This window comes from Triplophysa dalaica, chromosome 19, assembly GCF_015846415.1.
Source record: "Triplophysa dalaica isolate WHDGS20190420 chromosome 19, ASM1584641v1, whole genome shotgun sequence".
Classification (NCBI taxonomy): domain Eukaryota; kingdom Metazoa; phylum Chordata; class Actinopteri; order Cypriniformes; family Nemacheilidae; genus Triplophysa; species Triplophysa dalaica.
The window spans coordinates 4385185-4635578 of record NC_079560.1 but is presented as its reverse complement, the minus strand read 5'-3'; the positions used below and the strand labels follow the sequence as shown (position 1 = coordinate 4635578).

Below are 250394 nucleotides of genomic sequence, written 5' to 3'. Positions count from 1 at the left end.
AGTACTGTTCTGCACTCTTTGATGCAACAAGTACATCATTTGTTGTTGGATGTGTTCCTGGTTCCGGTTGATCTAAATAATGCAGCCTAAATCCTCTGAGGATTAATATTATGGAGGTGTAGTGTATGCAAGATTAAAAAGATGAGTCTTTAGTCTAGATTTAAACTGACAGAGTGTGTCTGCCTCCCGGACCGTGCAGGGAAGAATATTCCAAAGTTTAGGCGCTAGATAAGAAAAGGATCTACCACCTGCACTTGATTTTGAAATTCTAGGTATTACCAACTGACAGGACCCCTTAGAGCGTAATGTACGTGGTGGTCTGTAATACAATAGAAGTTCATTCAAATACTGCGGCGCTAGACCATGTAGGGCTTTATAGGTAATAAGCAAGATCTTAAAGTTAATGCGATGCTTTATAGGTAACCAGTGCAAGGTTGACAGAACCGGGGTTATATGCTCATACTTTTTTGTACGTGTAAGAACTCGAGCTGCCGCGTTTTGAACCAGTTGCAGTTTTTGTAATAGGCCCGCAGGGCAACCACCTAGAAGTGCATTACAGTAATCTAGTCTTGATGTCATGAATGCATGAATTAATTTCTCTGCATCTGACAGTGACAGCATATGACGTAATTTAGATATATTCTTAAGATGGAAAAATGCAATTTTACAGGTGTTTGCGACATGGCTTTCAAATGAGAGAGTACTGTCAAATACAACGCCAAGATTCTTAGCTGATGACGAGGATTTTATGGAGCATCCGTCAATCGTTAAGCAGTATTCTTGGTTGTTACGCATAGCAGTTTTCGGTCCAGTAAGTAACACTTCTGTTTTGTCCGAGTTTAGTAGTAAAAAATTGTTACTCATCCCCTTTTTTAAGTCAACTATGCAATCCTTTATTCGATGAAACTGCTGGGTTTCATGAGGCATCGAGGAAATATAAAGTTGAGTATCATCAGCATAACAGTGAAAGCTAATTCCGTGTCGCTTTATTATATCTCCTAGAGGTAGCATGTATAATGCGAAGAGCAGGGGTCCCAAGACTGAGCCCTGTGGTACACCGTACTGGACTTGTGATTTGCGGGACACCTCATTGTTTATTGCTACAAATTGAAAACGGTCGGATAAATAAGACTTAAACCATTTCAATGCTATTCCGTTAATGCCGACGTAATTTTCGAGTCTATGTAGAAGTATGCTGTGGTCAATGGTGTCAAATGCAGCACTGAGGTCTAGCAGCACCAATAACGAAATACAGCCACGGTCAGACGCTAAAAGCAGATCATTTGTAACTCTGATCAAAGCAGTCTCTGTACTGTGACATGCTCGAAATCCAGACTGGAATTCATCATTAATGTCATTCCTTTGGAGGAAGGAGCATAATTGAGTTGAAACTACTTTTTCCAGAACTTTAGATATAAAAGGTAAATTCGATATAGGCCTGTAATTCCCTAGTTCTTTAGGGTCGAGTTTGGTTTTTTTTAAAAGAGGCCTTATAACAGCCACCTTAAATGCTTTAGGCACATGTCCTAATGTCAGAGATGAGTTAATAATACTAAGAAGAGGATCTATAATTTCGGGGAGCATTTCTTTCAGTAGTTCTGTAGGTATAGGGTCTAGCATGCATGTTGATGATTTAGATGATTTAATGATTTTAGACAGTTCATCGTGATCTACTGTAGAAAATAATTGCAATTTCTCCTTAGGGGTGCTGTAGTTAGTTTGTTCAGCGGATTTCACTACAGGTTGCATTGTTATAATTTTTTCTCTTATATCTTGGATTTTACTTGTGAAGTAGTTCATAAATTCATCACTGTTATGCTGATAATCAGAATCTGACGTCGATGACGACTTATTTTTTGTTAATTTAGCCACGGTGTTAAATAAGAACCTAGGGTTGTGATGGTTTTCCTCTATTAGTGTTGAAAAGTAGGCGGATCTAGACGTTTTTATTGCATTCCTGTAATTTCGAGTACTATCCTTCCATGCTATACGAAATACCTCTAAATTCGTTTTCTTAAAGTTGCGCTCCATTTTACGGGATGCTTTTTTTAGAGTCTGAGTGTGTTCATTATACCACGGTGTTGGGCTGCTATTTTTAATTTTCTTTAAACGCAGAGGAGCAACTGTGTCTAATATTTCCGAGAAAGTAGAGTTAAAATTTTCAATAGTAGTGTCAAAATCGTCAACGTTATTACTCATGCTGGATATTTTAGACAATTCAGGCAGATTATCGAGAAACGCATCTTTGGTAGTTGAAGTAATCGTTCTACCATATTTGTAACAAGGAGTTTGATTTGCAGCCGTAGGCCATTGAAGCAAACATAATATCAGATAATGATCCGAAATATCTTCACTCTGCTGAACGATTTTAACATCGTCCACATTTATACCATAAGAAAGTATTAAATCTAAAGTATGATTACGAAGGTGAGTGGGTCCTGACACATGTTGACTAACGCCCATGGAGTTAAGAGTGTCTTTGAAAGCCAGTCCCAAGGCATCTGTATCATTGTCTACATGGATATTAAAGTCACCGACGACAAGGACTCTATCTGCGGCCAGTACTAGTTCTGATAAGAACCCACCAAAATCTTTAATAAAATCTGTGTGGTGCCCTGGAGGCCTATATACAATAGCTAGAATAAATTTTAAAGATGTTTTGTCCTTAGTATTAGGTGTCGATACGTGAAGTACCATGACTTCGAAAGAACTGTACTTAAAATTAGACTTCTGAGAGGTAATAAAAGAATTCTTGTAAAGTGCAGCGACACCTCCCCCTCTACCTTTTAGACGAGGCTCGTGTTTATAGTAATAATCATGGGGAACGGATTCATTTAGAGTAATAAAATCATCTGGCTTTAGCCATGTTTCTGTCAAACAAAGCATGTCTATTTTATGATCGGTTATCAAATCGTTAACAAAAAGTGCTTTATTTGAGAGAGATCTAATATTAAGCAATCCGAGTCGTAACAGCTGATTATCTGTATTTTGTTCATGTTTGATTTGTTTAACGTTTATTAAATTACTTTCAAGAGGTTTACGCAATATCTTATGTTTGCTAATCCGGGGGACAGACACAGTCTCTATTTTATGTTGTTTGTAAGAAGGGATTATTACATGTTGTATATTTTGTGTATTCTGTAACGCGAGACGGCAAGCAGACAGTTGGTTAAGCCATTCTGTCTCCTTCCTGACCTGGGCCCTAGGTAGTCAGACTTTAGCATTATTAAGACTGTGTGCCAAATTTCTAGAGAGGAGGGAAACCCCAGTCGGTTCAGTCGGTGCGTTTTTGAAAGTACCCAGAGCTTTACAGCACAAGAGGAACTCCTTTTCTATTTGAAATCTCTCTCTCTTTCTCTTCCCTTGTCAAAGCTTTCAAAAACACGTACAGTGCTTCAAAAATCATTTTCCCAACACAGCAGAGGGATGGAGGGAGACGTGGCGCTATTTTCCCCGCTCCCCCCGCAGTACAGAGCATACTGTTCTCTAATCAGCCGCTCTCCCTGTGAAATCGCCTCCACTGATGGCAGCATCGGCTCTCTGGAAGCGAACGCTGCCTGCATTTTGTTGAATCTCAGCGGTGGAAAAAGCTTCATAAATTGAGATGCGTTCTCTCGCGCTCTCTTTCTCTCTCCTTGCCTCCTCCCCAAACGCATAATCGCTGTAAACAAGCACGCTGAGAGCGAGCGCATGTGTGATTTGGATGTTGTCATGGTTTATTTTCCCCGGCTAGAGACGCTGCCAGCATCATCGTCATCCTCCCTCGTATTCTTCCTCTCCCCGCGCAACCGTCGTGGCAGCAATTTCTCCCGCTGTCACAAAGCAGCTCTCTCTCTCTCGCTGGCTGTCCGCCCGGTAATTTCTTTTCATGCACGCTGCAAATGTTTCTGTTGCTCTGACAGTGGGTAGACAGTAGATTAAGAGAAAGAAATTGCGGAGTGGGGAAGATACGGCGGCCACTCCGCGTTCGCGCTGGAAACGCAGATAAGACGTCGGGATGAGTTGAGAGCGCAGGGGCCGTTCTACAGACGTTGTAGTTTTTCACAATCGTGCAGCAAATTATATCAGAATAGCTAAAGGGCTTTTATTAGACTCGGTAAGAATGCATTTATCCTTGACATTGCACTGTCAAGGCTAGTGGTCAGACTTTTACTCCATTTCTGTATGGGACATGCCTCAAAGTCTAGGCTAAAAAAACACTACCAAGAATAAGAGGACATTAAACATATGTTGTTCTTTGGGGATTGTTGTCACAACGTGTGATGTTTTGTCACATTGAAACTGGCCTTTAAAGAGCCTTTTATAGAGTTTTAATCAAGACGTATACAGTAAAACTATTAAACAGTAATTAAACAGCATAACATACAATAATAATCCCACTTAAAGGGGTCAAATGGCACGAATGTGTGTTATTTTTATGTGTCTTTGGTGTGTTAAAGTTGCCCATGCATAGACACGTAAAATTGCAAAAATGTAGGTGTAGGAATAAAAGATCCATTCTATCTAAAAGCGGATGCTCACCCAGACCTGACGGAACGCCTAGTGTAACCACACCCCAAAAATCTACAATCCGTTCGTAGTATGATGACTAAGATCGCCCAAATGTATACGCATGTAAGGTGGGCATACCTGTACAATTGCTTTGGAACCTGATGTTCCAAATATGGTAAGAGGCGTTACATTTCCGTAACACGCTTGTTGTATTCGACCAATCACTACTCAGTGGTTAACTAGCCAATCACAGCACACCTCGCTTTTCAGAGCGATGAGATTTGTAAAAAATCTGCGTGTTAATTACATCTAAAACAAACAATAATATTTGTTTTGCCGCATCATATGACCCCTTCGAATAAATGCAATTATATTTTTTACAACTTTCAAATGTGACAGCTTGTCCCAACTTGATATTTATAAAAATAATCTTGCCTTAGGAACACAGACCAACCTTTCAGTTTAAATGTATTTTTATGACATCATTTGTCATTGTATGAAAGCATGCGGCTGAGATTTTATTGTGTCCACTTGTTTGGCCCACGGCTATAACAAAACTATGACGATATATTTACAGGGAATATTTTGAACAACTTGTTTAAAAACAAACATATAAAACCACTGGCAAAAAAAAAAAGCTTTTGTGTTTTTAGACTTTTGATCAAACTAGAATTGAGTGTTTCGTGGAATGTTGAGTTGCTTGACACTTTCTCCTCAATCCAAAAAGCAATTTATTTTAAACACAACAGCAAAAACAGCCTGTTCTGTAAAAGTTTGATTGTGAGCAATGAGAATTATAATACAGAGAGATATCTATCAGTTGGATTTCATATTCATCTTAATGACAGTTGCTTGGCTGGCACAAGACGTGCTTGCTGCTCAGTTTTGTATTTTATGTGTTTTTTTGTTTTCAAAACTGTTTCAAGATGTTTCCTATAAATAATATCATCCAAACAAAACAAAATGTCATCATATTTTTGATATAGCCATTGGGCAAACAAGTACAAAATAATACCACGATGTCTTACATTTCGACGATAGTCAATTAGGCTACAGAATAAAAGTTTAATAGAACTTTAAATAAAATATTTTAACTTCCATGTCATCTAATCTTTGCTCATGATAACAGATGACTTTTCACTAAATCTTAAAATTCCGCGAAAAACATGTAGTTAAGTTAGTAGCATCTCTACTTTTTAAATACTTACTCCTCTCCACTGTTGAGATTTTTATTGTGGTCCTAAATATTAAGTTGTTTCCAGTGCGCCCACTCCATCATAAAGATTTGTGAGGATGTACAGCAGCGTCAGCCTTCGGTTTACGTCCCGTGGGTCATTTTATTCAGCAGCCACAAATAAACTAAGCGCTCTTTCTGAATCTCCAATGAGGAATAAAAAGAGGTTTTAAAGATATATGAAGTTTGATAATATTAAGTGCAAAGTATGCCCCTCCCCACTTGATATCCCTTTCTCTTATCATCTCTCTTTCTCGAGATGAAATTATCTGGTGTGATGCGCTCGCCGTGTCCAATTCTCAAGGGCGAATTGCTCCAGATCTGAATGCGTCCTAAACGCCAAAGCTGCATGCCTGTGCTGGTATTTACACAGGCTTTGTCATCAAAGCTGCGGATGGTTCGATGACGGTTGGAATGGAGCATAGCTTCCATAACTAAACATCCAATTTACTGTCACAATAACTCTACGGTCCCTCAGCGTGATGCAGGGAAACGAGCAGAGAGCGTAACTATGACAACATGCGTCTGCGCGGACACATGGCCTGAGATTCAATATAGATGGCACGATGCGGGGATTTGCCTGAAATGAAGTTGTGGGGGGGATTGAAAGTAGCAACGGCTGGAATGAGTGAACGTGTGGGTCCATTTCCTCATGCAGCAGTAGGATGGATCCCTAGATTAAAGCTTTACGTGGGAAGGAGGGGATGCGGGCTGTGGCCTGGCAGAGATGATAAGAGAAGGCATACCCTCACATCTCAGCAGATGCATTATTGATCAAGACGACCGGTACATGAGGGGTTCTCCCATCTGGAAACGTCCCCTCCGGGGGTCGGGGCTATGTTTGCCTATGCAGGAGGATGCTGGAATTATCATATGATGTTATTACAAACGCTTGTCTGTTAAAGTGCATTTGGAGCTTGATCTGTACAGATTTTTACGCTGTGTTAAATGTGTGTGCGCGATACTCTACACATAAGCGCACTGGAGAAAGTTTTCAGAAAGTTGTCATGAACTTTAAGCTGCTCACACTGAGATGGTTGTTGAACCCTAAAAAAATCTTCCCTGCGGCGCTCAGAAGACAAAAAAGTTTAAGCCCCAGGTTATGTCAAGCAACCTTGGATTTCACCAGGTGTGGCGTTATAAGCCCCTCCAAAACAATCTTTTAAAAGATACCATTCCTCCCCAGTAAAGTGTGTTCGCAGTAAAAGAAGGAAAACGTTTTAAAGGAGATCTGTAAAACATGGCCAATCAGACTCAAGGTGTCTCTCTCCTTCTTTTTTTCCCCCTTCATCTCTATCTCTCCTCTCGATCTTCCTCTCTCGCTATCAGTCTGCGACTTGGCGTTTCCTGCGTGGAGGCTCCTGGCTTGGGCTAGATTAATTGAACGGCCCCAGCTGTGCTTTAATTAGTGTTAAAAGATCAATGATGTTCGATACCGAGATGCTTGCTGTTAACCCCTTTCGGGCTGCCATGTTTTTCATTTCCCATGATTCCTCCTTCCTGTCAGCTTGGTTCTCACCTGAGAGCGATTAACGCCGGCGTCGTTCCGAGCGTCTGCGTGGCTTTCGAATCCCCCGGCCTTGTGCACGCGAGTGAATAGAGGTATAGTATTGCTCGAGACATCGCTTTGCTTCTCGCCAGGACAATTAATGTTCCTTTGGCAGCAGATCTAATGACAATTAAAAAGAGTTAATTATTTCTGCCACAATGATCAAGAGCATGTTAAGCATTAGGAGGAGGGGGAGAGAGAGCAAGGAGACTTCTTTTAAACAATGTAAAGCCTGAGGCGCAGTGAGCGCTCTGAAGTCTTCCTTTAATAGAAATATATCACGGCAGGTAGAACAATGCATCATGTGTGCTTTCTGGGCCTTTAAAAGGGGTTGTTAAAGGAAAAGTTCAACAAATAAAATACCTTGATGTTATTTTCTTCTACTCCCGTTGTTTGAAATCACTTGACAACTGACCAGGGATTGTCAAACTCCAAATAATGCAGTAAATAAGAATTAGAGCACAATGAAAGTTGTCCCAAAGTCATATAATAACTTTATGTGAAGAATTGATAACAGTATTTACTGATAATCTTTGTATGAAATATGAATATTTCAGTTGTGAATAAAAAATGTAAGGATTGGTATTAAGCTGTCTGCTTTTATCTTACTTTTAATGCTTTAAATTTTGACATTTTCTGGTCACTGGTAACGTCTATTGTATACTAATGTAACATTAAGATTTATCTGTTTGTGTTTCAGGAAAAAGGCATACTGGTTGGGAATGATATGAACGTGAGTAAATGATGACAGAAATGTTATTTTCTGGATGAGTTTTTCCTGTTAGATAGTCATCAAAATAATCTTTAGGTTCGAGAGCAGTGCATTGTGGGAAGATATTCTTGAAGTGATGGATGCTATGAATGTGAAGAGTTGTATGTAAATGCACCACCAAAGCAGTTTTTTGATAAATGCAAGGTTTCTAAAGTTAAATTTCATTCATCTTGCTTGATAGCTAATTCTCAGTGTTTCAACTTACTGTGGTCTCAGATGTTTCTTCTATTGTAAATGACTTCGTAAAACTAAAAATAGAAACACAATTGTTCAAATACATGAATGTAGATTGTGTATGTAAAACAATTTGGAATTGGGTAAATTTAGAGAGAAAGTTTTGTATTTTGATCAATAATATTAATATGTAAACTGGGCAAATCTGAGTTTGGTTTGTGAATTTGTTGAGATATTATCTGAAAATCTAATGGAGAGAAGCTGCGGTGAAGCTGTTTCTTGGTACACTGAATTTTATTTGTGTGTATGAACCTGTTACCCTCTCTCTGTTCCTCATTTCTTGCTCTCTCTCTCTCTCTCTCTCTGTTCATTCACCTGGCTCACACTAAGGTTCTACTGTAGTGCAGTATAATGTTTAATTGTGTGTGTATGTGTGAGGGAGAGAGAGAAGGAAATGTGACCAACTATATGTTCTGCGAGTGTCTGATGGATGTGCGGTGACACATTCACTTGAGCCCAGATCCATCACGGTAACTGGAGACACTACAGACGCAGGAAAATTAAAAGTGCAGCGCTGAGTGGCAGGGGCCAATGGCTGAGGCTAAATATGGACTCGGCTAAATAATTACTCCGGTGATCGCCCAAAACACCTTCAGATCGTCTGTACAGGGACTTTTTTAATGGAACTGGCTTGCTTTTTGTCTGTTGCTCAGAGTAGCATTTAAATGTCTTGTTATAGAAAACTCGGGTTTTGATTTTAGGAATGAAGGTGTTTTTGGAGAGTCATGCGTTTTATGTTACAGGAGAATATGTAAACATGAAATAGTGTCATGACTTATGTCATGGAATTACTGTCCTGTCGTACAGTATTCTTATTAGTGGCACTTCATATATAAAATGTATGCGTGGGTCTGGAAATCTGTCAGCGTCACAATGAAGATACTTCCCACATGTTGAACAGAAACATTTTCATTGTCTCATCTCAGATGTGCTTCAGCTGAATTGCAAAACAGCTCAATAGCCCGGAATTGCCTTTTTATGTAATGTTATGACCGTAAATGATGGTGTCATAAACCCTGGGTGAATGCTTAAGCATTTGAATTATCGTCATAATCACCATTACATCGCTGTGTGTAATGTGTATCGCTAGAGGTTGCACAATGAAATGCGCATGCATTATCAGTGGAGGAAAAGAAACGCTCTATTCTTGGAGCCGAGATTCAAGAAGAGTATGAAGCTGTCTGTGATCCTGGATCAGAGCTCATCCCTTCTCTCTCTCTCTTTTTATTACTTTCTCTCTCTCTCTCTCTCATCTCTCTTTGTCCCTCTCCCCGTTTTGCTCTACGCCGACTCTACGGGAAGCTTTTCTATCCAATTTTCTCCTTTCCGTCTCTTCTCTGAGTGCAGAGTTTAGATTCAGCTTCATAAACAATTTCCTCCCCCTGCCGTTGAGCCATTTTGCCCTGGTAGTGTGTGAACGCCATTCCAATTTCCTGAATCCATACTTCACAGATATTTTTTCCCTCTTTCCATCCTCCCCTCCTAACCTCACCCTCTCTCTCTTTCTGCATTCTTGTTACAGTACCTGTGTAGCGACGGATCAGGAGTGTAGTAACACCGGACGGGTTTGTCCCCGGGCTGCTGGTGCGCTGGCAATTTACTCCAGCGCACGGGGAACTTCCGTCGCCGCACAAATATGTCCTCTGGACATCTGATCTCATAAACCTTGCATGAATATACTGTATATCCTGTTGCAGAAAAATAATCAGGTCACAATCCAAGCTATTGTGATTTCCCTCATGGTGCAAAAACCAATGAAATGCAACTGCATGAAGTATAGAGTCCTGAGGCGACGTTTTTCTGTTTGGGAGTCACGTTTGCCTGCGCTCCCCTGGCGGACGGGCCCGACTAAATCTCCTGTAACGATATGAGCCATGTGTCACAGCAAGGTTGTGTTTATTAGGCGATGTGTGCGACTGGATGCTTTTTGACCTCGATGGGAGACGGAGGGTGAGGAGAAAACGGACAACCTGCTGTTAAGGGGAATTAGAATAAGATAAAGCGGGCGGCGTCTCCGGTTCTTCTTGAGGTGAATAAAGATAAATAACGTTTGCGAGCCTCCAGACCAGATTGCAGAATCTACAGAGCCCTTGTTGCCGATATGCATCCTGATGAGGGCAGTTGCAGTACATGGTTTCGTCTGGGGTATTACTGAGAGTAGCGTGTGTGTGTGCCCTTCGGGGGCACTGAATGAAGATGGGTTTCGCCAGTATCCATCCTTCGTGAAATGAGAAAGGAGAGAACAGCCTTGCTGTAGTTCTCAAATGGTCAAGGCAGATTTTTGTTAACATGGGAGTTCCTAAAACCCTGATCTGTCTGACCAGTGGATCTCTTTGCTTAGCTCTAAAAGGGATAGTTAATTCAAATATAAAATTATTATTTTCTCACCTTCTTGTTTTTTCAAACCTGTATGACTTAATTTCTTCTGCGGAACATATTTTGAAGAAAGTTGCTAGCCAAACAATTGTGGTACCCATACTCTACTTCGCTGTGGTTCTTCGCTGTGTTCTGCGCAAGACAGAAAGTCATACAGGTTTGGAATGACAAGATGGGGAGTAAAGGATCACAGGGTGAACTATCCCTTTAATAATGACTGATTAAAAAAATAGTGAACTTGTCCTTCAATGCTACAGTGAAAATTTAATTTCTAAAGGACGTCTTAAGCTAAATTTATTTATTTATAAAAATCACAATATATCACAGTCATATTATTTTGACTTAAAAACTCCTTTCTTAAGCTAGCGAACAAAACTTTTTTTCTGTTAAACAGAACATCCAATTCACTCTCCGAACACTTGAATCTGAAGAATGACACTTCATAACTTTAACACACTTCTGTATATTGAACTATTTCCATACTGTCGCACAGAGCAAAATATGTTAAGTGTTTCATTTTTGCTTTATTTATTTGTTTATTGTGTAGAGTTTTGTTGTGGTCTCGGGCTTTCTGCATCTAAATGCTTGTATGTAAGCCAAAGGACAATAAATGAGGTTTATTCTTAATGACAGCTTGTAGGACAAGCTCTCTCTCTCTCTCTCTCTCTCTCTCTCTCTATCTCTCTCTATCTCTCTCACTCTCTCTCTCTCTCTCTCTATCTCTCTCTCTCTCTGTCAGGCTGCACACAGATCCAACTTTCTGCTTATGATTTTGGAAGTCTAAGAACCGAGAAATTCTAATTAACTTTGGGTAATGTGTCATAATTATACTCAATTAAAAGTCAAAGGATCTACTCAAAACGTATTTTCCTGGCCTTAAAAATAAAACAAGAGAATTTTCATTAAAGTACCTTGAGCGCATAAACGTTTTAAAGCCACTTTTTTAACTTTTGAACAAAGAATATTGTAGTAGAGTAGGCGGGGCGAGACCGTGGTTCGAGGCCGGTAAGTGATTGTTAATTAGCGCCAGTGGTGCGCGCACCGGCCTCGCACCACGTAGGAGATTGGGAGCGTATAAAGAAACAATGGCGACCGGACCGTCGAAGAGAGAGGACCGGGCCCGAACTTGTGTTTGTATTTGTATTTAGGTTTATGTTAATGTTATTGCGCCGGCGGTCGTCCGTGAGGGGCCGCCGGCTATTATTACTTTATTAAATGTTTGTTTAAATGTCTTCCGGTTCCCGACTCCTTCCTTCCATACTTGAATCGTATTACAAATATATTTTTTACAAGCGGACACACAAAACTCTCCGTGCTAAAGGTTTAGATTCCTGTCATTAGGACATCCAACACGTTTGAGATTCCTCGTCTGCGTTCAGTCACACACGCATCGACACGAGCGTCATTCAGCATTACAATAAAACCTTACGAGCACTAAAATCCCAAATAACCAGCGTGTTAATCGGCCTAAATGAACGTCGATAAAGCATATCGCTAATTGCCCTTTAATGGCAGAGCTCTTTTGTTTTCATCCAGGGTAGCTGCGGCTCGAGCGAAAGCGTTGGGTTGCGCTTCTCGTAATCACGGGCGAACAATAATCGTTGTGTTACGGCTCTGTTGAGAGATGCCTGTCTGCGGCAGGTTATAAGATGGAAGGGCCTTTCCGCACGCTTTTCCGTCGTGTGAGAATGAGTATTTTCAGAGGCTAATTAACTTGGGGGCCGTCTTCATCACATGGCCATTATACTGAGAGGCAGGACCTAGAGGGGCGCCCGTCTCTCTCCGCACTTAGCCCTGCTACTGCTTTAATTGTGCAGAAAATGTAATTTGTGTCTCAGTTCAAGTTCCCTCGGAGAGCGCCGCTCACCGCGGGGGGCTCCAGTCGCATGAATAGCCCTGCCATTCAAGCATCCAGGGGTCAGGTGGTGGGAGTGGGCTTGTGGGTGTACGTGTGTGCATGTGTGTCCTTGTGTAAATCCGTGATTGTTCACTGTGTGCGGCCCTGTCATCTCTTTTAAAATCGCACAGAGCACTGATTCGGTGCTACAGCCACACAAAAAATAGCAATCATTAGTTGAATTGTTACTTTTCTAATTACTAATTACATACACTGTGAGAAGATAATAGGCTGGATCCCGTGTCATTATTTTGCAGGAGACAGCTCAATGGGTAACACGGTTTTATAACAAATGCCATTTGGCACAATCAGTCTCTTGTCGGCGAGAAAATACAGTGGACGGAGAGGAAGTTGTGAAGGCCGGTGGAATAAGAGGGAATCTTTTCATATGTCCCACAGGAACACGTGGTATAGCTTTTAACCGTTATAATCTAATAGGCTGTGACAGCAAAGCATTGTGGGAGTTCAGGAGAGCAGGGGTTTAGGTGCTCGGAGAAAAGAAATTGGGAATGCAGAATGATTGGGGGTCAGTAGAAAATAAAAAAACTTGAAGAAAGAAGGGACAAGGAAAAGGCTACACGAGAAAAGCAAGTTAAAATGAGAGAGACCGTCGCTGGAGAAATCCTGTACACGTGTCACTCTTTACCTGGATCTACTATTCCTGTGGTGGAAAAGTGCTGATGGGTGATGTTCCAGTGAGCTTTTCAGCTCAGAGAAAAGTGCTTACTGGCTTTGGGTGGAATGGAGCAGGGCTTGAAGAACTTCCGTCACTTCACGCTTTTGTCTGAGGACTTTGCAGCGGGAGGCATTTTCTATCTTCTCCTTCTATCTGCACGCGTTCTCCTTTTCTTATGTGTTTCATTCGCCGCCGTACTGCTCACAGCTCCTTTTTTTCCCTTACATTTTCTGAGCCGTTTTATATTAAATATCATGGAAAGGATTGTTATGGGTCTTTTGAATTAAAACAGTTTGATGTTCTATACTGACGTTTTATAGAAACTGCAGGCTGCAAAACTGGGTCGTTCAAAATTCTGTCTTCATTTACTAAACCTCTATACACGTGTCTTTGTTCTGATGAACACGAAGAAAGATATTTGGAAGAATGTTAGCAACTGAGATTTCAGGGTAGTCAAACAATTGTTGTCAAAGGTGAACTGCTTTCCTAAATTCTTCAAAATATTGTCTTTTGTGTTTTAGAGAACGAAAAAATATAGAAACTATTTTCTATTATGTTTGTCAAAGATGCCCGAGAAATCTCATTTTGCTAACATTCTTCTGAATATCTTTATTTGTGTTCAACAAGGAAATGTACTGTATAAAGGTTCGAAACAACTTGAGGATGAGTAATTCATGACAGAATTTTTATTTTTGGGTGGACTATCCCTTTATCGTTTGACTGCCAATATTTACATGACACCAATTTATTATTCAGGACCTTGTCTGGCTCAGGTGAACAAAAGTGTGAAGTTTTTAAGTAAATGGGTGTCATTATTGAGAAAGAGTGAGAGAGAGACAGTGGAAATGGCTGTGCACTATTTCAAGTGCTTTCTGTAAGAAGCCTTGACTTACATCAAGCACTTCAAGGAATTTAAAATATGGTTTCTTAAGTATTAAGTTAGACATCTGTTGTGTATACTTTGCAGCTTATTGTGGCCCAGAAGCTCTCACTAGAGAAAAAACTACTAAAGACTCTTCTTATGTGTTCCTTTTTCAAACTTTGAAGGATAAAAAATAAAAGAAATAAACACACATCACACATTTGTAGCATTTGTACAAAGACTATAAGGGACCCTTGATCACAAAACCAGTCTTAAGTAGCACGGGAACATTTTGGTAAAAGAGAAAAATACATTGTATTGGTCAAAATTATCGCTTTTTCTTTTATGTCAAAAATCATTAGGATATTAAGTAAAGAACACGTTCCATGAAGATATTTAATACATTTCCTACCTTAAATATATAAAAAGGTTATTTTTGTGAGTGGATGGCCTGCTACAGTGCCTGTGATTAACAACTTCAAAGGCAATTTTCTGAATATGTAGATTTTTTGCACTCTCAGATTCCTGCGTTTTAAACGGTTGTATCTCAGTCAGATATTGTTTTATTATAACAATTCACACATCAATAGAAAGTTTATTTATTCGGCGTTTAGATTATATTAAAATCTCAATTTCGACTGGGACTGGTTTTGTTGTCCAGAGTCACATATGTCCAAAAATAATCTGTCCTTAAATTATAAATCCAGATTGTGCAAATAAACCCAATTTTCTTACTTGGTGTCGTATGCAAACAAACTGATCTGATTTGTTATGTTCTGTACTAATTTGTGCTCTCTGTTGTCCTTTCATCGTATTTTTCTATCAAATTTCTATTTACTGCTCCCTGATATAATATATTTGCTCGGTTCTACAGCAAAAAGTTTCGGACACCTGCAGGTAATACCACACAACAGGGGTTACTGATTTATATTGTGTCTATTATTTAATCTACTTTAAATTTAATCTTTGTCTCTTTCATTCTTCCTCTCTCTTCTTTCACTATTTATACCGCTCATTCACGCTCAACCTCTTTTTAGGCCCGAGTCTCAATCTGGGTGTCCATTACTAATCGATTTAGAGGAGAAAGTGCAACGTGAAATAATAGCCCATCCATGAGGACGAAGAACAAGGGAATTATCCCATCGCAAGGTTTGTCTTCCCATTCAGAAACCCCTATGGCTTTGTAATCAGTCTTTATAAACCACCTTAATCTTTTAATTCACTTGTATCACTTCACTGGCTGCCCTTCTTTTATTTCCGGCGGGCACTTTGTAGCCGTTAATCCTCTAAACTGAGGGAGATTTCCTCCCCGTTTCCAAACCGCCGCCCTGACACCCTACAAGACGGGACCCACATGAATACGAAGCACAAAATTAATTGTAGTTGTTGGCACTTGTGTTTTGTTTAAAGGCAGAAGTTTTGCATTGGGGGCTTGGTTTATTTTAGTGTTGGGAAATACTGATGTCATCAGTGAACCTTTCAAACATATTCGATGACAAACGTTGTATGTCAGAGAGATGCATGACATCAATAATAAAACTATTTGAATAAACACCGCCAGAAAAAAAAACTATGGCAAGTGCAATAATATTTCAGAAGAACGCAGAAAGAAGCCCATAATCCCGTCCTAGGAGGTTCCAGGTTTACTAGCTTTCCTAGATTCCTAGATGCATCATATATCATATAATTACTAGGAATGCGCCGATATATACATTTTGGCTGTTAACGATCACTGATAATTCTTTAACATTGGAAGCCGATAACCGATATATTGGCCGATATACAGTATCTAAATATTAATATAAAATTCCCTAAGACTGAAACAAAAGGCATAAAGTGCTTTTATTTTAAAACATTGACTGCAGAAAACAAGGTAACCATCAGTCCTTTTTTTCCCCTTAAAAAAATCATGTACAGACCCTACTTTACACTAGTTAAAGATTCTTTTATTTTTATTTAATAAACAAATTATAGATGTTCTTCCAGAGCAACCCCAATTTTTTTTTAAATGTTTAATAGCCACATGTCTAACAGGTCTCAAGACAAAACGTATTCAGACAGCAGTTTTATTCAAACACTATGCTTTTGTTCCTATAATTTATACATTCATAAATACTGTATCTACATACTGTTTTGCTAATAGCAGTAAGTGAATGACTACAACAGAAAGAAAGTACTGTACTGTATTTAAACTGTGAGCAGCGTTCAGCTGTAGAAGTTTAACCAGAGATAATAATTCATAAATTATCGGTCTAAATTTTATTATTGGCCAATACCGATATGGCCGATAATTTATCGTGCATCCATAATATATACAGTACATATATTTTACCATGACTGGATTATTTAAATCAACACTTTCTACATCATCTACTGAAAGATCACTGATAGTTTACTCTCATCTAACTTCTCATCCATTGTAGGTTTTCTAATATAGTTTCATTTTATATGACGCAATCACATTACTCATTTCCTTGAAAATCATAAATACTTCTAAATAAAGGACTCAATGTACATGAGCAAATATTTCCAGAACCAGCTTTACAAAGTTTGAAGCCAACAAAACCCTTCAAGCTACTAAAGCAGTAACCATCTTACTTTGCTAGATATCATTTTTACACTTTGCCACCAGCTTTCCTTTGTCTTTAAGTAACAGAGGAAAGTTTGAACTTCTTTTGACATCCGAAACAAATTGCATGTACAAGATCCAAATTACATTGTTTAACCTCAGAATTATTGGCCCACACTCCTCTCCCGTGGCCCAGCACTCAATGATGTATGGCTTTAGTTTACTCTCCGCAAATCCCAGGGTGCACTGCAGCCCCGGGGGTGGGTGGAGGGTGCGGTTGCACGGAATAAGCGCAGCCTTTATTGTTTTATAAGACCCCCTGCACTCCTCTTTAATTTAGAAATATGAGACTACGTGTGGAAAAGGGGGATTATTAGCTGCTACTAATCTCCATGTTTGCGCTTGTACCCGCCGTCCTCCAAACCTCGACTGGTGGGAGAACAGAGAGTGAGGGAGAGGAGTGATAACTTAAGAAACAAACAAAAGGATAGATATAGATAGATAGATAGATAGATAGATAGATAGATAGATAGATAGATAGATAGATAGATAGATAGATAGATAGATAAACTCAGTTTCTCTCTCAGTTTGAGAGAAGCGTGTGCGTGAGCGGGGAGGGTGCACTCTCTCTGGTTGAGGCAGCTGTGCAGTCTGTATTTAAAGGGGAGGAGACGCGCTGACAGAAACACTGCCCTCTCTCCGCTCACCCTTTTGTGAGGAGATTGCAGCGGCCATCATAATCACACGCGAACAAAAGACGAGTGCCTCGGTGACCGCATGATGGAACACTCAAGGCCTGACAGGCTTTTCACCTTTTCATCCATCTTTCAACTCGCCAGTGTTATTTGTTTCGAGTCCCAAAAATGATGGAGACAGCTTGCGGGGCTATTTAAATAGATATTTATACACATATTAGTCACACGCGCAGAATTTTCGCTGTTCCTTTCAGACACCCACACATGACACGCTTCCCACAAACCAACGGTGTGCGTAATGAACGCCGGCGATGGGCCAAAAATGGCCTCATTTAGAACACGCCGCACTAGCGAACAAGCGCTTACCTGTGCCTGCGGATTCAGCACATCGGCGCGGCAATTACAGCCCGTGCGTGCTCTCCGAGGCTGGGTGACCAAAGAAAAAGGGGCCGTTTATTAGCCCCAGCGGGTGGCAAACTTTGGAAGGCGCACTCTGTTTATTCCCGGTCTCCGTTTCCCACTGACAGCCCGCGTCGCCAGGCTCATCCAGGGCAGGACCCAGCCTCAACACTTTTTATGAATTCAAATACCTAGAAAGAGCCATCTGGATGGGAAGATATTAATGGCACACGCAGAACCCAGCATGTTTCCCAGTTTTAATCAGCCAGTGCTTTGCTTCGCAATTCTGTTTTCCAGGGAATTGGGGGGATGTGGGTAAGTTAGGGGGGCCGCTTGCACGGAAAGCACGATAGATGCTTTGTGTGGCATGTGAATACAAATGAAGGATTTGTCAAACCGCAATATTTGGGTCCCCATAGATTAGCATACGGCGGTCGGGTAATTATACACACACTTGATTGAATGGAGTCAAAACAGGGGGGCGAGTAAACTTCTGACAGCTTTTGATTTCTGAGAAAATGGGGGCAAGCGCGACGAGGTGGGCACGCGGGTACATTCGTGTTGAACGAGGACGTTTTCATACAAATGGTTTCCATTTTGTGCGCCGTCACAGACGTGTCCGTTTCGCTGTATAGATGGATAGATAGATAAATGAATAGATGGATGTGTGGCAAAATGTGAATCCTTCCCTCTTTGTTACTTTCAGGTGTAGACCGGTAAAAGATTTTATCGAACAGCGAAATGACATTCACAGCTGATGGAATTACATTTTACATTATTGAGTCATATGTTATCGTAATGATGTTTTGAATGTTTGGTGGTAGACATACTTCAGGTTGTTTCTAGTTACATAAGCTGTCCCTTGGTAGTTGCTGTTCGAGTTTGCCCAGAGGGGTGTCGTCCAAATAGACCGAATTAAATCACACAGAGAGATTTAAAAAGCATTCTTGTTTTTTTAATAGCTTCGGCGGATGATGCTGGACTTCAGCCTATTCTCGCAAAAAAGGGTTAAGCGTGGATTTAAAATGAGAACATACAGTAATTTAACTCTATTTGATTAACGTTGTATTCCTCAAAAAGCTAATATATTTCTCATGATATTAATTCATGTTTCTTTTGATTACTATTCCAACAGAATTAAACCCAGCATGATATAAATCCCTAAGGAATTTAATATTTTATTATCAAACAGACACACGCTCAAACACTCTTTCACATCAGTGGATTTCATCGTGTTTCCTTTGTTCAAGTGATTTTACTTTAATTTATTTCGGTAATCTGCTGGATTTCTTCCGCTTCGTACTTTGTTTGGATTTCCAGTGTAGCATTTTTGTAAAACAAATTTAATTTTTTCAAACATTAAAGATATTTATTTAAACACACTGAAGCTTTTAATCAAAACAAAAACTGCAACATGTTCTTTAAAGTAAATACACAATTAATCTGCAAGATTACTACAAATAATATGCGGAAAATATCAAAGCGTGTTCTCGTTTGAATGTTTGGTACGGACTCTTCTCATTTCTTTTCAAAAGTGGGTGGAGCCGTACTCACGGCTCCGCCCGCGTGTGGATTCCAGAATCTGTCAGTAGCACGTTCAGAAATGATAAAGCGAAACAATCAAATGATAAAGTATTGACCTTTCGCTATCTTTCAGGACCTGAATAGTGACTGAGCACAAGCTGGAACGGTTGGTCCTGGCTGACTCAAGTTGTACCTTATTGCATCAGCACTGTATCTATGACAGACTGTTCTATTCCCCAGAATTCTCGGAGGCGGCTGGCGCTCTCATTCTGAACCCGGTCCGATGTTCTTTCTCTCCCTCTATAGTTGGCAGGGCCATTTTGAGAAGCCGTGCATGGCGGCCTTTAGCAGAGAATGTAATTTCAGGCTCCGGAGAGGGAATATAGAAAAAGAGAAGAATGATAATACTGTGGAAGGTCAAATATTGATCATGCTATAGAGAGCTGCTTTAGGCAGCCTCACCATGAGAACTTTCAACAGGCATTCTCTGTCTCTCTCTCCTACTCAGGGACGCGTCCTTCATCTCGGGAGAGACAGTGAGCGGGCGAGGGAGGAAAAAGTGCGAGCGAGGGTGAGGGAGAAAGACAATGAAGATAGAGAACATTTGGGTGGAGTGAATGAATGCCGCGTGCCTCCTCGGCTGATTTGAGTGAGTGTAGGTGAGGAAAGAGCTCTTCAATTCCGCGCCTGTCCAATAGTGTTTACGGCAGGTGGGAATATCCAGCCTGTGTCCTTGTAAGACAAGAGGCCCCAGAGGATTCAGATGAGGTGGTTCGCCGTCGTTGCGAACATCGGCCCTCTGCATATTTCCCCGCGCTTTATCCAGGCCAGAGAGAGGCTTGAGACCAGAAGAAATGTCCTCGGCAATCAGCGGAAAGCTCCTCAACCTTGGGCTCTTCACCGACCTGAGTCCTCTTCTGGATTTTAGTAACTCAAAGAGACACACAGATAGAGGCTGTTAGCAAGTCTTATTTACGTACTTGGAAATCTCGACCAGCGATAAACCACTCCATTCCCCAAACATCTTGGCATGCAACCCATTTCTTCTATTTCATGTATTTATTTTTATTAAGAAAGGGGCTGTTTGTAGGACAAAAGCAAAAACAAATAATCACTGAAGTTTTGTTGTCGTAAACAGTATTTTAACCTAGTAGTTTTAGTAGTTTGGACCTCCGATGCACAACAGTGGCGCATGACAGATTCGTACCGTTTACAGTCTATTTACAACGAAGACGGTTGACACTTCATTATTATGGGGCCATTTGAGACAACAGAGGTCTAATTGACATTTGTGTTAAGGTCACTGTATTTTGTTTACTCGAACAAAATGGCAATAGCAGCATTTGAGTCTGCTGATCTATTGCTCGCATTGGGGGAGTTAAGTAACTTACCCTTTTTCTACAAGAGCGCTCACGGTTAGCGAAAAACAGATTTCTAGTCACTTAACATTCCACTCACTGAACGATAAAAATACGGTCATTTTGAAGATGGTCAAAAGATGCATATTTAGCACAGGTACCCTTAGATTGTCTAATAAAACCCGAGTAATTTTTTTTACATAAATGGATACATAGCTTTTTTTGGGGGGGATTTGTTTTGGTGTTCACTCACTGAAATTTGTTAGATGTTAAGCATATAGAGCATATAACATATATATGTTGCTTGTTTACGAATGGTAAATGATGACTCAACTTGATACTTTAGGAGGAACGTTCATGGAGCGACAAGGAGTCTCGCATTACAATAGAAAATCACTGTATTTATTATTTGTAACATTATCAATGGAGACACTTGTTTGTTTGTTAGTTACACTTACTTGCCGTTTCGTAGAGTAATGTACATAAACTTAAAATTAATAGTTTTTTTTCAGTCTAAGTAAAATTACATTTATTAGCTTGTATCTTAAAGGGGCAATCCACTCAAAAATTGTACTCATACTTAAGTCATTTCAAACACGTATAACGTTCTTTCTACTGCAGAACAAAAACGAAGATATTTTGAATAATGTTGGTAACTGAACAACGGCGGTACCCTTTGACTTGCATTGGTTTTGTGTTTCCCTACAATAGAAGTCAATGGGTATCCCCATGGGTTACCAAATATGTTCTGCAGAAGAAAGAAAGCAATGCATAGTGAGAAAATTATATAATTTTTAGGTGAACTATCCCTTTAAATCACAATTCATATCTGTTCACATTAATAAATGCAATAAATAAATATAAAATGTATTGTTTATTGTAAATTCATGTTAGCCAATCCTCTTTGAACCTCACTTATTTACACCATTCGGAGTTAAGTTGTAGATTTCCAAAACCGCTCTAACCTATAGCATAAACATGGGGACATTATATAAACGTTTAAAACACAATGCCACATTAAAACAAAATCCCTCCCTGATCTTCCCTCCTATTTCATCACCGCTGTCTCATTCGTCTCTTCTAAAAGCATGCCGTATCTAGTGGGATTACAATGAGCCAGAAGTTTTTTCTTTGAATTACATCTCTTATGCACCATGTAAATCAAAGGTCAAAAGCCCCCTTGCTCTTTTTTTTAGCGCTCATCCTGTATCTATTTAAACTCCAGTTCTGTCATTACCGCAAACTAGACTCCAAGGACTGAAATCTATCACCTTTGATAGATTCAGAGCAGAGGCTGGAGGACACAGGGCCTGTAAAACAGAATCGCGGCGATCCAGTTGTAAAATACGCTGAGACTTCATGAACAGCAGAGCATCAGATATGCGAGCTGTACGCTATGGTAAGTCATTGCATTATTGTACAGCGCCCGGCCTCTTTAACGACACTGTGCAGTTAGTGGAAATAACGACAAATTGAAGCGTGCAAATAAAACGATGTTTGTGAACACACCGTGAGCACACACCGACCAGTAAAGTGTAATTATGTGCAAATCTTTAAGTAGTTCTCCTGGAAGATGAGATGCAGGAAAGCGAGTGGCGGTATGAAGACAAAGAGATTCTATTAGTGCGCGAGCGGCGAGTTTTAAAACTTAAATCCCACTTTGCCTGGCGATGGCACAAAGTGGAGGCCGGCAAATGCATTTTATGCACAGTCGCTGGTTTATTCTGTCTGAATGAGTAATTGAACATGCCCTGAGTGATTCTGTTTGGAACGGAATTCATTATTTATGGTGAATAGCTCATTTACTGCTAATTTCTAATGGCTTTATTTGGATGTGACTTTTGAAATTTTACTAAATGTTCCTCTGCCACCCCTTATTAGCGTAATGCATTTATGAATCTGTAATTTTTGTTAATGTTTGTGTGCTTTGAAAATGCACATGGCCACGCTAATGCTCAAGCTGCAGAGTAAGGGGGGCGAGGTAGGGGGTTCAATAGCGATTTGTTTACTAAAAGTCATTGTGTGCCCCCCCACCCGCCCACCCTACATTCATTAGAGTGACTAGACTAATGAAAAGCATCACTCTTGAGCGTGTGTGTTGATCAGACGTTGTTTTGCATTATCTCTGTTGAGTTCCTCTTCCCTCAATCGAGACTTGCAGAACCTTTGAGGTCATAAACGAGAGCTGTTAGAAGCTTTAGGTTTTTTGCACCTTTGCTGTTTGGAAAGGGAATAAATATCGAACCTGTAGGCCTGTTTTCTTTTTTTTAGACGTCAAACAGCAGTTAAAGGTTCAAGCCACTGGCTGAGCACTTTGACAGGTGCTATAGAAGATATTTTGTCTGTGAAATGCAGTCCGGAGCACAGTCAGGGACAGAAAGAAACATTTAATCTTGGACCCAACAATTATTTTCACAGCCTATGAACACAAACTATCAGGAGTTCATGCTTCAATGCATTGTGAAATGTTTTAGACCTATTGTTGCAGTGCTGGTTACATTTGTTCTTATATTTGCACAATAATATCAATTTTACTTTAGTTTATTTTTTCTTTTTGATCATCTACCGTTACGACCAAGCTGTCTGAATAACACGTCTACTTTAATGGCACAAAGCTTTGAAGGTAACTGTGTCATTCATTGAGCAGTAAAGAAAGTATGCAGGCACAGTATGGTCATGGTATTGACAAGGAATTTACATTTGCGTTATGTTTGTTCATTTACATTAAGCATTAGGAAGAACTATTTACAGTGCATTCAGTCTGTACATTTTATCCCTGGGATTGAATCCATTACCTTTGTACCGCTATGCAATGGTCTACCAATTGACCTTAAGTATCCAATACAGAAATATATATTTCTGTTTATATAAAAAATGTATATTTCTCTTTTTTCTCCATTAGTCATTTAAAGACTTTGGTTTAATATGTTCTTGTTTGAAACTCTCATGTATGAATCCAAGGCCATGTGTTCTCAACATGACGGATTGTGGACACTTCTAAGCATGCTCATAAAATATTTTACGAACGTATTATTTTTAATCACGTTTATAATATTACAGTTTTTGATCAAATAAAGCACATTACATATGTACATATACAGTATATACGGCATCTGGTTTTTGCCCAGTCAGCAAAACGAACAGTTTGCTTTGCGACTATTATTACCTTCAGACTTGATATGCAGCAACTGTCAGTAATATTATTTGTCCGTGACAGTTATTTAAGCGTTTGATTGATTATTCGAGGATTTGTGGCTACTATGTAGCTGCATAGCCCTAGGAAACACAGAATTTTAATGTTGAACATAATATAAAATTTCCTCCTTATTCTTTTGTTTACAAGATTTCCTTTCTACGTTGACATTGCACGTCTACTTTCAATTTTTATACCGTAACCTCCAGTTACAAAAGTTTGCACATTTCTTGGTATGGCGGAATTGGTGCAGTGCATAAAATGTTACAATTTATTTATTAGTCTGTTCTGAAATTGTATACATTTTTGGGTCGAAAAATGTGTGTGCGTAGGTAAACGTGGTCTATTGTTTGTGTGTACTCGTGTGCAAGGTGTGTGTGCATCTTTAAAAAAAAAAGGACCGATTTCTGTGTGTTCGAATCCACAGAACGCCTAATTAAATTCCTATTCAAATCGAGCAGTATTTCTTGACAGCTTGTGATAAAAACCCCATTGTGTGTAATGATATGCTTTGTGAATGTGTGTGAGTAGAGATGGAACAGAAAGCTTTGGGGGGAAGGGGGGGGGCGAGCTCTCTGCTTCCCGCAGTTGAAAGAGGAAATGGTAATGCAAACATGAAAGTGGCCCTTGAACTACTTTTTAACCTGTGTTACAAACCCGGGATTCCTGAATCAGCATGCGACTTTTATGGCAGGTGTCGGAGAGTCACTCACATATTGATTAAGGTATGTGGGGTGTGAATAGAGGCTCATCTAAATTGCAGTTTTATTGAGTGCACTGTGTTATAATAGACCATCCAATGATTTCTAATATCATAGTCTCATGTCATTGAAACACCTTGTAAATAGCTAGTCAATGTGGGATCACCGTTGAACTTTACTGGATTTAATTATGGTTTCCCTTCACTTCATACTGTATCACTATGTGGGAGTTATTGAATATTCATGACATTTTCAGAATGATTTGATGCTATTTAGAAAATTATGCATCATTGTGAATATCACAGTATCTTAATGTAATTTTTATTTGGCCAGTAAGTTTCTTGAGGGAAATGTCATTAGTTTCATGGTTGTTCTCATCTATGATTTTAAAGTGATAGTTAACACAGAAATAAAAATTTGGTTAATTTTTATTCACCCTCATTTTGAGAATTGTATTTTGTGTGTCTTTACAATGGAGGTCAATGAGGACAGTGTCGTTTGGTTACCAACATTCTTCAAAATATCTTCCTTTTTGTTCTGCGGAAGAAAGAAAGTCAAACAGTTTGGAAAGACATGGCGGTGAATAGGTAATGAAAGAATTTTTGGATCAACTGCCGCTTTAAATTTTAATAGGAATAAATACCATTAGATGTGGGTGTGTTACAGTGCTGTACTCCAGATCTGTATGTGACTTTATTTAAAGTGATATCAGCTAAAATATATGTTGATGAATATAGCTATTTATATACTGTGTGTTATACTGGTGTAGATGAATCATTCTGCATTTCAATCTGCTATGATTATTTTTATATCCAGGTCTACTGAGTTTTACATCTACTGTTGTACTTGACATAGATGATTGTTAGTCATTTCAAGCCATCTAAGTTAAAATAAAACAATACGAAGACGTATAATAAATATCATCAAAAGGCTAATCAATATTAAATCTCCTTTCGGCTGCATCACATTTAGTCTTTTATCTCAAGCTGTCTTTAACTCATTCCACCTCTCTAGCCTTTCTCGCTCGGACAGTCAGTTGTTTCCAGCTGGAGGCAGAGTTCTGTCTGTAAACCTCTGGAGATGTGCTCTCTCTCTTTCTCTCTCTGACAACTGCTGCAGGGGTAAAGGGCTGTTTTGTTTTTGTGTTTGTTTTGGGGCAACTGCATGTTAAGTGAACTGTCCGTCCAAAGCTGTCTTCGTCTGATCTCAGTCAAACGCTCAGCTTGGACAGCGGTATTCATTAATATCGCAGCAAACCACACTCTCATGTAAACACACGCAAACATACATAGGCAGCGATAAAATGCAACCATAAAGGGATATTTCACCCCAAAATAAAATTTCTGTCATTATTTAGTCACCCTCTTGTCATTTAAAACCTGTCTATTACTCTTTCTTCTGTGGAACACAAAAGAAGATATTTTGAGAAATGTCTCTGTCCTCTATTGGCTACAGATCAAAAATTATGTTTGGATTCCTCAAAACACATTTTGTGTTTTGCAGAAGACAGAAAGTCATACAGGTTTGCATGAGGGTGAGTAAATGAAGGATTTTGAGTGGGGCGAACCATTGAAATAAGTGATTTGAGGTAACACTGTAAATTTAACACATAAGCATCGATTTTAAATAACTCCTAACCCTAAGTAGGAGCAACAATAATAGCAAGGCTTTCCCTGTGCGAGCACCACTAATAAGGCATGGGGCGGTGAAAGGTCCTGTTGTTTCTCCTGCTCCGATTGCGTGTGTGTGTGTTTTTGTTTGCGTTCCCCTAACTAAATGATGCGGCCAGTGCAGTGAGACAGTGAACCTTGACATGTGTCGGGAAACATTTATCCTCATTAGAGCTGCTCTTTAATGCAGCTGTGTGGTGTAGCCATTGCATGACACTCCATCATGTCTCACCCGTCTCCCCAGGCGCACCATGGCCGACATCCCCCTCCAGCACCAGCCGCGCACCAAACCACCAATTTAGGCCCTTTTCGGAGCACCAATGCAGTCAGGCTAACCATTTATTTCCGTGAAGCGCAAGACGTGCCGTGCCGTGCCTTCACTAGAATGCATTACGCCAGGAGCATCAAGACAAATAGGCGAGAGCTCGTGGCTTCGTGCACACAAATACATAACAATGCATCCGGAATGCAAGGTTTCTTAGGTAAGGGAGGCGGTCAGATCCCAGCAGAGCCCAGGTCCGTGGGGGTGGGGATGGTCGAACGCACTGTACCCAGGTGGAAGATGCACAAACAGCCTGTCAAGGTCAATCACATCCGCCCATGTGAGGACCTTGAGGTCTACGTGTGTTCTCTAACAGGAGACTATCAAGCTCAGACCCATGAAGGAAAGTGGGGAAACAAGGTCTCCTGATAGTTCAAACATGCATGAACAACAGATGTACTTGTACTCCTATGTGGATATGAGCAGTTTGCAGGTTTATCTCATGAGGTGGCCTACAAGAATGCATTAGTGTGGATCTGGAGTGGATGCATGTCTGCATCAATACTGAAAAGCTGAATTTTGAGAATCTGAAAATATTTGGCGTTGCCAGTCAGTTTTAAATCTGTTAAGATTAATGTTCTTTGTACAGACGTAGGATGTGAATCTGTCCAATATTGCTTTCTTTGATTTATGCCACTGTACTTAAAACATTTTTTAGTAAAAAGGTCTGATTCGATCAAATTTAACTATTGTCGGTGTACAAAAGTTGATTTAGTCATGTTTGACATACGTAAGACTATTATAGATGTAGATGTTGATATGTGTGAGCTGTCAAACGATTAATCGCAGTTAATCGCATCCAGAATAAAAGTTTGTGTTTACATAATATGTCTGTGTACTGTGCATATTCATTTCGTATTTTTAAACACAAAAACAAACACATACAAGTACACAGAATATATGTTAGCAATAGGTTTAGAAATTGTATAAAATGTTTATACATTTTTATATTTTTCAAACTTCAATGTATTTATATATGTGTATGTGTTTATAAATTAATATGCACAGTACAACAGTACACAGATATATATTATGTAAACACAAACTATTATTCTTCGCGATTTATCGATTGACAACTAACATTGATGATACAGCATAATGAATATGTTTAAGTTACCTCAACGAATATATTGACGATTTTACATAGGCCTACGGTATGTGTGTGGTTTCATATTGGCAGTACACAGTGTCTCATCTAACTACACGAAGGCTTTAACTTATCAAACGTATCCGCCATCCAAACAAGGCTAATAATGCTTATCGGGCTAATTGAGTCTTCAGATGTCATTTTTCAAATGAAGGTTATATCTGGTTGGAGGAGTGGCTTAGCAGTTCTCTCTTCAGTGTCTTTTGGCTCTCTTTCTTTCTCCTCTCTATCTAGAGGGAAATGTAATTACTTTTGGGATCAAGAAAATAGCAAAAAATGTGCCTGCACTGCGGGCTATCTGAGAGATTAGTCGTTTTATAGATGTTTTCGGTAATTAGCTCGCTTCTTCCTTCTACAATATTGAATAACCTACAGTTTGAACGAATATAGTTGATAGCAACAAGTATCCATGACACGCAGAAAAATACGTTTTATAGGAGAAAATAAATAACAACTGACCGCCGAAATCTAGCATAGATATTTCTGTTAAAGGGATAGTTCACCCGCCCAAAAAAATGAATTTACACACCCCTAATGAGGAATGTTGGTAACCAAACAACATTGGCCCCATTTGATTTCCATTGCTTGAACACACAACCAATCAAACATTTCTCAAAATATCTTCTTTTGTGTTCCACTTGAGGATGAATAAAGGATGACAGTTTTTATTTTGGGGGGGACTGTCCCTTTAAGGTCACTGCATTGCATATTTCCATGTTCATCTGTGTGCAATACGTTTTTTTCAAAGGTTAAATAACAAAACAAAGGATGCACGCTACTTGCACAGCTTTTCGCAATACTGCTGGTTTCTTTTTCTGTTCCATAATGGTCTCTTTTGTCAGGTGACCTGTTATGATCAAGAGAGGTGATCCTGCCAGACACAATAACAGGGCAACGGAAGGTTGACTGAATGCTATTCACTCAGATACGGCACAATAGATGCAATTATGAGAGCAAAGGCTGACATGAGGCTTTATATAATTAGAATCTATTGTCAAATACACATGAAAAGTTTTAACGCTATTGAACACCAGGTTCATCGCAATTCTTTGAAAATAATATTAGTAATAATACAGTGCTTATCAAATCTATTCCTATTGTGTGTCTGATTGTCTCACTTTAAGGGGTAAGAAAGCGTGGGATGTTAAAGGGATAGTTTAAAATTTAGTCTTGTAGTTCTTCACCCATTCGATGTGCTGTATACAACAGAAGGAGATAAGATGTTCATGATGTTTTATTCAATACAATGGAAGTAAATGGTGACCGGAGGCTATCAAACTCATCAAAGTATATATGATAACAATAATGGCTTATTCTTTTGTTCACGCAATAGCCATTGAAGATAGAAGATGGAGCATCATGAACATACAGCAAAGTGCAAACTATTAATAGTATTTATTGTATTATCATTCTCCTTATTCTTTTTTATTCTATCAAATTAAAATATATACATTCTTAAAATACTGTTCCTTTAAGGGACATTTTATTACACCCCAAAAAAGAACACATGTTTTTTTTTTAACGCCTCAGTCGTCCCTACTCTTAAAGTACCTCCGAGCACATTCTATGCATGGTCATTCACTAGAACATTTGTCCTGAAAACGCTTTGTCCAATTACTAATCAATTCTCTGAATGTTTCCTTAGGCTGAACATTTCAAAACAGATTCTATTGGAACCTGCGCCCAGAGGATGTCTCGCACCCGACCCCCTCAACAGTATGCATGTTTTTCTTTGAACAATAAACAACACAATTTTCAAACCAATTTTCCCCTCCCGAAACAATTCGTGTCTAATGGAGCAGGACAGGGGAAGCAGTCCCTTCACTCCTCTTGAAATATCAAAAAATTCAAAGAAAGTTGTCTCCGTGCTACAACACAACGCTCGCTTGATAGAAAACAATAGAACATTTTTTTGACTGGAGATGACTCGGCCCCTGATTGTTTCTTTGCTGCGACTCCTATTGTTTCCCAGAAAGCCCCACACGCACAGTGACACAAACAAATTCAAATTCGCACGCTTAGTTTGCACGATTTACCGTTTTGACAGCCAATCATCATGCGGTTTATTTGTACACAACCCGGCGCAGAGAACACAACTAGCTTGTGCCTTTGTTGGTGACGCTGTGAGAAAAAAACACCTTGTGTTACTCGCAAAGGTGTTGCGACAGCAATATAACGAAACAAACAAAATGTCCCAGGATTCATTTCTGCATTTAATTTACATCTGTGCTGATTTTCTAAGGTTCCTCTTTGGTGCTGCTCTCGCCACAAGAATGTTAGTTGAAGTGATCTACGCTGCCGGGGTTCCTTCTATGTTTTTCCAGTAGCACTTCGCTATCACGTTAATGATGAGCCTACGACAGAAGTCACAGCTAACAGCAGTGGGTGGGAGAGTTATGGGACCGCTTCATAACAAATTGTGTCCCGGGACCAGGAGATAACTTCAGGCCACAAAGACAGTGCTTCCAGCTCCTGGTCCCATCCCCCTGTTATTAAGCCAACACAGGAACCTTGAGTTATGGATGTCCCAAAGCATCCATTGTGTTATTTTCCCCACCCTACTAATAGATTTATTCTCTGACTGCAAATACACACAACCAGATGTCTGGGACAGGTTCAGAAAGATATTGACTAAACCAAAGTGCGCATCTAACTTCTTAAGAGTAAAAATGCAGCTCTGGGGTTGGTTAGATCTGTTGAATACTGCTAAAAGCAATATTTTGTGTGAGGCTAAACTAAAGCAGTCTTAGGTCTTTTAATTAGTGGTATAGCAGAAATTACTACTATTGTTCATACTTTGGGTTTTCTTATAATTGCTTTCCTAAGCAATCAGACACATTTTTCTGCTGGCAGAAAAAAGTAGGCAAAAATCCCATCTAGAATTTACTTGGACCAGTAATGAACCATCCAAAATGCTCCAATAATGAATTACCAGGCACCACATGTTTAGAGCGCCTTAGCAAATATATAGCAACACCCTGGCAACATGCACAGCATCAAGGAGGCAGGTTTTGCAAAGGCAAGCACCACTATTTTTATGAATAAAATCGTAGAGATCATATTTGAGATTTTCTTGGTTTTTTTAGATGTTGAGCTTATAAATTTTTGCTTTGCAGTTAACTTGTATTGTCACGGATTAAGAATATGTGAATTACTAAATTTTACTGTAGTATTATAAATGTTTTAAATTAGCTTTTATTTTCAGCTTTAACATTTTTTGTTACTTTCGGTTACGTTTTCATCTATTTTGTTATATGCTTTTTTATTATATATTTTTTTTATCTCGCTATATAAGATTAATAAAACATTTATTTGTTTTATTTTAGTGTTTTTTATTATTTATATAATGAAAAATTGAATTGTTTAAGTTTTTCCAATAAATCTAGGCTAATATTTTATTTCATTTCAATAAACAGAAATGTTTTCAAAGTTTTAATTTTAGTAAACTATAATAACCATATAATTCCAAGGCGACAAAATGTAAAAATCTACTATAGTTAAAGATATTTGTCACACCTGGGAACAAAACTGTGTTTAGCTGCCCATCAATTTTTTCATCCAGGGCCCCATGAATTTGAAGTGACTGTTTGTTTCCAGGCCCACGAGATGAAAGTAGTAAGAACGGTACAGTAGCTAGACTTTTTCTCATACCTGAGGCCTGTTTTTATTATACAATGCAGTCAATGTATTGATGTGAAAATTTTGCACATGTACAATACTTTGCTACAAGCACTCAGAGTCAGTTTGGCTACATTTCTGAGAAACGCACATCTCACCGCACCAGGCGAGACGCAATTTCTTCTGTGCATCTTTAGCGTGGAATGGATGGAGAGCACTTTGCCAATGCAAAGCGCTTTCATATAGCCCTCTGTAGCATGAGGTAATTGCTTTGATGCCGTTCCATGTGTGGGATTTCTCGTACATTTGAACGACTCCGCACGCATATCTCCGTGTCAATAGCCTGGTGCCTGAAAGTCTATTCATGTTGAAAATGAAGCCAGTGAAGAGGAAAGGAGAGAAAGGGAGAGAGAATAAGAGAGAAATCCTGTCACAAATCTCATCTGTCTGACAGCTGTCATCACTCACTTTTGGCTAGAAAAAAGGCTGCTTTAATTCTGCGGATAGATGGAGAAAATGGTATTGAATAACCCCCTTGGTCAAATATTTTTTTCAGGATTTCAGGCAGTGTGATAAATTAGGTAGCCCTCGGATCAATACCTGCTTCTTTCTTCATAGCTCAAGATGGGATTTGTCAAAATAGAAACTAAAGGAAAGTCTATTGAGTTCAGTGTCTAAGGTGCGACCGTAATTTCTGGAAAAGTAGAAAGTGATAGAATGATACGCTTGGATTTGAAAGTGTTGTGTATGTACATGTGTGCGAGTTTGTTTCCTCCGGTGTGAGTAATGTTTTAAGCAAAGGAAGAAAATATGCTCTGACTGGGCTGCAAAGCATCCCAGTTGTATAGTTTTTTTCTTGTGTGTTCGGTTGCCAGCTTTTAGCTCTGCTGATAACCAGCATGTGTTGAGTTTTGGAGGCTGGTGCCGGTGTCCCCAACAGGCTTCATTAGTAGCTTAACCAGCTTCGCAGAAATATCACGCTGGTCAACTACCTCAACCAGTTAAGTTTTGATGTCAAACAGCATGGCAGTGCATGTCTAGACAACTGCACCTCTATAAACACAATACCATGACATTGTTAAAATTACAAAACATGAACAAGAATGCTTGTATTGCTTTTGCTCAGTAATCCTGTCCTGACATAATTTTTTGGAGGACCGTCCCTTTTATTCACGGTTCATGTGTACACAAAGGAAAGGCGTGCCGCAGTGTCCCTAGAATCGCGTGCATTTACAATTTCAGTCTTTTTTGTCTTTTTACCGCCATTCTGTGCATGTTAATGGGAAAGTCTTAATTAAAATGTCAAAGTAACGTGATGTCCCTTTACGTTTCTCCCCTCCCTTAACCATCTCTCTCGCTTTGAACCTCCCCAGAGGCCTATTAAGCGTTGGCCGGCGTGATTGAAGTTCAAAGGGGTGAGGCTGAAGCGTCCCAACATCCTCCCTGGCTGACCTTTCGCAGACAGCCGTCCCGGCTAATGTGCTCGCATATCTAATGAGAGGGTCAGGGATCCTGACAGCCCACGAGCGCGATAAGATGCAGCCTCCTACCGCCGGGCCGTCTTTAAATGTTAGATCCTCTCCGAGTCTATCCCTCTTTTTCCGTCTCACTCGTTGTCCCCCATCCTTCGCCTTTCCTTCTCCTATCTGTTCTTTTGTCTCTCTGTGAGAGAGAAAGGTTACCGGGAAGGACGGGGTACTGACTGCTTTTCATAAATGGGAACGGTTTCTGTCACGGAGTAGAAGGCAAATGCTAATGAGGCTTTTTCTTACACATGTAATAGAGTTTTGGCCTCATAAATCACAAGCTGTTGGAGGCATCAGTAAGGTTTATGTGGCCATTAAGAGTTGGGTTTGCGCTGATTGTTTGACGTCCTTGCCAGGACAGTGACATCATCAGAGGATTGCCCCGTTGCCCTAGAAGAGGGCACCTGTTTCATTCTGTTGTTCTCCTTCGAATATGGTTGTTGAACAGTTGTACACAAATGTGTGGTTGTGGTTATGAGTTAAAAGAATTGTTCAAACAAAAATAAAAATTCTTTCATCATTTACTCACCCTTATGTCTTAACAAACCTGTATGACTTCTTCTGCAGAACACAAAAGAAGATATTTTGAAGAATGTTGGTAACCAAAAAGCTTTGGCCCCCATGGACTTCCGTTGTATGGACACAAAACCACTGAGGCATATCTCAAAATATCTTCTTTTGCTTTCCACAGAGGAAAAATCATATAGGGTTTGAACATGAGAGCGAATAAATGATGACAGAATTTTTATACGGGGATGAACCATATCAAGACAATACAAGCAAATCAGATTTATTTATATATTAAGGACCACTGCAGACATTTATTACTATATTTCAGGGAGATTAAAGTGATAAATTATAATATTGAAATGTTAAGATAGTATATTTTTAAATAAATGGTGGCATGTAGTGTATACATTAACATTATAGAAAGCATGATCATTATATTTATTTCAACAGCTATGTTTTGTCATCATACTCAAAACCCTTGATCAGCAGGACTCACGGTGTCGTCTGTTTTCCAAATGGAACAAATGTTGCCAAAGTGACAATTATTTATACAAATATCTAGGGTTTGTGAATATTCTTCTTCCAAGTGAAACAGAATATTCAGCAAAGAAATGCGTATAGACTTTAGTAATTGGATTATGAAAAGTTGTCTCTACTGCAAATGACTGGTTACATGGAAGGGGTTGAAAAATAAGAGGGATCGGTGACATAAACTGAGAAGAAAATACAATTTATAGGAGAAATGTTATGAAGTTTTGATGAAAGATGAATCATGCACAAAGATTTTTTTTGTTCTGGCAATAATGTGGACAGATGATTCACACACAAAATGACCAGCAGGCTGTACTTAGAAAGTGAATAGAATTTTGATTTAATTTTGATTTTATTCTCATCTCCCACCACCACCCTTGTCATACAGTTAACACCAGACTTTTATTGTGTAATTTTCTGACGCCTACCTGTTAAAAGTTACGGATGCGCTTGAATTGTTCGTATTTTATGATTACTATACATCAAGTCAGTAAAATTGACAAGTCAGTTAATATTAGCATATTTCTGAGTACACATCCCAGCAGATATGTGAGGTAACTCATGAATAATTCATGTTTTTTTACAAAGCGGATTCAGTGAGTCATATTTCAGTATCTTAGCTTTTAAAGTGTGTCACAAACTTTAAGATTAAAAAAAGATAGTTGACGTTTGTCTGAAAGGTAATGCAGCACATAGTCGCGTTTTGTGAATTTTTTCATGTGAGACTGAGCTTGTGTATTGTATGATGCTGCGAGGGACACTGTGACCAGTACTTTCTTCTTATTTGTGAGGAAAACCTAAAACAATCTTACAATTTACTCCCAAATCCCAAGTTTATTTTGGACCTGCAAGTTTGATTGAATCATCTGATGTTCTTTTTACTTACCTTTTCCTGAGCTTCAAGGTCCAATTTGTCCAACTCGTTTTGAGGATGTATTGACAGAAATGCAGTTTAATACACACAACTATGAACTTAAAGGTGTATAAAGACCTTACATAATGAAGCATTGTTTTTATTACCATGAGCGATTTCAATCTACACACTAAATGGGAAAACTGCTCTACAGAGCGTGTTTCAGAAATACTTAGCACTCTGTCGGCCACCGTAGTGCTTTGAAAGGGCGGGGTAAGCGATTGAGCGAGCAGTTGGATGCAACTCGAAACCTCACCACTAGATGCTGCTGAATTTCATACACTAGACCTTTAATGCTGTGATTAAAATTGAACCAATACCCTACTCATATATTTTATTTCAATGTACATGATAAAACAAGAAAAAAACAATTGATGCTTCTTTTGTAAAAGTGAATTCAACTGTGTTCTGTGTTTAGGCTTGTCCACCCCTGAACCAAGCTAGAGACGTCTCATCAGGATTTTGACTTCGGTAAGCCTCCTCTGACAAATCACTCCCCGCTGCTCTTTCACCCTCCGGCAGACCTGCAGTCCTTTTCCGAGACCGCCTGCCCGGACCCGCAGCGTTCCTCCTGACCCCCTCTCATACAATTATCCCCGAGATCGCCGTCGAGCTTTACCGCTGGCGCTCCCCGGCCCTGCCTAATGAAGTGTGCAGCGGCGGCTAGGCCTATAATTACCGCAGTATGCAAACGTTCACCTTCTACGGCTCATCACCGGAGATTACATTCACAAATCAATGAGGGTTGCTCGCCCTAAAAACGATACAATTCATTTGCACAATTCGGGTTACAGCTTCTCTTAAGCCCTTTGTGTTGACAAGCATCAGCAACGCTGAGTTTTAGGGATGGCTTTTTTTATTATTTAAAAGATAGTCCTGACCCCAGATGACGTTACCGTAAATGTGGTTGTCCTTTCGAATGCAATTAGTTGTCGCCCTAAACCTGCTTGAATCACAACTCTAATTCCAATCAAGAACCAAATGTGGTCTCCGTTTCATGCCTTCGATATTAAAAACCGAGACGCTGTAATCTTAGACCTGCAAGGAATGTAACTCGAGTTAAAGTGTACACACACACGCAGACAGAGCTGCTTCACTGGTCCTATCTTATTAAAGGTTGTCGGCACCGCTACTGAGGAGCTATCATAAGCTTTTCATTATTGACTGAGAAAATATGATAATTTGGAAATCAAATGCTGCCTTCCAAAGGCTCCTCCGTCACTTTCAATTTCACATTCTCTTCTCCGCTTTAATACGAGCAATGTGATAGTGGGAACTTCATAAGCTACTCAAGTTCCCTTCTCCATTTTGCACATTTATTTATTTATTTATTTATTTTCTTTTTTAAATTAAAACATTATAATTGAGGTCTCTCACCTATTGCACCTCGGTAAAAAAAGAAAAAGTAAAACAAATTTAATTAAAAGCTGTATCTCTTTTCATAGAGGAAATTGAATTATGTTTGAAGTGGGAGAGATTGCAAACTGACAACATGTTTTCTTTATTAACTCTCGTCCTCTGCGTTTCATTTCTTTCCCTCCAACACCTGACAAAATTTCCATGCAATTTCATTTTTTATCATCCCCGCAGACTGATTTTTACACTTTGCTAATTTAACATAAATATTCTTATAATGAGTCGAGAGAAAGTCATTTCGTGTCGTATGCAGTAGATGGAACCAAGAACAGTCTTGTGCGCTATTAAAATGAACTGATAGCTTCTCTTTGCCTGAAATATTTTAATGAATAAATGATAACGATATTTTCAAAAGTGTCCCATAGGGAAAGCTTTTTTCTGCCCTCATCCAATACTCTGCAACCATTGTTGTACACCTTCAGTAATCTTTCCATACATCCATTACCCCATCCAAAGCATCATAAACTTCCTTTCTAGGTGCACATTTAGATTTTGCACTCATCTCCAGGATTCCCTCAAATCTCGGCATAATCCTTACTGTGCGTATTCCAGGCCAGACGGCGACGGATCGGGGCCTGCCGAGTAATTCTTTCACCCCCTTCATTGCGCTGACCACAGGAAGTGTGATAGCCTGTAAGCTTTGCTCAGTTTGGATAAGGAACCGGGCCTTTTCCCAGGGGAAGAGCTTCTCCGGCTGGCCAGCGGTATTGATGCAGAGAGCCTGGGATAAGACTGATCCATGCTAATCCTTGACACATGCGGTTGCTCGCAGATAATGGTGGCACTCTCACTGGTCCTTATCAATCCCACACCGCTGCAGTATTACCTGGTGTGCTCTTTGCCTGATGGCAGATTTCTTGCTTAAATCCCAGGTGGTGGTTGCTATGGCATACAGGGAGAGGAAAAGTGAAAGCAGACTAATTTGTGAGATTATTTTTATTAGGGATGATAATCAGTCGACCCCAAATGAAAGTTCAGGAAGGATTAGATGAGAGATCTGAATTAATTTCCCAGAATGCCCAAAGTGAAGGACTCATTTTAGGATGCAATAGACATTTTTGGTATCCGCATATTATATTTGGAACAACAGCAAGTGCTTTTCTCGCTAATGGCATCTGCTTTTGGTGTAATGAGTCAGAGATTTTTTCTGCTTTGACTAATATTCAAACCTAGACCATCCATTACCATTCAAGCGTTCGGGATGCACTCAAAGAGACACTCCTCTAATGAGAAGCTTTTTTTCGGACATGTGTGATCAGTAAACTTCCTTTCTGCCTATTCTCTGATAACCCCACATAAATATTCATGAGCACACAAATCTCTTTTCCTATTGGCCACTTCACAGATTGGCTTAATAACCTCAGCACAAGCGAGTGTATGTGAGAAATTTGTGAGTTTAATGCCGTGTGCTGTCTCTCTGTAATTTCAGACATGTAACAATGCTTTGACTTAATCAGCATTTATGGGGAGAAGCATCTGTGGCGGATGGGTATATGGGTATTGGACCTGTACGTTGTTACAGAAAGAAGATGCATTTATGGCCAGGGGGGATTTATTCGCACTCGCTCTCTCTCCAGGATCTTAAGGAGAGTAAAGTGAAACATGGAGAATTGGTGGAGGCGAACGGAGGTGAGCTAATGGATCAAAATTACCCCCGTCTGAAAGTTTTGACGAGCGCTGACGAAATTGCTTTTCTTCTCCCCCCAGAACCCCCCCCCCCATCACCAGCAAACCTTCTCAATAGGAGACGCAGACAGTGAAATCCATCTGTAACGCAGGCATTGTCATCGCCTTGCAATTTACACCCATTCCTCTCAACAGCGGTTCCTGTGCTTGATGGCGTGATAAATTAATCTTTTTCTGTGCCACTGCGTCGATTCTTTTAAAAGAATACATTAAGGGGCGTTAGAGACTTTTTTTCCCCTGGAGTAAACATTTTTTTTCGTTCTTTCTTTCAGTCACCATGACAAATCATATTCTCTGGAGATGAAGAGAAAAGGCCTACAAAGAAGGAAAAATGAAAGCGGGATGGAAGGATGAAGAAAAGGCCATTTCGGAAAGCAGTCTTGCTTCATGGATTGGTCTGAACACGGCATATGACAGAGTGCTCTGTGGAAGCCATCACACACACACTGGCAATGATAGTTGTGGTTGTTGTTGAAGAATTAAGTATGACCTTCACTCTAATCGTGTTAGACATTGGAAGGAAAGCGTCTAATCATCAATCACTCAGCAGTCAGCAGAGTGGAAAGATCAACCAACTCAAACACAGCGGGGACAAACAACAGCATGTGGGGCTGTAACTATACCGGCCCACCTTCACTTCCATTACCATTGGGATTGTCCTTCAAGTGTAATCTGTTGGCCGGTGTCGTCGCTTTAACAGACTCTGTGTGGCAGGAGATTTGTGGTTTCCAACTGGTGGTTGGCTTGTTGCTTTGATAATGTCACGGACAGCAAAGTAATGTTAAAAGCACGTAATAAAATGCAACTTGCCGTTATTGTGCATTGGTTTTTTAAAAACAGAAAACTCTACTCATATCTTGTGTTGTTGATTTCAAAGGTCAAGTATTCTCGGTAGGTCAATTTCATCTGTTGTGGTATTAATACAGTCAAATTGACCCTTTGCAAGCAGTTTGATTGACAGGCAATCTGACCAAGTGTAAGTCATAACTATAACAATACAGATGGGAGACACGATATTGTTGGAATAGTTAATGTACCAATTAACAGAAGGAAGAGTTCTGGAAGTGGTGTTTTAATGCAGAATATTATACTTATTGATATATTACTTAAACATTACATGTATGAGCAAGCTGGCAGCAAGATATGCTTTGCATCCCTGAAATGTGATGAGCACATTTTCAGACTACAGAGAGCAGCATTTGCAGTGACATTTTTAAGAAAAGACGTTTTTAGCAATGAAGTCGTAAAGCAACAGCTGTACAGTGTTTGTTGTATTTAACACAAATAAAGATTGAGACACTGATGGACTGTTATTCTTTTCTGTGCTGAACTAATATTTTAAAGTTGACTTTAGTTTTCGTTTTCACAAGGAAGGATCACGGCCGATCAAACTCTGTCCGAAGTTACTCTCTCTCTAGAATTGTCATTACTACAAATTTCGGACTAAATATAAAAACACTTAATACACCACATTCGGGTTAGCTATACATACATTTAGTAGTAGCCTACTGCACTGCACGAGTTTAGAATAAATGTAACGTTATCGTTTGCTGGTGTGGATGAAAATATAGGTATAATTATTATTACAGTTTACAGTTTTACAATCTCAAATCCTGAATGTATCCCTCGAAAGCATATTGCAGACCTGAAATCAGCGTGTTATTTTTGCAGAAAATCTTCACTATTTCCTCAGGGAGTGCACAAATTTACACTGGGAGCACATGGCTGATACCGAAAACTTGTGGGACATGGCAACAGGAATGAAGAGGGCGGGGTTTTGTGAATGGTCAATTAGGCGACAAGTTGGAAAACAAATTTTTTGCCTCTCTAGCACCGTCTCTGTCTGAAACAAGATTACAAGGTAATTTTTACGTATCATTTTTATTTTAATAACTTCACTATGTAAGTCAAATGAGCAAAATATATATATCATTATTATCAGTCATAATTATAAGCATACTGCAAGTAAGCAGCCAGGGTTTTCTTTATTTTTACAACAATAAAAAGTTACTGATTTAAAATGCTTTAATATTGGAAAATTATGAACATGTCTATTTTATTGCTAAACACGTGAAACCTCCATACAGTACTGTATATCATGTCAATAATTTTGTGTGTTGGTGTGCTCTCTTTCTTGTCCTCCTCGGAGATAAAAAAATAATTTCCTAGTTTAAATACAGTTCAGTGTTCGAATAAAGACATTTCTAGCATTGTGTCGTGTCAATGTCAAACGTAAAAGTCCCCAAGCAATGCTGGTTGGAAACCATCACCTTACAGCAAAAGACTGGGAAACAGTGCTGTCTGTTGAGTAGGAAAAATCAGGCTCAATATCTGTCCTGCTCCCTTTTTTAAATCTCCCAGGAGGACAAGAAAGAGAGCGAGGTGGGCAGGTGAAGCATGGGGCTGAATGCAGATGTAACTTAAGTTCATAGGGCTCGTGGTCCCTCTGTCTCGGAGCAGTCAAATAGTGCATCACTTAGTCGAGCCCACTGCAGTGCCCCGCTCGTAAAAGTCTCACTTTTAAGGTGATGCAGGGGAAAATAAATCTTCTTTACAGAGGTTATAAAAGAAAATGCAAAATTAAGCTCCATTGTAGCATTGCACAACTGCATGTTTACGAACATATATATTTTCTATTTCTGGATCATGACCTTCTGTAAATTCTATGTGACCCCCATGGGGTTCTGAATGACAGTATTCTTGCGATAGACGACCAAGAGACGGGGTCAGTCGACATTTTCAGACTATAAAAAATATTTTGTATTACTCCGTGTCTGCAGATGTGCACATCTCTCGGCTATTTTTATTCCTGACGTTCTGAATGACAGTAGTCTTGCGATATACGACCAAGAGACAGGGTGAGTCGACATTTACAGACTATAAACATTTTTTTTATTACTCTGTGTCTCCAGATGTGCACATCTCTTGGCTATTTTTATTCCTGACAAAACAAGAGGCAGTTTGATTATACTGCTGCTTTAACTATGACTCGCTTGGATGCATCCTCTTACCTTCTCATTGGCTCGTTTCCTCTATTTCTCACTCTCTTCCCCTCTCTATCCCTCAGCTCCCATCTCTATTTAAATACAAATGGAGGGCCTCTTAAAAAGAAATTGTCCTCAAAATGCTGGAGTCCCTGTTGTATTTCACACTCGGGGAGCATGTCGCACCAATCGCACACGTGTTGAAAGTGTGTGCTGAGAATTGTTGGCGCCCGTGCCTCGTTTCCAAGGTTACAGGTTATTATTGGTTTGAGTGGGCTTCACATGGCATGATGCAGCACGGGCTCTGAGAGGTGTTTATAGCAAAAGATTCAGATTGTAAAAGCAGACTTGGCCCAGGGCACATGTTGAGTTAAGAGCTCATGACCCGTACATTTTATATGAGATATGCTGGACGGAATCGTTTCTCCTTTTGAAGTCACTGTGATTTGCTTCATTTAAAGTTGTTCTTTGAGCTCAGAAAACTTGATTGTTTTTCTTGCTCTCATTTAAAGGGATAGTTCACTTAAAATCCCACTAGTTGTTACAAACCTTTATGAATTTCTTTGTTTGGTTGAACACAGAGAAATATATTTGGACAAATGCTTGTAACCAAACAGTCCACCATTGACTACCATATATGAAGAAGGACAATAGTACTCAAAAGTGCCTCAGAACTGTTTGGTTTCCTACATTCTTCAAAATATCTTCTTTTGTGTTCAACAGAACAGAAAAACTATTAAGTCAATGGGTCCAAGAATTTGGTTATAAGCATTCTTTCAAATGTCGTTCTATGTGTTCATCAGAACAAAGACATTTTTACAGCTTTGGAATAACTCTAAGGTAGGTAAATGATGACAGAATAAAATATTTTGGTGTACTATCCCTTAAAGACGTAAGGAGAGTCAAATTGACGTTTGAAAACTTTAAACTATTCGCATGATTTATTATTTTTAGTTTTTTGCCTTGTTAGTCACATGCTAAATCTAATCTGCATTAGAAAATAACAATTTTGTGAGATTTAGTGTAAGAGAAAACAAAAAAAAGCTACCTCAATTTCTTTGTGGGGGGAATTATTACATGATTAAATATACAAATCTTCAATTAATTTGAGGTTGTCACCTCTGCATCACACAGAGTTTTTTTTGTTTTTTTATTGTAATAAAATAATATATTTTTATTGCACAGGAAGATTCATCTTTTCTAATGTAAAATGTGAATGTAATTCAAACAGAGAACATTCTTGCATCTGCAAAATGTTTCTGCATGGAACTATCGTAGAGCTTTGCTGCCAAACTGTTATTCAACAGGACAATGAAGAAACTGGTTCATTACATCCTCAAAAGACAACAAGAAGCTCACCAGGGCTCGATAGCAGAGATGAGAGAAAGGTTTCTGCGAGGATTTGCGACCACAGAGCAGCCGTGGACTCCTGTCGAGAAGAACTGTTGTATTTGTCTTTGTTTGGCTGGCTTCAGGGGGCAGGTGCACGGCGGGCTCAGATCCTTTCGCCACGCTTCCTCCTTCTGTAAGTCTTTGTGACGGAATGAAAATAGGAGGGGGGGGAGAGGGACATTGTGAAGACGAAGCCTCCTGCAAAGAAGCAATTAACAGCATAGCCCTGTCAAATTCTCTCACTCTCTTTCTCCTCAGTCTCCTCTAACAAGGCCACAAAATGACTCATCTTTCATTGGGCGGGTGAGATGCCCTGAGAAACAGCTCAGAGCAACACACCAGAGTATTTCCACTCTCCAGAACAACGGAGATACGTTTCTCCCAGTTTCCAAGACTTCTCTATGAAAATGAATGCAGTCTGCCAAGGTCAGTAATACTGTAATCTTGTGGAACACTCAGAATAGGGAATGTAAACCGTGCAGCTTTAATGTAGGAGGAGAGGAAGTGGAAATTCCCTTGTCGAAAGCTCACTTGGTGAAAATCTCTCTCATTGCATGTTATGTATGCACATTGTGGGATGCAAACACATGAATTATGCATCGTATAAATGACAGCGGTGACGGGACAGAACTCTTTAGGTCTGAACTGAAAGCCACGGGACTATTCTGGTCTGTAGATTCCTCGGGAATTCTTCCCAACTGCAGCCACATCACGCTTTTTTGAAATGAATATTAACAGATGTTATTTTGTGATGCATATCATTATTGTCAAACTGTAAATTGCATAAAAACACGGCAGGAAAGAACAGAGGAGTTGTGAAAGCGGATTTGCATGATAACACCGAGAACGCTTACAGAACAACTCTGACCTTAAAGGTTCACTTCGTGCCGAGCATTGAGTGAACTTTGGGTGTGTAGGGTTTTGTGTGTGTGTGCAGATCGTATATTAGGGATCTAGTCTAATAAGTAAGATTAATGGAATAGATGGGGATCAGACCTTAGGTTAAAGCTCTTTAGATATATAATCTCTGGATCAGTTTGGCGCAGTAGTTCTTAATGACAGAGTACATTTTCCATTATGAAGTTAGATGTGAGAGTGCATTAGAAATGAATGCAAACGAATGTTGTGCTAGGCCGCACAAACTTTTGGGTAATAATGCTATGGCGGTTTCCAGGGGCCTTGCTATGTAGTTGATGTTCGGAGGTTTTAGGTCTTTCATCCCAACTCAACATGATCCGTCTTTTGACTTCCCTCATTTAAAGTACATGTATGTGACTTGTATGATTTGTGGTATCTACTATCCACAAAAAGTAAGTCATATCAATTCAAAGCTAGTAGATCACAACTTGCTTTAAGATTCAGGTGTCATTCATATCTGTAAAGTACAGTAATGTAATCCAATCCCTATGGCAATAATCATTCTCGACTAAAACTATACAAGTCTGCAGTTTCATAATAAAGAGATTTAAACTGTTCAAATGTTGCATCAATTCACCGTCCTACATACCTAAGCATTATGAATTGTGGTGTGTCTCATATTGTGGGCATATAACTCATTATCTTGAATTTTATATGGTAATTTGACAGCAAATGTAATTTCAGACATGTTGTAAAGATTGCTGGAATGTAATTGTAAATGTTTACTGGCACATAAATATGGTTTGTGTTTGGTGTTTTATGTTTTCTCTAAAGCTTTCTGTGTATAAACCTGACTACTAAGCCTGAGTAAAACCTCGATAAATCGATCCATTCTTTCTTTCGGTAATTTACTAAAATATTTGATTACAAGTGACAGTTCAATTATTATTCATGTTTATAATAATATATGTCCTTCTTACTGTTTGACGGTCGATCATCTCATAAACCTAGACTCCGCGCGCCGCTGTCCACGCTTGTCGCACGTGACGTAACCGCCTCATATTGCTTAAGGTTTTCCATCAGTCCGGTTAAGATAAGTGATTCGTGAACTGTGTGAGGATATTATTTTATGTGTGTGTTGTTTGCCTTCGGTGTTTTCTCACGCGCTGCCAACAGGAGGGCGGAAACGAGTGTAATTTGGCAGCGGAAACAGCGGCAGAAAACAATTACGTGCGCGAGGTGGCCGCGGAGATGAGGCAATCGTCGCGCGCTGTAATGGAGACCGCGGTTGACACGCGCTTTATCCCGCTCTGCCATTGTTTGAATGTGGGCAAAATGACTTCACTATATTGTCAAGACCTAAAATGAATTGCCAATTATATACGACGGAATCCCATTGGAGAGTGGGTAACATTTAAAGTGATGGATAGAGACAGGGAGGATATTTAGAGGATGCCTTTCTCATTCAGAAATAGCCCAAAAAATCCTTCACATTGAGTCCGGTGAGCGAGTTGAATGTGAAACAGTGAACAAGAAACCGATTTAAACTGATATTCATTTATTCATATCCTTGCTGTTAGAGGTGAATGGATTTTTTACCTCACGTTGAAAGTTAAGGGTTTTGCCAGATCAGAAAAATCATTATAAATGCAGTTGTTGCCCGCGAACAGGAAGTTGCGATCGTTATAACTTCCGTAATCTGACACATTTATTTCCATTCCGAGTGAAAAGGAATTCAAAGGAGAAAATTGGTGGGCGTGGCTTGCGTCTTTCACTGCGAATTGATTGGATGTGTCAAACAGCTGTTGCATTGATTTTGAAATGAAACTGGCAGCAGACTGACAGCTGAAGGGGAGGAGTTAACGGATGATCCGCCAAGCCGTCTAATTTACGTCATATGAGATGATAGTCACTTCAGGACAGAAGTGCTTTTTTGAGATTTTCGCTGAATATTGTGAGGGAACATGAATAAAAAAGGACAAAGTAAAGCTATTTACAATGAACGCTGCAATATTTCATGATTTATTTTATTTTACTGGGATTTAGCTCAAATCTTACATTTTCGTATCTAACAAAGTTAAACATTCGGTATTCAGTATTCCTATATCTCATCAAATGCACAATTTGACAGTTTCTGTTTTTCTACCGTTTATCTTATTCACCCCAGAATGCAGATATACGTACCAACATGTTATTCATGCATGACTATGATTCCCTTAGTTTAACAACTTCTGAAAGTCTTTTTAACAGTGTATTTGTATTCTTCTTCAACCAAGCCCACCTCATTCTTTGTAACTTTGGCATCTGGGCCTTCAAATTCTTTTACAAAATGTCTGCATATCAGTTCCAAGTGGGAGGACAGAAAACGGGAGAGGGAGAAAGCAGGAGCCTAATCCTCTCTCTTCTGTTCACCAAGGGTGTTGCTGCGTGAAGGGAGCTCAGGTAATAAGCAGGATCAGCCATGTTCCATTCCAACTTATTTAAGCACATCTCCAAATGCCAAGATATTTTTTCACATGTTCTCTTTTTTTCCTCTCTCTCTTTTTTATAGCAAGTCTCATTCTCACACTGTTCGTTTGAGCACTGTTCAGTGAGCAAAGATCACCGTTAGAAGACACCTCACCGCTTCTCATACAGGGCTGCTTTATGACCGTTTATATACGTCTTGTATAAGCATAGAAATTGACCCTGTTACAATCACTTCCTTTATAAACTTTATTGAATAGAATTTGATCTACTAATTTAACTAGTGGCTCAGTACAGTAGTAAAGAGGAAACAATTATTAAAGTTCTCCGAAAGCGTGATTTATTCTAAGGGTCAGGTAGAGGGTGAAAATGGGTATGAGAAATAAAATTTTGTCTGTCTTTGGTGCAAGAAACTTCCTCAAATGAAAAGAAACAATTAGTTTGAAAAAATCCTTTTGATTTTAATAGCTATAAGAATCCTTGGAAATTATATATCATAATCAGAATCAACCCGTGACCCGAGGTAGTTCGGATAAGCGGTAGAAAATGGAATGGCATGGAATCAGAATCAAATAGGCCTACTATAAAATGTTAACAATGAATTAAAATTTCTAATATTATTGCTTAATTTTTCGCATAAGTCTGTCCTCTGGACGAGTGCTTGACATTTTCTGTGTATGAATAACTGTGCTCGTGTTTGATTTTCCATCAGCAGTTGTCTGCATGTTGTACCATCGAGCTGAAGGTGCCTTGATCGGCCCCGAGTCCCCGTCCTGACACTCGTGACTGACTGACAGGACAGGCGCCGGCAGAATGATGCATTGTACGTCCATCCACCCCGCAACCTTCTGGCATGGCCTGGGAAGAGCTGGGAGTCATTAACTTTTAAAGCAGGTAGGCTGTTAGAGAGAAAAACAGAAGGGTCAGTCAGGCACAAGGGCCAATGTTCATACTGCGCTCCGTGGCATACCAATCCCTCCCAAAATCGCCTCGAACGGGTCTGACGGACAAGAGCAAGAGGGCAGGGCACAACCCGGCAACCGCGGGGTGGCGGGTATGCTGCCGCTATCATCTGCCGTGGGCACAGGTGGCATTGAGGATAAGGGCGGGTATGTGTATGAGTGTGTGCATCAGTGGAACGATAAGGTTGATTGACAGGTCTCATCAGAGACAGCCTAATGACACCCCAAACCACCAATTAGGGCTCATCAAGGTCCCCAATTGAATGTCGCTGATAAATAATGTATGCCTTCAGTAATTCCACATAATCTTGATACTGGAGAGTCAAAGGTGTATGCATTATTAATGGGGCCAAATTGGACTTTAATAACTGCCTCAGTGAATCCTACACGGTAGAGGAATTCACTTATGTTAATATGGCTTTATTATTAATGGGGTGACGGTTTTCTGAAATGTTAACAGACTAAAGCACTCCAGAGGCAATTCCCAAGATTGACGAGTCCTCCGTCCGAGGGAAGGGGTGCGATCTTATTTATTTACCGGTTCACCTGTTGCACATCGGACGGGACCATTAGATCAATAATTTGCTCATCAAATCCTTAGCTTGTATCAGAATGGCACAATTACGCGGGCCGTGCGTTCAGAAGACTGAGCGCCATTAATCCCTTATTATCTTGAGAAGGACCGACTTACTTTTAGCAAACACAGATGAGCCGATAAAGTTGGTGCCGGATAGTTTGTTTGGAGTGTCGCTCTTGCCTTAATTTGGTGTTTGGGTGACAGTTAGCAGGCTGATGGGATCCTAGAGAATATCACTAAACGGCATTACTTAATGATGAGAGTTTTATCTGAAAGATCTCCTGTGGATAAACGCACCAGCACATCATGCCGTTTTGAGTAGGAAGACTAATATTTGCAGTAAACCTGCTCAGTCATTAGGCTGAGGAGCAATTTCCTTATTCGTTCCTGCTCTTGAGGTCTTAATAAATGCACATTTTACAAACAGAACTTTGCAGGAGTGTTCTGTCAGCACAGTGGTTCTAACACTGACTTTTGGCTTTGTGTGGCATCTGTAAGTTTGTTGAAATCTGTGACATCTAGGCACGCATCCTGGAAAGGGAAGAAAAATGAATGAATTGTTTATGTTTCCTAGGCATTTGCATACGTCCACGGCGCATCAGAGGCAGGGTTCTGCTTCGCTTCTCTGAACTAATCTACCTGGCAAAGGCTCTGAGATGCTGCTGGCGCATAAACGGATCACAGCCCACTTGCACAACATCACAAAGAAGCCAAATGAAAATGCATGTTTTTCAACGTCTGGACACTTCTGTGATGATCAAAAGACAGTTTTTTTTACTTATTTGAATTATGCAGGTACAAAGTTCTACATCAATTGCAACATTTTTTTTAAAGATCGTTGCTGCTGTTGTTTGTTCTTGCAACATCAAACGTGTTTTGAAAATGTTCTTTAAACTGTTCTTTATTCTACTGAATGTTTCTTTTATACTCTCAGTAAGCTGTGTCTTGAGTTGTCCCTTTGTGAATTGGCCGGTACCACTTTTAAGGTTAGTTCCATAATTTTCCTTTCATAAAGTGTCTTTTAAAGTTTGTTTTTCTTTAGGGAATTCAGGAAGCCTTTGTGACAATTCATATTTTCATTTTACTGTAGTTAGATTAATTACAGTACTTTCCATTGGGTAATCCACAAAAAAAGTAGTTTGGACATTTTTCTCCATGTTTTTGCAATCTGGTTGGAGCCCGGTAATTTCCGCTTGCAGCTAGAATTATCTTCTGATCTTAAATGATGTATTTGGTCTATGGTCTTCTATCCATTGTGTGTCCCTCTGTTCTTTTAAGCCCATGGGCTTGCCGCGAGTTCCTAAAAAGCCCCTTCAAGCATTTGTTATAGTGGACTTTTTTGATGCCCGGCCAACCGAGAAGTGTAAAATCTCCTAAATATCCGATACAGGTGTTGTTTTCCATTTACCAAACTTCAACATTTACACGAAAAAAATTATGTTGGTACGACATTCAGTGTTATTATAGAATGACAAAAATGAAGATTCAATTCTCCATTTATGTTTTTTGAGCGTGTTGTAAAGGTGTTCAGGGGCCTCATATAAACAATGCGTAAGCACTAATATGTGTGTAGTGAGTGCAAACTTTTTTAATTTTAAGCACAATGTAAAAGACACTGAACCGAACAATTTATGAAAAAGAATATTCAAACAAACTGAAATAATAACAAAAAGTGGTTTGCTTATGAATCATTATTACAGAAATGTTATCAATAAAAATTGTAACATCTTATTGCTTTTCTATTACAACATCGCTTTACCAAATCATAATAACGTTGTAATTTCACCAAAAAAAGAACTGAAAATTCTGTGTATTTTTTAAACATTTTAATTTATGCAAAATAAATCTCAAATTGAGCAAAACATTCATTGCCCAAAGAATACGTTTTCAAAGACCACTATGATCTGTTTAGTAAGAGCACAGAGTACATTCAGATGATTTATAATGGGAGGTTTCGTCACCATATATGGTTCATTTGGGAGGTTTCCGAATGCAAATGACCATGAACGTGAACGAGCATGGTGCATAAAAACATGTGGCATTTATCAACAATGATTACTCACTGGTATTCATAAGACCCGTGTACAAACGTTTGATAAATACAGATTTGTATTTAGACACATTATAAATTTCCTTCGTAGGACAAAATATAGAACCTTTTCTACACGCTGTTGATAAATAAGGCCCCAGATGACTGGAGCGTTTTGAGATTTGCTTGTCTATGGATCGGATCAGTCTAACTTGGGCTGATAGCTGTTGTTGCCAGGGAAACAATATTGTTTGTGGGATTAATTAACGAGTGAGATTGGATGGTAGACTTTACCGCAGCTGGAGTATCTTTTTACCGTGTTAACCTCTTCCGTCTCTCGCTCTCACACCTCCATCCCCCACTTTCTCTCTCTTCATTATGTGTTCCTCTGCCTGTGCGACTTGACTTCGTGCGCAGGACTGATACGGAAGATCGAACAGGACAGGTGTTTTCCGTTTCATCACAGGCAGTGTCTGAGGTTCGGGCAGCCGGAGAAGCGAAGACAAGGGGGAAAGATCGTCACAGGGCTGGCAGTTCATCGTCTGCATGCAGCAGGAGCCTAACAGACTTCCTGACATCCCATCAATATATTGACAGCTGCTGTCACTCGGGCGGCTTTAGAGATGAGCAGAGCTCTGGCACATGAGGCTGATGGCCTGCGTTCGATTGGTTGTGTGTCGACTTAAAACCAACAGCATTCTGGGTAGGGCTCTTTGATGGTTACTCGGACACTCCCTCTGCCAACATTCATGCTGGCGCTCCCCATTCAATTAAAATGGCCTTTTTCATCGCAGAATATCCCCGGAATGGGCTAGGAATAAATTGCACTTGCTGTTTATTTGCACATTTGTCTGCGTTGTTTTATCAACTGATGCATTGTAGAAATTATGCAAATATGGTAACACCACTAACGTGTCCACAAAATTAGTGCTGAACCTAATTTGTGTTCCGTGGTTTCTTTTTTTACAGGCTGATGCTGAGTGTTCGGTTGCGGAGGGTGCAGCAGATTAGCACGATCTGGCAATCTTAGACTGTACAGCTTCACCCCAGACCACACAGCACCTAAATCATTTCCAAATTGTGCTCAACTGTGTATCTGAATATATGCCCAGTTATAATGCCCGTGTCCATTATATAATTATAATATTTATTTGATGTATAACTTCTGCCAGGATCAATTGAATTAGCTCTTAAACGTGTGGTTCACCCATTCATTTCAAATCTGTATGACTTTTTTTTCTGCAGAACACAAAAGAAAATATTTAGAAGAATCTTGGTAACCGAATAACGGCGGGACCCATGCACTTCTATTGTACGGACACAAAACCAAAGTAAGTCAATGGGTACTGTCGTTGTTTGGTTATTGAACCCTTTTTGTGTGAACTATCCCTTTAAATTATAAAAATGTAAACACCCTTTTCGTATTAATAAAACTACATTTACATTATAAAGAGAAAACGTCTTGGTTACGTATGTAACCTCAGTTCCCTGATGGAGGGAACGAGACGTTGTGTCGAGAACGACAGATGGGGTTCGCCCTTGAGAACCAATCAACTCTGACTACTATAGAAAAGGCCAATGAAATTTGGCGAATGCAATTTGCATGCCGGGCTCCGCCCCCGGAAATCCGGTATAAAAGGAGGCCGGCGTGCAGCATTCACTTACCTTTGTTCTGAAGAGCCTGAGACCTCTCAAACTGCAGCAGAATACGATACGTGTTCGTGGCATAAGGGACACAACGTCTCGTTCCCTCCATCAGGGAACTGAGGTTACATACGTAACCAAGACGTTCCCTTTCTGTCGGTCTCTCGACGTTGTGTCGAGAACGACAGATGGGGTTGCCTATGGAAAACGCCACAACGCTGTATCGCGTCACAATCTCTAGCGAAGCGACGGTAACAAGCCTGGGCGTGTCATCTCGAAGCTTTCGTGAGACTGTAACCTTCCAGTGTGGTGGTCGGGGGGTTCCAGAGCTTTCTTGGAGAAAGATGGGTACAGCCCTGACCGGTAACTTTCACGGACGGGGCCTTAGCTCTCTATAGGCGAGAGGCCGTCCAGATCAGTTTACACCGGGTAAGCGCGACTCTTAATCAGAGAAGCGCTACAGAGGCCACCTCCTACCCGTGGGGAGGAATATGGTGGATATAGGTATGGTCTCGTCCTTGGAGGAGAACGCATGGAACGTGCGGACTGAGTAGTTAACCGCGAGGTGGAGGCCCACCTGGGGAAGCTCATGGGTTACCAGGAGTGGGAACCATTCTCATGAGGATACATCAGACGGAACAGCCCACGGAGGGGGTGTTACAGACGTCCGGTAGCACTAGGTCCGGTTAGAGCTATCTGTGATAGCTCACATGGTATCCCGGCCTAAGGGGGAAGGCTGCTCTGCCCAGCCAGCCCCCAGGGGGTGCTTGTTTGGTGATGGATGGAATGCCTATTCTTAACCAGTGTCTGGGTAAGAAGGGAGGCTGGTGAGGTACCAGTTTCTTAGCGATGTGTTCGGGTAAGAAGAAAAGGTAAATAGCACACTGACCCAACCTGTTAGAGGGTGGAAAGGTGCTTTCGCAGGCATACGCCCCCCCGGATGCCAGTCCTACATGTCGCCACGCAGGACGTGGGCTGACACCGGGTTTACGCGAAGGTTGTTAACCCTTGCGAAGGTGTTTGGGCATAGCCCAACCCGCAGCTCTACAGATGTCTGCTAGAGAGGCGCTTCTGCCAGTGTCCAGGAGGTGGCTAAACTCCGTGTGGAGTGAGCCCTCACTGCCAATGGGCATGGGAGATTCTGAGATCGGGATGCCGTCGTAACGGCGTCCACGACCCAGTGCGCCAGCCTCTGTTTGGAGACAGCCTTCCCCTTCTGCTGTCCTCCAACAGACACGGAGCTGGTCAGAGCTTCAGAGCTCTGCGTGCGGTCCAGTACGTACTGGACACAACACTAATCGGGTTGGGTCTTCCTCCCCCATGGGGAGCGCCTGCAAGTTCACCACTTGGCCCCGGAGGGAGTAATGGGAACTTCTTGGGCACGCATCCGGGCCTGGGTCTCAAGATAACGTGAGAGTTTCCAGGGCCGAGTTTAAGGCAATCCAGGGACACGGAGGATGCTCGGTGGTCCCCTACCCTCTTGAAGGAAGTGAGCGCCGTCAGGAGGGCCGTCTTACTCTATGAGGAAGATCGGAACCTCCGAGGGGCTCTTTGGGGGGCCCTGAGGCTCCCCAGGACCACTTAGGGTCCCAAGAGGGTATGGAGCGGAGATGAGGCGGATTCCGCCCTCTCGCTGCTTAGGAACCTGGTGACCAGGTCGTGTTGCCCTAGAAACTTTCCACCGACTGAGTCGTGATGAGTGGCAATAGCGACTACATACACTTTCAGTGTGGAAGGGAGATGTTAGTCTCCAGTCTCGTGAGGAGGGGAACACAATCCTGATCAAGCACCTCAGTGGGTCTTTCTCGTTGAGAAAGACACCAGGACGAGAAGAGGCACCGTCTAGAGGCGTGTAACCGCCTAGTAGATGGGGCCCTAGCCTGGGTGATGGTCTCAGCCGTATAGGGGGAGTAGCCATCTTAGGATCTTCTCGTCCCGTCTAGAGACCAGACATGGGTGTTCCAGAGGTCTGATCTGGGATGCCAGAACGTGTCCTTCCCCTGAGAGAGCAGGTCCTCTGTCAGGGGAATGGTTCAGGGGGAGTCGCTGTCCAGAGCATCGGCTCTGAGGCCAAGTGCGGTTAGACCGGTGTGGTGTAACCAATAACACTTGGTGCTCCTGCTCCCTGACCTTGCACAGAGTCTGTACAAGAAGGCTCCTGGGGGGGGGAAGGTGTGCTTCCGCCCATCCCGCGGCCAGCTGTGCGCAAGGATATCCGTGCCGAGGGCAGGGACTATCAAGCGGGCAAATGGTGGTGTTACGGGAGGTGAACAGGTTTTACCTGGGCCTACCCGAACAGCCTCCAAATGAGCTGGACTGCACGGGGGTGGAGTCGCCACTCTCCACGAGGCATAAACTGGCGAGAAAGCACGTCGGCTGTCTAGTTCAGTTTGCCCGGGGTGTGTGGCCTGCAGGGAACGAGTCACCTGTTGACTCCACCGGAGGAGGCGTCGAGCAAGTTGTGTTTAGCTGCTGTGTGCGAACGCCACCCTGACGATCTGTATTCGCTACAGCTATAGTGCTGTCCTCGGAACAGCACGTGCATGTCTCGCACGAGAGGCCGTAGCCTGCTCAGTGCAAGTAGCATAGCCCACAACTCTTGGCAATTGATATGCCAGCGCAGGCGGGGGTTCGTCCAAGACCCCACCTGCGTGCCCGTTGCACACTACACCGCACCCCTGCAGGGAGACTTCAGTCGTCACCACGACCTGCCTCATAACCTGCTCAAAGGGACCTGAGTCCGTCGAAAAAGTCATAAAGACTAGGGGTTATGGTGCGTCGGCAGCAGGGCGGCATCACCATGCGCCTGCTGCCGGTGTGCCACGCTCTCCTCGGAACTCGACTCTGAAACCAGTGTTGGAGCGGTGTCATGTGCATCAACTCGAGGGGTATTAACCCGCGAGGACGCCATGTGTCCCAGGAGCCTCTGAATTGTTTCAGGGGGACCGCTGTCTGCCTAAAATGTTCATTTCAGACAGTTCAACACTGGTTGGGCACAACTGCGGACAGGTGTGCCGACATGGTGACAGAGCTGAGTTCCATACCGAGAAAGAGGATGCTCTGCACTGGGGAGAGCTTGCCCCTCTCTTGGTTGACCTGGAGTCCCAATCGACCTAGGTGCCGGAGCACCAGGTCCCTTTGTGTACATAACAGATCTCGCGAGTGTGCCAAGATAGGCCAGTCGCTGAGATAGTTTAGTACCCGCTCGCCTTCCTCCTCTCAGGGAGAAAGGGCGGTCAGGGACAGACCGAAAGGGAGGACTCTGTACTGATATGCCCGCCTCTCGCACGCGAACCGTGGGAACGGCCGGTGTCGAGGAGGATCGAGACATGAAAGTAAGCGTCCTTCAGGTCGATTGCCACGAACCAATCCTGACACCTCATAGATGTCAGGACGCGCCTCTGTGTGAGCACCCTGAATGGCAGCTTGTGAAGGTGCTCTGTTCAGGGTACGCAGCCTTTGGGGGCAACCCGCCGTCTTTCTTGGGAACGATGAAGTGCGGGTGGTGACCCACTGAACATCTTGGTTTTGAGGGACGAACTCGATGCCTGTTTTGCCAGAAGGGTGGTGACCTCTACCCGAAGTACGGAGGCGTCCCTGCCTCTGACAGAGGGAGAGATGATGCCCCGAAACTTGGGTGAGTCTCTGGCGAACTGGATCGAGTAACCAAGACGGACCGCCCTCATTAGCCAGCGAGACAGTGTGGGCAGCTCTCGAGCTCCCAGGGACTGTGACAGGGTGACCAAGGGGACGGTCTGCTTCATCATTCCCACGGGGGGTGGTTCGTCGGCTGGCGGAGCTAACCATGTCGCGGGGAGTCCCCGGAGGGAAGGTTTTTGCTCCGCCTGCTTACCTGCCTGGCGGGACAACGGCACGCACTGTCGGTTTGAGAGTGGTGACGGCTGTCGTATGTGTACGACCTCACGCCTCGCCAGGGTGTGAGGTCGGTTCGCCGAGCACAGTCCAGTGGAGTGTGCGATCGGCTGCAAGTAAACCCGGGGAGAACAGAAAACTCAGTGAGTAAGTGGGCGCCAAGCCCTAACAAGGGCCCGGCTTTGGTGACGAGGCAGGAGTCGTCCCGTACCGACCGATCAGAGCCGTGGCTGTGAAGGTTCGGGCCCGATGTTGTTCTCCCTGGGGTCTTCCCGTCAGTGTCCCTTCTCGCGAGGAGGTTGCTGACGGGGTGGAGGTTTCCCCCTCGACCTCTGCTTCCGGGGTGCCGCCTGTGGGGGCACAGGAACCGGAGCCGATGTCGAAAGGGTCCTGGGTTGCAGGGAAGCAGACGTCACGTGAGATCTCGGAGGCCTGTAGGCGGCCGAGTCGCGGCGTGAAAAAAATGTGGTTAATTGCCACTGTCTGCTTCGCCGTCAAAAAACTGCTGAGCGCAGTCCTCGACGGTGTTACCAACAACCCACCCTGCGAGATGAGTGCATCAAGAAAGCGGACTTCCTTGCTGTCACTCTTCTGCACAAGGTATAGCCGGGGGTGTCTCTCCTGGACCACTACCGTGGACATCGTCCGACCCAGGGCCCGTGCCGCCGCCTTAGTCGCCCGTAGAGCGCTGTCAGCGGTGGCACGGAGATCCTGCATTATACCCGGGTCGGCCTTACCCTCGTGGAGCCCTCTCAACGCCCTGGCCTGGCGGACCTGCAGGATGGCCAAGGCATAGAGAGAGGAGGCAGCCTGGCCCGCAACATCGCAAGCTTTCGACACCAGTGATGCCGAAGTCTTACGTGCTTTGGACGGTAGGAGTGGTCGATCCCCCCCCAGGTGGTAGCCGTCCGCGGCACAGGTGCACCGCAGGCGGACGTTCCACCCGGGGGATCTCGACGCAGTCCTTGGCTGCCTCACCATCGAGGGAAGTAAGGGAGCCGGAGCTGGTTTCACTGGAACGGTCCGTGAGTGGAGCGTTCCAAGTTTTACACAGCTCCTCATGCACCTCCGGGAAAAACATGGCACCCGGGGTGGGCGCGGTTTGCACCGCGCACCGACCTCGGGAACCACGCATCCCCGGGTTAGCACGGATGACATCACTTCTGCTTCCTCCTGAACTCGACCGCTGGGGGTGGAGTTTGGATTCGGCAGAGTCGGATGCCAGTCTCCCTCCGATGCTGCGAGCGACATCTCATCTACGTCACACATCGTTTCCGAGTGTGTGCGTGAGGATCCGGACGGTATGCCACCGCCGGTTGGGGAACGTTCAGAAGAGCGAATCGGGGTGCGATCGGCCCGTGAGCACTTGGCTGGCGGGTTTACGTTCGCAGAGTTCCCCGTATCACTAACGCTGCTAACGTGGGTGGTCATCGGGGCCGTAGCCACAGATGTCACAGCCCGGGTAGCAGACGAAATGGTGGCTGGTTCCCGTAGGAAGACAGCCACCCGTGACCGCAACTTCTGAATGACAATCTGCCCGCAGTGCAGGCAGATGTGTCAACGAACGCTGCTTCAGTGTGCTGGACGCCCAGACACCTAATGCAGCGATCGTGTCCATCCCCCTCCTCGATGAGGGTGCCGCACCCAAGAGAACAGCGGGACATGCCGCGCTGGAGAATGCTCAGTCAGTCCTGAAAAGGACTTTTAGAAAAAATCTCTAACACCTCCGGAACCGCCGAGACGCCCAGGGGAAGGTCGCTGCAGGAAGGGACGATCCGCTGTAACACGTCGTAGCACCAGCGTGTAGTTGTAGAGGATTGAATCCTGAGTTGTACTCATGAGCGATGGCTCTGAAGAACAAAAGGTAAGTGAATGCTGCACGCCGGCCTCCTTTTATACCGGATTTCCGGGGGCGGAGCCCGGCATGCAAATTGCATTCGCCAAATTTCATTGGCCTTTTCTATAGTAGTCAGAGTTGATTGGTTCTCAAGGGCGAACCCCATCTGTCGTTCTCGACACAACGTCGAGAGACCGACAGAAAGGGAACCCTATAATTTTACCCTGTAAAATTGGCCAATTTTTTTTCTGTATTGTGTAACTGTAGCTCAAGTGCACAGTGTTAGCATCTCAAAGGTCTTAAGTTCAATCCTCAGGTAACCCACAAAGGCTACTGATAAAAAAAATTATACCTTTAATGCACAGTAAGTCACGAGCGTGTCCCAAATGAAAAACACACCATTACATTTATTTTCCGGTTAATCTGCATTAAGAATATTATGTGAATAAAATGTAGATTTTGTTCTGAAATACTGCAAGAAAATGTTAATGTGTAGTGAATTCACCCTTTAATGTTTTAACATGGCCTCATAAATCTCTTTTGTCTTTTTGTACCCTGTAGTAGATTTGGTCATTGATTTCTCTCTAAATCTTGTTCGTCAAAGCAAGTCTGGATTCCTTAGGACTGAACATCCAGTTCCTTGTTGTCCTTCCAACCGGTGAGTATCGCTTCACATAAATTACAGCCTTAAAAGGCAAGCTCTTTTGACCAGCAATGAATAATCAAAAAATTCTCTCTTTTGTATTTGTCCTTTTCTTTTCAATTAAACAGGACATGGAGTATCGGAACAGACTGTGAGAAACATGTTTAAAAATATAATGATAATCCCAGTATGATAAACCCATTGTGTCGTATTGCTTTCCTGGAACATCAAAGTGACAGGTAAGGAACTCCACTTTGGCAGAAAACTCAACATGGCAAACACTTTTCGCTCAAATCGTGATTATGTTTGTTTAATACATTTCATAATGAGTGAAATTGCAATTAAATAGAGCTACACATTTAAAAATAAAGGTCCTTCTCAATGCTACAGAAGAACCTTTTTTTTCTGAATTGTAGAACCTTTAACATCCGAAGAACCTTACTGTTACTGTTACTAACAAAAGGTTCTCTGTGGCAATTTTTTTTTCAGATTATAAAAAGGTAAGAAAGAGATAAAATGGTTCAAAACAAATGGTTCTTCTATGGCAGTGGTTCTCAAACTTTTCAGATCAAGTACCACCTTTTAACAAAGTTAGTTGTTCCAAGTACCACCTTATGACCGATATAGAAAATTACAAGAATAACCACTCAAATTTAGGTAGAGCTGTGAATCAACCGATTCTAATGTGTTTGTAATACCAAAAACACTTTACCACCTGTTATCAAAATAAAGAACATGTTTTTTTCATGTTTATCAAGTAAGTCAGGAGTAATTGTGGGTACAAAACACTTTTCTGTAATGGACTGTAAACAGGGCTCTGTAAATGACTTTTATGGGCATTTATTGACTTTGTGGGGACTTGCAGGAATACTACAAACTTATATTAAAGACAAACAATGTGGAAAGAATATTTAACACATTAGATAAATAAATATATACGTATACTTAAACATCAAGAGAACAGCTGTATATAACAAATCCATCACAAAGCGCGCTTTATTGATTTAATCTCAAGTAGACACAGACGCATGTTGAATTAGCACATAACAGCAGTAACAACAGCTTTAAATTGCGGTTCAAGTGCGGAAATACAAAAGAAACTTAATTTGCACGCAGCTCACTGGAAGAGAGAGAGTGAGAGACTTACAATCGCCTATCTACTCCCTCTCTGATGTAACTGCCAGTCACACGCATCAGTTACATCGACCAATTATAAATAAACAATACTTCAAACAACTATTTTTAAAATTACACATAGATTGAGATGTATTCCGTATTTATCTATTATGTATTTAACATTTGAAATTGTATTTAAAACATGAAATGTAAATAAATATATAGTTTTATGTCATGTCACGTAACACCGGGGTCTCTTCAAGTACCAGTAGTGGTACGCATGGCATTGCTGTGAAGAACCTTTAAAGCACTTTTATAGAGCCACACACTTGAAAATAAAGATGCTTTGTGATGACTTAAGAACCATTTTGAGCTGAATGGTTCCATAAAGTACTTTTAACATCGAAGACATTTTCACAAAAGTTTTGTGTGTGTGTGTGTGTGTGGAGGAATACGTTTAGACTATAAAAAGAAAGAAATGGTTCTTATAGGAGTCTTTGAATGGCTCTTTAGGGAAACAAAAAGGGTTCTTCTATGGCATCGCTCTGAAGAACCTTTCATAGCACCTTTGTAGTGTGTATCCTTTTGGGATTGTCTTCTCCACAAAAAACTATATGCAATGTTGCTTTAAAATTTGACTACAAAATACAGTACAGTCACTCCATCCAGGGTGTATCCTGCCTTGATGCCCGATGACTCCTGGGATGGGCGCAGGCTCCCCGTGACCCGAGGTGGTTCGGATGGGCGGTGGAAAATGGAATGGAATACAGTACAGTCTTGCCTGGTTAGACAGCTCAATAGTTTTAGAAATGGTCTCTCTCGTGGGTTTGTCCTCTATATTCGTCTTTTCTTTGTTCTTTAAAGAAGGACGAGAAGAGGGCTTCAAGAGCCAACGTAGTCACGCTATGAGAAAGCATATCCCAAGTAAGGGTGCCTGAATGTAGAGTCAACCGTGGAGCGCAGACCCTAAATTTCCGTTGACATTTACTGAGAGGCCGCTTCCAATTAACCTTCAAGTGTCTTCTCACCTCCTCGAGCTGATTACATTTTCTCCTAACAAACAGGCTAATTTGTTATTAGCAGCGTGTTGAAGAACTTACATTCATTTTCATCAATAGAAAATTGCGATGGGGTGGAGGCGGATGATTGGATTTCTTTCTCTCAGTTGGCGTATATTGTTAGATTTGTCTCTCTGTTTTGCTTTTGTTACCAGTAGCACCATCTGAGAGAGGCCTCTGTTGTCGTACTGACTTACCCGAGTACCCAACGTGCATGCAACAAAACTCGCTCGCACACAATTTCTAACCCTCTCAGCCCTCATATCCAGCTCCAGAGAGAGTCAATAGTTTTCCACCTGCGCTTTCACCCATCAGAAAACACTTGCATGCAAACGTGTACACACGGAGACGGGCAGATGTTTAGCGCTCCGTACGGAGAGATTGCTCCCGTGGGCAGAGCGGGCACAGCAGGGGTGCGCACGCACAACACCAGGAAAAAGCCTGGTCAGTTAAAACCAAAAGGGAAAGTTGAAGGAGGGGTTGTACACCCAGCCTGTCTTGTGCTGCCCTGATAACACTGCTCCCCTCTCCTCACCGCGTGCCTGCGGAGGAGGTCGTGGAGGCCCCTGCCTGCAACCAAGCCACCCAGGAATCTTATCTTTCCAGCAGCCTGTGCTGATGCCTGAAACCCCATCAGTACTTGGTCACTCAGCCACTCACGCAGGTTTGCAGATGGCAGCGTGTGTTGCAAATGCATACCAAATTGTTTGGTCAGAGAGAAAGAGATGCAACCGAAACGCTACAGAGCAGAAGGGTGCGGTACACACATCGACATTGCGCTTTGCCGTAAAACGCCACAAAGTGCAGTCTTGACGTATTTACATGTGTGTAACAGCCGTGAGTTTTTCCTGCTCCGCTTTTTCTCTCATCGGTTCGGGGGGGCAGCCGACACGCTGTGAGCCAGGTGACTCCTGCCTGCTTTCCCACTCTCCAGAAATGTGTATTGACATCTCGCTTTGCTTCTAAACTGTGTCTTGACAAGGGAGGGGAATCCGAGCCAAAAGGAACAGACTGCAGCTGTGTGGGTTTAGAAAACTGGGTTTTTGTGTGTAACCTCACTGTACAAAGCTTTGCTTTTAATCATTCCTGTCTTGTTGCGATGATGATGATGCCGACAGACTACAAGAAAGGAGGAAATGGTCCTTCAAAAACAGCTTGTTTGATTGTTGACGGCTAATTGCTTCTCGTGTTTATTTGGTGGTTTTAGGCTTTTTGTGAAATTGCTAATTTCACCAAGGGGGTTGGAAGGCAGGCACAGGGAATGACTTGGCTGGCATCAGGTTGCATTTTTAGTGACCAAACGTGATAGGTGTCTGCGGCTTTATAATTATAGACATCACATTATGTCAGCATGTCTTGATGTAAGGCAAAGTATGTGGTTTTCCAAATGTTTTGATCAAATTGTTGTTTTCTTTCTAGAAAGTGTGGCCAAAGGAGAACCTGACCCCTTCTAAAAATGTTTTAACGGATAGGATCACAAGGTGCATTTGATCCGGTTTACACTTGTGTTTGGAACTATATACTTTTGATCTGCCCGGCCGGGGCCCGATTCAATAAGGAGGTTCAACCCACACAGAGTTAAAATGTGAACTCTGAGTCCATTTACACCGAGATGCCAAACTTTGAGTTTTTGGTTTCAAAACATGATTTGTTTCTTCTTAGCAACGGCCTGCTACAGCACCTCTGATTAACAACTTTTAAGGCGAATTTCTCAATGTTTTACCCCCTTTAGATTCCAGATTTTAAAATTGTAATCTCTCTGCCAAATGTTGTCCTATCCTTAGAGACCATACATCAATGGTTTCAGATGATGTATAAATCTCATTTTTGACAAATTTACCCATAAGACTGGTTTTGTTGTCCAGGATTACATTAATTCACCCTCATGATGTTCAAACCATGACTCTGTGTCCATACAATGTAAGTCAGTGGGGCTTAATGTAGTTTGGTCACCAGCTTTCTTCAAAATATATATTTTTTGTATTCCGCAGAAATCATAGTTTGGAATGATATGAGGGTGTTCAAATGATAAACAAACTTTAACTTTGGGATGAACTGTCCCTTTAATACCAGATAAATTAGTCATATGTCATAATAGGTACTGTGGAACACAGTGACCACACTAATGTTTACCGAGTTTGCATTGTAGAAAGAGTTTTACTGGATCTGTGTGATTGTTTGCAACAGTGAGCCTAAAAGACTATGGCCATGTGGACCACTGGGTTTCTGTAGTATGTATGTGTTGGTGCTGCAACCCTAGAAACCCCCTAAGCATGAAACAAATTACCAACACATTAGAGTAAAGACTGAGATCTTCTGCGTGTATGAGCCATTTAAAGAGTAATGGCGGCCCAGAGGCCTTTTCCCTAAACTTTATTTCTAATTAATATCGCCACCGGATAACTTGCAAAACACTTTTAGGCTATTATCCCAACTGTAGTGGTTATTATAAGTCCGAAATATCCAGTCAAACAGCAGTCAGATTGCTTTCAAGGACGCCTGTGAGTTAAGCCATCAAGGCGACACTAAAAGAGGTCAATGTTCTGGGATACTGGACACTTGACCTGCTTTTATATGTTAATGAGGTACATTCATGTACAACTCCCATATGGCACAGGATGAGATCTGATAGAATAATAGCAACTGAGTCACCACCATCCGCAGGCACCTGTATGGGTGTGCGAGAGCGAGAGAGAGAGAGAGAGAGAGAGAGAGAGACCCAAGACCCATGACACCGTGGTCTTAAGGGGCCACAGTTGACAATCCATGTTATTTTTGATGTGTGTGAGTGAGGGTGATGGACATATGGAGGTCATTAGGAGGAAGGACCGCAACTGGAAGTGGACCTCGACAGCTGTGTCCACATTATATACATCTGTTTCAGAGGGAAAACTCAAAAAAGAGTGTGTGTGTGTGTGTGTGTGTGCATGCATGCGTGTGAGAGAGACAGAGAGAGATTGCACTTAAGGAAGTGTGCAAACGCTCTTATGTAAGGGGGAAGTGCAACTTTTCTCACTTTCCATCAAGTTACCAAGGAAATAACCTTCTGATGTATCACATGGCAAAGAATGTCTTAATGAGTTGTGTTTTACCGCATTTCTGCTAATTAAGATGTTTGAGAAGCCAATTACAGTAAATATCATGTTCCTCAGCGTTCCTAATTACAGATAGAGGAGGTTGAAGAATTTGAAAAAGAATAACACTCTTTTAAAAAGGATTTGTCCTTTTATCTCAAGGGTTTTATGGAGACCATATGCATACTCTGGTAGTCACCTAATGAAAAACAAAAACGAATGAATGTGGACTTTAGATTATATACTATAGAAATGTTCCTCTAAAGTATCCTGGAGATATTTTACCTGTTATTAAAATTACTCTTACATCCTAAACATAATAATTTCGATTTTTTTTATCCTCATTTTTTATCACTTCAGCAGCTGTGTTTTGCTTAAGAGAAGCAAGTGCAGCATACAGCCAAGGTTTGTCAATTGGGAGTTTAAAAATGAAAGCCAAGGTCCTGCTTTCTCCTTATGGACAGTTTCATCTGAGGCACACGCCTGACCCAAAGTTACCTTCCGGTGTATGTTTGATCATATGAAAGATATATACATTATATAAATATATATATATAATATAGATATATAAATCAATTAATTCAAAATATGAATATTTTATTGTATATCCATCGTATTTAATTAAAAGTTCAACTTAAAAACTTGATAATTTGGCTGTTCTACAAGATTCTCTTACAAGAATTTAAGAATTTATATTAAACTGACTTAAATCTATTTGCAGTTTGTATGACCTAACAAATTTAACTTCAGTCAGTTTAAGATAATTTAAGTGACTTGTAAAGTCAGTGATTTAACTTTAAAATGTAATGCAGCTTTTGAACTAAAGTTATTAAGTTAATTTTTTTTTACAGTATAGTGTAATTCAGTTCATTTGCTGTCGAAACTAGGAACGACAGATTCCTTTACCAAGATTTACTAGGCAAAATCCTTGACAAAGTGAGGCATAACCTTATTACCCATAATTCAATAGACTACTAGATTGTACTGTTTTTGGCTTCTTATGTCTGCTGCTTAATTTGGAGGAAAGATACTAATGAGGGTGTTTTCAAGAAAACAGTGAGCAATCTCTACATCCTGTGAAAGTCATGAAATTATTCATTTGCGCTCTCTCACTCTCTCACTCTCTCTCTCTCTCTCTCTCTCATCCTGTATTCTGTCTGCTCACAGCACTTATTGTATGATAATACTGTAGGTGTATAGGTTGTTTTAGCTTGTTTACATTTACATAATCAACATTTCATATAAATGTTAATGATGTTTGTGAATAACACAAGCTTTTAAAATCAGTGACTCACCAATTCAAAAAGTCACTTTGAAATAAAAAGTAATTACTGCTTCTAGGCTCTTTTTGACCAATTTTTTTTTTTTTTAATTTAGCTTCATTTTAATTCTGTAATTATTATTAATAGAGAAAAAAATCACGTTGAACATCCACTATCTGCTTTACGTTCATGCAGACTTTTAAAAAGGCAGCAGATCCTCTGACAGACGTGAGCGTTAGCAGCGCTAGGCTTTGAACTAGTTGCAGTGACTTAAGACGACAGTGCAAACCAGTTTAAAGATATCTGGCAGATGCTCCTTGAGGAGCTGCGATGAAAGAGCTCTTTCTGCTATACTGTGTGTGCGTGCGTGCATGCGTGCATGTGTGTGTGGCAAATTTGCAACGACGTCTTTAAAATTAGCTCTACGGTTGAGCCACTCTGTGTGTGTGTGTTTGTATCAGGGACGGGCAGAGCCTTGCTGCCGTCTCCCGGGCGGCTGGCATTTGATGCCAGCTATCTCATCATTCCCCATTCTCATGCTAATGAAGCTAAAGATCACGGCTGTGACGGATGGACGGATGGAAGGGGGTAAGGGGTGTGGAGCACGAGGCTCTGTCACTTTCTATCCTGACACACACACACAGTCACACAAATTCATGCCCACATATGTGAAGGAATATTTGTTTTGGATAAGAAAGGCATCCAGGGAGCCTATGGGCACACTAATGGAGCCAGACACACAGAATAGGTAGTTGTGTAGTTTTTTATGGGAGTTTTTATTATTTGAACTTGCATGAAATATTTTTCTTTGCATGTTTATATCACAGGGGTATTTAAGAAATGGCAGAAATGCTAGAAAGGTGATTTAAAACAAGCTCTGGAAATGTTTTCAATAAAAGTGTCTGCCAAATTCATAAAAATGTAAAATTATTTAAAATAAATGCCAGTCACATTGATATTTGTTATGTAATGCGTTTGTACAATGACATTCTTTCAAATTTTGGAGGCCACTGTTTATATGATTTTAGGTTTATATCAGTCTGAATTTGATTTGTGTATCTCTCTCTCTCGCTCTCTCTCTACCCCACTCATTTCACGACTCATCCAGGGGTGTTTGCCTGACGTTTGGATGGAGCGCTTTCCTTAACAATGCTTTTAAGAAGCAAAGCCAAGTCTAATGGCTCAGGCAAGGTGCCAAATAGAAGGTCTAGTTAGGGTCAGCAAATGTTAACCTCCTAAAAAGCACCCAGGGGCCAGTTCTAAATGTACAGCATGTGCATGCAGCATCTCGGGCCCGTCATTAGATAATGGCGTTGCCGTTGCTCTGCAATCCCCCAGGAGCGGAGTGAGATTAGATCGTGCCGATGCTGAGGACATGGCCCATGTCAAATGTCAGAGACGATGGGTTGGATGCCTGCAGACGCAAACATTTGCTCTTGTAATCCGGTGGAGGTTTTTGTAATGCTTTTTAACTGCCTTGTGTGCGGGTATAGAAGGCCTGGCGATGTCGAACATCTAATTGACCCCATTTCCTATGGTTTGTGCAATTTACTTGGTGAGTGACTTTGCACATTGTAGTGCCGTCCGGTTGTTTAACTTGAGCCAAAAGTGTCTTGCACAGCCTTGACATGCTTTCAGTGAGAACAATACGCATTCACAACCACAGTATATCAAAGACACTACGATGTAGAAGGTAGATAAATACAAAGAATATTTTGTGTTTGTGGTCTTTGCACTGATTCTAAATACATTTAATAGCTTTAAAAAAAGCTTAAACTTAAGGATATTTATTATGTTGTATGTTGGGATACTAGCAGTTAAAAAATCTACATAGTTAAAGGGACAGTTCATCCACAAATGAAAATGCTCTGTTCTTTTATTCACTTTTATTCAGTAGTCAATAGTGGCCAATTCTTTGTAAACTGCTTTATTCTTTGAACAAAAAAGAAGATATTTTGAAGAATGTAGGAAAGCAAACAGTTTAGGGGCCCTATTGATTACCATAGTAACTTTCCCTAAGATGGTAGTCAACGGTGGCCAAGAACTGTTTGGTTACAAGCATTCTTCCAAATATCTTTCTCCTTTTGTCCTTCAGAACAAATAAATCTTTACAGATTTAGAAACATCTCGAGGGTGAGTAACTGATGACAGAATTTTTGTATTTTGGGGTGAACTGTCCCTTTAAGCTATTATACATCAATACGCTGATATAATTTCTGCAAATTATATTTCAGCTCCATGCGAGGTAATGCCTTTTAACAAAGCAAATTGTTAAAGCCTCTGTTTATTGTTGTGATTAGTTGTGCTCGTCAAGCCACATGTTTAGCTTTAATTCAGTTTAACAATAAGGATTTTTTTTAATTATCAAATGTCATATTAATTGTTAATCAAATAAATGTACAAAGATACGGATACAAATGATAAAACAAAGCTTTGACCCTTGCTCAGGATTTCAGTAGTATTTTCGTCACTCCTATGTCTACGAACCCCATTTTCACTGTAAGTACTGTAAACTGCAATGGGCAGGGGACACATGATTTGTTTTTTTATCTGCAGTTAATGGACGTCTGTACAGATTACACTGTCCCATATGTAGTCTTAAATTCTTTATAACTGTGCATTCCGGTGCATACTCCACACAAAATGAATGTATATGGTTCTTACAAAGAGTCCCCAAAGGACTGGAAGTAATTTAGCTCAGCGGCAGTATTTTAAAATCCCCCCTGGGACTTTTTAAAGGATACAACAGTTAAAAGGTACAACAGGTTGTTTATGCCTTCTTGTAGCGGCAGACAGGCTGGCTATTTTCACAGAAATACCTCATAAAGCATGTCAGAGCTTTTTCTATTGTCACCTTTCTCTCCCTTTGGAGTGGTTGCTGCCCAGAAACGGCACCTGAAACATAAACACATGATAGAAAGTTTATGGTGCCTTCGGAGTATTAGAGACTGACTGATTGTCCAATCATTTCATGTAATTGCTTGCACCTGGTTTAGCAGAAGGAAAATTGGTCCTGAGTGACTTTGCTGTCTCCATAGGCGCAGTTTTTCACTTCGAATGAGCCAACATTGTCACTCGTTGCTGCAGCGAAGTAATTTTGCCTCTTCTTTTTCCTTCTTTCTCTCCTTTCCTTTTTCAACATTCCTTTTATTGTACCGGTCTTGGGCAGCACCATGTGTTGAATTTCTACTATTAGTTTCAGTAGTCATGATGAGCCCAAGGTCCTAGAAGCTTCCATCGCTGTAGGGCCGTGGCAGGTGGCTTCGCCCACCTCCATAACACCTTCCCGCGGGAGCAATCAGGGGCTCTGTGGGGCCAGACACCCAGACAACCACAGTCACTGTAAAGGAGCCGAGTGGAGCTGACATGACAGCGAGGTGACACGTCTGGCGGTGGCACAGGTGCTGTGAGACAGTCTAGGGGTCAGAGTTCACCGGAATCCAAACCCCTGATTAAAAAGATGGGCCTGACATGGAGAGAAGTTAGGAGCCACATGCAGGTGAAAACCTTTCTCTCTCTCTCTCACTTCAGGTCCAACTAAAAATGTCAATACATGAATGTTTTATGGTATTCTGCAGTAACAATAATTAAAATGGGAGAGAAAATACAGTTAGTTTTATTCATAATGTCAAAAGGCCATCAGTTGATTGCGAATAGTTCACAGAAAATGGATACAAATGTTTTTTTAAGAAATTATCAAATTTGGGCAGAGGTTATGAGCTTAAAATTACTTTAAATTACTCCTGTAAAGCTATCAAATGGCTTTAGAGGACTACAGAGCATACAGTCATATGTTTCTTTTACTAAGCTTATTTTTTTGTTTTTGGAGCTCAACGGTGTCCACATATACCTAACTTGTATTGAAGATAACTTTTAATTTTGTGTTTCTGACAAGAATCAAAATCATTCTTTTTTTTAAATGATTTATGTTGATAATATAAGGGTGTGAAAACGTTATTTTTATCTCATTTATTCAACTCTTGGAGTGTGGCTTAGGCTACTCCCATGTGTGTATTTCCTCTCTTGGATGTCTTTTGAATGGCAATACTGTCATTGATGTGCCATGTTTTCTTTTACAGTGTGGTAGAAGCCAAGAGAGAGTCGAGAATTTAGATCTGAATTTAAGTTTGAAAGAAACGCCTGAGTGGCAAAGCACTAATCTGTTTTCAATACTGCGCTAACAACCCGCAGCTCCCTTCTGACGCAAACAACTCACCACTTGCACGATAAAGAGCTTCTTAAGAGTAAACAATAATTAAGGGGGAAAGCTCCACCAATCTCTGCACATACTGTAGATGTACCCTTGTGTAGATTATGTAAATCAGTTTTTTTCTTTTTACATGTAAAAAAAATAAGATATTTTTCCAGTATGTAGTTGTTAGTTTTGTGGAGTGTGTGCATGCGTGTAACAATGTCTCTAAAAGGTTTCTCAGACTGGCATGTGCATTAGTCTCAGTGGAACTGATAATAGTCAGCCTCTTATATGCTTGTTTGGTAAATTGGTTTTATTGTTTTTTTCTGTCTGGGTTTGACCCCAGTCAAGTTTTTTCTGCTCCTCCCTCACATTTATCGGTTCCGGTTATCTTGCATCTTTTTCAATACACCACTCTGTCAAAGTTTTTTTGGAGTTCTGCATACCTCTGCCCTTTCCCTGGTCGTCCTCCTAAATTACAAAGAGATGATGAAGCGCCTCCGAGGCTCAAGGCTTCCTGAGATTTAGAACTTTGTCCTGGATGAAGGACAGGTTAGGAGAGACATTAATATGCAGAACAGGTTATATCTAAACCCCAACGTACTTTGTGGTGGCTGGTGCATATTATCAATCTATTTGCGCAAGCTGCCCTGCAAGAATTTCATTTGCCACTCGTTTATTTGCCTTCCTCAACAATTATGCTGCCGGAACGGGAGTTGATTCCAAGTAATGTTCCAAGGGCATTTTGGTGCACTCGATTGTCAGTTAAGATTGAGAGGTGTCAGGAGGAGACTCTTGCTGCTTTCTATCTGAGAAAGGGTTTAGAGTGGGTTAGTCATCACATCAACGTATAATCACAAGGCTTGTGGCACCAAGAGAATATTTCAGCACCCTGGACAGCGGCTTACTGTCGTTCAGGCGGCCATGCACAAGCAACGCCAGTAGCCTACTTATTTTTAGCAGCATGCCTGCTGTCGAAGAAAATAACATTTGAATTCATTATTTATTTCCTAGACGAAAAAACACAATGATTGTCATTTGATTTTAAGGCTCAGTTGGATATCCACACCACTGAGATCAAATTTTAGGATGAAGACGTGCACGTGTCTCCTCTTGAGACCACTCCTCAGCGGAAATTTAGATTGTGGCATTATGTTTCCCTCTCCAGATTAATTTGAGCCACATCAAACCGTGCTCTCGGCGACCTATGGGGCACCCCCCGTAGTCCAATCGGTACGTAAATTATCCGTTAATTGCGAATGGTTATTATTATCACGTCCGTGGACGCGCTCATCAGGAGCATTTCATTTGGGCGGCTCGCGGCGCGTTGAGAACACAGAATGAGAGGATAGAGAAGCTAACGGAAAGACCATCGGGAACAATAATGGTAACATATCTTATATAATCGTTGCGATAGTACGCGCAGAACATAATTACAATGATTTGTGCCAATACATTTCGCCCTTGTATTAAAAATATGGCTCAAGGCGAGTCAGGCGGGATCTCGGGCAGTGTGGCCCCAAGGGTATGCTTGCAGAACCGAGCACGTTGCCCTGCCAAAGAAAGCGAACTGACTCAGCTGGGCTGGGTTATACTGACAGTCCGAAATGACATTAACGGACCATTACAACCTCCGCGAGCGGTAGGGGAGTGGGCCACGGAGTGTCTCGTTTCCTTTATAATCCTGCGTTGGAGTGCGTCCAGCGATTTAAATCGTATCGTTAAGGCCAAACACATACAATATTATACTCTGTTTTAATATTTAACCAATTGACCTTTTGTAAAGTAAATTAAAAGATGCAATGTAGACGCTTAGCTGCTGAGCTCCAAATGGTTTATGCGTTGTTAATTAAGAAAAGTCCAAAGAGCATGGTGCAATTCATCGTGTTACTATTTTTTCTTAAACATATTAGGATAATTGTTGCTGCGGGTCATTGCATTTGTAGCTCAAACGGTTGTGGGTCCGATTCCCAGGGAACTGATAAAATATATAGCCTGAATGCACTGTAAGTTGCTTTGGATAAAAGCGTCTGCCAAATGTATAAATTGTAATGTGATGTTAATGGCAAGGACTATGCAACTCAACATTTTATCGCAAAGAGTTGATACAGCAAGATTTTTAAAGAAGAGAGGAGAAAACGCCAAAAGGAACGCATTTTATTGTGTTCCCTGGGGATCAAACCCATGACCTTTGCACTAATGTTATGTCTTATGGTCGTGTAAAAAAAAAACTAATTAGACAGACGTCAACATGTACTTCATGCTTTAACGATGCTTGTCATAGTCTACAACAATGATAAAAAATGACGAGCACGCCCTGTTAAATGCGCGTTATTTTAGGTAGCCATTTGATAAGCAGTGTTTATTCAGTGTACTGTAATAAAAACGCTGTTCTAAACAACCACGTCACGCTACTTTTCCTTTTCCGGGCTTTCAGAAGAACTCATCCAAAGTAGCTTTAAATTTTCCTCCATTTTGACTTCGCCTGAGCGCCCCTACCTGCCGTCGTGCCGGTGTGAACAAATGTAAGCCTGTTGTTCTCCGTGGGCCTCGTGCTCAGCGGGAACTCTGAGGCAGTCTACAATTTCCCATCATTATGAGCAGGTGCTTTGGGTTCGACAGTGGTGTGTCATTGTCAGCATGAAAAATGCTGTGGTTGTGTGCTCTCGTGTGGAAATAGGAGGCTTGCATGCAACGTTTGCACTTGTGCGTACGCGCTCCGACTGTCAACAGCGGTTCATACCGTGTATAAGTGTGGCGTTTTAGATGCGTTCTGGGCTGCCGTTGGATGATTGGAGGCGTTGCTCAAATCTCCAAGCGGTCTTCATTTCATGTGGAAGGCTGTTGTTCCTGATCAGAAAGAACATCAGATCTCTGTAGAGTTCTTGATGAGGACTTTATGTTATTAAATTGGAGAGACACGTTATGTCTTGCACTGGCTAGGAGGCAAGAGAGTTCATTGTTGAAGCAAGCGATTAAATGCTCTGTAATAGCCTAGTCATTTGCGACAACATTTTTGTCTGATGAAATCCGAAGACACTGTGAAAATAACGCCTGAAAAGATGACTATAAATAAAGAGTACTTGTAGATGTCTCGTGTCAGCTATTAAGCTTCCTTTTCAGATCCAACAAAAGCTATCTAGAGCTCTGCTAAATAGTACACGATGCAGTTGATTGTGTGTTTATTACCCCCCTCGTGAACATACGCACAAACACACACACACGAACACACGTTACGTCGTCCGTGAGGCTTCAGGGCTGGGATTTGATTCACCGTGCCAGTACACACCGCGCGGAGGAGCTCACATCCCTCTTTCTCAAACATGGCTCGTGTATTTGAAGACAGCCATCGTCGCTTCTAAATCCAAAGACTAATTATTATCTGTTGCTAAAATTGATTTGTGCTGCTTTTAATGATTTCAATTTTTAATCCCGGGGAGGTTACGCGTAAGGTTGAGTTTGCCCGTGGACTTCCCGAGCGTTTCAGCACCGGAGCTGTCCACGGGGCCGAGCGCATCAGTTCCCCCTCTGCGCTTTAAAATCGAATTTTGCGAATCCTTTCAAGCTCTCACGAGAAATTGACAAAGACGAACATTAAGCATGAATTGAGTCCTTTGGGATATCGAATGCATACAGTGATTGTTACACGTACGCACAACAAATCTTTGATTTATTTTCGTTAAGAAATGTCACCATATAGTGTAAACCCGTATTCACGGATGCGTCATTCACAAGGCAACGTACAAAGAGCTGTGCAAATTGTGATATTTTCTTTATTTATAGTCCTTCTCCTTCGGCGGAACATACCATGTTACTGTGTAACGACTAGAGGGGGAGAGAGCTCATCGTGTGTCACAAATAGCGAGATCCTGGGCGCTGCTTTTTCCCCGCTACCTCCCCATTGCACTGAGCGCGCTTGAGCCAGCCCTGTCTGTTTAAACCGGGAGGACACCCATACCGACTTCTCAATGCAAAAAATAAAAGGGTAGCTAGAAGCAGGGGCAAGGGGAACAGGAGGTGTGAGTAGAAAGCGAAAGCTCTCGTTCCGTCTCTCCTTTTTATTACATGAATGAATGAATGAATGAATTATTGAACATTAGGGCACACGTACAGGGAAACACGCCTCCGCCTGGACGACCAAACGCCGAAGCTTTTGATATTTGACTTCTATTCAATGGTACGCGATCGTGTCTGTACATATTTGTCTCGAGAGTAGGATCTGTGTCACGTCTCATCCCCGTCATCTGAAACACTCGAGAAGATTTTGCGCGAACCACCGATACTGTCTGAAACTCCTCGCCGTGAAGATGGCAACTTTAACGAACGGACAGGTGGACGGCACGGTGCACGGAGGCGCGGCCAGTACGAACGGGCTCGTGAACGGAATAAGCCACAGTCACAGTCCCGCGAGCTGCGCCACTATTCCCATGAAGGACCACGATGCCATCAAACTGTTCATCGGACAGATACCGCGCAACCTGGACGAGAAGGACCTCCGGCCGCTCTTCGAGGAATTTGGCAAGATCTACGAGCTCACCGTGCTGAAAGACCGTTTCACTGGCATGCACAAAGGTACGAGCAGTTTGAAGCCTTTCCCCCTTCGTCTCCTGTCACGCTGTAATGTCTTTATTTGCGTTTACCCCCGTTTCCATCACGGCGTTGGGAGATACTAAACAACAGGCTTGGATTTACACACCATTTTGTAAATATAGACCAATGTAACGTATGAACATTTGTTAGTGCGTTTGATCGTTACGCAAAGTTGGGTTTTTGATTTTAATTGTTCCGAATCGCTATTTTAGGGATTGATTTACGTTCATATTTTATATATGTGTATTTTTCCCAAAAGTTGGTAGGCTCGTTGAGTTATGAAATGCCTGGCACCGATGGACGTTCTGTTCCGTACAAGTTCTCTTGGGTTTCAGGTCGCTAATAGCTTGATCACTTTGTTAGTCATTACATTACATCAAAAATGTCCATTGAGGATAATACTCTGACTGTTCGAGTTCGTCTGTGTAAACATTTTCCCCATTTAGTTTTCTCTCGAATTTATTTTCACTTTGTCTTCAACCAAATTACAGTATAACGCCTAAGTAAAACCACCCCCTCATATACTATCAAGGTTATTTACCATCACGTTTTTGTCCAAGTATGATCGTCCAAAAGCCAAATGGCAGCAGTCAAGACAAAGATTTATGACAATGAGAAGATGAATAGAATCTGAAGGTGTGTGAGATATGTTCAGTAATCTCTTAATTGGAGTTGTATAGCCATGATTGTTTCTGTTCTACAGCTTGGCCATAAAATATTAATTTAAGGTGACAGTTCGCACAATTGCATTTTGATGTGGCGTGTTCAACCAGTAACAGCAGCTGAACTATAATTACCTCCTGCTTATCTTCTCCTTGCCAGTTGGTGTCATACGCAGCTACTGGCGTCTCCGGTAAGGTTCTGCCACAACTGTGCCTTGTTTGTGCACTCGCTCTCTCCTGCGGTGAGGTAATTACTGCTGAAGCCGTGTACCTGTGGTGTATTCGGAAAGATCGATTCCTGAAACCCTGAGGCAGGGGTCCAGAGGGGGTCTTCCCAGGGGTGTCATTATTTCACAGGCTTTGTTTAATTGATCCCCGACCCAGAGGACCTAGTTTGACTTTTGGGTCGCATCAGTGCCTAATTTACCCATCTAGCCCTGGAAGAGTTGCCTACCGCAGCCCCAGGGACGAGGTCCCTCTGTTGTATCAAACAAAGCTGTCCTCCGTATGTGCCTGCAAAAATGTGGCTTTGAGAAGCGGGTCTGGGGAGGGTAGGAGGTTATCTTTTATTAATAGCACCGCTGGAGTACTCCCAGTTCGGTGGTTAATCATGTTGCTTGTGAACTATAGGGAGTCGTGCTGGCTGATTCTAGGAACTGTCTCCTTTCTGCAATATATATGGTCCCTGGCACCCATCCCCCAACAGCCTAGCAGGGCCTGTATTCAGTAGTGTGGCCATCGGGCCTGGTTGGCTGTGTTACTGAGCTTAGGTACCTGTTCACTCCCTCTCAAAAACCCCCGGTCTCAAACACTGGCGTCAGTGTCTCTCAAAATCCATTTCCCTTTGGCAGGCGTTCTGTCCTCTTCATATACCCTAGCTGAGGCCTGCCTGCTTTGAAGCTCTCATTGGTTAAACTGACCTTGATCCTTCCAAGTGATTTAATTTTTATTGTTGGGGTCAAACCTCCATAAATTTTCCGTCCCTGCAGTTTTCCGGACTTCTATCCACAGGAATTACCGCCGTAATTCAACATTATCATACCGGCGTGCTCGTCAGCACTATAGGAAGTTCTCCATCTTGGCTTCATCCTTCTCCACCTCCACCCACTTTCTCTCCTCACACGTTATCACCTCCTCCAGCCTGCTGCATCTCTCCGTCATCTCCCCGCTCCCAATCACGCGATTTCTTTTTAAATTCACAGGCTGCAAGGGGTTTTGTTATCCATTTATTCACTGGCTTACCCACCCACACGCGCACACAAAAACACACACACGCACCCGTCTTTGTAGATTCAACATTACGCTGTGCCGCGCCGAGGTCCTGAAAGCGGGTCTTTGGCTCTCCGCTCGGTGCTGTAAACAGTGGGATAATGGACAAACACAAGAAAAAGAAATGCCATGTGAAAATGGTTTCTTCTTGTGGGTGATTTGTTTGGATTTCAACGTTTACACGATGGAAGTTTGGCGAGGCAGTGTAGAATATTGAGAGCACATCCAAACACAAAATAATTAAATTGTACAGGCATTCATTGATAGAGGTGCAGATTTGTTTTTTTCTTCCTTATTTTCGGCAGATTCTAAATATCTTGCTCTCTTCCTCCGTTCTGACTATCCACATGGGTGGCTGATCATTAAGTGTAATGCCACATAAACTTTAAAACTCACTTCGACTTCTGTCTTCATGACGTACTATCTCCTCTTTTAAAACTGTACAAAATCTTTCTGCAATTTTGCTTTATATTTATACCTCGGAGTAGTATAGTTTTGTTTGGTTTTGTCTTTTTTTGTTGCTTTTTGTTATCATGCTTTTGTGCAGAATTATTATTATAAGTAGTATTGGAAAATATTTATTTAATAATAATAATTATTATTATTTATTTTATTTACTATTCATATTATTATCATTACTAGTATTAATTATTAGTAAGCATTATTATTAGTAGTTTCAATATTATTATTAATATTAGTAGTAGTAGTAGTAGTATTCAAATCTGTCAAGAAAATGATCTTGTGCAATGCATGTAAACCAGAAGGGACTTATTGAGAAGCATGAGGGTTTGAAGCTGTGATGAGTGTAGGTGGAGAGGGAACGTGGTGGACGCTATAAAGAAACATGTTCTAGGAGATGCTTTTTGTTTCACACCGCCGAATTCATGCCATCTATTTTTGATAGTCATTATTCTCATGTGCATGGTCTACTTTTCCGCTCATTTAAAAAAAAAATATGCAGATGCGGTATGCTGGCACACATTTGGCACGCCGCATCTCCGGCAACGGCATTGTCTGAATAGGGGTTTACGTGTGGACTCTAATGAGACACTGAGCAGGAGGAGCTCCATTCATCCTTATGTCTGAGCAGCCAGAGTAATGATTCTGTACATCAGTTATCTAGTCTTTAGACTCCTGTCTCTTGGGAGGAGGGCAGAAAGTGAGAATGAGGAGAATGGTACAAGACCAGCTAAAAGACTGAGATTGGGAAAGTGATAGATAGAGAAAGAAGATAGAAAGAGAGAGGAAAATGTTGGACGGGCTTAGATTTAAAAGGTGGAGATAGAGAGTAAGATGGATGAAAATAGACAAAAAGAAAGTTTAGCACAGCAATAGGACCCTGTTTTAAATTGAAAAATAGAAGGAGACACGGGAAAGAGAGAGAGAGCTGGATGGAGGAAAACCGAGGACCGGGCGGGCGGGCCTGAGCTTGGGGGCTTTCTTGAGTACTCCGTTCTTCGGTACTTTCATTCGGTTGCTCTGCGTGACTCAGCACAGCTAATAGAGGCCATTTGTACTGGTCACCAGCAGCTGCTGGAAACATATGAGGATCGTAACGTCTTCTGCTCGTACGTCTTTTAGCGCAGGGGAGATTGCAGCTATGCTATGATCGTTATGTGCCCCTGTATGGCCAGGAGAAAGTCCCAAAAAGCAATGCAGGTAGAGACATCATGCATTGGAAACCTTTCGGCTTAGGCCACAGCTTGCCTCCACGTTTGAAAAATGTATTATTATGGTCACACTTTAGAATGAAGTCTAGCTAACATGAGATGACAATCAGGAATATATTTTTATGCCATGTAAGAATTGTTGTACGACATTTGATTAAAAACGTATTAATAAATTAATGTTAAAGTTCACCCAAAAATGTATATTCTGTCATCATTTATTCTGCCTCTTCTCATTCCAAACCTGTATGACAATTTTTTTCAGCATAACACAAAAGAAGATATTTCGTAGAATGTTGGTAACCAAACAATGGTGGTAACATTGGCCCGCATTGGTATTGTGTCCATACAATAGAACTGAATGGTTACCGCTGTTGTGTGGTTATCAACGTTCTTCAAAATATTTTCTTGTGTTCTGCAGAAGAAAGAAAGTCACACAGGTTTGAAATGACAAGAGGACAGAATTTTCATTTTTGGGTGAACTACCTCTTTAACTAAGATTAATATATCCCGTTCAAGCAGTGTTTATTGTTAGTTCATGTTAACTATTTAGTCAACTAATGTTAACAAATGACACATTATTGTAAAGGATTATTATAGAGAAGTGCATCCATAGTCATATTTACATCGTGGTTGCTGTATGCCAGCCTGCCCTCCGTTGGGTTTTGAATCACGGAACAAGCACTCCCTAAAAATATAACCTTTGCGAATATTTTGCTTTAAGGTGATGTGTTATCGAGAGACCGTATTAGCAGGACAAATTCTGTTGGATAAACCTGAGTTTCTGGGCAGGATTTTTCTGAAAGACAATTGGACGTCCTTGCCGGAGAAAGAGAAAAGCTGGGTTTTTCCTCCTGCGGCTGGGTGTTAATTCAGCTCGCGTCCTGGCCTCGCCATTGCATTGCTGTTGCATCATCTGCACACACAGCGTTTCACTTTTTTTCTCCCTACCTCGTTTGGATCCGCAGATGTTCCGAGCCTCAGCCCATCCCAAATCCTCTCAAGCCTCTAGTCTCCAATCGCTCATCCCCGCAGAGAAAGAACCAGCAAGCTCGCTCTCCGACTGCTGCGGTTTCTGAGACGCATGATCAATGCGACTGTTTTGTATATGTGGGCATGTCGGTGTGTCACCGCGGAGGTCGTGGCTGCCCGTAAGGTCGCCCGCCTCTCAATATGCGGCACTACATCGGAATATAAGTAGCACTAACATGCATGTAAATGTGAAGCCATAAGGGCAGGCCCATTTTTCAGCCGGACAGTCGAGAGGGTGGTAGCGCTGTTTTTGTTCAGGATTTTTTGAAGCGTTTGCCACAGAGGTCGGCCATTGGGAGGAGAGTTATTCAAGGTGAGAAATGACTCGCGGATGAAGGAGACTAGGGGAGACTAGGGGAGATGCGAGGATAGGGAGGGGAAAGGTAAAAGAAGGAAATTTGCAACCCTATTAACTATACTGTGACCCTGTTGTGCTCCATAAATTAGGCCAGAACGTAACCGCTCTTTAATACCTCAAAGTCTGATAAAACTTGTTTTTTCAGTTGCTCAGACTACACATAGATATGTCTGTGTGCCCCTTGTCTCATAAACCCCTCTCTCATCTAATATCTCTTTCTTTCCTAGCTGTGTTATGATGGGCCTTGTGAACTTTTAAACTGTAAGTAATAACGTTTGACGAAAGCGAATTACTTTCTAAATTGGAAAATATGCAAATACGCTACGCTGCGAAGCGTTCACAGGCTTCCTTAAATTTTATCCTGCAGGATTTATGCCCGACGTAATGGCCTTGTTGTGTTTTCATATATTTAAACAGCGGGTCTTGCAGAGCAAGGGAGGGCTAAACGGGTTCAGCCTTAAAAGTTTTATAAGGTTTAGCTGTAATTTTGTACTTAAACTGCGCCTATGAAAAGCTCAAGGCCACACCCCCTATGCAGCACACACGGCTTTATCTCGCCCCGACTGTGAATCACGATTTTGTTTTAAGAAGCCTTGCAGTGTTGTGACAACAACTCGAGCGAAATTAATAGTTTCTGTTTTCAAACTAGTTGCATCATCTGAATGTTATTGTGGGGTTTGTGAGTGTGTGTGTCTGTGTGAGTGAGTGTTAAATATTTAAAGGGTTTAGGAGCGGTTTGTGCACTGTCTAGGCGAGAGTGAAGAAATGGTGTCGTAGATCCCACAATACAAGAAGAAAAAAACAGAGCTGCCCGTCAGAATGCTTTAGTTTTATCTGGAGAAGATTTTTCCCTGAACAACAGGCTTTAAACTGCATTTCATAAACGTTTTTCTGTCTGGATATTAACCTTTTTAACATGTTCAGTCAGATTTATGGAATATTTTAAAATAAATATTTTATAATATTTGTTATTCTATATTAGGTGGTCAGGGTTTGGCATTTAGTGGTAGGTCTATTACTTCAGCACCTGGCAGCAAAATAACGTTTTTGCAAGCAATGTATAAATATTTCTGTATATTATAGTAGATGTTGTATCAGTTCCTGTTTTATTAATGAATTATTATTCTTCCCTGTTTGCTGCCTTTTGATGCCACATCCCATTCACCAGCATTAGCATGTGCGTGTTCTTGTGGCTCCATCAGCCAATCAGCTTTCAGGATATCATTTCGGCTCTGTTGTAATTAGTCACATGACATTACGGTTCAAGTGAATAAAGATGGCTGCTTGCAGATCCAGGGTTGTATCATGTGCTGGCCAACTGACAGACGCGGAAAAATAACAAACCTTATCAAAAGATTCATTTAATCAGCATTTCTAGATGTATTGTGGCCGTTCCAGTCTAGTATCTGTTGAATTTCAACCAAATCAAACCTCAGGAGTGACATGAAGTCATCCAACAACAATGTGAAAGACTGGCATCGTGACAAGACACATGAAAATGGTTATTGCAACTGTTTTAACTTTTCCTAAATACAATATTACAGTTGTATTGCTTAAAAGCCGATAAAAACTTGTTTTTGAGGTATAAATAAGTACAGAGCATATGTTTTGTTATTTTGAGACATTTTTCCGGTTATATTTTCTGCAAATAAATGCAAATAGAAACATTATTTGTATTTGGAATTTGGCATAAATCTTGTTAATGATAAAACAAAAGTGATCATTTTACCTAAACACAATTTAGAAAAATTTGAAATGGTCTCTTAATAGTTAAATAAAAATGTTAATGAATACCTCTCTTTATGTATTATAGACCAACTTGCTTGTATCATCCCCTTTATGCGAAAGCCTGTTTGGACCCATGATTTCTACTTTGTTTCTCAAAAACATTTGTCACGTTTCCTCTCTGCCAGCAAAATACAAATATACCACCAGCTATTGTCATCGCAATTTAACTTTTAATTATTTTTTTAATTCTTTACACCGAATGCGATCTCAGAATCTGCACAGCATCCATCTTGTTAAAAATACACCAGCGTACCCTTTGTGTGAGCCATTTACATCATTTGAAATTCTTTTTTTCGCATTATGTGAAGCGTTCAATTCGTTACCTATTTGTTAGTCTAATGATGCTGTATTCAAACTCCATTAATTAGCAGAGCGCGGAGAGAAAGACGGGGTAGAGAACTAAAAGGAGACAAAAGCCTAGGTAATAGCTTAGATCATTTTCATTGTATGGACTGATTTAAGCCGGCAACATTTTAATTACTTTTTGGTGTAGACCGGCACAAAGAAAGATGAAAACGTGAGCGAACTATTTACAAAGAAATGAAGGGGCCATGTATCATTAATCAGGGTTAAATTGGGATTTAAGATAGGAGAGCTGTTAGATTTAGCGCTACTACTTAAAACAAAGAAAACTGAAGTTTAAAGCAGATGTATACAGAGATTGTATGGATGCATTTTTTATTTTTTTGAGCAGATAGTCTTGCTAGGTGAAGCTGTATTGGAGTTTAAGACCGTTCCGTCCCAATTTCACTCGTGTTGTTAGTCGCCACGTTTTATTTATTTTTGTGATGGCGGTCTTTTGTTTGTTCAGCTATAAGGAATATATCTTACACATTTTTTTCACAGACACAAACAGCTGTTTGCCTTGTAATGAAGTACAGTATGTTAATATGTGAGTTTCTATGCCTAGGACTAGTGTTGAACAATTGTTAAGATTTAAATTCATCTGTTTTATGGGCTGCACTCTGTAACAGCTACTATTCCACTCACTCAACGTTTCTGTTAAAAAAAGAAAAAGAAAGAAACATCTGTGTGCGTGTGTATGTGTATTCCACCGTGTAGGGACATGTTTTGCTCCACACTATTATTTGATATTTTTATGTTTTCTGTGGGGTTAGGTTTAGTGGTAGGTTTTACGGTTATGTGAATATACAGTATAGTCCTTATGTCTATTGAAAGAACCTGTAAAATGAAAAAGTACGGTGTGTGTGTGGTTGCTAAAATATGGTTTGCATTCATTACATTTCCCCCATCTTATTCTTGACTGAACCGACATTTGTTTTGGTAATATTGAATATTTAAACAGAATAGCTATATTAAGCACAAATCATCTTTTTTCATGACAGAAGCAATAGGGCATTAAAAACTGCTGTTTGCGAGCTGCGTGTCAGAAAAGCCATCCGTCTGTATTTTTATTATTTGGAAGACTAACCACAGAGTACAGCTGTACGGACACAGCTTAAAACAAGATGTTCTCGTGCCTATGCTAATGTACCATATTGTGCAGAGCTGTATTGAGTTTTATCACGCAGGGTTTGATGAGAGATAGGATGTGTGGAGGCTAGTCATTTCCATTGAAGCTGGCGGGCAGGAGGGCATCGTGGGATACGTGAGGTTGGCCGGGTACGATACACTTAATCTGCACCGCGAAGAGCAGACCCAGCAGATCGAGATGGAGATAGGATATCGGCCGACTCCAGCGCATGAAGATTGCAATGTTTATGCATGCCGCATATATGCAGTACTCACATAAGCATGTACATACAGCATTTAAATTACTCGGGAAGTGTAAATAAAATGGCAGATGAGTGTATATGTAGAAGTTTTGCTGTTGCGGTTGATTTTGAGTAGTGATTTCTAATGCAAGTATACTGCTTCTGCTGTAAAAGAGGATGTAGAATAGAGGATAGGATTTCACGACGCTCACGTATCCTAAGAAAAACGCGTAATGATTATGAAACAGCCTCCATTAAACCATTATGAGATTATAATTAGCTTGACGTCAACTGAAACAGTCTATTTGTTATTCATGGAGGACTACAATTTCTTTTATTGAGGCATTGTTAACAAATAAATCCTCATTAGTGATTTTTCCCACTCAGCGTTATTGCATATAAATAGGATTTTAACACAATGATATTTATTGGACTGAAACACTGTTAGGGTTGCAATGATCAAAGATCATCCGGACTACGAGCACATAGCCTTTTCCAAAGAGCTCAGAGCCGTAGTATTGTGCCACAAAGCATCATGGGTAGTTTGCAGACCATGACAGGTTGAAATGGCAAAAAGGTGATCGAGTTCGAAATGAAATTTCTTGTTTGCTGCTTGTCTCTTCAGACTTCCAGTAATGAAATATTCAATGTTATGAAGTTCAGGGTCAGGTCAAAGAGCCCGCTAAATTACCGACAGTGTAGATCTATAAAAAACGATGTGTGACTTAAAATCAGTAGGATCTAATTTCCCAGGTACCTTTTACCTCTCATTTCGTTTCATGATTTAAAAGTGTACAAAGCTTGTAAAATATAAGTGAGCTGTTGCGGGTGAGCTCTCAGCGATTGCAGGCCTAGAAGGTTTGTTTTGGAAATTAGAGGAACATATGAATAAGTTATATCTTTCTTGTCTCTTTTCGTGGGGAGGTGAGGCCAGAGAATCCTGCTGGGACTAAACTCAAGGGTCTTCGGGCTGCGAGTCTGAAAGTTACGGCATGGATTTAAAGCGAGCGGTGAAAGTCTCAGTGGCGATTTAAAGTGCGGAGAGCTCGCTCTCGGAGACAGGAAATCTGTTTTTCAAGCCCAAAATGGCATTAAACCTGCACTGGAAATGATACCATGAAAAGCCTGGATGCTTTAGAAGCCCCCGTGTCAAGATATGTGCGCCATAACGTTTTCTCATGAATTTTAATATGTTTGGGTTTAGTGGGAGGACCTTAATTTGCAAGGAAGCACGAGGGAGTGTGATAAAGACAGACAGGATTGTGTGTGAGTGTGTTATGCAGTAAAAGGGAAAGGGAGGAAGGCAAAACGGTGAACAGGGAAGTCCCTGAGATAGATCTCACCCCGCCGCAGATTGATGGCTCTTGGCTGGTTTCCACGCCGGGCTTTGACCCCTCTGTCCTTTGCAGTAATTTATAGGTGACGTTTTTAAAGATTTAAGCACTATTTTGTGCCATCACGGCCTTGGACCGAGAACGACCTTCTAATGCAGGGTCTGAGTCAGTCCAGAGCTAAAATCGGCCCACCTGCAGTCATGCAGATCTAATAGACGATGTGGTGGTAAACGCAAGCGAGTGTTGTTGCGTACGCTTGCTGTGACTGCTCTCTCGGGCCGGACTGATTAATTAAAAGCCTGTTTGTTTTAGGGATGTGGATTTATTTAAAGTATACAGTGTGTGGATGACATTCAGGCCGGTGAAGCAGCCTGGCCATGGCTTTCAGCTTAGAAACAAAAAGGAATGGGAAGAGGAAGTGTGGGGGACTAGACACCCCGCACAGCTTTTGGCTTTGCCTCCAGTAGACCCAGCTGGGTCTGGTGTTGGCCGGGGCATACGAGAGGCTCTCATGTCTGCAACGGTGGGTCATGATCAGGGGGAGCTTCTCTAGCACATCATCACTCATTTGCAATTTAATGGCCCCAGAGATCACCTCTGCCTCGGCCCGTTCCCAGCATGGCAAAGCTTATTAGCAGAGCGTTTAAATCACAGCACCAAATCTCATATGAATGGCACAAACACTAATCCATGCGTTCCTATTGTAAACGCTTGGTCCATGATGTTAGCCAAAGGGCGGCGCTAGAGAGTTCCAGAGCCGAAACACAATACGCAAAGTTGTTTCAACTTTCAAATATATATCTTTTAAGTCGCTCTTTATAAAAGCATTCGCCAGATGCATAAATGTAAATATTAGCGAAAGGAAAGCCCTTTTTACTAGCGCCATAAACTTTTTCCGTTTACGAAATTGCTATAAGCATAGTCTATGCACTTTTGCTTCCTTGCATTTCTCAGACAGCGTCTTTCAAGACGTGGATGTAAATTTAATTGTAAGCACTATGTTTCTGTTTTCCCTCAAGATCTCCAGTTGATTCAGACATATTTAGGACTGTCTGGAGATAGCAGACTGCATTATTGTTCTCCACGGAGCATTATGGCTTTGTAATGATGTCTCAGGCTTTGATAACGTCAAAACCAAACTCAACTACTTAAAATATGCTGCTTTTAGCGGGCCAATTTTTAAGACATTCTTGTCTATGCAAACCATTCTCCGATAAGGATCGTCACAACGGTATTTGAGTCATCCAACAACTAATAAGTCAATCAGTGAGGTTGACTAGTTCATCTAGATTTTATAGTCTTTGTTTGTACGTTTTTATTAGTGGTGGGCCAACGCCGTTAACGCAGTGAGACTATTATCGCGCGTTAAAAAAAATGTCGCCGTTAATCTATTCTCAAAGTTGGGTTGGCAGCTGGGTCTATACTACGCAAGCTATGATGACTTTCACCTTGATATTTTAGCGCGGATGTATACCAGCTTAACTGCACTGTACGCGGCGAGAACGATATTTTTCAACTCGCGTCATTCGCGGAAGCAGAAGCCGGCTCATCATCTCATAACCAGGGCTTCATTCGCGCGATTCGCGCAGCAAGTAGGTCTATCGCCTCTTTGCATTAACATATAAATCACTCGCGCTTGACACGCCATTCGCGTTTGGTCTGAACACAACATAACGTTACTGTGAAATTACCGCATCAAACGTGACGTGCTAACATGGATGCAGCTATGAAGCCGCCGGGTTTGCTTCAGGGAATATTAATTTTTAAGAAGCTTCCCAATAGAAACATCGACAAGACTAAGGTTGTTTGCACCTTGTGCAATGCGGAATTGGTTTAAAAAAAAACACTTTCTCTCAACAGGTAGTGGTCTAGCTTTAGTTGAAACCAGTAACTTTGTATTGAGATCTAATGTATTATGGCTCCTGTATGACATATCGCTTGTTGCTCCCTCACTCTTTGTAAATCGCTTTGGATAAAAGCGTCTGCTAAATGACTAAATGTAAATGTACTGTAGGAGCTCTTCCAGTCTCAAGTACCACCTAAACGGAAATCATCCCTTAGCTAATGCGGAAGTAAACACAAGTTCATCTTATTGAACATAATTTAATTTTCATCACCAATAATCATAGTAGAACAGCTTTCTCAAGCAGTTTGTGATGCATTTTGGAAACAGGAGATGAGCCCCTGGTCTAATGCGCCACCTGGCTTGAGAAACCCGTTCTCAAAGACTTACTTTTAGTCATTATTTGGGTAGCACACATATTCTGAATGCCTTCGGCAGAATTCAAATGAGCCATTTTAATCTAGATTAATCTAGATTAATTTTGGAATTAATCTAGATTAATCTAGATTAAAAAAATTAATCTATGCCCACCACTAGTTTTTATTTTACATTTTTTGCTGCCAGGATTGCAGTTAGCGCATGCTTTATCTGATCATTTTCACGATGAAACATTTTTATAAAAGATGTATTTAATATCATTAGCCAGAGAACACACATACACTGTGAAATTGTAAAAAATAGGGCACTGTATATTAATTATGTATTTTAATTTTAGCAGTTCATTGAGATGTGTTTTAGCGGAAATGTCAATTACCAAGTAATTCTTTTTTCTTTTTTACAGTGTATACTAATAAAATATATACAGTACCTTAAAGATATTGCTTTATAAATAAAATCATTCAGCAAAATGTGATGTGAATGCAGAAATGTAAATGTTTTACCCACATGCGTTCGGATTGACCTCTCTCGGTGTTGTGTTGCATCACTTGCTGCATTTTAGCATACCATGTTGCTTTTCATGTTTTAAACATTTTTTGTGCGTCTTAAACTTAAATTGTTACTGATAAAATGTTGTATTCTGTTATACACGTCTCTACTTTCTGATTTGAATCTAATGCTCATGTCGCACACGTCTGATCGCGCACATCTATACTACAGTACCTCGCCTGCCCTGCCCAAGGGCATTCAATTCACAAAAAAGACTTTCTGTTTGAAATCGAAGCTTTGCAGTCCTACTTATTCAAGGAGAGGGAGATAACGCGGAAGGTTCTAGCTTGCCGAACGGATAAATATTACGCGTTTTAAAGATTGTGACAATATTTTCCACCATTGGTCTCCTCACCCAGAGAAGCTTAGCTGTCCTCTTTTTAAAAGAGTGAGGAACATGGGTATCAGCATGAAGCAGCCGCAAGGGCCTTCACAGCGAGTGTGTGTGTGCGCAGGATTTTAGGAGTGCAGCCATAATGCTTCGCTTCCTACGGAGAGTCAGGCTGACTTCCTGTCTGGGCCGCGCTCATCTCTCCCGCACACATTGGAAACGATGGCGCGTGTGCGTTTGATAAAATGTTGCCTGTTTACAAATCCTATTATGTGCGTTTCGCGTGTCCTTGGAGTTGATTGCCGGTCCATGTTAGCTTTAGTAAACGTCTTAATTGTGTTAAATGGGTAGAAAAGCTGGCAGATTAGAGACCATTAATGAGCGTTGTGCGAGCAGGCGTATTCCCGGGATGGCACTTTTGTCGGGTTGGCAACGCAGGAGGGAGAGAGTGCGCTAGCGTCACCTTGAAACTCGAAAACACTGTAGAAACAGGTCATTGTGTCTCTGCTGAGAAGAGGTACACATCGCTCTCTCTCTCTCTCTTTCACTCGCTCTCTGCACCCTTTACAATCTCTCTCCCTCTACCTTTCCATCTGAACGGCAGATAAGCTCACAGAGGGAGACTTTAAAAGACTCTCCATTTGTGTATAAATAGCTTAGGATGAATTATTGAGGGGCCCAGGGTTACTAATAATCCCCCAGGACCCATCCGACAATGACACAGAAGATAGAGGGAAAACAATTACACAAGGTTTCTCTTGAGGAGAGCTGGATTGAGGGGCCGAGGGTCGGAGGAGGGGCGTTTTTTATCGGGGGGTGCTTTGGAAGCCCCTTTTGGGCTTCCCGTCTTTGCTAATAAAGCCAATTAAGTCGGCGGTATCAATGGGCCTGCGAGCGGTCCCGGAAAGCGAAAGCGTAATGATTCATGTCCTCCATCCGGAACGTCCCGTCTCTTTTGTCCAGGCAGGCGGGAGGACAGCAGGACACTGACGGAATGAGACAAGGGGACAGCGGGGGAATATTAAGGAGCTGTTTGTGACTGCCGGTGTCAACGCAAGGACGGCACCGATAGGGCGAGAGGTGCAGACGGACATTGCGGGCACCCTGTCGCACACTCGTCCGCTTTCGGCAGGACGTTCTTTAAAGCCTCTGTGTCCCCACGAGGGGCGGATCTTGTTTTTTTGTTTCCTGTTTTGAATCAATGTTGATTTTGTGCTGTTGGCCACTAGTTGGCATAACCAATCCAGTGGGATCTGCAACAGGGCGTGTTGTATTGCTGGAGAAATATGATTTATTCTCTTTAATTCAAAAAAATATTTGTATTGGTGCCAACAGTCTTAAAGGATAGTTAATAAAATGCAGCAGCTCGTAACAATGTCTATTTCTATCGATGCATGAAACAAACTTTTTTTGACATTTGTTTAAATCTAGTATGTGCTCCCCTGATTCCTATCAATGTGCTCCCCTGATTCCTATCAAACATCTTTAATTTTTTTGTTCTTGACACAGTCGCCTTTGGCCTGCTGGCTGGGGGCATTGAAGCGATTCTTTCCGTAAAGCTGCTTTGAAACAGTATGTATTGTGAAAAGCACTATACAAATAAAATAGACCTGACTTGACAAGCTGTCTGTATTAAACACCATCCCGCACGTCTAACAACACCATGGGTATATTGGGTATATTTATGCCCTCTTTTAGTGCAACCTTCAGTTCTTGTATTTCAGAGCTGGCCACACAAGCTTATCCTTGATACTTCTGTGTAGCCCACAGAGCCAGAATGTAATTGATTGTCCATATATGAACACCACATGGCTGAATTTTCTATTAGCTGGCCAAAAGGTGATGAAAATTCAATTCAAAAAGGCTTTGTTGAAAAACATGTGTGTGTAGTAGTAGTAAAGAGAAAGTTGCGTATGTAAACAAGATAATTTCTTCTCTGCAAGATCATTTGCACATCCTGTCCTGTGTAGACAATATCAGAACACGGGTTGTCATTGTTTTTTAAGAAGTGTTGTGTTTTACATGTATGTGCGTGTTTGTGTCATACTGTCTCCTGGTCCGTTGGGAACAGTGTGTGTGGGGGGACTCTGTTCTAATGATGGTTTTCTACACCATTGATTCAGTAGCTCTGGTCCACAGTAAATCCTTCACATACAACACATTAGAGGCGAGGCTTTTTCCTCCGCCAATCGATTTGATAAACTTACTCCATGCTCCTCGCCTTCCTCTTTCTTTTGGTGCCTTTTCTTTCATTTCCCTTGTTTTATTTCACTTACCTTCTATTCTTTTTTTCTGTTCTGTTTTCCCTTCTTTTCTTTCTTTTGTTTCCAATCTTTTCTAACCTTTCTTTACTTTCCCTTCCTTTCTTCAATCCGTTCTTTCTTCCTTTCCTTCAAGCCATTTTTTCTTTCCTTAAATTCCAAGCCATTTCTATCTTTCATCCTTTCTTTCATAATTCCTTCCTTCCATCCTTTCTTTCCTAAGCTCCAAGCCATTTCTATCTTTCTTCCTTTCTTTCATAATTCCTTCCTTCCATCCTTTCTTTCCTAAACTCCAAGCCATTTCTATCTTTCTTCCTTTCTTTCATAATTCCTTCCTTCCATCCTTTCTTTCCTAAACTCCAAGCCATTTCTATCTTTCTTCCTTTCTTTCATAATTCCTTCCTTCCATCCTTTCTTTCCTAAACTCCAAGCCATTTCTATCTTTCTTCCTTTCTTTCATTATTCCTTCCTTCCATCCTTTCTTTCCAAAATTCCAAGCCATTTCTATCTTTCTTTCATTATTCCTTCCTTCCATCCTTTCTTTCTTTCCTAAATTCCAAGCCATTTCTTTCTTTCCTTACTTCCAGCCATTTCTTCCCTCCTTCATTCCTTTCTTCCAGCCATTTCTTCCCTCCTTCATTCCTTTCTTCATTCCTTTCTTCCTTCCTTCCTTTCTTTCTTTCTTTCCAAAATTCCAAGCCATTTCTATCTTTCTTCCTTTCTTTCATAATTCCTTCCTTCCATCCTTTCTTTCCTAAATTCCAAGCCATTTCTATCTTTCTTCCTTTCTTTCATAATTCCTTCCTTCCATCCTTTCTTTCTTTCCTTACTTCCAGCCATTTCTTCCCTCCTTCATTCCTTTCTTCCAGCCATTTCTTCCCTCCTTCATTCCTTTTTTCATTCCTTTCTTCCTTGCTTCCTTCCTTCCATTCATCCATTTCTTTCTTACCCCTTCCTTTCTTCCATCCATTCATCCATCCGTCCTTTCTTTCTTTCCTCCTTTCTTCCTTCCTTCCTTCCATCCTTTCTTTTTTTATTTCCCTCATCCCTTCAATCTTTTCATTCATCCATTTCTTCCTTTCTTTCATTCATCCATCCATCCTTTCTTTCTGTCTTTTCCTCCTTTCTTTCTTTCTTCCTTCCTTCCTTCCATCCATTTCTTCCTTCCTTCCTTCATCCATCCTTTCTTTCTTTTCCTCCTTCCTTCCTTCCATCCATTTCTTTCTTTCTCTCCTTCCTTCCTTCGTTCAATCCATCCATTTCTTTCTTTCTCTCTTTCCCTCCCTCCCCCCTTTTATTTGATTTCATTTTCCAATCTTCCACGTTTTCTTTTTTTCTTCCTTTCGTCATTTTACTTCTTTCAGGTTGTTGCCACGCAGGGAGTTGAGCTGAAATGCATGTCAAGGTTCTTTAATGGCAGCGAGGGATGCGCGGGGACGCAGGTTTAGTATTAGACCCCATTAGAAATGCATCCACCGACCTCCTCAAATATTCTCTCACTACCACTTCATTCCACTGGAATAATATCACTCACAGAGAGGACTCATTAGTCCCAGAAACAGCTCCTGAATATTTAAGACCTATTTTATTGAATAAAAAAAAAAGCTTTACGTGGTTTCGGCACAGTAATTGAAGATCTCTCTCTCTCATATTACTCTCAGCGCTCATATTGCTCTCTTCAAAGTGCATTTTTATTTAATCAGGGGTTTACTGCTTCCAATTAAATATTTTAAGAAGACGTGTTGTTTGTAGGTGAAGACAGGGCGGAGAGACGCAAAGATATCCCGGTGTATTTCAGAAGACCTTGAATAGTCAGACCTTGGAGGGCAGTTTATTTAAATTACCCGAGGCCTGTGGGGATACTTGGGTTAAAAGAGGGAGGGGAATTTTGGAAATTTGTTACCTTTGCTCAATCTTTATAGTGGAAGTGATATGCACTGGTAGAATGACAGGTCAGGCGAATAAAATGACATAAACAAACATGACAGGAATGCGCTCGCACAGACTTTTAAGACAATAGAGCTCTGATCAGCACATATCGATTTGAATAGGATACGCCGACAGTAGTTGGGGGTGTTCCTTGTTTGTGTGTGGGTGTGTGACATTATGTGCTGTCGTTTTTTGTGGACATTACAGTGCAGGAAAATTGCACTTACAAAAGTTTTTTTTGAATGTACTTTTTTAAATGAATTTATTTTGCAGAGGTGATCAATTGTTTTTGTGATCACAGGTTTAACTAATGACAGTAATAAGCGAAAACAAATTAAAATGCACCTATAATTTATTATTCATGTTATGCATTCAAATTATTATAAATGTTGCCTGCACTGTTCCATTGCCCTCTGCTCTGCATCATGCAAAAGAAATAAAACCCCCAAGGCTTTGTTGTTGTTTAAAACCGTAATATGCACATGTATAAGAGTGCAGAAATCATCATCTTTCATTCGGACTTGTATGAATAAATGATCACCCATTTACAAATAAGTTCTGTGGGGAATGTAAATAATTTTTACTTTTTCATACCTAAATACCAATGTCATGTAATGAATATTTCCTACAGATTTCAGAAGGCCAGAAGCCTTATGTAAAAAATATTTTTTACTGGTTTTAAAGCTTCAAATGTGAACTGGGGTCATTATTGAACAAATACAGTATTTGGCGCTATTGATGATTTTAAAGCCTCGCACTTAAAAAATGTGAAGAATCATTATTAATTCCCCTCTATTCAGCTAACGTGGCATCACATTGTCCCTCTCTATAACAGCATTAACATACTTTTGGTTAATCACACATGCAGAGATGTGCAAAGTTCATGCAAGGTGAGCACTCTATTGAAATTCAAGCAAAGTTCAGCAAATCTGCAAAAGTCATTTGCACAGAACCAAGATCTCTAGCTGGTCTGAAACTTTCTTTTGTAGCCTTTCAGCCATTCATATTTCCCTCGGAAATCTGATTTTTGTCACCAAGGCACATTAAATGAAGTCAGATCTTATGATCAGCAGATTCATTTAGGTGTTGTTGATGGAATGACGTCTTGTTTCCTCAAACATGTCACTGCTAAACATCTATTTCATATATGTGACGTTTATAAACTATAGCTTTTAACATGCACACCCAAATCTACTTTTTAAACTACAACAATACGTCAACTCTGTATTTGTAATTTTGTGAACTCAGAAAGGGGAGATACACTTCTCAAAGAGTCACACCTGATACCAGCACATAAAACTGTAGGTATATCATCATAACACTCAAACTGTATTCGTACAGCTTTGTAAAATTGTCCACTGTTACAATATTGTGACCGTTTCTCTATAAATATGTTGTAATTCATCATTCTCACATTTCCGGGTAAGGCAAATGAAGTGACTAATCCAGATTTGATTTCACTAGTTGAAATCTTTGGTGGTAGAGACAGGGTTCGAATTGAGTGGGGGCTGCTGCGGTCCCGGACCCCTCATAAGCCTTAAGGGACCCCTCATAAGGTCTAAGGAATTACATTTGTTTTTCTGTATTCTGCATTGGTTTATATGGATTATTTACATATACTTGATCTACATTATCAAGAGATAAATCATGTTTAAAATGGTCATATGCTTCTGACTGGGTGGTTTGGCAGCAGTGTACAGACAGTCACTATTGACTTTGACTTGTCCTCTCCCTCACTCGTTCCAATAAATTGTTGTAGCCTATTAATATTACAAAAAAAGCAACAGCACTCCATTACAGTAATATAAAGAACAAGAATCAAAGGACAAGAAAATAAAATAAATAAAAAATAAAGGAAAGGAAAATCTGAATTGGTAAGAAAAATGTTATCATATATTTAAAAAATCTTAATGTTATCAATAAATTTAATAAATTTAGCAAAAAGGGAAATCTCAGCAAGACAGACATCAAACAGGCTAAATCTTAAGAAATTTGTTTTTGTGAATAAAAAATGTACAATGCAAAATAGAAAATAACAGTGAGACCGATAGCAATTTTTTAAGGGCTGGTTAGGGGACCCCCAAGAGCTTTGATGCAGTTGAACACTGGGTAGTGACACCGGATTCGTTTTTACTGCTGAGCTGAAGATACTTTTGTAAACTCTTGCAGTCTTGTGCAGACCCTTCGGTCACATTTTGTTTACTCTGAATGATTCCAATCATGTACGTTTTCGATTCATTTCATTCTTTTACTGTCAGTCTTCCTTCTTATTTACTCCAGCAGTCTGTGTATTTGGCAGCGTCCCTTAAGGATGTCTGCAGAAGGAGAGATAAGCCGCACGTGTAGGACACTAGTGGATAATGTTCACAGGAGCCTGGTGATCTCATCTTCTCTCTCTTTCTCCTTTACCCCTTATCCCTCCTTGGAATGAATTTTCTCCTTTAATCACGTTTTTTTTCTTAAGAATCAGCATTTAAATATATTACTGCTGTTAAGCATTGTGGATGTGATATTGAACATTTTTAATGTTTTGTATATGAGAGGGTTAGTTGATAGACATAATATTACCGTATAGCTTTATGTGTTTATATACTCATATTTATACTCAGTATATCAACACTGTCCACATTTGAACATAAACACAAAGAGGTTGCAACACTTGTAAAAAATGATGTGCTCAATAAGTCACAATTTTCTATTACTTCGTTTTATAGGTTATACAAAGTGCAAGTTAAAGGGATAAGTTCACCCAAAAATCATTTACTCACCCTTTTCATTTTAAACCTGTACAGCTTTCTTTCTTCTGCAGAACAAAAAAGAAGATATTTTCAAGAATGTTGGTTATCGAACAACGGCGTAACCCATCCATTCACTTGTGCGTACACAATTCCAATGGCCAAGTCAATGAATACCGCCGTTGTTTGTGTACCAACACGCTTTAAAATATATTTTTTGTGTTCTGCAGAAGGAATAAAGTTATAAAGGTTAGAAATGAAGCTTGTCATAACTTTATGATACTCTGTAGTGGTGTCCAAGGCCTTAGCCATGAATTGTAAGCCTTCCTGACTGTACAGTACATTGCTCTGGGCCCAATTAAAAAAAGTACATGTAAGTCAGAAGACGGACTGACAGACACACATATTGTGTGCTGGTGTGTAAAAGGGCAACTAAAGTTCGACACCTGCTTGACTCGTTATGAAAGTATTTCCCATCATTTTCTGACATGAGCTGTCTTATATTTCTATTATTTTTTTCTTAATAGGTTGTCTTTTATAAACTTAAGTTAAACTGCTTTCAGCCTCTTTCCATTCTTGTTTTATAGAGAGTGATTTTGTTTCCGTCCTCACAACATGACTCGCTTATCATGTGAACTTCTCTAATCTGTTCAGTCTCAGAACGTGCAGCGGTGTGGAGCATCAAAATGTTTTTTTAGAAAGGGACTAACTGTAGTGTAATAAGACTGTCTAGATCACATTTATTTAAATATTGACAATATTATTTATTATTTATTTACTGACTATTTTTTTTTTTATTGACTATAATTATTCGTATTATTTTACTTAATATTGTATTATTATGGTTTATTATATTATCGTTTTAATTGATCTTTTTATTAACTGCAGCATACCGGATCTTACATCAGTGTGATCTGAAATTGTTTTGGATGTCCCGCTGCCTGTATTGCTGCCCGAAATCGTTCCCATGTTTTACCCCTTTAGCTACGGCCTTGCCTATGCCCACTGCTTTAAAATGAGTTTAACAGGAGATCCAATACAGATTCTCTATTCGTATCACAAACAGGTTACCCCTGCTTTTATTTTGAAGGCCCTACATTAATCCAAGCATTCGCTTTCATCTTTCCAGCTCCCTGTGTTTTGTTTCTCTCTCTCCTATCTCTGTCGTCTTTTAAGTGCTGTCGTGACCAGAGAGAAAGGAGCAATATTGCTTTTAGAGGACAAATAAATAGAGGTTCCCATTATCTTTCGGTTCATCTCGTATATTTGCGTGCACACGTGCGCACCGCTCCTCGTCAAGTGGGACAGGCAAGTGTGCACAAGTGTCCCATGAGAGCTCGAGCATATTCTGTAACATGACAGGCCCTCAGAGGAGCGCGCCAAGCTGTCACACTGAGCTCTCCCTAACGCTAATGAGTCAGAGTTAATTAAAAAAGCCAGGCAGGACTGCAGGAGACGCACACATATAGACAAATATACATGCACTCAGTCAACCCGGCCGGGGTTAAACACACATACCGGACAGCGGAGAGGAATTTTGCTGAGTCACGCTCTTCCCTCGAGGGGATGAGTGTGTGTACGGCAGTGTGTGTGTGTCCCTCGTGTGTGTTTAGCATCCCTGTGGCGCAACGGCTTTTATGGGGGGGTAGGAAGAAAGCTACACTGCTTCTATTACAAAAATCTCCACAAGATTTAGTTGCCCTCTTTCGGGGTTCATGCTTCCCTTTCAAAAATGTACACCAGTACACTATGATTAAAATGGTATATTTTGTTAGTGTTGGTTAACTTCTTTAAAAGGATTTGTATTTTTTAAACGATTAGAATCTCACCGCGACGAGGGCTTGTCTGAAAATAAATTAGCATTTTTATTTCATTTGCAAATTAGCGTTATTCATTTTATCAGCATTTGTGGCCACTATTAGCATGCAGGCGGAAATGTCAGCGGCAGATTATCATGTTTACTCAGCATATTAGTATATTAGCATTTTTTTTATATTAATCGAAGATTAGCATAAACATTAGCATCCATTAGCATGCCTTTGCATATTCAAATTTGCTTTACGTACAAATGCGATGCTAATCGTTTCGGCTTTTGTTCGCTGGTTATTCTGCACGGTTTCCCCAAGGGGGATTTTTGGGTAAGTTGGTGGTGAAAAGATTGACGGTTGTGTTTTAGCGAAAATATTTAGCAGGTGGAGATGCAGGACTGTGTGCTTGTTTGTTGGACGTTTTACACAAACGTTGTTGTTTACTTTTTGCTAATTCTTCCTGACACACATTTCTAATTAGATTTTCCAATTTAACGTTTTATGGTTAAAAGTATACAATCCTCTGGTTATCCATATATTATATTGCATTTCTGTCAATAGATGATTAAAATAGAAAATTACACATTGGACCTTTAAATTGTGTCAGTGATGTCTTTTTTATTACAATTATGCAACATTTTGGATTGTAATTGTAGTGTGAAATGTTTTTTTTTTTGTTATTTATTTACCTGACAGTCATTGTTGTCTATCAGTATCTGTGCATTTTCAACCAGGTTGTATTACAAATGCATGGACAAGCAAACACATTTTAAAATCTTGAAGCAAATTATAACCGACAAGGCCTTTTAGCCTAAAATATAAAGAAAGGGGCTATGTTTATCAACAAACACACATTTCCATCCACACACTTTCTCTGGGGGGATTCTTGTATATCGCTGTGGGCATGTGTTTCGTTTGCTCTCAGATTCCCTTCATCTCTTCTGTCATTTAATTCCTGTCTGCTACAAATGTACAGTTTACATTGCATTTGAGCTAGGCATGTTATCAGTCGTATCCATTCCTTGGGAATCAAACTTGTGACTCTTGCTAGGGCCACACAAGTTGAGTAACAAGAATGTGAATGTAATATAAAAAAATGTACGCAACATTCTCTGGTTTGCATAAAATGATATGAAGGTAGAGAACTCCGCTCTTTTCAAACGCACACCTGCTTGTACACAAACCTCTCTGACCTGTCTTTAATGCGTCTCATTCTGTCTTCTTTTCTCCGTACAGGCTGTGCCTTCCTCACATACTGTGCAAGAGAATCAGCGCTAAAAGCTCAGACCGCGCTTCACGAGCAGAAGACGCTACCTGGGGTAGGTCATTGCGGTCAAGCCGCCCCCAAAAATCCCACTCACACACATGCACACGGACACAAACACCCAGTTAACACACCAGAACAACATGCAAGTACAATCATTGCAGGGATGTCAAAAGTACCAGTAAAAAGTCAGTCTTTCTATAGTATCAGACTTTGTTCTTTGGTTCTAGCGTGAACATACTATATCGCTTTTTCTGTCACCTGGAGTATGTCAACAGTCAACATTATACTTCTTGTTCAAATTGTTGATGTGAGTTTATCTGAAGTGAATTGAAACATTTGTAAAATGTTGAATCTAGACTATGCATTAGTCGTTGATTCCTCAATGTTTACTTGGATACCTGATACTGCGGTTAGATTTCTTGATTTAAATCTTTGTTTCATCTTTTGTTGCCTAGTTCTTTCTTTCATTACTGACTGTTTACTTGGCATAGAAAAATGAATAGCAATGTTTTTCGTATTTTCAAAATGCTTAAAGGCAACGTTACATGATTGTTATTTATTTGTTGGTATTCATTTTAATATTTAATAATATTAATACACTTGCTTGGAAAAATTGGTATTGAGAATCATGAAATGGTCAGGGTTTGGTTTAGAGATGTATAGTTACATATATTTATATTATTTACACATTTTCTCTGACTTTTTCCTCTACGTCTTCTCACACTCTTTCTTTTTACCACTTTTTCTCCATCTCTTTCTTTCTTTCTTTCTTTCTTTCTATCTCTCTCTCTGGAAGAGCCTTCTACCCAAGGGCAAGAACTACACAGCACAACATTAGAGCTGCCCTATTTATAGTGTCTTTCAGTGAGTGTGTGCAAAATGTGTATGTGTGGTTGTGTGCATATGTGCGCGAGTGTACCGTATGAATGTCTGCAGGCGTGTGTGTGTATGTGTGCGTATGCCTTTGTCACTCCTCTCTGGGTTCGGTAATAACTTGCTGTGCCTGTCCCACTATAACATTGTTTGGTTGCCGCGTATGTGTGTTTTGAAGTTTCTCCATTAGCTCTCGCTCAGCTCGGTTTGGTGTGTTCTGTTTTAATTACGCCTCCGGGGAGAGTGACAGTTGCCGTGGCGAACGAAATGCCTTTGATGCGAGTGATTATGACATCATAGATGTTGAATGCAGGGGGAGACGATTTGCTGGAGTTTCACTTCTGTTCTTATACAAAAAACAGATACCATCCTATACTGCAAGATATATATGTTCTCACGTTTTAGTGACCAAGTCATCGTGTCAGATATTTTGGTAGCTTTCGTCTGTGATTTAAGAAACGCAGCCAGCTTAATAACTAGATGAGTTTGTTATAAAGGCTTCTATGGGCTGAAATGCAAACCCAGCAGCTTTAAATGAATTCACTTGAAGTCTCCGCCTCTCACAAATCAGCTTCATAAGAATGCTTATTACCCAGTGGATTTTATTGCTCAGTGGTTGCTCGTGCAAAGCTTAGGAGACTTAATAGAGGTCTCAGTGGCGTTGCGCTTCAATATCACCTTTGACTGAAATTTCTAACAATAGAAACAAATTACACGTTTGTCTGTATTTATATTGTCAGAACGTAGCAGGTACTTTTGAGAATATTTTTACTTTTCTGACTACTTCGTGCCTTGGTAAATCTGAGCATAAATTGAGACAATGTTGGGATCTCTAATGAATCTCAACAGGAGACAAATGTGAATTCTTTTTTTGGGGCTTAGTTTTCTTTCTTCAAAAGGATATGAGAGGCAGGAGAGATCAAGTGTATACTTGCTCTCCAGTTATTCTTCAGAGAAATCCTCCTTTGTGGTTTTTCACTCCAGTAGCCATGTTGCTAAAGGGCCAAAATAATAACACTGCACATTTTTGCTGCCTTAAACTTCTAAGTACAATCAAATTGGCGTCACAAGTCTTTTCAGCACCGCAACACATTTTTATAGTGAATAGTAAATGCTTAAGTATACTAAAAAAAGAGAAAAATTGAAGAAATAAATAAGTCTGCCATTGATGCAGGTAGAAATCTCTGTTGAAAATATGAGAAAGTCATTGGAACATTGTATCTGAAGGAGAATCTAGAGCCATCAGCCCCTCTCTTTACCTCTCTCGCTTTTTCTTTCTCCCTGCCCCCGCCCCCCACTCGGCCTTTATGCAGTAATCTCTCTCATTTTTCCACTTCACTTGACAGCTTGATGGTTTTTAGGAAAGTGGTTTTTATGTTGGAAGGTTCTGTCAGGACCACGACGGCATCGCAGGCTCTAGAGCTAAGATAGGACAAGTGTGAAAAAGTGGCACACTCCTGAAACTTCTGAATCACGTCTCAACACTGTTAATGGCGAAGTCAACCAGACACTGCGAATGAGAGTTGAAAATACAACTGGAGGCTGTTACCATAAAGCCACACTCTCTGTGACACTTTCTTCCGGGTTGTGTGAGATCACCTTGCTGAGATTAAAGTCGAGCCAACGTTTATATTGTGTTTATCGAGCATTTATGCCTTATTCACATCACAAATATTGTAGTGCTAGACAGAATGCAGCTTTTATATATGTGTAATTCGTTTTAAGGTGTATTACCTATCGGTGTGATACAGAGAAATAGTGGCAGTTTTATTCACAAGTAGCGCAAGTTTATTGCTGGATTATTATATACAGTGTATTATCATTTATCTTGTTTTTGGTGGGGTTGCTTAAAGAGGTTATATTCTAAACTTTTATATATATTTCTCCTGAAGTCCAGTCATAATGTTGTCAACAAAAACAGTCAGACTTTAGTTCGTATCAACCTTCCTTAACGGGGTAGTTCACCCAAAAATTAACATTTTGTCATCGTTTACTCACAAACCTGGATGACTTTCTTTCCTCTACAGAACACAAAAGAAGACATTTTGGGGAGAATTGGTAACCAAACAACAGTGATACCCATGAATTTCTATTGTACGGACCCACAAAAAACAATGGAAGTCAATGGGTACTGCCGTTGTCCGATCACCAACATTCTCGAAAATATCTTTGCAGAAGCAAGAAAGTCAAACAGGTCTGAAATGATATGAGAGCGAGTAAAGGATGACAGAATTTTGGCTGAACTATAAAAAGCTCAAATTTATGTCATGTCTGAATAGCTTATTGTTAAGGTCTATGTGTTCTTTCATCAGTTTTAACAAGGCTCTGTATTTATATCTGTAATAACGGACAGTATTTTTTAAGACCTTTGAGTTTTTCCCAAATACTACAGGCTAGTTATGAAGTGCTTGTAGTCTATATATATGTAGGTTACAGGGGAGAGAGAGATTTTTTGGGCCGCTTCCAGTGACAGGTTTTAAAGCACAGCCAGTCCAGGCCGGGCTCTCATGGACGCTGCATTTATTAAAATCTCCTCTGGCCGCTCTCGTACTACGGTATGATGCTCAGAGCATTCTATTGATTCTGGCACCGGGCCTCATCATCGAGAGGGTGTATGTACACACCCACGAACAATCTCTCGCTCATGTTTAAAAACAAACGTGCGCACAAATACAAACCAAGCAGCTATTACTCACTGGAATGCACACAAATGCAAAATGTTCACAAATAAGCATTCATGCGTATGAATATTCATGTAGAAATATTTGCCAGAGACTCCAGCAGTAATGCACTTTGTGGCTGCGTTGTTACACAGACCGTATCTGCGTTTTAAATGGAATACTAACACATTGCTTAGTGTATTTGTAACAGCATATACTGTATACTGGTTATTATATCGGGATGTAACAAACAGTGTTAGTAATGTATGTAACTAGTATGCCAGTGGTTCAACACGACAAAGAAGCGTACAGTTATTATCTTGTATTTTCTGTTAAAGTATTTGGAGTAGATGTTGAGAAATGTAGTTTGATAAAATGAAAAATTACTTCAAGCTCATTGCATTGTGGCATACAGCTTTTAAACATTATGCGTATGGCTTAACAATTGGTATTTTACGCATACAAAAATCAGGCATAATTTAAAAAAAATTTGGTATCCCATTGCAAACACGTAATTACAAATGCACTTTACACATATAATGTCCGTTGACCACCGACAACAGATACTTGATGTGGTTGATAGATTTGGATCAATGCATCATTTAGGAACTCATATAAGAGACACACACAGACACATGCTTGCAGCCCCCTCATATGAGTCTGAGCTATGTCTCCTCGAAAAAAGATGAGAATGGAGAATGAATGAACAGGGGATTGATAAACATGATAGGAAAAAGAAAGGGACAGAACAGGAAATGGCAGGCGATGTGATTCTGTACTCTGATTTATGTTCATTAACTTACATTTCACTCTCTCTCTCTCTTTCTCTCTGGCAGTTGTGTGAGACCCAGAAATCCATACCATTGACCAGCCGTGCGACCTACTTTTGTAGCAGGTCTTTCAATAGGTCTGTGGGCTGGTCAATATAGACCTATTCCCCAAGAGTGGTCTGGGAAAGGAGGGGGTGTGAAGCTCTTTACTCGTGATATTACTCTAGCAGTCACAAGTTTAAACACATCTGCTTATTTTTTATTTGTATGTTTTCTACAATTTAATATGATAGTGACCACAAGTAGGAAATAACATTAATGTGAGGATGAGCAAATATTGGTAAACTAGCCTATTTAAAAGTCACCTGTTGTCTTTCTCTCAAGCACCATTGGATGCTTTCCTTTCATTATTCACGAAAAGAAAAAAACGTTAACATTTAAAAATAACTGATTAATTCAATTTTATGCCTAATTTATTTTTGTCTACAAAACTATTTTCAGACATTTATACATTAACCTTTAGATCATGACAAGCATGAATTTAGATGTATCCAAACTAATGACTGGTACCGTTTATTTGTATTTCTTTCTTTTATGTTGGATTTTTCATGGTAATTAAGCACATCCTTATCATTAAAATGCAAAAATAATTACATATTATTTCAATCATAAAGTCTTTTTTCTTAGTGCCTATAAATAATATTGACTTAAAAAACTAAACACTGTATTACAGTAATGAAATTCTGATGACAATCACATTTGAGAACAATAAAAATGTTCCCAATCAAAAGTAAAGCGTTGATGTATTACAGTTATTGACACTAAATGTGCTTAATTGCCATGGAAATATTGTCAAATATGGTCCTGAAAATAAGTTTCATTTTCTGTTCAAAATTCTTATTTTCTCTCCCTTGTCATCTCTACACATTTTCTCGAGATTCACCTTCTGTCTGTCTGTGGTTGACCCGGTTCCTTGAAGAGAGCCTTACCCAGAATCACCTGCGAGATCACAGCCCTTACATAATCACTCTCGGCTCTCAGTGATTAAACCTGAGAGTCGGTTGCTGAGAGAGACGGTTTGACAGATACGCGTCTGTCGTCGTGAAAAATAGATGCTCTTCTCAACTTGTGAAGCTTGTTGCCTCCACTGTGTGGGCTGTACTGATTACAACATTATGCAATACGGAAGAGACTCTATATTATGAATTCAGCGTGAAAATGCTAGTGACAGCAGGGTGGCCCAGGAAAAAAAATTCCTTAGCTGCCGAAGTCGTGCTGACTTCGTCTAAACATGGTGCGGGCCCCCGGAGCGGATGAGACAATAGCTAGGTTGACGCATCCCCTCATAATAGCATCGTCGTGCAGACAGCAGTGGTGTAAAACGATTTGTTGTTTGTTAATACGACTCCGCTGTGGTCGGAGCGTTCCGCTCAAGACGTACCGTATGCCCACTGAATAATAAACTTTGCTGTGAAGGGCATTCATCCGCCGTGATTGGCTTTATTGAAGAACGCCTTTTCACAAATCTAATTCGAGCCTTCGTGGCGCAACAGTTTGGTAGCCACGGCAGTGGACACGAAAACAAACAACAACGGCACGGGAATAACGGCGAATTGGAGGCCGCGACTCGGCTGCCTTTTAATTATTGATGGCCACTTCGGCTCCGCATTGGCCAGTAATTGCATTACAGGTCACTTCTCAATAGCAATCTGTGAAAGTTGTGGTGATGTGTGCTGGAAGACGATCGATGGCCGCTGTCCAGGGTGCTGGATTCAGACACACTTTCTCTCTGTCTTTATCTCTCTCTCTCTCTTGCTCTCTCGCAGTTTTTTCTCTCTTTTTCCCACCTGTATGTTTTTTCCACACTCAGGTCCCCTTCATAGTGGCCTGCATGCTTGAACCTGCAGGGGCCATATAGCAATTGGAAAACTCTCATCTCTTTTCGAGATTCGAAGAATGGAAAAATAGATTTTCAGTGTGTGGGCAGATCGGTCATCACTTGAACAGGTGTTGCATTTGTTTTACCCAAGTGTATTAGAGAAACTTGTTTTTTATTCTTTTCATTTCGAACGTTATACCAAATAAAACCGTAAGCCATTAGAGGCACTACTAGGGTTGTGCAATTAATCGTAAAAGTTTTTCAATATACAAACAAAATAATCAAGGTTTTATTTATTTTTATTATTTAATATTATTTATTTGAATGTATGCATTCATCTATATGAAGTTATGTATTTGTTTATGCATCGTGTTTTATTTGATCTATTTTGTTCAGTTCATTTTTATTTGTTATTAAGTGAATCCAGTCTTCAATTGACAAGTTACTTTTTATTGATTGATAATTGATCTATTCAATTCCTTTGTTTCCAAAGTCAATGAGTAATCGTGGTAAATAATCGTGACCTCAACATTGGCCAAAATAAATCAAATTTCGCATAATCAAGCAGCCCAAGACTTTACACGTTAGCATTAAATTGTGATTCTTATCTTGTTTATTTTTTATTAAACCATTTCAAATTTTGGGTTGTTGTCTACTAAGCTAATTCTGTTCAAATGACATTTAAAGATGACTTTTGTTGGTAAATCCTTATGTAATCAGGTTGATCAATTGGTCATATTAAGTAATAATGGATATAAACAATAAAATATTGACCAAATAGAAACACTTTCATTTATTAGAAACTTGTAGCTTGTGTCTACACTACCTCCCCGAACACACACAAAACCAAACATTTACTTTATTCATCTTGGCTGTGATTTCACCTGGCGTTGTTCCCATGTCTCTCCAGTCCGTTCCTTTCTCATTGCCACTTACATTAACTTCCACGCTTAATTTCTTTCGCCGTCTCTCCGTTTCCCTCTGTCACACATTTGCTGTGTCATCCCGTCTCTCTCTCTTTTTCTTTTTTCTGCTCCTGCTGGATCTCGTTTTATCCCTCAGCCTCCCCCTCTGAGGTCTTTGCAGGGCGGAGAGTTGAGGAGACAGTGGATTTTGCATGCTCTACATACACTTGGTGCGTGTGTAAATGCGCGTGTGTGTTTCGAGATGGTGTCATAAAGGGAAGGAGGCAGCCGGGTTTGTTAATTCATGATTTTGTGGTCGGTCACAGGAGGGGGGGGTGAAAGGGATAGAAGCTTGGAGAGATGTGGGCAGAGTGTGTCCAGGCTGCTTGGCAGATATCGAAGCCTCCTGTTCTATTTGTTCTAGCCTTTCTCCATCCCTGTCTTATATCTGTGTCTTCTGGCTCTTGCTTTATTCCGTTTCTTCTTTCTTTTTTTCTTTTCTGTGTGTGGTGCCACTTATTTATTCATTTATTTATTTCACAGGTGGTACTTTCTATTGTAGGACTAGCATCTCCCAAGCCTGGACTGCGCTGTGCCGTGCATCGTTGTGGCATTTCTTTATGCTGCATCATGGTCTGTTGTGTACCGGGTTGTTCTGTGTTGTGACATTTTCCTTTTTCAAAACCTAGCTGGCTTATAGTCTACAGTATCCAACCTGAAATAAACATAATGAGTGACTGGTCTGCAATGCTCTATACAGGCAGCAACAATGCACAACACACAAAGAGACTCAACATTTTTTCTAATAAAGTTTGATCTTTGCATTTTGGTAAAGTAATGATGCTGTACTCTATTAACTAGTACTTGGCACTCACAGATATCTTGGATTAGTTGCATAATGCATTTTGACCGTAGGATGATGTCTTGGAAAAAAACATTTTTGTAAAAGCCTTTATACTGGCAATGTATTTATGATGCCTAATGTATTATGTTTACTACACATACATTTGAATGATTTTTTTCCATTTCCAAAATTGTAGCATTCTTTTCCTCATTTTTTTTCAAAGCAATATAACATACAAACAAACAGTAGTTTAGAGTAGTAATAAAGATAGAAGATAGAAGTAAAGAGATATAACAATGAAATTATAGAAAACAGAATAGATGATATACAGAACATGGTATTATTAAACATTTTCTATAAAAATGCCTTAAAACGTAACTGAAATTGTCTGTCTTTGGACTTTTATATTAAAAGTGCCAGTTAGCTGTGTGGCAAATATGAAGAATCTAATACTTCCTAGAAAAATATTTGTCTGTTAGATTGTTAATATTTCTAAGTAGAAAGATTACTGAATTGATCCCAAATACATTATAATTAAAACTTTTCAAATATTGAATGGGGATAAGATGTACTTGGCATTTAGCAAATATACAGAACATGTGTCCTATGGTGTGACAGCAAAAGAAACCGAACGATGAAGATTTTTATATTATAAATACATTAATAATATAAAATAATATAGTATTAACAGTTTGTTTTCTAAATTTCAGCTGAGTACCTTATGAAAAGATAATAAAAACAGTTGGTCTTTGTTTTGTGAATGTACAAAAATTGTTGAAACTATTTGAACATCTGTTTGTTGTCTTCCAGTTGTCTCTCTATAGTCCTGAAACTCGATTAGCTCTGTCCTGTTTGCGATGGTGTGTTTGATTTTGTGTGTTCAAACTGCCAGACTGTGCTCAATGAGGCATCTCTTTTGCTCTGAGTTCCTGCCGCAGGCGTCCTCTCGGTTAGCCAGTCAGCGCTGCCTTTGTGTGTTTGTGTGTAAAATATAGACTTGGTCTTTTGTATGCTTGTATTGTGTTGTTTCATTGAGTATCAATATCACGTCTCTTGTGTTTAATAACAGGCAATCATCTCCATTTTTCATTGAGGGTTCTGGAATATTCAGAATATGGAAGCTTATCTTAGAAGTTCTCCTCCTGACTTGTTCGTCCACTCTTCACCTTTCCGCATGGCCGAACAATTTTTCACTTGCTTGGTTTCTTTCTTTTTTCGCCTTCTCTCCCTTCTCGTCACTTACTACCCTCCGCCACCCCAAAAGGAAACTAACAGCTGTAGACATTAGAGCGCCACCAATGTGTCATCCCCTATTAGCTGTTAGCTCCCTCTCTGGCTTGTTTTCTGTATCTCAGGCGCTCTGTGAAATCCTCATCCGGTGGATCCCAAAATCTGCTGATGAGACAGAGTTTGATGTCCATTATTATTCAGATCAGCAAATGAGAAGGGCATTAGCTTAACATTCATTAATATGCGGCATTAGCATTTATGCTAAAAACATCGTGGAGCTATTGCTGCTTTCAGGTCCTCTTGGGAAGTTCATACTTATGACTTGAGTACTTGGAAGTAATTACAGCGTGATGTGCATACAAGCGATTTTGAACGGAATGAAATGGACGTGTTAGCAAGTACTACAAAATTCAGATTTTTTTTCACATTTTCAATTTTATGCACTCAATGTTACATACAGTATCTAAGAATGAATGAACAAAAATGTGTATAAAGTATGTGATTGAAACCTTTTTGTATATATTGTAGCAATCTTGTACTGACACAGAGAATTGTGGGAAATATAATTTATGTATATATTTTAGCCTGATGTACCCATACAAAAAATAGTGGAAAACTTTTTATTTATTTATTTACTTTTTGCTTAACCAAGTTCGCTGGAAATGTATGTTATCGATATTTATATCCGTGAAATTAAATGATATATTTGCTTAACTTTAACCATATGAAAAATCACACAATTTCTATATAAATAAATATTTTCAACAGTTTGAATTGGACAGTGCAACAAACAAAAATGTACATTAATTTGCACTCGATTCTGATAAGTTACTGCCATGGTCACATGGTCCAAAATGCCTCTCTCCCGAGCTCTGACTTACACAGATGTGTTCACCACGTGTGAGTTCTGTAGCTTTATTAACCTCTCTGCAGAGCGAGCTATGAGCGGATTACGCTTTCTTACCCTTCTGAGCTGGATTCTCTGATTAGACCTGTCCTCCTGTCAGACCCTTGGAACCTGGTTAAGTCCCCTCAGAGCCGCAGGATCATCGACAGCCTTTTACTGCATCAGCACGGCGGCCCAAGGTCACGGTTCTCCAAACCTCAAGCCCTGACCTATTGGTCCGTTGATATGACACATCCCCTGCTGATACAGAAAGGCTAAATGCTATTGGCTCCAACAGAGAAGATAGAGAAAGCCGCGCTTTGCGCACTCTCAAGAGCTTGCACAAACTCAATGACACTACCAAAACTCTGGCGTGCCTTGGCACCTGCAGCAAAGTACTTTATGAATCAATGTCACTCCCAGTGAGAAGAAAATGACTACGTTGCAAAGAAGAAGAGGACTGGAGGTGTGGAGGAGGGAAATATCACTTTGATGGATTGGGCGCCTCATGGGACAACCTTGTAATGTTTTTGGACAGGAACCCAACTCCAAAAGAGTTTCTTGCTCTGGGCGGACGGTTTCGTACCATCGCTCTCTGCACCCAGTCGCCACCCGGCAAAAATTAGACGTCGGCTACGCGCGGCTAATGACACTGAACAGAGAAAGTAATTTAGAAGGGTGATTAAAAAGGGAGACCTAGTCCTACCTCTCACTGAGGCTTTCGGATCCTCTAATTGCCTGGTGCAAAGTAAATGATGGTCGGAGATGTATGAGATGACGGCATGTGGCGGAGTCCTGGCAAAGAGGTGACGGTGGACTCGGCGCAGAATGATGATGCGTACGACAGCACCAACTGCGACGAAACAGACGGATGAGTCACGGAGCACCACAGCCACACGGGGGCTCTGACACGCAGATGGTGCAACCATTCTTACATACAAATGTATTCATAATAACCATTGTTTTTATGCTACATTTTAATATGGATTTTGTTTTACTTGCTTGAAGAATTAAATTACTAATGTATAGGTCGGTATCCGTTGTGTAGACAAATAATGGACAATGTCTCAGTTCATGCTCACAACTTTAGTTTGACACCCTGCATTCTCCATTCCGAGTGATGTGCAGAGGCAGATAAAATTGCATAAATCCTTGTCTGCATTCTGCTTCCATTACATGAGCGTATTGGCCAAAATGCACACACACAGCGATGAGTTCCCCGGTCACAGCATGCACGCATGTTCTGCTGACAACGTCAACTCATAACAAATGACAGAAACAGGGTGAGCGTGTAACCATGGAGAACGAGCGCCGCAGACTTAAGAGAAGAATTCAGTAAAAAAAATCAGCTGAAGAGCCGTCACACAGAACCGTCTCTATATTTGCTACCCAAGTGATTTACCAAATAACAGTCGAACACATCAGCATATTGTTGCATTTTCAGCATTTTAAAACTCTATTACAGACACAGGTTTGGTATACGGTCACAGTAAAGTCTCCCGCATCCTCCACAACCTGTCACTCAGGGCCGATCTGCAAGATCAGGAATTGCGGTGTGGAAATTGCTCCAGCATAAAGTTTTATGCTGTGTGCGGTGTTATCCGATTTGCATAATTCCTTTAGTGAATCAGGTGCTAAAACAACCCAGACAGCTTGTGAAAATAAACCGCACTATCAGCGGACGCATTCAGTCTTGGTAAATTCCCCCCGTGCATGTGTGCAAAACCACCGTCCCTCCTTTAGGAAGAGCCCACAGTAACGACTTATAGAAGAATTGTTTCTCGCCAGTCTTTGCTTAGTTCTTTCGTTTTATTTTCTTGCTGTCTTCATCTTGTTACATCAGGACTTTAGGGCTCTTTCATTAAAGTTTAAATCTACAACCCTTTACGAAGCCAGCTTTGATGAATTAAACAAGCGCTGCTATACTACACACACATACATATATCTGCTGCCATCGCTTTTAGACTCTTTCATTCTCTCTGACTTTTGTTGGGTTTTTTCGCTTTCTTACTGTCTCCCATAATCCCTTGGATTCCTCCCCAACTGGCACTTTCTCATTTCCTCATCTCACTCGTTTTTTTCTCTGTCTTTAATTCATCTGTTTGTACTGTCTCATATGGAGGACCCAGACCATAGAGGGTTTTTTCTCGCGTATGAAACAGCAGGCATGCTGTTGGGAGCCGCACAGCGGCCCAGATGTTTAAGAGTGTAGTCGTCTCTATGAAGACACTCTTTTTCTTTGATTAAACTTTCGAAATCACTTCTATTCCCTCTTCTCTTAGAAATCCGCCTCAATCACAGTTACGCACGCAATCTGGAGCAGCACACCAGGTGCTGGAAAAAGGGTGTTGTCTGTGTAGGGTTTTAGAGAGAGAAGGAGGGACCACATCTGTTCATTTTAACTGTCAGAAACATACAGCATGTGCATGTACAATAGCCTGTTTTAAGTGTGTGTGTGTGTGTGTGTGTTTGATTTTGCATGTGTGTTTGTTTGTGTGTACCCCTGAAAAACTTTGATTATGTACTGTAAACTTGTTTACTTTGTGCTGTAAATCTGGCGTGTGGTGTTGCTTACTGGTTAATGATCTGGCGGGTAACCAAAAGGTAACCAGAATATCGCGGCAGTCCTCCTGAAATCTCCATATTACGTAATTTATAGGAATGATTTATTAAGTAATTATTATTAATCATGTTTCAAAGCAAATGAAAGGGTGAAAAGTATTTGTCAACTTTGAAAACATTTTTCAAAAACGTTGTGCCGTTGAGCAAAATAAGTCAGGAAAGAGCAAAAAATAAAAATGTGGCGAAAAAAAGTCTGAAGACTGTTCATCCTTATGTTGTTCTGATGACATTCATTATTGTTTCATGGAGAAAAGAGATTATTGTTTTCCTCTGGTTAATACTTTGCCTGTGTTTATTTAACTACGTTATTTACAACATTTTGTGGAATATATAGCTGCAAAAAAATCTTTAAAAAAAAATAAGTTCTGAATTTTCTATAGGTATGTGTTTTGGTAAAATTATTGTTTTTGTTTCATTCTGTAAACTGCTAACTATATTTCTCCCAAATTTCAAATACAACTATTTGCAAAAAAAAACGAAGACTGGAGAAACGGGTCAAACTAACAGAAAGGATGCTCTGGATTTTTTCGCTGATATACCTCAAATACTGCAAGGAAAACAGTTGATATTCACTTTTAAGCAAAACAACAGAAAAAGTTGTGAATGTATTTAGGAAAAGTTAAAAATCTTTTCTTTTTTTTATGTAATAGCCTCAATTTTAATCCCAATTTTCATGTATATTGTCATGCTGTCTGTCTTTCAAGTTGCTGTTGGATGACTTTGTCACTCTTGAGGGTTTATTTTGTTGAAATTCATCAGACACTGGACTGGAATGGCCACAATACATCTAGAAGCTGATTAAATTAAGATTTTGAATGGTCTACGACTGTACACTGTTAAAAAAAGGTGCTTCAAAGGGTTCTTTGATGACATAGAAGAACCTTTTGGTTCCATTAAGAACCTTTAAAATCTGAAGTACATTTCTGTTTCACAAAAGATTCTTAGTGGCGAAACAAGGTAAGAAGATGTTTTTAAGAGAGAACCTTTTTTAGCACCTTTATTTGTAAAAGTGTATATTGCGGTACAATATTGTACTATAAAACAGTTACCAGAATTCTTCAAAATATCTTCTGTGTTCTTCAGAAGTCAAACAGGTCTGTAATGAAATGAGACTGAATACATTAAGAATTTTCATATCGTCAAACATATAAGCAACTATTTTCTAAATGTAATAATAAAATCTCTATATATATATCGACAGTATATCTATTTATATAATGTCTGAACGACAAACTATAACTGTGACGATGACAGCCCTTCCCCAGACAGATTCATCGCAGGCCAGGTGCTGGTTAACGTGTTTTTCCCCTGCTGACGGATGTATATTTCTTCATTTCTAGAGTGCAGTCTGCCCCGTGTCCCAGCGCATGTCTTTGTGAGATGATAATGAAGTGATTACACAGAATGCTGATCCATCATAGATCTGAAGACCGGGCCTTTGTTGTGACAGATCTTATGCCTACACAAACACACACACACACACTGTGTGCACACTGTTACGCAAACACTCGAGCCCTCTTGTACATTATGCTGCCGGTGAATTTAGACTTTGATAAAAACTTGATGATGTGCTCTGCGTGTACATTCGCTGTAGACTTAAGCACCACTGGATATTTTCTGTAATCTCGTTTCCCAACTAAACTAATCAGGACAAATTCGGGCCCCTGTAAATTCATTCACGTTCATCTGTGGAATATAGAAAAATAGATGCTTGTTTTTATTCGGCCTGCGGCAGCAGCATCTTGGCAACCCTCTGTTTTACAATAAGCTGAGTAATGAATTATAAACATCAAACTATCGAGTGTTCTATAAACCCCTTGATTGGAATTTATGATCCCGAGTAAAGTTTCCACGAGGTCGAAGTAAGGACAGTTCGGATATTTGATTTTTTTCGAATTACGTCTAAGTGCATTCCACTCTAATGGATGCAACTAGTGCTGACAGAACGCCATGGGCTTTTCAAGTTTCATATCATATTTGTGCAGTTTATTCGTCGTTCAGAGATGCTATCTAAAGTGCAAAAACACAATGGAGAGAGACACGTACAAAGAAACCCAATGCATTTCTTTTCAAAGCGCTTTTATTTTGCTCTTTGTTGCATTCTGTGGATGTTCAAGCGCTGTGGATCTCAACTTTTTTTACTTCAAGGCCCCCCGTTGTGTACAATCACATGCCCTACCCAATAAAATATTCATGTGGAGTTTGGCATAACCATATTTGCTATAAAAATAACCAAACAGCTTACAGGATTATTATTTTAAAGGGATAGTTCACCCAAATTAAAAATTCTGTCGTCATTTACTCTTGACATTTTAAACCTGCATGACTTTCTTTCATCTGCCAAAAAAACTAAGGAAGATATTTAGAAAAATGTTGGTGATCAAAACTGTCGGTCCACAATGACTTCTGTTGTATGCGCACAAAACCTATTCAAGTCAGTGGGGACCAACGGTTTTCATTTACCAACATTCTTCAAAATATCTTCGTTTGTGTTCTGCTGAAGAAAGAAACTCATACAGGTTTGGAATGATGAGGGTGAGTAAATTATGACAGAATTTTTGGGTGAACTATCCCTTTAAGACCCCCTTAGGGGAAACACTGTTCTTGCACACGAAAAATGACCTCGCTATCAAAACGTCTTGGCTCAACAACTAGCATCACAACACGTGGCCTCCTCGCAGAGGGACCAGTCATTGTTTTCGGTGCTGAGATTGCATATGCGCTTCGTTGTGCTCCGTGCTAATTGCCGGCTCTTGTCAGTTAATTGTGAGTTGTGCTGTTTGAAGTGCTCTGATGTATCACGGCTCAGATGCGAGCGAGTGTTCACCGGCCAGCAGGTTCTGAGGCCGCAGTGGTGCGGTTCAGTCATTAATAACGTGGAGGGGGAGCGATCAGGTGTGGCCATGTTTTAATCATCGAGAGACTAAAAGTTTGATTGCAGTATCGTCAACAGAGCCTGTTTGCTGGGGGAAATGTTTTGATCCTGTCTTTTATATATACACCCCATTGAAAACACTGCATGATTTCAGCGGTTTTGGGATCTGCTGTGGTCACAGTACCGTAACAGTTTTTGGACAATGCATTGAAAATAATTTCAGTGTTAAAATAATCATTTCCTCCACCAACAAAGTTCATTACATATGCGACCCTGTCTAATTCATACAAAACTATTTTTTGTTTTCAACCCAGTGTTGGGTCAAAAAGTGGCAAACCCAAGTTTATAAAACACCCATCATTGGGAAAGAACAACACTGTATAAGTTAAAGAGATAGTCCACCAAAAAGGGAAAATTCTGTCATCATTTATTCAACCTCAGGTTGTTTCAGACCTGTATAAATGTATTTGTTCTGATAAACACAAAGAAAGATATTCGGAAGAATGTCAGAAAACAAACATATCTCATCCTCCATTTACTGCCATAGTTGTTAAAATAAATATCAATAGGGGATAACATCTGATCACAAAATATTTTATTATCACTTTGATTCATAACATGAGTTGAAAACAAGCTTTTTTAGAGTGTATAGTCATCCCTATGAGCTCTTTTTATGGCTTAAAATTGAGAATAATTTTGCTAACTGTAAATACCACAATATCACGTTAGAGAAACGCGCCATACAAATAAATGTGAAATAGGAATTATTCTCTTACTTTGGCATCAAATGCAGTTCATTCAGTCAGAAATAAATCAAAACTGTCTATTTGAAAATTGCATCTGTTTTCTTATAGTGCATATAAACAAAATGATATATATTATAACATATATACCTTTAGTAACAACTTTTTTCTTAGAGGTGATTTAAGAAAATTAATTTATCTGTAAAAACAGTATAAGATTTTTTTTTAACAAATGCAAAATCAATCAGAGTTGGGGTCAGGTTTAATCTACAGTAATTATAATTAGCTCTGCATTGAACAATAGAAGTCTATGATACGTCCCTATTCAGCTAAGTGTGTGCGTGCAACGGTTGCAAAAAGTAATCAGCAAAAGACTATATATAATTCCATCTTCATTTTTTGTCTTTTATGCTTACTTGTGCTTTTTCTCTCTCTCTTTATCTATCTGTCTCTCGTTCTCTCTCTTCCTGGTCCATAAGAGTTTTTTTTTAATTAAAAGGACTGTATGTGTGTGTGCACGATTGTATGTCTGTGTGTGTATGCGCGATTCTGTGTGTGTGCGCGTGGAGAGAGAGTAAGAGGCCTTCTATAAAGAACCAGGCCTGCTCCCTCGGCCAGGGTTAGGCCATCGGTAATTACCCTGCTCATTATCGCAGAGGGGATGGGAGACGAGCTGAAGCCTCTCACACTTTGGACCCTACGGGGATGACAGGGCCGAACTTCTCGGAGGGGCATAGAGTTAGTAATCTGTTAGGCAGTCGCTCTAAAGTTACAGGATCTCGCCGAGCTCTGCAGAAGAGCAGGTAGGCGGCCAGTAAAGCGCAGCACACCATTAAACCCGATTAGGTGACGTTATCGAGACGCTTTATGAGAAATGATGGCCGTGACTGGAGCAGGTCGACTCAGGTTGAGTACCCGTCTGGCTTTTATCAGCACAAAATACACAGTTGCAAGATACACATTTATAAAGCGCAGTGAAGGTGTGTTTAGAAAGTTTAAGCGAGACTTGCGTTTTCTTTTTTCATGCGTTTTGATCGAAACAAAATAAAATAAAAAAATATTTTATTAAATAAAAGGCCTACACATATTTCTTATAGCTAGCTAGTCTCTTATTCAAATGCCACTTGTCATAAAAACAGTCATGATTTTGATCCTGAAATGTTCGTTTCAGTTGCTTAATGTAACTTTTTTGACAATGAAAGAACATTTGGGTAAGGGTACGATCATTCTCAGCAGTATTAATCACATATTATGTTGCGTTAAAACAAATCCAACAGCAATATACTTGCCATAGTGTTTCTTTTTACCCTGTTGCCAGACCGTTGGAGCGCTAGCGCTTTATTGCCTCTTATATGATCATACATAGCAGGAAAAACATAGATTTATTATGGTACCTTTTGGCCTTGAACAGCTGTTTTGTGGGTGCGTGTGTATATGTGCGTGTCTATGTGGAGCAGTAGCCTGCTGTGTGTGGGCAACACACAATGTCACCCCCCATTTGGAGAACAGAGGTCTGCATCTGGGTGAGGTTTTCCAGGCGTGAGCTGCAGGCATCCGACAGACCCACCCCACCTCTCTTCTCCACCCTCCCTGCTGATTTGATTAGGCCACTGTCTCTCTGTGCCTGTAATTGCATTTGCCTGTTGCTGTGTGTTTAAGAATAGCCTCGGTCCCCGTTGCCCTCCCCTCCTGATTTCCCAACTGCCTCGGGGAGCGGTGGGGATAACAAGTCGTCATGACAACCCTGCTCACGTTGTGGATCTGTGCTATACTCACTGACTTTGCATTTTCATTCCTAGGTAAATGTTTTTTTTTTACTGATTATACATATGTATTATGCATATTTGAATAAGTGTGTGTATATGCATACATACTGTACATTTATCGCTGCTCTCCTTCTGAAACATTGATTCTCCATATTTCTTTGCCATAATGTCACCCATTTAAGATTGTCACTTGGTTTTCCAAATATCTAACCAATAAAAAGTATTAAAAAGAGCTTGTCAACTTTGAAATCGTACTATTTAATCTTTTAAATTTTTGCATTTCCTGAAAAACAGAAAATTTAGACATTCAATGTTTCCGAAGGACAGTGACAAAATATTGGAAATCTGTGAACATGTTTATTGAAGTGCTCATATTTGAAAGTCAATTTATATTAAGATGGATGTATTAAAATTCACAAGAAAATTTGATTCCGCCCACATTTTTTTTATATGGATTAGTTTTATTGTGTTTATTTACTTGCAGTAAAAACATGATGAAATATGAGATAAAAGATCAGGATTAAATTTACGTTTTTAAAGTTGAAGTGGGACTTTTAGACTTCTATTGTTTTTATTCCTAACTTTTTTGTTCATTTTTATATTTTCAAATAAATATAATTTAGTATTTTTATTGATCAGTTATATTCATCTCAGGTTTTACTATCCTTGTGGGGACATATGGAGGCTTATTGTTGTTTTAATTTAATACTGTTTTTCTTATTGTTATTATCCTTTATCATACATTTATTTATGTTGTTTCTTTGTTATTTATTCTTTCTCGTGCCCCTGTCTTCTCTAGAGGACTAGAGAAAATTAGAATTGAATTGTATCAAAGCACAGATAACAATAAAGATCTTGAAACTTTTCTATACTATACACACATATTGGTGTGACTGTACCATCAAATTACTCAGAATTCATCATAGCACACAATAATAGTCCCTATATGAGCTCATTCCTTTAATGACGACATGTGTTCACGTGCACATTTGAGCATTTCCCATGATTCACTATACTTGAGAGATTGATATTTCTCCTGGCATGTTGCGGCCGCAAATCTGTAAACGCGACCCCATTTTTGTCACCCGCTCCATTACGTCATTTTTCTAAACAGCCTTATCATCTTTACAGCCGGTTCAAGGCCCGTCCTGCAGATGACATGTGGCGCCCCAGTGTTTTATTTCCGAGCAGAGGCAGTCAGTGCAGTGTAATACGGTGGCCCTCTATGGCCTCTCTCATACAGCTAACTACCACAGCCTTGTGATCTTTTACAAGCGTTGGGCCGAAGATAAATCATTAAGTATGAGCTGTCCACTAATCGCTAAATTACCTACGGAAGGCGGGCATCCACCGCTGCACCGGCTCAGAAAGAAACGGCGCATCTCTTGCCAACCCGGCGCTAGCTGCTGTTAGATGCGTATAAATTGAGCTGAGCAGATGGGTCAAGGTTTTGATTTGGTCGTGACCCGTGCTAATAAATCTGTATGATATAAGCTGAGCGAGGCTAGTGCCTGCTCTCTGGCTCATCATTTATTTTGGTGTCATCCCAGTTCAGAGTCCCAGCGCAGTCCCAGAAGTCTTTGCAGTAGGGCACGGCATCGGGGAGTGTGAAGACAACCGGACAAAAAACAGGCAATCAGTAAATCGATAAGTTTTGCAACACTAAGCCGACGCGCACACAGGAAAGAGTTGCACTTGCCAAAAGACATTTTATTGTTTTAGAGGGTGTGCGGGATTTTTTTCATCTCTTTCTATTACCGGTTTTGGATCATTAGGCTATTGATTTTTGTTTGGCCGTGTAAGTGGTTTGCCTGGTCCCTGCAGGGAGAGCAAGGCAGGACTTTTTCTGGTTGTGACAGAGAGTCTAATCCTCCCGTGGGCCGCGCTGCGCTCCAGGCCTGCACAGGAACAGAGAAACCGTAGAGAGGACTTTGTCTAAAACCTAAGTGAGCCAGGGATTAGTCAGCAAACAATGACTATGGAATACAAGCCTGCTACTTACTATGCAGGATGTACGGTGATGCTCTGTACTCCCAAAGTAAGTAGGTCATCTGGGTATTGCATGCACACTATATACCGCAAAAATGAGTTAGTAGTACATATGAATGCTATTTCATCAAATAGTGCACTTGATGGGGATTTGCATATTGTAGAGTGTGCCTTTTGCCATTCCAGACGGGTACCGCATACCGCATCATCGGCGCTTGGTGAAATCACTTTTGAAAATCATTAAAGACCTGTTTATTCATGGCAAGAGTCCATCGTATTTATTATTCATAATTCATTGGGTACATTCAGTGCAGATTATTTTTATCACACCTTACCCAAGTGCAGTGTCATGTTAACACATCATTTTTAGACTTCTAGATGCCAGGCCAACAGTCAATTATGAGAACTTTCCAAAGCCAATTTTCAAAGCTCGCGTACTTGAAATTCTGCCACCGTACGCGCCGCTGGTCTTTTGTAAAGCGCTGACGTTCTTTGTCGTGACAATAGAAGCGCCTTCTGAGCCTCACAAACCATCTAACCCGTCCGTGACCCCCAACGCGGGAAACTCTGCGTACTGACACAGGTCTTCATTATAAAATCACGGACGGAGTTTGGGTAAAATATTTTTACATTAATAATGAAAGCCGTGTCCCCATTGCATGGAGGAAGAGCTGGCAGCCTTGGCCGCCCTCCTGACTGTGCAGGGGGGTCTGCAAATGAATGCGAGTAAATCAAGGAGAAAAAGCGTCACCCGTGCTGCTCCTGCGCCCCGTGGGGAGAGGACGCTATTTCATTTCTTTTCAAAGAGCAGAAATATGAAACAATGTTTCCTTTCAGAAGCCACTATACCTCTCTCTCTCTCTCTGTTTTTACCTCCTCTCTTCTCCCTTCCTTTTTGAGGTCTGTGTTTTAAATTATTAAAGATTTTAATAATTCTTCTAAAATGTTACAGACTGGCTGGCCCCCTTGTAGTGAGATCCTGCCGGTCGTTTTCCAGAGGTGGCGGGGTGCCTACAGAGATGGGAACAATTATGTTTTAGAAAGTGCTTGAAGTGACTGCTGATCTTTGCTGTCCTTGCCTTTCTGAAAGACGTGTTTCCTTCCATCTTTTCTTTGTTTGCAAGGTTTTTTTGTGTGTGAGGTCTATATCCGTGATGAGTGGTCCGTGGCCAGTTTCTGTTAAACAATTATTTTGTTTACTACTTCCAATATCCATAGAACTTTACTAAGACAATTGTCTCGGTCTGCCAAAGCGGACTGTTTATTGTTGCTGCTGGACTTTTAGAGACTTTGGCAAAGCGTGTTGTAATGGCACCGACTGTAAATCAATACACAATTCATGCAAATATCCGACTCCTACGCTTCCTTTATCCCTGATTGTAACTGAAACATTTCTGGTTCCTTGTTCTCAGGGGGTTTGAATCCCTCGGTAGTCTGGTGCTGATTTAAAAAAAACGATTTTAATCAATGCAGAGGATTAAATTGGGAACCTATCCGTTTCACTTTACTTTTGGCAGGTCTCCCTGCTGTCACACTCCGAGCTACCCAGAATCCTCGGAGGTGATAATCAGATTAGCTTCAGTAGGTATACACACATGCAAACATCTGTCATCATGGGAGCAGGGAGGATGCTGTAAACCCTCGGAGACTGAATCAAAATAACTCAGCTGGGCTCTGCGCTCGGATTGAAGGGATGCTGACCTTTGCTAAGGAATATTGTCATTTTGGTGTTAGTCACATGAATGACAGCCGTATGTGTGTGCGTCTTTAGCTCACTGTTGCGGAACTAGAGCATGGCGGTAGCAACGCTAGCATCATGGGTTTGATATTCAGTAATGTTAAATTCTTAGGGATGTTACAATAGACAGTATTGAGAACAACAGTGAAAATAATAAAACAAAATGTTTAAAAAAATGTTAATTCTGTAAATCACTTCTAATGGCGCTCCCTTATAATCATAAAAATATACGTATTTACTCCCTGTTAATGATAAACATATACTCAAAAGTCACTGCAGGTCTAATGCATCAGAGGAGATCTGGTCCTCCCGGCTGTGACTGCTTTTATTAGGATGGTGCTCTCTGTTTGGTACCTTTACACAATTGTTCCTTGTTTGTGTTTTCTTTTTTACATAAAGCTTGAAACCATTTAACATTGCAAAAAGCGCTATATAAATAAACTTTACTTAATAATAATACAGTGATTTTTAATATTGTGTTTACACTACCCAAATGATAATATTGTAAATAATTCAAATCCAGTATCAGTTTAAAGCTTTGACATAGTGGGTGCTGGTTACAAACTCTCTCTCTCCCTCTCTACACTCGTATTTTGGGTATGATTCGCTGGCCAAAAATAAGAAAACACAAAATAAAACTTGACTGGTTTCAACAGATATCACAATAGCATCATTACAATAGTTTTGTGTGCATAAATGTAAATGTGTGTGTGTGGAGCTTATTTAAAACAGTGGGATATAGAGATAGCAGGAACATACACTGGGAAGCAATAATCTAATAACATGCATGTGAGTTTATTGTTATGGAGCGGAAGGCTGCGCATCTATTCTAATGAGCGCAGATGGAATCTGAGATTCCAAAAGTGAACATGCGACGTCACTGCAACACACACGCGTGACGCGTAAGATGCAGTGCGCGTGTCTACCCAGCATTCACTCTGCAATGTCATTATCATCCCAAAATAGAGAAGCGTCTCAGAAAGGCAGAATTTTTCACCTATATTTATATATAGTCGCCCTGGAGTGTATATAAAAGGTCCATAATACCTGCAGAAAATCTGTTACTATTACCATTCATCTCAATAGGAATTGCTTCCCGCACGCAAATGAAATTCTGCAGTCATGGGTTTTATACATATGGGTTTTTTCAGCCAATCACATGAGCCATAATTGGCATGTCATAAAAATCATTCCATTTGGTTATATAAAAAAATTGGAATTGGTTTCGAAAAAGATCTGGCTTGCATTCACTCTTACTTTCTCTCTTTTTCTTATTCTCTGGCTTATATTTAATTGAGTACCTGGGTATCTCGAGAAGACTTATTGTGTGTGTGCCTACCTGCCTGAGCATGTCACCGTGCCCTTTTTCGTGTAATGGAGAAAGAGCATGTGTTCTTCAGCGTGTGCCGTGATGTTGTTGTGCGTATGTGTCGGTGTGGGCGATCTTCTGTTTCAGCCCGTGTGTTTAACTCCATTTAAAGCGAGGCAGTTCTTTGCTGTAATGATTGCTTACTGCTGTAAGAGTGTTAAATAGTCCCTGAGGACCGGGTTACTGTGGCCTCTCTCTCTGAAAAAAGCTTATGCGTCATGTGCAGCACAAGAGAAGCCGCTTGTGATGTTCGGAGACTTTACCGTTCTTCCCTATACCTCTGTCGTCTTTATATTCCCCACCAGTTTCACCTTTCTGGCTCTGTGGAGAGAGAACACAAGGTGAGATGACTTCTTTTCACATGCCAGCCGATGACAAACTTGACGTGTCACGTGATCAACGCTTGACCCATTTATGTCTAACGGCAGACATAAGCGAGGGGCTGGATGTTAGCGGGTACTGCGTGTGACGTCAACAGGGTTAGTTACACGTCACTTTTGAAAGGTTATTGGAAAAATTAGTTATGTGTTACCTTGGTTACAATAGCTAAATCGTTTCAGACATATGTTTTTTATCTTATTGTATGTAAGACAGTGCTTATTGTAAATGGGGTGTTTTTTACAAGAACAGAATCAATAGAATGGACATAAAACATATCTCTAAGGACAGGGTTAAAATGAAACTATTTAACTAAATTATAAAATTAACTTTATCATAAGAGCCCATTAATAGGACAGTAACCAAAATAAAAGTATCCGTATTATTTATATTCAAAGTATTTATAGGCTGACTGTGCCTTTAATTTCATGTCAACGAAGTGACCAGAAAGCGTTCGAAAGGTCACAGAGAAAGAATAGTCTATTAAAGGAAGTCACCGCATCGGCCTGGTAGTAAAAACCTCATAAATAATCTCCAGGCAAATACGCAAGTCCACTTAGTGCATCACTTTTGTGTCTCGTCGGTGAGATGAGAGAAAGAAAGAGAAAAGATACAAAGAAAGAGGGAGAGAGAGTCCCCAATTTGACAGCTTTTGGGCTTGTTTTTCATTTTTTATTCATTAGATAAGTAAAAGCAAATACAAGGAAGGCAGGGGGGTGGTGTTGTGCTGTGATTTATGTATACTTCTCAGAGAAAACACAGGATTTATTTCCAGTCGGTGCTATGCACCTCACACACACACACAGCAAAGCTTTGCATCACTGGGAATGAGAAAGAGAGAGAGAGGTTGTAATGTAATAAAGCGGGGCGTATTCTTACTCTTCTGACTGTCAGTTTCTTTCCCCGTGTTGTCAAATAAATGCTCTCTTTTTATCGTCACTATCATAATGACCGGAGGCAGCTTATTGCAGCTGTTTATTGCTTTCATATGTGTAATTATGCAGTGATGGGAGAGAGAGTGTGTGTTTGTGATGTGTAATCTGCCTCTCTAATGGATTAGGCCCAACTTTAATGAGCTCATCTCACACACACACACACACACACACACAATGATACAACAGTTCTGAGAAAGACTCAAAGAAGATGAAAGAGGTCGGTGGCAATGCTAAAAAGGTTGAGTACATTATGATAATTAACATCTATCTGTGAATAGATGGTAGACTAAAATCTGGAGCTTGTACATATATGAAACGTGTGTGTGTTTGCGTGTGTGTGTGCATGTGTAACAGTAAAAGTTTCTTGACATTTTATGTCGACTTAAACCAAGATGCGTATGTGTGTATGTACATATATCCATACAGTATTAAACACATATATAATGTTCATATGTGGTGAAAAATAAAAAATGTAGAAAAAAAACAAAGATAAATCTCTCTTATGCATCTTGTATTATAAATATAAATATAAATAATAAAATGCAGAAACCCCGGGATAAACCAGTCTCAGCAGGGAGGACCAGTGATCCTCTTATGCATACAGCTACAGTGAGTTTTGAGTAATAGTTACTGAGTAAATAATTATTAATAGTTTGTATACTTAATTGTTGCTCTCACTACTATAGTAGGAAAAATGTCTTTGTTTTGTTGAACATAAAAAATATATTTTGAAGAATGTAGGAAAGCCAAATAAACTTCCAAATATTATTCTATGTGTTCATCATAACAAAGAAATGTATACAGATTTGTATCAATTCGAGGGTGAGTAAATGGTGATAAAAAAAATATTTTGGGATGAACTGTCCCTTAAATTTCTGAAAAGCTGAACAATTAAAAAAAAATGATATTAATAGCAACCAGAACCCTAAGCTTATTTACATGCATTGGAACAACACTACATCTGTAAGCTTTGTGCTGATACAATCTAATAAGCGTGAAACGTATATTCAAACCTTTACACACCTGCTGTGATAGCATCAGTAACACATTGGGTTGAGTTCTGTATTTAGTTAAGCCATAGTAGAACACTTCAACAAAGTGTTTCAAAGTTGGGTTTATTCATTATCGTCTCTCATGATAGAAATCAAATAGCTATTATTCACTTGCAGACAGCCGCACGAGTAAAGGTGAAAGATCTCGCGTTTCAAATTCAGTTTCAACGTAATCCCCATAGGAGCTTCCTGTTGCACTTTATAAATAGGCAAAATATTATTGTGCTGTTGAAGAGCTGTTCAAGAAAAGAGATTTCAATGAAATATAACACATTCATCAATTTAAAGATAACATGAAATCAAGATTGGCCTCAAACATATTTTGTTCCTAAATAAACGTGTCATGTCTCATTGCACATGATTCATGCCTGTGTTTTTATGAAAAATGTTTTCATAATCTTTCATCAGAATGCAATAACGTTCTCATTCTCTCCTACAAATATTTGTTTGTCCTGATATATCCAAGGCCAAACGGGTGGAGGAAAACAATGTTAACACGTTGAATTTGAATTCTGCCCTACATTATTTCCCATGCACTGAATATGAACTTCCATTTAAAAATATCTCGAACACCAAACATGGCAAATTCATGTGTTTAAATGTTCAAACCTCTAATGTCTTTCAATTACATCGCACAGAAGTTCTTAATGGAAATATTCTTTTCATTTTCAATGCAATTTACAAATATGTTTCCAGAATGCCTTTGTGGCAAAAATAGTCTTTTCTGACGAATGATCCAGGTGTTTCAGAACACACCTGTTATTGCAGAGTTTCTGTGGAGATTGAAATCGCACCGGTCGGGCGCTGAAAGACCAATTCCTGTCCCCCCTCCGGTAAAGTTGCCTCGTTTTCATTTGACACAATTTATAGATGTGCCTCCAAAGCCGTGCAATATTTTACACTCCTGGATCATTAAACAGAACCCTTCGGAAGCTCTTGACGTGCAAAGCACTTTTGCGGGAGGTGTAAAATGCGCAGGGTCTTTACGGCGTCCCGGGTGCCGGGAGAGGAGGAGGAAGAGGGTGACGGGATTTAAAGAGGCAGCCGCGCGTGTCGATTGGGAAGGTTACAAGGAGCCACGGGAGTCCGGAGCTTTAAAGACTTACCTCAGGACATGCTGCAGTGAGAGAGAGAGAGAGAGAGAGAGAGAGAGAGAGAGAATGCATGTGAGTTATAGGCACTGTGGTGGTTTAATAATTTAGTAGAATCCAAATTTGAGCAGATGCCCCTGGTGCTCTGGAGAAAATAAGGCGGTGCTGAATGGGGAAGTGAAGGTTCCCGGAACCTTAAAAGGTAAAATCAACCTGTAAGACTTGGAGACTGTCATGTGGAAATTGTGGTTGCGTGGAGGTCATTGGCTTGCTGGGTATTTTCTTGCCAGATATTTTTCTTATTGAAGTGATCAACATGAAATCAAGCATATAGCATTTGTTCTGGCAGATCACGTGAGTCAAGCTTGCATCAGCTGATCCTCCTCTAGCTATAAAATTCAGATATCTAATAGCATCTTATCGCGTTGCTCAGGAGCAAAAAATCACCCTCCTCCATCCCCAGCTCCACTTTTAATTTACAACCTGAACTCGACTTCTGTTGTCTTTTTCATAAGTCTCAACTACATTTTAATTATGTGTTACACTTTAATGTCATAAAGAACCATTGATAATTGCTTGTTCTGTTCTGTTTTCCATAAGGGGGGGTTTTGCTGCCCAGTTTTGCCAAGAACAGAATAATACCACCAATCTAACTGCATGCTAATTGTCAATCATTTTTGGCGATGGTTCATATTGTCAAGAAGCCGTGTTTGTAATCTTTAATCAAAATCAAATAACTTGTTCTCGTTCTAAAACATGTTGTTTTTTTCTGTGAGGCACAAGAGTGGAATTTTTTACAGAATCGTAATAGAGATGTCTAGCCATACAATGACAATTAATGGTGACCGTAGACTGTGAAAATGATAGTTCACCCAAAAATATAGATTCTGTCATCATTTATGAAACTTCATGTCATTGAAAACCTGAACTCTGTACAATAACAAAAAAGATATAGTGGAAAATGTCACAAATGTTTTGTCTATAATGGAAGTCAATGGGGTCCAATGTTTTTTGGTTACCAACTTTCTTAAAAATGTCTTCTGTAGTAGCACAAAAGTCAGTCAGGTCTAAAATGAAGTGAGGGTCAGGTAATAATGAAGAATTTTTATTTTTGTGTGAACTGTCCCTTTAAAAAGGACTGATCTTTAAATCATAAATGTGTCATTATAGTGGTCCAAAGAAAAATGGCAGATTTTCAAGTCTGCACAAGAATATAATATATTTGAGTCTGTTTGTCTGGGAAAGGTTTGGAGTCAATTATGCATTTTCTTAAAAAAAAAAAAAGTGAAGAACAGCAGCACACAGGTAGCACTGAAATGATTTTAAACGTGTTTGTATGTGTGTTGCTGTGTGTTTAAAGCAGCTCTATTGTGCCCTGGAACGACAGTTTCTCTCGTAGCTCATTTATTAAAAAAATCTATATGAAAAAAACAATGACATTTTTAGAAAACTGTACTACTCTGCAGTAACAGTGCATATGGGTGTTTGTGTGCTTGTTTGTCGGTCAGGTAAACACAAGACTGTGCAGATTCATAATTTATCTTTTAGTTTTTATTTCGTATTTGTTTGTTGGCACTCTTGTATTGAATGGCTCTCAATGCAATTTGAGCGCAGCACAACAAAGGCAGGGTACCTCATCTTTCAAGAATTACCCACAAACCCTGAAAGAGCTCGTCCCTTTGTGTGGAAATGAAAGGAATATTGTTCCTACTGTGAGGATGAACTTAGAATTTTTTTCTCTGCTTTAGTTTGTAGGAAAGTTTGTTCCCTACACTCCCTACGTGACTACAATTCAAAGACTGCAGCGTTTTTTGAAGCTCACTGTAACAGTGTTTTACAGACAGTCATTTATTTGAATATAAATGGTGTGATATTTATCATACTTATTTTTCTCCGGCAGAGCTGTAGGAAAGTGATAGATTATTCATTGCATTCCTTTCATTTATAAAAACAGAGGCAGAAAGGGTCAGATGGGATAGCTTTTCCCTAAAAAGCAATGTTAGACAGAAGCACACACACAAAAGATTAGAGATTTGATGATGAATAAAGATTTGAATACTGCAAAAGCAGAACTGCATCTGTCTGTATATTGATCTAAATCCAAGTTTCTTGTTTCCCGACCATCAGATTACTCTCCATAAATGGTTTTCGATTCAATGTTAAAGTTCAAAATACTGAATTTGTAAACAACTGTTTAAAACCATGGAAATCAATAATCCAGAAGGCAAGTTTGCGGTTAAGATTTGCATCCAAAATTGACACTTGTCAAAAACAAGCAATTGACAAAACTCCAGTTTGATTGGACGCACTTGCATGGCCGAAGTTGACTTCCGGTCTGTGTTTGGTTATAATTTAACAATTTATTTAATATATTTGGGAAAAATTTAATAATTTGCTCAGTTCTCAAATTGGCAGATACGTACTATATCTAATAACTAATATACAGCATAAATATCTGCAAGGGCTTGTGATAAACAATTTTTAACTGTCCAAGCTCCATCATTACCAGCACATGAGCGTGAATTTGTAACCCACATCATTGTTTATTGTTTTACAGTGGTCTAATAATGCTGTTGTATATGTTATATTTGCGGCCAGCGGTTAATGTGTTCATGCATTTGCAGATATTAGTACCATTTTATTGGCTCTTGTAATGCAATCACTAGCCATGAATACTCTGAATCCTCTCATATCATCAGGGGACGTGTTAACAGAGATTAAACTCATTTACAATAATATATAGATGGACTGTAGAATATGTCAGAGCCCTGGAGTTGTGGTTAGCATTTATCTCTCAGACACATTAAACTGTGGTGTCATGGTTCAGATCCTACAATGCGTTCCTTTAGAATTTCTAGTAATTTGTGTTGCCAGACCCTGTGTACTTCCTAAATGAATACAATAATAGTTATTATAATACATAAAATTATTGTTAAAATAAGCACATTCATCATTGAACATTCTTAACCAGTCCTAGAGTCTGCATCCACCAAGAGGATGCAGAGGTATTTAATGTGATACTCCACCCAAATTGAAAATTGTGTCATCATTTACTCGCCTTCAAGTTTCAAATCGGTAGAAATAAATAAAATTCTGATGTACATAAAGAAAGATATTAGGAAAAATGCTAGCAAATTACATTTCTGTGACATCATTGACTACCATAATAGAAAGAAAATATTGGATATTTTTTGCTCTGTTGAACATATAAAATTTAGTAAAGTACAGTTCTAGGGCACATTTTACCAAATATCTGTCTTTGTGTTCAACAGAACAAAGAACTGTATACCCATTTGGAACAACTTGGGGGGAGTTATCCATGACATAATTTTAATTTTGGGGGGGATTATTGCTTTAATATGGGAAATATTTCATTTCTTTTTGTTAAATTTAACTTATGAAATATTAAAGTAACAGCTTGTGTATTCAAGAAAATAAAACACGTGCACATGAGCTATGTTGAGTTTTAAATGTGTGTTGTTGATACATCACACTATTAAATCTTTCCCCACAGTATTGATCTCTATTTACGTTCATAGTAAGACGTGATATCAGATGTACTGCTAAACAAATGCACGTTAGAAACACGACAGCTAAAAAAAGGAGATTGAAAGAATATTGTGCTGAATCGAACACACAGGTGCTGCGTTACGGCTCATCTCTGTTTCCCGGACCGTTCAAAAAAGGCTAACAGGAGGAAAGAGAACCCTGTGGTGAAGGACACTCCCTCGGTGTAGATGCGAATCCCAAATGTAAGTTTCTGCGGCCGTTTAGCCCCGCGTGTGTGTCCCAGCGTGCCAGCACAGTGACATCATCATAATGCCACACCACGCTGCGTCTCAGTGGTGTAGATGCTTACAGCAGAGCCTGTACAGATGGAGAGAAGACGTATGGTGAGGGTGTGAGTGCATGTGCGAGGGCGTGTCTCTCAGAGATAGAACAACATTAAGGAAGAGAAGTTTTTGTGTTTCTGTATGGCTGGGTAATTTAGTGAAATTATATGTGATTATGTCGAGTTTGCATGTGTGCGCGCCTCTCTGCGATAAAGGCACGTTCTGCCTCTACCACTTTTGTGTTTCCTTTGTGTAAAAGGTTTTGCCCTCTTTGAATATGGAGCTTGACGGACCCGTCTCATTTTGAGCTGCTCGATGCTGCCATCTAGCTGTGGCCGATGACAGTCCCTCAGGGGCCAGGCATCACAGTTACGAAGTTGAAGGGCGCCAGGCGATGACAAATGTCTCCAAATGCCACATTATGTTTCATTCAGCTCAATTTTATGACGTCCCATCACAACCAGTTTAAGTGCATACGTGTGCATGAGATCGTTTCACACGTACCTGTCTGTTTTAACCTGGCACTGCGAGTGCATTTCATACGTGTCCGCCTGATAACATATAGGCCGAGTGAGAACGTGTGTGTGAGGATCTTCAACTCCTAGGTGAGCTGTGCCTGGGAGAACACAATTAGATCACATATCGGGTCCATTTGTGCCGTTTGGAGGCAAACATTAAAATGTATGTGGGTAGAAGCCTGCTGGGATATCGAATGTGTGTGTGAGGATGTGACCTTGTTCCGCTCCCGATCTATGTCCCAATCTCTCTTTCCCTTCTCCTCCCTCTCTCTCTTTTCAGCATTCCCTCCGCCCTCACTATCAGCAGCTACGGTAAAATAAATAATGCATCAAAACACATTAAAAACATTAGCTGGGCTTTACTGCCAATAAAACAGGAGGATGCTGGGGATGGAGAATAATAAGGAGTCGAGTGACGGGGAGTGAAAAACCTAGTGAACTTTATGAAGTGAAAAGCCCCTGAGCTGTTTGCTCATTTGGCCCAGAGCCAGGGCGCCACAGGTGCGCTGACCAGGTGCACCGTGGGTATTTTTCGGTCCTAATTGAGTGACTGCGAGTCCGGTAAAATATGCGGTTTGAAGAGGACTTTAATAAACATAATTGGGGGTTTATTGAATTAGTTGATCGTGATTTTGCATCAGCAAGGAGGAGCGCAGAAGCACACATATAACTTTGTTCAGAGGGCTGATTTAACTCTTGATTGATCTTGCTCGTTGAAGCCTTTTTATTATAGTTTGTACAGGAAGTGTACTTATAGTTTATTAATGTTGCTACATATGGAAATCTATTTCAGTCTGTTTAAGATAGCAGCTTTGGAATGGCTTTATGGGTGGGGTGCGGATGTCCCTTTGGTGCAAATCAGTTCCACTCTTTCACAAATCATTTTTAATGTACGAACAGAACAAATAGTAGGTGGACCTGTGCAAACAAAGCACAGCACACATCTGGTCAAAGAGACATGCAGCGAGCTGGGGAACATGGATGCTCTAAGTGACCACTGATATCGCCGATGACAGGATCCGTCACTCCGCATGTGTTTTCGGCTCTCGTCTCTTCTCCTATCTCTCTTGTCCTCTGCTATTTTCTTTGCTGCTCTCCTGGTGGCGGCGTAACAATTGGCATTATTAAAAATTGATTGCCGCGGACTGTTTCATAGCTTACGTGTATTATTGAGCCGCATTGGGTTGTGAATCTACCCCTAGCGAGAGAGGTAGGGCAAATCCTTTATGTGATGGTAAACTTATTTCAGGAACACCACACACGTTCACGTTTAGATAGCACACATGCACAAACATTTACAAATGTGCATATACAGTATAAATTGTGTTCTGCATGCTGTGATGTCATGTGTCTAAACTCTTGCTCTGTACTTTTGCAAACCTGTGTATAATTCACTCGATAAAACTGTACCTTTTACATTTAAAATGATGGTTATCCATTCATATTTATAACTTTTTTTTTCACTTAATTTGGCACGGTTGTGATTCACGAAGTTGTAGATCTGCAAACGTTTTAAAAAAGTACACCGATTCTGTCTGGGCTCCGTAATGACTCATATACTTCCGTAGTCGTTCTTTTTACTGTGCAAATGTGATCACTTCACTTGACTAGTTTTTATGCTCAACCACAAATCTAACATCTTCTGTCTCTTTTCTTTCCTTTATCTTCCCCCGTCTCTTTCCCTCCCTCCTTCTTTCTCTGCTGCACAGATGAACAGGCCGATCCAGGTGAAGCCGGCTGACAGTGAGAGCAGGGGAGGTGATTGCCAACTTCTCCTTTTTATTCTATCTTTTCTTTTTCCCCCACCTTCCTGTCACTCTGAATCAGCGTCACCATTACCAGTAGACGTCCCGTTCTTAGGTGTCATATTTAATGACGCAACTCTACAAGAACCGACAGTCGTACGGGCCCCAGAGGATTTTGGCGCCGGCCCTTGCACGACTTATATAAATGCTGGACACTCCTTTTGTCTGATTACCCTTCATGTAGATAGGACAAGGTGCTGGCATTTTATTTTTATTCCACAAACTGGAAATGTGTGGGAAGCTTAAAATGTTGCGCTTTTAAAATGTAAATTATTTATTGCTTCATCGTTGGCTCTCTGGTTCTTTATAGATTATAAAGTTTTTATTATTTCATTATAGAATTTTCATTAACTTAAAGGGTTTTCCTATAGCATCACGCACCTAAAAGATTTTCATGATTTAAACTTTGGTTTTCTTTTCTATAGCACATGCCACAAGTTTTTTTGAATCATTTATTTTAAAGTATATTGTGTTGGTCTATGTGCGTGCTTTGGACAGTTTGATTGAGTCCCCAGGTTGGCATACGTTTTGTATTGCACACGCCATAGCATGTGGGTATCCGTGTGTCACTTACAGGCGAAGTGGAAGTGGTTTGTAAGAGATAGCTTGTCTTTTCCCCCTTTTTGGATCCGATTTTGCGGATAACCAAGATTGATGGCCCCACAGAGAGAGCGACACGTACGCGTGGAAAAGTCAGTGACGGAGGCACCTCTCCCTCCTTCCATTTCATCCAATACGTTCCTTCCTCTAATTGAGAGTCTCTTCCCTTACTCACACTTGACAGATCAATTGTCTTTCTCTTGACGGACAGCCAAATTTATCCCCCTGTTAGCCCTGTAAAAACGCAATATATGTCCCCTCAAAGCCCTCTGATTCCACTGGCAAAACTGACGCGACCGATCCAATCACTAGTCACTTAAAGTGAATCGCTGGGACGGAGAGAGAGAGAGCTAAAGGTCAAAGTGGGGAAGACAACGAAAGGAAGTGAGAGATGGAAAGACAGAGCAGGCGAGAGACGGAGAACCAGGAGAGAGAAAGCGGAGGGGTGGTCATGAGATGGAATAAGGATGGATATCCGACGGAATGAAAGGAAACAGTTGGAAATACTGGTTAGAGAAAAGAAGAAAAGTTGCTAAAGCAAAGATGAATAGAGTAGCCCATTTCAACTCATACCAGACATAAAATCCGAGATGTGAAGAATGTTCCAGTTGCCACCGTAAGATATTTCTAGAAGGTCTAAAACAGCATTGGTTTCAAGCAATTATAGGCATGCACCTCTTCTCTGAACCCACCGAACATAATGAATTCTTCATTGTTTTTTTTCTCTCTTTTTTTGAGTCTCTTTGAATAAAAGCATCTGCTATATTTAAATATATGTAAATGTGAAATGTAAATGCTGATTGTTCTAATGCTGAGAGTGTCAAGAGCGTTATTCTGCTCATATAAATGATCCATTAAGTCCATTAAGATGGACAGAGGATAGACAACCTCATTTTTAGTCAAAGAAAAAAAAAATGCTCTGTGAATCAGAAAATCACCTCATACATTCTCACATTCGCTCTCTTCCTTTTGACACTGTTTGATTCTGAGCCAAATGCATGTGTGTGCAATGACATTTCTCTTACCTGTGTTTAGTGTGTGTGTGTGTGCGTGTGTTTGTGCATTCTGGATATGTGGACCACACTTGTAAACATTCCCCACTGCGAAAGGCCAGAGTGGAGATTAGTCTTGTTGACCGGGCAAGGACACCCTGTCAGAGAATGTTAGTGAGCGACGGACGTGAAAGAAAACACGTGAAAACACACATTCCTGCACACAATTGTGATCATTAATATCTATTGCATCATCCGTCATAAACACAATCCGACATTAGACGCACTTTAACCAAGCAACACAATAAAGATGTGTATCTATGCAAAAGCACTTGAATAATCAAACAACAGATTATTTAGTCACTCACATCACATTATGCCTTATGCACAGAATGTGAACTTACTGTTTATGTTATTGTGAGCGATATCATTATGTTGTTTCCTAAGTACCGAAAACTCGTAAATTAGATACAGTAAATACAGTAAGGGTATCAGACTATGGTACTTGTTTACATGGCACACCTCTGTAAGTAAACAATTGTAATACTATATTATAACCAAATGATATGGTAATACCAGGTTTCCGTTTAGGAGACTAAAGTAATTCCTTCATAAATATTTTGGTGGTATTGTGTGTTAAATTAAGATTAGATTTTTGTTTGGTTTCTTTTTTGTTCTCAAAATGCAAAACATTTTCTTTAGTCAGTATTATTCATAGACATTTCCTCAGACGCACGCACCTGGCCTGAAGTTAACCTCCGCTCTGTGTTTGTTAGTCTGGCAAGTGGTTAATAATATAACTTATTATATTTTAATCAATTCATATTAATCTTAATTTATATATTTTTTTTATTGTATAATAATTGTATTAAATAAACAATTAGTTGTTTGTACGTTCAGCCAAGTAACATTCTTTTACCGGTTACCCAAAATAACACTGGCTTGACATACTTTTAACTTTCTCGCTAATATTATTGACTTATTTCTTTAGCTGTTATCCGAAATAATCTACAGGGACTCTTTTCTTTGCGGATGTGTACCCGAAGTGAAGTTTGGGCCACAAAAGCTAACGTTTCTTTATGCTGTTGCTTTGAAACCGTCTATAATGAGCTATATATTAAAACAGAAGTGTACGTCCTCATTTAGATTTAATTAAGCTAAATAAATGTGTGCGTGAATATTTATGTACTGGCACCCATTCCCTGAACATCCTATAAATATGCGTCTTGTTTTTTCCTTGTCTCCAGTTTAAAACACGCAGCATTGACAGCGCAATTACAAGCTAATAAAACCCTGAAACAATACACCTTTTGTTTCCCTCACGCTGATGGGTAATTCAATAATGTCTACATAATCTGATAAATAAAAGCACAAACAATAAACAAGGCCTCCTGGGGTGGCGGGATCGACTAGGAGAAAGGTTCTCCACAGATTTCTCGCTCGTGAACCCATTTCATTATACAGTTGCACAGACTATGTGTTCGGCTGTTTGCTCGATTTAGAGGCAGAAATCTGTATATTGGATAAAACAAACATGCATTGTGGGATTGATTGTGTGAATGTGTTCAGAGATCCTCTGCTTCAGTTTGAGATGGGATTCAGTGTATTTACTTTGGGACTTTACATTTTGTCTATGCTGTTGCAGTAATGGTGATTTTTCAATGCAAGAGGGATTTACACATTTGGTAAGAAAAGCTAGAAGTATAAAAAAGAAGAACGATACAAAGAGCACAATAAAATAGAACAACATTCTTGAAAATCCTGTTGAGAGATTAATTTAAGTTGTTGGATATAAAACAGCTTTTTCTTTCTATGTGGTATGTCAAGACTTCACTATGTTTGTTTCAGAAGACAGAAAGCTGTTTGTAGGCATGCTGAACAAGCAGCAGTGCGAGGACGACGTGCGGCGTCTTTTCGAATCGTTTGGCTGCATCGAGGAGTGCACCATCCTCAGAGGTCCTGATGGAAACAGCAAAGGTCCCGTTCATCTCTTCATTCGCCCAAGTCATTAACAAACATGCAACTTGATAATGTATTTTGAATAACGATCTGAATAGATGCATGCAGTGTATATTCAAGACTCTCTCTCAAGAGGTCATCCTTGATCTGTTTATACAGCAATATTGAATATCATGTCATTCCAATGCCCTGCTAATATTAAAGTGTTTCTAATTGTGTTTTTTTCCCTATAGGTTGTGCGTTTGTGAAATATTCCACTCATGCAGAAGCTCAGGCCGCTATTAGTGCTTTACACGGCAGCCAAACCATGCCTGTGAGTGCCAATGTGTCTGATCGTGCACTTTTGTATCATTAGCACATTGAAGAGGATCCTCATTCTGTCTCTGTCTGTGTGTTTTAGGGCGCTTCCTCTAGCCTGGTGGTGAAGTTTGCAGACACAGATAAGGAACGGACTATTCGACGTATGCAGCAGATGGCAGGTCAGATGGGCATCTTCAATCCGATGGCCCTGCAGTTTGGAGCGTACGGTGCCTATGCACAGGCAAGTGCTTGCTCTCTCTCTTTCTCTCTCGCTTTCTATTCCTCTTTGATTCTCTTATTATACACTATTTCCTCCTAAAACTGCAGCGTCTCTGTGTTATTCAATGAAAAAAAAATGTGTTGACTCTTAAATCTTGGTGATACACAATGCTCTTTGAACTGTGTTATCGTAGCATGTTCTTATTTTTATTTACAGTAGTGTGTGTGTGTTTGGCTGGGTGTTTTCCCTCAGGTCCAGCAGCAGGCCGCATTGATGGCATCAGTAGGTCAGGGAGGATATCTAAGCCCCATGGCTGCTTTTGCTGCCGCACAGATGCAACACATGGCCACCATCAACGGCCTCCCAGGGGCTCCCATGACCCCAACATCAGGTGAGATCATAAACACACACAAATGTACTTACACATGGCACAGTGTCTCATTTAATATATGAGAACAAAATAAGAAGAACATCTTTAATCCGAGCTGTGACCAACTGGTTATAATGTAACTATTTAAAATATATTTTAACTTTATTTATTTAATTATAATTTAATTATATTTTGACCAAACCTATTTTTCATAAAAATTATTTTATTGTAGTTGAATTAATGTTTTGAAATTGCTTTCATATGTTTTTATATTTAAAATGAACTATACATTCTTAGTTTTTATGTTCATTTAAATTTTAAGCAACGTTGTTATTTGCTATTATTTATCAATATTTTATTTATTATTTATTTATAGGTTTATTTTATTTCAGTTTTAGTATTAGTTTAGTATTCATTTGGTTTCAGTTAATAATATTAGTGCCTCAGCTAAATGTCAGAGCTGTGACCTACTGGTTATATATATATATTATAAAATATAAATTAATTTAAATATTAGGAAATATTTTGACCACATTTTTTCATAATTCTTTAAATTGTTGTTTTATTAATATTTTGAAATTGCTTTAATATGTTTTTTATTTAAAATAAATTGAATCTTTTGTTTTTAGGTTAATTTCTATTTGTTAGCATATTTTGTTATGTGCTTATTTATATTTATATTTATATTTCATTTATTATTTATTTTATTTCTGTTTTAGTTTTAGTTATAATATTGGTATAATATTTTGAATAGATTATTTTGGTTTACTGCTACAGTAGTAACAGTTTATCAAATTTTTGTTTAGTTTATGTTCTTCCATTACATTTACATATTTTGACTTTAATTAACAAAAATGTTTTCATAATTTTAGTACTCTGCTTTGCGGTCAGCTCACTTTTTCTTGTTTGATAAAAACCTTGGGCATATTACAAGGAACATTCTTTGTTGACTAAACTTGAAAATAGATGTGCAGTTTTTCAACAGACTACTCAGTAGCATCCTCTCTTTTTCTCTGGCTCCGCCCCCCAGGTGGTAGCACGCCCCCTGGCATCACAGCTCCCACGGTGACCAGCATTCCATCTCCAATCAGTGTCAACGGTTTCACAGGACTGCCACCTCCTCAGGCAAATGGTCATCCCCCAGCAGAGGCCATGTTTACCAATGGAATCCATCCTTACCCAGGTATTACCCTATCAAAGACGCATTTATACATTTAGTTTCCATTAACCCTTATTTTCATCCATCAATATATACCAGATTTTGAATATGCAAAATGTATAGAATTAAAAACAATGCATGTTTATTGTGTGTGTCTTGTGTAAATGTTGATGATTTTAGCGAGTCATAGTTTTGACTAATGATCTGCAAAATTTTTGCAGTATAACTGAGGTTGATGTTTGTAAATTACCGCCATTTATCTTGTGTGCTGTTCATGGGCTGCTCAGAAATTGTGGATGTGTCATAGTATGTGTCCTCCAACACAGCCTTCTTTAAGGACTTTGTTTGGAGTTGCTTTCAGCCGGTCGGCAGCTAGCTGTCACGCTCCGAGACTGTGTGTGTTGTGGAGTTGTTTTTATGTCCAGTGTCACAGAGAAAATCAAACGCTTGTCTCTCGGCTGTATCTCAGTTTTACAGGAGGTGGTCTTTAGGGAAGATTCGGAGAAGGGCGGCCTGGGCGTGGCGCAGCGGAGTTGTTTTGGGGTGCAGGGAAGCTGCTTCCTGTCGTCGCTCTCAGAAGGTATCGACCTCCCTCAAATTTCAACCGAGACCCGTTGTTAGTGTCGTGCAGTGTTGTACTACCGTCTGTGTTGGTGTGAATGTGTGTTTATGAGTGCACAATGGAAACTAATACAGTACAGAAAGAGGTAAAAGAAATGTGGGATGTTTATTTATGTTTGTATAGTCAGTTTTGTTGTCAATTTGAGTGAATTTTTGCTGTTGTTGTGTTGTGGCTATTGTGTTTTGTGCATGCATTTTAATCATTTGATATACACATTTCCATTACCAGGCGAAAATGTTTCTTTTATAGCAAAAATCATAAGGATACCAATGATATAATATTTATGTTCCATGAAGACATTTAGTAAATTCCCTACCGTATATATAAACAGCAAAATCATAAACAAAATAGCCGAAAACTACAAATGGCCGAAAACGCCTACAAACTTCGCTCGATTCTGCCTGCTCCTAACAAACCATACATCAGCGGATAGCTTATTTATTGAGCTTTCAGATAATGTATACATCTAAATTTCAAAATGTTAAGCCTTATGACTGGTTTTGTGATCCAGTGTCACATAAAATGATTTACTTATACCTTATCTTATCACTTTTTTATTTACTAACACACACGACTTCAAACCCGTAAGCTTTTCTTGCTCCCATTGAAGCGAAAAGGAGTTGCTCATTTATATAATGAAAGCATTGAGTGACCAGGGGTTGTCAAACTTTTTGACGTCTTGTTTTCACTATTAAATCTATTTAAGGCTGTTTAATGTTCTACATTTAAGTCAGGCCAGACTTTTGACAATCTGCATAAATGATACACCATCTTACAACTACATCAGCATAATGTAGTTTATTTCGGAACAAAGTAGAAGCTCATTTAAATTATGTATGTTGTGCAGACACCACCAAGGACATTAAACCCATTTGTTGACCTCACGGTCAAAGTCTCCATCCATCCCGAAGTAATACACGCTGAATATTTTAAAGGCACTCTAGTAACAATACTCGAGGAATTTCTGGGTGATCATAAAGACGCAGGGCAAACTTTCATAAAGAAACTTGACATTTTGCCTTGAAAAGTTGATGGCTATGATCTTTGACAGGGACGGCTATAGTTGGTGGACTTTTAGTTTGGTTTTGGACAGTTATATTGAGCACTTTGTTTATAGAGTTATATAATAAAGAAAGTGTGTCATATTTCACTATTTTGTGGGTTCGGAACGACATAAGGCCTAGTAAACGATGACCGATATCGTATTCTTGGGCAAACTTTTACTTTAACTGCTTTCGGTGTGACATTACCCATCCATCAAATAAGCCCCAAACAATCCAAAGACGGGATGCTGAAATCTTTACCCTCATAGTGTGTACTATTAAGTGACTGAGTCGTTCATCTGTGTATTGGTGTTTAGAAGAAAAGTAAATATAGGATTGTGTCGGGCCGGGGCAGAATTGCCTTTATTACAGTAAAAGCTCTCAGCTGATTGATGTGTTGTGGAGAGGTGTGGGTCTATATTGTTCTCCACGCGCTCTCTGGCTGCTTTTCCAACTCTGGGGGAAAAGCTTGGCAAGGCCCTGCTATAGAGCTCCATGCCTTAATTGTTTAGGGTGAACTGTGTGGAGGGATGATGATAGGGAGGGATTGTGAGGTAAGCTGCCGAACACACTCGAAACGCACTCCATGACCCCCACTGTGTCTCTAACGCTCTCGTCTATTATCTCTCTCTCTCTCTGCAGCTCAGAGTCCCACCGCAGCCGATCCCCTTCAGCAGGCCTATGCAGGAGTCCAACAGTATGCAGGTCTGTCACTCCGCCGGTCGGCCACTCGTGGTTTCTCTGCATCTGAACGTGCCGTGTACACATAAATAAACATTAAGCGTGTTAAGTTAATGAAAACGGCCCTGGGTTTATGCGCGTTATCTGACACGTTGGCGTGTGTGTGTGTGTCTCAGCAGCCTTCCCCGCTGCATACGGACAGATCAGCCAGGCTTTTCCCCAGCCACCTCCTATCATTCCCCAGCAACAGAGAGAAGGTGAGTGTGACAGAACCAGACATGTAAGACACGTTCAGAATAATAGAGTCGATTCTGCATCAAGTTTTCTATTAAAAGAAGATTTGTGTATAGATAGAGTTACACTGAAGCTGTCATGTTTTCTCTATGATGTACTGTATACGTTATTGGAGGACTGGGTTGTTTTAGACTGTCTGTGGACTGCTTGCTGGTGGTATGTTGTTATTCGATGACAAACAAGTTTTTCGATGAAAAACAAGAATTTCTGTAAGCAAGTGCAACATCTCTGCTTTTACACCCAGTAGTCATCTTGGCTTTTATGTAAGCGCACAGTAAGTATATTACCATCAGGTATTTTTTTAATCAAAATGAGTGGTAATCCATAGTATGATACAGACATCTGTAGACATACATTGATATTAAACTGCAACGTTCCTCGGCTGAGGTTGTATAAGATTGTGGCATCATCTCCCTCCAGTGGTTGCTATGGTGAAAGATCCATTACTCGCAGTCATAGAAACGTTTTAGGATTTATTAACTAGTTGATCTTCATCAGAAGCCATACGACTGCTGTCCTGATGAAAAGACTCTATGTGCGTGTTTTGTTAAATATGCAATTCTCCATTTATAAAGCACAGGTCTGGATAACAACCTTAGAAGTTCTAGTCGTTTTATTTCTGATATTTGTGCAAATAATGAAACGGTTAATAATAATCTTTCTGTTCTCTATTTTTCTGTCTTTCTGTCTTTTGTCCTCTCGGTCTTTGTCTCCTTGTCTCTCTGTCTCCAGGGCCGGAGGGCTGTAACCTGTTTATTTATCACCTGCCTCAGGAGTTTGGGGACGGCGAGCTGATGCAGATGTTCCTGCCTTTCGGTAATGTCATCTCCTCCAAAGTGTTTGTGGATCGGGCGACAAACCAAAGTAAATGCTTTGGTGGGTAAAAATGATAAGACACCTGTGAAGATTACTTTCATTCCTACTCACACTATTAACATTTTTACCTCATTTCTCTACCACAGCGAAGCTTTCCCAATAAGACAAAAACCACAAAGTTTAGCATATTTATGTCCTCACATTGCAAAATATATCTTTGTATTTGAATTTTTTTCCCCCTTTGGCATCGCTGATCAAATATCTAAAGATAACTAAATGTATTTCAGTATTTTAATTTATTTATGTATTATATATTAAAGGCAAAATTATATATAGTTTATTCGTATTAATTACTCATCCCGTTTCAATTTTTTTTTCAATTTCTTTCGTGGAACACAAAATTAGATGTTAAGCATAATGTAAGTGACTGACAGCCTCAGTCCCCATGGAAAAACATGTTTGCTAAATCTTTCTATAAAAATATATTTAATAATCTAAAACCAAAACAATGTTGTTTTTAAGTTCATTTACTTTGTTTGAGAGAGGTTAAGCTAGTGTTCCTATAAAAAAAAGATTTTTTTGCAGTGTCATCATTGGAGGACATTAGGCTGTAGGGGATACTGCGGACGCGTGTTTGTATATCCCGTTTGCAATGAACGTAAACCTGTGTATTATAATTAGTGCTATTTTAAGCTTCAGTGGCTCCTTGACTTATCAGAGGCATCGCATGCATGAACAAACAGCGGTTGAACTTAGAAAATAAACCTCCGCTGTTAGCAGGGGGAGCTCCGAAGAATTAGACGTGATGATGTGAAATGCTGAGCCGGCTGAAAATATCGCACCACCTCAAGACGAAGAGAATGAGAAAACGGGAGAAAAAATTAGTGTTGAGGTGTTCGTGTGCTAACTGGCAGAAATTTGCTGTCTAGTCAGCAGAAGTTCTTCCATTGTACGCCGAAATACGTTTATTGATATTGATAATGTAAAAGCAAGTCGTATCTTTAAAAGGAAAAAAGAGATAGAACAGAATAATATGCGGTACAAGCCTGTCATTACATTTCTAAGACACCATATAGCCAACTAATCGTTTACAAATTGCTGACAAGACTAAGAAACTATGAAAGCTGTTAACTTTTTATAATCTTATAGTACATTTACACGTTTGGTTTAATGCCAGTTAAGTTAATATTGTATGAAAGCAGACGTTCTTGTAATTAAATACAGCAACTTCATACATTTTTGCATTTGACAAACGCTTTTATCCAAAGCCATTATCCTATACATTTACACATAGGTATGTGCAATCCCCTGGGATTGAACCCACAACCTGCGTTGTTAACGCAATCCTTTTACCACAGATCCAGGAAAGCTATACATACAAGCTATGCAGTAAATTGCTTACAAGGCAAATAATTGTTTATTTTTTTTAAAGCTTTTTAGTTTAACTATTTATATCTCGGACAGTTTTGCATTATTCTTTTTGGAAAAGACATTTTAGAAAAGACATTAGAGACAAAAAGTAAAAAATAGCAAAAAATATAGGAAACATAAAAATGTGACACAATCTCACGGCAAAAACGTAACTATTTTACTATTTTTTTCTCATTCGTATGAGATTCATTTGGGGCCATTAACGTTTGGTTTGTTGGCCAGTTATGGTGTGTGGCTTCAGATTTTCTAGTAATCCTACATTTTGTACGATTCACAATGTACAGATTTATACGAATTAGCCAGCTCGTCAAATAGTAACAAATTACGGTGAGATCAGGTTGGAAATACGTGCAATAATACCATGAATTTCATTAGTTTCTGTAATATGTAAATTAGCCATTTTAACTGTAGGATTAGAAAAGCAATGGCAAACTGATAATCTATATTAACTAACGTTAGCAGTGTCGCTAGTTGAGTTAGTTTACTACTCCACACAGTGTTCCCTCAGTGAATTGGCTCCTGTTTGGATTTAATCTTAGCCTTACAAGTATTATTCTAGGGTTTTCTGTTAGATTAAAGCCGGTAGTCAAACGTTACCAAGCCAATTCGTTGCGACGTTTTGATGTTGCATGTTGTCTTAAAGGGACGTTTGGCCTCTCTCTAAGCCGCGAAGTGACTGGATATTGTGTATTTAGGTCTGCATGTTCTCTGTGCTTCTGATTCTTGATGATCGTGTATCACACGTATGCTGTTGTATTGTATGGATTGACTTTGTGCATACATGTTGGATGTTAAACATGTATCTGCTGAATCTGTGACATGATAATTTGAGTAAACGTAACAATGCTCTTCTGTCCATTCACTTGTCACCCTTTCTCATTAAAACCTTTCTGTGACCTATTTCTCACATTTCTGCCTTCATCCCCTCCATCCTATCCATCCATCTGTCCATCGCATTTCCTGTGGTTTCCTCTCTCATCCATCTGGTGCTTATCTTCTCCTCCCTTCATTCCCAGGATTTGTGAGCTTCGATAACCCGGGCAGCGCCCAGGCGGCCATCCAGTCCATGAACGGCTTTCAGATCGGCATGAAGAGACTCAAAGTGCAGCTGAAGAGGCCAAAGGATGCCAACCGCCCATATTAGCCCCACCCCCTTGCCCCAGCCATCCCTGACCCGGGGGGTGAAGGCCGCCGCTGCGCACAGGGAACAACAGGTACGTGCTGTTTAGTCAACATGAAAATCAAATCATCCTGTTTTCATTCTTAATATGCGTTCTTGTATTACATGTATTGTACATGGTTTATCAGTGCATGTTTTTCCAATAAACTTGTTTTTCTCTGTAATCTTTCATCAAAATGTAATAATGTGCTCTGTCTGTGAAACAACTTTTCGGGTTGATGTTATGTAGGCCTTCGGGCTGCAGCCTTTCTGTGTGAATTCGGTAATTTATTGCAGGGTAATGTGAATGTAATGTTATGGGAGTAATAAATAATGATAGATTTGAGAAAGAAGCTTTGGCATACATCAGTGTGATCTCAGACACAAACTTCACCTTCAGCTTTTACAAAAAATGGGTGTTGAGGTGATTTTTGGTGTTTACAGTACACCGCCGATGGATAAAAGAAAGCCACTTTTTTTCTCATCGAATATCCTGTTTCACTCAAAAACCTGTCATGTTATGGAAGTTAAATTGCTTAGGCCATTTCATATTGACTTTAATCCGGCAGTATAATAGCATATGATATTAAATAAGGCACCTTCCGGCTCTGGAGAGATTTCGTCTCTGGGGCGGGTGGGGGGAGATTATTCGTTTCCATGGTGAACATGTATCTCATATCTCTTCCTGTCTCCGATGCCCTCATCTAAATGAAGATGGAAAATCAATGCTGTGTCATTAATTTACCCTGCTGATGCCTTTTACTGGGCCAAGTTATTACCTACTTACATAGCTAGTGAGCCATCCACGCCTCTGTTAGCTGCAGAGTCGCAATAGACAACACAGCACGAATCCTTCACAGAAGAACACAACCCCCAGCACTATTCTGAATACATCACGCTTTGTGCAAAAAAACTGGAAAAAAAAACGTGGAAACTTGTTTTGCATCTTTTTTTACTAAATCTTAGATTGTTTTTACAGCTATAAAAAATAGCCAATCTAGGGGAATAATAAACTTAATTCGTGATTAATTCTTTGAAAACAAACACCAAATGTATCCTGTTTTAAGCGCGTTAAGATATGTAACAGCAATCAGAAAAATAAGATGAAACACTTTAAAGGAATAGTTCACCCAAAAGTAAAAAAAAATCATATGTTGTTTAATAATCTGTATATGATTCCATTTAGTTACACAAGATATATTTTGGAGTTATTTCGGAATGGTTTCCAGTCTATATAGTAGAAGTCAAATGTTGTTTGGTGACCACCAATATTCTTCAAAATAGCTTCTTTTGTGTTTAGCATAAGAAAGTCATGAATAAATTATTTAAAAAAAACAATTTGGGCCCTTTAAACCCTTTTCTCTAAGAGCAAGGTTTAATTTTTGCTTTTTGTCTTGTGTTTCTTACAGGTTTGAACACATGTTGATAACATGCTAAAAGTAATTGAATTCTAAGAAAACACAACTGATTCGGATCATCAGGGCTGGGGATAGGACACTGCTGAAGCGGAAGATAAGGAGAACACAGCCGCACGACACAACATCCCCACAACCAGGCTTAAAGGACCTTCTGGACTTCAGAACTAAACTCAGGGGAGCTGCGGAGTAACTGGACCATACCGTACTCCCTTCTCTGAACCCCACGCCCTTATTTTGCAGGACCACAGGACGAACTACTGAAGACCAACATCAAATATATATAAATATATATTTAAAAAAAATTAAAACAATGTAAGGCCTCAGAAGGCACCGAATCTAAGTAGGAAAAACTCTTTTTAAACTACGATAAACTTTTAGAGGGGAATCATGTAATATTGAAGACATCTTCGGGGAAACTTTTTAAAGAACTGTTTTAGAAATCAACAAAAAAGGATTAAAAAAAAAAAGAAAAAAACTTGAAAGACTTGACATTTTTGGAAGGATGTGACAATTCAGGACACAAAGTCGCTTCGACTCGGTATGGCCAGCTTTTTCTTGGAGTGCCTGTCCGTTTCCAGGGGTGACGGCTGCCACAAACCGCAGCCTCAGTCCGCTGGGAGAATTTACCTGTCATTCCTTAGTTGTGTAGGGACCAAATGACCAAACCTTTTTATCGCAAATGAGAAAAAAAAGACTTGTACCTGTAACATAGTCGGACCACTGCATCTCTTGCTGTGCCAATCGGTTTAAGAGTTGTATTTAAAAAAAGATATATGTATAAAAAGAACATATATGACTATATGCATAAATGCATACATATAGATTGCTGATATGCTTTTGAATACTGGCAGAACTATTTCTGAGGGCCCGTCGGGGTCGTTCACTTCGCTAGTTTACAATTACTGCTCAAAATGAAGAATATTTATTTTTATTTCACTTCTAGTTTTTTCTCTGTGGTGAGAGAAAGGGTGCATGGGAAGGGTTGTTCCATAACGCAGCCTTACCTTTTTCTATTTTAATGTCCTGACCTTGTAGTAAAGAGACCATCTTAAAAAGGTTTGAGATAAACAATCCTGTTTATATATAACGTACATACAATCTGTATATGTATAGCAGACATTCAAGCAATATGTATTCATATGTATGCACCTGTATAGCATATATATGGATACATACGATATTAATCCCGAAACCCGTATATGTATTTATATGCATATATTTTCTATGTGTGTATATATAGAATCCGGCTATTCAATATGTAGAGCTGTAATTTTTTGTAGATTTAACATAGAGTCCGAACCCCTGCTCTGCTTTGGACTTTTACCACTGCAAAGACTCGGCAGCTGCAGTCTGCAAGGCATTCCTCTCGATCCGACAAATACAGCGACAACAAACAAACACACACATACACACTCAAAGGGGTGAAACCCCTATACACTTTGTGTATATATGTGCATATGCTATACCTACAAATGCAAAAAGGCCTCTCGTTTGAGAGTTTCAAGAGAATCAGGAGCATTGCGAAGTAGGACAGAAAACGTCACGGACCTACCCGCCCCCCACCCTACGGTGTACATTGGCAAACACGTGTGTGATATACGAACAAACAAACATATGTATCCTGAACGCTGGGCTTTCAACACATCCTACGGTTTTTAAACTCCGTCGCGTTCGTGCACTGCTAGCAGCCATTCATTTTAATGATGTCAAAACAACGGAGAAACTCTTACTTCTTACTAAAAAAAAAACGTAAAACACAAATTGAAGACTAGCCTACAGCTAACAGCGAAGCCTTCAAATATGTGTTGACATCAAAAAATCTGTGCAGCTTGACACAGCCATCTATCGAAACACCCACTCGACGCCCGCTTACGGTTACAATGAGGTGGGCATTATATACGTTTTGCACAAGTATCGTCCGAATCTGCATCACATCGCGTTGTTTACATGCGCTACTTCATAGGGGGGTCTGATCGTGTTTAGACCGGTTGGGATACATTTCTAGCGGGTAGGACTTTTTATTAGGCTAGGTTGTGCTTTGCAACTATTGTAAATATATACGAATTCCGAAGCTGGTTGGTTCACTCGACTGAACGGTAGTGATAAAGCAGTAGTCAGTTCACCTCATTTCAATGGGGAATTTAGTTCTGGATCGACTTGGTTTCAGACTGATTCCGAGAATGTTGCATTTTGCCTTCTATCTTTCCGACACATGGTCATTATTCAGGTATTCCAGGATCTTTTTTGCAAGGATATGCATTCCGTCTGCTTGCGAAGCTCATCGTCATGTAGGATTTAAGTGTCAGCTTTGGACGAGTCGTTTTAACATCCGTCTATCTCTCTCTTTCTCTCTCCATCTGTGTGACGTTTCAGCTGCAACTGTTTACATGGCGATCTGGAAATGTACGGTTGACATACCAAGACGAAAGAGAAATTTTATTATAAATATATATAAGTATATACATGAACTGCTGAATATACTGTACATGTTTTTCTCTTTTTTGCTCTGTTCCTCTGTATATAGGTTTGCTTATTTTATAGTCTTTTACTTCTATCTAGGACTGGATGACAGAAAATGTCAAGACAAAAAATGAAAACAAGCTAAAGCAGGTTCAAATCTGGTCCTTGGAAATGCAGTATGGTTGTGAGTCGTTTCATTGCGGAACGTGAGATGAGCCAATCAGATGTGATCAGAACATGTTACGTCACTTTCAGAACTGCTGCCGACATGCATATTTATTTGTCTATTTATGTATTTATTATTTGTTCATTCATTTTTAATGCCTTCATTTCGTTCGTTTGTTTTTATCACACTTATATTTGTATTTTTATGCACCGGTTGTATTTTCTTTTTCGCGTGCTTGTAACCGCATCAAATATGAGTTTGTCACCGAAACGGCGCTTTTTTAAAAATATATTTTTACATGTTTTGTATTGTATTAAGACACAATGGAACAACACAACTGGCAGAATCAGGGTAATCCTTTATGGAGAATGTAGAACTCATGAAGGACCGGTGTCAAAACTTTTCGCTGCACCTGTTTGAACTGTCTGCTGTTTTTCTGTTCTGCAGTTCCTCACGTGTCAGAGATCCGATCTGCTTCATCGCTTTTTTCAGACGGAGAAAAGAAAAACCTGCACTAATCCATCAAACTCTCAGCAACTTTCTTTTATTGCTGTTCTTCGTTAGCGCTAACTGTCCTCGACTCTTTGGAATCAAGAACAACAGTCTGAACTCACAGAAACAATGCAGTAAACTGGGAACATATAAAAAGAAGCTTTTTCAGACATTTTCAGCACAGTTGAGAGTACGTGTGGATTTTTGCCAAGTCTATCACAATGCGATTGAGCTGTATTCGCAGTTGGGATGCCGTCGCAGCTCGTGCCCTGTTTTCCTCAACTCCACGTTTCTCTGGTCCCTAGACTCTCTTTTGTAATTTTACTGAATGACGCGTTTCTGCTTAAGCCCAATAATAAAGCACAGTGTAGAATAAACCAGCATTACACGTGTCCCATTTCCTGCTGTATCTCCATTCGAGCCTCTTTTGAGTTGTTTTTATCTTTTCTTTTATGGATTTGTGGGCACGACTGATGTTCTCCACTTCAAAGGCGAAGCACGCACACACACAGAGATGCGTTTCTTTAAAACTTTCTTCACAAATCAAAATTAGACCATCGCCCTGGAGCAATGTTTGGTTGAACCCCATCAAATATCCTGATGCTCCCTGATCTAGTCTGATGTATGAAATATCAAAGCATGTATACTGTTTGTAATGGAAAGGCACTTAGGGAACAGGTCTGATTATTGGCGAGAATGAGAGAATTACTATATGTATCCGTGGAAAGGTATATAACATTTTTATATACACAGAGCTCATTCTGGGTTAAGAAAATCCATTCACTAGTCACTTCGTAGCCCATTTGAGTCCATTGATATTGACATTTAAATTCATGCTTGGGTTCCAAGACGCTATTTAAAACACAGGCAATTATGGTTAAACCCAAATCCGTCCATTATAAGTATGACTATCTGTTCTAATAACATTTGAGGTCAAACACATTCAGCAAAAGCACACTGTAGAAAAATAAAGTACGGTCACTGGAGTGATGGAATACATTTCCTAAAGGGTCTTTGAAGTACGTTAGCATATTGTTTACAATCTCGTCTCATAATATAGAAAAATAATAAAGAATTAACATGATATGGAAATGCCATTTCTCGAAAGAGACGGGACAGAGATTTAGCTTACAATAAAATCATTACATACCACCTTAAGTGTTCTTGAGAACGTTGTACACATTGCCAGGTCAGATCTAGGAAAAGTCAGTGAATGTAATTACTGCCTGAATAAACACCATCGCTTATTAATAAATACATTTTATTAAGGCAAAAGCAACCTTGAATGCATCAACATTACAAAAACTTTCTTAAGAGTAACGATGACAAAAATAAAAAAGGCAATACGAGTTTTAAGACAATGACAAAGCATTATGAACATACAAATTAATAATCGTTTACACCAGTAAATGAACAGTTACAGCGAGACGCCCTTCAGCAGATGAAAAAGATGTCTTCTAAAATCTGACTCTCCTCTGGGTCGAGCAGCGAAGGCCGGCTGGAGCCGAAAGGTGACAGAAGGCTCCTCTGGATAAGTGAAGGTGTGATGAAACTCTTCTGGGATGAGGGGTTGATTCTGTACCTCTCTTGGTTGGATTCAGGGCTGAATATGTCTAACAGCTCCATCAAAGAATCGTCCAACCTAACAAGAGGGAAGAAACAATCATGACTATGCAGAAATGTCATACAATTGACAGCTGTATAAAGTGAACGAGTAGAATTTGAACTTTAGCGTCGGAGCGCTTTGTGAATGTGCACGAGTACGCCCTCAGATCACCTCACACGAAAAACAACACTGTTGCATCTTACTAGACCAAACAGTTCACAGGCTTTGAAACACGTGGCCTCAGGGCACACACAAAGACGCGAGCGAGCGAGGCTTTTCCCTGCTCGGAAAAGAAAACCGAGTCGAGTGAAAAGATAAATAAAAGAATACACAGACAAAGATTAAGCTAATAAAGATTCAACCCCTCAGTTGAGGTGCTCGATAAATTATTCATGGTGTACAGATGCGCACACATTTCAGATATAAAACATGAATTCTTAAAGCACGCTCCACTGGCACTGAGAACATAATTCACTCCTCATTGTAAACAGCATTGATTTGCATCCATCCAGGAGAAGGAATGAGTGGGTATCGGTACAGATGTGTGTGTCTGAAGTGTTCAGCTCCTGTGTGAAGCAGAAAAGCACGTCACCTGTTGAGTGCATCTGACATATGAAAGCAGTTTTTGCTTCATGGTCATGATAGACGTGATTATACAGGACACCAATGAAAAAGTGACAGGGAACCGCCTTCCATTTCCTTTGGTGTCAGACACGTTTTGGGGTCTGCGATCTTAATCGTATCTGTACCTGAACATTTTCTAACAGGAAAAAAAAAATTAAACGTTGTCAGAACTTCAAACCTTTGGGAAACACATTCGTTCCCTCTGAGATTGCTGCATAGTTTCTGTTATTTACATTTATTTAAGCAAGTTATCCCTCATCACATTATTCTTCAATAATATATATCTCATAGCCCCCACCCGATGCTTCCTACCCATCTCCTCCCTGTCCATTCCGCCGATCTGTGCCGACTATGTTTGTATAGACCGGTGAATCTCTGCACAGGTAAGGTTGGGCTGGGATGCTGATGGATTGATCCCCAGGGTGCTGAACACATGTTCTCACAGTCAGCTCTGTGGGGTTCCTGAGCACCTGTTCTCCCATTCTGCTGAAACTGATGAAGGTGCCCCAGTTCTGGAAGACATCCCGCATTCTACCGCTGCCAAACATTGGACACCTCGACTTCCCTAAGGACCACAGACCAGTTGATCTCACTTCACACATCTTAAAACCTTTGAGAGCCTGGTCCTCAGACGGACCACCTGGACCCACTGCAGTTTGTTAACTGATCCTAGACTCGGAAGGCAATCCCATAATGCACTGCGGTGAGCTTAGCGGAAAACACTCCTTATTGATTCTCCCCCTGCCAGAAGCGTATTTATGCTAACTAGCTTTTAAAACACTGTCTAGGTAGGAAGCTCTCTAGCTTTTAGTACAGAGCTGAAATCCACTTCCTCCACTTCGTCCTGCCGTGCCACCCACCTGTTCCTTCCATATAAAACAAAGCCAGAATTAACTGTCAAGTTTTAAACAGATGATGTTTATCTGCATATTATGTTGTTGTTCTTTACCTATTAAACTTAGTTCTAGAAATGCATACATAAATAGAAATGTCTCATTAAACGTCTGACTTTTCCCTTGTTTTCTGTTTCTGTTATTTCCTATCATTGAGATTGTATATAAATGTACCGTTTCAGGTACTTCAATGTGTTTGCAACATGCATCATACTTCTGATTTACCTGTCAGGTACTATTTAAAACAAAATGATTTCATATCACAATTTAACCTCGGGCACTCACAACAAAAAGTTCAAAATATCTCATGGCATTGTAACAGATCAAGCAGCTTAATGTTCGTTTGCTTTTAAGCCTGAAACTTCAATCTAGATTCCATTTACATTCATCCTATAACAATAGTACTAATGCCCGATCCGGGAGTCTCATTTCGTTACTTGAGCAAATAACAATCGATCCGGCGATCCTTTCTCACATCCGTGAGAGCTGGAGAGAGAGAGGGCTCGCATCGAGGGTGGATGGCCAATAGGGTGGGACTCTGGCAAGGCTCCCTCTTGAAATGTGAAAATTAGCATTTTTATTTGTTGATTTATTTAACGGACAGGCCTCTCAAACAGCCATCCATCAACGGACGACACTGCCGATATGAATAATGCATCTCTTACCGCCGGTCACAATCTATAACAAGGCACGGGGTAGGTGTTGCTCGGGCGGGGCAGGGGGATGTTCGGGCGTCGGTAAGAGGAAATTGTCAGCGAGAATGCTAATGTGTTTGGCAGTCATATTTACCGAAACGCTTTCATTGCTTTTCATATGGTTCACTGGCGAATGACCACTAGACATTAATATCACTTAAGGGGAGGTTTTCTAATCCTGATCGCTGTCGGTTTCGTTCAACGGATCAGCTAGAGGTTAGGGACGCAGGCCAGGAAGTCAAAAACAGACAAGCTACAAGAAAGAGGAAAAGAGAGAGGAAGAAATCCTCCGATTCGGGTTCTACTCCGATAAATCCAAACAAAAGAGGGTTTATCACTTTCCTCTCCCTCAGACTTGTTATTTTACTGTTCTCATTAAAAATGTCCGTCACACTCTGGTGGCCCCTTCATTTGAAGCCCAAACAGTAATATAAAATCCTAAACGACAAATACCGACAGAACCGCATGTCAATTTCCTTCCAATCAATAGTGAGCTGAGGGGAGCTACAGGCCACGGGCAAGAGCACTGAAGTTTCTGAACTGTGCTTCTATCGAAATAACCCTGAACATTTTTTATAAGATACAGCTTAAAATAACAGAAAATTGTTCCTCTTATAAAGTGGAGAGTTGTCAAAAATAAATGTATTTAAAAGAGGTTAAAAACAGTGTGGCCAATGTCCAGCCCAAAGGCTCAGTTAAACCGCCCACTCCAACAAAACCAGACCAAATATTAACTGCCCAAATATTGGATTATCAACGATGATAATGACCATTTTATCTCCTTAAAATGATGCATGACAAGATGACAAAATACAAATAAAACGATTCAAACTTTAGAAAATATGACTTATATGTCCAGAAACCACTTCAAAAGCGACAATTAAGAAATTATCAGATAACTTTAACCCTCAAAAAATGCATGCATCAGCATCACAATGCAAATTTTTGTGCAAAAAGTGCCTACTACAATTAATGCGAAAGCAATGTGGTAAGGCATTTCACACTCGTTCATGAACTTCATGCGCACATCACGGCAGCCAAAAATGTGCAATTCGTTAATAAATCTAATACAACAAAACAAAAAAGAACATCAGCAACAACAATGCGCTCTATTGCAGAACATATAATGCAAAATTTAGCAAATCCAGCAGCTGTGAAGGACGAGTATACCAGAGCACAGTCTGTTTAAATGTGTGCTGATGATGAACAGAAGTAGTATAATCCCATTCTCATATTCAGTTAGGTTTTTATTGAATCATTCATCTGTGCTCTGAATTCAGTTATAGTTATAAATCTCCGAGTCGTCTTTCACCCACACGTGTAATCCACGTTTTGAGATTTGAGTTACTCTCCCATAACCGTGCAACATACATGCATTATATAGGGATTGCGATCGCTTTCATTTACAAAATATGGTCCTTTATCGCGCAAAAACCCCGTCACTCACGAGTCATCATTTCTCAATGATAGATTGATTGACAGGTCTCCCTATGCCAGACCCAGACCTGATTGGTTAAACTGAACCAATTAGGGCTGTGTTAGGAAATAATGTGTTTATGACTGCATTACACATCACTTTTGAACGTTTTGAAATAACTTGACTAAAGAAAAGAAAAGGCGAGCTACTTGGGCGGGTTTTTTATTTCATAGGTAGCCCAAATTTTGTCCACCCACCCAATGCGTTTTTCTACAGTCTAACCCATTCAAAAGACGCCCAATCTGGCAACACTAGTTGAAAACGAAAGTAGGTGTAATAAGTGCAATGTTTTGGTGAAACAATAAAACATATACAGTTAGATCTGAAAACATAAATATGATTTGTGTGGTTCCAAAGTTAGATTTTTGAATTTTTCAAAAATCATGTTTTTTTTATTGTGCATTCCAATTCATATCAATCAAACTGAAGTCCCCCCCACACGCCGTATGTTTTCGGAAACAATCGTAAAGCTGTATCTATCTTTTATAAATGTGATCCAACAAAATACTCTTCGAAGATACGAAGTATGCAATACTACACTATAGATAGTCAAGATTAATATGAGATTGTCAGAAACCCGTGTGTTACGCTCGCTTTGACAATTCACTTTAAGATGCGTGTTAAATGTGCGAGAAGCAATTCCAGAGTGAACTAAATCAACGCTCATGTTCACACTGCTCAAGGTTAACAGCAGTCACAGAAAACCACCTGCATCACGTTGCGTGAAATGTTATGAAGTCTAGCGTCAAGAAAAGACAGCATCAATAACCATTTTCATTTACATGATTTTTTAAAGCTCTTTTCCTTTTAACCCAGCGTGTCTTACTAAAGCACTTGTGTATTAATTCAGCGTGGGGTGATAGGGACGGTTGGTAGTTCTCCGAGAGCCGATTTCTCCGGTGTCAGTCCTGAGATGGTCCATCAGTCAGCCTGGCGGCAACAAGCCTCTCAAAAAGACAAAACATAAAAACTACACTTCATTGATTTCCGCAAATCAGATTTGGGTTTGAATTATGCAAAGAAACCCTTGCAGACGCTGAGCTACAGTAAAATATTTATCGTCTATGTATAAACTTTCCATGGTGTTTGTTAGCCAATGTGCGGTCAACTTGTTAAGAGTTCATGCTCTCGTTTGGAATTATTGTGCAGGCGAGATTTCCCATGATGCTTTGCTGCCATTTCTTTCTGAATAAAATTATGATTTGCATTTTATAGAAATACATTTAATTGAAGAGGGATTTCAGTTCCAATTTTGTTTTGCATCTTTGACTCTATGCTTCAAGTCGAAGTGAAAGGTGAATATGAAACTGCAACGGCTACTTGAAATTCAACAGTTTGACTGTTCATTAAGAGACACATCGCTGCTCCAATCTTACTTCACATTTGGCCCTTCTCAAGTTCCTGGGTACATATTAAGTATACCGGAGTATTCGCTTCTCTGTCAGTTTTGACATTCTCTTGATATGCCTCCCACAAATATCATGGCCGCACACAAAGCAGTCTAATTTCCCCAGTCGCTGAAAAGTTCTGGCTTAGCCAGAGACAAAAAGAAACATATTAATGCAAAATATTCCCCGTAACATAGCGGGAAAAGAAAGACAATTACTTCTGAAGTCTGTATATTTTCCCGCGAAAAAAAGAGAAATTAGCCTAACAAACAAGTTACAAATAATCTGCATTTTTCAGATATGGCCCGCTTAAGTGAGACACGCTTTTGCTCTCGCGATGGGGGTTGGAGAAGGGAAAAAAGACATGCTGTCACATTAATTACCTTTCCACGTTAAAAGAAAACGGTAATGAATTTCCTTCCCCATCCCAGAGTGTGTCTCGCGCTAGCGGTCAGTGATTCATTCTCTGCCTCTCTCTTTCTCATTAAGTTGAGGGAGGTGGCGCGTTCTCGGCCCGGACTGGAAGACTCGCTTCAATTACACCTGCTGCTGGGCCCTGCTACGCTAGCTAATGGGACTCAGCTTGGCTCCTGTCAGCCTCGGCGCTGGCCGGCAAAAATCTTCATTTAACTCATCAAACAGGACTCGCGCTGCGTTCAGCCCGGACTGGCTTCCTCCGCTGCTCCTCTGTCTTCCCTGTTTTATTTTGCTTCCCCCATACATCACTGCCCCTGTCCCTCCTCTTTCTCGGATTAAAACCTCTATCACATAGGCCGAGACTCCGAAAACGCAATTAATACACAGGCTTGGCTCCTGCTGTACTGTTACTCCAAAATTGCTGTCATTTCCCTCTTTCGCTCCCGCTGGAATTGAACTTGTGAAATTGTTTTTACTTGCAGGGGGCCTTTGAGTTTCCGAGAGCGGCTTCTCTCTAGCATGAAGATGTTTTGTTTTAACTGCAGCCTCTTCGCTGAATCAGAGCGGGCGTGAGTGACTGTCAAGGGCCAAAATGAAATGTTTCTCGCATCTAAAAATACAAAGCTTCCTGCATTGTTTCACGTGATCAGGACGAGTAACTAGACCGAGATGAATTAATGCATGAAGAATAATCCCGTCAATGTCAGAGGAAACCTTGAGGGACACTTTAACTCACCTTGAGACCTGTGGAGTGCTTGGAAGATCAAGAGCAGGAATTGTGGGAAGAGCAGATGTCCGGACGCATTCGGGAACCACAGGTGAGGTGGCCATATCCTTCCTGCTAATGGACATCTCTACAGGGAGGAAATGAAGGATACTTTAAAGGAAGTCGTGCAAATTTACAATTAAAACAGATGCACTAAAGAGCGGCGTCTTGTGTTGCCTTCTCAAAATGGCAGTAAATTGCTTTCACAACTCCTTCCTGGTGGAACATTCTTCCTAACTCAGTCCGGTCAATCACATCTCTCACAACATACAAAAAACTACTGAAAACCCATCTCTTCTGTGAATACTCGACAGACAAATGAGATTAAAAAAGGTATTGTTCTGGTACAAAAATAGTAACTTGGTATTAGCACCTATTGTATTACTGCTCCTGTATGAAATATCGCTTTATTGCTCCCTTATCTCTATGTAAGTCGCTTTGGATAAAACCGTCTGCTAAATGATTAAATGTAAATGTAAAGAATTGTTTACTATTATATTGTCACAAACATAAAAGATGACTAACAATAATCATTTGGCAAAAATCACGAAATACAGAGATACAAGGTTTCAGAATGTATTTTTAATACATTTAAATACACATCACAATTCCCAACATACCATGAGAGGGCTTGTGTGCAGGTTGCTTTATATTCTCGGCGAGCTCTTGTGACCGGTTGTTACTTAAAGGCTGTGGAACACTTCCCTGCAGAGTCCGTGACTCGCCTTCTCCCTTTTGACTGCTGAACAACAGAAAAAAGCAAGAAATAGCTCTATATTTTAAAACATTCAATTGTTTAAAAGTGTGTTGTTTCAGTCATTCCATATACATTCAGTTTTGAAACTAAGCTCTACCTGTGTTCTCCTCTGTCCACTTTAAAATTCGACTGTGGACCTTCATTGATATCGCTGGTACCGTTTTGAAGTTTCTCTGAATCTGTTGCTTGCTGAAGCCTTTAAAAGAGCATACAAAGTAAGACACATTCATTAAAATAATTAATTACAAAGAAACATCTACTATTGTAACTTTTTTTATGATGTGTCGTACCTGCTGTAGTGAAGGTACGACTGTCTGAGCTGTTGGTTCTGTAGTAAAAGTTTCTCTTCCTGCAGAGCTAGCCTAGCTTGAATTCTCTCTCTCTCCACCTCCAGCTGTTTCTTCTGCAGAAGCAGACCATGACGTTTTTCCTCCCAATTCTCCTGATGTGACGGGGTCGCTCTATCGAGAATGATCGCCCCGCTCAAGCTGCCGTTCTCCGCGCGTTGGTGCTGATGAGAGAACCTGGGTTCAGGATCACCACACCGCCTCGAGCCATCAAAAATTAAAGGCCTCCTGTCGGAGAATCTGCCTCCAACATCTGAATGTTCATGATGGGTGCATCTGGGGTGGACTTCACAGTTCTGCTCAGCGCTGCAGGTGGGTCTATTAAAAGTTTCAGATGAGGATGAGCGAGCACCTTCTGTTGAACCGCCTCTATCATTTCCTGAAGAAGGTAAGTCCAAGTACGAGCCATCTAAAGTGGTCCCTCTCCGTCCCCCACACCAAGGTCTCCTGGGCCCCGCCTCGCTGCTCGGAACCTGCGGGATGGCGGAAAGGTAGAGAGAGCTTGTCTACATGTCAACTTTGACCTTTAAATAATGTGCCGCAAAGGTGGCCGCCAGCACGGGAAGTCTCTCCGAGAGGATGCACCAGCTCAAGGTCAATCACTGATAAGATAAACATTCAGGACAAAGGAGAATCGTTCGCCTCTGAGGGGACAGAAGTGGGCCACTGACTAATTCAAGAGGAGGTCGTGGAGCATGTAAACATACATTACTCAAAGCCAAGGTTCCAGAGAGGACAAGCTCATTTACCTTATAGAACCTTGAGTATAAAGGTGAACAGGGTGCATAATCTATGTCTTTGTTTGAACTAGAACAATAAAAGTTTTTCAATAGCTGCTGATCTGTGACATATAATGTTATATAGGACGAGTCAGAACGGCCAACCAATCATCCAACAATGGACTAGCAAGGTTGACGACCTTATCTACATTTGTTCTAATTTTGTTTCATCTGTAATATTTTTAGCACCGGTCCTTTAAAACGGATGATTTGAGCTTGGTGACAGGTTAACAGTTATGGATGCAATGAGTGTCAGCGCACTTAAACCTTCTTCAAGACGTCTTGTCTCTAAATTCATCCCCATCAAAGCACCCGCCATCAAAACACGGCTTCACTAACAAATTCACAACCTTCAACAAATTTCAAGACAATTACTGTCTGACTTCAAATTGGCTGCTGTGAGCAATGGTGCAATTATTATGCATAATCCACAGATCTGTCTTTTATGAAGACTTTGATAGTTTGGTGCAATAAAAAAACATGAAAATCTAGCCTATTTATTTGCTGTAGACCTGTCAGTTATCCCACTGAAAGCAGCACTTATCATCCATGTGTTTCTAAGGGGGCATTCACACAGGATGTGGCTTGCATTCAGTCCGAGCTATTTTTTTCTAAATAGTGTGTCTGTGAACATTTGCGTCAAGGTGATGTTTTGAAATTATTCTGTTGAGCTTTGCACTCTTGTTTTTGAATGCAAGAATTCCTCCTGTGGAATCAGTTAGATGTCTGGTGGACAACTGTTAACCACTTTAATACACGGGACTTATACAGTGCCGGAAAAAATGAGAGACCATTCCATTTTTTCATTTAATCAGCATTTCTAGATGTGTTGTGGCCAGTCCGGTGTCTGTTGAATTTCAATCCAATCAAACCTCACTATTGACAAAATTACTAGTCACATAAAAACTATGATAAAAACCAAGGTTTTGTTTTTGGAACTTTTCCCAAATACATGTACAATCATTACTGTTGTATTGCCTAAAAGTGAATATGAACTTGTTTTTTTTTTGCAGTATTTGAGGTCTGAAAAATAATTTCTATTATTTGAGCCGATTCTCCAGTTTTCATCAATAAATGCAAATAGAAACAATATTTTTATTTGGAATTTGTGTGAAAGATTGTTAGAAAATTATTTTTACCTAAACACATACCTATAAATAGTAAATTCAGAAAAACAGAAAATTATCTTCAGTACCTGTAGATCGACTTATGTGACTAGTAAATTAGAAAACTTGAAAACTAATTTATTTTAAAAAAGGTGTACTTCTGCAAATCGGTACACTATAAATATGTATTATATACATTCCTGCAGCTCAAGAAGTAGAGCAAACTAGAAATGTCAAGGTCATAGGTTCCATTCCAAGGGAACGCATGAACTTATAAAAATGAATACACTGTAAGTTGCCTTGTATAAAAGTGCCTGCCAAATGCATAAAATATACAATACGCTTTAATTATTAACAACACTCACTGAGACTTAGTGTGGTTATGGTGCTCAATGAAAAATTGGCAGATATTCCAATATTAAAAGAAAGTAAGGAAAGAAATTCAGCACACACTTTCACTCGGAGCCACTTTTGACCTCTCTCTCTCTCGCTCTCTCTCTCTCTCCCACACACAAACTAGCTGTCTTTGTACTCACCGTGCTGTGGGAGCAGGACTGATTGAGCAGGGTGATAGACCTGTTGAGTTTCTCTTGCTGTTGGGAGAGGTGCTGTTGATAGAGTCCCAGCAGCTCCTGACACTCTCTGTACTGCTGCTGCAGGCCTGTGCCGTAGGTCAAGGGTCAACACGCACTGAATAACTCTGCCGCAGTTTCCACTTACGCTAAAACTCTCTCTACTTCCACGCTAGACACGGTAATCCATTTCCCCCAATGTAGTGTTGCCAGCCTAATGCTGAGTAGGCAGGAGACTGTATACTAAAGGAAAAAAAATGGAAAATCCTTCTTTAAAGAATAAAAATGATGCCCCAAAGGTATCTGGTACCTGTAAAAACAGCTGTACGCTACGGTAAAAACCCACATATATCATTTAAAAGGCCCAGAGCTATAATCAGCCATGATAGACAAAACAAATACCTTTCTGCTTCTTAAGTCTTCCAAGATGTTTTTTAACATGATTTAGTGAAGCTCAAATCACAGAAGTCTTTTATAATAATGGACTAGTGGCTTGCTGCTCTGCGTCCTAATGGCCTATTCACCAAAGACAAAATCGTCTCTAAGAATGCATTCACATTAATTCTAAATTAAATCAATAAATCAGATTTTATCAAGATTATTTTTAAGGTGGTATGCAAATAATGCATAAAAATACATTTAATAGATCCATATAAATCATATTACAAATTATATGCAATACAAGTAAACATGAATGTATAATGTGTTTCTTTGTTAGAAGTAATATATATAAATAGAATTAATAATAAGATAACTAAAAAATGGAAGATAAATATGATTCTGAATTCAAATGCCATGACCTTGCTACAAAATATATTTTTGAACATTGTTCACTGTATAGTTTATATCAAAACATCCTATAATAAAAATATGCTCATGTGAAAATAAATCAGGAAAAGCTAGAGGAAGAAAAAATAGGCCCAAGCGGAGCCAGCCAGACTCCTAGTCCAGCTCCTGACATTTGAGTATCTCTGGCACAATCCCAGCAGCCAATACCTAGAGTCATTTTTGTGACTTTTGAACCGTGCAGACAGTAAAGAAGCGCAGCGACAGCACTGCTGTGGACATAGAAGAGAAAAGGCTTCACACGTTCCTCGATCTGAGTCTGGCCGGGCAGAGGCGGGCATGATGCCAGGCTATGAGACACAGCGAGCTGGCACACATGCAGGAACAGCTCATCTGATCTGGACCCGAACTTCATCCACACTGGCTAATGACAGCATGATGTACGCTTGCTTACTCCCTTACGCTCGCAGAAATCCATTCGGTAGATCTAATTTTCCCCAAAACAATTGAGGCAATAGAACTTTTTTGTTCCTTCTTAATAATCAGCCCGGCACCCGCTCAGCTATCATCATAAAACCTCAAGGCCCAGGAACTCTGGAGAAGCAACACAGATCAAACCGTCTTAAAGTTAGAAAGTTATAGAGATTATTTATAGGCTTCATATCTCTGCCATTACTGTGTCAAATATGCACTAAATCCTTCTCCTGCTCAACAGTCTCACAATCCAATACTCGTAAAATCAGCACGGTAAATCGTACCCCAAAAACAAGGCTTGGTTTTGCAGTCTCTATAATATTCTATAGATAATGGAAACAAGATGCAAAAAGGAGCATCAATACGGAAACAAACGCGATGATATGCATTCCAGTGATCTTCCACAGTTAAAGGGATAGTTCAACCAAAAATGTCATCCAAAATTCTGTCATTAACAGAACACAAAAGAAGATATTTTGAAGAATGTTGGTAACCAAAAACACTCGGTCCCCATTGACTTCTATTGTATGGACACAAAACCAATGCAAGTCAATGGGGTCCAACATTTTTCTGTTACCATTCTTTAAAACATCTTATTTTAATAATATTTTAACACTTAATACGTATCCCTTTAAGAGCTAATTTCACCACGTTACCATGAACATATTAAGCATGCTGATGTCAATTAATTTTTTTTGAAGATGTTTAATAAATAAATATTTAATATTATTATTGTTAAATACTATAAATTATAAACAATTTGGTTGTTTATATAAATCACCAGTCAAATGTTTGAACACACCTTCCCTTTTTTTCATATTACTATCTTTCACATTTTAGAATAATAGACAAACTATGAAGTAAACAAATCCAATTAAATAAATAAGTTTGCTTATTCAAATAAGACATTTTAATATGTTTTAGCTTTGCTTTTTAAAGTATTTGGAATGAGTTCTAATGCATACTGGAAACTCCTTGACTGCTTTTCCTCCTCACTCAAAGATCCAATGTAATTCTTTAATTAAAATTTAGTTATGGTAAAGAAATAAATGTGCAGGCACAATTTATATTCGGTTACAAAACTACTTTCAAACATTTATGCATAAGGCATTAAAACAAAAGGTTTGTACGCCCATAAAAAACCTAATTTAAGTCAACAGTGTCCAAACTTTTGAGTGGTAATGCACAAGCAGTCACAAGTGTGTGTTATTATCAAAGTGCCTCATCCAAACAAGATGAGCATTTACATTAATTTTAAATTTGCTAAATCTGACAAATGCATGAATCTAATGTAATAAAGCAAAAACCAAAGCAAAGCTTATTTTGCTGCTTCAGGCCACTAAAAGAAAGACAGAAAGACATTACCATTGCTTCATCAAACTTTCCACAAAACGACAATAAAAATTGAAAATCTGTTTGTGAAGAAATAATATCTTATAATTTGTTTATTTTAGCTCATCTAAAATCATTAGCAGTCAACCAATGTTCAACATGGACCCTTCACCATAAATAGACCTCTCATTTGTAATGAGAACGGAGAGCCTGTCTCACAGATACGGCACATCGCACGCAGGCATCTACCTCCCAGCTGACGAGAAGCTTCTGATACTCCGATAGACAGGTTGGGCGTAAACACACATATTAATACATTAACAGAAGGGCGTGGAGGAACGCTCAGCGCCTGGTAATCTGGAGCGACTGGAGCGGGACTGATAAGATTCTCTCCCGCGCCCCGCCGCGCAGGCACCTCTGTTGGCTGCCGGCCAATCGGAGCTCATCGCAAGGGCCTACAACGGGAGAAAAGAAAGCTGCCGGCATGATGTCTCCACCCCCATCCAAAAATATACAAAATCAGAGTTTGCATTCGATATTTCAGACAGGCGCTGTCAACATGATTCACTCCCCTGTCAAACCGCCAGAAATAAAATAATGAAATCCACCTCAAGGTAGAACAAAATCGTGCCGAAGAGAATATTTTACGGGGCCACGTGCCTCGGATGTGGACTCTGCGTGCGAGGAAGTTGTGATGCAAATCAATATAAGGACAGTTCGCACAACCGCACGCTTCCATTTAAAAACAGCAAAATTGCTTCGCCAAGCCACTGATGATTTCATTATTTAAATATCATGAGACTTCATTTACCGCGGCATGCGGTTTATTACTTCTATTATCAGTATGTCTGGAAAGGTAATTGCTCATAAACAATATGCGAGTAGCGTGTTTGTGATGAAGTGTTATTTATTTTGCCCAACATAAGGATCCAAGAGTGTGGAGCAAGTCAAACAAACTATTACAGAACGTCTTCTGCGGCTCTGATCCATCCACAGCGTTCAGAAAAATGAGCATGCAAACTTCAATAAGATTAATGATATTGATGAATGCATTCGGCTTTTCCTTTGTGTCTTCTACAGTTCTTGATGTAAATTCCTTGTGAAGAACAAAGATTGTGAGCTTCTCTGTAATGGAATCTAGCGCTCGGAGACGTGGTGTAGAATGCCAAAGACAGGCTTGAGAAAATTCTAATTTCATTCCGTACACGAGCTTCAAATTCTTCCTACGCACTGAATGTAAGTTATAATTTTTTCCTCCACCTACGTTTCAAAGCGTGAGGACTGAGATATTTCCTCTTGATTCTCTCGAATGAGATGGGGGTGACTATGTGAACGATTATTCTCCACAAAGTCTGTTTGTCTTTATGTTTCCCCCTTAACCTTTAAGCACAACTGTGTGAGCCAGCATCCGTCTGATGTCTTTAGAGACGGCCCTATCTCCGTAGGGGGCGATCTTACAGTTTGTCTTGCACTACAATCTTGTTTTAATAGAGTTTGGAATTTTAGTGGAAATGCCAGGCCGCAGAGCCAAAGTGCAGTTAATTGAGTTGAGCTCGCGTAATTTCTGAGCCCTCCTGCCAAATCTGCGATTTAGCGGCCTGCGATTACTCTTCATATTTCACAGCGTTGGGCGGAACCGATGGTCGGGCTTGTCTTTCGACCAGAGAAGAATCACACGACAAGAGCTGGCAGAGCAGCGAGAATAAAAAAAAGAGAACGTCAGAACTGTGAGAATTTTGTGATGTGCCAGCCGGATGACAGGTTGGCACAAGAAGAAACCCACGTAGTTCCCAGCAGTCATGTGATCAGCGCCAACTCTTTCAATTTCAAACGAAAATAAAAAGCAGCCTGACCCAAACCAAGGACGGGTCCAATCCCTGAATATGAAAACTGGCGTCTATATTGGTAAATATTACATGTAGACAAATGACAAAGAGACTGTCGACATTACAAGATTAAAGCAACTTCTAGTTACGATAGAAAAACCTTGATGTACAACATGCCACGTCTACCTTTGTCGAACATTTAAGGCCAAAGAAAATGAATCCTCAATCCTTTAAACGTGGGTGTAATTTAAAACCATCTCAATGACGTCCTGTGGTTATGTTTCCCCTACAGCAGTCACGACAGAGCCAAACATTGCTCCAGGTCTTAGACAACACTGCCCCCTGTTGGTCTTAAACACAAAACAGCCCTTCACTTTCCTGTCACACATCTCCATTGTGTTGACTTTGATTTGAGTCACCATGTTTTAAAATGCATTAGTCCGCTTGTATTACTCACACAGCCACAAATGTCTATTATTTCACATAAATATTGCCAGAAGGCTGACAGCTCACTGCCTGACAGCTCACTGCCTGACAGAAAACGGTGTGACAGTAAAAAAAAAAACATTCCACTAGTCTTTTACATAAGCAATGCAAATGTAGTTTAAAAGGAACGTTTCTATAGCGTATGTAGAAAGGATACTTTCTCTCTCTTGTATAATGAGTTGGTTTTGTTGCTCCAGCTGATGGATTTGTTTCTCAAAGGTCTCCTGTTCATACTTGAGTTTCTGTACATAATCCTCCTTCTCTTCACTCACTCTGAAACGACACACATATATCAAGAACTTGATCGTATCAGATATTTAATTATTTATTCAGAAGTAACATATAACAAGAACTTAATCGCTAATTCAGAGTAACATGTACCACAACATGAGGAGATGAGATGTCTGAAGGGATTTTACCTGGCCAGCTCCTGGACAAGATTGGCAATCCGACGCTTGTCCTCAGGGCAAAGGTCCTTCAGAGATGGTTTACTTGTGGTTTGAGCAATGTTGGAAAGAACCTACAGTGCAAAGTAGAAACTTCACTTGATTGTCAAAGAGGACATTTGCATTTCAGGAAAGGACATCTCAGTGCTTTCAAAGTGGTGCTTGATAAAGATCTAGCACAATTCAGTGCCATACCACTCAAGTTTACACACACCTAAAGGAATATTTCTTATGCCTGAAATATTATTTTATAGACAAATTATAACACATAAGCTGTGTATCTATAAATACAGCTGTTGCATTTTGAAATGGAACTGGCAGCGGACTGACAGTTAAAGGGGAGGAGTTAATAGATGCTCCGCCCAAGCTGTGTAATATACGTGTCATCTAAAGGGGGAAGTATGGTCCGTCCGTCTTTTGCTACGATTTTTGCCCAGATTTGCAGTCTAGAGTTGTTGCAGAAAGTCTGCGCCAGTCTGAAGATTTTATCATGTATTTTTTTCTATGCAAACGTTCAAAAAGTATTCTGTCTTGTTTTTTTTTAATCTGTTCAGATTTAAAAGTCTTGTAGAGTATTCGAGGCTTAATCCATGATGAGTATGCGCAGGAAACTGTGCGGACACGTTTGTGTGGGAGACGGACACGGAAAGTCAAGTATGCCCGGGCCTTAAGATGGATAGTCATTTCTTTAAAACTGTTAAGAAGCATAACGAAGGATAAATATCTTGGTATTCTTGGTAAATTGGTTGAGAGAACGCCCAGTGTGGGCTGAGGTTACTCTAGAGTCTGTGCTATAAATACCTTTGGTCTAGTTTAGTTTAAATAAATGTTGGTGAATATTTATATATCATTACATACTGACCTGGACAGAAGTGAGAAGAGGAGCCAGTGCTGGTTCTTGTGCAAAGGTGAAGGATTTTGATTTGTCTTCATTAAAGAAAGACCTCTGAACCGAAGCGTTTCCAAGGGCTGTCTCAGAATTTTGCAAAGGCAAACGCGAACCTGGTTTCTTTCCACTTTTATCCACACTCCCAGATGTCCTTTTAATCTTTCCTTCAGTATTATTTGCTGAACCAAACTTCAAAGCTGTGCTCCGGTTCATCCCTATGACAGAAATGTAGACAGTTTTCAGTCATCATACACGAGGCAGACACAAAACATGAATATGGATGTGCATCAAAATCTCACCCGCAACACGAACCATTGACTGCTCCTCGTCTGATTCTGTTCAAGTTAAAGAAACCATGTGACCTAATCTGACAGCTAACAGTTTACATTAAGCAAAATAATTAACATATATACGCATGACATCTTAAATGACAACTCTGAAAACAAAACTTTCAAAACTATTAATTTAGTGAAGGTGAAAAAGACTTATCAGATAGTTTATATGTTCAACAGCAAACAACTTTTTGTACAAATGCACTGCAACCTAACCAACAATAAGTACTACATAAACTACTAACTAAGTACATTTATTACAGTTCTTCCTACACTAATAATGATAATAACTAACGGGAGTGCTTTAAATGAATCGTTACAAACAGTTATGAACAGTAAAAATATAGTTTAATGCAGTAAAAATGAAGCTTGGTGTATTTACATGTTAAGTAGACAATGAAAACCCGCTCACAAGCTAAAGCCCCCTCACTGTTACACAAACAATGGACACTATTTTTCATCTTGTGATATGTTTATACTTGCTTAACACAAGACAACGCGCTAAAGTGTAACTTAAAAGACTTCTACAAACACTCAACAAGCAACCAAGTAAAGAAATGTAAGGATACTGTCACGAATCCAGTAAATTCCATCGGCATTAACGCATTCTGCACCCGCCGCCATATTGAAACAACCGCCACTTCCAGATTCGTGACTATGCCCCTCCCCTCTTCCCTCGCTGGTAAGTTTAATTGGTCGTCCGTTGCACGTATCGCGCTGTTAATCGGAACGCTATTGGTCAAACCGTACATCTGTCGTTTTCTCGGACAATACCAACTGAGAACTGTAATGTTTTGGTTCGGCGTGCTTGGTAACCTCAGCATCGGTCGGCATGACTCTGCAGAGGTATGAATGAATCGGATGTGTGATTTTCGGACGTTGCAATGGAGGATGCAAGAGATGACAGTACGTTTAAGGGGTTTGTTGACAAACTCACTCTCGGTATTACCCGGGTCTTAGGTAAGATGGCAGTGCTTAACGTATTTAGGGAGCAGTACTTAGCCTGGATATCATAGCAAGATGAAATGATGCTACATACGCATTGATGTTATTATTCTTTTGCATATATAATATTTAACAGAGAGACTTCCGGGTGTGCTGGACGTACGGTTCGCAGAGAAAGCCCCAGCAGAGAAACGACACCTTCTCTCCTGGGAGCAGGTATGAAGTTATTTCAATACAAACACATTATTTTCATATCAATCCTTTGATATGTTCACACCAAATGTCTCATGTTTTCTAGAAAAACAATTGTGCTTTACCTGAGGATCTGAAAGATTTCTATTTAACAACAGATGGATTTACACTTACCTGGAGCTCCAAGATGGAAAGTGAGATGATGCGCTCCTAAACACATCCTCACTATTAAATCTATAATAGTCTATTTATTAAATCTAGATGTTATTGACATCTCTGCAATGCATTTTATTGGCAATGGGTACTCGGTATCCCTATTTGTGTCTTTCAGATGAAGTGGTCTCAGTAGGGTGCATGATGGTCAACAGTGTTGCTCAGCTTCGCCCTCTGCTGCAGTCGAATGTTTATTCCCTACCCAATGCACCTACTTTAGCTGATCTCGACTTCGATAATAATGAAGATGGTACGATTTTCTTGTGTTTTGATGTATTTTAATGGTAGGGCATTATATTAAATGCGTCTAGGTTTAGAAAAAGCTGCAATGGTGCATGAATTTTACTATTCCTTTTTTAATTTAAAGACACTTAAAGGTAATTTATCTTTTTTTAGAATCTGATAGTCCGGAAAAGCCTCACTTTGATTTTCGCAGTCGAATCTTTGAGCTGGATTCCTGCAATGGTAATGGTAAAGTCTGCCTGGTTTACAAAAACTGCACTCAAGGTATTCATACATTTTCTAAATAACCTATTCGAGATGGTATACGAAATGTTTTTATAACGTATCATAAATGGCTGGTTCTCTCTAGGTGTAATGGCCCAGCAGTGTGAGGTGTGGTTTTTGGACCGTTCTCTTTCCTGGCATTATGTTACCTCTTCCTTTACTGCTTACTACAGGCTAATGATAACATATTTTGGGCTTCCTGAATGGCAGTATAATTTCACTCCGTATGGCCTTAGTCCACAAGCTAAGGTGAGAAAGTCCACTCTAATCTATTTTCATGTCAATAAGAAATACTGGGTAACAGTTTAAGTTTTTCTCTTATATTTCAGTAAAATAGGGATGCCAAATTATGACTTTTGGGTCCTTATTTCATTTAGAATATGTATTAATATACAAGAAAATTACATTGAACAAATGCAATAACGTACAGTATATGCAACATTCATCATCAACTTTATTGAAATAAGTCAACATGGAACTAGAAACTAAAATTAATTTACATTTTTGGTCTTTGTTCATGACCAATGCATTTGACCAATATTACATTTCTTTTGTGTAATTCTTTGTCTTTAACTATTCTGGCAACAAACACCTACTTCTTACAATGCAGTCAATTCCCATTGGATTCTCAAGTCAAGTCCCATTATACATTTTTCATTGAAAATACATTTTATGTTGACTTTAAGTGATGGGTTACACTCATTTGATGGCCTGTATCTAACATTCACAGGTTTAATTTGTAATCTACAAATACATACTGTACAAGATGTCCATGACCCTTTGTCATTTTGTGCATTCAACTTTTTTGCAGCAATGGGCCGCCCTCTACCAACCCCTGACCTTCCATACTGACCCTCATCCAGATGCATCCTGCGATTCTGTACTAAACAAGCTGGACCCGACCAAAGCGTTCCGCGGCAAACCCAAACCACCCACCCCCAAGAAGAAACAGCCGGCACAGGTTTCTGCATCTAAAGGACAGGCAGTCTCAGGAAGGCACAGCGTGATTAAACGATGACTTTGCCATAGTGTCAAAAGCCCATGGAATGTTTCTCATGGACTGAACGGCTGTGTCCTTGATATTTATTTAAGATCCGACACTGGCAGTCCTGATTCTTCAATAGATTATTCCTTTATAGCTTACAAACATTAGACTTGCATTCACTGAGAATGTTGACCTGAGAAAATCACCTTTGTTTCCCATGACAGGCTGGAAATAGTCTAACTGGCCTTATTGGAAATGGCACTTTCTTGTCATGACCCCTATAACATTCTTGGTCCTTAAACAGTTTAGAAAGTTAAACCCTCATACGCTTTTGTCTGTGCTCCCCTTCTTGTATTTCTCTAGAGGAACACATTCAGGATAATTTATAGGCAGCATCTCTGTGCTACCGCCATCAGGGTGGTGTAATTCTATAAAAGCTGTGTAGATGAAAGCCCCAATCACTCCTCCAAATAGGGGCGCCACTACAGGTACCCACCACCAGCCATTACCTGCCCTGGAAAGATAGAGAAAGAACTGTTAACGTCTGTAAATGACTTCATGAACTTTAAATTGGTATGTGATCTGATCTAACAAAGTAAAGCTTCCTGTTTTTGACTGGTTGAGTAAATCAAAAACATCCTCCTTGATGTAAAGTCAAGCATGTCAGGAAATCAAGTGTTAGGACGGATGGGATTTTTGGCAAGCTGAAAATGCAGGAATGCGTTGCGGATCGTTTGCTTATATTAAAATACACTTTTAGAGATTTGAATGCAACTTTATTTACCTGAAAACCTCAATACCCCACCCGGCTATCAGTGTAAAGGTTCTTGGCGCCAGGTCTCGTGTGGGGTTGATGGCATAGCCACTGTTGCTCCCCAGAGAGATTCCAATGAGAAGCACCAAGAGCCCAACACCTACAGGTTCCCCTCCGGGTACCACCGGCTTGTTTCTCTGATCAGCCAGAGCCATCAGACACAACAGGAGCATGGCGGTTCCCAGAACCTGATTTAGACAAGTTTACAAGATCCATATTATATTAACAACCTCAGGAATACAAACTCTAACTCTTAAAGACAAGGGTCACTAAGATTATTAGGTTTTCTGGATCATAATATTAGTACGCTTAACATTCTTTTTAAGTACCTGGTCGAAGAATCCTGCGTAGATTGAGAGGTAAGGGGCCGGATAGGTTGCAAAGATTCCAGCTGTTGCTTTTGGGCCCGACACAGTGAAATTTCCCCCACAGTAATGATGTATAGCATCTATAGAGCAAAGTATTAGTGTGAGAAAAGATACATTATGGGATTTTTATATGCCCAGACACCGTACTAACGGTCAAGAAAATAGAATGTGTATCTGCCCACCGTAGTAAATAAAAAAAACGGTCCCTGCCGCAAAGAATGAACCCATGAATTGAGCGAAGACATAGAGAGGAAGCATCTTCCAGCACAAGCGGCCAAACACACACATTGTGAAAGAAACGGCTGCGTTCATATGAGCTCCTGTTTGAGAGAATAAACATGATTGTCATTATTAAGAATATTTAGCGACCAAGTGTCAGGGGTCAAGAAGTGGGTGTTGTTTTACCTGACACCTTTCCTCCAATGTGAACACCCATACCCACACCTAGTGCAAAGCCGATGTTTATGCTGAGATACTCTCCGAATGCACCATTTCCGGTAACCACTTGAGCTACAGAGCCAAGGCCGAATACCTGAAATTCAACAAGAGTGTTTTGGAAGAAACTAAATAATAACAGTGTAAAAGGCCACAGCTCGAAATATTATACAACTAGAAACATCTTATTCAGACATTACAATGTGAACTCAAGTCATTTCTCAAATGGAGCCAGTGTTCTTTTATGTTCACCCCCCAAAAAAAAAAACATCATTAAGTTTGCCCCCCGTGTAGTTTAAAACTTGTGTATAAAAGTATTTGACTCTTTTATGTTACACAAAAGAAGATATTTTGAGAAATGTTTCGGCGATTGTGTGTATATAGTGGAGATGGTGGTCTAGTGGGTTAAACCACTGAACTGGTAATCAAAAGGTTGCTGGTTCGAACCCAACAGCCACCACCAGTGTGTCCTTGAGCAAGACACTTTACTCCATGTTGCTCCAGGGGGATTTTCCCTGTAATAAGTGCACTGTAAGTCGCTTTGGATAAAAGCGTCTGCCAAATGACTAAATGTAAATGTAATGTAAATGTATATACAATGTCAATAGGTGCCATTTTTGTTTGGTTACCAACATTCTTTAAAATACCTTTTTTTTGTGTTCTGCAGAAGAAAGAAGGCTTTGCAGGTTTGAAATGATATGTTGGTGACTATAGGATGAATTTATTCTTATTTTTGGGTGAACAGGTTTCAGTAAGAAGGTGGACTTTGATTTTATCAAACACTTTCACGGGAGAGTCCCTTTAATGTCAATGACATTATACTTTGCTCGAGTTTTTGTTTTTGACACGGTCGTACTGATTTCACTTGTCAATGACAGAACATGTGATATTAGCCAATGCTTCTTAAAATAGGATTTATGTCGCACATGGCCTGATCAAAATGAGAGGCTACTGACCAATCATGTCTTGTGTGTAAGTACACGTAATCCTAACCCTTGGCATCATCACACAATGAAACTCATTCAAAAGTATTTTTGACAATAAAATGGATATTAGACAGCATATTTACTTCAATAGATTTAAACGCTTACCATCATGCTGAACGTGCAAAGGGCCTCTGCCAGGAACACACGGATACATTCATTTTTGATCTTCAACATAGACACAATAGTTTGTTGCACATGGCCTTGACTTCTACCTTCCTCCATTACGATGACTTTCAGTTTTTTCTCCTCTCTTCTTTTTCTTCTTTTATTAGTCTTCTCTCAGTTGTCGAGGTTGGTCATTCAAATTTAGGCTGTTTGAACGGATGTCAAACTTTGGTTGGATTGTAGTCAGCTGAGTAGTGTCTATTTATACAAATCTACTGGCACCTCCCCTAAACACATGCGTATCCTCTAGGGTTGGTGTGCAAGGGGGGGCACAGGAAAAGACATTAGAGTTGCTAATGCACAGAGAAAATTATAGCAGTCTTTTGATGTATGTGCGAACTGATTTTACAAAAGCTTAACGCAACCTACAAATCTTTTTAAATACATATTCTAATATAAATGTTGTTTTATTTTAAGTATTTTCTACTTATAAATTTAGAAAACAGTCAAATCAAAAATAATCAGAGATTATGTTTAGCGAGTCATTAAACCAATACAGTCCTAGTACGTCCATATAAAGTTTTCTGTCTAGAATTATGGATTTGAAGCACTAAAAACTGTTTTTCTGTACTCTGTACTTTCATTCTCTGTTATTAGTACATGGCCTGCCAAAGGTTTTGTGCTTGTAGCAAAGATTGTTTATCTTAGGGAGTTTACTCATTGGATCAGGTTCACAAATCTGGTAAGAGATACATAATAAATGGAATACCAAAGTACAATAAACAGTATTCAAAATTTAGAAAAAATGACCAATTTTGTACTTGCTAGTTTTAAAATGGAAACACATAACATTGAACAATAAATTTCACATTATTTCAAGTTATACTCTTACAAGTAAAAAAAATGTAAACTCAGAGAATAGATAAACTGTCGAACATTGCTGAGTGCAAATTATTTTCGGTGCATAGTCATAACTGATGCTGATCATATAAGAAAAGGGATTTGTTTTTTTACTAAAACTACAGGCGATTTGTTTTTAGGTTTCAATAGTGCATGTGAGATGTCTCCACCAGTCTGGGTTTGCAAGGACTCGTTCTGCATCTGGTGTGTTGAGATAGTGGCTCTGTGCTCATTTTAACCACCCGATACGCTGAGACATAAACAAACACTTGTTTTGAGGGCCAAGTGTACTCCTGTGAATAGTAAGGACACTGCATAATGATAACAACTTGGTAGCACTTTGTGAGGTCAGAGAGTTTGGGAAAGAATATTTGCTTAACTGTCACTTCCTGTTCCAATGATCCCAGGTTATTTGTGTGCTTTCCCACAGATTGATTCATAGAGAGTACAGGGTGCAAATATTACAAAACGCTGTTACCCCAAAAGAATGCTAAGGATTAGAAGAACATTGTAAGACCATCATCATATTTCCTTTTAACTTTTTTGAGAGTTACTTCATGGAAGTTCCATATTAAAATGTAAAAAAATGCATCTAGAACAACAAATGCAATGATAATCCAAATTGTTTATTGACAATATGTTTGGAATTGCTCAAACATGATCGGCATGGATGTGCCTCTCACAGATTTAAATGTTTTTTTTCTTAATTTCCAAGGTCTAAAACATTCTAAAGGTTTTTTTTAGAGGCCAAAGCAGCAATCCTGTATCCAAAAGTGACCTTGGACTGCAAACTCATAGATTACATGACTTTAATGATTTATGGACCTTGTATTGGTAGAAACTGATAAAAAGTTATGCCTGAATGCAATTAAAAAAGTGCCTGCCATATGTGTAAATTGACATTTCTTGTTATATTTTGTGAGTATTCTCAATAAGCTTAATGTCTGATATTAACAAAACCTCTTGGTGATTTAGGATAAAATGTAAAATCTCATTTTACGTTTAATTGCAGTGTGTTTCCGTTCAAGGTTGTTCTCTGTTAATGTGTAGCATGTCTGTCCATGATTGTTGCACTCAGACGTTAAGACCAAGCGGAGTCTAGCTACTCAGATTGAATGACGGAGATTTACAGCATTGAATAACTTGCATTGCACTGATACTTTCCCTGTGCGCACACCCAGTGCGTAGCCTTGCCCGTGGTCACCAAGGAAATGCGCTCAGCGTTCATTTAAAAATTGTTTCTTATTAAACATACCGAGGAATTATTTAGGGCCACAAAAACGTTATAATGTCTTGGGAGTGGAGTGACATATATTGCCATCCCTCGTGGGCGATTTCGACGGTGATTTTGGCCATGATTTTGCGCGCGCAGCGGAAAGGTTCGTGGGACCCGAGCGCTTGTCCTGTGAGTTTGAAAGGGAAAACTGTGATTGTCACTGGTGCCAATACAGGTAAGAAACTCGCTTTCAGTTTTGAAAATGGTGTTATTTGAAAAGGTCTTCACTATAATGTTTATAATAAAAGTTTAATCATGTTTTTTAAATGCGCGCGGCGAAATGTATTTACGCACTGGATGACACACTTTATGACATTCTTTTCAAGTATTGTGAAAAAGCGATCAATTCGTTTACAAAGAAATATCGATACGGTAAACAGCTCAGCCTCATTTTAAAACGTACAAAGAGAAACTTTTGTATCGTGTTTTAGCGTCCAAGCTGACAACGGTAATAGATACATATTAAACCATTGCTGACAAACTAAAAAAAACAGTTAAAAAAACAGATAAAGTTGGATAGCATGAACGATATTTTAAGGTCATTCATTAAATGTTCGAGTTTTCAAACAACTTTTGATAACTGAACAGTAGACCACGTTGTAATATCTTCTATGGTGACACATTTCTGTTACACTGCTTTTATTTGTAAGGCATTGGGAAGTTCGTTGCCCTGGACTTTGCCCGTCGTGGGGCAAGGGTGATCCTGGCATGCAGGAGCGAGGCTCGCGGGACATCAGCTCTGAAAGAAATCATTGAACTGAGTGGGAATGAGGATGTACATCTGCGTCTGGTTGACACCTCTTCCTTTGACTCTATCCAGAAGTTTGCCACTCAGATCTTGGAGGAGCAGAAGGAATTGCACATTTTGGTCAATAATGCGGGAGCCTCAGGTAGATACCGTCTCTTTAATTATCTCTCTTGTTTACATTCCCTAAATAATTCTGAAATCACCCTTAGCTGGTTTAGTTGGTCTGTCTGGTTTAGCCTATCTGATTCAACAGTTTCATTTTGGTTTGCTTACACAGGCCTTCCAAAAGGAATTACAGCTGATGGGTTGGAAACCACATTTGCAACCAACCACATTGGGCCATTCCTGCTTACCAGTTTGCTTTTAGGTAGCCTAAGACAAAAATGTTAATGTTGGAATAGCACAGCATATTTATATGAAAATAACATGGCCATTTTATTATCATGCAGACCTGCTGAAGAAATCAGCCCCTGCTCGCATTGTAAATGTTTCCTCTTTGAATCACCGGAGAGGGAAGGTGGACTTCTCTCATTTCAAAGGGGAAAATCTTACCTATGTGATGGACAGTGTGTATAACCACACAAAGCTGCACAACATCATCTGGACCAATGAGCTGGCACGTAGACTTCAGGGCACAGGTACACGCAAACCTTTCCTTATTACTGTTTTTCATTGAGCTTTCACGTGTCATTCGAAAATAAGTAGGAATCCAAATTAAATTTAGATGAGCAGGTATGGAATTGATTAAGAACTCTGTTGGAATAGATGTACTCATTTGGATAAATGCATTTTCCTTTAATTTGCTTCGTAATAAAATAGTCTGACAAGGGCGGCTTTTGAAAGTGCATGAAAGTATAGTAAACATTCCCCAATATTATTAAATTATTTTATTTCCTGATTATTTCTATACCTCGAGGATTTTAAAAGGAGAGCAAAAGGAGACTTAAAGAAATAATGTGTAACGTCTGTGCTACTGGCATTACCAAAAAAAAAGAACACAATGTCCTGCCATTAGTTAATCCACCTCCCATTAACATGCCTAAAAAATGGTAGGGAAACATTTAAGGCCAAGCTGTATAACTGTTACTAAAGAATTCTTTTTCCACTGGATTGGAATTGCAGAATAGAAGCAGTTATGACAATTTGAGAGAGAGAATGCAACATATTATTTTTTGTCCTTGCAAACAAACAAACAAACGAAAGTTTTTTTCTATTCTGCGTGTTTTAGGAGTCACAGCAAACTCTCTTCATCCTGGTGTAGTCATGACAGAAGTCATGAGAAACTATAACTTCATCGTCCGCTTCCTCTTCAATTTAGTGGGATTTTTCTTCTTCAAAGTAAGACACAAAAGCACTCACTTAACGCATCGTTGCTAAACAACACATACAAACCATGACTCAGAGTACATTGGTTTTACTGGAAGTGAGTGCAGACCCAGAAATTCTACACTTGACATCTGGTTAAAATATTCATTCCTTCTGCAATCTGGAACAAGGTTAAAACATTCCTGGCCATAAAATCACAAGTTCAGCTTTTTGTTGAGAGACTGACCTGCATGACTATAATGCCTAGTTTTCTAAAAGCAAATGCATTTAATAAAGGTCATGGTTTCATGAACAGGTCGAAATGATGAACTGAAATCTCAGATGTGAAAGAAGCTTAACTTGTTTTGCTTTATTAGTGTAGGACTTGATCCTTTTTGTGTTATATGTGTCTTTCTCAATCGCAGAGCTCTAAAGAAGGAGCAGTCAGCACAATATACTGCGCTGTGTCAGAGGAAACAGAAGGAATAACAGGGAAATACTTTGATAGTGACTGTTCCATGGTTCTTCCAGCTCCCCCTGCCAGAGATCCAGCTCTAGGAGTGAAGGAATTTGAGATCTGTGAGAGACTTACATCGAAACTTTAACTTCATCAGATCTCATGTTCCAAATCAATTTAGTAGCATATTTATCCACCATACAGAGCATTATATAAATAAATGTTTCAAGTTCATTTTTGAAGCTAATAAAGCTGTTATTTTCTACATTAACAGTAAAATACTGTCAAAAATTAACAGTTGATTAATGTTTATTCTCAAGTGGTTCTTAAAAGGCTACAAAATTATTTTTTTTCACTTTTGATATAATCCCTTTAGCAGTCTTGCTGTTTTGTTCAGTATATACTGTACATTTGTCCAATAAAACATTAAAGGTTTAACACAAATAATGCATCATCACTTCAAAAAATTCATCTTTATTATTTAAAAAATTCTTTAAAGCTTGAAACACATTTAAAACAAAAGTAACAAAAAATGCAGCCATTAAAATTATTTATTTAAAGTGCAGTTTTGTAAACAGCAAACACCCATAACAAAATATTCTCAAAATTAGGGGCTGTGGAAAAATAAGTGAATGGTCAAATAAATGTACCTTTATAAAATACTGCATTTGTGGCACCTCGAACATCAGCGAACACAAAGAACCACAAAATATTCTCCAAATAAGTAGAACATGTAAAAAAACCAAACAAAGGACTTAAGTGACTAAGAATTAAAGGTTTACAATTCATGGTCTTCAAAACTGAACACCTGAAAAAATTGTGCAACTAACACACATCATGTTTGTGTTTGTTGTGTATGGAATGTGTGTGTTGTGTAAAGGATAGGGTTCACTTATATAAAGTCCTACTCAATGTCCATCAGTTTCTTCAGTAAACTGGCAACACAGGTGTTTTTCTGGGGGACCTTTCCTGTCCGCTTTGAGATGACTCGTCCACCCTTGGTGCCTTTTTCAGGATTAATCCAAAAAGGCAAAAAAAACAAAATAACGAAAAAATCAGCAAACTAAAACAATAAAACATGACGCAATTTAGAAGTAAGTTTGGGCTATTGCTCTGAATCCTCATGTGATTCACATAGTCTACTGGAGTACTACACAGATGTCCACATAACTGACATGGAAACTTGCTAACAAGTCAAACTGTACAGTTTTAAAAGGCATAAAAACAACTCGATTTAACAAGAAAATCTGCACGAAAATGAAATGTCCCTTAGCCTTATGGATTGGTCAAAATAAAAATAGGCCTACAATGCAAACCAACAACACTAAAAGTTTAAGTGCAAATTATTAATAAGGATCACAAGTTATTCTTAAGAACACGAATATTCTTTAGCATTTTATCACCATACTTATCAACAACTTAGCCAACAACAAAAAAGACGTAGCCACATTTGCAAGCAAAACTACATCAAAATGAATGCTTTAACGTATGTGTAGCACGATGCAGAATTAATTAAAAGATAGCATGCTAATATTAGTAATTAAGCTGTCTATAATTAGCGTGATTCAAATACATCAAAGTGTTTTTGTTGCAGCAGTTCTCGAAGGCTTATCCTTGCAAAAGAGCATATAATATATCATGACACTTGTTTGATAAAAAGTTTGACAAAACTCACCCTGTAATCGGAAAATATATTTTTTGAAGTTCAACTCCGCTTCACAATGTCGTCGGCGCACGTTTTCACTGAAACAAGCGCATAAAATAGTTACAATTCACAGCATCCACAATTAGTATGTTTCTACAACGCTATTTGCACCTGCAATTGCAAACTTATATTTAGTTTATAATGAGTAAAGCAAACTGGCACTCACCTATTAACTAGGAGAATGTAGACGATAACCTTCCACGTGCTCGCTGCTGTTCTCTATTTAAAAAAATACTGTATATACCTGTTTTTTGTCCTATGTGCTATAAATACGGCGAAATAATGTTAAATTTTGTTTACGTCATTGTAACCTCCATGAAAAAACATTAATGCCCTGTTTTTACACATAACAGGATTATACTGTTGAAATTTTGACGTAAAATAACAGCAATTTTTAACAGTGTAGATTTTTATTTAAAAAAAAACGTATTACAAGTCAAATTACAAATAAGCCTAATACAGGTAGCACAAATCAAATGTCAATTTATCTGCACAATGGTTTGGGACAACGATCATTTCTTCTGTAATAAAGCGTTATGTTGTATAGCTAAAAAAAGGCGTATTTTATGAAGCATTGGATATTGTAATGGCATAAATGTAACGTGTATTTGATCAGAGTGGGAAGAAAACTGCATTTGCAGCTGCTGAGTGATTTGACAGAACTTGAATGGTTTTGCACTGCCCTCGATTTTCATGCAAATCGGACATTTGCTGTCAAAAATAAGTTTGCAAACTAGGAAGCTCTTGATGGAGCCGGGAAAGCTCGTCCAGTTGTCTACATGTGTCTAAAAATGTGTGTCTCAAAATGTGGCTTCGAAATATATTTTTTCTGATAAGGCTTACACATTTGCATCTTTGTTTTGCAATCCGCGTTCGGTGTTTTGTAATGTTGGTGTTCTTTTTTATTTCCTGTCGGTTTAAAATAAAACACGACTGTGTAAACAGTAGATCAATAACAATATCCCTAAAAGATCTTCCAGCGTCCCAGTTTCTAACCAAAAAAGTAACGAAAACGTGACGAAAACTTAGTTCTGTGTCAGCCACCGTATTGCTTTGAAAGGGAGCGGGGAGGGTGGAGTGAGCCGTTGATTGCAATTCGCAACCTCACCGCAAGATCTCCACATTTCTCCTATAATTTACTAAAAGCATGAACTGTAAAACTATTTGTTGCGCTCGGTTTTGGTACCTATTTGTCTAGTCTTAAATAGACCTATAAATAAATAGTTGCATATTTTGAGTTGTGTAATTGTGATTATTTTCAATAGACACAATGGGTTCCAAACATGACATTTATAGAGAAACCGGCAAACTGCTGGTTAACAAGCTTAAATTCAGATTCATCTGCAGTACTGATGTAAAGTTGACAAAATGGAAGACAGGAAACATGTGCATGCAATTTCATTTTATTGCGATTGTCTTTACATTAGTAAATAAACCATTTGTGCTTGCAATCTTGGCAAATCGTCAGGCTGCAATTGTCATTCAAAGTGCATTAAAATCCCTTATTTCTCTGTCAAAATAAAGCGTACAACAGATATTAGAGTGGTCTGTGTGAGTGTACATATTTTTATTTCATTGGGTTTTATTGTCCTTACCGGCCTTTGGTTCCTCCAAGATGTTCTGCAGCATCTTACCGACAGCAGACCCAAAGTGTCCCTTTTTAGCAGTGAGTTTTAATCCAATTTCAATATGTTGACCCTTTAGTAATAAACAGCCTGTTAGCTAACATGCATTGTGTCATTAATTCATAAAAATGCTGTTATGTTGTTTTAAACCTAAAAACGTTTTACCGGCAGTTACAAAAAGAGACACTTAGATGTTCTTTTTATTTTCTATGCAATGAAATCTCATCTAAGTGCTTTTGTGAGACAGAAAAAAATATTACTTGAATATCTGTAATTAATAAATGAAATACATGCAGGGATCCTCACCACGGCCTCTCCTCCATCCTCTACTTCAGACAGTCCATTAATCAAGCTGCTCTCTGCCCGAAGTTCAGCATCCTTCTTGCCTTCCTTCTCCTGTTAAAGATGCCAAAAAGTTTAATGAAATGATAAAGAAAAAATCTCTTCATGTTATACAGTATGTTACAGGGTATTGCTGTTTTAATTAGATGCTAAATAAATATTTCAGATGGTCTACTGGTTTGGTTTCCTCACCCTGAGCTCTCTCATCTCTTTTGGGCTGAAGAATGTGATGTGACCCTCGGCCTGCTCAGCCAGCAGGGAAACAATACACACCAGAGCCAAGCATCCGGTCACTGATCTTTGCATCATTGACATGAACTGTGATGAGATATACACACAAATGAGTCGATATACAGTTAATAGGAGTACCAGATCATTTTCCACCTTGATATTAAGAATTTTTGTTTGCCAGTCATAACAGAGAAATGTAAAATAACACCTGAATAAGAAAGGACGAGTTAATGAAACAAGCTAAAAGTTTGTATACCTTTATACAATATGCAGGTCGTGGTCGTAGCAGGTTGCGTGTGGTTCTGTCCGTGTTCTGGGAGCAGTCAACGCTTTATAGAAAGTCTTTGATCACGCTGAGGTGATACTTACTTTCTCTGACGTACGTTTCAACAAACTCCTCCACCCTGACCATGGACACAAGAGATACAGTAGGGACTTGACATAACTTGGTTGTGGTCACTCTAGAGTTTTTTGTAACAAGGATGAATTTTTCAGTCATCTGGTTTCTAAGAAATCCACTCTGGAATGCTGTCTGATGTCGGTGTACGATTATAAAATGAATTTTATCTCCAAAAATCAGGTCAACACTGGAATTTACTACTGTGGATGGTAAATTGTGACACTTTTTTCTGATAATCACTGTTTTAATGGGTGTGCAACCAGATATGTATCCTGCCATAACACTTAAACCTGATTATGTAAACAATACATGTTGGGTGCATCTCAAGGTCGTTTTATTTCGTTTTTTTATAATGAAAGGCAAATTTTTATCCAGTTGCATAAAAAAATGATGTTTTTTTCGCCCCTGTGTAATATACATCGATTTATATGTAATGTAATTTATTATTTCTACTTATATCATTCATTATGGGGTTTTTTCGTTAGCCGGGATGTATTTCCAACAGGTGGCGCACACTGGAAAAAGGCAACTTCTGAAATATCGCGAGAAGAGAAGACGGATAAGCGCGAGGGTCCTACGTGCTCGAGCATGCGGTTCTCATTCCTGTTCAAGAAGAGATCTCGAGTAGCACAGCGCTTTCGCACGCGTGGCGCAACGTAAACATGGTAAGTTATGTTTTATATATGCATATTTATATATATTTATTTATCTCTTATAAATCAAGAAGTCTTTGTTTTTGCACTGTTCAAAAAAGCCTATGTATTGCTTTATTGTTTTAATCCAGTAACGTTAGCCAGTGAGCATGGTGATGTGACATACACAAGAAAAGATGTATTTTGCTCAACATTATTTTTGAGTTGTTGCTTCTAGTTAATTCAGTTTATTTACACGTCACACATTGTACGTTTGCATTTAGTATAAGTGTTTTGAAGGATAAAAGGTGAATCTGGCCCCACACTAAGTTAGGCCGCAGTATGGCACTGGACGCCATTACAGGCACAAAAGTAAACTAACGCACTTCAACTCTTAAGTCTTTGTATTATACTTACCTCGTGATTGTTAAGGTTATCTCCGCAGTTTAATGTGAATACGATCGGTCCTTTAGTCCAGTAACGGAACGTTTCGAGAAGAGATTTGATCCATAGGAGGAACACGTGGTGTGTAACCCATGCTAATATGCGTCGCTCGAGCTTGAATCTGCAATAAAAACTAAACACGAGTAATTTATTAACGACACCTATCTGCGATTCCGGTTACGCAATGACATGTATTAAAATTAATACAATTAATTGAAGCGTATTTGTGTCACCACGTGGGCGACGTGCACGTGTTACTCTGTAGCTTTAGCAGACCGCATTAAACATGTGTAACATGGGTTTCGTATATAAATATTAATGACGTTTAAGCGTTTTGGACTTTGATCCCTATTTTTTGTTGTTAAAAGAGTGATTTATGGTGTGATGATGTTTTATGGACAATTGCTCTTTTTCCTCAGGTGCTGTTACACGTGCTGTTCGAGCATGCTGCTGGATATGCATTATTTGCTATCAAAGAAGTTGAAGAGATCGGGATGCTTCTACCTCAGGTTGGTGTAGTTTAAATGCATTTCAATTGTAGTTATAGACGTGCGTTTAGTGCAATGCACTTAATGCATTCATTGTATGTTCTTTTGTGTTATTAAAAAATCTGCTAAACCGTTTTTAATAGAAAGAGGGACACGTATATTTTTACTAAATTAATCCTTGAAGCTCTTGCGAGTTGTTCCTCTAAGCGTTTTAGATGGATTGAAGCATCAGTTAAGTTGTGCATTAATGTCTTATTTCTTCATAGGTGGAAGCGAGTGTCTTAAATGTTGGCAAATTCAATGCTGTGGTCCGATTGAGCGCTTTCTTTCCATTTAAATCCGCCCAGGGTGCGCTTGAGAACATAAATGCTGTTTCTGAAGGTAAGAGGGAAAAAATGGGTTCATCTTTTATGATGTTATGCAGATACAATGATGTAAATGTAATCTGTCAATCCACTGAATTCTAGTGAGGACAACTTTCCAATTACGCTGAGAAACATCTGCGAAAAACCATTTGTCATGGAAGTCGTGATTTGTTTAAATGTGAATTGACAGCCCTTCTTTTCTATTCTGTGCAGGAGTTGTCCATGCAGATCTCAAGTTGTTTTTGGAAACCAACCTTCCGTCCGGAGGTAAAAAGAAGGCTATGTTGGGTGTGTCGGATACCAAACTTGGGGCGGCCTTGCAGGAAGAGCTTGGGTTGTCTATCCAAACAGGAGGCGTAGTTTCTGAAATCGTACGGGGTGAGGAGGATTATTCAAGATGATTTTGATTATTCAACACGAGTATTTCCCCAAAATAATTCTGCTGTCATGATGTTATTAGAACTCCTGATTTCTGATGCTTTATACTGAAAAACTGAACAGTAGGCTAATAAAAACACATGCGTATTTCAGTTTGCGATTGTTATTAATGCATCTACTGTGATTGACAGGTGTCCGTCTGCACTTTCACTCCCTGGTCAAGGGGCTGACAGCCCTGGCTGCGTCCAAAGCTCAACTTGGTTTGGGTCACAGCTACTCCAGAGCCAAAGTCAAGTTTAACGTCAACAGAGCAGACAACATGATCATCCAGTCCATCGCTCTCCTAGATCAACTAGACAAAGACATCAACACATTCTCCATGCGTGTGCGGTAAGATGGATCATGTGTTGTTGCTGTACAGATGGGACTGACATGTTTTAAAGACACTTAAGGATATATTAAGGCGTGGGCAGTTAAGTTTATAGTGTTACAATAATTGTTTACCTCCTAGTGCTTACCGCAGACAGCGCCCTCTAGTGCACTGGCTGTATAGAAAATGGAGGGAGATAAAAATCCTTACTTTGGGAGTGCTCGGTTCCTCAGACTGGACAGAACACTGCCTGAGGGGGGAGACAGCTCAATAAGAATTCCAAATGTTGGGTGTTGTAAATGTGTTTTTCGAAAATGACAGATGATCTTTTCTCGTATCAGTAACGCTCCTTTCTTATCTGTGCAGAGAGTGGTACGGATACCATTTCCCAGAGCTGATAAGGATAGTGAGCGACAACAGCATGTACTGTAAAATGGCCAAGCTGATCGGGAACAGGAAGGAACTGTCGGAGGAGATGCTGGGAGCGATTGAGGAGATCATCATGGACAGCGCTAAAGCTCAGGCCATTCTCGATGCTTCTCGTAGCTCGATGGGTAAGATCAGCTCGCTTTGTGTTTGATAGCTCTGTGTGGACCTGGAGATGTTATGATGTTTTTGTGATCTGTCAATCCACTGAAATTATGTGATGACAACATTCCTCACTATCTGAACATTTTATGGGAAAATTCACCCAAAAGTGTAAATTTTGTCCTCATTACTCGCCCTCAAGATGTTTCAAATCTGTAAACATTTCTTGGCTCTGATGAACAAAGCCACACTTTTTTTTGTAACCAAACATTTTATGGCTGCCATTGACTACCATAGTAATTTGGTAATAATTTATTTTTGTTGAGAACAAACTATATTTAAGAATGCAGGAGAGCAAACAGTACTGGAGCAATTTTGACAACCATTGTAATTTTTCCTACTATTTTGGCCAAGAACCATTTGGTTATAAGCATTCTTCCATACATCTGAACAAAGAAATTAATAAAGATTTGGTGCAACTCTAGGTTGAGTAAATGAAGACAGAATTATTTTTGGATGAACTGTTACTTAAAGTCATTAAATAAAGTCATTTTCTTTTATTGATCACCTGTTTTGTTTCTTTCTGAAGGCATGGACATCTCTCCTATTGATCTGATCAACATCGAGTGCTTCTCCACTCGCGTGGTGTCACTATCAAACTACAGACAGGAGCTACAAGAGTACCTGCGTTCTAAAATGGGCCAGGTGGCACCAAATTTGGCCGCTCTTATTGGTGACGTGGTACGTCAGTTTACCTAAAGGGTTTTAGGTTTTCTTTTAATAAAATATCAGATTTGTTTTTAGGTTTGCAGGATAAACAAGCAGATTTTATTGAAATGGTTATTCGATAATTGACATCTTTCATTTAATAGGTTGGTGCACGCCTCATCTCCCACGCTGGAAGCTTGACAAACCTGGCCAAATATCCGGCTTCTACGGTGCAGATCTTGGGTGCTGAGAAGGCCCTGTTCAGGTACTGGGGCTCCCCATCCCTGCTGGGGTTTCACACAGCTGTGGTGATGGCAGGGCCGGGGCGTAGCAGGAGCGGGTGATTTAATCGGGTCTGCGAACCAGTTTTAAAAGTGATCCCGCTCGACCTCACGTACCCCCCAGTCTGAACAGCTGCTAAGTTTGTTGAGGTAGTTACATTTGAAGATGTCCTGTTAAGAACCTGAGTCTGGATTCTCTTTATAGATCATAAGTTGTCATTCAGCTTAGCAAAGTTGTAACGTGGCCAAGTAGTTGTGTCGATGGTTTATATTTTGTTTAACAAAACAGGGCCCTAAAGACCAAAGGAAACACGCCAAAGTACGGTCTCATTTTCCACTCGACGTTTATCGGGCGTGCAGCAGCTAAGAACAAAGGTCGCATCTCTCGTTACCTTGCCAACAAATGCACAATCGCGTCTCGCATCGACTGCTTTTCAGGTGAGTGTTGGTGTGAGAATTTTACAGAGTTTCTGCGATGATGCGTTTTATTTTTCGTCATCAGCAACCCACCCAAGTGGATGTTGACAAGTATATACTGAGCAGAATTCTTAAGTGTTAAAACTGCTGTGTTTTGCGGTGTATATCATCACATTGACATCTGTCATATGTCATATGTCCCACAGAGGTGCCAACCAGTGTGTTTGGGGACAAACTGCGTGATCAGGTGGAAGAACGGTTGTCCTTTTACGAGACCGGAGAGACTCCACGCAAGAACTTGGATGTCATGAAAGAGGCCGTTGCAGAGGTAAGCTTTTCCTTTGGACGATTTCTACTATCCAACAACAATCCAATGTATTTGTTGTGAATGATGACTCCTTTATCCTGACTCTAAAATGGAGGTATACACTGATTTAATGAGCCTGACACAGCACCGCCATAAGGTTCACCTTATGTTTGGTTTGTGGAAATGCAGACGTATAACTTGTCGCTTATGTCCCAAAGGCTGGCGAGGTAACGGCCGAGATTAAGCGGAAGCTTGAGAAGGAAAGGAAGAAAAATAAGAGAAAAAAGAGAAAGCTAGAAGCTCTTTCCACAGCTGAAGGGGATGATGTGGAGGACAAGAAAGCCAAATCCAATGGAGGAGATGTTAAGGTACGTGTCGATAACGATTAATGTCTGTTAAGAAATGTGGCATGAAAATACTGGAGGCTGGATCTTTTCATGGACCGGTCTCATATCGGACATGCCAGAGCAAAACTTCTCCGAACCATTGACAGGCCCAATACAGTGGGTTTGATCACTGAAGTGAGCAGAACATCTGAGCATCTCAGATGTTGTTGACTTTGCACGTTCTTTCATGTTATTTAAGGTTGTTTTACTTTCAAGCAGGATGAAGAACAACCTGAAGAGGTCACTTCAAATGGGGTGGTAGGGGCCACGCCTTCCAAGAAGAAAAAGAGGAAGAGTGAAGCCATGGAGGCAGAGCCTGAGATTAAAGAGGAAGAAGATCAGACGGAGAAGAAAAAGAAAAAAAAGAAAAGGAAGTCTGAGCTGGAGGATGAATAGATTCAATTGAATCCAGACTGTACCTCTTCTGTATTGTACAGATTTAACTTTTTATGATTATCAGTGTTGAGCTGTGGTCGGAAAGCATTTTGGAGATGCTTGTGAGCCAAGCAAAAGTCGTGCGATGATGATTAGAAATGTGTTTGGTTGCTTTTATACAAATTTACGTTATTTTCCGTGAATACTCAAAGCACCTTTCTGAAATGGACGGATTATCTCTGTGCCTTGAGTGATAATAAAATAACAGCCCTTTGGCATTATTGAAAGGACTTTGTGTTGTGAAGTTTGTCATAAAATAGATTTAATAGACATTGATGCAATGCCACTGGGAGTAAGTTACCGTCAAAAACAATAGTGTCTTTAGAGGAAGCATGTGTTAATAGATATTATAGATTATATTTTTGTACATTAAAACAGCAGCTATCTGATAGTGAAATTGTAATCTTGCTTTGATAAATAATACAAGATAATGCATGTGGTGTTCTCAATATTTCCATCCGGAGTCCTCCGGCCATTATATTGTAATGTTACATTTTAGGCTGTGTATCATTTGGCCTTTGAATAAATGAATAATCATGCCGCGTTATGCATGCCTCAAGTTTTATTTGGCAGGAAAAAATGGTGCTCTTAGGTTTCTTTTGGTGTTCAACATTCAAAGAATCTATTAGATTGAATTATGCCAACTCAAACTTTACAGGAAAAGAGTGTGAAGTACAAAAAAAAGTGTTAAGCTGAAAAGATTTTGTTTAATTTATTCAATTGTACATTTAGGAATCAGTTTAATTTTAATCTTTACTTGAGTCTGCATCAAGTTATCCAATCAAAATGAAAACTGTCGGGAAAGTTATTTGACATGCTTTTTAAATTTATTTACACACTAAACCCAGCCAAAAAATAATCCCCGGAAGCCTCTTATTCGGTACACCTTGCTAATAGGTGCTGGATACATACCTCAGAGATTTGATCCTTGTGTGAATCTCCCATCCTTCTCATCCAAAAAGTGAAGTAGGGGGTTTTGGAGTCTGTGTCCACTGTATTCTCACTTCGGAATTTCAGATGACAGAAGTGACACCTTGTTTGGTTTTAACCTACTGCAGTTCATCTTTTTCAAGGTTTGATGTTTTAGGCATTTAAGGATGTTGATCTGCATATCTAAGGTGTAATGAGTTCTATCATCTCACACATTGGTCATTCTTTGAAGTCTCCGTGAACAAGTCATAGTTGCCTAGTGAGCTTCCACATACAGAATATTTGTATTTTTTTAACGTTGTATATAAACCCTACCGATGGTTAAAAAGTTAATACTTGTTTGTTGATGGCACGGAATTGGCTGATTAAATATTTCCATAAACAATTCAACAGGTGTATCTAAAAATGTCAGTAAGTGTAAATGCTCTAACATTGGAGACTGACAGTTAACTGAAAATATTTGTAAAATAAGCATCAGTATAGCTTATTGATTGTATGTAACAAGTTGATCTGTTTTTATAAATATATCCTAATATTTGCAAGTTTATCAAAAACCACACACAACCCAAATAAACTTGACAATTTTATTTTGACAACAAGGGTAAAACCAATGTTAAAATGAATCTGATTTAAAATGCTACCTTTTAGCCAATTTGGTGGTGGTGGGGTAACAAATGAAGGGCAGAGGGAACAAAAATTAAGCGCTGAAATGAAACCCCCCCTCATTAGAGAAAGTTCACAGGTGAAGGAAGGGGCAAAATACAAAAGTTTAAAAAAAGGCTTCACCATCATGTGATCAAGCTTAGCAATAATGTACACACATTATTAGGGTCATGTATACAAATAACTCCCTCCTGTTTTTATTACATGATGCTTGCTCTGGTTCAAGTATAATCACCCTTCCGTTACGTAATCATTACTTCTCTGTCACCATATCATCATAGCCGTTTAGCAATGAAATAAAATCAAAAATCCGTCCTTCAAAAAATCAAAATGCAGAAAAACCACATTTCATATCCTACCAATACATATATACTGTATAAATACATACATAAATATACTTTACATACAACAGCCAAAACTTTGAAAAGGGGAAATGAGAATGTGGGAAGATGATAATGATGGTAGTGTGTACGGTGTCCCTCTGCTTTGATCAGCACGTCTTTGGGTTCGGGACGTCACCCGTGCTGTGGACTGCACTCAGTTGCCCCAGTAAGGGGAGCTGCCATAGTTGGACTTGTTGACCTGGGTCTTCTGCTGCATGGTGCTTGACTGGCTTCTCTGGTTTGGCCCACCCTAAAGAACCAAAGGACCCAAAAATTAGTATATGGTTTACGAGTCTCAACCAAGATAATGATCTATGAAGGTTAGGAGTCACGTTTGCATAACGTAACAACTTGTTGGGTAAAAATTTGGGGTAGAGAGAGGCATTATTAGAGAGAAATGAGAGAGAGACCTGTCCATCCTGGGTAAGGTGATGATGGAGCAGCTGTGAGTGTGGCTGCTGGTGGGCCGGCAGAATGTGAAGGAATGGAGCAGGAGCGTAACCCGGGGCAGCGCCGGGGGTCAAAGGTCCCGTGCCGCCCAGAGCCGAGGGGATGTTAAAGGGAGGAGGGGTGCCAGCATGGAAACCCTGCTTATCGAACGTCTGCAGGAGAAATCAGTAAGGATCATACATTTGCTATTATTTTAAAAGAAGCTACAGGTATATTTCTGTATAACTACCTGAGTCTTATTGTAAACGGTTCCACTGATGTCTGGCACCCCAGAATTGCTAGATGTTACAGAGACACCTAAAACAGAAAAATAAACAATGTAATTACTATTCCATTTTCTATAGTCCACTTTAAAGGCTTGTTTCATAGTGTGAATGTATGCTTTTACCTTTCCCCGGGCCAGAGCCAGCAGATTTGGCCTGTGTCTGAGAGGAGTTACTGTACCCTTTACTGTAGTCAGTTCCTGCTGGGCCTTGAGTGAGGTCATCGTACCCTTGAAACAAACAACTTTCTTCAAACTCTCAGTTTAAGAAAGTTGCCATCAGTGCTATTTACATCAATAATTATAGTGTGGTAAATGTGGTTATTACTACTACCGTAAAAACTACAAGTCTTTGCCAAATTCTAATGAGCTATTTATAGTTGTATGCATGTTTCTGCTTCAAACACCTGAGCTGAAGGCATGTTGGCCATAGGCGCTGGGCTGCTGGAATGGAGTGGTGGGGTTGCTGAGCCCCATGCCGTGCTGCTTGGCAGAGGCCGGGGGCACGAACATAGTGGGGCCGTATTGGAAAGCGCTGGGTACGCCAGGCATCCCGGGGTAATAGGGGAGGCCCGGGTAGCTGTAGCCGGGGGGCAGGGCTGGGTTTAAGAAGGTCTGCTGGGTGTTGTGGTGGCCCTGTGGCTGAGGCTGACTCTGTCCTTGGCTCTGAGCCTGCGGAGGCTGCCCTGTCTGAGGGGCGTGAGTGGCAGACAGGCTGGTAGATGGTGCTGGTGAGGTGGATTCGCCTCTGCCAAACTTTGTGACGTCACCTGAGTGAAAAAACTCTTGATTAGGAAACAGCTGGTTTAGAACATGATCAAAAGATCATATTCATGATCCAATGTTTTCCATTTATTTCAAAGTGTCTTTTTTAAAATCACTATTAGACCTTCTGTTGCCTACAGTTTTGCCACGTATGAAATCAGTTGTGTTACCTGAGTAGGGGTTGCTGGCGAGGTTCCCGTCTCTGCCAGACAGCGTAGCAGTCGGCCCTGGGAATGTGATTCCATAATAATCCTATAAGGAAAAATAGTGCAGAAATAATAGATTCATTAATTTATGATACACAATATATGTAATGCATGCGTATATGTAATGTAATGCGTTTACAGAATATTCTGGTCGGATGAGCTTGTGTTGCATGTCAGAATATGAAACAATGGTGGTATAAATTTACAACATGATGTTTATTGGCAGTTTTAGGTTTATTTAAACAAAACAGAGAAATATTCGATGGCCGAAAACTTACCACTGGTAGTCTAGACTGGAGCATGTGAAGATCTTCATAGCCATAAATTTGCTATAAAACACAAACACACACACACCCGGTTAATACTACTTCACTTTAAAAGAGCATATGTACCATTAAAATCACCCAACACAATACAGAAACAGGCACAGCCTGAAATTCCACAAACACTACATAACTTCCCAGAGGAGTGAAAGCTGATCTGTTTTGAATTAGGAGGATGAGGCTTCTTACGGGGTAGGCGGGCAGTAGACCTCCGGGTCCCATGATGTACTGGTTAGGCAGCAGTGGAGGAACCCCCTGAGAGAGATTTGGAGGAGCTTTACCTAAAGAGATACAGAAAAGAGTAAAGATTTAAGTTCTCGCATACAAAAGTGGCTGATTTGGAAGAATACATGAAAACACTGTCTCAGTTTGTCTAATGCGGTTTTTAATAGATGCTTGAATGCATTGTGTATAAAGAAAATTGATAAAACCAGCAATGTTGAAAGTGGTTGCCAGAGTATCACTTTGTAGTTGCTATGGGGCTAATGTTGGACTTCAGCACAGTGCTTTGTGGTCACTTGTCTTGTTAAAAAGTCAAAAGAGCTTAAGAGCTATCTCTAATTTTGTACCCTTGGTATGACTTGAGCCTCCTCTACAAATTTACGAGTCAAAATTTAAAACATAAGGATTGCGATTTCTTCAAAATCCAAACACTCAAGCTTGACCCATTGTAACAGTGATGACATCACCACTTATATAAAACATTTTTATACCAGGACTGCATCTATTACATTTTCGATTTTGAAAGTTTCAAAGATAAAAAATGACAACAGAATAACCCACTTGCTAAAAGAAACTAGTAGTGGTTTTGTTACACTCACTGTTTCATTATACTTCAGCAGGCTTTGTTTTGTAAAAATTTGATTACAGTATCGTAGTAACCCTTACTGCTGGAGGAAGACAGAAGCGGGGCGGTCCTGACACCAGAGGGCATGGTACCATTTGTGCCGTGACCCAGAAGTCCAGAAGCATGCAGACTGTTCCCGACACTCGCCAAACTGCTTATGCTGCCTCCGGTCAGAGCGGACACCGGCGGGGAGGAAAATGGCATCGACGAGGGGGCGAGAGAGTTCAAGCTGTCCACATTGGTGTACTGAGGACACACAGACGAAGGTGATGTTACAGACTTAGAGGTGGTGAGGAGAGCAAGTGTGTGTCCTGCAGAACTTACTGTAAGTGATGAGGGGGTGCACAGTGCCGACATGGCGGAATGGCCACTGTTTACATGACTACAGGAGAGAGAAAGTCACAGATATAATCAGTCCAATCTTTTGATATGACACACAAACATAAAAACCAAACGCAATCAAAACTAACTCAAAATTATATATATTGTGCATATAATGTGATATTGTGCATTGACATAGTCAAAGCTACACATGTGGGTAAACACTTTATAACCTTTTGGATTTTGGGTCTGTGTAAGATTTCTAAGATTTTAGATTTTTTGAAACTCAAAGCAACAATTCTCAGATGTTGCGTGGTTGTCAACGCATTGCCAATAGCTTTGCAATGTGTTTCGAGTGGAAGTTAACATGTTGCTAAGCTGTTGCTAGGGTGTTCTAGGTGGTTGTGCTATGGTGATTTGAACCGTGGTTAGCATTCTGTCTTTGCCGTCACAATAATACCAAACATGATTATGCTGAATGAAGTGGGTGGAGCAGGGACCCTTCACAATATTTACATTGAAATATTGTGAATGACAATATCAAAAAACAAAAACTCCAACTTCCTGCTCACCTGCTGAGGGGTGCTAAGCTGGCAGAGGAAAGCTCAGAAGCCAAGCTGGGCAGAGCAGAGCTGTGTGGGGTAACAGAAGGGGGCAACAGTGAGGATGGTGCAGAGGGGGCAACACTTGTGCTGCTGCTGACCAGAGAGGGAGACTCTTGTTTTGGAGTGGAGGAACTCGATGTGGCTGAGACGGAAGGAGGATGGAGGAGACAAAAATATGAATATCAAAATAAAATGGGTGATTCAATCAAATCTAACAAAAAGGATTAAAGAACATTAACCTTCCTTTAAGGCTCATGACAAAATGAGGGGAAAACTAGATTATGAGTTTGACTTACTGTCCAAAGCAGCAGAGGTCCTTACACCATTAAAACCGTTCTGCCAGAGAAACGAATTAGATCAATATTAGCAGCGTAACCTCAGTTCTCAGCATTTGTTTTCTCAACTAAAGGTTATTGTATGACTAAAGACTTGGATTGCACACATTTGGATGATGTTTGGACAAAATGTGTTTAAAAATTGACAGAATATTGAGTTTTAAAAACACCGGAGTTATCATGAATAAGAGTTCTCTGTACTCACAGTCACAGGTCCAGAAGGTTCCTTGCTCTGAGAGAAAGTTAGTCTCGAGTGAGGAGCAACGCCACAGTCAAAGCTGTTGCCTGCTGACGAGGCAGCAGAGGAAGAAGAGGAGGACGAGGAGGAAGATGGGGCCGTGACCGAGCTGGGGGCAGTGTGGGAAGGTGGAAGGCTGGGAAGAGGTACTGAGGGTGAGGGGTAGATGCTGTCAGAAGAAACCAGAGGCAGCAGCTTAGGAACTGGGCTTGTCAGAGCTTCACTGTGGGGCAGAGGATGAGACACTTATTAGCATGCAAACGGTAGGTGTTATGAGCTAAAGAGACAAAATCGGTTTGAAAAGACATGCGCTGAGAGATTTGGGAAAACGGAAGTATGTGAAGCCCACAGCCTAAAGAAATCAAGGCAATACTGGTGATTTTGTCCGAATTAAAGTTGTTTCCATTCATTGACTGACCTGATTGGCTTAGAATAAAGGCTGCTCTGTGACTGTGAAACCACTGCGGAGTCTCTTATAGGTTCACTGTTGCAGTTCTCGGACTGGCCGAAGTCAGGCAGGGCAGATTCCGAGCCGAAGTCTAGAGCACCAAACTGCACGTTTAAACCAGACACATCTGTCGAGCCGGGCATCTCTACTGCAGAAGAGGGGATCTGGATATACGCAGACGCATGCAAATACTTCAGATGGTGACAAAACATTTACAAAGTTCTACTTGAATCGTGATTCAATGGTTTAAAACTGCAGTTACCTTGGAAGTAGGAGGTATCCTTCGTTTTTGAGTCTTGATCTGTCGCTGATGTGTGCTGATGCCCTGAGAGTCGGTTGCCTGCGAGGGGGGCATCGAGGGCCCGTCACGGTGCAGAGAAGGTTCCGGAGCTTTAGGAAATGCTTCCGGTGTGCCTGGTGCGGGGGAAGGGGTGCTCAACGAGGGAGGGCTGGGCTGCCTGGCCAGGGGTCCCGTGTGTGTCAGCGAGCCCTGCTGGCGCTGGGCGAGTTGGCTTAGCACCAAAGATGGCTCTGGCTGCATCTGAAACTCCCCTTTAGTGCATACAATACAATACAATAGTTGCGTTTTTATGTGAAAAGTTTCATTTGGAGTGCACCGATCATTTATCTTTTATTTAAAAAATGTAAGAATAAATTTAAGGTGTAACATTTTACTACTATTTCTTGGACGCTTATCAAACACAAGCGAATTGGCAATGCCAATGTTAACTCCTTTATACAAAGAGTCAGATTTCTTTGCTTCCATTGAAGCGTTCCATTGAAACATGCTGGGAGACCATAGCTCATTAGGTTTTGCACAAACTTGTAGCGTCCAAGCTGCTATTAAATTAAAATGTGAGACTTTCACAACACACAAGTTTTCCCTTTGTTATGATGAATTTCTTATGAGTTTGTTTTGTTACATAAAATACTGAAAGATTTATACAAACTTTTATACCTTGTTATAGATAAAGAACAGGTGCTTGTATTCTACAGTAATGCGTATAATTATGTAGCACGTGTTAATAAATAACCCTGCATTTGCAAGCATGAACAAGTATGTGCGGCATGTAAAGAAACAATAACACTTACGACTGAATTGGGAGGGCAGAGAAGCAGAGCTCTGTGTTCCAGGAGGTTTGATGTCCCATGAGGAGGAGGGTACAGATATCCCCGTCCCCACCAGCCCCCCTACAGGCGTGCAGTTGGTCCCTGTGCTGGAGGGCTGGGAGGTAAGCTGCCCTAGACCAGGCCCCTTCAGCTGTTCCAGTATTTGCTGCCCAGCAGTCTGCCCGAGTTTCGGACCACCTAGCTCTCCAAAACCAGAACCCAAAACAGAGGACTGGAAACAGACAGGAACAAGTCAATTTTATCAATCAGCAGCTTTTTGTAAAGAAACAGTTTCACCTCAAATCCCACTGACTGAGCCATGTTTGATGTTAAATTGTATCATTATCATATTGCCCAAAAACGCTTGGGGTTAAATCACTAAACACAATGTTCTCTTGCTTTAGTAAATTAGGTTTGTGATTTGTCTCACCAGGGTGGCATGTGTGTAGCTGTTGGAGCCAGCAGATGTGCCTCCATTTCGAGCAGGCTGATGGTGGGAGTTAGTGAAGACCAGACTGTGTCCGAGCCCCTGAGAGGAGCCGACGGCCTTCAGACCCCCTACTTCCTCCCGATCTACAGGCTTCTGTAGCAGAACCGACAGATCCAAACTGCAAAGACAGACAAAACAGACATGAAACAAACACAAGTCTGAGATCAAACTTTCCATATGCAAACACTATGAAAACCGAGCTTTGAAACGCTTTTCACACTAATTATTCCTTAAAACACACGCTCTGACTTTGTTACCTTTGGCCAGGTGTGATGTGGTTCTCAGTTGGAGGTGCACATGAGGAAGTGAACACTTTGGTCTCGGAAAGCTTTGGAGACAAAAAAGGACCAGTTAAGGCTTGTCGCAAAATACTCAGTTCAAGCAGATATTTGTTTGTGTCACGTTTTGTTATGGAGACATAACAATGTAGCATAGAGTAATTAGAATATAGGCCTATAGTTAAATGCTTTACACACACCATGTAATTTCAGACTTATTAATTCCAAGCCCACCAAATCCCATAATGCACCGGAGGTTAATTATAGCATCTGACTCACACTCACATCTTCACTCCAGTCCTCAGCAGCCCACTCGTCCAAAGTGTTCTGCCACGCCACTGAACAGAATGTGTCAAAGACAGCAAAAGATGAGGCATTATGGGTAATCAGTTGAATCTGTACATTCAAAGTCAGAGTATATCATTTTAATGTCTCACCCGTCCCATCAGCAGAGTCATTGGCCCCTGTCTCCCAGACGTCTGCGTGCGAGTTTGACGTTCCACGGTCTGTGGTGTAGTCTGCCGGGTTAAAAGTCCTACAAGAGCATATACATAGACTGTGTTTTGGTGGGCTTTAAACAAACTGGGAGTTGATGTGAGGTTATAACAGTGTGGGTGGAGAAACTCTTACCCCATCCCCTGTGCTGTAAATCTGGTGGTAACAGGAGCCCGGCCTCTGCCTCTACCTCCAGACACTATACATGAAACAAGAACTGGACATAAGCACTGTTGTTGTCCTAGCTTTCTGGTTATATCTAGAGATATTTCACTTTTAATATCTTTGAGAAGTTGTGTCTCTAAGCTCATTTAATTGGAAGCGCAACAGAGCTAGAGGGCATTAACATGCTGGGAGTTTATAGCTGCTGTAAATGTGATACTGTCATCAGTGTGCCAAAACCCATTCCGAAAAAAATCATAGCCTCGAAATCACAGCAGCTACTCATCAACACAATACTTTTGTTTCAAATTCACAGCCTTCAACAATACACTTCAAGACAAGCACTATGAGCTTCAAATCACCAACTGTGAACAACTTGTGATTATTTAGCCTAATCGTTTGTGTCCTAGAAGACCTGCATTTGGCACCCATAAAAGCCTATTTAATACAATCCTAGTTATACAGATCTTGGGTTCAAAAACTGACGGGTCATTAATCAACAGTTTCCCACATTCCTAAAAGGTATATGTAAAAAAATGTAATAGAATGAAGATATTTTTCTCTGTGGGCTCACCTCTCCCTCTTCCTCTACGGCCGCGGTCAGCTCCTCTCTCCACAGGAGCAGGCTCCACACCATTCTCCTCGGTCCTCGCTATAAACACAAAATAATCTTATCATTAGAGCTGCAGCAAACGATTATTTTGACGATCATTTTTTCTGATTAATCGGTTAAAAATCATACATAAGTTTAATACAGACACTCAAAAAGTGTCCTTAAGTACAGTAAAGGTAAATGTACTGTTTTTTTAAGATGTTCTACTTTTTTATTGAAATTGCAGCTAAAATAAACCCACTTCTTTTAATACTACAGACCCAAGATAAAGACAATTTATTTTACATTTCAGAACAAATTAAATGAAGACATGTCAAATGTAAATTAAGTGACATGTTTTGGAATATTTTATTTTTTTAACTTCTTTTCAGTCAGTTCAGTCAGAGTTCATCAGTTTAAGAGTTGTTAGGGCAAGAGAAGATTCTGTAATGTAATGCAGCTTGGAGAACTGCATTTAGGGAAATTGTAATGTTCAATCATTTATGTAATGAAAATAAAAAAAATTGCATTATATAAAACCATATTACTTTTCTTCGTAGTATTCTGTTAATTATAACGGAGAGACGCATGCATGGAGAGACACGTTTGACTTTAAAGCTTTGCACCTCGTGCTGCATGGAGAGACACGTTTGACTTTAAAGCTTTGCACCTCGTGCTGCATGGAGAGACACGTTTGACTTTAAAACTGCGCACCACGCGCTGCACGGAGAGACGCATTCATGGACAGACACGTCTAACTTTAAAACTGCGCAGCTCATGCTGCAAGAAGGGACGTCTAATACGGTCATTTGTAAAGGAAGAAGAAGCGAAAAGAGATCATAATCAAAAGATCAAAAAGATGTATAGTTATAAAATATCCTGACCTGCTAAATAAGCAATATATTTATTACATTAAAAGAATGAAATCAATGGTCATGTCCATTGAACTCACCTGGCCTGTTGCGAATGGTCCCCCTCCCACGACGGCCCGCTCCTCCACGACCTTTGCTGCTTTCCCTCTCTCCTTTCTTCTCCCGGTTCTCCTTGTTCTCCTTACTCTCAGTGGATGTGCCATCCTTCCCGAGACTTTTCTTTTTCCCGACAGTCTCCCAAGAGGTCTGCAAGAGAGAAATGTTAGTACAATACAACACAGTCAACAAACAAGATCGTACATTAATAATAATTCACCAACTACCTCATGATACAATATTGTGTCACAATTCCATATGCCGCATTCACAATTTTAATGTCTGTAGGCCAACCACTGTTGAATCATCATCTTTGATGAAGGGCATTGTATTTAGACACCGTGGTTTAAGCAAAGATCTGTTATGACATAGGATTACAGCACAGAAGTGACCCGATTTCTATTTTTGAGTGTCTTCTCAGAAATCACTCGAATAAATCCTAGTCTATAAGTAACTGCCTTTTGAATTTCACTATGACAATAGTCTATATCTGAAAGGGATTAGCATCAATCACTATAGAATCTGTCATGAGGGACTGTAAACACTGTGATGCATTTATCATTAGGTAAAAAAAAGCACAAACAAAGATCAGGCAAACAAAGCCTGACTAGACATATTTTGTTTGCTTTTACATCTGTGCTATAAAACAGCTGACAGTGGCTCCCCGGTTTTGAATCGAACCAGTTTTGCTTCTTGTTTCTCCAACTATATGTCATAAGCTTTAGTAACTACTAAGCAGTCTAGACCACATGTGCATTTGTTTCATGTGATCCTAAGGTCACAAGCCATCTTACTGCGTCAGAGGTCCCCTCAAGCAGGAAGTTGATGGCTCTGTTAACATCCTCATTGCAGTCATGGAGGGCAACCATGCAATCATCTTGGTTCTTCCCTGTAACCTCCATGAGCTGCAAGCAAATACATAGACACCAGTGAAGTTAATAGAGGGCGATAAGCTAATGATGTGTGTATTAGCATATTATAATTTATATTTGACACCTGTTTGACTTTGTCTTCAAAATCTGCGTCATTCTTGTCATAGATCATCTGAGCCAGTCTGATCTGTTCGGCTGTAGCCTGAAGTGACAACCAAATGATTTTTTTAGGTCAAATATAGTATATAATTTGGTGTTCCGTATTCTGTTTCTATTGGTAGCTGTTGTTGTTTACTCACCTGAAGCTGTTTCTGTGGTTGTGTGGTCTGTGTGGTAGTGGGCAGCGCTTTGTCCCGAGTGCCCCGGGTTCGCTCGACGCCCACCGAGGTCATCATATACAGTATATACAAAACAATGTATGTACAAAACAGAAAAATCTGCAAGGATCAACAACAGATGGTGGTAGGTACATCATTGCCCAGATATTTGCAGAAGATCCTCATACAAAACAAGCATTTTATTCAAGCTAGTTAGTTGACGTTATCTGCAGCTTTCTGAGTGTCAGGCAAACACTCAGGGGTCGTATCACATTTACTTTCTTCCAAACCCAGTTGGACAAGATTGAGCAATACTTTGACCGCCAGAAACCCTTGTAGAAAAAACACTACAGCTTATACAACCACTGCTGAAACGAAGACCACGCTACAAGATCATAAATCATGTCTGATAATATTTCACAACAAGCCTGTGCTGCATTTATATAACACAATTGGAGAATCTAGGTGGGGGACTGCGTTATTATTTATACACCTAAGAATCTACATTAAAATTATATATTGATTCGCAAAATATCACAGCAATGTTTTCATAATGGTGTTCCGGTGTAAACATTACTATGCATGAGTCTTACAGACCAGTCGGGATGCTTCGATCAGAATTTTTGCGACCTATAAGAAAAAACTATTTCTTATTATCATAATGGCAAATACCTATCCCGATTCTTCTATCTCCGAAGACTGTTCATTTTTGTGACCTTTTTTTTGGATAATGCAATAACATAGATTATATTTTTGGTAGCCCTGGTTGTATTATTTAGAGTACCTAATGTGTATATTGTGGTTTTAATAGGTAATCAAATAAGCACAAACAATATTAATTCTAAGCAAGTAATAAAAATAATATCCCTTTAAAAACAGGGTTTATGCAAAATACTATAAGTAAACAATAATAAAAACCAATAAGGTGTAATTAAACATTAGCCAGTATGTGACTGAATATGAAAATAAATAAGACACATTTCTGCCAAATTTAATGAGTACCAATTGAGTCGTGGAATGTGATTATCGGCCAAGGCAAATACCGATATAATAACATTTCCCTATATAGTGCTCTTCCGGGCACTCAAAGCGCTTTACACGGAAGGGGGGAATCTCCTCAACCACCACCAATGTGCAGCATCCTAGATGATGCGACGGCAGCCATATTGCGGTAGAACGCCCACCACACACCAGCACATTTGTGGAGAGGAGACAAGTTACAAAGCCAATCAGTACATATGGAGATGATTAGGAGGCCACAATGCTGGATAGAGGCGAATGGGCAGATTTGGCCAGGATGCAGGAGTTACACCCCTACTCTTATTCGAAAGACATCCTGGGATTTTTAATGACCACAGAGAGTCAGGACCTCAATTTAACGTCTCATCTGAAGGTGAGACATATGTGGCCGACAGATCTGTTCATTTCTCCAGAGCCTTTTTATTAACCATGCAAGCACATTTAGAAAAATATGAAAACATAAATCAACATTTAAAAAAAATGGACCCCCTTGAATTTTAGTGGTCATCAACTTAAAATTGTGTTTGCTTACCCTGGAATCACACGGACCACTTTTATGGCGCTTTGGTGTTTTGTTTTTCTTCCAAAGAAACAAAAACACAACCAGGACATTGAGGACACCACAAAGAAAGGAAGACTAAGAAACATTTCTAAGCTCTCCACCAAAATGAACATCCACTGACAACTAAATGAAGGTATTCCCGAATATGATACATAAAACGGAAATACAAAAACAAGCCCTGGCTGATACGATACCATTCCAAGTCATCACTAAACATGTGAAATTGCAATGGAACACCAGCAAAAGTCACTGCTTATATTAATACAAGGAAACACACATAACATGAGATACAGTGGGCTTTTCTTGGCAGTTAGGAGAAGGGATCTTATTGTGCACATTTTAACCCTTTCAGCCTTGCAAACAGCTGACAACAACGTTTCAGATAGATGCTGCCATGATCAGATAAATCCATGCAACAAAATATCGCAAAATACATTATAAAGATGCTTTGGGGCGCAAACCGACTTCGCAAGCACTGCGGCTCACAAACAATTTAATGATGACAATACAATGGAGCAAAACAAGCCATACATGTGATTCCATTTGGTCTCAAATGGGGACATTTCTGAGATCCTTACCAAATGGAAAAACAAAAAGCAGTTTCTCTTGGTCAGCAGACCACCCATACTGACCTTATATTTACAGCTACAGTATGTATGAAAACGAGATATCGTACTAATAAATACGTCAAATACATTGACTTATCGAAATGACAACTTTAAGTACGATACATAAATATAAAATGATTATGATCTAAGATAAACAGACAGTTTTATGTTACCACCTAAAAAACTAAAATGCGTATTTTGTGTAAACAAATCACGTCAGATTCATAATCACAACAATGGCTCAGACAAAAGGAATCTACATCACCATTTTAATTGATCGTTATTCATGCGACAGAAATGTTTCGATATATTGATAAAGCTAAACATGGATGCTTTCTTTCACTTGATTTCCAAAGAACTGAGTTTGTAAAGAGTGCAGAAACGCAGCCAGCGCTCCCCTTTGTCCATGATCTCTAATGTCATTTCCTCTCTTCAATTGTTGTAGCTTAGCTAGCTAACTCACGACCGCCGTGCGTCCTTGTTTATAACATCAAAGCCGTGTTGAGAATTAAAATACCAGTGTGTATAGAAAAGGGACGTTAAAAGGCCCCCTAAAATGGGGTTTAAACGTGTGGGGTTGCTGTTAACGGGATTTTTTAGGAAAACGGTCCCACGGCACAGCTAAAGCCGAACCTGCTAAACTGAGGGAGGAGGAAAAACAAAGCCATACAAAAGACAACATATCCGCGAGAAACATTCAGCGACGGATTAAACGAAAACACCTTTTAATAAGATGGTACTCGATATAAAAAAGGCTTGTTTGAATATAAGTGTGATTTGTTTTTTTTATTACCTGCTAACACGCTTCACTCAGCCAGCAGCAGACTCCGTCACGTGACCGTCACCGCGCCGTTGATGCTGTTTCTCCATGCAGATCCAACAGGCGCGCTCCCGCCCAAGCACATTCACAAGCGCGCGGGCACGGACGCAATGATAAAAGAGTTGTATAAATAACTACGAGTATATATCATATTATATTATAGTTGAGTTCCATTTCATAGTATTTGTTTAGTCCTCTGCTTGAATGAAAATCAAAATGCATTTTTTTTTTAATTGTGATCATTTAATTTAAAGGTCTCTCCTGTTTAATGTAGTAATAAGGTTAGGTTGATTGATGTATAAGAGACGCGTGTTAGATTTTGATCTAAGCCAATGCAACATCACCATGGTAATAACCTTAAAGCTCCTTGGGAAGAACTCAAGTGCGCCCCTAACGTCAAAACGAATACAAACAGTGCCGAACATCAGTAAATTAAATCCTTGTTGTTCACAAAAGTATTACGTTAAAAAAAGATAAATTAAAATGCATAGCCAAAAATGCAAGAAAATACATCAATAAACTTTTATTTTTGAAGAATGTCTTGTTGTTTTCTTGGTTTCTTTTGCTTGTTTTTATATTATACAATATATTTACACTTGTAATCTTCAAAAACAATTATGAAGTGAGTATAAAAAGGGCACCACCAAAATAATGACAGATTAGTTCACTCACACGCACAAACATCCTCTGACATTTACATAAAATGTATTCTTCCATTAGATTCCAATTTCGTATACATATACATTTATATATAAAATACATTTTAAAAGTGATGATTAATTTTTACCTAATATATGCAAGTTACTGTGTTTAATGTTCTAGCGAGTGTGTTGATTCTATTAAGAACTTGATGTAAAAAAGACCCAAAACAAATTCAATCTGCAAGTCTTTCACAGAAAGACCTTGAAAAGGCAACGTCACACAACACTGCCCTGCCTTTAAGCAGAGAAGCAACAGTTACAACAAATATGACTACCGGAACTGAATGAGTGACGGCACATCACAAAATAAATACGAAGTGTAACGTCATTGAAGAAGATTTTTGAAAACATCTTGATGCGTGTGTGGGTGTAAGTATATAATCAGCAAATAGGAGAGACATCCTTAAAGATACCTCAAACAGAACACAAAGAGTATTTCCTACAGTTGTTTCTCCCTGCCGTTACTTTGGAAATATGAAGGGGCAAAAAGAAGTCTTCATTGACAACTGTCTAATTCTTCGTAGTCTTTATGTATCTGCATTCTAGACCTCCAGTCATTCTCTGTGTCCATTAAGTGAGGATAAAGGTCAGGGTGTCCATTCATTTCACCAAGAATCATCTCCAAATCCCTCTTCTCAGTCTTTTCAGTGTCCACAATGTCCTTTCAGTCCACAGCAACCCAAGAAATTGGTCTGATGGGTAGAACAAAACGCACAGCAAAACAAACATGCCACATTTCTGACACGGCAAATCTTTTAAAAGAAAAGAAAACCAAGAGAAACAAAAAGCATTAACGCAATGCTCAGAGAGGCTATTTAATATTTTATATATTTCTCCTTCATTCATTCAGGAGAGAATGAACTCTTCGGAGATCTGTTAACACGTTGTTGGTTAAATCTTATGCCGTTTTCCTTTTTCGCCCACACAAAAAAACAGATGAATTTCAGAGTACAACAGGCAAATTACAGAATATTCAGCGACATAAGAACACACAGAAAAAAAATAACATCTTTGCTCCTGAGCCTTTTGTGAAAAAGAGAACAATCTTGGATGGCAGGAAGAAAAAACCCCACTAAGAATGAGGAGAGAATTTAGGATGGCCTACAAGCACGTGTATGTGAGAGAGAACTGGAGGGATGATGGAGGCTAGCTCCAGAGGCCGGCGTAGTTTCCGTGTAGACCGGAACACAGGGGGCCGCCGGCTACGAAGAGTTTGGTGCCGGAGTCGTCATAGCAGTGTGTGTACACGGCGTTCGGAAAGGAGCTGACATCTGAAAAGTAGCTTCTCCATGTATCGTCGTGATTCTGGAGTTCATGTAAAAGCGTGAATTAGCGATAACATTTTCGCAACAGTAACAGAGCCTGACAAGGTGATAAAGCTTATAATACGATTTGTTATCATTTATTTAATGGTCAATTTACATCGACCCATGTAAAAAATGGTACATGAAGTAAACAGCAATTTTATGTCAAATGCAAAAAAGTGTAAATCTTACCAGCCAGCCTCTCCCCGTGGTGAGCTTCAAGATGCCCTCTGCAGTGCGATTCCGGTTCCCGCCGGCTGTACTGGATTGGCCATCTAGAAAACGCTGGGCTCTGATGTCATAGAAGAGCAGTGAACCCTGACCAGTGCCCACCGTCACTATATGCTCATAGAAGCTCACAGAGCGGATACCTGTTGAACATGCACAACTTGAGCATCCCGAAGATCTACATTTCAGAAAAATGACATATTACAAAAAAAACATACCACTGCCACGCTCCCTGGAGCTCACGGATTTGATGTTTTGAGACGATTGCCGGGGGTCTAGGAATGAAACATGCGCCTGAGAGCCCACTGCATACACAGACCAGTCCATACCATAAGCCAAACAGACGTTTTCCTTACAGTAAGGGAGTTTGATGGAATGCTCCTGAAATTCAAATCAGAAATTAATTTCTAGTCGACAGAAACAATATAAATCTTTATTCAATAAGCTTTAAAGAAATGTTCATCGGGGTCAATGTACCTTAGATAGGTTGTCTTGTGCCTTCCACAGATGAAAATACCCATCTAACGAAACAGCACCAAGCTCCTGATGTAGAAAAGGACAGAAGACAGAAAAAACACTTATGTGAGTAAGTATAATAAAATAGTCTGCAGGTTAATAGAAGAATGATTTGAGACGTTTAAAACTGTTTTGAAACTAACCGCAGAGGAGTTCAGGAAACATAATTTAGCTAAACCATTGCCATGCCGACACGACGGACGGAAGGGTTTGGGCTGCACTGTGACTCATTATCATTTAAAGAGATATGCACCAAAAACGGTTGCTGTAAGCATAGCTGTTTTTGACGAGGCAAAAACGGGTATGTGTACACAGCCATTGAGTGTTTTTAAGCAAAATATGTTCCAGACATTTCATTAAGACCCTAAAAATCATATCAGATGGTTGAAAGTCCATTAAGGTTTAGATCAGAGCTAATAAATCAGAGTAAATATAGGTAATGTATGTCAAGGAAAGAGGGCTGACCTTATGATTGTTGTTGAAGGCAAGTGCACGCACTTTGCAGTTGTAGGGGTGGGTATACTCTTTGGGGATGTCCTCGAGGGCGCGGTGAGAGATGTGAGAATAAGAGGGAACACCTTCCACGTTCTGACACTTTTCCGCATGAGTCAGCACCTCCTCAGATATCTCCCACAAGCCCATGGAACCATCACGAGATCCTGCCCAGGTCAATTTAAGAATAAGCATTCTTTTTTTAATGAAAGTATAGAATTTGTACTCTGAGAAGTATAATTTAATATATTTTTAAATTAAAAAATATTTTACATTTACGGATAAATAACCAAAACGTTCATTATTGTAATGTGGAAAAGAATATAAAAAAAATTGTGTAATTCTGAATAATAATAATAATCCTGAAAATAAAAATAAAATTGGAGATTCTTTTTATAATTTATTTTACATTCCATATCATTTATTTAACCCTAAAGGTTGAGAATTCAGTTTGAATTCATTATTTTGTGGTAAAATATACCCTATACACTTCTGGACAGTTTCAACAAATACCGTACAAGGTGTTCAAATAAAACTGGAACAAGAGGGTGCTTACCCGAGACTGCCATGGTATCGCTGATCCATGCAATGGAGAATATCCAGTCATTGTGCCCATCCTGTAACAAATACAGTGCCATTTTAAGCCTCGTAAAACATTACAGAAAACCTTTATCCAATAGTACCTTTCCATTATGTTTACAAAATAAATGACTTCTGTCTTCTAATAACTTCGTCCACTTTAGCATTTTCATCTATGGAGCACAAGGCTGAAGCCAATAAAGTGCTTGACATTTACACTAATTGTGCCACTAGAAATGAAGTGCAGGACGGACTCACATCCCCGACGCAGACAGGGTCAAGTGTGGGAAGCTGGTACACTGCCAGGCTGTTAGGGTTGTCTCCGCCGGTGGCGAGCAATGTGTGAGATGGGTTCAGCTCTATAGCGTGGATGCCGCATCCCTGCTGGGCATCCAGTCCGCCTACCGATCCCGTAGTGTTGAATTGGAAAGGGCTTCCCACTCCACTCAAAGCCTGCGAGACCTCTCCCCTGCCCTCTCTGTCCTTCAGCATGGGAATCCTGGTGATCTGGCCAGAGAGGACATCCGCCACGAACAGCTGAGTCAGCAGAAAGACAACCAAGATAAGCACAGATGCCCTTGGATAAAACATGACAATTGTGAATGCAAACAAATACAGATATAGACTTGGCCGTTGTTGTGTCATAGCTGGGGACATGGCCTGGGGCAGAGTCGGCGTGCGGGAAACTGACCCCTATTGGGTGGGAGACTCCATGCAGTATCAGTGACTAAAGAAACGACCGAACGGAATGGCTGGAGGTGTCGTTTCGTGACTTTTTTTGCTACCTGATTGAGTTTCTAGCTAGGCGACAACTGTCATATCAGTATCCCAATGTCATTCAACAGTCTATATTTTTATCCCTAGTTCATTAAAGCTAAGATATAAAAGACTAGTATTTCTTAACATTTTAAAATAAGTTTTGACTGTAGCATGCAAGGTATCCCGCATAGAAGTCCATTATAAAGAAACATGGATGAAGGCAGCGATAAACTAGAACACAGAATTTCCTGTAGTTATGTTGATGTTTGATATCAGTGGTAAAGAAATGTGTTCAAAATTTGGTTGTACGTGGTCGAGGTTTTTGTATTAAAGCTGCTTTCTAATAATGGATTCTATGGGGAGGAAAAACTATGAATAAGGGTTATTATTTTAATCAAATAACAGTTCAGAATTGCAATTAAGAGCCATATGTGTCCCTGGACAACAAAACCAGTCTTAAGTAGCACGGGAACATTTTTAGTAATTGCCAAAAATTGGTAATTTTACCAAATTGGTAAAAATTGACAGATTTTTTATTTTATGTAAAAACTCATAAGGACATTAAGTAAAGATCATGTTCCATGAAGATATTTTATACATTTCCTACCGTAAATGTATAAAATACTTTATTATTGTGAGTGGATGGCTTGCTACAGTGCTCCTGATTAACAACTTCAAAAGGCGATTTTTTCAATATTTTACTTTATGCACCCTCAGATTCCAGCTTTGTGAACAGTTGTTGATCCACCAGACAGTGTCCTATCCTAACAAACCATAAATCAATAGAAAGCTTCAGCTTTCTTAAGCTTTCAGATGATGTCAAAATCTCAATTTCGAAAAATTTACCCTTCAGACTGGTTTTGTCGTCCAGGGTCACATATAAACATTCTTTTTTACATTAGCCACTTTAAAACATTTATGATCTAGCTTTCTTAGGGTAACAATTACAAAACTAACTTTATGAAAGAGTGTAAGATAATAATCTGTCCCACAAACTATCCCAAACTCTGGGAACAATTTACCAAATCCCAACAAAAAGTGTTTTTCAAATTAAACGTTTTAGAAAATCCCTGGGTTGCGGTGCAGGGGGACGGGACTACACCGGTCTGGTTTTTGCACAGTATAGAAAACATCAGATCATGGGTTTTTTTACTTATTAAAGATTCAGAACACCACACAGCAACTTTTCGACACTGCACAAAGTAATAATCTTATTATTAATCTAATTAGTAATCATTACAAAGAGTCAAGATCAAGCATCTAACGAGGTCTACACACCCATTGATTGTAATGAATTGATTCCCCCCACGGCACATACGGATATTACTTTTAGCGGGCGTTTCCAGCTATGCCTACCAAGTCTATTGGTAAAAGAATATAATCATATAAAAAGAATGGAAACTTTAGGGCACATTTGAATCAAGACTTTCTTAACAAAACTTGTATTTGACCTACAATGTTCCCTTTAAGGCGACATCATGCTTTAAAAAGTAAATTTTTACACCTAAAACATCCTTTTGACTTTTCTCTTGAAAGACCCTGTTTGAAATGACTACCTTTAGAAACCACTGCCAGCGCTTTTCCACCGTCATGGCAAACCGTTCTAAGCCCAGTCAGAAACATTTCCACGTGAGGGTTATTCGACACAGCACGATTACAAACTTCTGTTCTCGGCTCAGATTTTTCCCCACTGCTGTCTAACCGTGCGGATGAATGCGCACAGACGTGAATAGGATGAATATAGCTCAGTCTCTTGTTACCTGAGGAGCGCGTGATGCGTTTGTGTTTACATACAAAAAAATATCGCCCTGTTCGTGTTTCTGGGACCTTTAATTTGGTCAAGTTTCAAAGGAAAGGCAAGTTAACCATAGGATCAAAATATCTTGTATCCCTAAAATGAGTTGTACACACAATGCTAAGCAACAATAACATTTCCACAACAACATAATAACACTCCACAAAACAAAAAACCAGCAAGAAAGACCAATAACATACTGAAGAACAAATCTTTAATATAAGATAAGTTTATACTAGATCAGTGGTTCTCAAACGTTTTCGTTGTAAGGCACCCATTTGTAGAGTGCATCTCCTTGCGGGCCCCCAAATAAAGACTTATAATCGTAAACTTGTAATTGAACCAAAAACATATTCAGGTATACAATGCTGAAACATTAATTCTTTTGGTTGGTGGTCTAGTTTTATGATGTTTGATTGCATAAAATCTGTGGCCCCCCCTGGATCCATCTTGGGCCCCAAGTTTGAGAACCACTGTACATATCATTGTGTTCCTGAGGCTCAATTGGTAGAACATTGTGCTCGCAACACCATGGGTTCGACCCCCATGGAACACCAAATCTAAAAGCATGACTACCTTGGGAAAAAAGCACCTGCCAAATTCAAAAATGTAAAACATTCATCAAAAAGCATCTCACCGTGTTGCATTTGGTCCCACACACCACCTGTCTCTGGTTGAGCCATTGGGAAGCAAACACTTTGTTGAGGCGGCCGAGGGAGAACTCCCTCTCTTTAAGGATTGCTGGGATGCGTCCGGCGGCGAACCCGCGCATGCTCCGCTGGAAGCTCCACTCGTGCTGCAGCTGAGGGCGAAACTCCCTCCCTCTTAGAGAACACACCACTGACCGGCCATTCTGGCACCAGTGCTGCGCATGACGCGCCGAGCTGGACACACGGGAACGCTTACTCCCAGACTGACACCAGTCGAACTGCCGGAAAAGGAAGATTAAAAGTAGGTAAATAATTAACAAGTTAATAAAGTATGCATGCATATGAGCACAAAACCAAACCCACAGTTGTGGGGTTTCCAGCTTTATAAATGTCAATGAAACAAAACCATTAAGACGTTTCTCAAAATATCTTCTTTTGTATTAAGCAGAGGAAAGTCATACAGATTTATAATGACACGAGGGTGAATAAAGGACACAAGACAGACAATAATAGCTGATAAATCCAAATCAGAGCTCAAATACCCAGACCTCCAAGTATGTGGATTTATCTCCATATCAGAAATCCATGAAAACAGGCTGGAAAGATGATAATTTATACCCTGGTGGTCTATTCATTCATAAAAATAGCTTTAATGAATTCCCCATTTTCTGTTACAAGCTGATATATATAACAAATATGAAACAAACAATAGGAGCTCAATCTCAGAGACACCTGGCTGTAACCAGGTGGCCCTTCTTGCAATCCAGCACTGTGTCTGCGTTTCTGCATTTTTTTTAAATAACTTAGCGTTAAAGAAATAAACCTGGTACTTGTACAAAAAAACCCAGACGCTGCTAAAAACTTCCAACAATCAAACACAATAAATAAATTACAATGAAAGAAAAACAGCCGGATGACAAATGTAAAGGCATCCTGATGCGAGCGCCAGCTGGAAGACAAAGCGATTGTGTGCTCCCAGCAAGCATCAACAAATCTTATACGGCCATGACAGTTCCAAATAAAAGCAATGGCCTGAAGTACATCAGCAGCTCTCGTAGACCCAACAATCTGTGCGTGTGCCTTATTAATTTTAATGCTTTGCCCTGTTAATTCATCATCAGTCTTCCAACCAAGAAATCATGCCAATATAATAATTTGTGTTGAAACTACATAATCATTTGAGTGAGATGAGTAATACACTCTTTTAGCGATCTATTAACAATATCGCTTATTGCTCCATTAACTCGCTGTAAGTCGCTTTGGATAAAAGCTAATGACTAAATGAAATATGTACTGTATCACCTGTTCTCAAGTAAAGCTATCCTCAGGGCGGTGGACATCGGCCCCATTTGACTGACCCAGATCATAATGGCCAAGTAGGTCAGAACTGATCCTTAGCCAATACACAAGGCCCCTCCCACTTAAAACTTGGCAAAAGTGTGCAAATACATTGGAAAATGTGCAGTGTACTGCATTCACACAATTAAACTACACCTAAAATCACTTGCGGTGCTCCACAGAGACACTTTGAATGCATAGGACTTCCCACCTGAGAGATGGTTGATGGATAACATTAAAACAAGAATCATCAAAAAGGCAATATGGATCCCTAAAGAGGGAGAACTTGTTCACATAAAGATGACATCGGAAATCAATCTTGAATTACACCAAATAAGAGGACAATCTCATCACAAAGTGTCTGGACCCACATTTTACATCGGAGCACACCAAATTTGTTCTGTTTAAGAAATAACATCCAACAGTTTCCAATTCAAAACAAGTCAGCTATTAATATTTGTCGTCATTACATTTAACTCATTGACAATGGTAGCAGATCAATCCTACTGGACGACTAACCAGCTTATACTCTCTGGATCCTGCTTGAGTAACATTATCCTGTAATCTAGCGCTGGTTTAAAAACGAATTTACCCAGACAAAGCACATAACCACAATGTCTAAAACAAGTAATACACGTTTTCACATCACTAAACCAGTTCACCCATGCAGGATCGTTGTCAGCAACTAAGTTACCAGACTAACCATTAGCCTTTAGCCGTCATATCGATGCATGTTTGCAAACGCAAGTTTCCAACCGTTTCAAAACAGTCACGTTTCAAGTTTCCGTTTTCTCGTATTGGTTTGTTTTTATTTAAGATCATATGGTATCAGTGGTGTGGTGTGTTTTCCCGGGTACGAGAGAGGTTCGTTGTTACCTGTTGTTCCTTGAGCTCCCCGGCTTTCCTTTTCCTGCTAACTGTTTTTCTCGCCATAGCCCGACACGCACAGGTCCCTCACCCACATGGAGGGCAGCAGCGACGCTTGAATCTGGATCATATAATGGCGATTGGGTTATTTCGGCGGCCTCTGGACTGGTGAAGCGGCGCGACTAATCGAATCCAAATTGAGTCGAGTCGGACAGAACCAGGTAATCGTCCGATTCGGTGCCCGATCACCGCCGTCCTTCTGCTTCGGGTCTTATTTGGGACCGGTTTGTTTGCTTTCCGACACAAGGGTACGCCTACCCCTCCCCAGCACCGAGATCACTTTTTACCTATCTCGCACTCTCTTGATCCGTCGTTTCTTTTGACAAAACGCGTCATACGACAACGTACAGCGCCGCGCGCAGCCGCACTCTAGTCAAATATCAACAAAAACAAGGTCAAGCGTACGCGTGCGCGTCGGTGGCGTGCGCGAGCCCGACCGTCTCACGTTTTAACAGCTGTTCCTGATGGTCGTTGCTAGAAGGGATACAGCTACGGCCGGAAGTGGTCAAAATCTCGCCATATAATTACCATAAATTGCATAAGGTAACGCCTTAACATACCCTAAACCTAATCTTACAATAATACAAAATAATAATCAACGGTTTTCAGCGTAACAAAAATTGATGCGGCATTGAAGTGCGCATGCCCAATGGACGTAGCTGTGTGACGTATACCTTCTAGTCAAAACTGTTCCTGAGTCAGACGTTTCGTTGAGACGTTTTACATCTGTAAGTTCTTAATGTACTTACAAAATTAGACAGATGTAGGCTAACTGATTCTATGGGAATAATGCTGTGATTGTCCATTATTAGGTTATATTTAGGCATCCTCTGTGTAAAGTACATTATTACACAAAACGTAGTCTTGCCATTTTATCCACCAGCTTTTTGCTATGCTGGGCTCCTATTGGTTGCTTTTTCTTTATTTTCTGGTTCAAGTCACCCATTTTAAAAACATTTTATAAATGACTTTTTAGTTTGCAGATTTTGTTTACATTTAAGCACACATCTTTAGATCAAGAGGTTTTTAAGATCATTAAACCTAAATTTTCTTAGGCACGGGAACATATTTAGTAAAAGCCAAAAATACATTGTATGGGTTTAACTTATAGATGAATTATTGCTTATTCTACAAAGATATTCTAAAATGGCCTGGATGCATTTGTTGGTACCCCTTAGAAAAGATAATACATAATTTGATAATAGTGATTAATAGTGACTAATGCTAGTGTTTATTTACCAAGAAAAATCAGCCTATAAAATCACCCCTTTTGTAGAGCTCTCAATTGCAGCTGTGTTTTTTTTGTTCTATACATCATCTGTGCTTTACAGCATGTGTTAAACTGTCCCCCAATTACAGTTCAATTAAAAGTACTCCGTCATCCCAACATCAGTGACAGCCACAATTTTTTCGGTTAGAACATGTTTAAGTCTGAAATGGTTTCCAAAGACTCTGTTTACATTAAAATATCATCATAGTAACATCTTCCAATCAGACAAAAGGCATCTGTTCGGCGTTACCTGTCAATCAGGTTCTCTAGCTGTACATTCAGGACATTTCCCCATTTACAATTCAAACAAAAGATCTGCATTTGAGTGCTGACTTGCTCCTCGTCACATGCCAGAATTCTCTTTGTGATACAAATAGCAGTTTGTTTGCTTTATTTATTAGGTTCAGCCTTTCTGGCATCAGTCTATTTACTAGTTATATGAAAAGTATAGGTGAGCACTATATAAACCATGTTTACATCTTCTGAAGAATTATTTCGGTAGGATTGGTGAATCTCACAATATCAGTCCGAAACTATTTGTTTGATGAATTAAGCCTTATTTTAGGACCATTAGGATTCGAAGCCTATCCAGTTATTTTCATGATAATTAAGCACATTTTCCCAATACTTTATAATACTTATATTATATATATATATAAATATATATAAATCATGGGATAATTTTGTTATACTAAATTTAAGTTTGCTAATTTCAGGATAAAATCCATAATGATAATATACAGTTATAATACATATGAAAACATGGTTGTGAAATGTGCTTGATTGCCATGAAAATAATGTCACATTTAACAGTCTTAACAGACCAATAATTACGCTTCATTTCCTAATATATTTTTATTTCAGGAGGTGTAGAAGTGACCCGGGCATTTCTTGATGAACAATTATCCAGAAGAGATGAGTATAAAGAAGAGATTATTGTGAAGCAACACTGATTTAAAAAAGTGCACAAAGTGGACCACGTGCTTAAAGCAGCTACTTTTATACATACAATGCTGAAAAACTGGAAGAAAAGTGCACATTTGCACTTAAAAGACCACTTGAGCAACACATTATCTGTGCCCAATGCAAATCACTTTAATTGAAACACAAGCGCTTAATACAATTTAAACTGTACCAACAGTAACATATTTGTGTTTAAGCAATTTAATTTAGTTTTATTTAGTCATGTTTCGAGTGATTTGAAAATTTAATTTAATTTTATCCCAGATCAGATCATTTCTCAACTAAAATAACTTTTAGGAAATCACAATATCTTAGCTGAACGTATTCATGCAATAGCAAACTGGGGTAAAAAAAATAACATTTTGGACGAATCTCACAAAATGTCAAGTCCAGGTCATATTTTACACCAAACTCATAATACACATAGAAATGATTTTATCTAAAGCCTATTTATTAGTATGTTACCTTTTCCGTGACAATTAACCAACATCTCTTTTCCAATTCTCATTACTGTAATTCAGAATTTAAAAAAGCTTGTGAAAAATGTAAATACATATTTGATTTTGAGATGAAATATAACCTGGACACTTCGTTTTGAGATTCAACCATTATAGACAACAGTCAGTTTAACATGACGTTAGAAATAAGACCTATAATTTTAAAGTTCCAGAGAATTCCTATGAAGCCAGTATCTCTTGCTGGCCAATCAAATATGGAGACATACTGTATAAACAAACAGATTTCCTGTGTTGACCAAGACTATAAAAGTTAATTCAGTTTCTTATCACCCAAAAGATTCACAGTCTTCAAATCGTTCCATTGCACAACTATGCAGCTTTCAAAATAAATTGCAGCGTTAAGTCTCAAATCAATGTGTTAATCTCAATACTGTGCACCAATTTATTTATTACAGATGGATTGACAGTGTATCGTTACAGACCTTTAAATATGTTTATATTAACGTTTGCGATTCAGTGTGCCTGTGCAGTATTTGCATGTCAATCGTTTGCAAAACATGGTGGTGTTCAAATATTGCATTTCCAGGAGCGCCTGCCAAATACTCCTGCCAAATGTGTTCATTCCAGTGCAAAAGCGAACTTGGCAAAAGTTTACCAAAGCTTTTTCCTCTCAACTTACATAACGCTGTTTAGTTCTGTTAATGCAGTTCCTAATCATAGGGCAAAGAAACACAATCTCAGAAAAGAACAAAACAAAGATAGATAAGTGTTTCTGTCTTTCAAACATAAAAACAACATATGAACGACGAACAGCAGAGACAGAAACAAAGAGAGGACACTTCTGTGAGTTCTCTGTTCTGCCATGGGTTGTGTCTGTGACTGTGCGGTCAGGTTTCAGTTTTGAAAGCCTGCGTTCAGCAGCGAGAGATGGCAGCGTAATAGCTTAGAGCATCTATATTCTTAATAGCTGGGTTTCATCAGCCTCAACTCGGTCCCATCTCTCCATCAGCACCACCCAGTCCAGCTTGTCACCACGGCAATAGAGAAACTAGCCAATGACGCATCACTGAGGAGGGTATAGGCTCCCCCCACTTACCACCATTCTAAGATCACTTAACAGATATACAGTGGAGAAGGAAAGAACAGACCATTGGATGGTGTCGTTAATCCCCACCCCACGAGGTACAGTATATCTTTATTAGGGTACGAAATCAGTTGTCCTTTCTTAGAGATAAGAGAATCACATCCGGGACTCCTCGCTTGCCCCCTTTTCTTCTTCTCGCTCTCTCTTTGAAGGGGAGGGGAGGGGTGGCTTTTGGAGTGGAGAGTCTTCCAGCTCAGCTTGCTGTTGCGCGGGCCATCAGATCCTCCAGCGCTTTGTCCTGGTCGTTACAGTGTATGAGCAGTACCTCTTTAATAGTGTCCCTCTCAAAGCCCATTTCCCCGAACCGAGACATCAGCTGAAGAAACTCTAGAGCCTAATGGGAGAAAAGGTCACATTGATCATATTTAAGAATGAGACAAAAAAAATAAAACATACTAATATTGTTTTGTAATGTCGATCAGACACTATTGTCGACACTATTTTAGCATGAATACAAACAAAAAGAAAAAACAGTAGCTCTCGTTATAATACAATATTGTTTTGAAAGGTGTCTAATCGATATTACAGAACAGTATTTTGAGGTGGATTGTTATTGGGCTACACTGGATCCTAACCAAATGTGCTGTGACAACATACAGTATGATTCGCATACATGTAAAAATTTGAAACAGAGCAAGCGACAAAATTACTTGTTGCTCGTCATAAACTGAAAATCTCTAGTTAGGCACAATAAAGCTAGTTCAAATGTAAAGCCTCTGTTTAAGATAAAAGCTGTTCAGCTTTCAAACACCACAACCTGCTATGTTGACAAGTTAGGACGAGTTAAAAAAAACATGAAAACATTAAGTAAATGTGTATTCAAATTGGATATAGTGTGACTCTTTCCATGTCACAAGTTGTGGTTAGAATTTGCCAACCTTTTCCTCTGAGCCCTGGTACATCTCCAGGCATTCCTCCACAGAAGTGGCATCAAAGCCTCGGTCACACAGTCGACTGAAAGTGAACATGTATTCCAATACCTATAATAAAAGAAACTGATTTTTAAAACATTTGTGGCAGATTTAACACAATTTCACTTCATTTGCATAAATACACCTACTTGTAAACAGTGATTATTGTGAGCTCATTGACAAATTGTTAAATGCTCTCCCCTTCGTAGGTATTATAACCCAATGTGGACTTTCTACAGGAAGGAAAAAAGTCACCTGTTCAACATTCTGTCCCTGTTTTTGCATGGCCTTTAGAACACCCTCGTAAGAATAACCCATGCCCACAATAGTTTCCACACACTGCCGTTCGCTGGGAGAGAGCCCGAGAAGGAACACGGTAGCAGATGCATTTACCGGATGGTTGGGTGCTGTGATAGAATTTGACTGCAAAGACGTTTCAGAGAAAATTAGTTTATTCACTTTTATACACAAGTACAATTTATACCAACAGTTTCTGTCCATGTCTCGTTGCCCACGTACCTGTTTCTGTGTCCCATTTTGAGCATATCCAGACTGTTCCTGTGTGATCGTTGTGTTGGTCTTGGGTACTGTCCTCTGCAGGAAAGAAGGTGTGCCGTTGGACAGGTTACGGGGTGGAGTTGCTTGGTAAACGCTCAGAGGTGGTTCTGATGAGGAGTCTCCCGGGTCTGAAAGCTTTGGGAAAGTCAGTGAGCGAATGTTACATGGCCGGTCCGCATCAATCTGTTCCACTGAGGTTCCCAGAACTCCACCCTGGTCCAGAAGTCCAACAAGTCCGTTAGGTTTATGGAAGATTCCTGCTTTTGACTGAAGAGGAGGCGTTCTACTTGGAGACGCGGGGCGAGGTTCCGTTTGAGGAAGCTGAGATGATGACACTGACGATTGCGGTTGGCTCTGGAGGATGCAACGCAATTCCTCTTTGTCATCCAGTGTTTTAAGCTCGAGTTTGTCAAACGGGTCCTCTTCTCGCTCAAAGTCGGCCAAATTTAGACTTTGCGGGGCCGGGTTGCTAGGGACTGGCCGCGTTGATTCAAAAGAAGGTGCTGGGAGAGGCGTAAGCATTGTGTTGTGCCATAAGCCAGCCAAAACTGGGTTTAATGCTGGTTGAATAAGGTCCTGCTCCTCAGAGGAGCGTGCTTTCTTTCCTCCAACCAATCCGACATCTGTATCGCTAGGAGCGACCTGCCTCTCGCTTTCAGACTGCGCCCGCGCCGCCTCCACTGCTCGAGCCTCAGCAGCTCGTGCTTTGTCAAGCTCCTCCCCCCATTCAATGCTCCGCCTCTCTAGACTGAAGTCATACTGAAGGACAAAATAAAGCATGAATTATTAAAAAAAAAAACTTGAAACAGTTCATATAAGTCCAGGCTTTGGTAAGAAAAACAGACTTACTTGCAGTGCTGTAAGTTTGGATATACAGTCAGGAACACAGAAGTCAATGGGAAAACCCACTTTCGAGGGAGGCCGGAATTTCTCATTAAGTTTGAAGGGCACATCATCAAGGTAACTGACGGGACCTTCACACATTGATGGAGAGGCGGGAGACAAAGGAAAACAAAACAATGTGTTAAATGACACGTTTATTTGTGATGTGCTTATGAGGTTATTTATTACAATAACAGGATCATGACAGATGATGATTTTCTGTCTCATGATTTACTTACTTACCGTTGTTGTGGTTATCCGATCCAGACTTCCTCGCAGCCATTTAGAGTATAACTATAACTATAGGAAATCAGAAACAGTGTAAGTGACACAATTTACCGTCCGTGACATATTTAATTGTATAGACATTTACCTTTTCCCTAATGAAGAAGGTTTATTTGATCAATTTATTTAAAAACAGAACTGAATAGTGATTATAACAAATAAGAAAAACAGCACAAAACTAAATAAAAGCAAAACTGTCCACCAATGGAAACACTGCTGTTAAACAGAATGAAGTTCGAGCACTACTTGAATTTCTCTTGAACTGAAAATGTAAACCGATGAGCTTTTACATCAAACACCTATCAATCTAAAGGAAGCTTAGAAAAAACCTGTTTATCGACGTCACAACAACCATACCACTGTAGCACAAGACTGTATCACATGTTGACAAACAAGCTTATAAAACCGGTTCTGATGTAATTTTAACGCCCATGATCCATTAATAAAAAGGGTTTACCGAAGTGTACCAGCTGATTTGAAAATCGCACATGACCATACACAGTAAACACATTTGTTGCGTAATACCTAACGCAATGACTCTTTTATTGACGTTTTACCAACAAATACACATAGCCAACAAGACTAACAAAGCCAACTTTAGCTGAATTTCGATAATAAAAACGAAATTCTATATATATAATTAAGAGACTGTTGCGACAATTTGGTTTAAGTTGATGTACATGGATACAAATATTACATTTCTACCTAGCGTAAGCTCATTACTAATTCAGTTCGACTTGTTTCTTTTTCGACCTGTCATATTAAAACAAAAATGAAAAGATTTGTCGTTTCAAACTAAATACATAATACGTACATATTAGAAAGGCAAAGTTCTACATATCAACAGAGAGTTAAAAACAAACATATCACATCAGTATTGTTTTAGTTTAGATTAGTAAAGCGACCTAACAGGGCCCAACTTCCTCTCTCTGCCACCGCCCCTTAAACTGGTCCTGCGTGTCCCACCTGTGTCCTTACCGGTTTCTACGGTGTCTTCAGTCTCCAAATACGTCTCTCGCTCACCCTGGTTCGCGTAAGCTCCGATATGCGCTCTAAAATTAGAGGTTTATTAAAAACCGAGTATATTTCCTGCTTTATCGCGGAACGCCATCTTGCTTTCACCGCCTCCTTCTGTTTCTGTGTGACGTCACGCGCTGAACTGAATGACGATAGCTTCGACCAATCAGCGTTTGCTGTTGGCGCGCTGTCATCTGTGTCGGCCTTTGCATATGGGTTCAGCACGGGTTTTTTCAGCCTGGAAAAAATATTTTGCACCTTTTTAGCTTCTTGGATATGATTTCTTAAGGTATTGTATTAAATGCAAAAGACAAATAAAACAGATAAGTTGCTTTTGTTGCTAACAAAAACGCGGTGGCATGACGCAATCATTTTTTTATATGCTTTTTTGAACATTTTCTAATAACAAAACAATGTTACAACAGAAACTTAACATTAATAAATACTTAGATTAATGAAAAGGGAGAAAATAAAACAATACCATGGCTCGAAAAAAATAAAACAAAACAAAAACAGGAAAGGGAGTTACACAAATAATTAAGAATATTCAAATTAAATAAACGTGCTTTCTATATGTAAGAAAACATAATTGTTTTTAAATACAGATTTTGCAATCATGGAATGTTTGTTTCATTTATGTATTACGTTATTTACTGTTAATAAAAACCCGTTTGTTAATTGAATTATTCACTATTACTATTAGTAGTATTTTGTACTTAAAAAACTACTTTGGCATATGTCCTAGAATATCAGGTATTAGTATTATATTGAATCTATTAATTTATTAATATATTAGCTATGAACTGAACAAGTCAACTCAGAACTTAATTTATAATATGTGACCCTATCTGTGAAACACAGTCTATGCGATTAGAAGAATGAAAGTGTGATTTCAATCACTGATTTCACTTAACGTTAAATCTTTCGGCATGGTTTTGTGTCAATTTAATCTATTTACATGGCATCCAATACTGGAGGATTATCCGGAAAATACCGCTTCGAATAACGTTTATAATAATAATAATTTTCTACAATATAAGTTCGCGGTTTACGGTCGAGTGTCGTGCGTCATGACGCACATGCGTACAGACGCGTTCAGGCACGCGCTATGATAACCGGAAGCACCAAGCGATTGAGATTGAGAAACAGCGAGAAATCATCACCTGACGGTCGCGTTCGTAAATTTGTCTTGCGCTTCCACCGATCTCCATATCTCACGTGAATAACATCCATACCCTTTCCTTAACTCGCCGTCGAGTGTGTGTGTTTTAGACCAAAACAGCGGAGCTGACGGTGAAAGTCAGTGCGCAAACGGGCTTTTTGAAGGTGCGTTGAAGCTTCGCAGCAGAACAAATGTAAACAAGCAGCAGGTCAGCTGTGCAGCCGAAGACACGAGAGGAAACTGCAGCGATGACAGCGACCCACAGACTTTGACAAACTTATATTACATAACATAAAGGATATTTTGCGATTTATTTGCACGCCGTGTAAGTTAGTTTATTAGATGTTAATGCAGTAGACGAGGACACATCCCAACCCTCCTGCCTTCTCTCCAGTGCGGTCAGCAAAAGACACCGAAGAAGAGTGATTTATTTTTCCATTGCTCATAGATGTGGTAAAATAGACGGATCGTTGTTGTTTCTGTTCAAGGACTGAAATTCTGCACATCTCACAGCAAGAGAGAAGGTTCAAGAAACAACAAACGGAATAGAAGGCTTAACGGTCCCTTCTGGGCCCAAGGAATAACGTTAAATAAATATCAACTGATTTACGGATTAATATTTACATGAAGCTGGAAGTGTAACGCATTCAAGTAACGCATTTCACGGGAGTTGTGCAGGTAATAAAATGAACTGTGCATTTTTATCCTTTAATCAAGATATTTATCAAACTGTTAGCAAGTTTTCTGACCGATTAATTACCGTTTGTATTTCCGCAGTTTAAAAACAATGGTTAGTGGGGTTTTACTACAAATGAACTAAAAACTGTGGTTGTTACAGATAAGCAATGGTTCATTTTTGTAGGGATGGCACCAGTCCTGTTTGTTTGTTTATTTATAAATGCAAAAAGTGATACCATACCTGTAAAGAACCAAGTTTTTTATTTTTGTTAAGGAAGGAAGTCAAAATGTATTCTTTTTAAAGATGCACTAATATATCAGACAATTTTTTAAATCATTGACAGTTTTAGCATGAAAAAGGCAGATAAAGCAAATACATTTTAATTTATGAAAGTAACTGCATAAAGACACGGACTTGGATATTGGCGATTGGGTAAAATAATTAAATTAATTATTTATATATTTTTATTTCATTCAATCCATGTTCAATATAAATGTAATCTAATGATGCATCTGTTTTTGAGCTTTGCTCATTTAAAACAGGCTTAATAAGTGAAGAAGGACTAATAGCGGTACCTGCGCATACCTGTTTACTGTTAAAGAAGTATTGGCCAAAAAAGAAAATCCCTTAAGTCTACAAGAAATCCTATTCAACCCATTTCTCTGTAATCCGTAGCAAGGCTGAAGCATCAGGACTGTCATGGCCCACCAGCAGATGCCGAGCTCTCAGAAGGCTTTGATGCTGGAGTTGAAGTCTCTACAGGAGGAGCCCGTGGAAGGTTTTCGTATCACCCTGGTGGAGGAGTCTGACCTCTATAACTGGGAGGTGGCCATCTTTGGCCCCCCAAACACACTGTATGAAGGGGGCTACTTCAAGGTAAGTCTTGTGTGCCTATTGTGACAGACTAATGACAGGTGTGGATTGCGACATAGGACGTTCTGGAATACTCTGCTGTACTCTACTACTGGACCAGTATGTGGAGAGGAACAAGTCGGATCAATCCAAGTCTGTTTATGTAATTTTGAAGTGTATCCCACCTCCCTCCCCCGTGTCTTGTTCTCTCTAGCTCTTCTTTCACCGATGGTGCGTTCTTTATACTCCAGACATCTATTTATGGCGGTGACAGATATTTTAATGACAACCCAATATGAGAGCTAAAAAGAGAAGGACAGTAAGTTTCAGCCATATTCCCTGGAGTTACCCAATCTCAGTGGCTTGGATCCATAAGAAATAGTCCTCACATTCACTGCGATGAAGTCCCTTACATCAATATGACAGAAAGCATGATTCATAGTCAATTCACTTGGACTAGATTCATAGAGTTCTAAAGGTGAAGGGTGTTTTGTTTTTTAAAGTGCAAATGTGAGGTTGATTTCCCTTAACACAAACACACGCAATGGGTCTTTCAAAATATTTTTTGGTTGACCGGTCCAAAACAGAAAGATTTGCTCAACCAATGTCCTTGCTTAAGGTGGTGAGTTTTTAACCGAACTATGGCAGGCGGGAGGAGTGTAAGCAGTCCTTTTTTTATTATTGCAAAATTACAACTCAGTTTGCAGTTGGTTAAAAGAACCAAAGCAAAGACTGACGTACGTGTCTGGCCTGTTTTGAGAAAGATAATGGTATCTTTGTGGATGCATCCCTGTGGTCCACCTATCAGACAAATTATTTACATTTGGAGCTGTCAGGCAGGATCTTTATGTCCTCTGTTAAATAGGATAATTAATGTACAAAATATGTCATATATAATAGCCGTTTCCTTCATCCTTTCATCCTCTCTATATAACTTGTTCTTGATCATTAGTAAAGAACTTGATGACGAAGGTTAAGATCAGGTTGTAACTATTACGAACAATGTTAGCAGCATAATTCTTTAAGGGGGAAAGTTAGATTTGATAAAGGAACATGAATCTCATAATGTCTTAGCATTTGGTATTTCCCCTTTTGCTTTAATGACTGTGTGCACTTGAGCTGGCAGGACTCCACAAGTTTGTGCAAAACCCGATGATTCACGTTATCCCAGCATGATCCGAGAGCGTTCCAAAGAACACCTCGTGTGCTTGAGTGGGAAATCTGACCTTTTGTACAGTTAACAAAGCCAATAACAAATTTGATAGTGGCTTAAAAATACTGCAGACTGTTTTATTCACTTAACATGACTCTATTTTAAACTTCAAAATTCTTGTGTCCTGTTATTTCTAATCACTTTTGTTATGTAGACCACATTCACACTTTACAGCCCTTGCAGCACTGTAATGTAGAGTAAAGCATTCACTACTGTTTGGCATCACATTGGAAACCTGATGCTTTGTGAGGATTATATTTATGCAAACCCTTTTAGCCTAATGTGTGTCTTAAGCTGATTTATAAGTGCCTCATTTACTAGCTATCAAACCGTTCATGGATTACTGTAGCTAATGATGTTGATGTTTGTACTCATTTCCCAGGCCCATATAAAATTTCCTATTGACTACCCATACTCTCCTCCGACCTTCAGATTCCTTACCAAGATGTGGCACCCAAACATTTATGAGGTGAAAATCTTCTGCAAGTCTATAAACTTGATGCAATGCAAGCTTCATTCAACATGAACTAAAGATTGTTTTCTTTCTGAATACACATTGATAGTTTTATCGTTAACACGTTTTTTAATTTCTGTCAGAATGGCGATGTGTGCATTTCCATTCTTCACCCTCCTGTGGATGATCCCCAAAGTGGAGAACTGCCCTCAGAGCGATGGAATCCCACACAAAATGTTAGGTAGGTACGGTCGAAGTATAAAGTCAAGCTTCTAAAGTGATTGAATATCCACATGTGTTTGTGTTTATGTATAGGACAATCCTGTTGAGCGTCATCTCGCTGCTAAATGAACCCAACACCTTTTCTCCTGCAAATGTGGATGCCTCGGTCATGTTTCGCAAGTGGAGGGACAGCAAAGGAAAAGACAAAGAATATGCCGAAATTATAAGGTACTGTGACTTTAATAATAACACATACCAATATACAGCCGGTAAAATAAGTATTGAACACGTCACCATTTGTCTAAATAAATGTACTTCTAAACTGTTGACATGAAATTTTTACCACCTGTCTGCTAACAACCCAAGTAATCCAAATCATACAAAGAAAACAAATATTTTCATAAATTTTCATAAAGTTGTGTAATAAAATGAAAGGGAATTATTTATGTTTTCTTTGTATGTAAAGTTTACTTGGGTCGTTACAGACACGTGGTGAAAATTTTGTCAACAGAATGTCTAGAAATATATTAACGAAGAAATATGGTACTAAATTATTTTTATTCATTTATGCTTGGTTTGAGGTAAGGGTAAGAAAACCTTTTGAATTAGAATTAAGGGTTTTCTTACCCTAAAGGGTTTCTTGCAACCGGCTTTTTTTTTTAATTATTATTATTAAGGTTTGAGCAGAGATGTGCAGTTACTTTGGGACTAAGTGTTTTGCCAAAAATAGCAAGTGCAAGCATGACTTACATACTTAGAAATTCTTTTTTATATTAGTAATATTTTAGAGGTTTAGATGAAACATTGTCTACAGTCAGATGTTGACCATACAAATTTCAATTTCTCCACCTTATCAAAGGACAGGATGCGCTGCTCCAATTACATGTATAGTATATAAGTATAGTTATCATTATATATACTGATAGGCTCAGTTTGTTAAGTGCAACATTCTGAATTTGCATCTTTATTCCACATGCAGGAAGCAGGTGATATCAACCAAAGCAGATGCTGAGCGAGATGGCGTTAAAGTGCCAACGACGCTTGCCGAGTATTGCATTCAGACCAAAGTGCCTTCTCACGACAGCAGCACTGACCTGCTCTATGACGACCTGTACAACGACGACATCGAAGAGGACGACGACGATGATGACGAGGCCGAAGCTGGCGGGATGTGCGGAGATATGGCTGGGTACTGTTTTGCCGACGAGGACGACTCTGGCAACGAGGAGTCTTGACCTCCTTTCACTGTTACCTTGACACTTAAGTTCTGTCCTTCTTCAGATCTTTCCTGTTTCCCCGTTCTACTCTTTCATTTTTAAGTTGTGTCCCTAAAACTTTCTGGTCCGCAGTAAAGAATTTGACCCACGACATCTCTCTTGTTTCATAAAATCACACCACAGTCATTTGTAACATCTTACGTTTTCCTGCCTTTTAACCTCAGGGCTTTTGGATGTTCAGAGCTTTTCAGGTCACCTTCGACATTCAGGTTTTTTGGGTTCTTTTTTAAATTAAAAAACGTTTAAAGGGCTAGTTCACCCAAAAAATAGTTCACCCAAAAAATTAAAACCTCACCCTTGTTGTTCTAAAGCCATCCTTTTCCTTATGTTGAATGCTAAAGGAGGAATATAGACCCTTCCATACAAAGACAGCAGAATTAAAAGCTTTAACTAGAATACTGACACCTGTAGACAAATGTCTTTGGCTGTTGCGTCACATTGCATGCTTTTTTGAGCGTCTCTGCATAAGAGTTTTAGTAAATTGTAATATTTAAAAACCCTGCTGTTTTGTGGGTGTCATCAAGAATTGAGACATATTCTTTTTTAGGTGAACTCGCCCATTAAACCCCCTATAACCTTTAGCTGTACCTTTTTTTTTCAAGAAAGTATTCTTTCTTTGGAACTGTCGTCACAGTATAGGGCTTCACTGATTCCACCCAATTATGTAAAAATTTACGATTTTGAGATTTAAGTTAAGGCCTTATTGAAAAAAGTAAGTATTCAAGAGTGATCAAGTATTGGAGACAAATGCAAATTGAATGGACTGTTTCGTTCTCGTAAAATTTTAGGTATCATCATTTTGACAAGCAATCCACATCAAGAGGTGACCTTCACGATAGATTGAACTTACTACACATATTTTCTGATTCACAGCTCGTGCCCCCACATTACTTCTGTGATGAAGCTTTTTTTGAGCCATTATATTGTGTCAAAGTATATGACACATGAAGGTGCTTTCAGCCTCTCTTATTGGCCGTATGGACACCATCAACAAAACTATTTACTCATTTAGCTATATCAATGACCCTTAAACAATGAGAGTGTTCTAGTATGGTGATGTCCCAAATTTGGCTCTGAATATTTGGTCCCATCAATGCGTTCATTTTGTGCATTTCTGACCAGCTGTACCAAACACTTCTCTATTTCTTCTATACATTTTACACGTATGTTGAATTAGGTAGTTTTATCCATATCATGGAGTTTAAGTAAATGGGTTGAGATCAATGGCTGCTGAGACATACAGCTCAATGACGAGCTCTCGTTCCCAGTCTAATGCATTTCATGCTTTGATGCCACCGGAGTGGGTCCTATCTTTTAAGAGCATGCTTGTGTGTTTTAATGTTTTTTGATGTGTCATTCAGTGAGACACGCAAATCCATAAGGTCTCATTAATAGGGGGAAGGGTACAAAATTATGCACACGGGGTCTCAGGTACACCTTTAATCCCGCTAACCAGCCAAGGACACGGGCGCCGGTCCCCGTCCTACCGAACCCCCTCTGGAAGGGACAATGTATCTGAGGATCGGCGCTCTGCTATTCTGCCGGAGCTTATGAACAATCTGGATCTTGATCCCAACTCGGTTGTCTGAATCCTTGGACTGTGGGCCGAAAGGGCTCGCAAAATGTTTGAACAAGGATGTCAATCAATTACAACTGACTGGATTTTACATTCAGTAAAGCACTCTTGGTTTATTACACCCCGTGCACAGCAAAACAACCCCTGCAAAAAAGTGTTTCAACAGTGCATATGTCTCAAAGGACTTTATTATTTGTGTATCATGAGTGTGTTTTTAATGTTTCATCAATGATTTAATGATCTTTCTTTTTCACATGAAGACAGAATTGCTTTTTTGCCTGGATTTATGAGTAAGATCAAATTGACTAAAGTTGAACATATGTCCTTTCTCTTCTTGTAATGTTGTTAAAGGGAAATAATGATCTGAACAGTTGGTATGAATCTAAACACAATTATTTGAGTTTGGGGAAGACTGTGCTTGTATGATCACAATACAATTCATTTTTTGTGTGTATGTACAGGAGTTAAATGCTCCTTAGCAATTAAACCATTAGACAACACATTTGAAGGTGATTTCTGAACATTAAAAGATTCATTATAATTTATTTAGCACGATTTATATTTGTAAAAATATATATTCAATCAAAAGACCTTGAAGCTTATATGTTTTGAACAATTGGTCGAATGTTCCGCTGCAAAATTCCATACATGATTACTACCTGAAAGGAAGGTGACTGATCTATTATTCTGTCAAAGCTTAAATGTCAATGAGTCTAAATGTTACTGTTTGCCTTCTGTTTCTAGATACAGTTGTGCTGCTTGAAGTGTGTCCTTTAAATCTTTGTATTTCGCCAGTTCGCAGGCCTCCTGTAGTCTGGCCCAGCGATAGTCCTGGTGCTCATCGGACAGAATGACCCTCTTGTTTGGGTCACGAAGTTCTGCCAACCAGTAGAGGACCTCTTTGTCTTTTCCCCGTACCTGATAATGCAACTTCTGCAGGAAACCATCTACCTTACGCAGGTGATCTTCACTCAATCCAGCTTCCTCCTGTGTTTCTCTTAAGGCGGTGGTCATATCGTCCTCTCCGGGGTCAACGTGACCTTACGAGACATAAGAAAAGTCTAAGTCACCACACAATCTTACATTAGTAGTATACCACTGCAGAACTCATGGAAACTGCAAAACATCATCCTGAATTGGTACCACTCAGGAACGAAAGAGTAGTTATATCAGTCTAACTACGAATATACTCTAAAGAAGGTTGGGGTTAGTGGGGATAGTATGCGATTATTTATTTAGTGATGCTCACCTTTGGGTGGTGTCCAGTGGTGTTCCCCATAGGAGGTCTTCAGCAATAAAAACTCTATATTATCTGGAGAAGGGTGTTGTACCAAACGACGAAAAATGATAAATCCACACGCCCGCAATGCCATAACCTGACAACACAAACACAAAATAAATATATATATATATCGCAGTTTTATCATAGAACAGGTTTCTTTGTTATTTTCAGTGTCATACGACGTTACAAGAAGAAAGTGTCAAGTGTTAGTGAAAAACACTTTAAAGAAAACTTGCATGTGAAATACACATTGTGTATAGGAAATTACTATATGCAGATAAACCGCAATTACACTAAGGGTCGCTTCCAGACAAGTTGGTTAAACGTTAGCCAAAGGCTAACACGCCTTTCAGTAGCAACGTTAAACTGCTAAAATTATTCCACTTACGTCTGTCTGGCAGTGATTAAATAACCTTTTTTGTTTACGACAGGTGCGACCTAACCCGACTCGTGAATGAAATGGTGGCACAAGAAAGGAGCCCAATTTCAATGGCGTTAGTTTCGATTTCTGAAGGCGCAGCTGCGTAATTGCTGCGTTGGGTTGATGCTTTGAGTACATCGTTTGAATCGCTCTCTGATTTTTCTGAAGGCGCAGCTGCGTAATTGCTGCGTTGAGATGATGCTCAAGGGTACATGGTGCGACTCGCGTTCTGATTGGCTCCACCAGTCGTAGTGAGTTTGACTAAAAGACGCTTTATTTAAAAGGAGTAAAATATTTAAGTGTGTGCTGTCATGGTTTTTATTTGCATAAATAAAAGGTTTCAAAGAAAAAATTATTTGAAATAAATTAAATAATTCAAAATAGAGGTTAATTTATAAATAAAAATAAATAAATAATGATTATTAAATATCAATAATGGATTAAAAAATCTCACAAATATTCTGACAGTTAATATTGGGTCAGTACGTACTTTGTTATGACAGATAGTGTTAAACACACGTAGAAGGCCCAGATCTGCTGGTCTGATTGGTCTGAACGCCCCACCCGGTGGGCCTGAGATAACGGGACTCTTCAGATAAGAAGCAACGTAAAACACCATGACGCACATCTGAAAAAGTGTATTCACATTCACTGCAGGTCAGGAGAACCGACGGGTCATTCAAAGGTAACTCTGTTTAAATTACTTGCTCGCGGTTATTAATATCAAAAAATATGACGTACAATTAACCTTCATATTCGTTAAACTTTTCATAGAAGAGGCACAAACAAAGCCGAACCAATTCCATGGAAGAAAGAAAGTCGGTAGGACTTTGAATATGTATTTTATTGGCAAGAAAGAAGATCTCATTCAGGCAAAGAGAACAAGTGTGACCCTGGACGGAAGAGATATACTCATTGTATACCATCAGAGAGTTTTCTATGCAATGGACCTGCAATGTTACCGTGAGTAGCATAAAAAGCATATTATTGGTTGCCATTTGCAATGCCAATTTTTACGTTTTCCCATCTACCTTTGCGTAGTGACTCTGTTTCACCTCTAGAGGGAGACTGAGCGCACTGATCTTAGTCATATTGCTATTAAATATGACCTGTAATACAACAGGCAGACACATGTGGTCTGTTGCTCAGGTCAGCTTGTTGAATGTTTGCTTAAGACACTTTCCCCCCCCCAACAGATGCTGGCAGTACTTTGTTGAATGGAGATATTGAGGTAAATATCATTATGATCTTGATAATTGTAGCTGTTCATCATTTAAACCATAACAAAAGTATATTATGCACTGTGTTCTGTGTCTTATCCCTATTGGATGTAGAGATGTAGAAACCGTTATGGTTTGCATAAAAATCTGTGAAATTCCCAATAATAACATAATAAATCCATTAGAATTTGTGTGATGATTTCTATTGTTTTTTTTCTTTTATTGACCATTTATGTTTCATGAGCAGGAAATCAGCAACAAGCTCTGCCTTATATGTCCAAAGCACAAGTATAAGATCACTCTGGCGGAAGGTGAGGGGTTGTACAGGGCCAGCAACCCCACAGAAAAAGTCCCTACCCGGCGGTGGTATTCCAAAGGCGTCAAACAGAGAGTGCACAAAGTGACTGAAGTGGACGAAGACATTTTTGTGACGTTGTCCGATTGCCCGGGGTGGATTGAGTCCGACTATTATCAGACTGAGAAAGGGAGGGAAGAACTTAGAAAAGCACAGGAGTTGGATAGCGAACCAGATCCTGATGCGGATGAAGTTTAGTTTAGGCAGGATTTGTGAGATCATAAGGGAACTGCTTCTATAGGAATGATGACTTCGGAGTCATGATGTCGTGAATCAAAATAATACGATGCTTCCATTTTTTGTAAGTATCAAGATTCTACGCACACTTAGTGCAATGAGTCATTGTAATGCTAATCATTTTTGTACACACATTTTCGGCCTGAAAATTCAGGCTGAAAATAAATGCATATCCGACATTGGACTGTGCCCATATACACATATAACATTTGTTTCGTTTTTGTGTCTCCTTTGTAATATGATAAAAAGGCATTCAAAACAATTTTAGAGATACATCAACAATATGCTTCTTTGATATTATATTATACATTTTGATGCTGTCAACATTTTTTCTGACCAAAGTATTTCAAAGGTGAGAATTATACATTAAAGCACAGATTTTAAAGATCGACTTTGAATTTTCATGTGAATTCCACTATTGCACACACATATATTACACAAAGTATTTCGTTTAATTACATCAAAAGAAAATGTAAATTACAGGAAAAAATTCAGCAATCTCTCACTTTCCATTTCTAAAGAAAAATAAATTAAATTATAGTAACTAATTACCTTGTAAATAGTTACACCCAACACTCAATATGACGTAGATTTAAATGACTCACCAATTTATCTCTTAGCACAAAGTAATTATTTACCTCCGGGTTTATTTATTCATAACAACATTAAAGATAAAGATAACTAAAGTTAAAGACAATCTTCAACAGAGAGAATTAAAATACATCATATTTAATTCTAATATGCGACCCTTGACAACAAAACCGTAAGGAATTGAGATGTTTACATCATCTTAAAGCTGAGTAATCAAGCTTTCTATTGTTGTGTGGGTTGTTAGGATAGGACAATATCTGGCCGAGATACACCTGTTTAAAACTCTGGAAGAGTGCAAAAAAATGTAAATATTGAGAAAATTGCCTTTGAAGTGGTTAATAAGGGCACTGTAGCTGGCCATCAACTCACAAAAAACGGTTTTATATATTTGAGGTAGGAAATGGACAAAATACCTTCATGGAACATGATCGTTGTTATCCTACGATTTTGGGCATAAACAAAAATCGATAATTTGCCCCATACAATATCTTTTCATGCTTTTACTAAAAATGTTCCCATGCTACCTAAGACTGGTTTTGTGATTCAGGGTTTCCCTGTGCCAGGATGTCACTCATAACTGTGTAATTTAGTGACGGCTATCACTGGGATGATTGTTAAAGACAGCACAGTCAGTATATATATTGTCTAATTATCTCTTAGCTGACACCTACGAATGCCAGACAGGCCCCAGTGGAGATCAACTCCAGACAATGAACCAAGCAATTCTGCGCACCTCAGCCACAAATCTGGGTCTCTCCTAAAACATAGTTCAGACCATCAGTGAGACTTGGCAGCTTTGTAGACGTCTGACTGCAGCAAAAGACTGATGTTTTTTTAATATGCCCATTATATGACCAAGTGGCATAAAATGTATGTAGTGGATCAGAGCCCATATTGCAGAGAAATGATCCATGAGATTCGATCAATTCTGCGTTCCTTAAAGTGATCAGGTGCGATGCAAAGCTATTTTTCGCATGATCAGGTTTGCTGGTGTAGCCTATTGTTTTTTCTGTAGTGTTTCTGTGACTGTCAAATGTAACTGGCTTTGAATAAAAGTGTCTGCCCAATGCATACATGCACTTTTCTTTTGCAATAGTTTTGAAGAAGTTTTGTTGTGCAATTTTTTATGGACCCAGAGATCGCCACAATATTTGAATGATGATTCCATAGTTTGCATTGGTTTAAAAGGTTTGGCCAAGTAGCGGTATGCAGACCAAGTATGATTTATAATGATCTAGAATTATTGATAATGAATCTAATTACTTTTACAGAAGTTTTAATAGATTCAAAAGGAGGTTACATAACCCAGCATGTATGGAGACAAGTAAAAAGTCCAAAATCTCTCTAAAATGTTTGCCTTAAACCAGGCCTTGTTGTTTAGTGGCTCTGATTGCAAGATTACATCATTACGCAACATTAAATAATGCGTGTAGTTTATTGATGATAAAATCGTACATTTCCCCATAGAGGGGGTGTCATCTCTGGGTCAAGAAAATGCATGAGGGCCACATGATAACTCATGCGGGTAGAAATAATTTGACCTATAGTAACCCAATCCGCCCCTCTGGAACAACTGTTTTTAATGGTGCACACAGCACTCCAGACTTAAAATAGTATATAAACAAGCAATGCAAAGTCAAGCAATCAAAGTGGTGCATGTAAAATTATTCATTTTAAAATTATTGCATTTAATCTGTTGATAGTTAACCGTACTATGCCGCTCGATTTCTGTAGACTAAAATCAGATTGAATATGGATCTACTCTGTTACATCTCCATATATATACACATATTTCCATATCCAAGAAATCTGTAATCTGATGCAAATCTCCATTTTGCATTAGAAATTGACAGTTATAAATCAGATGAGTCTGGGATTATAATAGTCCTGTTTGGATAAAAAAAAACTTGTTATGGTAGAATTAAAATAATCCTTCCTGGAGATCGGGACAGCATACTGATGGAAAGAAAGTGAATAGACGCTTTGATCCCATGCAGCTCAGGGGAGATGATGCTATTTTGGTAATCTCAGAAGGCGATCTGAAGGGTGCTGAGATGTTCTCGTAGCAAACAAGGAATATTGAAACATGCACTGCACCTCCCTAAATATAGAAAAGCCAAGATTTGTTGCAATAAAACATGTTTGGGTAGAATTGATATACAAGTCTAAATAATACTTCTCCGTTTACCAGAGGGGGTCACAACCAAATACTTTTATTTTTGCAGTTTAGGTTATAGGGTTGAATGCTATTTTTAAACAACATGACACATCAACACATTGCCTCAGTAAAATTGACTAAATCTATTAAATCGTATTAGTCTCTCAAAAACATTGCATTTTGCTGAAAAGAATCAGAATGCTGGAAATCTAAATACGACAATGTATAAACCGATACAGGGAGTCTAATCATTTTTATAAGGGGGTTCTTGTCTATTAGAGTTGCAACCCTCACAGACATTATAGTGGATTTAATGGTTAGAATTGCAATGGTTTTATTAGCAATTAATCGTTCATATTTGGAAGCCATCAGTTGTTTCAGCATGGTAGCCTTAATAGAAGTCCAGTGCCCTGTAACATAAAGCTGAGCACATCGTATAGTTTGTATGGGATCAGTAAACACGTCCCACACGCGCCATGCAGTAGTGTCCATGCAGGATCTCGCCATAGAAGCAGCAGCAGCAGGTCTAATAGGCTCTGTTCTGCCATGGCGTTTGATGGAGAACGTCTCTGGAATAACAGCCGAAGCTCTTAAATCTCGGATCAATGACTGAAAGTACCATTGCTTTATACAGACAAGAAAGCACTGAAGCCCGCGTGCGCACCATGTGTTGGTGGCGTGGAAAGCAAGTGTCCACGTCCATCCGATCGTTTGCTGAGTCAGGACGCACCAAGTCAGGCTCGCCTTCGTGTTTTTCTGTATAGTCTATTCTCTCCACTTTCCTCTATATTCTTATCTCACTGACCCATGAGCTTTGGGGTTGCGCTCAATTGACGTCTGGTTTCCGAGCACACATCGTGCCATGCGTCCCGGGATTGACATGACTGTTTTTTCACGGAGTATGAAGTTGTTCCCTTTGTAGCGCAGGATCCACTCGATCCTTTCTGGCGCGTTCTCGGTATTTACGGTTGGACCATTGCGCACCCGGCGCTCTCTCTACAGCGGTTGTTTCATGAATGAACGGGGCTGGTTTTTCGCTTCGCTGAGGGGTTATACCGTGTCCGACCTTCATTGCGGAAAAAACACTGTCGCGGACCGATGCGAAAGCCCGCCGCTGAAGTACGTGCTCCCCGAGCATTGATCCTGTTGTGATCATGTAAGTATGCATATGGTTTTTGTTTTGACAGTCCTGACGTTTGCTGAAGCCCCTATGGCGCAAAGATGACTCTTATGCTACAGTATCATGGCATTGTATTTGAATGCACTATATTGTGCATTGACATGTGCATTCCTATTGTATATAAATATATATTTAATATACCAAAAATATACATAGACAAAAAAGGGCAGTAAATAGACAGTAATATAGGCAGTTATAATGTAAATGCAAAAATCAGCACAATCTTTAAATGTGCATTGTGCATGTATATTTTTAATATACAGACTACATACAGTATAGACAGAGAAGAGCAGCATAGTAGAGAGTAATAGACATTAACATTTAATATGTGCAAATATCTATATAGATACTGTTATTGTGCATTGACATGTGCATTCAAAAATAGCCTAATAATAATATATTGCTTGTAGATTGTATCATGTAAATATAAGACACCGTCTTGAAATCTGTCAGACATTTGCATGCGTAAAAAGTAAAAAAATACAATAGTTAAAATTGTTACATATGTTTTCAGTATTTGAAATGTCATATCTGCGACTGTTATTCATGCAATGACCCGACGCAATACAGCTGTTATGTGACAAAAAAAGTTAATCATGAGATCATCTGCGCTGTGAGCAGGGATGACGTCTTGCATGAAGACAAACATTTAGATTGTAACGTGAAAGCCTGGAGGCTCTCTGACATAAGTGTGCACTGTGAAACTATGAAATTGTAGGTCGTTACACATTGTGGCCCTGGGAAGCGAGTGCACTGGGGGCGTCGGGTCTGGGGAGGAGACCTCTGGGCAGGTGCAAGGTGGCTTGCTATGGAGCTACCTGGGCCATGGAGCTCGGGAACTGGATCCAAACTCTGCGACGCCATCTAGGCATCCCCTCAACCCTGCGTTTATGGAGTACCAGTCTAGAGTGCTTGGGGATGTTAAAGTGATGGTGCGAGATTGCCCTAGCTGGGTAAGTACAAGGGTTATTAAAGGGATACTTCACCCCAAAATGTACTCACCTTCGAGTTATTCCAAAGCTGTATACATTTCTTTGGTCTGATGAACACAGAGAAAGATATTTGGAAGAATGCTTATAAACAGACAGATAACGCCCCCCATTGACTACCATAGTAGGAAAAAATACAATGGTAGGCAAAAGTGCCCCAGAACTGTTTGCGGTCCTACATTCCTCACAATATCTTCTTTTGTTTTGAACAAAACTACTATGGGAGTCAAATATCCAAATATCTTTCTCTGTGTTCATCAGAATAAAGAAGTTGATACAGATTGGTCACAGAATTTTCATTTTTGGGTGAAGTATCCCTTTATATGATGGGACATAAATGTGGGATTAGAAGAGTTCTGGGTTTTCATATGCTCCTTTTTGGGGGATTATAAAAATCAGCAAGTTTATTGGTTGAACAGATGGTTGGCTTCTAAGAAATAAACTGATAAATATTATTTATTTTCCTGATAGGATCTTTTGGACAGTGATTGGGGGAGCGTGCGAAGTATTCTGGAGCAGGCTGACATTGTGGTCATTAAGTACTCTGTGAATGATAAACTGGCCTTTCAGCAGGTCAGAAATGGCTATGCCCCGAGACTCCGCCCACTTCTCCGCCACTGGGGCATGCCTGTGATTCTTGTAGCTGTGGGGGCAAGGCTAAATGGTGAGATATGATTGACAGCTCCCGTGTCATGACTGATTTGTTGGAAGTTCATGAGTCACTTTTCGTGAGTATTATAAAGTTTAAAAGAATGAAAAATGGTTGTCATGCACTTCTTGCTGTGCTGTAAGATAATGCTTACCGTAGAAACAAATTAACTTATCTTTTAATAATTTGCCCATTGTTGTCCTCATGGAATTTCATCTGAAGTACCAAAATAAATGGAAATCGGTCAAGAATTAAAATGAAAATGTTTATGCATAACATAATCCTAATTACTTACTTTTATTAAAGTATTTTCAAAATACACAATACACTAAATACCAAGGAGTGCTTACGTCACACAATAAACCTAGGAACTCAATTCTTTATTCTTGGTAATATGGGATATATGGTTTAAAGATGTTAAACTATTACTGATCTTCATATTCACCTGACTTCAAGGAAATTGAAAAACCTGATCAGGCTGAGATCTTTTAATGTGCAGAGTACAGTTGTTCATAAGCGTTTGTTGAATATGCTCATAGGTAAACATTTATAGACTCAAAGCACTCAGACCGTGGATTTGGCTCCGGTTGCAGGAAAAGTGCTCACGGCGTGACCTATGAAATGTATAATTTATCAAAATGTGATTCCATCCCGCTACATCATTTACCCCTGAAGGATAATGGAGGAGAGAAATGAACTGATGGGTTAGAGCCGACTTGAGGAAGATTTCTGTAGCATTCTCCTTCTGAAGGCACATTTTGAAACTAACAAATAGTTGAACGATATTTTAAGCACTGCTTGCCCAAACAAATGATGCTTGGGGAACTGGAATCGGCCTGTTAAAGGCAGAATAGGTGATCCTGTCCAGAATTTTTTTGTCATGCTGGTTGGAAATCTCCTTACATCCTGATATAAATCAAGAAGTATAGTGGTCAAATTATATTTTTTTAATTATATATCGTCTGCGAAAGGCGTACGACCAAAAAACATTCGCCCAATCAAAACGCCCTGGCAGAATGCTGTGACTGGTCATGTGTAGATTTTCAGCCAATATATTTTGCATACCACTGTCCACCCTGTTCACGCAGACATCATACGTCATCAGTTCGCTCGCGTCCGCTGTGTCGATGTAGGAAGAATGGCAGACAATAAGCAAATCTACAAAATGAAAGTCAGTGACGAAAAACGTCTGGATCATGAAAGAGGAAAAACTAAAATGAACATGGGTTCAGCTTTTACACGCTGGAGACAGCTCCGACAGGGGGTCAGAAAGACGATACCATGGTTGCTCTCTTTCCTTTGGACAGGTACTCTATGTACATGCTTAGAGAAGAATAAGTGGATTTAGATTTTTATTCGTTACGTGGATTTACTAAATACATTCATGTGTTTGGAGGAGGCGTGGCTTTGGACGGCAGGGTGGGATTGTAATTTCAGTACTAGCAGGCTTAAGTTATCACCAATCCAAATCAACCACTCCACCTTTAAATGGATAGTTTACCAAAAAAACATTTACCCTCTAGTCATATTACGTTTTCTACTGTGGAACACAAAAGAAGATTTTTTTCAGTGGTTTTGTGTCCATACAATGAAAGTCAATGGAGGCCAGTGTTGTCTGATTACCAACATTCTTCAAAATATCTGCAGAAGACAGAAAGTCACACAGGTTTGGAATGATATGAAGGTGACCAGAAATGCTGAAGATTCTTTTGGTTGAACTATTCCTCTAATGTGTGGTTGCTAATTGGCAAGTTGCTATGTTGTTGCTAGACTGTTGTGGGCAATGGTTAGGTGTTAGCCCATGTCAAAAGAGCTCACCACACAAGTCTCTATGATATGACCCTTGTGAGTGCATTTGATCGTCCCGAGCCAAAATCAAGACTTATAAGAACGTCTGACATATTGAATTTGAATTAGAATCATACTGTGCTGTATTAGGGTAGTTGATAAATAAACAGCACATGTGTGCTATGGTGTAAACAGCAAACATTTCAGTGAAGATAAATCTCTTATGCTATTTTGTATTATTGATATAAATATTGGTACATTAAAATAGTATATTATTAACAGTTGGTTAAGTTTGTCACACCATAGGACACATGGTACGGTTTATTTGTCAACTACCCATATCCTGTTGCTAAAGGACCCAAGGCGGACAGAGTGTAAACACACAAAACATGCTCCCACATACTCGAGCGTTACATCTCTTTCTGTTTCTCTGGGCGTTTGCCGTTATTGGCTACAGTGATTCATACCACATCCTGCTAGTAAGCTAGTCCATTCCCCCTCTCTTCATTTAGCTGTCTTTTCTTGCTACTATTTTACTTGCTCTTCTGTTCCCCAAGGCATTCGCCCTTTTGACCGGGCCAACTTTCCCCGACACACACGCACAGCGTTTCTATCCAGCAATGCTTGCTCTCTCATTCTGTCAATGTCACTCTAATTTCTCTCTCTGTCTTTCTCTCTGTCCGTGTAGCGTGCACACAGACATGGTGATGTTTAAATCTACGCTGGTATAAATTTGAGCTGGCATGCATTGTTACATAATACAAACTCGGATTCCGTTCCTCCATATGTCTGACTGTTGACACTACTTTGAGTGTTATGTACTCTCAGTCAGTGGAGCTGTCTGCGTGCTTATTTGGCCCCTCGCTCCACAAATGTCGTTTGGGCTTTGCATTAAAAACAAAGAGTACAGTAATATATGTGCATATGCGTATGTCATGTTTGTATTCTTGTACAGATGAAGGGCCACCGTGCACATGCCCGCTCTGTGCATCAGACTGGAGCAGCTGTGTACCCCACAGTGAAGGACTTCAGTTGTCCAGGGACCTGGGGGCCACTTACCTGGAGCTGCCCTCGCTGAATAACTTCTTTGTCGGTCGATATTTTGGCAGTGTGGTAAGTATCTGTATTGCTTTAGATCAAACATGTGTGCCTTGGCCTTGTGGGTTTTATTAAATACATTAGATTAAATTGAATTATGCTTGCAGCAGCTATCAATAAGAGTCAAGGATGGATAACAGGGGGGGTTTACGGGACCAACGTCCTGCGCGCTCTGACAGTCAAGGGATAGAAATAAGCCAATGCCAATTGAAATTGATAAAGCGGTCAAGACAAGAGTGATGTCCAGCTTTGGAATATTGACATTTTTTTCCCTTTTATTCAAACATAGTATTAAAGATGTACTAAAAACGCAGTATTCACATTGCACGAGGTGGCTTATTCTGTGATTTCGTAAATTGTGAATCGTACAAAAATGTTCAAATACTAGGAAAAAAGCAATACTAAAGCCACCTAACCCAAAAGTCACTGGGACGAAAGCAAATCGTACTAAAAAGTACAAATCAGATCGTATGAGTTTATACGAATTTGCCAAAATCAGCTACATTGTAAAATAGTTACATATTTTTGTGTTGACATATTACTACATGAGGATCAACTAATATTAACTAAATCATAAAATATGGAGATGCAAATATCCCCCAAAACTACTGTAGATGGACATTTCAATGTTTGTCTGTTCATCTTTGTGTAGTTGGAATACTTCATGATTCAGTGTCTGAAGCAGAAAGCCAAAGAACGTCCGGACAAACGACGGGGTCAAAGGTTCGCCGAGCCCCGCCCCCCTCATTTGGACCAGCCAGGTCAGTAGCTGTTGAGAATCGGTCTTTTTATTGTGTGCATCACGCATTTAGTGTTTCAATTTGTAGTTGTCTCACCCTGACATTTCCCTTCACACCTGCGCTTTTCAGATCTAAAAATATCTCCTAATATCTTGTACTTGCAATCTTTTCTTAATGTCTGCAGTGCTTTTAAGCTGCACGGTGTGCCCAGAATGCCACTATTCATTAGTAACCAAAAGGCTCGTGTGGCGTTCGGATGGTTTTCGTGAAGAAAAGAAAGCTTAGGAGCGTTCAACTCGATATGAACTTTAAGCTTTAAGCTCTAACACTGAGAAAGAAAAGCCAAAAGCGTCCCGTAGTTTGTTGGTTTGGCTCCAGCGCCACTTAGACTCTTTTTATAGAGCTCAGGCCATAAAATATGAAGGGCATTGAATCCTTGGAAACCGTGCCCGCAAATGAATGGTTATGGGATGTTTAAAAGTACAGCGGTAATATATCAAAATACGCCTGTAATACAGACATGATGGAAAAATAACATCTGTTTGTTGCGCGTGCTCTTCTTGTATTGCTTATTAATGTCTGTGGTTACCGTGCACTTGCCGTATTTCTCCTTGTTTGGCGTTTGTATTCACGTCCTTCTTCTGTTTTCTTCTCATCACAGTTGTTTTTCTCAACCTCGATTTCTGTTTCCGCCTTGTTACCGTATTCCTTATTCATCCGTCTCCTCTGCTTTGCTTACCTCATCATTCTTTTTCTCAATTCCTTTACACAAACAAATTCACTACCCATCATCCTCTTTTGCTTCGCTCACCTCATTTCTCCTCTCTCTCTCTCTTTCTTCCGTGCTTTTTTTCATCTTCTCTCTCAAATCCTGTACTCGCCTTCTTTATAATCTTTAAGTTTTAACATTTTGCTGTGTTGTCACCTAGCACGTCTTCCGCCGGTGAGAGTAGAGGAATCCAGCTTCTCTCAGGACCTGCAGTGGCTGCTTGAACGCGGCATTCAGTTCGCCGACGTGGCATTCTACGGCGGGGATTGTGGGAAAGAGCTGGGCTGGGCACACGCCTCCGTGCTATGTGCCATCAGCCCTTACTTCAGACAGCTGCTGGTGGGACGGCAAAAACGGGAAAGGCCTGTCTCGCGGTGCACCTGTAGGGAGAGAGAAGGCCCCCATTCACTTATGTCCACCTGGGATGTAGGAGTTGATGATCTACCCAGAGCGGACGGGCACCCTTCTGGACACATATCCCGGCTGGTTGTGAAGGACCCGCTGTTGTGTTTATGCCTGTGGGAGACGTTAATGTTTCTTTACAGAGGTGAGACAGTTTCAAGTATTAAAGCTGATGTTGTTCGAGGCAAAGTCTGTCTGGGAAACCAAGCAATTTACAAGAAAGAACAATAATAAATGGGATCTCTGCAATACTTAATTTTTCTCTGTTTGAGAACAAATTGGTACAATAGCTGTCACCCAAAACTTTTTTCATCATTTATTCACCTGAATGAAATTTCAAATATGCAGGACTTTTTTCCTGCAGAACATAAATAGGAATATTTTTTAAAGTATGTTGGTAACCAAACAACACTGAACCCCCTTGACCTCCGTTGTATGGACACAAAACCACTAAGACCAGGGTGGACTGATCAATAGGAAATTCCCACCGACCCACCGACGGCCGCGACAAGGAGTAGACATGATTATACATGCGAATGTACGCAACGAAGGCATTAGCGAGTCAGACACGTAATTATGTAACACAATACACATGTTACATACAACAACCCCCACTCCCCGTCAACAGATTGGGTGGAGGGTCGATGACATCAAACATAATAATAATAAAAAAAATTGTAAGTGCATTTCTAAATACTCAGACACTTTACATATAATCATAAAAACAGCATCAAAGAGTAAAACACCAGAAACACATTGAACTAAGCTAAACATTAAAAGGAATTTTAAAAAGATGAGTCTTTGTCAATGATTTGAATGTTGAAAGGTCGACGCAGTCACGGAATTATGCAATGCACGCGTAACATACAACAACCCCCACTCCCCCTGTCGACAGATTTGGTGGAGGGCCTATGACTTCAAACATCCCCTCAAAACACCCCCCCATCAACAGAATTGTTAGTGATGTGGGCCGAATTGTCCAGGGCCGAATTTGCTGCCCAGTCCGCCCCTGACATTTCTCAAAATATCTTCTTTAGTGTTCCACAGAAGAAAGAATCATATATTCGATATTGAACAACATGAGGTATGAGGTAACAACATATGTCAACAATTGTTTAATTTATCTAGATTTATTTAGTTTTTAAGGAGTAACGACTAAGAAAAAGTAAAACTTATATGACACAACTGAGAATTCAAGGTCTCCCAAGCTACAGTATAAAAGAGCATTCACTAAGCTATGAAATGTGCCTCCAGTTAGAGTTGCTGTTGGCTTGTCAACCGTGGTAATTATATTGTTTCATGTAAAAGCTTGTCAAATATGAAGCGAGATTGCCATTATTGAAGGAAGCAATGCAGCCACAGTTCTGCTAGTTTATGCACCTCAATTGATTTCCACTGCCTTTGTCTGCCTTATCGCTACAGCTCCGCAACTGCAACTTCTTTTGTGTGTAACCGGAAGGATTTGTATAGGTCTGCTTCATAATTTAAAGGGGTTTAGTTTGGAGGCTGTGTGCTTGTTTCTCAGGCCTGTCTAATTTATGGTTTCACACATGCATGTATGACGGCAGTCCACTCTGGGAGACCCTGGAGCTTTGGGGCTGATTACCATGGATGGGAGAACAGAGAGGTCTTTGTGTGTGCGTGCTGGCTTGTCTGCTTTGTGTGTGTGTGTGTGTGTGCGCGTAAGAGAGAGAGAGACTGTATATGAAGATGGCCAATAAAAGGGGGAGAAACTATATATGTGCTTCTATAGGACTCTACATGCTGAATGGGTCAGTCTTACAGTTTGCTTAAAAGCAGCAAGAAATTATATTTTGCTTAAAGGAACAGTTCACCCAAAAATGAAAATTCTGTCATCATTTACTCACCGTCAGAATGTTCCAAAGCTGTAAAAATGTATTTGTCCAGCTTATCACAAAGGAAGATATTTGGAAGAATGTCAGTCACCAAACAGATCTCATCCCCCATCGACTAACAAAATAATTTATTTTCCCTACTACGGCAGTAAATGGGGGATGAGATCTGTTTGGTGACTGACACTCTTCCAAATATCTTCCTTTGTGTTCTGCAAAATAAAGAAATGTAAACAGGTTTGGATCAACCTGAGAGTGAGTAAATGATGACAGAATTGAAACCGAAGCCTGCTTTTAGGACATGAGGCTGTTTTGCAGTGTGACATGACAATAAAGCATATCCTCTATCCCTCTTTCCACTGTACTGAAAAAGAATAAGCATCGTCAAACCGTCATTTGAAAAATATTACTATAATATATTCATTTGATTTAAAGTATATTCAAATTATATGGTGATTTTAAAGTTTTTATTCATTAAATAAAAATCATTGCACTGCTAATTCAAATGAAATATTTTTTTTTTATATAAATTACATTTTGAAGTATTGTTAGAGTTATTTGTCCTTAAAATAATGCCTCAAAATGATTTTTTTTCAATAATTCTTCATTTTAGCAAGAAAGGTTATTTGCACATTGAGATTCTAATCCCATATTAGCCCGACAAACACTCATTCCCCATAAGACAACAATATGACCTCTGATGTAAAATAGAGGGGAACTGACGGCAGTGCATTTTAAACAGGTGCCCAGACCTACATTTAACATTCCAAGAAATTGAATGGACATTATAGAGTCATTCATCAGAGTAAAGCTTTGTTCAGAAGGTAAAAAGGTGAGGACAACACTGAGATCACAGAGATCATTGCATTCCTGTATTGATATATGATGTGAATAACTGCGGTTATTTTCCTCCTGTGTGCCGTTACATTAACAAAAAGGATGCCTAGAACCTATGTGATGCACTGAGTGTCTTTTTTGAGTCTAGACAGAGTTCATTTTTATGTGACAATGAAAAAAAAAAACATCACAACACCAGTGTTGTGTTGTGTTTTTGTCTTCGTTGCCATCAGATGAATGTAATGTCCTATATACCATATTTATATATAGAACAAGGGCACCTCAGTCGTTACCCACCGGCCCTGAGAATCGAACTGGCAAACTTCTGGTCACGAGTCCGACGCACTAACCATAACTGCCTTATGAGCCTGAATCATTTTTTTTGTCAGGAGAGAACTTAAAATGATCGAGAGACGAATAAGAAACAGAATACGCTATGAACCAGATTCAAGTCTGGTTCATAGTTCTGTACGAGCATCAAAGCTCAACATGCAAACCTTTAGGCCACAGCTCTGACAACCTTATTTCTATATCCACCAGCCCTGTATCTCCATCGAGAGGTTAAACTGTTGGTTACTCTGCAGTAAATCTGAGCCGTCACTTTATGCATGACCAAGCAGGATGTGTTCATGGGTCAGTGCAATGCATGTTGGTAATGTGTATTTTTTACAGGGGCCTGGGAATGGGAATACCTGGAGGAAGCCTTTGCTGAAAAATTAAAGAACCCTCTGGCAGTGGCCCAGCTGATGGACAGAGTACGCTCTTTCGTCGGGAGAGAAAAGGTATTTATTTCACAAACAGAGAGCGCTACATAGAGAGAACTAAACTCAGAGGTTTTGTAGTTGACCTCAAACAATGGCACTGATAAAAGCCCATAGGCAAAGAAGCCCCGTTCTTGGATATATACACCAAGCTGTAAGGTCTTAAAGTCATAGTTCTCCCAAAAATGAAAATTCTGTCATCATTCACATGGCCATTTTAAATCTGTATGACTTTCTATCTTCCGCAGGACACAAAAGAAGATATTTTGAAGAATGTTGGTAACAAACATCATGGACCCAATTCACTTCTATTGTTAACCAATGCAAGTGAATAGGTTCCAGTTAACAAGATTGTCCATAATATCTCTTTTGTCTTCATCGGAAGAAAGTCACAAAGGTTTAATATGGCAAGAAATCCAGTTTTGGGTGAACTGTCCCTTTAACTATTACAAAACATAAAAATGTATATATTTTGTATTGCTTCCCTTACATTAATAGTTTCATTGTTCTCTTTGCTGTTGCTTTAAATAAATTGAACTTGCACTTTCTAAATGCCTCAATTAAATATATTAAAAACTTTCTATTACACCATATCTACCTTATTTACTACATTTACTTGCAATGTTTGAAAGCTTCTGCCTAAGGAGATGACCTGGTTTCTTAATGAGAAATGTTCATGGTACAAACAGCGCTCTTCAGATAAGACTCTTGACTGCAGTGTTGATTCATTCTGGTTTCAGGCCCCCAGGGACACACCCACAGCCCGCTCTCAACAAGGTCCTCTGACACTGGGCAGCCTTTTTAATTCCCCCCTTTACTCTGATGTTATCTTCATGGTGCAAGGCAAGTTTCAATGCCAACCGTGCAAGCGTGTGAATATATGAACACACACACAATGACACACATTGATTCACAAAGTGCACATTACAAGCCAAAGGCATGTCTGTATTTAAGCCTTCTTTGGCCTATCTTTAAGATGACCTTGTGTGGTTGTGGATCAGAGACATTGGAAGAGCGGTAGACTGAAACATCTCATATTTGTAAATGTGAGAATTTGCATACAGCGTCTTAATTCGGCACGTTGTCTTGTCGTGTATATTATATTTTAGTAACGTTTTACGATTAAATTGGCGTAAATGGTTCAGTGTGCTTATGTTGAAAAAGAAACATGCTGTGCGTCTGCTTCAGGAAGTGTACTGCCAGCACACAGAGCCGTGCTTGTGGCCCGCTGTGATGTCATGGCTGCCATGTTTAGCGGGAAGTACGCGGAGGCACGGAGTCGCGTGGTGCCCATCCACGGCGTCTCCTCCGACACCTTCCTAGCCTTCCTGGAGTACCTCTACACTGACACCTGCTGTCCAGGTGAGAATACGGTTTTAAAAGCTTTTCATAAAACATAATGTCATAAGATTAAATACATTTTGTATTGATTGCTGATTGGTCAGTAACAACTATGACACAAAACACTTGTTCGCCCAGCATCAATATCAATCTTATTAGAAATTTTATCTTATAGCAGAGTCGCTGAATTTGCATAATATATGTTAAAATGAAATTTTGTCCTTAATGTTTTATCATGGAGTATAGAGATAAGGCACGTTCCTAAAAAAGTCCTTTCAGAGACAGTATAAGAAGGATGAGAAGGACCTATTGTAGAAAAAAGAATGTGAGAGATGAGAATCTGTAACACTGTGGTTATACAAATGGAGATTCAGCTTTTTAATTTAAAGAACTGATCGCATTTTTGACACAGGCATTAGCTGGACCGGCTCTAACAAACTGTTTTGTAGCTTAAATTGAGCAAAAGAAGCAAAATGTATAATATTGGTGTCAGAATGTATTGCTCTTCTACCTTATCACGTGTATGGAACACTTTATCATTTCATTACAAATGCTTTTCCTTTTTAAAAATGTCCTTTTGGGGACGATACGGAGCAATTTAGAAAATTTCCATCACACTGAAAAACTGAGAATTGTGTGTGAGAGCGTGAGTTTTGTCAATCTGATATCAAGCTGTTCATAACAAGAACACAAACGTTTTTTTGGTCGTCTGTTTATTTCATGTGTTTTCTGTACTGCAAATGCTAAATTGTACAATTTAAGGTGCATTTTTTTTTAGAGCGGACAGAAAGGCTGAGTTTGACTGACAGTGATGCGTGTCTGTGTTCAGCCAGTGTGCTGCAAGCCATGGCAGTGCTCGTCTGCGCAGAAATGTACCAGGTGAAGCGTCTGCAGCACCTGTGCGAGGTGTGCGTCTGCGCGTATCTTCAGAACATGCCCAGTCGAGAGCTAGCATCCACGGGCATTAGCGTGATCCGTTTATTGAAAAGAGCAAAGGTGAGTCTACGCCGCGTCATCAGGGCTCCAATCTATTTCTTTGATTTTGCTTTGAATACTTGAAACCTACAATATCTATCTGAAAGACTATTCACCCAGAAGATATTTTGAAGAATGTTGGTAAACACATTGGCCACCGTTGACTTCCATTGTATGGACACTAAAATCACTGAGAGATCTAAAAACATCTTCTTTTGTGTTCCACAGAAAAAAAAGAGTCATATACAGGTTTTAAATCACATGAGGATGAGTAAAGATGACAGAATGTTTATTTTTGGGTGAACTATCTCCTTAAAATCGCGTCATTGATTTTATATTTGAACTGGCAAATGACACTTTTAGACAGAACTAGTTTACAAATGCAAATAACTTAGTCTCCCTCCTTCACTTCAGTGTCACAATGCCGAACAACTTTACGTCTGGCTCCTCCATTTCATCGCCAATAACTACCTGATCTTCAGCCACAAGCCAGAGTTTCTGGAGTTATCAGGTGAGCCGCCCTCTTACCATCTGGGACGGGTGTTCACATGCATTAGAATGCATGCACGCATAATCATTTCTGACTCTTACAAAAAAAGCCTGTTACAGCACCCTGTACCACTCCTAACAGCTGGTGCCATAGACAAGCCCATGCAAATCACTGCATAGTTCCTACTGTGAAACACTAAGTGCAAATGTAAGGTCATTCCGGAAATTAATGCAGCATTTTTATCAACAAATGAATGCATACTCTTAAAGAAACAGTATATGTTTTTGTTTTGTACTACAAAGAAACAACAGAAAGGTACTGGAAGTTTAAGTTCCAACAAAGACAATTTTTCTTTTTAATTGTACTGCCTATAAAAAAACTATAAGTGCAACTAGTGTAAGACAGCAGTGTTTGTGTGCAAATGAATACATCAAACAAACTGTAAGTTTAACAGTTTTATTTTACATCAAGTTCCCTTATTGGATGTATTTTGAAAGAAAATGAAACTGTTATGAAAAAGTTTATTATATCAAGTTCCATTATTCAGTCCATATTAAAGCACACTGCAGGGTTGGTTAATGTTGTTTGGACGAAGATTTCCTTTGGACTGAAATTTGTTGGACGGAGATACCATAGTGTTCACACAGCGGGATATATAGGGATATTGTAGCTATGACTTCTGTGTTGTCATGGTGTCGTTCTTCAACAGATGAGGAGCGTGAGCAAGTGGAGCGTCTACGCTGGCCTTCCAGAGGTTACCTCCAGGAGCTCAGCGAGTACCAGCAACGCAGACGACAAATCCGCAAGTCCCGCTGCAGCATCATGTGACCCCTTCCTCACCCCCTGTCGACCAGAAGAGCGGGCGAAAACAAAGAGACTGGTGTCACGATTGCATTGGGGATGAGAGAGACTCGTGTTTGACTTCTGGGTCGAAGGGGGATTTTGATGTACTTTATTTACTTGAACTTTGACCTCTGACCCTGTGACATAAAGAGGATTCATTCTCACCGGACTCAGAGAAGCCCATGGCTGGGAATGTGATGTCTTGTAGGGCCTTACGACTCAGCTATGGCAGAACATTGTCATTCTTTGTGGAAAATACTGTATCATCTGTATGACCACGGCCAACAATTACGCCTGGTTGGTGCAATGAAGATGATTAAACCCCAAAGTGATAAACAGGGTAGGGTCAAACTTATACTCTCCAGAGATACTGTAGATATCATACTATCACAGTCAACCATGGTGTTTCATGGTGAGATAACTTCTTTCATTCAGATCAGTGGTTACTCTTGCAATATAACTTGAATGACACTTCAAGTGTTTATTTTTCCCCATGAGATTATAATTTTGAATTTAATGCAGCTATTTTTGTAACATGTACATCTGAGATTTTTATTTCAAGACAAAATGTGTGAAGTACGCATCCAGCATGTGGATCGCCGCGTAGTGCAGTTGTTCTGGTAGACATAGAGCCTGTCCCGGCTGTCTTTAGTCTAGTTTAGTTATGTTGACTCATATCATGCTGAATAAAGACATTTTAGAAGGATTTGGCCTTATTTCCACAATCTCTGCAAATCTCAACCGCAATGTGTTTAGAAGTGTTGGCCGTTCAGTGAATACATTTCAATTGCATGACGTCATGGTAAAATAAAAGTATAGATTAATGTTGCTTGGGATCAAAAGGAACTACCAAACGTATCATTTTGAACGAGATAGACAAAATTAGATTAATATCACTGGTGTAAATAATAAGTTGTTTCATAAATCAGAGGAATACCCTTATAGCAAAACTCCGATTGCTTGCAACATGCCCTCCAGCTGTCCAGATTTGTGAAGACCCTCAACGTCACTTCCTCCTCCAATACACTTCTCTCCAATGAAGACACGAGGAACCTACAAATGACATTGAGAAAAAACAAGGGGTGTAAATAAATGTCATAATTTAGAACCCAAAAAAGCTAGATAACATTGTTCCTGTAGCTCAATTGCATTGACAGCGCAGACACATAAAGGAACAATTACCTTAAATTCACTTTGGATAAAAACATGTGCATAAATGTACATTTTAGATATGTTTTCATTTTAAAAGCTCTCAATAACATAGTAAATATGCAGGTCATCTTATGCCACATTTAATATAATGTAGTAGTAGGCCTATATTAAGTATCTTAGATTATAAAAGTATACTATGAAGGTATAAAAGCATACTACGGTTTAAAAACACCATGGTAAATATCAAAGTATTTTCATGTAGGATAAATAAGTGTTCACCGTTTTAATTTGCATTTAAAAGGCTTAGACTCGTTTATAAGTTCATACAGATTTACCTTAGATGGAATGTTATAGTACATTGTCATAAAGCTGCGTTTCAATGCAATCTCCTGTACGTTACATTGTATATAAATTAGACAAAACATTGTAATTTGCTCACAGTTCGCGCTTTAGTGATCTGTTGCAGATAATCTTGTATGCTGCCCATGTCGCTCCGTCCGTTTATGTCGATGAACTCCAGCCGCCCTTCTTTGAATTTATACTTTGACAAAACATCTTTCGCGAGCACACAGTAAGGACATGACGGCTTCAAAAACACGACAACTTTGTCTCCCTTAATTTGCGCCTTTACAAATTCTGCCATTTCTGCGTGTCTCCAGACTGACGAATATCAGCTATTCGTTAAATAAAAGGCGGAAATGTGTTTTTGTCTTCCTCTGTAGTTGAATACAACAAAGGCGTGTTTGACTTCCTGCGGCACTGCGCAGAACGATCGGAGCATGACTTGAAGTATCGCGAGAGCGATACGATGCAAGAACGGAGCTCTCGCGATATTTCGCTGTTGTATCGGCCCGTCACTTCTGCATGCCTAATGGTTTGCTTGCACACCAGATTATAGTGGGGCGAAGGTTAACTTGGAAACATGACATTCGAACACATGACTAAGAAAAAGAAAACTCTTCTTTTAAAACATTGCAAAGAAAAAAATGACAATGACATACTTCACGTCATGTTCGTGCTATGAAATCGTTTTAATACCGTAGAAATGTCACTTCTGCATTTTTTTACACGTTCCTGATAAAGCTCTAGGTAAACACAAAGTACTGGATGACTTGTTTCGAAGTCTGTAAAAATGTAACTTATCAATGCACAAACTACACCCCACCTGCTTAACAAACCCCTTGGCCGTTTGAATGTATTGTAAACCAGTTTCATGTATGCGACTTGTTTCATAAATTGTTATTCCACATACCTTGCAGCTTTCACAATATACACATGAAATATTGATTAATACGAAGTGTAATCATGTAGAAAAAACAAGCTTTTTATGTTGTCAAGTTCACATTTTATTGAACTGATTTAATACGTTTTCAGGTCGAATATTCTGTTACAGTCTTAAGCATCCCCCATCCCACCTTCAAAACAAAGAGATGACAGTGTTATGAGAATCTTGGCTTAGTATCCAACATTAACGTCTCTCTTTAGTGGTGTCCGAGGCCTATAAAGTCTCTTCAATCGGGAAACACAGGTGTTGGTCACACATCACAAAATGAAATTGCTTTTTTTGTATGTATACACAATCCAAACAACACTTATTAGTGTCATCCCAAAACTGTAGGGTCCATCGTGGCTGTTTGATTTGCAAGTAAGGGAAAGTGTCTGTAGTAAAGTGCTGTTACAGTTCTTGTTTAAATAACCACAACATGTATTTGGTTGTCACTCGAATGATCCACAATTGGGAGCAAAATGAACATTTCTAACAGAATCCCACACAAGATAACATTTTGGGGAGTTTGATAAGATGAGTCCCTACGGAGCAGATCAGAGCCCATCTGCCAACCCAAATACAGAAATGTTGTTTCGAGAATGACTCACTTAGGTTTTTATTTTACCAATCTGGAAACAAAGAACAACCCTCCAACTTGAAACAAATGGAATCACTGTGAGCTGGAAATCAACAATTAAAAATGAACATCTAAATGTGGATGTTTAGACATTTTTTTGTTTTCAGATGCTCCCCAAAAACCCAAGCAATCCCCACGGAACACCACGGCGATCATAATACACCGTTAATATTTTTTAACCAGTGAGAATTTGCACAATCATGTGATGTCTTATTTCCCAAGACAGAGAAACAAATATGAGGGACACTGTAAGTGTTCATTATAGATGCCCAAGTGTCACTCAGAGAAACATGTTTTATTTTACACGAACAACACAGCACTGAAAGCATATTTGTATAGTTTTCTCTTTTTGGCAAAACATCCTGCCACACAGGTTTGTAAACAATGTTTCCCTCAATCTTTAAATAGCTCTTGACTTATGATACTGTGAAATAAAGACGTATACTTTAAGGATCTTTGATCATTTGATCTTTTTCCAATACTCTTAAAGAAAATTCCAGCAATTCCTTTTTATCCAGAACAAAAACAAAAATAATATATATTTATATATATATAGCTATTCATATTTCATAAATAACTCTGCTCTGAGACATGTAATAATTAATGAAATACATCTGAAATGGATATACAGGTCTGTCTCTGCATGATGCATTTCCGCATAAATCAGTAGCACCTTTGCCTCAGATGGTTCGATGGTTTTCTTAAACAGAGCAGACCCAAATTAAGAACATGTAACACCAGCCAGCTCGATCCCAAAGGCTCTGGCTGTTCAAAGAAAGAAAATATAGCAGCTTTTTTTGGGATTTTTATTTTCTATTTTTTTTCCTCTTTTATAGACTTCTATACTCAACCCTATTTCTCTCTCCTCATAGCGTCTGACCCATAATTCTCCCTCAGAATCAACAAAAACACTGACAACGCTCCCTCACCACCACCACCCTTGCTTCACTCACTCATACACACATACACGCATTCACACACAAACAAACATCGCTCACACCTTTCACAAATGTGCGCTGGACCTGCGATGAGGTCATAATCATTTCTCCCCACTGCCCTGGGTGCTGGAAAGTCACTGATTCCACATCAACATGCATCCGTATTAATACCTCAAAGGCATCATTTGCACTGCGGGTTTAAATACTGATGCTGTTCGAAAATAAAAACGGGCCCCCAGGAGAAAGGAAGTTTCAAGGCTCTTGGAAACACTCTGTTTTATGGCCACTTTTTCACAGATACTGGCTCAGTCACCGTGTGCGAAAGGCTTCAAGAAATGCGCATCGTAAGGCCCTCGGTTTGCATTGCATAACTATCGATATGTTTTCTTTTCGCCTTTGAAAATATTTTTTTGTCCATAGTTTTTCAAAAAGAAAAAGAACTAAGTGCTAATCCCCTGAACACATGACATCACTAGTGGAAGACTGACTTCCTCTTTTCTTTAATACAAAGGGTGGCGTTCAGAAGAACCAGCGCTTAGAATAAAGGGATGGCAAGAAGGAAAGATGAAGAATAATGAAGACCGGGTGTAGATAGAGGTGAGTGGGGAATCTGTAAAATAATAAATAAGGAGTTGTTTGATTCCCACGCTCCCTTTACAGATGGCCTCTGAGCCTCCGGTGCACTCAGAATGAAGGGAGTTGCTTGGTCCGGTGCGCTACAACCAGGACTGTGCCTTCCGCTTGTCAAAGTCGGCGATGAGTCGTTTGATGTGGGCCAGTTTGTTGTGCAGGTACTCACAGCGTTGTTTTTCTTCATAGTAGTTCGGGCTGTGCTGTAAGACAAACATGTATATTTTATACATAAAAAATTTTTTTGACAATACGAATAAAGAATGTTTATTGACTTGCAGTGGGAGCGGCCCAACTGAATTAAAATGTATAACATTAACACTTACTTGTTTAATATTTTTGTATTCTTGCAGCACTTGTACATGTACCTCCTGTTAGAAAAGACAAACATTGATCATTCTGTAAACTATCCGAGACAGCAATGTTTGAATTATGCAAGTCAATACAAAAAGACTTTCAAGTTCTTTGCTTACTTGGTACTCTTTGGTTCCTTGTGCCAGTCTCCTGCATTTGGTGTCAAGTTGTGTAAATCGGCGAGCAATGCTCTCAACGCGGGCATGAAGGATACGATACTCATCATACTCTGCATTGAAGTCATCCTTATATAGCTGCCTTTGATCCATAGAAATCACTGCAGTGTACTTACTGAAATAACACAACACCAAAAAAACAAAGCTACAGTTAGAAAAAGTTTCTGTTAACATACATGAGTACATACAGTAAAATCAAAACAGAATTATTCAGACAGCAGATATATTTTTATATATATTTCAAGTAGTGGGTGAAGGACACTGTAGTTCATTTATGTAAGCGAGTATAGAAAAATAAAGTAAACTGTGACATATTATACTCACAAATTCTTCATACAGTGGATTACTAGTAAAAAGGATGAAAACTTGAGACCAAAAATTAAACCGACCATTTGAATTTGCTTAAGTGTTTCTTCTTTATTTGCCCATGTGCCCTCTTAACACTACAGATTCATTGAACAAAATTAAGCATTGCTTGGTAATTATTTTTCCTAAATTGGCATGATCTTATTGTGTACTTAAATTTAACAGCTGACAGCCATTCAACATACAGCGGGGAAAATACGTATTTGACACATCAGCATTTTTATCAGTAAGGGGATTTCTAAGTGGGCTATTGACACAAAATTTTCTGATGTAGCCATCAAGCCAAATATTGAATTCATACAAAGATTCAGAACATTTAAGTATACAAGTTCAGTCATAATGAATAAAGCGAAATGACAAGGGGAATAAGTATTGAACACACTTTATTTAATACTTTGTAGAAAAGCCTTTGTTGGTGATTACAGCTTCTAGACGCCTCTTGAGAGAACAGTCGTCTGCATTGCTCAGGAGTGCTTCTGGCCCATTCTTCCAGACAAATGGTCTTTAAATCTTAAAAGGTTCCTTGGGCCTCTTTTCTGAACTTTGATCTTCAGTTCTCTCCATAGATTTTCTATGGGATTTAGGTCAGGTGATTGACTGGGCCATCCAAGCAGCTTGATTTTCTGTCTTTGAAACCACTTCATTGTGTCCTTGGTCTTGTGTTTGGGATCATTGTCTTGCTGAAATGTCCACCCTCTGTTCATTTTCAGCTTTCTGGAAGATGGCAGCAGATTTTTATCCAGAATGTCCCGGTACATTTCTCCATTCATCCTGCCTTCAATAATATGAAGTCTGCCAGTAGCCCCAAACCATGATGCTTCCACCCCCAAACTAAACTGTTGGTATGGTGTTCTTGGGGTGGTGGACAGTGCCATTTCTTCTCCAAACGTGGTGTGTAGAATGCCCGCCAAAAAGTTCAATTTTGCTTTCATCTGACCATACTATAGTCTCCCAATAATCCACAGGCTTCTCCAAATGCTCTTTCGCAAACTTTAACCGAGCCTCAACATGCTTTTTGTTCAGCAATGGAGTCTTGTGTGGTGAACGTGCATGGATGCCATGGCGGTTCAGTGCATTGCTTATAGTTTTCTTTGAAACAACAGTACCTGCTGATGCAAGGTCTTCCTTAAGTTCTGCCTGAGTGGTTCTTGGCTCTTGGAGAACTCTTCTGATTATTCTTTGGACTCCTCGGACAGGGATCTTACGTGGAGCACCTGATCATGGCCGGTTTATGGTGAACTGATGCTCTTTCCATTTCCGGACAATGGCCCCCACAGTGCTCACAGAACATTCAGCATTCTGGAAAGTCGCCTATAACCATTCCCATCAAAATGCTTTTCAACAATAAGATTACGAAGATCTACAGAGAGTTCTTTGCTTTTACCCATCATGAAGTCTTTCCTGTGTGCCTCCTAGGTAATAAGAAGCCTTTATATGCCATCAATTAGGACTAAAGCAGCTGATATCAATTAGTAGTGATAGGGGGCAGGGTTTCTCTCTCAATACTGACAGATTTCAGGTGATCTCCTGGCTTTCTACGCCATTTTGCACTTTGTTACCTTCATGTGTTCAATACTTATTCCCGGTGTCATTTCCCTCTATTTATTATGACTGAACTTGTATACTTAAATGTTCTGATTTCTTTGTATGAATTCAATATTTGGCTTGATGGCTACATCTGGTGGAAATTTTGTATTAATAGCCCTTAGCACTTAGAAATCCCCTTACTGATAAAAATGCTGATGTGTCAAATACTTATTTTCCCCGCTGTAATTTATTTGTGAGACAGTCTAACAGAAGGATGGCCAAAACTAGTGAAATATCCACTAATTTGAGAGGAAAGGTGGTCAAATTTGGGATTACATTCAGAAATATAGCAAAAACATTAGATATGTCTGAAGGGATGTTCCCGGTGTCAGCACACATTTTGGTTTGACCATCTCAGTGCAACCTACAGTCATGCAAAGTGCGTTATGCATAACCAGGAAACCATAAATCCTCCAAAAGATGTCAAAGTTCACTTACGCGATGTAATCAGGCTT

General features: G+C 39.8%; 15 protein-coding genes and 1 non-coding gene across 39 annotated transcripts in view; 8 read left to right on the top strand and 8 right to left on the bottom strand.

Annotated features, from left to right (window-relative positions):
• The first annotated feature begins 44465 nt into the window (after positions 1–44465).
• celf4 (CUGBP, Elav-like family member 4) lies at positions 44466–143645 on the top strand. Of its 15 annotated transcripts, XM_056730959.1 has the most exons (21): positions 45418–45545; positions 45655–45693; positions 46282–46463; positions 47683–47903; positions 48043–48094; positions 49555–49840; positions 50107–50468; positions 57053–57149; positions 57263–57373; positions 95322–95404; positions 131554–131682; positions 131898–131977; positions 132065–132205; positions 132437–132575; positions 133585–133737; positions 134183–134293; positions 136021–136083; positions 136236–136316; positions 137086–137229; positions 139617–139814; positions 141169–143645. In XM_056730959.1, exons 9-20 carry the CDS (start codon positions 57324–57326, stop codon positions 139742–139744), a joined length of 1302 nt encoding a protein of 433 aa, XP_056586937.1. In that variant the 5' UTR covers positions 45418–45545; positions 45655–45693; positions 46282–46463; positions 47683–47903; positions 48043–48094; positions 49555–49840; positions 50107–50468; positions 57053–57149; positions 57263–57323; the 3' UTR covers positions 139745–139814; positions 141169–143645. The 15 variants fall into 15 exon arrangements, with proteins under 15 accessions (XP_056586939.1, XP_056586938.1, XP_056586937.1 ...); XM_056730961.1 differs by lacking the exons at positions 45418–45545; positions 45655–45693 and adding an exon at positions 44466–44605 and having other exon boundaries at positions 46285–46463; XM_056730960.1 differs by lacking the exons at positions 45418–45545; positions 45655–45693 and adding an exon at positions 44533–44605.
• A 154-nt stretch (positions 143646–143799) lies between these two features.
• kiaa1328 (KIAA1328 ortholog) lies at positions 143800–162943 on the bottom strand. Of its 4 annotated transcripts, none has more exons than XM_056730944.1 (11): positions 162863–162943; positions 162261–162296; positions 161935–162176; positions 161046–161146; positions 160784–160899; positions 155687–155811; positions 153209–153738; positions 153016–153114; positions 152782–152903; positions 152132–152249; positions 143800–145937 (listed from the first exon to the last, which is right to left on the bottom strand). In XM_056730944.1, exons 1-11 carry the CDS (start codon positions 162915–162917, stop codon positions 145730–145732), a joined length of 1752 nt encoding a protein of 583 aa, XP_056586922.1. In that variant the 5' UTR covers positions 162918–162943; the 3' UTR covers positions 143800–145729. The 4 variants fall into 4 exon arrangements, with proteins under 4 accessions (XP_056586922.1, XP_056586923.1, XP_056586925.1 ...); XM_056730945.1 differs by having other exon boundaries at positions 162261–162290; positions 162863–162918; XM_056730947.1 differs by having other exon boundaries at positions 162261–162335; positions 162863–162912.
• A 133-nt stretch (positions 162944–163076) lies between these two features.
• tpgs2 (tubulin polyglutamylase complex subunit 2) lies at positions 163077–165173 on the top strand. The gene is made up of 7 exons (XM_056730966.1): positions 163077–163253; positions 163375–163454; positions 163537–163624; positions 163762–163893; positions 164040–164150; positions 164236–164399; positions 164962–165173. Exons 1-7 carry the CDS (start codon positions 163178–163180, stop codon positions 165166–165168), a joined length of 858 nt encoding a protein of 285 aa, XP_056586944.1. The 5' UTR covers positions 163077–163177; the 3' UTR covers positions 165169–165173.
• A 278-nt stretch (positions 165174–165451) lies between these two features.
• On the bottom strand, positions 165452–168089 carry aqp7 (aquaporin 7). The gene is made up of 6 exons (XM_056730965.1): positions 167844–168089; positions 166723–166849; positions 166500–166637; positions 166279–166397; positions 165920–166137; positions 165452–165649 (listed from the first exon to the last, which is right to left on the bottom strand). The coding sequence occupies exons 1-6, from the start codon at positions 167958–167960 to the stop codon at positions 165457–165459; spliced, it is 912 nt and encodes a 303-aa protein (XP_056586943.1). The 5' UTR covers positions 167961–168089; the 3' UTR covers positions 165452–165456.
• A 1740-nt stretch (positions 168090–169829) lies between these two features.
• On the top strand, positions 169830–172976 carry zgc:64106 (uncharacterized protein LOC393348 homolog). The gene is made up of 6 exons (XM_056730917.1): positions 169830–170194; positions 170670–170909; positions 171045–171134; positions 171217–171405; positions 171996–172105; positions 172498–172976. The coding sequence occupies exons 1-6, from the start codon at positions 170032–170034 to the stop codon at positions 172675–172677; spliced, it is 972 nt and encodes a 323-aa protein (XP_056586895.1). The 5' UTR covers positions 169830–170031; the 3' UTR covers positions 172678–172976.
• A 2645-nt stretch (positions 172977–175621) lies between these two features.
• Positions 175622–178321, bottom strand: mlnl (motilin-like). 2 transcript variants are annotated; one of them, XM_056730920.1, is made up of 6 exons: positions 177882–178318; positions 176689–176836; positions 176394–176519; positions 176166–176255; positions 175830–175932; positions 175622–175744 (listed from the first exon to the last, which is right to left on the bottom strand). In XM_056730920.1, exons 3-6 carry the CDS (start codon positions 176514–176516, stop codon positions 175737–175739), a joined length of 324 nt encoding a protein of 107 aa, XP_056586898.1. In that variant the 5' UTR covers positions 176517–176519; positions 176689–176836; positions 177882–178318; the 3' UTR covers positions 175622–175736. The 2 variants fall into 2 exon arrangements, with proteins under 2 accessions (XP_056586898.1, XP_056586896.1); XM_056730918.1 differs by having other exon boundaries at positions 175622–175932; positions 177882–178321.
• On the top strand, positions 177361–183118 carry nop56 (NOP56 ribonucleoprotein homolog). Of its 2 annotated transcripts, none has more exons than XM_056730915.1 (12): positions 177361–177497; positions 178328–178417; positions 178663–178777; positions 178975–179139; positions 179331–179529; positions 179876–180063; positions 180627–180778; positions 180910–181010; positions 181316–181464; positions 181650–181771; positions 181969–182118; positions 182353–183118. In XM_056730915.1, exons 1-12 carry the CDS (start codon positions 177495–177497, stop codon positions 182530–182532), a joined length of 1614 nt encoding a protein of 537 aa, XP_056586893.1. In that variant the 5' UTR covers positions 177361–177494; the 3' UTR covers positions 182533–183118. The 2 variants fall into 2 exon arrangements, with proteins under 2 accessions (XP_056586893.1, XP_056586894.1); XM_056730916.1 differs by having other exon boundaries at positions 177362–177497; positions 182356–183118.
• Positions 181827–181893, top strand: LOC130408552 (small nucleolar RNA SNORD57). Its single transcript, XR_008904767.1, has one exon. It is a non-coding gene; the product is annotated as a small nucleolar RNA SNORD57 (small nucleolar RNA).
• A 953-nt stretch (positions 183119–184071) lies between the features above and the next one.
• ubap2a (ubiquitin associated protein 2a) lies at positions 184072–197702 on the bottom strand. Of its 2 annotated transcripts, none has more exons than XM_056731218.1 (27): positions 197615–197702; positions 194614–194751; positions 194439–194516; positions 194237–194347; positions 193427–193592; positions 192457–192534; positions 191856–191919; positions 191663–191760; positions 191505–191563; positions 191205–191275; positions 190888–191065; positions 190440–190689; positions 189610–189899; positions 189318–189511; positions 188867–189122; positions 188623–188662; positions 188294–188468; positions 187725–187782; positions 187442–187646; positions 186743–186834; positions 186509–186559; positions 186195–186276; positions 185667–186029; positions 185386–185490; positions 185227–185294; positions 184958–185149; positions 184072–184797 (listed from the first exon to the last, which is right to left on the bottom strand). In XM_056731218.1, the coding sequence occupies exons 2-27, from the start codon at positions 194707–194709 to the stop codon at positions 184702–184704; spliced, it is 3516 nt and encodes a 1171-aa protein (XP_056587196.1). In that variant the 5' UTR covers positions 194710–194751; positions 197615–197702; the 3' UTR covers positions 184072–184701. The 2 variants fall into 2 exon arrangements, with proteins under 2 accessions (XP_056587196.1, XP_056587198.1); XM_056731220.1 differs by having other exon boundaries at positions 191511–191563.
• A 437-nt stretch (positions 197703–198139) lies between these two features.
• On the bottom strand, positions 198140–207021 carry dcaf12 (DDB1 and CUL4 associated factor 12). Of its 2 annotated transcripts, none has more exons than XM_056731736.1 (9): positions 206880–207021; positions 204653–204943; positions 201720–201998; positions 201439–201499; positions 200856–201049; positions 200352–200417; positions 200093–200255; positions 199839–200017; positions 198140–199647 (listed from the first exon to the last, which is right to left on the bottom strand). In XM_056731736.1, the coding sequence occupies exons 1-9, from the start codon at positions 206934–206936 to the stop codon at positions 199489–199491; spliced, it is 1449 nt and encodes a 482-aa protein (XP_056587714.1). In that variant the 5' UTR covers positions 206937–207021; the 3' UTR covers positions 198140–199488. The 2 variants fall into 2 exon arrangements, with proteins under 2 accessions (XP_056587714.1, XP_056587715.1); XM_056731737.1 differs by lacking the exon at positions 206880–207021 and adding an exon at positions 206707–206799.
• Positions 206952–220368, top strand: ube2r2 (ubiquitin-conjugating enzyme E2R 2). Of its 2 annotated transcripts, none has more exons than XM_056731740.1 (6): positions 206952–207091; positions 216935–217135; positions 218707–218793; positions 218922–219019; positions 219094–219228; positions 219980–220368. In XM_056731740.1, the coding sequence occupies exons 2-6, from the start codon at positions 216959–216961 to the stop codon at positions 220233–220235; spliced, it is 753 nt and encodes a 250-aa protein (XP_056587718.1). In that variant the 5' UTR covers positions 206952–207091; positions 216935–216958; the 3' UTR covers positions 220236–220368. The 2 variants fall into 2 exon arrangements, with proteins under 2 accessions (XP_056587718.1, XP_056587717.1); XM_056731739.1 differs by lacking the exon at positions 206952–207091 and adding an exon at positions 215516–216258.
• Positions 209185–214562, bottom strand: ubap1 (ubiquitin associated protein 1). The gene is made up of 7 exons (XM_056731738.1): positions 214380–214562; positions 213360–213416; positions 213084–213208; positions 212196–212993; positions 211932–212099; positions 211644–211745; positions 209185–211099 (listed from the first exon to the last, which is right to left on the bottom strand). Exons 2-7 carry the CDS (start codon positions 213397–213399, stop codon positions 210959–210961), a joined length of 1374 nt encoding a protein of 457 aa, XP_056587716.1. The 5' UTR covers positions 213400–213416; positions 214380–214562; the 3' UTR covers positions 209185–210958.
• Positions 220369–222362: 1994 nt separating the features above from the next.
• Positions 222363–223709, bottom strand: nudt2 (nudix (nucleoside diphosphate linked moiety X)-type motif 2). The gene is made up of 3 exons (XM_056731741.1): positions 223524–223709; positions 223103–223229; positions 222363–222893 (listed from the first exon to the last, which is right to left on the bottom strand). The coding sequence occupies exons 1-3, from the start codon at positions 223692–223694 to the stop codon at positions 222574–222576; spliced, it is 618 nt and encodes a 205-aa protein (XP_056587719.1). The 5' UTR covers positions 223695–223709; the 3' UTR covers positions 222363–222573.
• Positions 223710–224082: 373 nt separating this feature from the next.
• On the top strand, positions 224083–225759 carry rfesd (Rieske (Fe-S) domain containing). Its single transcript, XM_056731742.1, has 4 exons — positions 224083–224241; positions 224331–224519; positions 224753–224787; positions 225024–225759. Exons 2-4 carry the CDS (start codon positions 224393–224395, stop codon positions 225327–225329), a joined length of 468 nt encoding a protein of 155 aa, XP_056587720.1. The 5' UTR covers positions 224083–224241; positions 224331–224392; the 3' UTR covers positions 225330–225759.
• Positions 225760–228186: 2427 nt separating this feature from the next.
• On the top strand, positions 228187–243538 carry rhobtb3 (Rho related BTB domain containing 3). Of its 2 annotated transcripts, none has more exons than XM_056731305.1 (12): positions 228187–229273; positions 230016–230250; positions 230758–230950; positions 233679–233836; positions 234474–234582; positions 235491–235877; positions 239095–239204; positions 239924–240026; positions 240372–240545; positions 241354–241520; positions 241914–242010; positions 242699–243538. In XM_056731305.1, coding segments are annotated over exons 1-12 (1854 nt in total). In that variant the 5' UTR covers positions 228187–229271; the 3' UTR covers positions 242818–243538. The 2 variants fall into 2 exon arrangements, with proteins under 2 accessions (XP_056587283.1, XP_056587282.1); XM_056731304.1 differs by having other exon boundaries at positions 228216–229273; positions 241303–241520.
• Positions 243539–245306: 1768 nt separating this feature from the next.
• The window catches only part of ell2 (elongation factor for RNA polymerase II 2), a 16139-nt gene continuing 11051 nt past the window's right edge, over positions 245307–250394 (bottom strand). Inside the window, exons 9-12 of the mRNA XM_056731245.1 lie at positions 250378–250394; positions 247930–248101; positions 247783–247827; positions 245307–247659 (exon numbers count right to left, since the gene is read on the bottom strand). The exon at positions 250378–250394 is cut by the window's right edge and continues 47 nt beyond it. Coding sequence (XP_056587223.1) covers positions 247543–247659; positions 247783–247827; positions 247930–248101; positions 250378–250394 — 351 coding nt within the window. The 3' untranslated portion in view covers positions 245307–247542. The remainder of the gene's footprint in view (positions 247660–247782; positions 247828–247929; positions 248102–250377) is intronic.

Bases quoted from the DNA above. Each gene is read 5' to 3' on its own strand.
- nop56 (XM_056730915.1), top strand. The intron at 180,779-180,909 runs GTACGTCAGTTT...TTCATTTAATAG, and splicing joins CCGCTCTTATTGGTGACGTG to GTTGGTGCACGCCTCATCTC. The intron at 181,465-181,649 runs GTGAGTGTTGGT...TATGTCCCACAG, and splicing joins TCGCATCGACTGCTTTTCAG to AGGTGCCAACCAGTGTGTTT.
- mlnl (XM_056730918.1), bottom strand. From the start codon at position 176,516: ATGTCAATGATGCAAAGATCAGTGACCGGATGCTTGGCTCTGGTGTGT. The intron at 176,256-176,393 runs GTGAGGAAACCA...CATCTTTAACAG, and splicing joins AAGAGATGAGAGAGCTCAGG to GAGAAGGAAGGCAAGAAGGA. The intron at 175,933-176,165 runs GTGAGGATCCCT...TTATTACTAAAG, and splicing joins AGGATGGAGGAGAGGCCGTG to GGTCAACATATTGAAATTGG.
- nudt2 (XM_056731741.1), bottom strand. From the start codon at position 223,694: ATGTACTCAAAGCATCAACCCAACGCAGCAATTACGCAGCTGCGCCTT. The intron at 223,230-223,523 runs GTAAGTGGAATA...TTGTGTTGTCAG, and splicing joins TTAATCACTGCCAGACAGAC to GTTATGGCATTGCGGGCGTG. The intron at 222,894-223,102 runs GTGAGCATCACT...ATGTCTCGTAAG, and splicing joins CCACTGGACACCACCCAAAG to GTCACGTTGACCCCGGAGAG.
- ube2r2 (XM_056731740.1), top strand. From the start codon at position 216,959: ATGGCCCACCAGCAGATGCCGAGCTCTCAGAAGGCTTTGATGCTGGAG. The intron at 218,794-218,921 runs GTGAAAATCTTC...AATTTCTGTCAG, and splicing joins GGCACCCAAACATTTATGAG to AATGGCGATGTGTGCATTTC. The intron at 219,229-219,979 runs GTACTGTGACTT...TTCCACATGCAG, and splicing joins GAATATGCCGAAATTATAAG to GAAGCAGGTGATATCAACCA.
- ubap2a (XM_056731218.1), bottom strand. From the start codon at position 194,709: ATGATGACCTCGGTGGGCGTCGAGCGAACCCGGGGCACTCGGGACAAA. The intron at 194,348-194,438 runs GTGTCAAATATA...ATTTGCTTGCAG, and splicing joins TTGAAGACAAAGTCAAACAG to CTCATGGAGGTTACAGGGAA. The intron at 188,663-188,866 runs GTGAGTACAGAG...TTTCTCTGGCAG, and splicing joins AACCTTCTGGACCTGTGACT to AACGGTTTTAATGGTGTAAG.
- aqp7 (XM_056730965.1), bottom strand. From the start codon at position 167,960: ATGGAGGAAGGTAGAAGTCAAGGCCATGTGCAACAAACTATTGTGTCT. The intron at 166,138-166,278 runs GTACTTAAAAAG...TGTCTAAATCAG, and splicing joins ACGCAGGATTCTTCGACCAG to GTTCTGGGAACCGCCATGCT. The intron at 165,650-165,919 runs GTAAATAAAGTT...CTATCTTTCCAG, and splicing joins TGGGGTATTGAGGTTTTCAG to GGCAGGTAATGGCTGGTGGT.
- rhobtb3 (XM_056731304.1), top strand. The intron at 230,951-233,678 runs GTGAGATATGAT...ATTCTTGTACAG, and splicing joins TGTGGGGGCAAGGCTAAATG to ATGAAGGGCCACCGTGCACA. The intron at 241,521-241,913 runs GTGAGTCTACGC...CCTTCACTTCAG, and splicing joins GTTTATTGAAAAGAGCAAAG to TGTCACAATGCCGAACAACT.
- rfesd (XM_056731742.1), top strand. From the start codon at position 224,393: ATGTATTTTATTGGCAAGAAAGAAGATCTCATTCAGGCAAAGAGAACA. The intron at 224,520-224,752 runs GTGAGTAGCATA...CCCCCCCAACAG, and splicing joins AATGGACCTGCAATGTTACC to ATGCTGGCAGTACTTTGTTG. The intron at 224,788-225,023 runs GTAAATATCATT...TTTCATGAGCAG, and splicing joins TGTTGAATGGAGATATTGAG to GAAATCAGCAACAAGCTCTG.
- dcaf12 (XM_056731736.1), bottom strand. From the start codon at position 206,936: ATGGCGAGAAAAACAGTTAGCAGGAAAAGGAAAGCCGGGGAGCTCAAG. The intron at 200,418-200,855 runs GTCAGCCCTCTT...TTTCTACATCAG, and splicing joins CCTTCAACAACAATCATAAG to GAGCTTGGTGCTGTTTCGTT. The intron at 199,648-199,838 runs GTAAGATTTACA...CATGAACTCCAG, and splicing joins CCACGGGGAGAGGCTGGCTG to AATCACGACGATACATGGAG.
- zgc:64106 (XM_056730917.1), top strand. From the start codon at position 170,032: ATGTCTTGGGAGTGGAGTGACATATATTGCCATCCCTCGTGGGCGATT. The intron at 171,135-171,216 runs GTAGCCTAAGAC...ATTATCATGCAG, and splicing joins GCTTACCAGTTTGCTTTTAG to ACCTGCTGAAGAAATCAGCC. The intron at 172,106-172,497 runs GTAAGACACAAA...TCTCAATCGCAG, and splicing joins TGGGATTTTTCTTCTTCAAA to AGCTCTAAAGAAGGAGCAGT.
- celf4 (XM_056730949.1), top strand. From the start codon at position 72,144: ATGGCAACTTTAACGAACGGACAGGTGGACGGCACGGTGCACGGAGGC. The intron at 72,409-95,321 runs GTACGAGCAGTT...TTCTCCGTACAG, and splicing joins TTTCACTGGCATGCACAAAG to GCTGTGCCTTCCTCACATAC. The intron at 136,084-136,235 runs GTCTGTCACTCC...TGTGTGTCTCAG, and splicing joins AGGAGTCCAACAGTATGCAG to CAGCCTTCCCCGCTGCATAC.
- tpgs2 (XM_056730966.1), top strand. From the start codon at position 163,178: ATGGAGGATGCAAGAGATGACAGTACGTTTAAGGGGTTTGTTGACAAA. The intron at 163,625-163,761 runs GTGAGATGATGC...TGTGTCTTTCAG, and splicing joins CTGGAGCTCCAAGATGGAAA to ATGAAGTGGTCTCAGTAGGG. The intron at 163,894-164,039 runs GTACGATTTTCT...ATCTTTTTTTAG, and splicing joins CTTCGATAATAATGAAGATG to AATCTGATAGTCCGGAAAAG.
- ubap1 (XM_056731738.1), bottom strand. From the start codon at position 213,399: ATGGCTGCGAGGAAGTCTGGATCGGATAACCACAACAACG. The intron at 213,209-213,359 runs GTAAGTAAGTAA...CAATGTGTGAAG, and splicing joins ATCGGATAACCACAACAACG to GTCCCGTCAGTTACCTTGAT. The intron at 212,994-213,083 runs GTAAGTCTGTTT...TTTGTCCTTCAG, and splicing joins CCAAACTTACAGCACTGCAA to TATGACTTCAGTCTAGAGAG.
- kiaa1328 (XM_056730944.1), bottom strand. From the start codon at position 162,917: ATGGCGGCGGGTGCAGAATGCGTTAATGCCGATGGAATTTACTGGATT. The intron at 161,147-161,934 runs GTCAGTATGTAA...TTTGCACTGTAG, and splicing joins CTCTTCTCACTTCTGTCCAG to GTTCTTTCCAACATTGCTCA. The intron at 153,115-153,208 runs GTACGACACATC...GCTCTTTTAAAG, and splicing joins TCGTACCTTCACTACAGCAG to GCTTCAGCAAGCAACAGATT.